The 288,358-nt window shown below is 34.5% G+C and overlaps 16 protein-coding genes, 2 long non-coding RNA genes and 2 pseudogenes across 29 annotated transcripts; 10 read left to right on the forward strand and 10 right to left on the reverse strand.

Annotated features, from left to right (window-relative positions):
* Nucleotides 1–17,992: 17,992 nt before the first annotated feature.
* LOC111985673 (disease resistance protein RPV1-like) lies at nucleotides 17,993–20,379 on the forward strand. The gene is made up of 2 exons (XM_024017331.2): nucleotides 17,993–18,434; nucleotides 19,275–20,379. Exons 1-2 carry the CDS (start codon nucleotides 18,076–18,078, stop codon nucleotides 20,368–20,370), a joined length of 1,455 nt encoding a protein of 484 aa, XP_023873099.2. The 5' UTR covers nucleotides 17,993–18,075; the 3' UTR covers nucleotides 20,371–20,379.
* A 6,866-nt stretch (nucleotides 20,380–27,245) lies between these two features.
* LOC136068231 (uncharacterized) lies at nucleotides 27,246–27,695 on the forward strand. Its single transcript, XM_065775111.1, has one exon. The coding sequence runs from the start codon at nucleotides 27,246–27,248 to the stop codon at nucleotides 27,693–27,695; it is 450 nt and encodes a 149-aa protein (XP_065631183.1).
* Nucleotides 27,696–28,034: 339 nt separating this feature from the next.
* On the forward strand, nucleotides 28,035–29,255 carry LOC136068232 (uncharacterized). Its single transcript, XM_065775112.1, has 2 exons — nucleotides 28,035–28,616; nucleotides 28,716–29,255. Exons 1-2 carry the CDS (start codon nucleotides 28,035–28,037, stop codon nucleotides 29,253–29,255), a joined length of 1,122 nt encoding a protein of 373 aa, XP_065631184.1.
* Nucleotides 29,256–54,238: 24,983 nt separating this feature from the next.
* Nucleotides 54,239–63,802, reverse strand: LOC136068238 (replication factor C subunit 1). The gene is made up of 15 exons (XM_065775140.1): nucleotides 63,337–63,802; nucleotides 63,184–63,251; nucleotides 62,784–62,859; nucleotides 62,644–62,705; nucleotides 62,404–62,552; nucleotides 61,012–61,178; nucleotides 60,673–60,897; nucleotides 60,424–60,545; nucleotides 60,127–60,334; nucleotides 58,465–58,521; nucleotides 58,098–58,267; nucleotides 56,916–57,003; nucleotides 54,895–55,076; nucleotides 54,748–54,787; nucleotides 54,239–54,382 (listed from the first exon to the last, which is right to left on the reverse strand). Exons 1-15 carry the CDS (start codon nucleotides 63,796–63,798, stop codon nucleotides 54,254–54,256), a joined length of 2,205 nt encoding a protein of 734 aa, XP_065631212.1. The 5' UTR covers nucleotides 63,799–63,802; the 3' UTR covers nucleotides 54,239–54,253.
* Nucleotides 63,803–64,248: 446 nt separating this feature from the next.
* LOC136068239 (uncharacterized) lies at nucleotides 64,249–65,698 on the reverse strand. 2 transcript variants are annotated; one of them, XR_010629634.1, is made up of 3 exons: nucleotides 65,505–65,698; nucleotides 65,204–65,323; nucleotides 64,249–64,352 (listed from the first exon to the last, which is right to left on the reverse strand). It is a non-coding gene; the product is annotated as an uncharacterized LOC136068239 (long non-coding RNA). The 2 variants fall into 2 exon arrangements; XR_010629635.1 differs by having other exon boundaries at nucleotides 64,249–64,347; nucleotides 65,505–65,697.
* A 2,424-nt stretch (nucleotides 65,699–68,122) lies between these two features.
* LOC112040816 (protein STRICTOSIDINE SYNTHASE-LIKE 3) lies at nucleotides 68,123–73,877 on the reverse strand. The gene is made up of 4 exons (XM_024073737.2): nucleotides 73,334–73,877; nucleotides 72,086–72,361; nucleotides 69,393–69,560; nucleotides 68,123–68,737 (listed from the first exon to the last, which is right to left on the reverse strand). The coding sequence occupies exons 1-4, from the start codon at nucleotides 73,663–73,665 to the stop codon at nucleotides 68,335–68,337; spliced, it is 1,179 nt and encodes a 392-aa protein (XP_023929505.1). The 5' UTR covers nucleotides 73,666–73,877; the 3' UTR covers nucleotides 68,123–68,334.
* A 3,749-nt stretch (nucleotides 73,878–77,626) lies between these two features.
* LOC112034956 (protein NRT1/ PTR FAMILY 1.2-like) lies at nucleotides 77,627–80,207 on the reverse strand (annotated as a pseudogene).
* Nucleotides 80,208–86,195: 5,988 nt separating this feature from the next.
* Nucleotides 86,196–91,940, reverse strand: LOC112034909 (protein NRT1/ PTR FAMILY 1.2). Its single transcript, XM_024067732.2, has 4 exons — nucleotides 90,939–91,940; nucleotides 90,531–90,748; nucleotides 87,650–88,197; nucleotides 86,196–87,170 (listed from the first exon to the last, which is right to left on the reverse strand). The coding sequence occupies exons 1-4, from the start codon at nucleotides 91,033–91,035 to the stop codon at nucleotides 86,309–86,311; spliced, it is 1,725 nt and encodes a 574-aa protein (XP_023923500.2). The 5' UTR covers nucleotides 91,036–91,940; the 3' UTR covers nucleotides 86,196–86,308.
* Nucleotides 91,941–97,962: 6,022 nt separating this feature from the next.
* Nucleotides 97,963–107,198, forward strand: LOC112034922 (casein kinase 1-like protein 3). 4 transcript variants are annotated; one of them, XR_002885434.2, is made up of 17 exons: nucleotides 97,963–98,277; nucleotides 98,379–98,419; nucleotides 98,654–98,723; nucleotides 98,835–98,983; nucleotides 99,756–99,851; nucleotides 99,980–100,050; nucleotides 101,411–101,472; nucleotides 101,568–101,631; nucleotides 101,724–101,808; nucleotides 102,377–102,503; nucleotides 103,527–103,609; nucleotides 104,600–104,657; nucleotides 105,242–105,378; nucleotides 105,543–105,725; nucleotides 105,879–106,142; nucleotides 106,236–106,355; nucleotides 106,456–107,198. XR_002885434.2 is itself a non-coding variant. In XM_024067743.2 (15 exons), exons 1-14 carry the CDS (start codon nucleotides 98,202–98,204, stop codon nucleotides 105,720–105,722), a joined length of 1,299 nt encoding a protein of 432 aa, XP_023923511.2. In that variant the 5' UTR covers nucleotides 97,963–98,201; the 3' UTR covers nucleotides 105,723–105,725; nucleotides 105,879–106,234. The 4 variants fall into 4 exon arrangements, 1 of the variants encoding a protein (XP_023923511.2); XR_002885435.2 differs by having other exon boundaries at nucleotides 105,879–106,090; XR_002885436.2 differs by having other exon boundaries at nucleotides 105,879–106,090; nucleotides 106,317–106,355.
* Nucleotides 107,199–108,872: 1,674 nt separating this feature from the next.
* On the forward strand, nucleotides 108,873–113,978 carry LOC112034959 (VAN3-binding protein). Of its 4 annotated transcripts, XM_024067786.2 has the most exons (10): nucleotides 108,873–110,480; nucleotides 110,608–110,669; nucleotides 110,847–111,124; nucleotides 111,408–111,464; nucleotides 111,915–111,980; nucleotides 112,057–112,426; nucleotides 112,717–112,881; nucleotides 113,003–113,052; nucleotides 113,320–113,377; nucleotides 113,464–113,978. In XM_024067786.2, coding segments are annotated over exons 2-10 (1,242 nt in total). In that variant the 5' UTR covers nucleotides 108,873–110,480; nucleotides 110,608–110,668; the 3' UTR covers nucleotides 113,661–113,978. The 4 variants fall into 4 exon arrangements, with proteins under 4 accessions (XP_023923554.1, XP_023923555.1, XP_065631213.1 ...); XM_024067787.2 differs by having other exon boundaries at nucleotides 108,873–110,669; nucleotides 111,411–111,464; XM_065775141.1 differs by lacking the exon at nucleotides 111,915–111,980 and having other exon boundaries at nucleotides 108,873–110,669.
* Nucleotides 113,979–114,033: 55 nt separating this feature from the next.
* Nucleotides 114,034–121,103, reverse strand: LOC112034927 (probable lactoylglutathione lyase, chloroplastic). Of its 2 annotated transcripts, XM_024067751.2 has the most exons (9): nucleotides 120,854–121,103; nucleotides 118,580–118,784; nucleotides 118,312–118,436; nucleotides 118,112–118,176; nucleotides 116,661–116,873; nucleotides 116,489–116,536; nucleotides 115,254–115,361; nucleotides 114,985–115,125; nucleotides 114,034–114,354 (listed from the first exon to the last, which is right to left on the reverse strand). In XM_024067751.2, exons 1-9 carry the CDS (start codon nucleotides 120,987–120,989, stop codon nucleotides 114,313–114,315), a joined length of 1,083 nt encoding a protein of 360 aa, XP_023923519.1. In that variant the 5' UTR covers nucleotides 120,990–121,103; the 3' UTR covers nucleotides 114,034–114,312. The 2 variants fall into 2 exon arrangements, with proteins under 2 accessions (XP_023923519.1, XP_065631215.1); XM_065775143.1 differs by lacking the exon at nucleotides 114,034–114,354 and having other exon boundaries at nucleotides 115,008–115,121.
* A 17,039-nt stretch (nucleotides 121,104–138,142) lies between these two features.
* LOC112034950 (aquaporin TIP4-1) lies at nucleotides 138,143–139,674 on the forward strand. Its single transcript, XM_024067779.2, has 3 exons — nucleotides 138,143–138,405; nucleotides 138,647–138,885; nucleotides 139,178–139,674. Exons 1-3 carry the CDS (start codon nucleotides 138,153–138,155, stop codon nucleotides 139,550–139,552), a joined length of 867 nt encoding a protein of 288 aa, XP_023923547.1. The 5' UTR covers nucleotides 138,143–138,152; the 3' UTR covers nucleotides 139,553–139,674.
* Nucleotides 139,675–142,625: 2,951 nt separating this feature from the next.
* Nucleotides 142,626–144,224, reverse strand: LOC112034955 (protein JINGUBANG). Its single transcript, XM_024067783.2, has one exon. The coding sequence runs from the start codon at nucleotides 144,146–144,148 to the stop codon at nucleotides 142,793–142,795; it is 1,356 nt and encodes a 451-aa protein (XP_023923551.2). The 5' UTR covers nucleotides 144,149–144,224; the 3' UTR covers nucleotides 142,626–142,792.
* A 2,679-nt stretch (nucleotides 144,225–146,903) lies between these two features.
* LOC112034940 (carotenoid 9,10(9',10')-cleavage dioxygenase 1-like) lies at nucleotides 146,904–175,830 on the reverse strand (annotated as a pseudogene).
* Nucleotides 175,831–191,079: 15,249 nt separating this feature from the next.
* On the forward strand, nucleotides 191,080–192,412 carry LOC112017301 (protein PLANT CADMIUM RESISTANCE 2-like). The gene is given in 4 exon segments (XM_065775096.1): nucleotides 191,080–191,356; nucleotides 191,758–191,829; nucleotides 191,916–192,128; nucleotides 192,256–192,412. Coding segments are annotated over 4 exon segments (555 nt in total). The 5' UTR covers nucleotides 191,080–191,169; the 3' UTR covers nucleotides 192,339–192,412.
* A 5,229-nt stretch (nucleotides 192,413–197,641) lies between these two features.
* Nucleotides 197,642–201,167, forward strand: LOC112023266 (E3 ubiquitin-protein ligase RSL1). Of its 2 annotated transcripts, none has more exons than XM_065775144.1 (3): nucleotides 197,642–198,511; nucleotides 199,503–199,689; nucleotides 199,772–199,924. In XM_065775144.1, exons 1-3 carry the CDS (start codon nucleotides 197,756–197,758, stop codon nucleotides 199,789–199,791), a joined length of 963 nt encoding a protein of 320 aa, XP_065631216.1. In that variant the 5' UTR covers nucleotides 197,642–197,755; the 3' UTR covers nucleotides 199,792–199,924. The 2 variants fall into 2 exon arrangements, with proteins under 2 accessions (XP_065631216.1, XP_023911654.1); XM_024055886.2 differs by adding an exon at nucleotides 200,748–201,167 and having other exon boundaries at nucleotides 197,645–198,511; nucleotides 199,503–200,272.
* Nucleotides 201,168–224,562: 23,395 nt separating this feature from the next.
* LOC112017325 (cell number regulator 2-like) lies at nucleotides 224,563–225,417 on the forward strand (the record flags this gene model as incomplete). The annotated part of the gene is made up of 3 exons (XM_065775113.1): nucleotides 224,563–224,584; nucleotides 224,983–225,054; nucleotides 225,146–225,417. Coding segments are annotated over 3 exons (366 nt in total), but the record flags the coding sequence as incomplete, so codon positions are not given.
* Nucleotides 225,418–241,202: 15,785 nt separating this feature from the next.
* Nucleotides 241,203–245,107, forward strand: LOC112027514 (probable mediator of RNA polymerase II transcription subunit 26c). Of its 2 annotated transcripts, XR_010629636.1 has the most exons (10): nucleotides 241,203–242,072; nucleotides 242,157–242,225; nucleotides 242,320–242,402; nucleotides 242,505–242,578; nucleotides 242,698–242,747; nucleotides 243,029–243,062; nucleotides 243,153–243,271; nucleotides 243,549–243,639; nucleotides 243,748–243,954; nucleotides 244,851–245,107. XR_010629636.1 is itself a non-coding variant. In XM_024060175.2 (9 exons), the coding sequence occupies exons 1-9, from the start codon at nucleotides 241,665–241,667 to the stop codon at nucleotides 243,864–243,866; spliced, it is 1,047 nt and encodes a 348-aa protein (XP_023915943.1). In that variant the 5' UTR covers nucleotides 241,203–241,664; the 3' UTR covers nucleotides 243,867–244,592. The 2 variants fall into 2 exon arrangements, 1 of the variants encoding a protein (XP_023915943.1); XM_024060175.2 differs by lacking the exon at nucleotides 244,851–245,107 and having other exon boundaries at nucleotides 243,748–244,592.
* A 3,958-nt stretch (nucleotides 245,108–249,065) lies between these two features.
* LOC112027506 (uncharacterized) lies at nucleotides 249,066–255,053 on the reverse strand. Of its 2 annotated transcripts, none has more exons than XM_024060168.2 (3): nucleotides 254,453–255,053; nucleotides 251,807–253,328; nucleotides 249,066–250,590 (listed from the first exon to the last, which is right to left on the reverse strand). In XM_024060168.2, the coding sequence occupies exons 1-3, from the start codon at nucleotides 254,832–254,834 to the stop codon at nucleotides 249,420–249,422; spliced, it is 3,075 nt and encodes a 1,024-aa protein (XP_023915936.1). In that variant the 5' UTR covers nucleotides 254,835–255,053; the 3' UTR covers nucleotides 249,066–249,419. The 2 variants fall into 2 exon arrangements, with proteins under 2 accessions (XP_023915936.1, XP_065631217.1); XM_065775145.1 differs by having other exon boundaries at nucleotides 254,448–254,556.
* Nucleotides 255,054–282,456: 27,403 nt separating this feature from the next.
* LOC136068221 (uncharacterized) lies at nucleotides 282,457–284,585 on the reverse strand. The gene is made up of 3 exons (XR_010629629.1): nucleotides 284,180–284,585; nucleotides 283,851–283,931; nucleotides 282,457–282,542 (listed from the first exon to the last, which is right to left on the reverse strand). It is a non-coding gene; the product is annotated as an uncharacterized LOC136068221 (long non-coding RNA).
* Between the last annotated feature and the right edge of the window lie 3,773 nt (nucleotides 284,586–288,358).

Genomic DNA, 288,358 nt, shown 5'->3' on the forward strand with positions numbered 1-288,358 from the left:
ACTTAGGGTTTGGTATTGGCTTAGGAATTGAACCAGTCACATATCTCCACAGTTTACGACCCTTGAGAAAGACAGTCATATTCTGAGACCATGCATGATAGCTAGTAGGACCATCCAACATAATGGTGATAGGACGTATGATGTCTCGTTCATTTTGTTGAGCCATAATGTAGAAAATGAACAAAAAATTAGATTTAGAGACCTTAAATGCAGAAACGGAGCCCAAAATCAGAATCTACGCGAGAAACTGAGCAAGACAGGTCCTGTTGAAAATTTTTGACTTTGGTTAAACTCAACGGTCTGGTCAAAGTCAACAATCAATGTCAACGGTGCTAGGGTTGACGTGGCACTGGATGACGTGTGATGCTGACATGGCGATGACGTGCTAGGGCTGACGTGGCACTCAGAGGAGCTGGTGCGTGGCGAGTGATGGCGCGTGGCGCGTGAAGGCGTGTGGCGCGTGGGAGGAGTACGTCAGGCATGTGGGAGCGCGTGAGGCTTTGCGGTGGCGCGTGGGAGCGCGTGAGGCGCGTCTTTGACAACCAAAAACTTTGGGCGGCGTGTGAGATCTCCTTTGGGGCAGTTTCTGGCTGGGTTTTGATTGGGGAAGTCTGTTTTATTACGTCGTATCTGTGGTTCGACGATTTGATTGATGAATAGACTAGATCCGAGATGTAGTGGTTGGGTGTGACGGCGGTGACTCGCTTCTGACGATGGCTACCAGTGAAGGCGAGGGCAGCGGAAGAACGCTGGAAAATACCACTAGGTCAGAGCAATGGCTCTAATACCATGTTGACAATATAAAGTGAAAAGAGAATGACTGAATAGTCTGTATATTAATGTGTGTAAAACAATGTACAAAAGAGAGCCTTATATAGGCTAGATATGTGTGTAGTACAAGTAATATAAGTGTAGTATAAGTAATATACTGGGCTAAGCCCAATGGGCTAATCTAGCCTAATCTATACATTAACATAGTGAACGAGCACTGGAAAAAGAGATGATTTCAATCCTTAGTGCAGGTTATGCACTATGCAGAAACCACATAAGATGTCTTCATTAATTCCCTATTGAATGATTCTGGCTTTTGGTGGAATTCTGGTTAACTTGACCATCCAGTCTATGGCTGAGTGCCTGGGATTGGGAATAGCCAAATTAAATCACAGTAGCTTTCACTAATCCACTTTAATCCTTTTTTCTCTAATCTCATTCGATTTTTCAGCACGCACAAACTTAGGAGATGAGGACCATAAAGCTTTATCTTCTTACTTTAATTCAGCCAGAAACAGTTTACTTTGCAGGCTTTCAAATTTTAGTTTATTGTCTCCTTTATCTGTATTTAACGTTGAAGAATAGACTGAGTATTGAAAGGCCTAATTTTAGGATGGTTAATCCAGCTCCCACTTATTATAACTTTTTTTTTTAATTTATTTTTTATATTAGAATATTTATGAAATAACTCTTATTAGATATAATGTTTCATACTTTCATTTGAATTCAAGTACATGATGCATGTGGACACTTCATGGTCATGGGATGGGCATGGTCCTGCCCAATTTTTGACAGTACTAATAGTTTTTTTTTTTGGTTAAACATAATGGTAGTTATTACTAAAATGAAATATTTACAGTGGACTTCATCTATATGGATTTAATTCACAAATCTAAAATGATGAGTCGAGTTCACCTTCGTATGTAATTTTAATGAGTTAATAACTTAATATTGGCAGGAGTCAATGAAAAGTGATCAAAGAATTGTTAGACACATTATGGTTGAAGTAAAGCCTGCACCGGACATAAAAATTCCTGATTGTGTGGTTGGAATTGATACTCACCTCAGCAAGATTGAATCGTTTTCATGTTCTGATATTAATTTAGAAGAGGTTCAGATGATAGGGATCTATGGGGTTCAGGGAATCGGAAAGTCAGTCCTGGCCTCAGATATTTATCACAAACATAAAGCTGATTTTTGAATATAAAAGCTTAGCAGAGAGCATCAACGATAAGGCAAAAGAAAAATATCAAATAGTCGAAGTACAAAAAGCTATTCTTTCTGAAATCTTGGGAGAAACGGATGTCCCTATGTACAACGTTGAGGAAGGAGCTAAAATGATGGAGGATGTGCTTTCCTGTAAAAGGGTTCTTTTAGTTCTTGATAATGTCGAAAATGAACTGCAGTTAGAAAAACTAGCAAGGGGATGTAATTGGTTTGGTCCTGGAAGCAGAATCATTATCACAACAAGGAAAGAAAGTTTGCTACGTAAACATAAAGTACATTTTAAGGTACATTTTACCTATGAGATGAAGGCGGTGGATCCAATTGAAGCTCTTCAACTCCTTAGTTGGCATGCTTTTAAAAGAAATGAGCCTCATCAATATAGTAGGGAACTTACAAATGCTATATTAAGTTACACTAAGGCCTCATTTGGGAGGAGAGAATGGAATGTAATGGAAATGAATAAAAAGAATAATTTTAGAATATTCTTTCATTCCCTTGTTTGGGAGTTTTAAAGACATAGAAAAACGGGTGGGTCAGGTCAATCGAGTTGCGGGTTAAATGGGTCACGGGTCAAAAACGGGTCATTTTAAGCGGGTTAAAATCGGGTTCGGGTCAATTAGGTTGCAAGTCGGATCAGTTGACCCGTATTTTTTACATGAATTTTTTTTTTAATTTTTATAAAGAAAACAATATGTATTTGCCATTTGGAAAGTTATGCAACAAATCACTTGATGTAAAATGTATTATTTTGAATTCACTACTTATATCAAGAATGAACTCAGTTAAACTTATTAATATTTATTCAATAATTTTAAAATTATACAAATTCCAACATTGCTATCTAAAACAAAATAACACAAAGATAAGTAAAACAAATACACAAGTTTTATTTCTACACAATATCAACATTCCAAAATATAAAACAAAATTACAAATGACTTATTAGATAACTCATTTGATAAAGAATAAAAACATATAAGAAATTTACAATCTTGAAAATTAATTTTATAATCTATTATCAATTGTGGTTGACACTCTATTTCAATTTGAGATGTACTTTAAAGTTTGATTGCTTACTTATTTATACATGGTCTCTTTTATGAATATCATATCACTGTTAAGCAACACATACTCAAGAAAATATCATAATTTATTTTGAGAAGCCGTTTATTTTGGACATAAATTATTAAAAAATAGGTCTAAGTATTTATAATTTATGCTAAGTTGATACTTTAGCTTCACTATTTTCACACTTGTGAATGTTTCTCACACATGTCTACAATTTTAAATTTATGTTTTTAACTCTACTGTAACTAGATTATCTTGGCATGTACTTTGCTATTTGATATCTAAAAATCTTTACTCATTACAGAATGTTCAACCATTTATCTTTCAATTAATTTGCATGCAATTATGTAAATGTATCAATTGTTTCCTTAAAGTTCACAATAAACAATTAAACCAATATTGTCTTAGTTTTACTATTTTTTTACCCAAAAAAAAAAGTTTTAAAAACATAGTTCGGGTTAAGGTCGGGTTGCAAGTCGGGTCGGGTTGACCTGCAAAAACATGGATCGGGTTACAGGTCAACCTGTTTTTGTTTCAGGTAAAAAAAAAAAAAATCGGGTTCGGGTCAAGTCGGATTGGGTCAGAAAATTCTGACCTGTTTTGCCATGTCTAGTTTTAATGGAGGGAATGGAAAGTTTATTCCCTTGTTTGGGAGTTTAAGTAGGAGGGAATGTAATAGGTAGGAGTGAACACTCATTCCTCTTTATTCCCTTAAAATATCAAATTTTTATTCTCCCCGAAATTAGGAGGAATGGGAGGGAATGAAATTAGATTTAATGAATTTTTTTCTAAAACTCCTAAAATACCTCTATATATTCAACCATTTATTTTAAAATAGAGGTCTAATAGTAATATTGTCATAAAATGATTCCATTCTATTTTCTCTATGTTACTTCCAAACAAGATTACTTACATTACATTCATTTTCATTCCTTTCCATTTCTTTATTTTAAAACATCTAATCAAGGTTACTTAATTTTATTCCATTTTATTCTTTTCCATTCCTTTCCCTTACTTAAATACATTTCATTCCATTCCATTCATTTTCATTCCCATATAATCATTCCATTCCATTCCATTCTCTTATGAACTCCCAAACGAAGCCTAAGGCTTCACTAGGAAAGAGGAAATGGAATGGAATGGAAAGGAATAAAAAGAATAATTTTAGAATATCCTTTCCTTCTCTTATTTGAGAGTTTTAATGGAGAGAATGGAAAGTCCATTTCCTTGTTTGGGAGTTTAAGTGGGAGGGAATGAAATAGATAGGAGGGAACACTCATTCTTGTCTATTCCCTTAAAACCTCAAATTTTCATTCTCCCTGAAATTGGGAGGAATGGGAGGGAATGAAATTAGATTTAATGATTTTTTTTTTTTTTTACTAAAACTTCCAAAATACCCTTATATATTCAATCATTTATATAAAAATAGGGGTCTAATAGTAATATTGTCATAAAATTATTTCATTCCATTCCTTCAATGTTGCCCCCAAACAGGATTACTTACATTCTATTCATTTTCATTCTTTTCCATTCTTTTATTTTAAAACATCCAATCAAGATTACTTAATTTCATTTCATTCCATTATTTTCCATTCCTTTCCCTTACTTAAATATATTCAATTCCATTCAATTCATTTCCATTCTCTTATGAACTTTAAGCGGAGCCTAAAGGAATTCCATCAGCTTTGGTGAAATTGGGCAGTGTTTTGTCTTCTAAATATGTGAGTTATCAGCATTGTGAAGTAGATGGAGAAAATAAACAGGTAGGAGAAATGCGCACCCTAGTTCGGAAAAAGCTAAATAAAATGTTCAAGCGCGGACAGCGGGGTGCTGATTCAACTAGAAGATTGGACAAGACATTGGAACAAATTTTGAGAGAAGCTATGGACGACATGAGTATACAAGAAAAGTGCTCTGAAGTAGAGAGGGAAGATGATGACTCGTTAGAGAAGGAAGAGGAGAGTGTAACTTTTATATATAAGGGTTGGACAAATATTTTCTATTTCAAAAACTCATGAAAAATGTTGCTTGTTTTCTAAAAGAAATATTAATGATTTCATTGCCAAAAAACTCAGTTATTTGCATATTGGTATGGTTCAAGTTGCTATTAAACCACTCACCCGAAAGGGTATCAATGCTTCTGTTCTCATGTGTTTACGAGATGCTAGATTTAAGCACTTCAAATATAGCATTCTTTACTGCTTCTTTGTATGATAATCCTGTTTATTTCAATTGTTATTGATCTTACTCTTGCTTTGGATGATCCTAATATTGTTAAAGCTCTAACTTTGAATATTGCTTCATCTGGTTATATCCTGGACGAAGGTAGTAAACCTTTTGCTTTGATTTACTGCATTTATTATAGATTGTTGGGTACTTAGCTAAGTCCTAGTTGTTTGAATCATAGAGAACCTTCTGGTAAAACCATGTTAATTCAATGTTCAGCTCCTGATGCTAAAGTTCAAGTTCCAAAAATGATTCAATGGCAAGATGTTAGGCTTCCCACTGAATGGTTGTTGGAGCAAGAATCCCCTGTTGCTAAACCTGTTTTTGATGAGCTAGATCTCACAAATATTCAACAATATCTTGATGGTACTGTTAAAATAAGTTTTCAAAACATTCAACTCTTGAGGATCAATGAAGGAAGACATTCCTTTGCTAGATCTGAAAGCATTTCAAAAAGAGATCAAGATCTCAATGAATTTTTACAAAAGAGTTTTGAAAAACCCACTGATTTAAAATTAAAAGGTGTTTCAAGTGATAAGTCTCAAATCAGTATTGTTTTCTATTCAGCTAAAGCTGAACCTTCTTCTTCGAATGACAGATCTGCTAATGAGGAAGAAGATGATACTAAATCTATTTGTCCATCTGATTTTGATTTTCCTCCTATTGAAAATCCTGTTAACCAATTAAGAGTTTTGACTGTTTTAGATGAAAACGTTGAAATTGATATGGTTTCATTATACAATGAATTCATGCTTTCAAAAAACAGACCTAAAAGGAAATATTTCCAAAATAATTTTGCTCAATTTGAAAAAAACCGTGTTAAAAGAAAATGGAAAGAAAAAATGCATCAATTGAAGAAACATATTTTGTTTTTTTAATTTCCTTGAAAATTATTATGTTTCAAAAGATGAAGTTTCAAAAAATCATTTGAATGTGATAAAGAAATCAAATTTTGTTAAAAGTGACAAAACCATTATTAGGTCCAGTCATCCACCTCTTGAGACTATTTTGATAACTACTAGCAACATTGATGTTAAAGCTTCTCCTTTAAAAATTGCTGATGATCAAACTCTTATTGTTAGTCTTATTGAGCAAAACAATTTTACTAATGAATCTTTGCATGTTATTGGTCAACAGCTTGACCGTATTGAAGAAAAAAATTGTTGAAAAAACTGTTTCTGTTGAAAAATCTGTTTTTGTTCAAAAACCTATTTCTATCAAGACTGAGGAACCTATGATTAATTTACCCAGTCATGATAACAAGTTTAAGTTTAAAACTTCTCAATCTAAAATTCTTGAAATTGTTGAAAAAATGCTTACTGATTTAAAAGTTAAAACTGAAGGTACTTCTACAAGTACTCTTGCTACTCGAACTATTTTAAGAAATGAAAAAGAAATTGTTTCTGATGAAAATACAGATTCTGATATTGTTTCTTCTGTTTCTGCTAAAAAGGTTTTTAATAATGATTTCCCAGAAATTAAAAGATTTGTTGGAAATTCCAAACCCATGTCTTTTACAAAAAAATGGTATTCAAAACCCACTCTTCCTGATATTTAGTTTGAAGAAAGACCTTTTCAAACTCAGTTTTCTGTTTTTGCTGATAAGATTTATGAATGGAATATTGATGGTTTTTCTAAGCAAGAAATTATTAATAAAATGGGTCACATGTCTATGGTTGGTATTGCTTACCAAAATAATCATGATTTTGAACAACCTGAAATTGTTGATTTGCTTGCTATTGGTTTTTCTGGTACTCTTCATGGATTGTGGGATTCATTTCTCACAGAAGAATTTAGAGACTCTATTAAACATGCTGTTAAAAAGAATGATGAAGGTTTGCCTATTTTTGATGAACGTATGGGTCGAGATATTCCTGATAGTGTCAATACCTTGATTTATACTATTATCAAACATTTTGTTGGTACTCCATATAATGTTTCATCTCGAATTTCTGATTTGCTAAATAATTTGAGATGTCCTACTATGTCTAATTACAGATGGTATCAAGATGTTTTCCTTTCCAGCGTAATGAACGGAAAGACTGTTTCAAGCCTTATTGGAAAGAAAAGTTTATTGACGGTCTGCCTCCTATTTTTGCTCATAAGGTAAAATAAGAATTAATTGGTAAAAATGATTCCATTGATTATGATAATTTAACTTATGGTGATATTTTAAGCACTATTAAAAAACTTGGAATTAATATGTGCAATGATGAAAAACTGTTAAAACACCAATTAAAAAATAAAAGAAAAGCTAAATAAATTGATTATGATAATTTAACTTATGGTGATATTTTAAGCACTATTAAAAAACTTGGAATTAATATGTGCAATGATGAAAAACTGTTAAAACACCAATTAAAAAATAAAAGAAAAGCTAAATAAGAAATGGGTAATTTTTGTGAACAATATGGTTTGCCCCCAATTACTTCTTCTCGGCAAAAGGGTAAAAAACATGATAAAAGTCACAAAAATTATAAAAAAACACAAAACTAATTTTAATAATTTTTATGCTAAAAAGAAAAATGTTTCTAGAAAATATGTTAACCAAAGATCAAGTAAAGGTAAATGTTTCAACTGTGGAAAACCTGGTCATTTCAGTAAAGATTGTAAACAAAAATTTGGAAAGTTAAAAAATAAGTTTAACATGGTAAATATTGATGATAATGCTCAAGAAGAATTATTCAGAATCCTTGAATCAAACAATTCGTCTAATTCCTTGGAAGATGATTTTTCTTCTTCAACTGATTCATGCTATCAATCTACTGATGATTCTTTTGATTATCCTAATATTAAAATTGGTTGTAGATCATTCTTGTTGCAATGTTATTAAATCTGTTAATACTCTCACTAAAGGTGAAGAAAATGAAAGTTTGTTTTTTAAATTGATTGGTCAAATTGACAACCCTGATTTACAAAAAGAATATTTGGATAAGTTTAAGAAAAACTTGTTAAAAGAAGAAACTAGTAAAAAACTTAAATCACCCATAAGTTTTGAAGAAACTTTGGAAAGATTTAATAAAAAGAAATCCAAAGATTTAAGTATTAATGATCTTCAACAGGACATTAACATTGTTAAACAAGAGATAAGTGAATTAAAAAATGAATTTAAAAATATGAAAAGTGATAACCATAATCTTAAACAAGAATTGTTAATGTTAAAAATTGATCAAAATATTGATCAAAATAAGTCTGATAATGAACAAGATGAGCACATAGATAGAGATGAATCAAGTCAACAGACTCTTCTTTCTGATAAAGGTAATGTTGATGATTCTCAACTTGCTGATGATTCTCAACTTGCTCTTGTTAATAACATATTTCCTCCAAAATGGTTCACAAAAGTTAAAATTTTTGTTTCCAATGATTATCATTTCACTGTTATTGCTATGATTGATTCTGGTGCGGATAAGAATTGTATTCAAGAAGAATTGATTCCTCCAAAATATTTTGAAAAATCAACTGAACGGTTGGTTTTTGCTAATGGTTCTCAAATGAAGATTAAATATGAACTGAATGATGCTCATATTTGTCATGATAATGTTTGTTTCAAAATTCCTTCTGTTCTTGTAAAAAATATGACTGACAAAGTGATTCTTGGTTTATCATTTATAAATGCTTTGTATCCGTTTCTTGTTGAACATGATGAAATTACTACTGATCCTTTTGGACAGAAAGTAAAATTCAAATTTGCTTTGAAGGTTGAAATTGATATTGATGATGCTTTAGATCGGCCTTATGATTTTCCTACTAATATATTTGTTCATGACCCAAGGATGAGTCAATGTTTCACAGATAATTTTGAAGGTAATACTAGTAGGGCTAAATTGACCACTATTACCAATTACCCTAATATTCTCAATGATTCTTTGCAGGAATCAGACAATGATGCGTGGATAAATACCACTAATAAGTGGGATAATAATAATAATAATAATAATATATGTTTGATGTGATTTATATATTTATTTTTGTTAAGGAATATGATTTTATTGTGTATTATATAGATAATAATTCAAGAGGTCCAAATATATTATTGTAAAGCACATACAGGGTTAACCCTAATCTTTATAGCTCGTAAATATATATACACAATAATTTATTAGAGTAAAGATGAATCCTGTAAACATAGGTTATTAGATCAAACTGCATATCAGTAAGACCAGGGCATATCAAATTTTCTTGTTAACTAGAACCATATCTTTGAATTGTTTATGGGCTTGGGCCATGAGTTAGAAATGATTAAATGTTAATTTAGTGAGCCTGGTGCCTTTGTTTGTGCGTTACCCATGCTGTCCAATAATGAATATGTTCGTTCGGCCACCTAGAACATTGAGGTTTTTTTTTTTATTTTTTATTGAGAGGATAGAAAATTGAGAATATAAAAAGATTAAGAAATGGAAATGATTTAAGATTTCCATCAAGAGTTTAAATTCAGTCCAGAGTTGGCGTAAGACACTACTTTTACACCAGCCAATGAAAATATGCCACGTCTGTGTTTATCTCTCTCCTCTCATGGACCTACTCATCATCTTCTTCTTTAAATTTTCTCTCTCTTTGTTCCCTCTATTAACTCTTTCTTTTAGCCCTTTTTTTTCTTTTCCATGCCATCAGATCAAATCCATTGCTTTCCTTCTCTTGTGTACTCATCTTCCCTACACTGATCCATGCATCAACACAGTGGCAGTGGGCATTAAATCTGAAAGTTTCAGACATAAACAAGTTGAAGGAAAAGAAAAGTAACACCATAACTTATTCTGGTTGAAGCTTGCATTTTGGTCGGTATTCACCGAAACGCACCAAAATAGCCGAAACACATCGTAATGGGCCGAAATTTGTTCTGGAATTTATTTAATTATTTTTATACAAAATAAAATTCTACTCTAGCCTAATCAAAGTGTATATGTGTGCAAAATTCTCTTCTAGAGACTTAAATCTCGGCCATTGCCTCCCGCACCTCACAAAAACTTATACTTGTGGAATGATCCCTGCACCAAGGGTGTGTTGTGATTTCCATAACTTTTATAATTTGATGTGACAATGAATATAATAGATGGATTTCAACAAACTATTGAATGCATTTTTGAATAACTATTTGTGATTGGTGATATATCTTTGTAATTCTCATGTTGTAAATTTTATAATATTTCTAGTATTTTTGCAAGCCTCATGTCATTGATCACATTCATTACAACACCGGTTTGTAGTAAAACTTGTTATAACTTTAGCATCTTCTCAAAAAAAAAAAAATCATATTAAAAAGTAAAAAGAATGGATTTAAAAAAAATTATTATATAAAATGCTAGTTAAATATTATTTAATTGATAACATAAAAGGCCCCATTTGAAGATTTTGCCTTAAGCCTCCGAAACGCTTGAGCTGGCCCTGAGAAGGTTCTTGGTTAGCGTGAGAGAGGGAGAAAGAGTTGTAGTTGATGTTAGGTCTACTCAAATAGGTTCCACACTTTTCTAAATATTTACAAAAATACCATTCAACAAATTTTACTATCCAAGGAGAGTAGTATAGGAGTGTTGAAGGAGTGCAATCCCAATGTTGAGAGGTAACTTCAGTGAGTAGACTTTAGAAAAGTAGATTGAAATTTTTTGCAATTATAGAAGACACCGACACACCACCTAGCTAGAAGCGTTTCTTTGCCATTTCATGCGGTTACCAGCATTGGTCATGACATGTACATCACTTTGGAGCTTCTAAAATTTCAAGTGAAACGCCAAGATGCAATATTGTCCAGGATACAATATTTTTGACTTTTCGTTGTAAGATTTGTCACAAAGGCATACAATAAAGTAATCACTGTCTCGTACATCTACTCGGGAAACATATAGTTTGGAAGATGTGACTTTTTCAAATACAAGTTTTAAGCTCCGATGGAAACCATGTGATTTTTTAATAGAAAGAGCAATCCAACAATTATCATTACTGATTTTCATGTTTGTCAAACAAATAGCTAACTGCATGCACTGGTCTTGCCATTGTCAATCCTTTGCAAACAGAACAGAAATTTGTCAGTTTTTGTATTTCAATCCGGCCGCCGGCTTAACCAATTTTGGGTTTAAGGGAAAAACTTTAAACAGGGCCTATGCTCATCTTATATTTTAAATATTAATTAAATAATATTTATTAAAAAATATTTTTCTTGCTTTTTTGTTGTTTTGTTGTTGTTGTTGTTGTTGTTGTTGATACTAGTAACAAATTTATTTTTGAGATTCTTTTTTTTTTTTTTGGTTTTTTTTAATATCTACATGAATATTTTCTAGTGGATTCCAATTATCTCAACTAGTAAGGTCTTTTGTTGTTGAATAAGAGATTTTGAGTTTCAATCCTCGCCTACATCAAATACTAATTTAGTTTTTTAGTTGAGAGAGTAAAAAAGTGAAGAGATATAAAACTCTTTTGTTTGGTTTAGTAGAAAACTGAGAAGATAAAAAATGTAATTTGTATAAATTTACTCGCATGCCTCTAGTTCATCCAAAAAAAAAAAAAATAGTTTATAAAAATTAATTTTTTAATTACTACAAACTTACAAACTAATGATTCTAAAATAAATAAATAACTTACAAACTAACAAAATTAATAAAACATCTAGTAAAAGAAAAACTAATAATAATAAAAAAGTTGTTAATATGAAAGAAAAAAACAAAGAAAAAGAAAATTAAAATAACACCAAGTTCAACGTGTGCACAGTAACATACTTGAGAAAGAAATAAAAGGAAAGAAATAAAAGAAGAAGAAAGAGGCATTATCATTGAGAGAGAGAGAGAGAGAGAGAGAGAGAGAGAGAGAGAGAGAGAGAGAGAGAGAGAGGAGAGAGAGAGAGAGAGAGAGAGAATAAGGGAGGGTAGATAGGTAATTTCTCATCAAACCCACTCCCTCCCCACTTTTCTCTCCAATTTTCTCCCAAATTTCGGGAGAAAACTATTTTCTCTTAAATGGTGGGCCTGGGGAGAAAACTACCCCCCCAACCAAACACCCTCCTCACTCTTCTATTTTCTCTCCCCTTCTATTTTCTCTCCTTATTTCACCCCAACCAAACATACTCTAAATGAACATATCTAAAAAGTTTATTTATCACATAACTCAATAAATTAACATTGATACCAAAGTAAATTCTAAATTAAAATTTTCACTATTATATTAACTTTTATACATATATTTAGAGTTGATTAAAATATTTATTATTAAAAAAAAAAGTAGAATAACATATGAAAACATATATAAAAATGCAAAAATAAACTACTTAAAATAAAAGAATCGGGTCTATATTAGCATTAAAAAATCCTGGGTGATTGAAAAAAGGGGGAAACAAGAAGAAGGGAAAAGTGATATAACAAATAAAAAAAAAAAAGTCGAACTAATTTAAAAAAAAAAAAAATACAGCAAAGTACAAAAGTGGGTTAATGTGATATCACCTAAACCCATGTTTTATCTAAAGAGCTAAAAGGTTTCCACGGTAGTGTGTAATCATATGCATATACATGGGTACAATTAAAAAAAATCACAATTATATAGTATAAATTATAAATTTTTTTGGAAAGAAATTAAAATTATACGTGATGTTAGCTTACACATTTTTAAAAGCATGGATTTTTAAAATACGTAATGGTTTCTCATTATATATATATATATATTTATTTATTTATATATTATACACATAATTTAAAATTTAATTAGATTTAGGCTTTTTTATTTTTACACGCAATAATTCACTTGTAACAAAAATTAAAAAATTAGATGGACACGTCACACGTGGCATATAATTTGGCTCTAATTGAAATTCAATTTGAATTCTAAAATATATATATATATATATATATGTATGTATATGTGGTGCGCTTTTGTGTTAGAATCCATTTCTTTCTCCCTTGTGTGTATGTATGTGTTTGTTTCTCAAAATATATATATAATTCTAAAATATATATATATATATATATATGTATGTATATGTGGTGCGCTTTTGTGTTAGAATCCATTTCTTTCTCCCTTGTGTGTATGTATGTGTTTGTTTCTCAAAATATATATATATATATATGTTTAACCTTATCCTGGAACTTAACATTTTAGCAATCTTAGATGTTGTTCCATATTTATAATTGTTAATCATTCTACAACATAGTCCACTCTTTATATCAATAGTAGTTTAAGTCTATATATGTGACCAATCTTAGATAGTTGAAAAACGTTATATAGACCAACTTAAATATATGTACAAGTGTGTATTTCTGCCTTGCAATATTGAATAAGAAGTTAAAGTGTCAGTTTGGAATTGCCATACCGTAACAGTCTAACAGAGTTCATTTCATAGGTCCTCCTGTTGCAAAATATGGATTTTCATCTTAGAAGGCCTGTATGATGCATTGGAGCCATTTATCAGCCAAATTTTCTAAAATTTTATTATGTAAATGCATATGTTGGACGACGTTCTGAAAACATATATGGATGGAATTGGAAATAATAAATATGAGTTAAATTTTCTTTTTAATGGTCCTAAGCGATTTTGGTTAATTCCATGTCTGTTCTGAAGCCAATTTTGTGTTTCCTTTACGAAATTTTAATTGTTTAAAGTGATTGGTCTGCCAGGCTCTTGGAATTCCTGTTCATTGGTTTTGTTGTTGCAAGCTGCTGACTCAGCATATTGGTTTCCAACTTAATTTTGAACTTCATGATTTTCTGAACGCATTTATTATGCAACTGGTAATTTTTCCATCTGCATATTATTCTTGATTCTATAGAGAATCCTAGAATGTCTCTGGGTAGTCTTCCTCCTCATCATCCCACATATTGTTATCCCTTGAAAACCCGCGCATTCACTTCCTCGATAGGCTGGATCAGGCACGTATAATTGTGTGTTTCTTCGCCAATCTTAATTTTCTTTGGATTTTTTGAGAATCTCCTCAATGTAACGCTCAGTTTGTTTTGATGAAAAACATTTTATGAAGATAGTTTTTTCTTTTTTCTAGTGCTTAGTAACATAAAACAAAAAAAAAAAAAATAAGTTAAAGGAAAACTACTTTTAGTTGATAAAAAATTCTATTAAAAAAAAAATTGAGATATTTTTTAGATATTGTTTTCCACTAAATTTTTTTAAAAAACAGAGAAAATGTGACAATTATTAAAGAGAACTCTATCTTAAGTTTAAAGTCGTTATCAAATATAAGAAAATGAGATAGTTTTCAAAATATACTTTTTAGAAAATTACTTAATTTTTAGAAGACGTTAATAATGTTGTAACATATGGAGCCATATGAATTTGTTTGTTATTTTCTTGAAAACTTATTTTTATTCTTTAAGTAGCTACGGTTCAATTTTTATACATAAATATACAAATAAATATATAACTTCATTATAATGATAATCTTAAAATGACAATCTAGTGTTGGAAATACAGCACTGAATAAACAATTTTAATACAACAAATAACTATCTCAAATATTTTATCAACAATGTAAATTAGAAAGAATGAAAATAAATATATGCAAATATAGGAACAATCTTACAGTGCTATAGAATCACGTAAAGGGTATCATCCTTCAAGGTAAATTCGTGCCATCCAATATATATACCAGTATCAAAATACTCTGTTTAAATAGAGAAACTAAAACAATATTCAAAACATCCAATCATTTGTTGGAAAGATACTACAACTAATTAATATGCATGCTTCAATTAGGATCGGGTGTACCTAGTGCAAGTACTCTCTTCCCACTCACAAAAACTTTTTATCACCTTCACTTATATTATTTAATGGCTGAGATTGAAAATTACTTTTTTCAATTTTCAATCTCAGCCATTGAGAGCTATTGTATTATTTGCAATGCACTTGACATTGTGCATAAATTTAAAAATAATAAAAATTTAGAAATGCATATTTAGTAGAATATTTTGGTAAATGTGTATTGGTTAGCATTAGTAACACCATTTGGGGGTGTACTAGAGTTATTCAATATTCACTAATTAATACGCGTTTCTAGATTTTTATTCTTATTCTTTTTGAATTTATGCACTAGAGTGCACAATGCTAGGGATGAAACTATAGGAATATAAGGAACTTTCTTAATCAACATTTACAACTTACGAGTTATAGGGACCACCAGCTACATTAATTATCTCCCACCGGAATATAGAGAGTATCATATTCGTAATACATGGGAAGGCTATTCGTTTGTTCTATCTGTTGCTTTTCTTAATAAAAGTTTCTATGGAGAAAACGGGCACATGAGCTATCATCTTGATAGCTTTTCACACATACAATGTCATTTTGAGTTTTAGAGGTGAAGATACCTGTAATAATTTTACAGGATATTTATATAACAGTTTAAAGAAAATAGGTATTCGCACTTTCATAGATGAATTGAATCTTAAGAAAGGAGAAGAAATTTCTCCAACAATTGCTAAAGCCATTGAAGGCTCAAAATTTTCACTCGTTGTGCTCTCAAAAAATTATGCATCTTCTACATGGTGCTTAAATAATTCTTAAGATGAAGTATTGTGGGGATTGGGGAAGCTCTGGAGGAAAGCAATCTCATTAAAGGATAATACACTAAACATCTTCCTCGGTGTGATGGAATTAAAGTTTGGACTTAACACTGATACTGTGTTACAATTTTTCATTTGTGTTGGGATTAAGAGTGGAAGAGAGAAAAGAGAATGAGAAAGTGGAAGCATAGATTTGCGTCTAGATTGGATAGCTCTTAGTAGCTATATAATCACTATCTTGGATGGTGTATTATAAAGAACCCATTTGGTGGTATATTATATATAGAGACTAACCCTAAGCTAACAATATACTAACACCCTAGGTTACTTGCACTTTAAGTTGAAGTACTTAGTTTTTACAAGAGGTTTGTCTTGTTACATTGAAACTAGATTACAATGGACTTAGGACAAGGGCCTTGATATCTCTAATCCCCCTCTCAACCTTAAGGTGGACATTTGAAGATGCCTTGAGTTTGAAATGAGAAATTATGAACGAAAACATGAGCATGAAGGAACAAATAGAATGAAAAATTTAGTGAGCACGATGTAGAGTAGAACTTGTTATACAATTGTAGTAGCCGCAAATGATGATTGTTAGCGGTGGATGGAGGTCATAAGATAGCTACTGTGGTTGGAGGATGGTTACATCAATTCCCTTGGGGACATCAGGACATCAACATAGGATTAGTGGCTTAAGGATGACACAATGCATGCAAGACAGACATCGGTGGTCATAAAAGAGCAGTGGTCGAAGTAAAATATCAACAATGACCAAAGGAGAGCAACATTGTTTGACAAAAGACGTTGGCTAGGGATATCATCGCAAGAGGCGGAAGAAATTAGTTGAAGACAGTAGTTGTACCGAAACACATGAGAGAGTTGGCAACCTTTGGGGAACCATACAAGGGGTTGATGGTGAGATATAGCATTGATAGCATATTAGAATTTATGTTTGGGATTAAGAGAAAGCAAAAACACATAGGAATTAATATGGTTTGACCTAACGCAATTGTTAGGGGAACGAGTCTAGAACTCTACTTAATGGGTCACCCATTGATCACTATTGTTGTGTATTCCCTTGACAAATGAAATACCATAATGAGTATGTTTTTTTGAGAATACCATAATGAGTATTTGAAATAGGATAATCAACAATGTGGAGGAGATTTTTTTTCTTTATAAAGATAAATAAGGAAGGAGCAATAGTGTTCATACTTCATACATAATATAAAAGTGAGTTTAAAATTATACTGTACAAATCTTATTTTTTAATTGCTTGGAACGGAAAAAGAAGTTCAGTAGGCCTTCTAGGCTTCTACCTCCAACGTGTTATTGCTCTATCAGGTTTTTGTCCATTTGCGGAAAATACCCCACTGCTGCCTCCCGTAAGTGTCTGGATTGCTTTTGCATTAAAGAAATATTAGCCCAATAGTGGTGAAGGGGATTCAGTAACAACTCGCTAAAGTTAATCTTCCGTGGTTCTTCTCAAAAAAAAAAAAGAGAGAAGAAGATTAATCTACCGTGAAGTAGAGGCTAGTCGAGTCAGTCAATACACGGGTCAAGACGCGGGTCAACAAGTCAAACCGCGTGGGATGATGTGGCCTAGAGCTGACGTCAAGCAAGTTCATATCTGGTGCGTACGGCGCGTGCTAGCGCGTTTCAACTCCAATGGAGCTTAAACTTCCGCGATCGAGTAAATCGGATGATACGATCACGTTGGTGCCGGCAAGATCTGGATGGAAGCTAGTAGCGCGTGGTCGTGTGTGGCGGTTCACCGAAACTTTGTGCGGCGCGCGTGAGGTCTGATGGGGCCGATTTAGGTGGGATTTGGTTTTGTACGGATTTGTGATTTTTAATGATATCAGATTGAGTCCATGCGACGGCGTTGCTCCTGGGCAGCGGAAGAAGACCGTCGAAATAAGTTAGGAACTTTGGTAATATGCTCAGAAGCCGGCTGATATCATATAGGAATTTTCCTAGCAACTGTTGGATAGTTAACCCATTTACCTTTTGCCTTACTAATTGACTCCTACAGTCCTGAAAACTATCTACATATATATATATATATATATATATATGACTCACTTCACATTTCATACTTAAGAGGGCTTGGTTTTGGCAAACGTATTACAAGCTACCCACTTACCTTTTGCTTAAAAAAAAGAAAAAAAGAAAAAAAAGTTACAAGCTACCATGGCGATGTCTTCTTATACATACGATGTCTTTTTGAGTTTCAGAGGAGAAGATACTCGTAAAACTTTTACGAGTCATTTATATAACAGTTTGAAGAAAATGAAAATTCGAACCTTCATGGATGAAAGGGAGCTTAAGAAGGGAGAAGAAATTCCTCCAACACTTACTAAGGCCATTGAAGAGTCAAGACTCTCAATTGTTGTCATCTCAAAAAATTATGCATTTTCTGCATGGTGCTTGAATGAACTTAAAAAAATTGTTGAGTGTAAGAATACAAAGGATCATATTATTAAACCCATATTTTTTGAGGTGACACCGTCTGATGTACGAGACCAAAAGGCGATGATTGGAGAAGCATTGGCTAAACACAAACAAAATTTCAGCATGGAAAAGGTGCAAGAATGGAGGAAAGCTCTCCACCAAGTTGCCAATTTGGCAGGATGGACTACAACGGATAGGTAACTACTCCTCTGCCAATGTGAACACAAAACATGTTTAATAATTATTCAATCTCATCAGTAATCATTGCATAACAATTTTATGACTAAAGCAAACATTAATTGTGCGTTTGGACTACATTTCTGGGTGCTGCATTTGCGTTTCCCCTTTTTTTTTATTTTTTATTTATTTATTTTTTATGCACGAGTTTCAGGAGGCACTATGCAATGTTCAGTGGGTTTTGTGCACTGTTCACAGACTCACAAATACTTTATTAAAAAAAAAGCATTAAAAATGGGTTTCACAATACTATTTACACATTTAAAATTTATTTTGCTATAGTGTTTTCAATTTTCAGTTTTCAGCAAAATAAGCGATATCTAAATGGACTCTAAAAGAGATTGAGATTTGATGTAATTAACAATTGCATCGTGCAATTCACCCTCACCCTCTCTCAATTTTTTTTTTTTTAAATTTTTAAATTTATTTTTTTTACTTTAACTCATTACTTTAACACATAATGATAGTTATTACTATAATAAAATATAGTTACTATACTTTAGCTTTAATTCATAAAGCTAAAATGATCAGTTATCAATTAAGTTCATTGACCACAATACATCATTGGCATGATAGTTACTCTATAAGTACATAATTCTTGTGAGGTGGAGGGTAAGGGCTAGAGTAAGAGAGAGTTTCATGCACATATACATTTAAATTAGACTAGAGTAGAATTCTATTTTGTACAAAATAATAATAATAATAATAATAATAATAATAAAAGTCAAGTACAATTTTGTATGGAATTTCTGTGGCTAAGTCTAATGTAATACAAGTTTTTCATGTCTTTATATTGGCAGGAGTCAATCTGATGTGATCGAAGAAATTGTTAAAGATATTAACATTCAAGTAAAGCGTGTACCGGTCATATCAATTCCTGAATACCTGGTTGGAATTGATGCTCACCTCAGCAAGATTGAATCGCATTTGGATATCAAAAATCCAAATGAGGTTCGCATGTTAGGGATCTATGGACCTCAAGGAGTAGGGAAGTCAACGCTTGCCAAAGTTTTTTATTACAAGCATTTGTCTGAATTTGAATGTTGCAGCTTTGTAGAGTGCATCAGAGAAAGGATCAAAGGAAAACATGAAATAGTTGAAGTACAAAAAGTTCTTCTTTCTGAAATCTTGGGAGATTCGAGTTCGATTGCATTTTACAACCGGGAGGAAGGAGCTAAAATGATAGAGGATGTGCTTTCATCTAAAAGGGTTCTTTTAGTTCTTGATGATGTGGATGATAAACAGCAGTTAGAAAAGCTAGCAGGGGGATTTCATTGGTTTGGTCCTGGAAGCAGAATCATTATAACAACACAGAAAGCAAAATTGCTACATAATTATAAAGTACATTTTACCCATGAGATGAAGGGGATGAAAGAAGTTGAAGCTGTTCAGCTCTTTAGCTGGCATGCTTTTAAAAGAAATGAGCCTGATCAATGTAGCAGGGAACTTACAAACGCTATTGTAACTTACACTAAAGGAATTCCATCAGTTCTGGTAAAATTGGGTACTGATTTGTTTTCTGAAAGAATGAATTATCAACAAAGTGAAGTAGATGGGGAAAATAAACAGGTAGGACTAAAGTGTACCCCAGCATGGAACATGCTAAAAGAAATGTTCAAGCAGGGACGGGAGTTTAATGTTGAAACAAGAAGACTGGGCATGTCATTGGAACAAATTTTGAGAGAATATATGGAACCTCTGGACATGAATGTACAAGAAGAGTGCTTTGAGGTAGAGAGGAAAGATGATGACTTTAAGCTCAAGCAATTAGAGACCGAAGAGGGGCACGAAGAGGAAAGTGAAGACCCCAAGACCTTTCCTAGAACTATGGCCTTGTTGTTTCAAGCCTTCGCTTTTATAATTAGTGTTTCATTGATTTTTTATTTTTTATTTTAGGCAAAACAACTGTATTTAATTTTTCTATAATATATTTTTGAATTGCATTGAAGTTGTTGTGAACTTTATCATTTTTTATCTAATTTCTCTCCCTTTTTATTTTTGCCTCCATATATTAGGTACTTCTGCTGAATAAAGGTGATGAAATGAATAGAATTAGATAGTAGAAATGTAGAATGGTGGAAAAAAAAAATGCGTGTAGCACTTTTATATGCAAAGGGACTTATGGAGCTTAACCCAATTTAGTTGGCATCATAAGAGTTAATTGAATAAAGTGTAGTTACATTGTTAGATGTTTTTGCTACTTTAAAGGCTGCTGACATGTGATTTAGCTATCTCAAATCTGCGGATCATCATTTTAATAAGAGCAAAAAGTATTAGATTACTGTTAGATTAGAAGTTAAGATTGGCATTATTGATGATTTTACATAATTGGATTGTTCATGTGATCTCTAGTTTATATCATGGTTTTAAAACCCGAATCGTTCATTGAACCATAAAAGAGAGAGGTTCAAGAATTTTTTAGGTTGAATCGAGGTTAAACCGTGGTCGAAAGATGTCATAATTAATTTAATAATTATTTAAAATATAAATATTTATATTAAATTAGTACAAATATTAAAAAAATTAACTAAAATAGTGCAATTAATTATAGAGATCTATTATTCCTTTGTAGAAACAAAGAAATGTATTTTCTATAACATAACTTTAAGAAATATTAAATCCTAGTATTTTTTTATGTTGATTAGTTAAATTTGTGATAATATCTAATAATATAATAATTAGAAATATATATATATATATATATATAATAGTATTTGTGTACTTGTGTTGCATGTCCGCAACGTGGCACTTATAAAATTACGAATGCATTAATTTTTTTTTTTTTTAAGTGATGAGCGGATGATATTTGTATTGCATTGCATGTCTACAACGTGGCCCGCTAGGAATATAAGAATCAATTATTTTCTTTAAAATAAAAAGCGAGCAAAACATAAAAAGTTAAAAACTTCAACCACTAGCAAAGCAAGCAAAACGTGGCAACTCCAATAAATTCTCCCACCTACTCCACCTCCTATCCCACTTGACCACTTTTATTTCTTTACTTTTGCAAGGAAGTCAATCTCGTATCGGGGAGTTGTACTAGTTTGATCAGTAGAACAATATATTTTGGTACCGATCAATATAAGAGTACCGTTTCGAGTTTACCGCTAATTTTATATATCCTTACATGAATTGAAATTCCTTTAAGTATATATATAGACAAATATTTAAAAATATTTAGATTTAAATTTATTGAAATTCCTTTAAGTATATATATAGACAAATATTTAAAAATATTTAGATTTAAATTTATTTATTTTTTTATACGTTGGTTGGTCAAAATCCATATAATTTGTAGGTTTATACTTATTCTTCTTACATTTTTTTTTTTAAAGATATGCTTGTACTTGAGAAAAAAGATATGGTAGTAGAATTTATCTAATAAGAAAAAAGAAAAAAAAAAAAAGAGTGGTTGTAAAAAATTTTAAATTGCCATTTGTAGTTATCCAAAGTTATCGTGAATTACAAACTTCATTTATTTGTTTAAAGTTGGATGGCAGTAAAAAATTTAAGTCTAACGTGTGGCAGTAGTATTAGTGTGTGCTGTCAGTGGGTGTATTAGTGTGTTGTCATTCAAGGGCACACTGAACAAAATTAAAAGGAGCTTTTTTGGCTATGAAATGAAAAAGTAAAATAAAGAGTAAAGACTAGAGAAAGCCAGTGGCAGAGAGCGTCTGGTCCAAGCTTTGAGCGGAGAAGAAGTCTTTAAGCGAAGAAGAAGAAGATGATGAAGAAAAAGAAGAGATCTAAATTGATGGATTATTGGCGAAATGAAATTTATTATCAGATCTCCTTCTGATCTTTGTTCTTCTTCGTGTTCTTTCATTTCTTCTAGATCTGATCATAACTTCATACTGGTGTTTTGGCCAAAATTCACCGGAAAAGCTGAAACAAAAAGAAACCGTCCAAACCTCAAAAACCAGTCACAATTCTCAGAACCGTATGGTTCGACCACGGTTCGCATGGGTCCCTGCTTTTTTCACATAGAGCGGTTCTTGTAGCTAAAAAAATTTGCAAAACTGAGAGGTTCATTGTTTTTCTGGCTGGACCGTACGGTCTGGTCTGGATTTCAAAATTATGGTATATATATGCACCTTGTTGTGTACATGCAAGCAAAAGTGCTACCCTTTTACAGTTAGCAGGGGCGGCTCCAGGATTTTTGTCTAGGGGGTTAATAAGAAACTTTAGTAGAAGATAAATCTTGAATAATAGATGAACCTTGCGGCCTACAGAGTTTATTTATTACAAATTTGTCTATTGTTCTAGCAAAAGAATAAAACATAAACTATAAGATCATTTGACATATTTTTTTATAATGTAATAAACATATTAATTATTGTTGTTAGTTGATTTTTTTGCAATTTTTTAATTTATAAGTTTACAATTCTTTAAATATTTTATATGTTTATTGAAAGTGTTAAAGTATTAACCCACCCACATTGCCAACAACTACTCATAAGTTAGTCAAATAGTCAAAGTGCAAAAGACAAACTCAATTATGACTACACATAGCCAACAACTACTCACAAGTCAGTCAAATAGTCAAAGTGCAAAAGACGAACTCAATTATGACTGCACATAGATTCATAGAAACTAATGTAACAGTGACTACACAATTAGACACGTATATGGCTCAAAACTTAATTAAAAAAATACAAAACACTATAACCCATATACACCATATGGCAAGACATCAAACATGTGAGTAAGAGGTGGAGCTTCGAAGAAGACACATTGTTGAGGGCCATTTTTTGAGAAGTCATAAAGGAGAAAAGAAGCCTAGCAACACATACCGAAAAGATAGAAAACAAGAACCATTAAATCCAAGCGGCAAAAATAATGGATCACAGGTCCATAAAATAAATAAATGGGCATTGAGAAAGCAAATGGGCTCAAAAGAGCCTGGATAGAGAGAAATAACGAATAGCAAACTCATGGGTAGTGTACGATGTGGAAAAGTAAGAATGGGCCATGACAGGCCCAAAGCAATGCAAACAAAGAGAGTAGGGGATTGATGGCAAGCCTACAAACCCCAAAGATGAGAATGAGGTAATTGAGCCGAGGAAGCCCAAAGAAGTTAGTAAAAGCTTATGAGAACACAAAATTAGGAAAAAGAGCTGAGGAAGCCCAAGGGAAGCAAATGGGCCAAGGATGCCCAAGAGAAAACAAAAGGGATATAGGAGCCCATAAGTAAGAAAACCCATGGTCATGCTAAGCTATTGGGAAAAGGAATACATGGCAAGCCTAAAAAGGGCTCGGCAGGATCAAGTCAATACAGCAAGAATGACAAAGTAATATGGCAGGACATGATGGCAATCAAGAAATAGGTTGGAAGAAATGTGAAGCCTAGTGTCAAATGAAGCCCAGCCCCTAAAGGGAACAGGGAATTATAAAACGACCCACATAAAAGGACGAAGAATGAATGGTAAACTGTGCAAACAAAACTCTAGACTGCAGCAAACGCATGAGCAGCAGGCAGATTTTGGACATACATGAAAGGGAAGCACGCGCAAAGCCCAGGCACCATCAGCCTATACCCAGCCAATATGGGACGTGGTGGGGTCATGGGTCAGAGGTAAGGGGGGGTATGGTTTAGTGGTGGGGAGAGGGGAAAAGACTTATTCTGCGGCTCTCGTTCAAGCTCTTTTGAGGGGTATGTCTTGCTGGGATGACAGACCACCCAAAAGAAGCAAGGTTAAAGGAGGAACCGTTTGGTGCATGCCTTGAGGGATAGAGAGAGAAAGCACCTACACCGTGGCAGGAGAGTGTGCCACGACAAACTAATGAATAAAACAACCTGCCTTTGTCTGGTAAGGGGAAGTGGCACATAGATGAACCCTTGGTGGTTGGCAAGTACACTCGGACCAGACAAAGGTGGTTAAGGGGCAAAGTAGTAAAATCTGGTCGCAGTAGGCACTATAAGAAAACCCTTGTCGTGCCCAAAAAGGGGATTGAAAAACAGGGGAGGATCACGAAATAAAATAGAAAGAAAGTAAAAACAAGGAAAAGAAAACAGAAAACAAAGAGAGTTAATACGGTGGGCATGCACCAGTAGGTTGATTTTCCTCTCTCCCTCCCAAAATCCTACTCTCTTCGAGAAAAGTAGTAAAAAAGGGATTCCTTTAAGCAATAACCATTCAGGTCCGATTCCCTCAAAGTCATTAATCTCCACGGCAAGATCTTTTCTAGGAGATTAGTTGCATTGAGAGGAAGTGTTCTTCCTCTTTGGTCTTTGCCTCTATGGACCGAACTTGACTTGATTCATATTTATTCTTGATTAACTCATATTATTACTTATTTTTTTATAAAAGTCATTGTTATCACTGTGATTATGTTTCATAAGTAGGGATTGTTCGGTCATTTTCTATAAAATAAAAAAAAAAAATCAGTGGACTCTCTTTTGTTGTTGTTATATCAGTTTGCCATAATTCATTTAAAACAGCTCTGCCTACCGTAAGTACAGTCCTAGCAGACGAGACATAGTTTGTGCACAAGCCGGCCCAAATTGAGTTGCAGTTGGACCGGTCTCAACTCTCTTACTCAGAATACTCGAGCCCATTACTGCAGGAGGCAGCCCAACTCAACGCATAGCACAAAAAAGGCCCCTACACACATGAACAAAGATAAATACAAAGCAAAAACACACTTACAGTGAGAGAGAGAGAGATATGGAGGCAGCAATTAAGAACATAGATTGTCAAAACCAAATCCAGGCAACATATCAAGCGGCAATTAAGTGGCAACGGCGGCAAATCGTAGGGCTAAGCAGTGGCAGATTTTGTGTGTGAAGCATAGGTATTTCCTTTGGGTTTGGAGAGTAAAGAAGGATAGTGGGAGTTTTTGAGGCTACGCAACGGCAACTACTAGGTTTTATTTGGCCTTATTTTTATGATTTTTTAAAACTTTATTTATGGGCTTTGTATTTCTGAAATTAAAGACTGAAATTTTCTATTGGACTTTTTTTTTTTTTTTTCAAAGTTTAAGCTAGGCTTTAAATAAAAAGGGTTAGGTTTGAAGGTGAGGGTGTGCAAATTTGTATTATCAAGGGTTCAAAACAATTTTTAATAAAAATATTACATAAAAAAAAAAAAAATCGGACGTAGAGACGCCCTTGACAATTAGGCCATACTTTAGAAGTGCCTCAAGAAAATTGAACACATCATTTATATTTCATGTGAGTGTAGCCATGCTTGTGCTGACTAGCAATGCTTCGTCACCTATTGGGTGACTAAATTAGTGTTTTGTCACCCTAGATCCCACTTTGAGTGACGAAATATTTTGTCACCATAGACATCTGCGCTGCACCTATAATTTTAATTGGCGCTAGTTTTTTCTATGGCCTACAATGACGAAAGGAAGTTTCATCACTAACTGAAATTGTGGGGGGAAAAAACCCAGAACTACTTAATGGGCCCGGGACACCATGTTAAGGACTATTATATTTTCGAGGAGTAATAGGTGGTTGGGGCAGCCCATCTGAAGCAGGAAGCCCAGAAGTAAAGGGGGAGTACCGTCCGAAGAGGTCACTACTGGTCCGAAGATGTCTTACTCCTCGGCCACAAATAGCCTTGATCAAACAAACATGTGGAAGGTCCGAATAATCTTCCTAACAATCCCAATGATAATGATAAGTTTTGGGTGGATCCGGAGATGATCAGAACTAAAAAATATCTAAAGGAAAAGCTGCTACCACCGTATTTAATGCACTGCAACAGCTTTTCTAGCCGCATTTATGTGGAGAAGACCCCTGAACAGTGTAATCTCGGCTACCGCCACTCACAAAGATCTAAAGTAGACACATGACGTAACATGCACTTGAGTAGATACGCAGATGAAGAACAGGTGGACGATGGAGATGATAGGAGAGGATGCTATATAAAGAAGAAGGGTCCCTGATAATAGGGGACGGAGGGGAGAGAAAAAAGAAAGAAAGAAAAGCTTTACTGTAGCTCTGAATGTTGCAATTACTGTTCACTTAATAAAACATCTCTTCGGACATTCATTCATGGAGTTGTTCATGCATTATTTCATGTTATCATCATTGCAATTAACCTAGCCAACCATTGTTTACTTCATAACCAGCCTAGCTCTTTCGCCCACTCTCTACAAATTTATTGTCCTGGGTTCGCTAGGCCTTCAACCCATATCTTTTGGGCTTGGGCTATAAAAACAGACCCTACAATTGGCGCCATCTGTGGGAAGAGCTTGTGCAGGGGTGAAGACAACAGTAGGTGATGGCTGGACACGGTCAACAAGAAGCGGAGTCTAAGGCATCTCAGCACGTTGACCCTTTTCTTAACCTGGAGCGAAGACAGGACCGCGAGGGTAGCGTACACACCATGCCCCCTGGTCAGAACCAATCACATGGGGGGAGTCACATGTCCCATGCAGAGAAGAACCGAGATTTGCAGCGGGAGATTGAAAAGCTAAAAAGGGAGTTACGCCATGCAAAGAGGAAACGGGCTCCCTCGTACTCTGATGAGGACCTTGATGACGAGCTGGACGTCACTTATCAACATAAATCCAGGACACCAGCCAGCGAGTCCTATACCTATGAAGAAGAATCTCATTGCAAGGGGCAACGCAAAAATCCATCACGTGGAGACGTGGGAAACGACGCCATGAGCAGGGCTCTAAACTAGATTTCTAGGTCACCCTTCACGCGCAGGATTGAAGAGGCGAGACTTCCTCGGCGTTTTAATCAACCAACGTTCACCATCTACAACGGTAAAATAGACCTCGTGGAACATGTGAGTCATTTTAACCAGAGGATGGCTGTCTACTCCAGGGACGAAGTGCTGATGTGTAAGGTCTTCCTTTCCAATCTTGGGCCAGTTGCCATGAGATGGTTCGATGGGCTGAACCCAAATTCTATCAGCTCTTTCAAAGAGCTCACCCAAGCTTTTGGTTCACGATTTGTCACCTGCCGAAGAGTGGCCCGACCTTTGTCTTCTCTACTGTCTTTGAGCATGCAGGAAGGAGAAACATTGAAGGTGTATTCGGATAGATATTGGGAGATGTTTAATGACATAGAGGGCAATTTTGATGCAATGGCCCTAGAAACGTTTAAGCTCGGCCTCCCTACTGATCATGGTTTAAGGACATCCTTGTCTGGTAAACCCGTTACTAGCATGCGTCAACTAATGGACCGCATTGAGAAGTATAAGAGAGTTGAAGAAGACCAACAACAAGGAAAAGGCAAGGAGAAGGTTATCCCCTAGGAGATGAGGGATTTCAAGTCGGATCGATACACCAACAGCAAACCGAGGAGAGATTTTCTTGCGCAGTCAGGAGCAGCCAATCCCCAGACTGTCAACACCGTATTCAGAGACCCAGTCCATTAAGTTTTAGAAAAAGTCAAGAACGAGCCGTTCTTTAAGTGGCCGAACAAGATGGCAGGGAATCCTGACAGACGTAATCACAACCTCTACTGCCAATACCACCAGGATCATGGGCACACGACTGAGGACTGCAGGAACTTGTGGGTTCATTTGGAATAACTAGTCGGCGAAGGGAAACTGCGACATCTCCTACATCACACCAGTGGCCGAGGAGGTCCGATGAGTGCGGAGTTCCGGAGGGATAATCCTCTAAAACCCCCTCTGGGAACTATCAATGTTATCTTTGCAGCCCCATGGAGAACCGGATCCTGGCCATCCAAGGTCATGTTGGTGGATCGGTTACCTGCGGGGGAATCCGGCCAGGGTCCGAAGAGGTGCAAACCGGATGATCAACTAGTTTTAGGTTTCTTGGACGTGGACAAGGTGGGCACTGTCCAGCCTTATGATGATGCGTTGGTCGTCACCCTCAGAATTAGGGGGTATGATGTGAAACGGGTGATGGTTGACCAAGGTAGCGCTGCAGAAATAATGTACCCTGATCTCTACAGGGGGCTGAACCTCAAACTTAGTGACTTAACACCATATAGTTCTTCGCTGATTAGTTTCGAAGGAAGAGTTGTTACCCCGAAGGGCCAAATACGACTACCTGTGCAGACTGGCTCAGAGGTTGTGGAGGTGGATTTTATAGTTATGGACGTCTTTTCACCCTATACAGCAATTGTAGCCAGACCTTGGCTGCATGCGCTAAGGGCGGTTTCTTCCACCTTACATCAAAAAATCAAATACCCATCCGAAGGCCAGGTTTGCAAAATTCGAGGAGATCAATCCGTAGCTAGGCAATGCTTAGTGGCTGCCATTCAACATGAGCTAGGAGCCGAGTCGTCAACCAGGGGCTTATAGCAACCAAAGCACCAGTCATCGCCTACTGAAGATACGGACAAGGGCACAGGGTGCGAAGATTTGACAAAAGTCATCATTGGGGATAATCCTGAAAAATTCTTTCAAGTCGGATCCCAATTGCCGTTGCAAGAAAAAGAGGAGTTAGTGCAACTTCTTAAGGAAAACTTCGACGTATTCGCTTGGAACGCTTATGAAGCCCCTGGGGTGGATCCAGAATTTATATGCCACCATTTGAAAGTAAACCCCATGATTACCCCTAAGAAGCAGCCTCCTCGGCGCCCATCTAAGGAACACGCTGAAGCAGTCAGAGAAGAAGTAGTAAAGCTCAAACAAGCTGGGGAAATTAAAGAGGTTTTCTACCCAGAGTGTTTGGCAAATACTGTGGTGGTGAAGAAGAAGAGCGGAAAATGGCGAGTATGTGTGGACTTCACCGACTTAAATAAGGCATGCCCTAAAGATCCATTCCCCATGCCTAAAATTGATCGGTTAGTAGATGCCACCGTCGGACACCCCCGAATGAGCTTTTTGGACGCGTTCTAAGGCTATCATCAGATACCCTTAGCCCTGGAAGACTAGGAGAAGACTGCTTTTGTGACTCCCACGGATAACTACCACTATAAGGTGATGCCGTTCGGTTTAAAAAATGCGGGTTCTACTTACCAAAGGATGATGACGAGGATGTTTGAACCACAGCAGGAAGAATATTGGGATTTATATAGATGACATTGTGGTGAAGAGCAAAATGGTGGCCGAGCACGTGAAGGACCTAGAAAGCACCTTTGAAGTTCTCAAGAAGTACAAGCTACGCTTGAACGCTGCTAAGTGCTCGTTTGGTGTGGGGTCAGGCAAGTTTCTAGGATATATAGTGACTCACAGGGGAATTGAGGTCAACCCTGATCAGATAAGGGCCATCAATGAGTTACAAGCTCCTCGAAATCCCAAGGAGGTTCAGAAACTGACAAGGATGATGGCGGCCCTGAATCGATTTATCTCTCGATCAGCGGATAGGTGTTGGCCCTTCTTTTCCCTGATTACCAAGTGGAAAGGGTTCGAGTGGACAGAAGAGTGTGCTGTGGCCTTCCAACAATTGAAAGATTATCTAGCTCGACCACCAATCATGTCCAGCCCTGAGCCCGACGAGGTCTTGTTTGCGTATATCGCTGTAGCTACCCATGCTGTAAGCTTGGTACTGATCCGAGCAGATGGCAGTGTGCAGAAACCCGTTTATTGTGTAAGCAAGTCGTTGCATGAAGCCGATGTCCGTTATTTACCGTTGGAAAATGCTATTTTAGCAGTGGTGCTTGGTACACGAAAGCTCCCACATTATTTCCAAGCCCATATAGTCGTCATTCTCACCCAGCTTCTGCTCGGGGCTATACTCCGAAGTGCAAACTACACTGGAAGAATTACAAAATGGGGGACGATCCTAAGGGCTTTTGATATCAAGTATATGCCATGCACCTCGGTCAAGGGCCAGGTGCTTGCTGATTTGGTAGCCGAGTTCACGAAGCCCCGACTAGAAGAAGTAAAGCTGACATTAGACATGGATGAAAAATTGGTTGGCATGATTTCTCAACAAGGTTCTTCCCATTGGGAGGCGTACGTGGATGGTGCTGCAAACCAGAGAGGCTCTGGAGTAGGGCTAGTGCTGATATCCCCCGAGGGAATCATTATTGAAAAAGCATTAAGGCTGGGCTTCTCGGCAACAAATAATAAGGCGGAATACGAAGCCCTATTGATGGGAATGAGTATGGTCCAAAAGATAGGGGGAAAAGCAGTAAAGGTATTCTCGGACTCAAGGCTGATTGTGGGTCAAGTACAGGGGGAGTTTGAGGCAAAGGACGAAAGAATGCAGGAATACTTGAGCCGAGTTAAACATCTGCAGTCAGGGTTCGAGTCTTTCAGCTTGCTGCATATTCCTAGGAATAGTAACTCACACGCTGACTCCTTGGCCACTCTAGCCACCTTTTCGGCACAAGGTTTGCCGAGAGTTATCCTCGTCGAGGACTTGCATAAACCTACCGAAGCAGGAAAAGAAGTAGTTCAAGTACATCAGGTCAGGGCTGGACCCAGTTGGATGGACCCTTTAGTTAAGTTTCTAAAGGAAGATATCTTGCTTGAAGAAAAGGGAGAAGCCGATAAAATTCAGAGGAAAGCAACCAGGTTCTGGTTGTCTGAAGATCAGAAACTATACAAACGTTCCTATTCAGGACCGTACTTGTTGTGTATGCATCCTAAAAAGGCTGAGCTGTTATTAGAGGAACTGCATGAAGGAATCTGTGGAAGCCACACTGGAGGTAGATCCTTGGCTCATCGAGCCATCACTCAAGGTTATTGGTGGCCAAACATGCAAAAAGAAGCCCTGGACTATGTTAAAAAATGTGATCAGTGTCAGCAATTTTCCCCACACATTCATCAGCTAGGGGGGACTCTCAACCCGCTATCCAGCCCATGGCCTTTCGCCCAATGGGGTTTGGATATCGTGAGACCATTTCCTAAGGCTGCAGGAAATAAGAAATATCTGCTGGTCGGCACTGACTACTTCACCAAGTGGGTCAAAGCAGAACCTCTTGCCAACATCCAAGACGTAGACGTGCAAAGGTTTGTGTGGAAGAGTATAGTTACTCGATTTGGAGTCCCATGTATTCTCATCTCGGACAATGGCTTGCAGTTTGATAGCAAAGCATTTAGGAGTTATTGTAGCGAACTGGGGATCATGAATAGGTACTCCACCCCAGCTTATCCCCAGGGTAATGGCCAGGCCGAAGCTGTCAACAAGGTCATTGTGAATGGCTTGAAAAAGAGATTAGATGACACGAAGGGTAAATGGGTAGAAGAATTGCCACATGTGCTTTGGGCTTACAGAACTACTCCACGTAGGTCTACTAGAGAGACCCCCTTCTCAATGACCTACGGGGCTGAAGCTGTCATACCTTTGGAAACTGGGTTCCCGATGTTGAGAACTAGCTCATTTAGTCCAACGGGTAACAATGAACAGCTAGAGAAGAGTTTGGACCTAATTGATGAAAGGAGGGAAAATGCAATGGTCCGACTAGCGCATTACCAACAAAAGTTTAAACAGGGCTACGACGCCAACGTAAGGCTCAGACCTCTGGAACCTGGTGATCTGGTACTGAGAAAGGTGGTTGGCACTGCAAAGAACCCAGCTTGGGGAAAATTAGGGCCTAATTGGGAAGGGCCATATCGTATTACTTCAGGAGCTAGCATTGGGGCATATTTCCTTGAAGACCTGGACAACTATGTGATACCACGCCCATGGAATGTAAATAACCTCAAAAGGTATTATTATTAATCAAACTTTTCTTTTAATCAGCATATCGATCTGTCACGATTTCTTTAAGTGTTTAAACTTAAATCCATTCATGCCTGTAGTCCTCGGACTAGATGATATGGGTTAGTTAGCACTCTGTCACTTTTTCTTTAAGTGTTTAAACTTAAATCCATTCATGCCTGTAGTCCTCGGACCAGATGATATGGGTTAGTTAGCATTCTGTCGCGTTTTCTTTAAGTGTTTAAACTTAAATCCATTCATGTCTGTAGTCCTCGGACCAAATGATATGGGTTAGTTAACACTCCGCTACGATTTCTTTAAGTGTTTAAACTTAAATCCATTCATGCCTATAGTCCTTGGACCAGATGATATGGGTTAGTTAACACTTCGCTACGATTTCTTTAAGTGTTTAAACTTAAATCCATTCATGCCTGTAGTCCTCGGACCAGATGATATGGGTTGGTTAACACTCCGCTACTTTTTCTTTAAGTGTTTAAACTTAAATCCATTCATGCCTGTAGTCCTTGGACTAGATGATATGGGCTGGTTAACACTTCGCTACTTTTTCTTTAAGTGTTTAAACTTAAATCCATTCATGCCTGTAGTCCTCGGACCAGATGATATGGGTTGGTTAGCACTCCACTACGATTTCTTTAAGTGTTTAAACTTAAATCCATTCATACCTGTAGTCCTCGGACCAGATGATATGGGTTGGTTAACACTCCGCTACTTTTTCTTTAAGTGTTTAAACTTAAATATATTCATGCCTATAGTACTCGAACCAGATGATATGGGTTAGTTAACACTCCGCTACGATTTTTTTAAGTGTTTAAACTTAAATCCATTCATGCCTGTAGTCCTCGGACCAGATGATATGGGTTAGTTAACACTCCGCTACGATTTCTTTAAGTGTTTAAACTTAAATCCATTCATGCCTGTAGTTCTTGGACCAGATGATATGAGTTAGTTAACACTCCGCTACGATTTCTTTAAGTGTTTAAACTTAAATCCATTCATGCCTGTAGTCCTCGGACCAGATGATATGGGTTGGTTAACACTCCGCTACTTTTTCTTTAAGTGTTTAAACTTAAATCCATTCATGTCTGTAGTCCTCGGACCAGATGATATGGGTTAGTTAACACTCCGCTACGATTTCTTTAAGTGTTTAAGCTTAAATCCATTCATGCTTGTAGTCCTCGAACCAGATGATATGGGTTAGTTAACATTCCGCTACGATTTCTTTAAGTGTTTAAACTTAAATCCATTCATGCCTGTAGTCCTCGGACCAGATGATATGGGTTAGTTAACACTTCGCTACGATTTCTTTAAGTGTTTAAACTTAAGTCCATTCATGCCTGTAGTCCTCGGATCAGATGATATGGATTAGTTAACACTCCGTTACAATTTCTTTAAGTGTTTAAACTTAAATCCATTCATGCCTATAGTCCTCGGACCAGATGATATGAGTTAGTTAACACTCCGTTACGATTTCTTTAAGTGTTTAAACTTAAATCCATTCATGCCTGTAGTCCTCGGACTAGACGACATGGGTTAGTTAACACTCCGTTACGATTTCTTTAAGTGTTTAAACTTAAACCCATTCATGCCTGTAGTCCTCGGACCAGATGATTTGGGTTGGTTGGCACCCCCTTACGGTTTTCCTAAAACGTTACAACTTAAGCTCGTTCATAGCTTATTAGTAAGTTTTATACTAGCGGTTTCTCTTAATACTAACTTTTTCTTGCATCTTCTGCATGATATGATGAATGAGTTTGGCTATATCGTTATCTCAATTAAAAGTAACAGTCATGTGCAGCAATAACGAGTCATAAAGAATGTAACAGGAGACACAAGAAATAAAAGCAAAAGAGTCTTCATTAATCAAAAGGGAGGCAAGTTTACAAAATCCTCACCAAACAAAAAATATATAGTAAACACAAAATGAGAGGCCCCTAAGTCCCTAAGCTTACCTCTGTGTGACCGAGGAGTCAACAGCTTGGTCTTTGGATTCTGGGAGGGTCTTCTTCTTCTCCGTCAAGGCTTTGCCCTCGTCCTGAGGAGCTTCAACAGGCACGTCAGACCGACCAGATTCCTTTGCAACCTCGAGGCTATCTAGGGGGAATTGGCCGATTGTGGGTGGCTCCGAAACCTCAGGAAGCTGTGTGGGAGGAGGAGGATCAGACCTTGGGAGCACTTGGATTTCAGGATCATAATAAACGCTCCCAGGTAACCTTAGGTTGGAATCGAGGGGGACTCCAGCTGCGTCCAACGCCTTTTGCCAAGTTACATCACAGTAATCTCGGGCAACCGTGGCAAATTGCTCTATAAGCTGGTTCCCAACCTCTTCTACCCCCAGCTGGTAGGCTGCCTTCCTCTCAGCCTCAACTGCCTCCTTTGCCAGCCGAGCATTCTCCTCAGCTACTCGGGCGCTCTCTCTGGCTTTTTGGAGTTCAGCCTTGAAACCCTTCACTAGCTCCCTTTCAGTCGCCAGGTTGATCTCTGACATGCGCAATTGTTTGCGCTGCTCCTCGGCCTAGGTCTCGGCGGTTTTAAGGCCGGCATTGAAGTTGTCCCTTTACCTGGTCATGACTTTAAGCTGCTCGGACGTGCGAGCATACTCCTCCTTCAGCTGGCCAAGAGCTTTCTCCGCCTCGGATTGAGACTGGGCTGCTACTTGGGCCTTAAGGTAGGACTTTTTGTTCCATTCCTCGGCCACATAAATTTGCTGAGTAATCTGCATGACAACATTTTCAGCATAAGGTGAAGAAAGGAAGCAAAGCAAATTGAAAACAGAACCCGAATTAAGAGAGTGAGTCCATTTACCGTGGCCATATCCGTCTTAGGGGATAAAAAGAGCTCCTGCTGGTTAAAATGTTTGTAGGACTCCATATCATAAGGGAGGAGGAGTGGCTGCTGCAGGGCCTCAGCAACATATCTTGCCCTTCCTCCATCATAATTCCTGAGGGATGTATCCCAAGGAATGGAGGCGCCATCCAGCTCCAGCCTTGGGGACCAGATGCGAGGTCCCCCTCCTCGGCGGATATCAGCCTCGAGGACCTCGTCTCGGCTTTCAGTAGAAGAGACCCTTTTTCCTCGAGGCTCTCTCTCCCTCTTCTGTTGTTTGTTTGTTTTTGGTGGCACCCCCTGCTCCCTCTCCTCAGGTTCGAGGGGCCTCTTCTTCTGCAGATTTGGCATGGGCTTCAAGCCGACATCAGGAACCTGAGGAGGCACTGGAGGCAGGGTCACTATTCGTTGAGAGGTCCCAGCGCCCTTCTGCTCGGTCTTTTGGCCCCTATTCCTCATCAGACGTTTCAAATCCGCCATGTCTTCATCCGAAGAGTCGTCGAGGAGGGCAGTTACCAAAAATGGGTGGACACTGGACTGCCTGTCACCTTCTTCCTCAACGTCTGAGACCTCTACCACTTGATTTGCCCCTGAAACTTCCCCCCCGAAGTGGAACTTGTCTATTTGTTCTTCTAGCGAGAAGGTGGAGGAACCAACCTTTTCACCCTCAACCTCTGGTCCGAGGGGAGCTTGCTGGAGTGGCTGGACGAGAGGAGGTATACCCTGAGGGTTTAGGTGTGGTATAGGTGGAAGCTCATACAGTGCCAAAAAACCCTTAAACGCAACGTCAATACGGTTGAGACGTTTGTCTCCATGGATTATCGCATTGCCGACCGGTTGGAAGTCTTTTGGCTTCGCTTTGTACTCTAGGATGAGGGGAGCCGATCGGAGTTGTCCGACCTCGCTTACAAAGATCTCGAACCGTAGCAAAAAGTTGAGCGTGGCGAAGTTTGTAAGGCTGAGCCGAGGAGTGATGTTTCTTTTATCTGTTACAAGTCACAGCAGAGCTTTGTTAGAAACTGGAAAGCAGCAACACAAGAAGAACCAAAAACTGTTAAAATATGAAGATCCTGAGCCTATGGTTAGTGTGCCTAAGTCTAATGTGTCCCACCTGGCTCTCTTGGTCTGGTCGGACAGTGAGGGCCGTCATGCCACGCGCCCGAGATGATCACATAGTCATCCTTCATCCCTTTATTGGATTTGGGGAGGCAGGAAATGAGCCTAACAATGTCGGACTGGGATTTTAAATAATATCTCGCTCCTTGCTGGTTGTGGAACTCATACATGTGCACCACATCGAGCCAAGTGAGCCCCAATCCTAGGTGGCGGTTAAGGTCCTCAATTGCTCCTAGGATCCTAAACATATTAGGCGCGCACTACCAAGGGGTAATCCTATGGTTTCGAAGGTAGCTAATGGTGATAGGGCCCATAGGGATCATCATTCCCCCCTCCAGGAAGGCGATGACCGGAATCACGACTTCCCCCGTTTTCCGATCAGTTAATATTTTCTCCAGAGGGCAATACCTCACACCCACGTTTGGAGGTATGCGGTATGTGGCCCTAAACTTTTCCGACTGGGCAGGGCTGTCTACCAAATACTCGAGTTTTCCCATCACTCAACGGAAAAATAGAGGTACGACGTAGCAGTGAGGAAATGGTCGCTCGAAGGGAAAAATGGACAGCCGAAGAGAAAACTGAAGGATTGAGATGATAGAAACTTATAGGAACTAAACTAGACCCTGGTCTCTGAACTCGCAGAAGGATTCTTGAAAACTCTGGGAAGGATTGAAATCGGCGATTGGAAGAGCTCGGAGCGTTTGTGTGCTTGTTCTTGTGGAATGGTCTGAGAGTTGCAAAGTAAGGAAGAAATGTCTACCTCTGAGATTTTATATGAGGTCAAACGAAGGGGCAGAAGTTATTTCGCCAAAATCCCGAGGAAGAACCCCGTCTGTTGGATCAATAGCCCACCGTTGGATGCAAAGGACAAGGCGCCCCCTGGAGTAATTAATGTAGCGCTTCGGGAATACGGAAAACAACGGCAGCAATGATGGAACGCGCGCATCTATACCTACACACATGCCAAGTCGAATTTTTGTCTGTTTTCAAGCTTTTACCCCATGACCAGTCAAAATCCCATTTTTTCTCTTTGGATGTGAGGGAAAAATTAAGATTTTGAGGGGCTATTATGGGGGGAAAAAACCCAGAGCTACTTAATGGGCTCGGGACACCCTGTTAAGGACTATTATATTTCCGAAGAGCAATAGGTGGTTGGGGCGGCCCATCTGAAGCAGGAAGCCTAGAAGTAAAGGGGGAGTACCGTCCGAAGAGGTCACTACTGATCCGAAGACGTCTTACTCCTCGGCCACAAATAGCCTTGATCAAACAAACGTGTGGAAGGTCCAAATAATCTTCCTAACAATCCCAATGATAATGATAAGTTTTGGGTGGATCCGGAGATGATCAGAACTAAAAAATATCTAAAAGAAAAGCTGCTACCACCGTATTTAATGTACTGCAACAGCTTTTCTGACCGCATTTATGTGGAAAAGACCCCTGAATAGTGTAATCTCGGCTACCGCCACTCACAAAGATCTAAAGTAGACATATGACGTGACATGCACTTGAGTAGATATGCGGATGAAGAACAGGTAGACGATGGAGATGATAAGAGAGGATGCTATATAAAGAAGAAGGGTCCCTGATAATAGAGGATGAAGGGGAGAGAAAAAATAAAGAAAGAAAAGTTTTACTGTAACTTTGAATGTTGCAATCACTGTTCACTTAATAAAACATCTCTTCGGACATTTATTCATGGAGTTGTTCAAGCATTATTTCATGTTATCATCATTGCAATTAACCTAGCCAACCATTGTTTACTTCATAACCAGCCTAACTCTTTCGCCCACTCTCTACAAATTTATTGTCCTGGGTTCGCTGGGCCTTCAACCCATATCTTTTGGGCTTGGGCTACAAAAACAGACCCTACAGAAATATTTTTAGTGACGAAAATATGATTTTGTCCCCATTTTTATGTATATTTTTTAGTATTTAGTGACAAATTTTTTATTTCCTCAGTGTATGTTGCTATTTGGTGACAAAATTTTTTTCCTCACTAGGTTTTGCCAAATTTGTTGTAGTGCTCACAGTTAGTTAAAAAAAAAAAAAAAAAAAAAAAAAAAAAAAAAAAAAAAAAGGCATAAATGAGATTAAGCATCACTTTTAATACATGAAAAGATTTTCATTAAAGTCTCCCTAATTGAAATGACTACGGTATTGAACTCAGGTTTTTGTTCCCCCAAGTCATTCCCTTATTGCTTCTACGTCAGACTCCAGTATACAACTTCCACTTGCCTCATGCGTCACGCCTCTTCAACTCTCAAGCCTAGGAAGTAGTAGTAGTGAAAAGAGAAAAAGATTAAATCTGAGTGAATAATCCTTACCAAATAAGAAGCTTCATGAATAGTTGAAAGAAGGCCAAAATGCAAAAAAGACCAGCTCGGGTTTGGGTCAGTTGCGAACTGGCCCCATGCACTATTAATGTTATATTATTGACCATTGAGGTTTAAGAATTGTCCAATTAAATTGACCTCTTCAACTTAATTTTGTTAACTATAATTGACAAAAAAATAACATTTGTTGTGCACATCTTATTTTTAAAATAAATTTGTTTATTTAATTTATTTTATAGTACCTTCTCAAAAAAAAAAAAATTATTTTATAGTAAAGTCGTAACATGCACACCAGACAACTATTTTCTATTAGTGAAACTAAGATTGGGTCAATTCTTTTTAAATCTCGGGAATCCATAATACACAATCACTAGCACATAGGTCAGTTTGCAATTGACCAAATATCGGTGGTTTGTTTGTTTGTTTGTTTTTTTTTTTTTTTTTCACATTTTGGCCCGGAAAGAAATTGTTCTCAAACTAAGCTTCTTTCATTTTGGATATTGGTATTACACTTAGATGGTTGGTACTTGGTTCCTTTAGAATGCATCCTGGACCTGGACTCTTCTGTTCATAATGTATTCATTTTTTTGGGCTTTGTTCGTTTAGGTTGGGTTGGTTTTATGACTTTTGTCTGGGTTCGGTTGGTTCATGTTTCCTTTGGTGTAGCGAGTCAATTTAGGAATTAGCTTTGTATGTACTGTTCCCTCTAATCTTTCTTTAAGGTCCTTTTGATTGGATGGATTTTAGATAGAATGAAAAAGAAATGAGAGAAAAGGAGAGAGAAAATGGTTTTTAATTAAGTAATTTCAATTTAAGTTGTTTAACCTACAAATACTTTGACAAATATATAATAAGTTAATAACTAAATAAGAAATCAACTCAAGTTTTTATTTAATTTTATTTTTTAACATGTATTTTGGCCAGTTTCTCGGCCAATTTCGGCTGATTTCAACTGGAATCGGAGCTGAATTGTCCCAAATCGGCATGAATTGGGAAAAAAAAGAAAAAAGAACGCGAATCAGCGCGTCAACTATGAATCGACGTGTCACCGAGTGTCCGATGAAGGTGCGGCGGCCCTAGAGCTGCACCTGTGCTTTCTAGGTGTGTGTCAACAATTTGACTGATTATAGAGGAAATTGACCAACCCAATTTTGAGTAGACGTTTGTTCTTCTGTAGAAAATCTTGCACACTAAAAAAATTGTTACAATTTTTTTTTTCCTGAATTTGTTTGTATTGGAGATTGGGCAACTATTCAGCTATTAAGCATTGAGAGTCTGGACTTAGGCAACAGAAGTAGGAGATTACCGGAAGGCTAGAGCTAGATTGCCAAATGCAGATGGCACATTGTTGATGATCTAGTTTTTTTTACCGTTTGATGGTCAATGTTAATATTCATTAAGCGATATGAAATTAACGAAGAAGATATATAGGGTGTGCATATGGACAACAAAGACAAAGTCATGTTGGGATTTTTGCTATTTCAGAGTCAGGATCGTCCACCACCACCAAATTTCTGAAAGCGATGTGCAATACACCTTGTCTTGCTTTCAGATGATCAATCATCCTTATCTCCACCCCCGTTTCTAATTTGTTCCCCAAGATTATGACTTACACTTCTTCATTGAAATTTTCAGCAAGCTCTAACTGGAGTGCATGATCAAATTGGCATCTAGTGGGAGAAATTGTCACCACTCTCTCAATCTCCTCTCAAGAGTTGCATTAAATTTATAGCAATCCTTGAGGGGGCGTTTGGTTCGGTGTAATGTGCTATTAATGTGATGCACAGTACGATGATGTGACCTTAAATTTTTTTGTTTGTTTTATTTTTTCTAACAATATGATAATTTAAAATTACAAAATATATCACATCAACCTTAATTTTATTATATTTCTAAAGAATGTAATGTTATATTCTTGTATTGAGATTACATTAATGTAAGATTATAATAACAAAATATTACGGCATATTGTAATATTACGGCATATTGTAACATCACGGTGAACCAAACCCCACCCTAAATGTCAGGGAAATGAGAATAATTGAATCATTTTGGCAATCTCTTAAGTGGGACAATTTATATTTGAATTGCATTGAACTAGTGAATTTTATCATTTTCTACCTATTTCTCTCCTCTCTTTTTTCTCTCCATTTATTGGGTAGTTCTGCTGGACAAAGGTGATCAAATCACATGCATATAATTAGATAGAATAGAATGGTGGCAAAAGATGCATGTAGCATATTCCAGCATAATTCAGAGGGACTTATGGAGCTAAATCCAATTTAGTTGGCATTAAATTATAAGAGTTGATCAAATAAAGTGGAGTTATAATTGTTAGGTGCTTTTGCTACTTTATAGGGTGACTGCTACATGTGATTGAGCTATCTCAAAACTTTACGAGCCAAAAGTATTAGATTATTGTTGGATAAGAAGTAGTTAAGATTGGCATTATTGATGCATTTACACAATTGGATGGTACATGTGATCTCTAGGATAATTGCATCTTGTGATGTACATGCACACACAAGTGCTACCCTTTTAGAGAAGTGCCTCAATCATGAACACATCATTTATATTTCATGTGGGTGTGGCCATGCTTGTGCTCACCTGCAATGCTTTACAGTTAGTTTCAAAAAAGGCATAATTAAGTGAGATTGAACATCATTTTTATTTACATAAAAAGGTTTTGATCATTAAAGTGACTCCATAGTTGAAATGACTACAGTGTTGAACTCAGGTTGTAGTCATTCCCTTCTGGCTTCTACATCAAAGACTCCAAAATACAACTTCCACTTGCCTCACGCTGCTCAACTCTCAGGCCTAGGAATTAGTAGTAGTACTTAAAAAAACACAAGGCGAAGATTAAAGCTGAATGAATAATATTGACCAAAGAAGTAGCATGAATAATTGAAAGAATCACATGCAGGTTATGTAACAATTTTTTCTTTTTTGGTTATAGGTAAACAAAAATTAAGATGTAATGGTCAATTCGGAAAATTCTTAAAATTCAAGGGTCAATAATATGAAACTGATAGCACCGAGGGTCGGTTTGTGACTAACCCAAATCCCAGGGGTTTGTTTCTATTTTGGTCTTGAAAGAAATTGTTCTGAAACTGAGCTTCATCTGGCATGTTAGATATGGGTATAATGGTATTACATTTACAAGTTTTTTTTTTTTTTTTTTTTTGAGGAACACATGGTTGGTTCCTTTAGAGTGCATCCTAGACCTGGATTCCTCTCTTCATAATGTATTCATTTCTTTTTTGGGCTTGTCTGCTAAGGTTGGGCTGATTTTGTCTGGGTCGGTGGTTCATGTTTCCTTTGGTTCGGCAAGTCCACATAGGAAGTTCCTCAAGGTGGGCGGAAACAAAAGGTGGGTTAGGAACTAGTTTTGGCCCACTTTGAGCCCCAATGGTTCCATACAGCTGAAATATAGCATTTATTGTTATTACGCTCTAGTTGAACAATATCAGCGTCCACGTCATTATCATTTTTTTTTCAATTTTTCTATAATTTTTTTAATATTAAATCATTTTTTTATATTTACACTTTCTCCAACTTTTCTCCATCTCTTACATTTTCATCTCCTCACTACCCTCTACTTTAATATTACTCTTCGCTTTCCTTTCATTTTTATTTCTTTTGTCTCCACTTATTCACATCTTCTTACTATAAATTTATCATTCTCTCTTCCATTCTACTTATAGTTTTCCCTCAGAAAAAAATTTTTCTCTCTCTCTCTCTCTCTCTCTCTCTCTCTCTCTCATTTTTTGGTGAATTTGTTTTCTTGCATCTCTACTTTAGGTTAATAAATTTTTGTATTTTTGGAACTTTACTTTGTGTTGATACGATTTAGTTTTGTGTTTTGAGGTTTCTTTTTTTTTTTTTTTTGGTTATCTTTAATTGTTAAATATTACCTCATTGCATTATAAGGAATTAAAGATAGTCTATATGAATATAATATTATTCTATTACATAACATGATTTGGTTAATTTGGTGTTTATTGTTGAATCTTTTATTTTTACTTATTTTTCGTCTCATCTTATTGTATTCAACATTTTAAATTTAGTCACATCCTTCATATCATTAAATTATTTACATTATCTCTCATTTTTTATTTTTAAAAATTAAACATATAACATTTTACTTAAATTCAAATAAATAAAATAGTTCTCATAAATTGTGGTGCAAGTTAGATTATCAAAACTATGTGAGAGAATGAGTGATGCATCTAATAGTACATTTAAGTGAAACAGCTTAAGAACAATAAAAATGGAAGCTTTAACACTTTAATGTCAGGAGAAATAGAAAGTATAACATGGAAAGTAAAGAAGGCATGGGAAAAATACGTGAAAAAACCTTTGTAAGTGAGGAAAAATCACGGGTGAGCAAGGGGAGAATGTCTCTCACTCTTTGAGCTCTCTATTATGTGAAAACGAAAGCCTTTGTATAGTGGTGATGTTCTTCCCAAAGAAAACCTTTTTCTCTACCTCACTTTCCTACACAAACTTTCTGCTCTTTCTCTTGTTTTCTCTAGGTTCTTGCCCTAACTTTTTAGCAACATGTTTCTCTTATAGTACAAGGAATGTTGTTAGGTACATTAAGATAGGTGTCAAAACTTTATTCGCCCATTTCAAACTCTAATACAACTATTGTACTATACTATGGTTGGAGAAGAGAGAAAACACACCAATTTTAGGGTAGTGGAACGGAGAGTGGCTCTACTACCCTGTGGGGAGCAAACCATAGACAAGGAAAATGACATCAGGGAGGATATGAGTGATGCATGTGTCTTCAATAGTGATCCAATACAAAATCAGCCAATAAGGAGTGTTCTGTAGCATCTGACCATAGGGGGTTGCTATCTCTCTTTTGTGCAAGTACTGGGTGTCCATATTAGGTGAAAATCTCACTCTTCCCCAAAGTGGTCATGCCATTGGCACGAGCCAAAGATCCCCCTTTTCAGCCAACATTTCCTTTCCTTTGCTCACAGTTATTCCAAGTGTAGGGTTTAAATCCAGCCACGTCAACATTCTCACGTGCCTTGGCTAGTGTAATGTACAAATTGTTCTAATTTTTTTAACATTTACCCTTTCTTCATCCTTTCTCATTCCCTTTACCTTTTTATCTTTCCACTACCCTCTATCTTAATATCACTCTTCCTATTTCCCTTAATCTTCCTTTATTTTCTTTTCTCTTATTCTCATCCCCTTAGTATGAAGTATAAAAAGGTTCTCTCTCTCTCTCTCTCTCTCTCTCAAAATTTTGGTTTATTTTTTTTTTCTTGCATCTCTACTTTAGCTTGATAAATTTTTGTGTTCTTTAGAAATCTACTTTGTTTTGATACAATTTAGTTTTGTGTTTTGAGTTTTTTTTTTTTTTGGTTCTCTTTCATTGTTAAATATTACCTCATTGCATTACAAAGAATTAAAGATAGTATATAAGAATATAATATTATTTTATTACATAGCATGATTTGGTTAATTTGGTGTTTATTGTTATATCTTTTATTTTTACTTATCTTTCGTCTCATCTTATTTTTTTTCAACATTTAATTTTAGTTACATATTCCATATCATTAAATTATTTATATTTTCTCTCATTTTTTATTTTTAAAAATTAAACATATAATATTTTACTTAAATTCAAATAAATAAAATAGTTCTCATAAATTGTACTCATTTTTTTTTAACATTTACACTTTCTTCATCATTTCTCATTCACTTTACCTATTCATCGCCCCACTACCCTCTACTTTAATATGACTCTTCTTATTTCCCTTAATCTTCCTTTATTTTCTTTCTCCTTACTCTCATTCTCTTAGTATTAAGTATAAACTAACTTAGAACATGTGCAAATTCACGGGTAAAATTAAACACACACACACAATATAATATATATACATATATAGTTAGACAAACAAATGACATAAGAAAGTAAAATCATTTAAAATCTCTCTTCTTCTAATTTTATTTTATTCAAAGAATTAGCTATATGGTTGGGTTCCTAATGGTTCATTTATATTGGGCTTCTCTTATTTTGTATTGAATTAATTCATTTGGTGTTAGAAATAAAGTCTAATTGGAATGTGTAAAGTTTGGGCAATGAAAAGGTTATTTGGGATGTGTAAAGGTTGAAATGTGTAAAACCTATAGGAGAAATGAATGTCCATAATTGTACTCATCATTACAATCTTATCTCATAAACTATACAAGCATTCTAAGGTCCTATATATATATATATATGTGGGATTTCTTTATTGTTATTGTACACATCGAAGAGAGATCAAAAGAATTGTGGATGACCACTTGAATACAAGAGTTCATCAATCTATATTTCTTGTTCCTTTTACTTTGTTTTATATATTTTTCATCATTTCACAACACGTTATCAGCACGAGTTTCTACCCAATTTTGGAAAGAATCCCATTGTTCTTCAAACATCAAAGATTATTTGTGTAGTTCTTTTAACTCACTGTAAGTTTTCTTTTTAAAGAATTAGTAATTATTCTATTTGTTTGTCTTTATGTTTTATGCTCATATTTTTCATGATTTTAATTGATAAAAATTTTTATGAGATTCACGTTATCCTATTGTTGTATGTTGCTATGAGATTCACGTTTAATTGATTAAAAATATTTTGTTAAAAATGGTTAGTGATAAAACAACTCAATCATATCTATAGTTATATGTAATGTGTTTTGATAAACTTTAAATATGAAAGTATTGTTTCATTACAATCAAATTTTGAATATGTATGTGTAGTATTGTTTCATTAAAATTGTGTATGAGAAAAAAAAATTAGTGATTTAATTTCTTTTATAATTATATATTTGATATAGATGTCAAATCTTACAAAGTTTAAATTTGTTGCCCTTGACATCTTAGGCAATAATTCCTTATCATGGATCCTTGATATTAAGATTCATCTGGAAGCAATGAATCTTGGTGAGATCTATGTTGATGTAATAAATTCTGAAGATATTATTATGGATGGCAACAGAGTATCCTAGAAGGATCGTTCAAAAGAAATAAGTTTTATTTGTTATTACTTACATAAAAACTGAGTACTTTAATATAAAAGACCCCTTAGGAGAATTACAAGTTCTAGAAGAACTTGATCATCCTAAAAGCTCAGTGTGACTAAAGTCGCAATAAACTAAAGGTGCAAGTGAGTTAATCTGGCACTTTAAAATTAGCCCACAATTAAAATTATATAATAGAAGACACATATATCATGTTTCGAATGTGCTCCTGCAGCAGCAATATCGAATGCATATGTTCATAAAGTGTTATGAACTAATGTTTAATCTTCTAATGGCTGAACAAAATAATGAGTTGTTGCTGAAAACCATTGAAGGGCCATGAAATTAAGTATTATTGCTGTGGTATGGAAGGTCATTGGTCATGTACCTGTAGTACTCCTAAACATTTGATAGATTTGTACCAAGCCTCCATAAAAGAAAAGGGAAAGGGAATTGAAACAAACTTTGTTGATCATGATGATCTTGAAGATCCTATGAATTATCTTGAACTTCCAAATGGAGTGGATATGACTCATCTTGATGTCTCTGATTTCTTTGAAGGTGTTGATGGAAAATTTGATAATTTGATTGGTGATGGAAATGTCCATACCAATTAATTATTTTTCTTTTATTATATTATCATATTCTAATAAATATGATTGGTGATGGATATGTCCATACCAATTAATTATTTTTCTTTCATTATATTATGGCATTGTAATAAGTATTTTTATTTTGATATGTTTTATTTATATTTAAAGTAATAAAGTTTAATTTATGTTTTGCATATATGAAGATGTATGAGTCCTACTGGTAAAATCAATTCCAAGATGAATAAAGAAGATTTTTGTCTAGCAGACAGTGCAACAACTTATACGATCCTTAAAGATAAAAAATATTTTCAAACTTTAAAATTATGCAAAGCCAATGTCAATACAATATCAGGTTCATCAAACTTAATTGAAGGTTCTGGAAGAGCGATTATCATGTTGCTAAAGGGCACAAAATTTTGTATTGATGATGCTTTGTATTCTTCTAAATCAAGCAGAAATTTACTCAATTTTAAGGATATACGTTATAATGGTTATCATATTGAAACCAATAATGAAGGCAGTGAAGAATTTCTTTATATTACTTCAATAGTATCGGGCCAGAAGCTCATATTAGAAAAATTGCCTATTTTCTCTTCTGGGTTATATTATACTACAATGAGAACAATTGAAACAAATGTTGCAATACACCAGAAGTGTTCGGACCCAAAGGTTTTTATGCTTTGGCATGATCGTCTAGGTCATCCAGGATCAATAATGATGCGTCGAATTATTGAAAACTCTCACGAACATCCCTTAAAGAACCAGAAGATTCTTTTACCTAGTGATTATCCATGTAGTGCATGTTCTCAAGGTAAATTAATTACCAAACCATCACATTCAAAGATTGTTGTTGAGTGTCCATCTTTCTTAGAAAGAATTCAGGGTGATATATGTGGACCAATACACCCACCTTGTGGTCCATTCAAGTATTTTATGGTTTTAATTGATGCATCAACCAGATAATCACATGTATGTTTACTTTCTACTAAAAATGTTGCATTTGCTAGGCTTCTTGCTCAAATAATTAGGTTGCGAGCACAATTTCCTGATTATCCAATTAGGAAAATTCATTTAGATAATGCAGGTGAATTCACATCTCAAGCTTTTGATGACTATTGCATGTCAATTGGAATTAATGTTGAACATTCTGTTGCCCATACACATACTCAGAATTGTTTGGCTGAATCACTTATCAAGAGACTTCAAATTATTGCTCAACCTTTGCTTATGAAATCAAAATTACCAGTTTCTACTTGGGGTCATGCTATTTTACATGCTGCATCATTAGTTCGTATTAGGCCAACTGCTTATCATAAATTTTCACCATTGCAACTTATACTTGGCCAACAACCAAATATTTTTCACTTGCGCGCATTTGGTTGTGCTGTATATGTACCTATTGCACCCCCACAACGCACTAAGATGGGTCCTCAACGTAGACTTAGAATTTATATGGGTTTTGATTCCCCATCTATCATTAGATATCTTGAACCTCTAACAAATGATTTTTTAAGGCACGTTTTGAAAATTGTCATTTTAATGAAACAATCTTCCCACCATTAGGGAGAGAAAAGTCGTTGCCTGAAGCACAATGTGGGATTACTTGGAATGTTTCGACGCTATTGCATCTTGATCCTCGTACAAATCAATGTGAACTGGAAGTTCAAAGGATTATTCATTTGCAAGGAATTGCAAATCAATTACCGGATGTATTCACCGACAATAAAAAAATAGTGAAATCTCACATTCCAACTGCTAATACTCCAGCACGAATTGAAATCCCTGTAGGACAATCAGTTAATATAGTAGCAAATGAATCAAAGCCACACCTGAAGCGTGGAAGACCTATTGGTGTTAAAGATAAAATTCATCAGAAGAGAAAAGTACAAGAAAAACAAGTTGCAGCCTATAAAGAGGCTATACCTAGGAAACAGGTCACAGAAGTAATTGATCTATCCAAAACTTATGCACAAAATCTCCTGAAAATAAACCTCTTGAAGAGTTATCCCCTGAAGAGGATCAGGTACCAGAAAATAACGAGATCTCGATACATTATGTACATACAGGAGAAATATGGAATAGAAATAAAATTGTTGTTGACAACATATTTTCATATAAAGTTGCCCTTGATATTACCAAAAGTAATGATAATGAATATGAACCACAAACCGTTGATGAATGTCAACGTAGAAATGATTGGCCAATGTGGAAAGAGGCGATTCAAGCAGAATTAAATTCACTAAGTAAACGTGAAGTTTTTTGACTTGTAGTCCGAACACCTAAAGGTGTAATGCCTGTTGGATACAAATGTGTATTTGTACGTAAACAAAATGAGAAAATGAAATTATAAAGTACAAAGCACGACTTGTAGCACAAGGTTTCTCGCAGAGACCTGGTATTGATTATGAAGAAACATATGCTCCTGTAATGGATGCAATTACGTTCAGATTTTTGATTAGTTTGGTAGCAAAAGAAAATTTCGATATGCAATTAATGGATGTTGTTACAGCATATCTATATGGATCATTAGATAATGATATCCACATGAAAATCTCTGAAGGATATAAAATGCTTGAAACATATAATCTTACATCCTGAAGTATGTATTCTATCAAGCTACAAAGATCCTTATATGGGTTAAAGCAATCCGGACGCATGTGGTATAATCGCCTCAGTGAATATCTTTTGAAAGAAGGATTTGAGAATAATCCAATTTGTCCATGTGTTTTTATCAAAAAATCAGAATCTGGATTTGCTATTGTTGTAGTATATGTTGATGATTTAAATCTTGTAGGGACTCTAGAAGAGTTAACAAAAACAACAAATTGTTTAAAGAATGAATTTGAGATGAAAGATCTAGGTAAGACAAAATTTTGTCTTGGCCTACAAATTGAACATCTTCCAAATGGAATTCTTGTTCATCAATCAACATACACAGAAAAAGTCCTGAAGCAATTTTACATGGATAAAGCTCATCCTTTGAGCACTCCAATGGTGGGTCGGTCACTTGATGTCAAGAAAGATCCGTTTCGACCACAAGAAGATGATGAAGAAACTCTTGGTCCTGAAGTACCATATCTTAGTGCAATTTGTGCTTTGATGTATCTTGCAAATTACACATGACCTGATATAGCATTTGCAGTTAACTTACTAGCAATGTATAATTTTGCACGAACTCGAAGACATTGGAACGGAATTAAACATATTTTACGTTATCTTCGTGGGACTACTGATTTGGGATTATTTTATCCAAATGGATCAAAACCACAGTTAGTTGGATATGCTGATGCAGGTTATCTTTTTGTTCCACACAAAGGCCGATCACAAACAGGATATTTATTTACTTATGGAAATACTGCTATTTCATGGAGATCTATTAAGCAAACAATTTCTGCTACTTCCTCAAATCATGCTGAGATTATCGCAATTCATGAAGCGAGTCGTGAATGTATTTGGTTGAGATTGGTAATTCAACATATTCGTGAGAACTGTGGATTATCATCAATCATAAAAAGTCCAACGATATTATTGTATCACTCAAATTAGGGGAGGATATATCAAGGTTGATAGAAACAAGCATATTACACCAAAATTCTTTTATACACATGAGTGCCAGAAGAGTGGCGATATTGATGTCAAGCAGATATGATCATGTGATAATTTGGCTGATATGTTCACTAAGCCATTACCAACTGCGAATTTTAAGAAGATGGTGCACAACATTGGTATGCGTCAACTTAAGGATATTCGATATACTCATGAGGGGGAGTAAAGCTTCTAAAGGATGTGTGCTGATTGTACTCTTTTTCCTTCGTTAAGGTTTTTTCCCACTGGGTTTTCCTTTACAAGGTTTTAATGAGGCAATCTTAAGGCACTAAAAGATATACAAGAATATTGTACTCTTTTTCCTTAGCCAAAATTTTTTCTCACAGGGTTTTTATTTGGCAAGGTTTTAACGAAGCATATTCTTAGAAAGTGGTCATCCAAGGGGGAGTGTTAGAAATAAAGTCTGATTGGAATGTGTAAAGTTTGGGCAATGAAAATGTTATTTGGGATGTGTAAAGGCTGAAATGTGTAAAGCCTATAGGGGAAATGAATGTCCATAATTGTACTCATCATTACAATCTTATCGCATAAACTATACAAGCATTCTAAGGTCCTATATATATGTGAGATTTCTTTACTGTTATTGTACACATCGAAGAGAGATCAAAAGAATTGTAGATGACCACTTGAATATAAGAGTTCATCAATCTATATTTCTTGTTCCTTTTACTTTGTTTTATATATTTTTCATCATTTCACAACATTTGCTAGAAAAAATTAAAATTTAGATGCGACACGTGGCATAAAATTAGACTGCAATTAAAATATAATTAAATTTTCTCCCTATTATATATTGTTCCAACTTCTACATTTACCTAAATACCAAGCCAATTGAGGTCACTTTTTGGCACATATTTATGGTTGGAGAATTAATATTCTAGGTTTCCACAATTCCAATCACACAAAAGCCTCGTACGCCATCTAAAGTTTAAAAGAACAAACTATGATATAAAAATTAAAAATTAAAATTAATGGTTAAAAGTCCAAAATCATGTAAAAAAAAAAAAAAAAGGGTCACAATGACACAATTGCTTACCACAACACTGTCATTCAGATATTATTATTGTGAGCGAGACTTATCATGAACAGTATACACATACACAACAACATTTTGAAAACTAAATTATACCACTAGATAAGTATTGACAAAAATCTATAAAAATGAAAAAAAAAAAGAAAAGAAAAGAAAAGAAAATGAGTTTGACCTTTTGGTTCTGATTGCGATTGATAAAATGAGAAGCAGGATGGCAACCTTAAGTTTTCCAATTTAGAGATTGTAAAATAAGTTTAACAATAACAACAAAAACATTTTTTGTGCTTCCAGAAGTATAATTCTTGAGGTGAGAACGGGTATTCATAAGACAATGAAACCTTAATCAAAATCAAATAACAACCCCCCCCCCCCCCAAAAAAAAACAAACAACAAAACAAAACAAAATCCTATCCCAATTAATTGACGGTATATAGGCACATCCGACTCTCTAAATATATTACTCTAGTGTATAGTTATATAGTATATACATACGAATCCCTAACCCTAAATCCGAACTTAGTAGCAGTGTACTTTGTTAGCCCTTAAGTTATTACTTACCTTCTCTTTTCTCAATCCAAAGGTTCTATGGAGGATGAATTTGAGATTTGCTTATGTGGGAAATGCAGAGATATTGATGATGTAGAGTTTTATATCACTTTATGTATTCCTTTTGCTTAATGAAACCCTTTGCATTCATTTAAAAAAAATGGACTCTTCAATTTCTGCAATGAGTAGTAAATACTTGCACGAAAATTAAGAAAATTGAAACGACATAGGGCATAAATTGGACTTCAATTGAGATTCAAATTAGAACCTAATTGAATTTTCTCTTAGTTTTGGCTTAAATTAGGGATGTGCATGTGTCGGGTCAAGTCGGGTTTTGGATTGACCCATATCCAACTTGATTGGATTGGTGAACAAAAATTGGACTTGCAACCAACCAAATGTTTGGGTTAGATCCAGTGGCTCGGGTTGTCGGTTAAGCAGGTTAAAGCCGTTAAGTAATTTCGGGTCTAATGCACAAAGAGAACACAAAGAAATAAAAAACCAGACCTAAAGAACACATAAACTAAACCAAAGAGATTCAACCCAAAGAACACAAAGAGAAATAAAAACCCAAAGAATAGAAACCACAATCTAAACCAACAGAAATCAAATAGCACAAATAAGTCCACAAACTCCATATCTATGAGACTGAAATGAAGAGAGAGAAAACATTAAATCGGCACCACCACCACTCCATCACAAGACCAATGCGATATTAAACAAAAAAAAAAAAAAAAAACTTTGACCCACCATCAGATGCACAAGATCAAAGCCTCAGATGGTATATTAGAGGAGATTTTTTAAAATAATTTGTTATATCTTTTATTTAAAAAAATCAAACGTTAATTACTAACCGTTAAGGGGGATTGCTCTACTGTTGACTGTGTGCGATGACTCTAGCCTTCTACTCTGCTACTTAAAAAAAAAAAAATTGTATATGTAAGGTTTTTATTAACTTAAAAGATAATGAAAAAAATTGTTAATAATAATAATAATAATAATAATAATAATAATAATAATAATATATTTAATAATGAGACCAGTCTAAAAAATTACCATGCACAACGCGTGGGTCTACAACTAATAATAATAATAAACAGTAACAAAATCATTGATTCCCCACCCCCTTACCCTGACCAAAGGTTTGCCTATATTTACTCATGAGTCATATACAAAGGAGGTAAATTTTAGGTACAATTATTTTGCTGCAATACATTAAATTTTTGAATTGAATTGAATTATTCCTAAAAAGCTAATATTATTTGTATTTATTAATTAATGCAATTATGTATTTGAATTTAATTTAAAATTCCAAAGTATTGTACCTAAAAAACTATATTTAAGTTTTGCCTAAAGGACGTTCAAGTAGATACTCCATCCTTTCAAAACCTTTAATAAATGCACATCAAATCTATANGTGTGCGATGACTCTAGCCTTCTACTCTGCTACTTAAAAAAAAAAAAAATTGTATATGTAAGGTTTTTATTAACTTAAAAGATAATGAAAAAAATTGTTAATAATAATAATAATAATAATAATAATAATAATAATAATAATATATTTAATAATGAGACCAGTCTAAAAAATTACCATGCACAACGCGTGGGTCTACAACTAATAATAATAATAAACAGTAACAAAATCATTGATTCCCCACCCCCTTACCCTGACCAAAGGTTTGCCTATATTTACTCATGAGTCATATACAAAGGAGGTAAATTTTAGGTACAATTATTTTGCTGCAATACATTAAATTTTTGAATTGAATTGAATTATTCCTAAAAAGCTAATATTATTTGTATTTTATTAATTAATGCAATTATGTATTTGAATTTAATTTAAAATTCCAAAGTATTGTACCTAAAAAAACTATATTTAAGTTTTGCCTAAAGGACGTTCAAGTAGATACTCCATCCTTTCAAAACCTTTTAATAAATGCACATCAAATCTATTAATCATAACCAAAAATGATAACCTAAACTAATAAAAAATACTCCCCAAACCCAAACATTTGCCACCTAAATCTCCTTTTATGAATTGGTTGGAGTTCGGATTAATTTAGAAGTCCATTATTGCAGTGCAAATCATAACTTAGTAGTAGCAATCATTTACTAAATGCATGAGCACCCAAGACTACTAGCCTTGCTCTAGGCCTAGGCCACTTAAGCCTTTGCCTAAGGTCCATTGCAAAAAGACCCCAAAATTGTAAGTTAATTAATAATCGGTACTTATAACAATAATAATAATAATAATAATAATAATAATAATCCGGTTAATGTGTGCCCTAAGGGCACACATTAAGCTTTTCACTTTTGAAAATTATTTTTGGAAAATTGAAAAAGCTTTCAATACTTTTTCAATTTTCGAATTTTATTTTTTTAAAAATAAAAATTAATATGTGCCCATAGGACACATATTAGTAAAAATCATAAAGTAAAATAATTAGGCTATGCACTATTTCCCCTACTCCCAAGGAGGTCCAAAATTTGAGGGTCACAAATAAATGACTTTCTTACGACACGTACTATTGCCTACTGTTCCGTAGCCGTTCCACACAAACCAGAAAATCAACAAGTTTGTCTATATATAACATGTAACTACTTGGCAATTGCTTTACTATTATGTTGTCTTTTTCAACACAAGTGCTGTCTAGCTATACGCATATTCCAGGCTTTCCAGCCCAACACAAGCCGTGCAAATCAACCTAGCAACCCAAACAAATTGCCCAACACACTCAACCTTGATACATGACACTACCACTTCAAAAAAAAAAAAAAAAAAAAAAAAAAATCTTTTGCAAAACATCATTGACCAAACTAGATGTGTAATGAGTGCATGTGTACAACTTATTAAAAAAAAAAAAAAAAAGAAGAGTGCATGTGTAAAGCTTCATAAAGCCATGTGCTGTAAACAATGCTGGGGCAGCAGTTAATGTCTAAGTCAGTTCCCCTTTCGTTGAAAAAAAATTCAAATCATTAAGAAAGCCTTATGAATAATATTCAGGTACGTGTAGGTGCTTTCTACAAATTTTTTTTTTTATTTTTCTGATAAGTACATGTAGGTGCTTTTTACAATAAAAAACTAGAAAACAATTGCACATAGACAAGGACATGAGGTTAAAAAAAGCATAAATTGGATGCAATAGAAATTCACCTCCCCAAACTACATTCACGAGAAGCAAGAAGACGAACATGAAGATCATCCAAAAGCCTCAAATTTTTTCCCGTTGTTGAGTTCTTTCCCAGCCATCCTCCAAATCTAATAAAATTATTCTTTCTCTGCAGACATGATTCCAACTGACATCAAGATTCAGGCTAAAACCAAATAATATTGTTAGCCAAGAGCCTTGCAGCTAAATTGACACTTCCTAGTGTTTCCAATAGAGACGTCTAGGGTTCAAATCCCCCATCCCCCAATAATCAAATTATAAAAAAAAGAAGTATGTGCTAGCTTCAGAAAGTATGTATGGGGAGAAAACTAAAAAGAAAATGACGAATACTATGTGAATATCAGATGCAAGCATCAGGACTTCATTCATCCTAATCTATTATGGTCAAGTTGTCCCTCGCATATTGCATTGAATGCCCAAATGCCAAAATACAGAAACTCTCATACAACTCTCATATAATAGACAATTCCTTACCTGTTTACGTGTTTCCATCTGCTCATGCAACAGTGCAGCACTGATTATAACAAAAATTTAAAAAATAAATAATAAAATAAACACCAATTAAGTTGTAAAACGTAGACCAAGTACTAAATCTTGTAATTGCAAGAGCTGAACACATACGGAATTATACACGATGCAAGGGAACCAATTTGAGAGAGCTGCCAGTGTCTATATCGTCGAATCTGTACATTGATAATATCCCCATCACCAATTGATTCAGCAGCACGAGCAATCAAGCTCATACATTTGATTCCATTGTCATCCTTACCAACCGAACTTGGCCTGCAATTAATATAATTTTCCTGCCATATCATAATAAATCTTTCTTAGAAAAAGTAATTCAGAAGTAGTTGAAGTTTTAGGTCAAGTTGTCAAAACAAATGAACAAGGGCAAATTTTTCCTAAATCCATAATAAAAAGGATGAAAAGGTACACGATTTTGGCAAACAATAAAAAGAGATGGTGCATAAACATTTCTTTAATTCCAAAGCATATGGAAAATATCATTAACTCCTCTCTCATTTCTCTTGGTGTTGGAGGTGTTGACTAGGATGTTGAAGAGAATGGAGGAGGGACGTTTTATTCATGGATTCCAAGTGGGCCTCAATGCATCCGTGGGTTTGAGTGTCCCACACCTTCTTTTTGCTAATGAAACTATTTTATTTTGCAATGCATCCAGGGAGGAATTATTGTATATAAGAATGGTTTTGATTTTCTTTGAAGCTGTCACAAGCTTGAAAGTTAATATTGGCAAGAGTGAGATTGTCCCAATAGGCGAGGTGGGACATAATAGGAAGCATTGATTTGTGATATGCTGCATTCTAAACAACCTATTGGGACAATCTCATTCTAATTTCTTCAGAAAGGTGCTGCAACAACATAATAGGTTATTTATAAGAGCACAAATCAATGCTTCCTTAGAAACATAGCACGCAACAACATAATAGGTTATTTACAGTTCCATATAGCTTTTCAAGATTGTGAGTTGGAGGATGTTCTTTCATTCTTTGAGCTTCTTTATTCTAAGTTGCTGAGGGGGAGGGAGATGATAGACTGATTTAGCATTTGACTAGAAGTGGTGCTTTCGATGTATGCTCTTATTATAACTCTATTTGTGGTTTCCTTACCGTTTCTTTCTCATGAAAGAGTATTTGGCATGTAGAGGTCCCAAAAGGGGTTTTGTTCTTTTTATGGGCAACTTCTTGGGGTTGAATCCTACCATCAATAAACTTGTTAGGAGCGGCCTCTTTCTAGTTAATTGGTGTTGAATGTGTTGTTGTTTGTGGGGAAACGGTGGATGATCTTTTATGGTGCAAAGTCTTTTGGATGTTTAGGATTCAATGGGTGACGCTGGAAAAGGTCGCCATTCTTTTGTTTGGATAGTGTAATTGGTTGGGGAAACAGTCCTAAGATGTTTGGAATTTGGTGCAAGCGTGTTTAATGTGGTTAGTATGGCGGGAATGTAACAGTTGCACCTTTGAGGATGTTGAGAGTCCTATAGATCATTTGAATTCCTTACAAATATGGACTCTGTTTGATTGGTCTCGGGTTTGTGGTTTTACTCATTGTACTTCCCTTTCTGGTTTTCGAATGTAATTGCTTCTAGTACTTTGTGTTTGGGAACATAGAGTACTCTTTATAATAAAATTCTGGATTACTTATCAACAAAAAAAGAGCAAATCTTGGTGTCAAAAAAAAGAAAAAAAAGAAAAACTAATTAGCATTTCATTCCCATGCAAACTGTAAAAAAGTGTAGAATTTCAAGTAGTAATATTCCCCAGAAAAATAATTACCACCTAAAGAATTTCCAAAAAGACTTTCAATTACCATTAATTTGCATTTTCTCAAAATATTTTGTATTTCCAGTTAGTTATTTGTGGTAACACAGTTCAACTATACAGTATATACATTGAGCCAGCAACATGGTGACCAAACCTTCTGAAAAGGGTATTGTCTGTATTGGTTCTATCGCTCTAATATGTGGAGTCATATATTTTCTTTTCTTTTTATTTTTTTTTTCCATTACAAATCTCAAATGGTAAACTGCACATAACATTTTGTTGATTTCATAGTTGGAAGATTCTGCAGAGACTAATTGATCACCATGCAGTATAGAATTTTCAAAAGCTCAAGAAAAGAACCTGAATAAGAAGAGGGACTAGATCAGGATCACTCATGCTCAGGTCAATCTGCTCATCCATCCTCAACTTCCCATTGGATCTAAACAGGCTACAATCACATGGAAAGGATGACATTTATTTGTCAAAACTTAACAAAGGATAAGGTATAAAGCCTACAAGTTAGTCTGAGGCATGCATATGTGTGATCATTTAAACTAGAAAAAGGGTAGAATGTAACCATATCAGCTCATAATTTTGTATTTTTGATCTGGAAGCAACCAAAAATCTCCCAACTAACAGAAATATCAAAAGAAGATACAATGCAATTTCATATTCTGAGTCTAGAATTCCTATAGGGCTCCTAGACCATTTCCCAATCCTCAATGGTAAATTAGTAAACAAGGTATACTTTATAGGGCATTGTTTAGTTTAATAATCCGTCTAGACCCACATCTGTATCTGCACCACACGTATCGCTAAAATCCCAATTTCATGAATAGAAAGACTCCGAAACTCCATATATCAGACCAAAATAGTAGTCATGACTTGAGTATGTATTTGAACTACGCTATTATAAATAACCTATTATGCTGTTGCAGCACCTTTCTGAAGAAATTAGAGCCTTTCTCATCCAAAATATAATAAAAATAGAAAAAGCAAGAAACTTCACAATGAATTGAGATGAGACTAAGTATGCAGAATGTCAAGTTCAGCCAACCATCTTAAGTCAAACAGGAAATTAGATGCGGCACACAAAAGTATCTCATAAGAAGAAAAATATACTCCCTCCGTTCTAATTTGTTTGTCCTGTATGAAAAGTCAAACTCTTTAAGGAAACATCATTTATTGTCTTGTTTGTCTTATAAAAATGTATAAGTTTACAAAATTACCCTTAAATAAAGTTATCAGTTTTTTTTTTCTTTCAAAAGAGTTATTTTTAATGAGGCAACTAAAAAGGTGATCCAATTAGATTGATTTTTTAAATATTTGTTAGTTTCATTTTCAAATAGTTTTGAAAATAAAGTAGGGGTATAATAGGAACATTAGTAAATTAATGACTGATATTTTTAGAAATAGGGCAATATTTTGGGACATCCCAAAATGAAATAGAGGACAAACAAACTGGGATAGAGGGAGTAGCATGCAAATGAACCAGAACATGGGCTACATTTCTGTAGTAAAATAGGATCATTAATGCCATACATGTCAACAGCAGTGAAAGGTGAAATGTCTTGGTCCTTTGCACCGCTATGAAGACACTGCCTAATGTCATCATATTTAATGACTGACATGGAGAGGCTCATATATTGCAATTGGTTTAGTGCCATACGCATATCTCCATTGACTCTTTCTGCAAGTTCCTTAAGAACAATCTGATACAATAGATAGTGAAAATTTCTGTGGATTAATTATTAGTTAAAATTAATAAAAAGGAGAATCATGAGACATAAAAATAAACATATAGCATGTCACAAAACAGTAAAACTAGATGAGTTCATCACTATGAACATTTACTTAAGCAGCTATAACCAAGTGCAAATATAAACTAAAGCATTGATGGAGTATTTACCTGATTAACTTGAAGGCCTTCTGCATTTGCAACTTCCATTAACCTCTTTGCCATCATCTATCATAAACCAAATTTAGAATTATAACTCTGAAATCAGAAGTAGTGGACTTAAAATGTACAGCAAATATTGCAGAAGCTAGAACACCAAATGTTTATTTTCTATCACACTGGCATATGCATCCAACACACACACACACACACACACAGAGTCAAAGCATACCCAATATTAAGGATCACATTGGCTTCCCATAAATGGGCTAGCACACCATTCACCACCATACAAGACTTTTTCAGATAAAGTTTATAAAAAATGTGACTGATTTTCCCCAAAGCTGGCTTCTCGAAAAAGGATTGGACCAAGCCTCTTTCCAACCCATCATTTGATGAGTCTGATTCAATGAATCAACCTGTCTAGGGTCATAAAAGGTGACCTTTAATACATACATTTCTCTTACAATGTATATTTATGATCCACAAAATTTGATAAGAGTTTGAAATGTCTGTGATCACAAACATATTGTAGCCAAAACATCATCCTCAACATAATGCTTCCACCTCTCATCCCTTTGCTCATGGCCAAACCTAGTGTTACTCCAATTATGAAACATCACTTTTTTAGAATCTCTTTTAAAGTTTATTGACCTTAGTGATTCTAAATGGTGAACTCTTCAAGTCCACCCATTTCAGCATCTTCTAAAGAAAAATAAAATGAACCTTTAACTTGGAAATTCAATCTCGTACAATCAATTTAAAACAACAAAACCAAAAATCAAATTTCAGACACTTGGGGTACAAACAACAAACAAACAAGGCCTTAGTCCCAAAATTTTGGGGTTGGCTATGGATCCTCAACAGGTTAGTGAGGGTTGGCCATAAATATTTACTCTCTTCCTCTATTCTACTCTATCCATTGTCATACTCTTTGTTACTCCCTTAATTTCCATGTCTTTTTATTATTATTTCTACTAATGTGATTTTTGGTATTCATCTATATTTTTTTGTTCCCTCATCTTGTAAATTTGAAACTTTGGAGCAGTCATGTAGAATAAAAGAAGGCAGCTAGTTGTAATTTTCCCAAAGAACAATACTAAGGAGAGAATCTAAGGATAAGAAATATTACTATTCATGACTCATCAACAAAGCTAATCCAAATCTCGGATAATTGCTTAATGTGGGTATCAATGAGCTACCCATGTAACACCAACGAGTGTGCTTGTGTAAAAATCTCACAGGGAAGAATCTAAACATAAACATGATTCCAGCGAGTCCCCCACACCCCCACACACTCAAAACAAAAAAAAAAAGAAGTAAGAAGAAACAAAAATGCCTTTCACTTCCATTAAGTCTAGGCACCTATTATTAAAATCAGATCAGTATATCTACATATATCAACTATTATACTTCAGGCCATGAACTTTCCAAGAACTCAGGTTGACAAAATTTCCCAGAAAAGGCCAGTCCAAGCTAAACATAACTTGGAATGGTATATTTTAGATAATCTGACTAACTCTAGTCTTTTAAACATCATCACATAAGCGAAAAACACAAGAGAATGTCAATTCAGAAAATGCCAGATAAAGGGACTAGATCACAACTACATGGAATTTCATGCATAACGAAAACAAGAACTTTAAAAACAATTATAGAAATGAGCACAAAAACCTGCGATTCCTCGGGTTTCTTAAATTCGAGAAGCAAACAGTAGTTCACAAGGCTTTTTATTTTCTGGCTGTATCGGTCATTACAAATGCAGATAATAGGAATTTTGGAAATCTTGATGCTAGCAATAAGGTCAGCAATTCCACCCCTATCTCCAGCAGACATCCCATCAACCTCATCCATAATCAGCACAGTTTTTGGATGCTTTGATCTGCAACTTCAACAATTAACTTCAGCAGAAATTTCAACCAATCATATTTCTATGCACTTATGTGAGATATTAAAGAATGCAAAACCAACCGATCCACGTTGACACTTAGGGCCTCATTGCTGACAAGTTCCTTTATAGAATTTGCATTGCTTCCAGCAATTCCTTTCTCAATTCTGGTGTCAGCCTTCCCACGACTGTCACTAGCATTTACCTAAATGAAATAAGGGAGAACACAAGGGCAGATTAAAAATCATACTATTGATTCATATGTCTTGGGGGTGAAACTCATGATCTAGATGCTCTATAGAAATATGTATCTTGATAAAATATTACGCCACCTCTATTGCTTGGAAACCGAGCATCTGACTAACCAATTTTGCTGAGGTAGTTTTTCCTATACCAGGAGTTCCACTTATTAGCACAGCTTTTTTGGCAGCAGAATTAATTTGTTTTTTTCCCTTCTCCTCTTCTTTTTTTGATTGGTGTCTTTTGCTCTTTTTCTTATTTCCAGTATCAAGAAATTGAGCGTTCCAATTTGCCAACCACTTCCGAAGCCGATCAACCTGCACATCATTAGATAAAGGAGTCCTTACAATTATTTTTCCAGATTTAGATACATGAAAATATAAATTTAGTTCCAAAAGCAATGGCAGAAAGATGAGAACTAGCACACATACCAGCGACTCATTTCCAATAATATCTTTCAGAACCTTTGGGCTATATTTTTCCGTCCATGTCAAAGCATTCATTGCAACAGTTTGAGTTTTATGCTTAGCTGGGGACAACCCTGAGATCAAGCCTTTTCCAGATACAGCTGCTGCCAAGGAGTTGCCAATGCTATCTTCTAGAATAATCAGTTTACCAACATATGTAAGAGAAAACCCAAGGAATAATGCAACTACTCGGTTAAGTCTCTATCATATGCATTTCTAATTCCAAAAGACTAAAACTTGATTGGGCCTCCATTACTTCCAACATGCTAAAAGATCAGGTTCCCCTTGCAGGCTCAAGCAAGACAAATGGAGAAAAATACAAGCAAAAAACAGTTCACAGTTTATCTCATCTTTAAAAATCACCATAATAAACATTTGAACAGTCCAATCAGCAAAAGAAATGCCTTGTTGAAATCACAATCTCCTATAATTCTTTTTTATTAAAAAAAAAAAAAAACACACACACACACACACACAAAAATTTTAAAAAAAATACAAGAGCTATATATTTGCAACTTTTGGAAGAACTAAGAAATGTGATCTTTGATACCAGCAAAGTCTAGGATTAATGCAGAACCTACACAACCTGACTTCCTCCTCATTAAACAACGTTAGGAACAAAACAATCAAATTATGCCAAATAATAGAATTTACATCTAAATTTGCCCTGTGCACAACGCATTTGCTGGAGTATGCTAATTAGAAAATCTATAAGGTTGGGGTTCAAGTGATAGCTCAATTGTAATGGCATCCTTTATCATGCCCCATGTCTATAGTTCGAACCCCACCTTCCCCTCCACCACTATATACCATAATAATAATAATAATAATAATAAATCATTAAGGTTCAAATATAGGGTATCTGTTCTAGCTAGCTTTTGTCAAAAGTCATCAAGATATTGAAATCACTTTGCATTGATTTTGTTGCCCTGCAACAGTTCTGGATCTCAATGCCACACATAAACTTCCAATTTGTCCTCACAGTTATCGCATAATGTGACTTAATCAAACAATAAATGGATAGACATTAGAAGATAACACATCATGAACACCCAGCAAGGCCACAACAGATGGATAAAAGGTCCCATAATTCAAGGGCCAAGGTCAAAACCAGAAGCAGACCCTTTGAGCAAAACCACATATTTGAAATAAAATTTAAAAAGAGGGAAAAGGAATGCAGACCCACAGGATAACCCAAAAACAAAAGCCATTGAGATATTCAACTTTTTAGAAGTATGTGGTTAATGATTAAATATACCATATCCCAATGGCTTAAGCTTTTGGGACAATCGATAATTTAACACAACTAATAACAAAATGATTAAAAACAAGTGCACATATTAATTTGGGACATACTCTTTGCTTCTATTTTCAGTGGGCTTTTCTTTGGAAGAGGTGCAACCTTATCCACTACTGGCCTCTTAGATTCTTCTTGTACAGGTGCTTTTGCAGGATTTGATGCACGGATCATATCAAGCAATCCATCCTCAGTGAGAAAGGCAGTACTATATAAAGATATGAAGTTAGAGGTGTTAGGATATAACAAAGAAAGGAACTCAAAAAAAAAATTGCATGTATGGGTCTCAGATTACAAACCCTAGCTCTTTAGCTTTAGAGGATTTCCGACCCCCAATATCTTCATCACATAAAAGATAATTCTGCAAACAGAAGATGTTAATCAAATGCTGATAGTCATATCAATCCAAGCACATACAAGAAAAAAGTAATGAGAAAACCGTTTTCTTGCTGATGGATCCAGTGACACGACCACCATGGCATTTAATCAAATCTTCAGCTTCTTCACGTTCCAGGCTGTAAAATCAGTCAAACTTTAACATACTCTCTCAAGCCCATACAATGCAAAAGGTATATAGCAATTGTAAAGACAGTTTGCAATGAATTTTTTTGTAAGTACATGTGCAATAGATAAAAGTAATCCCACAATTAGGCCAGCATCACAGCTGAGACAATAATCGCCAAAGAATTATGACATTCACAAATCAAAAATTATTTTATTAATATCTTTCAGCAAAATGAGGTCTAGACCACATATGAACACACTAATATAGGATTTTTCATATTTAATTCCATAAAAGATAAACATGATTACATCAAAACAAAGATGAACAGAAGTACCTGTCAAGTGTTCCACTAATTACAAAAGTTAAACCAGCTAAACAATCAGGAGCACCCTCAGGGACTTCCTACGACACAAAACAAGATTCAACATTAACATTGAGAATGGTACAACCCTGTCCAATTAATCAATCCATAAATTTTCATTTTCACCTTTTCTCCTTTATGTGGAGGATCTTTCCTTTCTCCAAAGTTCATAAATCCACCCCATCCACCACCTCTGCCTCTTCCACCAGCTGCTGCTCCTGTTGAACCTCTTCCACCAAGATGAGTTTCAATATCTTTATCATCATCCTCATCACCTTCTTCAATGTCTACAGGTTTCTGTGCAATTCCCCTACCCGACACACTCTTCAACTTCTTACTAGGAGTCACATCAACAGAATTCTTCCTAGAACTACACAAGATAAAGTCATCATCATCATCATCGTCATCAACTTTGTGAACTTTGTTAGCAGGTGGGGGTTTAACTGATTCATCATTATGCTTTTGTCTCTTTCGTTTTGTTGGAAGTTCCTGTGTCTCCTTTTCATCTTTTGGCTTTTGTTTGTCAGTAACAAAATACTTGCAAGTTTTCCTTCTGCCTGAACTTTCTTGGCTTGCATGAGCCTGCATTTGTCTGAACTATAAAATAAATAAATAGATATACTTAAATTACTTCATGACAGTTAAAAGAAAGGGGGGGTGGGGGGGAGAGAGAGAAGGTAAAAAACATATAGTCATGCACACTTCATGTTTTCTTGTTTTGTCCATAGCATTCATATGTTAGTAAGCTCTTTTTTTTTTATTGGTAAGTAATGGACACACCCAATGGGGTTTGAACCATGATCTCACCCTTCCCATATTCTTATGGGAGGAGGAAGTGCCATTTGAACCAAAGCTCATTAGTTCATTCAAGTGTTAGTAAGTCAAGATAGCAAACTAAAAATGTGCACTAGGTGATGATCAGTACCTTCAGTTTCTATCCACTTAATAGAAAAAAATAATCCACAAAAATATATTTTTCATTTTTGACTTGACACATATCAAAAGTTGGATTCTATTCTATCTTCCCAATTTTTCCCAGTCTCCTTTTCATCTTTTGGCTTTTGTTTGTCAGTAACAAAATACTTGCAAGTTTTCCTTCTGCCTGAACTTTCTTGGCTTGCATGAGCCTGCATTTGTCTGAACTATAAAATAAATAAATAGATATACTTAAATTACTTCATGACAGTTAAAAGAAAGGGGGGGTGGGGGGGAGAGAGAGAAGGTAAAAAACATATAGTCATGCACACTTCATGTTTTCTTGTTTTGTCCATAGCATTCATGTGTTAGTAAGCTCTTTTTTTTATTGGTAAGTAATGGACACACCCAATGGGGTTTGAACCATGATCTCACCCTTCCCATATTCTTATGGGAGGAGGAAGTGCCATTTGAACCAAAGCTCATTAGTTCATTCAAGTGTTAGTAAGTCAAGATAGCAAACTAAAAATGTGCACTAGGTGATGGTCAGTACCTTCAGTTTCTATCCACTTAATAGAAAAAAATAATCCACAAAAATATAATTTTCATTTTTGACTTGACACATATCAAAAGTTGGATTCTATTCTATCTTCCCAATTTTTCCCGAAACTCGGGCTTAACGCATAAACACATTACAAAATACAGGAATCCATTTTTAACTAGAACAAAAGCAGTAAAAGTAAAACTAAGTTTTAAACAAAACTTAGTATGCATTTGGATGCAGTTTTTTTTTTATCACTCATTTGCTGTAAGTTGGTTAAATGATGGTTGTACCCTAGAAAAATGAGGCTTTAAAAAATTGTACATACGCAAATAAGTTCCAAAGCCTTAGTCCCAAACTTTTTGGGTTGGCTATAAAACCTCAAAAAATTATTCAGAATCAGCCACATATGTTATTTTTCTTCATTCTATTTTATCTGAACTCATATTTTTTGTTACTTCCTTAATTGACACATCCTATTTTTACAAGTTTTACTAATAATGTAAGGATTCAAGATAAAAATGTAAGGACACCCACCGGTTCTTCGGGCTGTGATTTATTGGTTGGGGTAGGATTTGCAAGCTTGGATTCCTTGCCATTGTCCTTGTCATGGGATTTCATAAACCACTTCCTTATATCCGTCTGCTTATCCCCTGACTGCAATTCCAACAAAACACCCAACATGTCAAATTTGCAAACTCTAATATTACACTATTAATAACAATGCAATTAACCCTAACAGGTTTATACAGATAAATTTTATATAAATAAGTAAATTTCAGTTCATATTTGTTAAAGCATTGTATTTGTATTTCCTCAAGAAAATTGCAAAACTCACCATGTTTGAACTTTACAAAGGATCCAGAGTGAAAAACCACGCGATTTTGCCTTATATTTCACGTTTGAAGCACAATCTGGCCAATAACACAAAGCAAGATTCTAAGTTGCAAAACCTATTGATTGCTCTATAAAAAAAATAAAAAAATAAAAAGGTTTCTTTCCAAAACTCCTCTTATCTAATAAAAACATCTTTTTATAGGATACAAATTTTGAAAAACCTAACCTTTGGATTGCATATTCTTACTATATCCTTCATACTGATAAAAGATTAATAACTATGTCATCAATTAAATTTTAAGTTTTTGACCTCTAAAACTAAGCATAAAAAAAAAAAAAAGTTTATTGATCAAGTAGTAAATAAAATTTCAATTTGAACCAAATTTGACATAGTCGTTGAGAACATAAAGAAATAGCAAGCTAATCTGACAAAGATGATGCGTAAAAAAGAAGAAGATGAAAGGTTGCGCGTCCTGAGGAGGAATTGAAGCGAGCTTAGGGTATCAAAGAAGTCAGACTGAAAACAACAAACAACCCATTCTTTAGACTGATTGCCGGAATACAATTGCATGAACGCCTTCGATGAACGTTCTAAAGCGTATCGAAAAGAAGAGAAGGGCTCCACGCAGTGGAATAGTGAAGGATTAACTTGTCTAGAAGTAATTTTAAAAAATGTTAGAATTACGACTATGACATACTAATGATCAGGCATGCAAAGCTATCGATTCGATGGCACTTACAAACTAAAAATTTTCTCTACTTTTAAAAAGAACAATAGAGGGTGAGAGAGAGCATACTGTAACAGTGAGTGAGTATGAGGTGAAAGTGTGTAAGGGAAGCAAGACGAGGGGGTTTTATAGTTTGGGGTTATAGTACAAAATGGGCTGGGCTAAAGTTTTATGGGCCTGGCCCAAACCTTAATGGGCTTCCTTATTGGCCTGCATTAATTAATATTGTGATTGCAAATAAAATTTTGGGCCTATTTGGTCACCTATTTTAGAATCAGGATTCATGTTTTTGTAAAAAAAAAAAAAAAAAACGATAAGTCTAAATGTAAATAAATAAATATAAAAAGGTTTTGCCAAATATTTTCAAAAACTTAACTTCAGAATGGTTATATTCCATTTTTCACGGTTGAAACACGAATTTATTTTAACAAAGTTACCCTTCAAGCATATGTCCTTTTTGTTTGCGTAATGACAATGGGGTGGGTTAGGAGATCGAGCTTTGTAAGCATTACAGAGTAACCTATGCTTGACAAACTAGATCAAGGACCACTCTACTCGGCATATTAGGCATGGTGTTTAGCTAGATAAAAAAAACAAAGTTGACCATACCATGTGAGGCCTTTCGTTACCCAAACCACAAGCCATGTTCGTCGTAAATGGATAACACCCATGTGTTTTTTTTTTTATACACCAGACTAGTTGGTTTAGTGGTCATGAGCTCACTCCTAAGGGTTTAGTGGTCATTAGCTCATGCCAGATTCCTTGTTACCGTAAGCCCAGACCCAACAGGCAAAGTACCCTATGATTACACCTAGGTGGAAGACGCCAACTCAGATTGTGCCCCTACTTTTTTTTTTTTTTTTTTCCATTAAAAAAAAGCACTACTTTAAAAGGAAACTGTCATGCATATAGCACCTTATGACTCAAATTAATAGTAAATAAGCAGAAATTAAATAATAAGCACACACACAAAGACGCACAAGAATTTACGTGGTTCAGCAAACTACCTACCTCTAAGGTGACGACGGAAAAATTTCACTATAAAAATAGAGAGATACAATAGTGGAAAAAAAATACTCTCAAGAAACTCAAATTCCAATTACAAATAAGAATAGAAACTGCTTCCCTTTTTCTCTATTTTTCTCTTATGCGGCTATACTAGGTTATTGGAATTCTCTACAGACACGGCTGCACTTACTACAATATAAATATTGAAGTCGGCTAGTGAGGTTTCCGATTACTGCTTATATTTGGTTTAAATGACCGAATTGGGCTTGGCAATTCAAGCCATATGGGCCCAATATCAACAGAAACTGACCTCAAGAAAATTGGTACTCAATTCTAGAGTGACTATTTCGCTAAAAAGGAGAGATCGAACTTTAACATCGGAGTGCTGGTGGTTGAACACCACACCAGTGTTCTACTTGTTCTTTCTTTCATCCATTGTAGGCATCACCTTGAGTTAAGGTTACAATCATCTATATCATCATATCTCATGATCTTGAATCATCCATTAGTGAGGTCTAAAAGTTTGTCTTACTGAGTCTAATAAGTAGATAAGGGCAATTATGAAGTCAAGTTAAGGGAAGAGAGTACCTCCTGATTTCTCCGTAGGCCGCCATTTTCTAGCATGCCTTTGCTAAAGCATTCTTTGTAATTTATGACATTTAAGTAGGGGAGTGACTTTCTTTCCCTGTTCTTTGCATTTGCATTTCAAGGAATTGTGATTGCCAAATGAGAAAGGCAACAAAACAACTTTGGCATTCACAGAAAATGCCTTTAAGGATTTATACATGTCTCAAAAATCATTATTAATATATTTTACTTTTAAGTTTTAACTGTAGCATTAGAAGAAAGCAAAATGAACAAATTTCGCCATAAGTCAAAGTCAGTCCATGAAAACAAAATACTAAATACATATCGAAACATGGAATACAATCGTAAAATCATCATATTCTAGCACTGGTACTGAAAACATTTTGGATTCTATAAGTGGAAAATTAAGGGAAAAAACATTTTTTAGTGGGGGAAGTGTTCCATAGGATCTACCACCAGCATGAGCAATGAAAGCCCTTTATCAGGATTACAGATTTTTTTTTTGCTTCAATTCAAGTTGTAAACTGCAATGAAAGGCATCAAAACACTGCCCATCCACAGTTTCCCATCCTTCTCTTCCACTTCACTTATTGCCTTAACTACCTTCCCCTGACTGTCCTCCAATATCTGTAAAAGCTTACCCTCTGGACTGTACTTGACAACAACCCCATGGGGTCTGCCCCCAATGTGAAGCAGGAACTGAATTTTTGCAGGAACTGGGAGCTTGAGTAAAAATTTCCTAACTTGTGGGTATAACGCGCATAGATAAGTATACATATTTCGTCGACAGTGGACTGCCACCCAAAACTCGCCCTTTTCATTTGTCCTGACATTGTCAGGAAATCCAGGTAGGATTGCTAATACCTCTGAAGTCCCAGCTTTCTCACCTTTCAACCAATACTTGCGTAACCTACATAATCAAGATGATATCAGACTTCACTAATGACTAAAAGATTACTGCAAATATTATTTCTGATAACAATGGCTTCAATGACCCAAAAATATTCCCAGGAAACCTACTTGGGATATATGCATGCGGACTATATCAATTGATGATCATAACATACCAGATTACTTTAAAATTGTTCAGCTGTACCAATTTGATATAAAGGTATTATTTACACTGTTGAACAAAAAATATGGACAAAAATACAGATGAGTTACATGTTTCTCATAGATCTTCTGTCAAAAGGAAAAATGTCAAGGTAAGAGTACAGTACTTTGGAAAATATTTTCTGAGAAACATCTATCTAGCAACTTCAGAGTTAAAACTTCTTATAGAACTCTGCCAAAAGCAAACAATATTTGCTCTCTACAAGTCACATATAGTGATGTCAACTGATCTGTATCTCTCTCTCTCTCACATGAAAAGTATACCCAAGTAGTCTCATGATGAAAAGTATACCAAAGTAGTCCCAATTCAATTCCAATAATCGCATAATAAATTAAATTTGTGACTACTGACCACCAATTTAAAAGGCAAACAATGCAATGAATAACAATTGAGCAAAATGAGGGTCCATGTCGTGTGACTCTAGGCATACATTCACAGGGAGGGTACTCACCTGCCAATGGCTCCTTCACAAAAGACAAAGAAGGAACCATCTTTGCTTAAAGACACACCATTTGGGAATTGGATATTCCTAACAAGGACAGTGGTTTCTTTAGTAGTTGGATTGTATTTCAGTACCCTCCCAGTATCCTCTGCAGAAAAAACCAGCTGCATGAAGTTCCTGCATGAAATAACTGTGTTAACACTGATGCATAGTGGTTCTCATGCTGTAAAAAAGAAAAGGCCGAATGATCATTAAGAAACTAGCAGAAAAAACTGAGGAGTTCTACCGAACACAAAAAGAGCTGGAGAAATCTATTAGGGGCCACCCAGACAACTTGACAGCAGTAGCCTTAAATTACTTCTAAACCAATGACTTGCTGGGTGGCAACCATATTTAGTATTATACAATTTCAGAGTTCAGAAATTAACTGACTGACAATTCCGAAAGCATTTGGGTATTATATGAAAACAAGTTGATACAAGAGTTTTATACATACTGGGGAAAGAATCAAGAACAAATTCAAGCATTGGGAAAAAAATGGAGATGTCACAAATTCAAGCATTGGGAAAAAAATGGAGATGTCACAAATTCAAGATTCCAAAATTTTTGGTAGTTAAAATAACATAAGATCAGGAAAATTAAATATTCTCCCAAAATCTGAAATGTTAATGGAACCAAAACAACAACAACAAAGCCATTTTCTCAGAACTGTGAGGTTGGCTATGGATCCTCTTTTGTTCTTCTTTGCTATTCTATTCCTTCGAAAAACACACTATGTCGCCTCCGTAATTAACAAGTCATTTTTTAATATTTCTACGTGTTATTTTAGGTCTTTCTCTGCCTCTTTTCGTTCTCTCGTCTTTAATCAAATTACTCTTATTTACAAATGCATTAATCACTCTCTTTTGCATATGACCAAACCATCTCAAACGATTTGGCTTCATCATTTCATCAATGGGACCAACCACTATTTTTAATTGAATTTCTTCGTTTCGTATTCTATCTTTCCTTGCATTTTCACATATTCATTTTAAATTTAGATACACTCATTTTATAAACATATTTAGTATTCAATATCATATAGCATGCCTAGTCTTACAATAGTCTTGTAAAACCTTCCCTTTAATTTAGTAGGTATTCTACAATCACACATTATTCCTTCTGCGTTTCTCCACTTCAACCATCCTACTCTTATCCTATGATTCACATTCTCTTCAATCTCACCATTCTTACAATTATTAATCTGAGATATTGAAATCACTTACCCTGTGGTATCTCTTGGCCATCAAGTTTTACATCCCCTTCATCTTCGTTTCTCTTGTTACTGAATTTACATCCCCATATACTTTGTCTTAGACTTACTTAACCAAAAGCCTTTAAATTCTAAAGCTAAAGGTTTCAAGCCTGGCTTTGACTCCACATTTAGTTTCATCCACTAAAGTATATTGTATGCAAAAACCATACACCATGGAGCTTCATCTTGAATCAATCTAGTAAGTGTATCCATAACTAATGCTTAAAAACAAGAAAGAACATTGTTTTTGTTTTAAGAAATATTTGCCAATAATTTTTTATTTTTTTTATTGGTAAGTTACAAGTGCACCTAGTGGATTTTAAACCAGCAATCTTACATATCTAATGTTTTTGTGAATAATTTGCAAAAGATGTAATATTACCATGTTTACAATCATTCAGAATGTAAATCTGATAGAGATATTGAGGTTTAATCTGCATACTTAAGAAATTCATATAATTTGGTAAATTTGGATAAAGAAAATTCATTGCCACTTAAAAATTATCCATGCATACCATCATATCAAATATGCAGGTTAAAATGGGCAAAGTGGATGGTGAGACTCATTATACAAGAAAAACCCTACGTGGAACTTGGGTTTTTATTCATTTCTCAGTTGTTAATAGACACTCAGTGGGACCTGATATGACAAATTAAATACAACATTTTCAATTATCACAAATTTTGAATAAACATGTACAAATGCAAGATCTAAAATTAGACAAACCAAATTATATCACTTCCTGACAGGTCACTGCACCATCTGTCATTACTAATTTAACAGAAAGAAGTTACTCACAATCACTCTTTCAAATCAGTTGAATATCTCAAGGGTCATTGCAGGGGAAGTATCAACTCTCTCAAATTATCATTGATACTTTTTTGATAAATCGATAGTTCGGGAAAGAATGATTTGAACCCTAGATGTCTACATTGGAAATACCAAGAGGTGCCAGTTCAGTTACAAGGCTATTAGCCTAAAATTATCATCCATACTGATCTATGAAGTTAAAAACCATATACCCAGGTATGCTGGTCATTGCTATGAAGAAATATTAGTCCTTTTTCTAACTGCATTAGTTTTATGCACAGAAGTGTCATTTTAATGCCTTTCAGAATAAGACGATGTCCCACTGCAATAGAAGAAAGGGAAACTACATTCTTCTTTATGCCCTAAAGGACAATAAGCATTCTAATGCTTCTCACTTAAGTTTGTGCATTCTATTGTGCACTGTATAGGGGAAGTGGCATTTCAGCAGTGAGTGGGACACTACAACTAAAAAAGGGGGTCTCTTTGACATTCTCGAATCATGTATAACTAACTAACATCCAAAGCAGTAACAACTTCAAAAAAAATGCATTCTCATTTGTCACCTTCTCAGAAGGAATATAGCATTAAAGGGCCTACCTCCTCTGATACGTGGTGCTACTATCTGTAAAATAAATATTCCCTTCTTCATCAATGTCTAGATCATTGGTGAACCCCAATGGAACCCCTTCTGCCTCAGTTGTTAGTGATGTTGCCAAACCACCTTCTGGTCCCACCTTCAGTAGCCCAAAATATGCATCTGCAATGTATAAATCGCCTGTTTTCTTGTCAAATCGGAGCCCCAAAGGCCTGCCACATATGTGCTCATTTTTCAAGTAACTCAAAGGCGATGGTTTTGGATCACACAGTTCTGACCTGAATCCCAAATAATAGATGGAATACAGATTATAATTCCCAAAGGCATTATAGCAAAGAAAAATAACCAAAAGGCAAAAACACAACTGGGAATTATTTTTTAACAGAGTAGCAAAACACAGGAGAATGACTCAGACCAATTCTATTAATCAAGGAAGCTGTTAATTACATGGAGCCATTCATTTTCTGATCACATGTGACACGTTCTCATAATTTGTTTGCTTATAGGTCTGAACCATATGATGAAGACTACCAAACAGCGAATAAAAAGACAAACTATAACCAACATGATGGAAGATGAAAGAGTGTACTGAAGAGTGAAGAATACAAACATGAAGAAAACCACAAATTTAAATTAGAATCCACCAAGAAATAATTCCTTTACAAAATCCAATCAATGGCATCTTGGAGATTATAATTTATATGAGTGTGGAACGTGAACACAACAACACTTATGATAATCAAAACATACGACAATGACATAATTCTTACATCTCAATTAATATAATATTTCACATTTCCCTCACAAACATTTTTTTTTTTTTGGTAAATATAAATGGTTAGGGGGGCAACCAGTGGGGCTTTCCTACCATAATCGCTCACGGCACTTATATAAATGTGATTCAAATAAGTTATCCACGTCGCACTTTTTACATGTTTGCTCTTCTATCTATTCCATCTCTATTCCCTACTTTTCAATATGCAAATTCAGTATTTTCAGGCTAAATGCTCTCTCATGTCAAAGAATCAAGCTTTAAACTACTAACTCTTACCCAACAAAAAAGAAGCAGAAAAGGGTGCAACCCATGTAATTTCACTAAAAATATACAATATAAAAGCTGATATTATGAGTCACCATTTTCTTCACATGTGATGTGGGTCCCCCACAGAACATACCACCGAGCTCAGAAACTCATAAACCGACAAAAACCCAGAAACCCCAATGCACCAAAAAACAAGAAAAAAACTGACCTATTAGGCGAAGTGTAAGCGAAATCAATCCAGGACTGGCCATTCCAGAAGACGACCCGGCCATCAGCGACACCAGCATAGGGTCCACGGCCAAGAGGGTCAAAGGCTACACTCTCGGGGCCTTGGACTTGATTGAGAAACTTAATTTCCGAATTCTGAAGCAAATTCTGGGTGTCTTTCTCTGTGGGAACCTGGGACCAAGGTGGCATGTCCACTCTGTACGATTCGAACTCTGGGAAGTCAGAGATTGCACTGTGCCTCAAAGGGTCTGTGCCACAGTACAAGGCTAAGAGCAAGACGAAGAGCCCCGCCAAGGCTCCGAATGGTGACATTGTCGCTGAGACAGAGAAACAGAAGCTGAGAGGAGGTTTGGTCTCTGAGCAACGTGACAACACGTGCACTCCCTGTTAAAGGAATGAGTGTTACAGGTTCAAAGTTGAAAGAAAGGAAGGTAGATAGGGAGAGTCTTTGTACTTAGGCGAAAAAAATAAAAAACATCAGTTAGATGTGTGAAAGAGGAGTAGGTGAAGCATTTGCAGGTAGGGGTGGTAGATAAGGGACGTTGATATTAATGACCTTGTTTTTTAGTAGCATTGTGGCTGGTTCAATATTGGCCTAGTCATAAAATTATATTACTTTTATGGGATTGGTACATTGGTTAAGGTTGTTGATTTTATTATAATTATTTCAATTATTTATTTATTTATTCATGAGATAGTTAAAGAATAAGTATTTGTTAATTTGTTTTAATTGCATTCCAATGTAACCAGACTCATTAAAATTCTAAAAAAAAAAAAATGTATCTATAGCATGACACATCAAAAATGATACAAAAAAAAAAAATGTGTGCCACCAAACTTATTGTTAAGGATAAATTACCCTAATTTCCCTTGAGATTTTACAAAATGATACTCATAAATATTTCATGAAATGACCCTTCTCGTTAGTTTTTGTATATAAATACAATAGTTAAGTTTTCATCAATAATATTCAAATTTTTTTTTTTAAAGATTCATAATAATTTATACATATGGGTGGAAATGTCATGTATCCACAAACAGATAAACCTCAAAAGAGGAGAGTATCATTTCATTCATGGTATGGGGTTTTTTTTTAATGGAATATTGTGTTAGTTTAATCAAAAAGTGTGTATAGGGTCAGGTAAATATTGACTGCGGCATATGATGATTTGCGATTACTAACAATACCAATTTCAAACAAAAAAAAAAAAACTAATTTCATTTTACAAGTTGCAAATAACAATCTAAACTGAGGCAATCTTTTCAAAATTTGCTCTACCTTACAACCTTACTGTCTCATATAATTGTCATGTAGCATGTCTGTGACTTAGTCCATGGTCATGCAAACTTGGCGTTATCCCCGTGTTCCTCTAGTATATCACTGGCAGTCCTTCATCAGTGCAGCATGCACCTTTTGTTTGTTTTGGAGCTGTTTTGGCTAGGCGTACTAAACCCACTACGTACCACACACGAGCCGGCTCACCTGAATGTCATATTCGAGTGTGGACTTAGCTATTGTACTTTATACAAACCTTGAGGACGGTGTCATTTATATAAACGAGCATCCACAGCAGTGAAGACAAAATTTTAGCTATTTAGCTATACAAAAAGTCACTTTATCTATTTTACCTACACACATGCTGCAGCAGTGATCTATTTTAGTTTTCAACACAATAAATAATATATATATCACAATAAAATAATATAACTACTACAATAAAAAATTATTCTACTACAAAAAAAAAACTACAACCACCCTACCATCAGCCACAGCCAAAGCCACAGCCACAGTCACAGCCACAGCCACCGTCACCACCGCCACCAGTCCACAACCAAAAAAAAAAAAAAAACCCACAGCAGCACAAAACACGGCACAACCACCACCACCACCGCCAGTCCACAGCAGAAAAAAAAAAAAAAAAATCACCCCCAAAATCCACCTCCACCATCGCGGCACAAACAAACCACAACCACCATCACAGTAGCCTCAAGCTCAACCAAAATCAACCGACCGCATCCGTGGAATTCTCGACAAAACCTTCGACGAAGGCACCCATTTCCTCATCCCCTGGCTCCAAAAGCCTTTCATCTTCGACATCCGCACGAAGCCCCCACTCTTTCTCCTCCGTCTCCGGCACCAAGGACCTCCAGATGGCCAACCTAACCCTCCGCGTCCTCTCGCGCCCTGAGGTCACGCGCCTCCCTCAGATCGTCCAAGCCCTAGGTCTCGAGTACGACGAGAAGGTCCTCCCTTCGATCGGCAACGAGGTCTTGAAGGTCGTCGTGGCTCAGTTCAACGCCGATCAGCTCCTCACTGAGCGCCCGCAGGTCTCGGCGCTCGAGCAGAAGCAGGTGGCGCAGCAGGAGGCGAAGAGGTCGAAGTTTGTGCTGGCGAAGGCGGAGTAGGAGCGGCGCGCCGCCATCATTAGGGCCGAGGGAGTGAGAGTTTTGAGAGATGATGTTCAGATGGAGTGACTGAGGAGTGACTGAGGAGTTTTGAGAGAGAATCAGTTTTTGTTATTTTAATCGGTTGGGAGTAAAATATTATTATTTTTGTTTAGCTCTCAGCTACAGTACACATCTATTTATAGATGGGTATTGTAGCAATTCAGCTAAAATTTTTAGTTATTGCTCCACTGCTGTAGGGGTGTATTTTGTGTTTGTGGAGCTAAATTTTAGCAATATAGCATTATAGCTACACTGCTGTAAATGCTCTTACGAGGGAGAGGAGAGGGAGATGTAGTAGAGACCATTTGGCTGGAGCATTGGTGTTGCACGTTTACGTTTTCAGCCTTTTTTTTTTTTTTTTTCACGCGTCCCCAGCTTTTCAGAGACAGAGTGTTACTATAGCAACACTGTTGTGGATACTGTTCATTGAACAGTAGTCGCAACATGTGACTTTTTCACCCAACTTTTACTGTTCACGGACCCACAATTTTCACTTTTCAACAATTTTTTCATTAAAAATGGGTCCCACGGTACTATTCACACATTTAAAAATTATTTTGCTACAGTATTTTTCAGTTTTCAGTTTCAGTTTTCAGTTTTCAGCTGTATCCAAACAGGCCAGTAATCTATAATGAGGATGACGGAGAAAATAGAATTTTCTCCAAACTTGAAGTCACGTGGGAACACAATTTTTTTTTTTTTTTTTAATTTGACATGGCATGAAAATTTATTTTTTATTATTTCATCTGATTTTTTTTTTTTTGTCCAAAAGATAACGATACTAACCAAATTAACATAATATTTGAAAGGTTATGGATAAAATTGATATAATCAAAAAGTTAAGGACTAAATTTATATACAAAGTCAAAATTAATAAAAAATCAAATTAGAATCTAAATTGAATTCCAATTGTTGTATAGTTTTGCTCCACACATCATATTTAAGTTTTTTTTTTTTTTTTTAATTTTGTTTTAAGTAAGTTAATGTTGTACGAAAGAAGAAGAGTCTAATATAAGTAAACCTTTAAAAAACTCAATTAAAAAGAAGTTACCTCATGTGTGCATCCCAAAAAAAAAAAAATACTATAAAAAAAGAGTAAATCTCATATATATATATATATAAGGACAAAAAAATCTAGCAGCCTAAGCCCACTTAGAACAGTGAGTTGTACAGTTCAACCTTGGCTCAAATCAATAAAATTTGTAAGAGAGAGAAACGAACAACAAGATAGGGCTTTGCTTGAGGATGAAAATAAAGAAGAAAAGGCTAATATTATAGAATAGATGAGCATATATCCCTCCACAAGCTTGCCAGAGGAGGTTAAGATTATACAAAAAGTTGCATTGTTCACTCTCTTCTCTCAATACTCTTCTTGTTTCTTTTTGACACTTCTGTCTCGATCCCTTTTTCCATTAACCCATACTTTCTTATATACTTCTCATTTTTTTCATATCTCAACCATCCATCCCTATCTAACTAGCTTTCTCCCTTGACACTTGTCTCTTTCTACCTTTGAATAAGGTGGTAGAAGGAGTTTACTTAGCTGTAACTTACACTATTCAGGTCACTTCCTCATCAATACAGCTGATAAAGTTGTTATCCACCATTTAATGCAGAGACGACAGGCTACTTCAAACTAGAAATTTCCCTTATGACCATTGACCCTCTCTCTCTCTTCAGATTCTCGCTCCCACTTGGAATGTCTTAGAGTACCTTGACTCATCTCTTCCTTTCCTCGAGGTGGCTTTCCTCCTTGGGCTTGTGGACTGTAACATCCCTATAATTATACTGCAACTCTTCAAATCCATCCTTGGTCTTTAGGCACTCACAATATATATATATATATATAACCTTCTTCAATTGCAATTCTCCTCTTTATGTTTTCTGTTATTGCTGCCACTGCCAATGCTGCACAAGCAAGCAGCAATCCTATCCCCATCCGGACTTCGGTGCTGAGGCCTTTGGACCGGCCCGTGTATTTTGCCAGTAATGGAACCATTACGCGATCAGAGAATGCAACCCATATTGTTAGTGTGACAACCATGAACACCGTGAAGGATCCAGCTGGAATTTCAAAAGTTTTGGTGATATGTCTATCCATGGATTTTGCTTGGAGTGTGGAAAATGAGTTCTGGTTCATGCACAGAAACATGACGATGCCTGTGGACCACATGGGAATGACTCTAAGGAGAGCTTTGAGTGACTCTACTTGTTCTATTGGGCATAGACTCCATGAATCTAAAGCTGACCCGTCCGGATTCAGGTCTCTCTCATGATCCCTTATTATGCAAGCTTTGTTTAGACACCTAGAAAGAGTTCAAAAGGTATTAATTAATCCTCAGCATAATTTTGGGAATCAGTATTCATGACTCAATGCTAGTAGTTAGCTAATTCACTGGAAAATTATAGTCCAAAACAATTTAAGAAGTTCCACAAAGCCAAGAATAGTATACGTAAGTGTGAATCACATATCAACAATTTCAAGCATTGTAATAATAAGAATACCTTAAATTATCAGTTGGGACAAGGAAGTTTGAATCGTGGCTGTGGCAATACTGATCAGAGTTATTTTGAGGGAGACTAAGCTTTCTGTTCTTGAATGCCACGGTTAGAACTTGAACAAACCCAGTAAGCAAGCTCTTACTAGGCTTCACTTTCACATAAAGAGAAGATCCAGCTAGGAATATTACAGTAGAAATCATCATAAGAATTACGGGCACTCCAAACCTGACTTTCCATCCCAATTGATCTTGAACGTACACAATTATAGTCAATGCAAGAACTGTTGATACTCCAATCGAAGTGTAATACCAATTGAAGAAGCTCTACAATAGCCTCTCATTGTTGGGATTATCTTTGTTGTCTAATTGGTCTGCACCAAAGGCTATGGAATATGGTCTACCACAACCAGCTCCAATGGATATTAGCCCAAAGGAAGACAACAGAAGAGCCAACTGAGCTGCTGTAGCAGACTCGCATACTTGGCTGGACTGGTCACAGGAAGGAGGTTTCAACTGTGGCATCAATGCAGTCGACCATAAAATAGTCATCCCCTGTTGAGACATACCAGATTTGAGTACCGATTATCTAATTAATATCAAAACTATTCCTCCATTTGTTCAACTAAAGATTTCCTTTAAAAAAATCAAAAATTACTCAAGGAAAATTAGAGAAAATAAGCCCCACATGTGTCGACTGTCAATATAAATCCTGCGTTATTGTTAGCCAAGTAAAGAAAATGATTCCCTAACTTTTTCCCGGATGAGAAAACTTTAAAGACAGTTCCTTATGTGTTGTAGCATTGATTCCCAATTAAATTCAATCAAGTGATAGCATTCACTAATCAAACATTGAATTTCACTCTTGTTAAGAGAAGATAATAACATTTGTGTTACATTGAATTTAATTGGAAACCTAAGCTTTGCCTGTTCCCAAAATTTTCCAACAAAACAAACAAGTCAAGATCCACATGTATGTACTAATGGTAATCTTTTCTATGCGTATTAAAGACTAACTTACTATATATCAATAAAAATATACATATATATATATAGAAAAGGTTATCATGTCTTTAGGATTTTTTTTCCTTGAAGAAAATTACTCCCAAAATACATTTTCCTAGAAAATATATTATCCCCTGGGAACAAAAAGAACCTAGAAAAGTAACTTATAATTGGACTTACAAGAAGGCTAGAGATGGATCCGAGTGAGATGACCCGAAACCGACCAAAATAAGAATCAGAGAGGAAAGCACCAAAAATGGCCATGACATTGGAAATGGCTGACCACATTAACAGAATGCTTGATGCACTGGGGCTGTTTTCATGTTATAACTCCCAATCAAGTAAAGTATCATGTTAGGCATAAGCCCATAGGCCATAGCTCGCTACCTTCTCAAAAGACTCATTCACTGCCTCCATCAAAAAAATGAAAATCAACAAATAAGTTTAACATATATATACATATATATGTGATAATGTTTTTCAGCATATGTATATGTTCGCATATAATATAAGTATGTGCGTGGGTGCATATGTATAAAAGTTCAAATTTGATTACCTATGATGAAAGGCATGGTTCAAAAACCACCCTTTCTGGGCTTTGCTTTTGCAGCTTGATGGGGTTGCTCGTTTTCGTTCGAACTCATGCACTTCTCCTCTGCCACTATGTGCTCCATGGTTTTGATTACTGGATGGAAGTTCAATTGAAAAAACAAAAAAACAAAGAGACAAAGAAAGAAAAATCTCTCTCTTATAGCTACAAAAGCTTCCCTATGATCTGCTATTCTCTGTTGAAACAATTTCCTACCTTTTACATGCCAAAAAAGGAAAGACCGCAAAAAGTTCTTTGCCGAGTAGACCTTTCCATATGGAGTGGGGAGAGCTGCGAAAATGACTACTTGTAAGGATATTATATATCTTTTTGAGCTTCAACTTGGTGACTTGAGCTCACATATTTGATTTTTTCTCATGTTACAATCAGGGGCGGAGCCAGGAATTTTTGTTTGGGGGGGCCAAGTTGCGATGCTAACATATTTATCAAGACAACTTCTAGACCCACACACACATATATACACACACGCACGCTTTTTATTATATACACACACATATATATACACACTTTTTTATTTGATAAGTTATATATATATACACACACCCAACCAAAAAAATATATATTTTTTAATATTTTCAATCAAAATTATTTTTGACGGCAATCTTTCATAAAAAAATTCATTTTTTCTATTTTCATAGTCAAAATCTTAAAAAAATTTATTTTAAACACAAATTATCAAATTTTATGCTAAAGTAAGTAAAAAATCTTTCAATTGAACTAATGAAAAGAAGTGTAATACCAATTGAAGAAGCTCTCCAATAGCCTCTCATTGTTGGGATTATCTTTGTTGTCTAATTGGTCTGCACCAAAGGCTATGGAACATGGTCTACCACAACCAGCTCCAATGGATATTAGCCCAAAGGAAGACAACAGAAGAGCCAACTGAGCTGCTGTAGCAGACTCGCATACTTGGCTGGACTGGTCACAGGAAGGAGGTTTCAACTGTGGCATCAATGCAGTCGACCATAAAATAGTCATCCCCTGTTGAGACATACCAGATTTGAGTACCGATTATCTAATTAACATCAAAACTATTCCTCCATTTGTTCAACTAAAGATTTCCTTTAAAAAAAACCAAAAATTACTCAAGAAAAATTAGAGAAAATAGGCCCCACATGTGTCGACTGTCAATATAAATCCTGCGTTATTGTTAGCCAAGTAAAGAAAATGATTTCCTAACTTTTTCCCGGATGAGAAAACTTTAAAGACAGTTCCTTATGTGTTGTAGCATTGATTCCCAATTAAATTCAATCAAGTGATAGCATTCACTAATCAAACATTGAATTTCACTCTTGTTAAGAGAAGATAATAACATTTGTATTACATTGAATTTAATTGGAAACCTAAGCTTTGCCTGTTCCCAAAATTTTCCATCAAAACAAACAAGTCAAGATCCACATGTATGTACTAATGGTAATCTTTTCTACGCGTATTAAAGACTAACTTACTATATATCAATAAAAATATACATATATATATAGAAAAGGTTATCATGTCTTTAGGATATTTTTTCCTTCAAGAAAATTACTCCCAAAATACATTTTCCTAGAAAAGACTCATTCACTCCCAATCAAGTAAAGTATCATGTTAGGCATAAGCCCATAGGCCATAGCTCGCTACCTTCTCAAAAGACTCATTCACTGCCTCCATCAAAAAAATGAAAATCAACAAATAAGTTTAACATATATATACATATATATGTGATAATGTTTTTCAGCATATGTATATGTTCGCATATAATATAAGTATGTGCGTGGGTGCATATGTATAAAAGTTCAAATTTGATTACCTATGATGAAAGGCATGGTTCAAAAACCACCCTTTCTGGGCTTTTCTTTTGCAGCTTGATGGGGTTGCTCGTTTTCGTTCGAACTCATGCACTTCTCCTCTGCCACTATGTGCTCCATGGTTTTGATTACTGGATGGAAGTTCAATTGAAAAAACAAAAAAACAAAGAGACAAAGAAAGAAAAATCTCTCTCTTATAGCTACAAAAGCTTCCCTATGATCTGCTATACTCTGTTGAAACAATTTCCTACCTTTTACATGCCAAAAAAGGAAAGACTGCAAAAAGTTCTTTGCCGAGTAGACCTTTCCATATGGAGTAGGGAGAGCTGCGAAAATGACTACTTGTAAGGATATTATATATCTTTTTGAGCTTCAACTTGGTGACTTGAGCTCACATATTTGATTTTTTCTCATGCTACAATTATGATTTAGATGTATGTTGTTGTTGTTACTATTTTTTTTTTTTTTTTAAGGATATTATTATGAGTAAGACTTAAGTATACTACTTATGTGTTGTTCCTTAGGTTTCTATTTTAAAATTCTGCTATGTAAATTTTTTCTCATGAGAAGGAAGTGTATTTTTTAGTTAAGTAATCACATGGCTAAATTTTAAGAGGAGAACTTAAAGAATATCATATAACGTATTATATCTAAGTTTTGTCATATTATTATTAATAATGTAAAGGAAGATCAATTTCTTACAAGTTTGCTTATAAGTCACCCTTAAATATATTACTTCAATAATTATATTTAAAAAAATGTTTAAAATTTTTGTATGTTTCCATTTTCCTCTTTTACTTGGAACTCGGATTTCATAAATTTTTGTGCACTGGAAATAAAATATGCTATAGTATGTTGTGTCATGTGTGTACATAGACTTTCTTATAATAAATAAATATACGTTTAATTTCTTTGGTGCATGCACGTGATATGATATACACGACAACATCATCATGCATCAAGATCTACTTGTTTGTATGCTAGTACATAATTATATACAACACAATAATTAAACTTATCTTTTTTGGCTGAATCAATATATAAAACATATCTGCCTTTACTACTTTCTGCACACACATGTATGAAATAATAAATGGGTAAAATTATGAAAAGAATCGTATTGTTGAGTTTAGAATTGAAAGGCTTAGGGAGTGTTTGGTAGAGTAGTTTGAAAATTGTTGTTTGTAGTTTTTTAAAATACGTGTGGGTGAAAAAGTGTGTTGAAATGTGTGAAATGCTGTTTAAAAACTAAAAAATGTTGTTTGAAAACACAAACCAAACGGCCCTTATTAGTCTTGAGGTTGTAGGTAAGGTTTGCTTCCTTTGAAATAATATTCCAAACTCAAATACAGTGGCTTTGGTCTCCCTTTTGCATTGTTATAGCCTTATAGGAGGTAGAATTTGAGCCGAAGAGTTTTAGTAGTAGAAGTAGCGTTTGCTGTACTGTATTGGTTTACAAAACTAAACCTCAAATGTATGTATGTCACAGTAGGTGGTATTACACTTTGAATGGAGTTTAATGGTTTTTAAGTCTCATAAAAAGAACAATTAGTTTTGAGATGGAGTGACATAACTTGCCGACACAATTACATAATTAAATTTAATAGAAAACTTAAGATATAAATGTTTATTATCTCCCAAAAAAAAAAAAAAAAGCAATATTTAAGAAAGGGTGCCAAAATCTTATTAAAAAAATTCAAAGGAATGGAGAGTGTGAAAAGAATCACGCATTCAACATTATTTGTTAGGATCGATGTGGTGCTGATTAAGGTAAGGATCCTTTTCCAAGGTACCTGTCCAGAGATTACTTTGGAGCTAGTGCTTCGTTAGGCTCTCAAGTTTCCTTCTTTCGTAGGGGGTAAAGTTCAAGCTAGTGGCTGATAATTTGGAATAATCATTCAAAATAAAATCCTCGGAGCCATATAATTATCACTGTTTTGCTATTTTGGAATGATCTTATTCTCTGGAAATTGATCCAGCTTAACTCATACATGTCTCTGCAGTCTCAGCTCCAAACTCTCCAAATTTTGGAAATTTTATTTGATTCTTAAACGTAGTGGTACCAATGGAGCATAAAAAGCAGGCTACCAATAAGTGTAAGAGCTAAGGTGATATGTTAAGGATTTACTATAATTGATAATGGCATCCCTAATTTGTGGCGGCTATAGGAATTTTTTCTAGAGTGTTCCTTAAAAAGCATCAATTACACAATCTAATAGAAATAGAAATTCATATATTAACAACAACAACAACAATCAAAAAACACGCAAATGCATAGAGTTTACAATTGTTTTTTACGAGGAAATCGTTGCATGGTAGTCTAATTATCAATACTCCAAGTTACATCTCTTTCAATATAACTATAATGTGTTACATTGTTGTTTCATTAATTATAAAATTATTAATTGTTGTTTAGCCTAACATAATTTAATTTGTTTGTCTTTTATAATGCATTGGTTAATTAAATTATTAATTATTATTTATTAGTTGCTTCCCCCAATTAATTATTGATTAATTAAATTATTATTTACTAGTTGCACTAGCACACACCTCATGTGCATTTACTTCCCTCAATTCAAATATCCCACCCAGCTCCATGCTCTCATCCATCCCCCACTCAACAAACAAGCCCCATGGCCTTCAATCACAAGAGCCAATCAGATAAATTCACAATTACAAATCACAATACACTAAAAGACAATTAATTGTATCTTACCAACACCAACGGATAAAGCCAAAAACAGGGGCAAATATGAATAAAGTTATAAGGTAAAGCTAAGCAAAAGCAATTACCCAATCATAGTTCAAAGAGAAATAGAGAATCAGATAAAGTCTTAAAGAGAGAGAGAGTCTCATTTCATTTCACTTTCATTCTTCAGATAAAGAGAGAGAGAGATTGAGACGGAGAGAAACCCACTAACCCAAATCCAATAACCCGTATATGTGAGAGAGAAAAAGAGAGAAAAGTTAAGTGTAAAGATGAAATATCTTGAGGTTGAGGGAGCAGGGAGGCCTGAGGCTAAGGGGCGGCATCGTCGGGCAGCATGTCGAGGCGAGGAAGTCCAATCTTCAATCTGATGTGTTCTGCAGTTCTGGAGCTCGAGTTTGAGACCCGATCTCCATTTGTTGGTTGTTATCGTCCGTTGGTTTCTAATTTTAGTATATTGGGTTAGGTTTTTTTCTTTCTTTCAACATCTATTAGTGTTTGGTTGTGTCGTCTGTTGGTTTCTGATTTCGATATATTGGGTTTTTTTTTTTTTTTTTTATTTTGCTTGAAATTAGAACAAATAATAATAATAATAATATTTTTATCTGAGGGTATTCCTAATTTTTTTTTTAAGGGTAAAAAAATTAATTATTATATATAATTTTTTTTTCTTTTCAAGTCATGGTGTTTACCTTGGACTGAACATGGCACCGCCACTGTCCCTAATGCCCAACATAAAGGTTCCTTTTTAGCAAGACTGTCACAAGGAAAATTGTTAACTTGCAATAGAAAATGCGAAAGTTACAGAGAAAAGTCACTATTTATTGTCAAAGAAAAAAGGAAAGAAAAGAAAAAAACACCATGTAAAATAAAGTAAATTAAAAAGTTTAGAGAGAGAGAAGAAGGGAGCAGAAGAAAGGGTTTACATGATTTGGCTTGTTGACCTATGTCCATGATGAAATACCCTTTCTTGAGTACATTTGTCTATGCTAAATTGTGAATTACAAAAACTTAATATAGAATATCATTTGTTGAGTACATTTTTCTATCTTGAATTGTGAATTTCAACAACCCGAAATAGGACATACACTCCGTTGTTTTAATGGAAAACCTTATGTGAAGATAATTTTTTTTTTTTGGTAGTATTAAATAGGACATACGCTCCGTTATTTTAATAGAAATCCTTATGTGAAGATAATTTGTCTATATTTGGTAGTATTAAAAAAATTATCTTTTAACTATCTTTTAACTTTCTTTATTTAGCTTAGCATAAAATATAGTTTTTTTGTACTAAAAACTTCTTGAATACAACTCATGTGATTCTAAATAAAGAATACAACTCTATATTACGTGAAGCTAAATAAGGGGATTGAAGAGCTAGTTTCTCACCTCATTTTAATGTCACTACCAAACATAATTAAGAAAATAGAATAGTTTTCTAAATAATTCTTTTTAGAAAATAATTCATTTTTCAAAAATTGTTAATGTCGAAACAAACAAAGCTTATATTATAAACACACAATAGTTGACTTATTGTGTTGACTTATAGGCCACTAATCATGACTAAATCAAAGATAATTGATATGCCTTGATTAAGGGACTTAATAAAGGGTCATTATTAACATACGTAAATAAATAGTGAAATATGTAGTCAAGTAAAAGATTAAGTTCCTGTTTTAAGATTCTGCCATGTGGATTTTTTTCTATGGAGAGAAAGTATATTTTTTAATTAAGTAGCCACATGGCTGAATCTTAAAAAGGAAACTTGAAGAACAACACCTAAAATATTGTACCTAAGTTTTGTTCTTTTATACAAATTGATTACTATAATCTGATTAAGAACATACATATGGAAAGAAACTACACATTAAACTTCCTTAAAACAATTAATATTCATCACTTACCTATCTTCGTCATCTAAAACCCTACTTCTCTCTTCTTCACAAGGACCATAAGCCTTACTACAGAAAAGGAAATACATGAGATTAGCCGAACTCAAACCAGTTAGAAGCCAATAGTAGTAATCATAGTGGGCCTTATTGATGTTGCTTGAAACCCAACTTTCTCCTCCTTTTTTGGTAACATTATCAACTGTATTCAGTATAGAACTTGCTACTAAGCTTGCAACAGACATCCCTAATCCAAAAAGGGTGGTGGCTATACTAGACATGCTTTTAGGCAATTGAGAGTAATAGAACTCATTTTGCCCAATTGCATTGAAAGCCTCACCCAAGCCGGCAAAGATATAATAAGGCAGTAGCCACATTGCTGACATGCTCACCACGGCTTGTGGATCATCAGAAAATCCTTCCTCAATTGCAAGTTCCCGCCTAACACTCTCTGCAATTGCCATTGCTGCCATTGACATGCATGAAAAAAAGAGTCCAATTCCCATTCTTTTTTTCTCGTTGAGACGGCATGGTTTTCCACTGACTTTTGATGCTAGAGGGAGAACTACACGATCGTACAAAGTAATCCAAAGTGTTATAGTTATAACCAGAAACACGCTAAAGGAGCCTGCAGGAATTTCAAAGTATGGAGTAATGTGTCGGTCCATGGAGGCTGCTTGGAGTACTGGAAAAGAGTTCTGACTGAGAGTTACAGACATCATGATTCCAGCCGACCATAATGGGATTACCCGGATTAATGCCTTTAGCTCTTCTACTTGATTAACTGTACAAAGACTCCATGGATCTGTAGCCCTTCCATCTGGGCTTAGGTCTTGTAGAGGATTTTTTATAATGCATGCTTTGTTCAGAAACCTAGGCAGTCAATGAAGTCAAGGCACAGAAAGGTGATGCTCATAAAAGTTATGACAATTTCATGTTTATATTATGATGCTTCTGTGCGCAAAGATTTTTCATGGTGTTAATGGTACAAATGTGATTGAAATAATTAAATTACAGGCATCCAGAAAAGCTTTATAATGATAAACAAACACTAGAGGAAAAAAAAAAGTCAAACATGGAGAATGCATACTACATGCATCCAACTGGTTGTTTCCAACTCAGGCCAACTTAAATTGATTGACAATTCACCTCCAAGGGGACAGCAATTTCTAAATGACAGAAGTACTCTATTCTATACACTAAAAAAGGGTGCTCCTACCTCAGGTTGTAATGGCTAAGCAATAAAATAAACCAGGAGAAGTGGCCTTTGCAGTATGCTTGTCAAAAATTAATGTAAAATCTGATCTGACAAGTTAAAACATAACCAAGATAAAATGATAATTTGATGATACCTTAGTTTTTCACTTGGCAAGAGGAGCATTGATCCATTTATACGATGGTAAATTTCAGGTGTGGCCTGAGATGATAATCGCATACGTCTATTTTTATAAGAGGCTACTAGAACTTGAGTGAACCCAGTAAGCAAACTTGAATCAGACTTCAACTTGACGTAGAAAGGAGAAGCCAAGAAGAATGAAAGGACAGACAAGGACATAAGCAAGGCAGGGATTCCAAAACCCACCATCCACCCCATCTTATCTTGAACATACACAATAAAAGTCACAGCAATGAGTGCTGATGCAGTTTTTGAAACATAGTACCAGCTGAAAAAGCTCTCTAACATCGCTGCATTTCTTATGTTGTCTCTCTTGTCTAACTGATCTGCACCAAATGCCAAGGAGGATGACCTTAAGCCACCAGCTCCTATAGCCATCAGCCCAAAAGAAGAATATAAGTGTAGAAGTTTGAATGCTGTTGAGAAGTTGCAACTGCTACTACTTTGGCTGCATGAAATCTTTGCTTGTGAATTCAAGGTTGTTAACCACAAAAGAACCATCCCCTGTTACATATAAAATTACATTGATTTAGCATATTTGTATTGCACATAGCTTCCTATGGTAATGTGAAAAACAATTAAGATTACACAAAATTATAAGTGGAACTTTTTGCCAGGCCCCTCCATGCCACCCATTTCAATTCAGAGCCAGGTTTAGTCCCCGCATGAAAGTCAGCCATGTGGCCAGCATATTGTCCAACATAAACTTCCATTTTTACAGAAAAATCCCCTGATCTGGAATGAACTGAATTTTAGCAGTACTGCTTAAGCTGTACTCGTGGAAGAGAATAAATGCTCAGAAAAATAGAAAGCAAAAATTGGTATCACACAACATGAAAAGTCGTCACAAAATCCAAATTGGCATTTTCTACTTCCCATCAGTATTGTGCCAGGTATAAAGAACACACAAGAAGCATGAATAAGAACACTTCCATGCTCAATTATACATAATTGAAATTATATTCATTTGAGAAAGCCACAGTAACCAAATTCAGATATGGGATAAGGTATGCAGCATAGCGATACATCAAACTATAAAATTTTCAAGATGTGCACATGAAGGGTTCTTTTTCTTTAAAACTCTGACTAGTAAATTGTGCAAATATTCATGTTCCATGTTAAATATGAGAATTAGCTTAACTACAAAATTTTCTTAATAGCTCTCAATATAAAATGTCATTAGCACACCCCCCCCCCCCCACCAAAGATAAAATAAAGCTTCCCCTCCCCCAAATATAAACTGCACTTGATATTACTGCTGGAGATGAAAATTTAATGCTTGTTTGGATAGAGGGGGGGAGGAGGAGGAGGAGGAGTGAGGGGATAGAGTAGAGTTGCTAAAAATAAACTAATTTTGTACTAAATCTACTCTATTCCCCTCAATCCAAACGAACCATAAGGCCAAATAATTGTAACCTCCCTGAATGTACGTTTTCGAATACAAAAGCAGCTAATTCTGAAATTAAGAATTGCAACTTCAAACCATAGTTATGCTGCTTACAAAATAGCTTAAGTTTTGTATTGTCGATACCGCAATTTAGGTTGGAAACATGTAACAGAACCCACAAGGAGGTAAATGTTAACTTTTCAATGTTCCATAATTCGTTCCCCCCCCCCCCCCCCTCCTCATCTCAATTTCCTCTGTAGTTTTCACCTGTAAAGATATTAGAACTCACCATTTGTTTTGTTCACTTAAAGAAAATTAGAAACAGTTGTACATAATTGTAGCTCAATTAGATGACTTTTGACCAACGGCTTTTAGTACATACTGCGGTTAAAAAAATTAAAATGAAGCTTAAGTTGGTTTCTAGAAAGTATTTCAATAATTTGACAGCAACCTTTAGTAAAAACTAGCGACAAGGATGCAGCACCAAACTTTTAGTATAATTCAGATGAGAGGAGACAAATGCAAGGGCCCAGATCCAAACTTTTAGTAAAAACTAGTGACAAGGATGCAATCGCTTGTAAGAAAGCCAATAAATAACTTGTGAGACACAAACTGCGAGCCAAAAATAATAAGTGAATAACAATTAACCAAAAGGAAACTTTTTTTTTTCCATCATAAAAGTAATATCTGGAACATACACAAAGCACACTTGATGCAGGGGATACTAGTTCAGCGAAAACATAATCTAAATGAATGTTTTGTGTGTGTGTGTGTAAAGGAAATTTATGATAAATATCTAGTTAATGGGTATCCTGAGGCATTGATTAAGAGAACAATTTTTTTTTTTGAGAATCAATTAAGAGAACAAATTAAAAGAACATATGTATATGTATATGCCGCAAGCCTGCAATACACAGTGGTGTGTTGTACAGTACAGATTGATTTTTATATAAAAGAATCATTTAATAGGATATAAGATGTCAAAGGTTTTACAGCCTAGTAAAGGTCTCTTTTTTAAGGCAAAACCGGAAATTTGAATGATTCACCTACAATGAAATGAAAAGGGGGGGGGTGGTATATATTGCTGTCCTCTTGGTAAATCTTTGGCTCTAGGTGTGAGTGTGACCTTGTGGTTCACACCAAATTTCTTTGCAAAAAAAAGGAAATTGAAATGCCGGCTCCATGCAATAAAGCATAAATAAATGTAAGGGAATTCTACATTTGGCAAATAATGTTTACTTCTATGCCATTTTCATATGTCATCACAAGGAGAATAATAAGATATCCATAAAATGCCAAATAACATAAACAACATAAAAATTGTCAAAATAGTCCTTACAGCAAAGAGAAGGGTGATCTTGACTCAGAAAGCTAAGCAATACTGAGAAAACAAAGGTGCAAAAAAATTATTGTGACAAAAATAGTGGGAAATAGGATTGGAAATTGTTACCATAAGGCTAACGATGGAACCAAAGCCGATCATCCGGTACCGACCCACATAAGAATCAGCGAGATAAGCACCAAGAATCGGCATGAAATTGGTTGCTGCAGACCATAGGAACAGCACATTGGCTGCACTGGCTATTTGCATACCAAACTCTCTTGTCAAATAAAGTATCATGTTTGGCATTAGCCCAAAACTTGCCACACCCTCAAATGCCTCATTAGCTGCCACACACACACACACACACACACAAAATATTAAAAACAAAAACAACTACAACATATAAGCTTGAGAGAGAGAGAGAAGAAAAGAAAAGAAAACCCCATATATGATTATATGCTTGTATGGTTATTGTGTTGTGTTTGCGTGCGTTTATGCATTGTATGAAATAAATTTGTGTTTGTGGAGAGGTACCTATGATGAAAGGCAAGGTTTTGAAGCCACCCTTGGTCTTGTAAGTGTCTAACAGTGGCTCTTCGACCATATCTTTCTCATCTGAAGGATTTTCCATTTGATTCTTCCCACTGTAAATGTGCGTGCGCTGTGTGTGTGTGTGTGTGTGTGTGTGAGAGAGAGAGAGAGAGAGAGAGAGAGAGAGAGAGATGTCTTGGAATGAAGAAACACCAAGATCAAATGGGTCGGTGGAATAACCGGAAAAAGATGGTTACCCAGGATAACCAGGAACTAGCAGTAAAATATGTGGACCATATTTGTAAAAGATTACTGTTAAATTATACACGGTGTGTATACTCTGGACACATAAATTTCTGTTTCTTTGTCTTTTCTTTTTTTCAAAATTATAATTGAAATCTTGGCAAGACTATCTTTTTTTTTTTGAGAAACTTGGCAAGACTATCTGGTACAACAAACATTAATTTTTGTGCTAACTGCTGCTCACTAATTGAATTTCTAGTACCTACTTTTCATAGTATTCTAGTTTTTGAGAAACTATCTATCTCCTCGCTCCTCAGACAGACTTTCCAAAATCAATAACAAACGCATTACCAAATTACAAAGTTAGTTCTTATTTTTTACATTATATATCAATTTAATCCCTAATTTTTCAAGCTAATCCTTAAAAAAAAAAATGATTTTTTATACCACGTCCATTACCATCCTCCGCCATATCAGACTTTAAAAAAAGAAAAAAACGAATTGTGTGTTCCCACGTAATCTGGAAACCCAAAAGAAGAAGGAGACGAAAAAGAGGACAAGGGTGAGGGGTAAATCTGTAAAATCACAAGAAACATCTTGATCAGACCCCTTTGTTTGTGTGGTTGATGATGGAGGTTATACTAGGTGGTCCCACCACGTTTAGCATCGAGGAGGTGTCGATTCATCAAGTAATTAACTTTACTGGGAAATCAATGTGGTTTGCTAATGTTATCAGAAGTGGAAGTGGGTACTGTGAAGGATTTGGATTGAAAATTCTTAAACAAGTTTTTGTTTTGTTTCTAGAGCAAAATGTTTTAGTTCTGTGTATTTGAGATCCGATTATTTTGTTGAAATTAAATTTTTTTTACTAAAAGTACTATAAATAGAAGTAAAAATTAGTCAAAATAGTATAATAAGACTATAAATAGTACTAAAAAATGTTATAAGACCAATAAATAATAGAAAAATAAATTAAATAGTAAAATAAGTGAATTGTTTAGATGGGAACCAAACGCACATTTCATTGTCTCGTAGGCGGTGATTACTGGTCCATATGTTTATTACGAGGGAGAGGAGAGGGAGATGTAGTAATCTATAATGAGGATGACGGAGAAAATAGAATTTTCTCCAAACTTGAAGTCACGTGGGAACACAATTTTTTTTTTTTTAATTTGACATGGCATGAAAATTTATTTTTTATTATTTCATCTGATTTTTTTTTTTTTGGTCCAAAAGATAACGATACTAACCAAATTAACATAATATTTGAAAGGTTAGGGACAAAATTGATATAATCAAAAAGTTAAGGACTAAATTTATATACAAAGTCAAAATTAATAAAAAATCAAATTAGAATCTAAATTGAATTCCAATTGTTGTATAGTTTTGCTCCACACATCATATTTAAGTTTTTTTTTAAATTTTGTTTTAAGTAAGTTAATGTTGTACGAAAGAAGAAGAGTCTAATATAAGTAAACCTTTAAAAAAACTCAATTAAAAAGAATTTACCTCATGTGTGCATCCCAAAAAAAAAAAATACTATAAAAAAAACAGTAAATCTCATATATATATATATATAAGGACAAAAAAATCTAGCAGCTTAAGCCCACTTAGAACAGTGAGTTGTACAATTCAACCTTGGCTCAAATCAATAAAATTTGTAAGAGAGAGAAACGAACAACAAGATAGGGCTTTGCTTGAGGATGAAAATAAAGAAGAAAAGGCTAATATTATAGAATAGATGAGCATATATCCCTCCACAAGCTTGCCTGAGGAGGTTAAGATTATACAAAAAGTTGCATTGTTCACTCTCTTCTCTCAATACTCTTCTTGTTTCTTTTTGACACTTCTGTCTCGATCCCTTTTTCTATTAACCCATCCTTTCTTATATACTTCTCATTTTTTCATATCTCAACCATCCATCCCTACCTAACTAGCTTTCTCCCTTGACACTTGTCTCTTTCTACCTCTGAATAAGGTGGTAGAAGGAGTTTACTTAGATGTGACTTACACTGTTCAGGTCACTTCCTCATCAATACAGCTGATAAAGCTGTTATCCACCATTTAATGCAGAGACGACAGACTACTTCAAACTAGAAATTTCCCTTATGACCATTGACTCTCTCTCTCTCTTCAGATTCTCGCTCCCACTTGGAATGTCTTAGAGTACCTTGACTCATCTCTTCCTTTCCTCGGGGTGGCTTTCCTCCTTGGGCTTGTGGACTGTAACATCCCTATAATTATACTGCAACTCTTCAAATCCATCCTTGGTCTTCAGACACTCACAATATATATATATATATATAATCTATAGTTTAAAAAATGCGCAGGTTTTACACTATATATAATTTAAACATATATATGTGTGTAATTGTAATTGTTTTTAATTGTACCCATGCATATGGTATATACTAGTTGATATATAGTGTAAATGATAGGAACCAATTATGTAATTTACCGCTGTGGACTGTGACATCCCTATAATTATACTGCAACTCTTCAAATCCATCATTGGTCTTCAGGCACTCACAATATATATATATATATATATAATCTATAGTTTAAAAAATGCGCAACTTTTATGCTAGATATAATTTAAACATATATATGTGTGTAATTGTAATTGTTTTTAATTGTACCTATGCATATGGTATATACTAGTTGATATATAGTGTAAATGATAGGAGCCAATTATGTTATTTACCATTAATAATATTAGGTCGGAAAGTCAATGGAATCATTAGTAACAAATAACAAAAATACTACTTCCTTATATATAAATAAATAAATATAAAAATAAAAAATTTCAACAAAATATAAATATATAAGCTAAATGTAATTTACTTCCTTAAAATTTGGAGTAATTTGATTTTTCACCTTAAAAATTCAAAAATCAATAAGTAAATTAATATTAGGACATAATATTTCAATGTTATACCTCACAGCTATCCTTAAGATTGTTAGATGCTATATGTTCTAAGTGCATTCATAAAGTTTTATTCCTTCTCTTCCCCAAAACAAAAAAAACAAAAAACAAAAAACAAAAAAAACAAAAATTACATCCACGAAGGAAAAATATCTTTCTCTCTTTGTATTCCCAATTTCTTTATTTATTTTTACATCACCTTTTATCTTATTCACAAATTTTTTTTGGATAAGTTTATCTAATTTCACTTGATAAACATATGTTTATAACAACTTCACAATACTTTTACAACAAATTCTAGATAGTAGGTTGATGGATGTAGTTTTGAATGTAATACTTAACCCCTTTATAATATTGTTTTATATACAAACCATTAAATATTTGTTAAAATAAAAGGTAAATTGCTCATGTCATGACAAGTGTCCATTTCTAGAGTCGTATATTTCACAACAATCAATACTATAATGACTCAAAAAAGAATACAATGATGGAATTTTTGTGTTAGACTAAAAAATCCAAAGGCGTTAAAAGTGTTACATAGTTAATAGTTTACACATAAACAACATTATTTATATCCACGGAAACAAACTCCATCTAGATTAAAACCGGGGAAAAAAAATTGTTTTCGTGGCTAAAGCATGTACTGTTTCAAAGGAATTTCTCTACATTGTTTGAAATTCAAGAGGTGATTCCTGTATGAATCAACAATTATTTCCAATGACAGAACAGATTCATTAAAGCAGCTTTTGTTCCTATGGTTCCATAGGGACCAAGTTGTAATAGCAAACAACTTGAAGAATTGAGGTTTATCTCTAACCAGCACTGTTAAGTGTTAAGTGAGCGAAAGATCCGAATGAAATTTTCGTTCAATCAGTCCAGCCAAAATCTTGACACCAAACTAGTTGAATATTTTTCACATTCCCAATGAGCATGCATGGTAGATTCCATTAAAACTTCAAGGTTTCTGTATATTTAGAGGAAACTGCAAGAGAATTTTGTGTTTTTATCCTTTTTAAAAATCAGTTCAAACTTGAGCATGACTTAGAGCACTTGCAGCAATGGAGGCATATTGCTATATTATTAAATTTTAGCTCCACGAACACAAAAAACGCCTAACAGCAGTGGAGCAATAGCTAAAATTTTTAGTTTAATTGCTACAGTGCACATCTATAGAGTGCCCATCTATTTATAGATGTGCACTGTAGCTTGGAGCAAAAAATAAAAACCAATTTTTTATTCACTGGTACAACTTTCTTCCTTTTTTTTATTCATTTTATCATAGCCGGTACAATTTTTTATTTAGCACTCTCATTCACTCTCTCTCTCGTTCACTCTCATCTCAAGCCTCTCAAGCTCATTGTCATCTCATCAACGTCGCTGCCGACCAGACCATCGTCATTTGCCTCTGAAGCTCATCTCTCTCGGACCAACGCTGTCCCAGCCGGCCATTTCACTCAAACCGACGCCATCCCAGCTGCCCATCTCTCTCAACTCCAGCGATGGCGTGGGTCAGTGGGTCGACGATGGCGTGATCGGCGATGGCTGGTCTGGTTTGACGGTGGTTTGGGTTAGATTTGGCGATGGCATGGGTCGGTGGGTGTTGTGCCTCTTGGTCTTGTTTCTTCTCTCTCGACCAAGCTCAGATGGTGGGTTTGATGGTGGTCTGGGGTGCTAGCTTCATCACCGACCTGTTTCACTGTGCTGGTTTTTTTTTTTTTTGGGATGTTTTTATTATTATTTTAATGAGTTTTTCTGTGGTTTTTTCTTTCTTGCAGTGGACTGTCGACTGCTAGTGCTAGTGGTGGTGGTGGCAGCGGTGGCGGTGATGGTGGTGGTGCCATGAGGGGCTGTGGGTTGAAGAGAGGGAAGTGAGGGAGAAGACAGAGAGAAGATGAATAGCGAAAAAAATAATAAATAGCTGATTGTGGATATATATTATTTTATTGCGGTGTTTATATTATTTTATTGTGTTGAAAGTTAAAATAGATTCACTGCTGCAGCACGTGTGTAGTTAAAATAGATAAAATGATTTTTTGTGGTGCCAAATAGCTATAATTATTGCTCCACTGCTGTGGATGCTCTTAGTAGTTTGGATTTGGTTATTTCAAATGCACATCTCTCCCAAAATGAGTTATATAATAATATAATATTAGTATTTTCACATGCATATTCATCTTAAAAAAAATTAGTTTTAAATTTAATATTTTCACACACACATTCCTATAAAAATTGGTTTTAACTTTTAATACAAGTAAATAAAATCAGTTTGGAACTGATTTTACTTTTTTATTTTTCTTATATGCGGTTTGTCAAACACCATTTTATTTTTAGTATTAAATAAGTTTAGAAGCAACTGTCTTTTGAAAATTTCAAACCGCAGCTTATTGTACAAAGGTTGCGTGTGTGATGATGTAAAGCAAGTTAGGTAAAGTTTTTTGGTAATTATTTTTTAAAAATAATTAAAATAAAGTAGAATATTAGATCAGATGAGATCCAAATGTAGATCCTTAAATCTATTTAAAAAAATAGTACGATTTTGATCACCTAATATGCAGCGTGTATAAAATATTATAAAATGACATTCTCAGAATTATTGATGATGGGTCACAACTTATGTGTATATCACGTTTTTGTTGTTGCTGAGAAACGTGTAGATCATGTTATTGAATCCATTAATAGTAGTAACACCTGGTATGATTGTCACCAACCTAATATGAGACTGATCATATTACTATTAATTTTTTTTAATGGGAAGACTAAAAACTTTATTCATAAATTGAGATAGTGACTACATTTTAGAGAAGTGCTTGTTCTAAGAAAGAAAAGTGTTACATCTACAATATTTTTACAACAAATCATGAGTAGTTAGTTGTTATTGGTTCAAATTTAAATTTAGCACTGAGATTACTTTTTTAACCCAACAATAACAACCAGTAACAACCGCCACTTAGGATTTGTTGTGAAAATGTTGTAAAAATGTTGTGGATATATCACTTCTCTCTAAGAAATAAGGAATTTCTTTCTTTAGAGAAATTATCAATGTCTAAAACATGTTTTGACGGTTTTGCTAATAAACAAGTTAGCCTATAACTTTGAAAAAATTCAACCATACAAAAGTCCTAGACTTATTGATTGTTCAAATCAAAATTCAAATGACCAAATTTTTTTTTTGAAAATATTAAGTATTTTTTACATACACAGGAAAAAGGAAGAAGATTTTTTTAAAAATGACTAAATTGATTGTTCAAATCAAAATTCAAATGACCAAATCATCAGCTCATATGAAAGTCCAAATATGATATTTACAAAAAAAAAAAAAAAAATTGTTACATTAAGTGTGAGCTTGGATAGCGGCTTAGGAGTGTTTTTAGCTAACTCTTACGGCACTATTCACGACCTAGCCAAAAACACAAAAACAAGCATACCAATGCATTTTTGGGTCATACGGCACTATTTACACATTTAAAAATTATTTTGCTACAGTGTTTTTAGTAATAAGTTTTCAGTTTTTAGCAAATAAGCGATATCTAAACACATCCTAAATTAAAAAGCTAGATTTTTTTTTTTTTTTTTTGAGAAACCAAAGAGCTAGAATTGAAGTTCTATAAAAAGAAGAATATTGTTTCATAGACAGTGAGTTATTTTAATAAATCTCCTCCTAACTTAGACTGAGAATTTATTGGAAAAACAGATCAAATTTTCACACCGGATCCAATCTACCTAAAAAAATTCTAATAATTGACTTAATTTATTTACTATTTATTGAAATTAAAGAACGAACACAATCTCAAAAAACAGCGCAAGCCGTGATAGGCTCTTTTTTTTTTTTTTTTTTTGCTAGTGTGATAGGCTCTTTCGGTTGTTAAAAAACAGTCTCTTTCAATAAATAAATAACTTTCTCTAATTTCAAATCAGCCCCTGTCTTGTTTATCAAAAAAAAATCAGCCCCTGTCCTCATTCGGAATTATAAATCGGCCCTCGTTCCCGCTTTCACCTTTTTCCCCAAATCAAAACCCTAGCTTTCTCTCTCTTCCCCAAAATTCGCTTCCAATTCAATCGAATTCCACAGAGCGATTCAGACAATATAGATACAATAAATGGAGAGGATCGTCGGAGATAAGTACAAATTAGGTCGCAAAATCGGTAGCGGATCGTTCGGTGAAATTTTTCTTGGTCTGTCACAAATTTTTTTTTTTTTTTTTTAATTTTTTTGGTTTTAGCTTTGATTTGTGATTTTTCATGATCCTGATTATTTTATATTTGATTTATTTCAGCTACTCATATAGACACCTTTGAAATCGTGGCGGTTAAGATTGTAAGTATTATTTTAATTGATTTTTTTTTTTTTTGGTGTTACGCGATTATTGTTTTTCGATGAAGTTAACGTTCTTTTCGAAATTTTCTTTAAAAATTTGCATTCTTTGTAAGAAAGTTGATTGTATCAAATAGTATTCTGTTTAGAAAATAAAACAATGTTTGTGTTAGCTTTTTTGTTTAGCTAAGGTCAGTTTAGTTATAGCTCAGATAGTAATACATTTATGCTTTATAGGAAAACCAGAAGACGAAGCATCCGCAATTGCTTTATGAGGCCAAGTTGTATAGTGTTCTTCAAGGAGGAAGTAAGCTGAAATTTTTTTGTTGAGACTTGAAACTTGAAAACTAACATGAGCTTTTTAGCTTGGTTATGTTGTTATGGTTATTAATGAGTCGATTCTTTTGTGATCCATCAGACGGTATTGCAAACATGAAATGGTGCGGGGTGAATGGAGATGATAACATTCTTGTCCTTGACCTTCTTGGACCAAGTCTTGAAGATCTCTTTGTGTACTGTGGGAGGAAGTTTTCCTTGAAAACAGTCTTAATGTTGGCTGAGCTAATGGTAATCACTTATTTTTACCTTGTCATAGCTTGCTGCAGCCTATGTTTTGCCATGTTTTTAACTGTTATAGAATTGTTGTTCTTTTGGGGTTCGTTGGTCTTATTTTTTTATATTTCTTTTCAGGGTATCTTCATGTATTATATTTGGTCTTAAGAGTTGTGTTCATTATAAAACTTTTGTTGTATTTCTTATGTGGTGATTAAATCGTGACTTTTTTTTTAAAGACAGAATTTGTTACTGGTTTTTAATTCATGTAAGCCATAAAACTCCCAAGTTTTTTGTCTTAATTTATGTCAACATGGCAATATTTTTTTAGTACAGCATTGTATGTTGCATCATTAGTGTTGCAACTCACAAATAGTTATATTTCTAATGATTACATTTATTTAGGGTAAAATAGAATCAACACCCTTGAGGTTTGGGCTAATGCCAGTCAGGTCTAAGACATTTCAAAACTGACCAACTTGGTCTCTAATCACTGTGAGAGGGGAGAAAAATGAGTAACTATTTAGGGACCAAGTTGGGTTAAGGGAACGAGTTGTTCCGTTTTAAAATGTCTTGGACTTGGTTGACATTACCCCAAACCTCAGGGGTGTTGACTATATTTTACCCTTTTTCTTATAAGCAAATATTTCATTGAATAACAGAAAAAGGGATGTCACCCATGTACACAGGATGTATACAGCAGGGGCGCCAACATCATAATCATTATATTTTCTTAAATGAGCAAATATGTAATACTTTTGCTTTTGTTTCATTCACTAAATTGCAGATTACGAGAATAGAGTATGTGCATGCTAAAGGATTTTTGCATAGAGACATTAAACCAGATAACTTCCTCATGGGTCTTGGCAGGAAAGCAAATGTGGTAATGATTATTGTTATTCATTCTACTTTAATGTCTAAACTCTTAATATTTTGTCTGCCCCAAACCCCCCCCTCCCCCAATCTATATCTGTTATTCATTTTTTCTTTTTAATTTGTTATATTTATCAGGTTTATATTATTGATTTTGGACTTGCAAAAAGATTTCGGGACCCCACGACAAATCGGCATATTCCTTACAAGTAAATATTCGATGTCTAGATCCTTGTTTGAAATCTGGTGTGTTTTTTGTTTCTGATTTCTGTTCTGGATGGTCTTACCATGTTAAATGTATATTTTACCCATATTTTCGTTCAATATGGTTCAGTTAATGTAATTATACATTTTAAATGCTTTTCTTCAAATTCTGAATGAAATTCTATGGTTGACAGATAAGTTTTTCATGTGAGGAGATTTTCTTTTAGGGAAAGAATTTGAATTTTTTTACTGGATTTTAAAGCATAAGAAATTTTTATAGAAGTCTCATTTAAAGAATTGTAAATTATTGCCATTGCATCCGCACATGATGGAGAAAGTAGAATGAGTTTACTGAAATTTGGAGATGGCTTTCCTGACAAGGCTGCAATGAATATTGAAACTTTACTATATTTTACGTTTGTATCTGTATTTCTCCATTTCTATAACTTTTGTTTTATGTACACACTATCTTATATCTATGTGTTTAGGGAAAGACTGAAACTAAAGATCTCTCTCTTTGTTCGTGTGTAATCTTGATTTCTCTTATTTCTTTAAATTAAACTATATGCTTTTGATAATGCTCCCAACTTTGTAAACCATAGGACATCTTAAATTATCTTCCCCATCTGTAGTTATATCAATAGTTATGTTTTTGTTATGGTTATGATCAATGTTTGTCAAAGAGAATACCTTAATCTGCTTGTGTTGAAATTCTTTCAGTTGGTATGCAGATTGGTTCAAAATCTCTTTTTAAATTTTGCCTTTTTCATTTTTCAAATAGAAGTAATAATTCTTGAACTTTTGCTTTAAGTTTCTTCTTACCGATTTAGTGATTCATTCATATTAGGGGTCAGGTTCAAAATTTACTTGGTGGAACTTTTTGGTAAATGTTATATTACCTAAAATCTTTTTATTGGCTTGGTATTTCACCAAACCCATTGTTGGATTTTATTTTTCTCCTTGCTAGTCATGTTTGTCAAATATTATGATGATGGGAGAATAAGAACTCTTTTATCAAATAAATTGTTCAAAATTTTAGTTTCTTTTGTTTTTATATTGTACCAAATGCATGAATTTGGTTCTCAAAAAGAAAAAGAAGCATGAATCTATGAATATGATGGTTGATGACATTTGATTAATATGAATATGGCGTGCTTAATAAACACGGAATATATGATCTAACAGTGGATTAACAAAATATTTATATTATTGAGTGTTGCAACTTTAATTAAAGTTACACCAGATGTAAGTTGAACTTGACCTTTATATTAGTAGTTGCATCTATTTTACTTGTTAATATTCTAATACTCAGATCTCAATTGGCTAAATATTGCTTTTCCCCATCCTCTTGATAAACTCACACAGAGAGAACAAAAACTTAACAGGGACTGCACGTTATGCAAGTTGCAATACTCATTTGGGAATTGGTAAGTAGAGAGATGTAGTATGTTCCATCTACTAGATAGATTGCTGTACTCTTTCCTTAATTTCTGATTTCAAATTTTTTTTTTCTTCTTTTCAGAACAGAGCCGTCGGGATGATTTGGAGTCACTGGGCTATGTTCTCCTGTACTTTTTAAGAGGAAGGTATGTCTTGCCTTGGTTTGTAGTTTTTCAACAACGTTGAAGGTTTAGATGTTTTGACTCCATCAAATTGACTGATTTATTTCTGTATTTAGCCTTCCTTGGCAGGGTTTAAAGGCTGCCACAAAAAAGCAAAAGTATGACAAGATATGTGAGAAGAAGTTATCAACTCGTATCGAGGTTTGTTTCCATAATTTGATGGATTTATGCTTTGTCTTTATGATTTTCGTTGAGGAAATCATTTGCATATTCTAATATGCTTGTCTTTTTTACTCTCCCAATCCTGCCCCAACAAAGCATCCACCCACTCGCAAGAAACAAACCTTTTCTCTGACAAGTTCGTTTTTAGGAGCCAAAGAATATTGTAAATAACCTGAAAGTTAATTTGAATAACAAGAGCCCTTAATGAAAAAGAATGTTTTTCAAAATATGGCTGGCATTTTACAGGGAATCATTATTGTGCTCTTTGTGAACAAGGCATAACTGTAAATTTCCATGAGATATACTACCAAGCAACCACCCCCCCGGGTGCACATGGGGACAAAAAATGTAAATTGGGGTTGACACTAGAGTACACTATACTAGATAAAATCTAGGAGAGGAGGATCACTTTTAAAATATTTCTGGAGATTTATTTTTATTGGCTAAATGAAATTGAAATTGCAAAATCTAGGGTTTTTTTTTTTAGGGGGGGGGGGGGTATAATTTCTATGTTATAATTCAACTGACTTACATTTGTTTGTAAAAGGTCCTTTGCAAGTCGCATCCTGTGGAGTTTGCATCATACTTCCATTATTGCCACTCGTTGACATTTGATCAGAGGCCTGATTATGGATTCTTGAAGCGCCTGTTTCGTGACTTGTTTAATCGGGAAGGTAGTGAATATTTCAATTCATATCTTTAAATTTTGTTGCTTGTCATTGGTTTTTAGAACTGTGAATCAGACATGTTGATATTTTGTACAAATGGTTAAACTTTCCTTTGAGTTGCTACAGAAGTGTAATCATTCGCATTGGAAGTTGGGTTTTGTGTCACTAGTGGTGTTTATCAAAAAAGGATTAGTATGTGTCTGAAAACATGACAATGTGAGCCAAGCGCATCATGCTGATTTAGACATGGTTTATATTGCCAATTGGGACTTTAAGAGAATCAGATAACAGACTAAATAAAGGCTTCAAACAGCATAAGATTATTTTCAAATTTAGTACATTCTGTCAGGCTATAGAATAGAGACTTTGGCTGCTTTTGGTGCCTGATTTAGTTTTGGTTTTTCTCTATTCTGGCAACTCTAGCCAGGGATGCTGGTGCTGCCCAAATTAACACTTATTCTATAGGTATGGTAGTTAGACATACAGGATTCTCTCATGTGACTCTCGTGTAGAGAGTGAGCAGTTTTCCCATCCATCGGGCTGGATAAGCCGTGATGAGAACAGTTCAAGGCAAGTACTTAGGTTACAAAAGAATATTATTGAGCCATGTCAATGATGCTATAAGGCACTAGCTGTGTCTTCTTTTCATATGGGATTTTTTTTTCTCCTTGGAAACTAAACCAAATTGCTATACTTCTATACTATGGTGCAAATATAGCTGATAAATTTGCGTCATTGGTTTTTTATTTCTATTTTAACATGACAAAGTTTAAACTTCTAAGTTTTATTAGACTTTAGTAAGTGGACTGTGTTGTACTTGATAGATTGATTTTTCAGATTTGTGGGTCCATTATTTAATGATGTTGTTCTATTCTAGATTCACACCAGCTTTCTTTCTTTGGAAAACTTTGTTTAATCATATTATTTGGTAGTGTCATTTTAATATTGTTTAATCTCATTTCTCTGCTGTTATATTCTGATTGACAGTCTTGTTTGGCTTTTGATGTACAATTTTCCCATATTTGGCAGGATATGAGTTTGATAATGTATTTGATTGGACCATTTTAAAATACCAGCAGACACAACGGACAAATATGCAAGCTCAATCATCTGTTAGTATTTCCATCACCTTTTGATTTATCTTCTATTTCAAGTAAAATTGCTTGTGATAAAATTGAATGTGTGGAAAATTGTGTTTCTGTTAATTTTTCCCCCCTTAAACATTGATTTAATTATATCTCCATGAACTTTAGAAAATTACTTCAAATAATTGATGGCCTTTCTAATTGTTGTTATTATTGAATCTTACTTGTTTCTATTTGCTGGAGGACTAATTGTGGAATTTATTTACGTGTGCTTATGATGGGTTTAGGGTTAGGAGAATTTTTGGATATTGGGTTTAGAATTGTTGAATAAAGGTTATGGGTAGTGTTAGGAATTAAAAGGTGGTTGGATGACTTTTCTTAATGGTTATTTGATAGAGAAAGTATGTGGGGTTTTAGGGTTTTGTTAGTTAAAAGAAAGACCTTGATGTAGGTTGCAAGGAAGAAGGGCAAGAGAGGATTTTATGGTGGCAATGGGCTATATTTATCTATGACAATACCACAAGAAAGAGAAGAGAGAAGAGAAAGAACGAAAACAACAATAAGGCCAACTTGCCTTAATACTAAAACACTCAATATTTTATTGATTAAATCCATTTCTCTTTGATTACATTGAACACACAATTTTATAGTCTTGTACTAGTATTAGGACTCTTGGTTGACTGGTAAACTAAAAACTTAATAAGGTAATAACTAATATCTTAAAAAAGACCAACTTGGACTCAGGAAATAAAACCTTAGATACTTATGATCTTGAAAATTTTAGACTCAATTGAACTACCAAAATACCCTTACTTCACAGGATTTTTGGAGATTACAGTTTTGTCCTTGAATTTAAAATTGACCATAGCTTATTAAATAAAAACCCAAATCAAAAACTGTTTTAACCCTAGGAGATAAAATTAGTCTTGAATAGACAAATTTGCGGAGTAGTAACAAATTGATCTTCCATGGCTGCATCACTATTCTTCTCTCACAAGTTTATTACTAAATTTGCAGCCAGTTACTGGAGCGACAAGTAGTCTAGCAAAGCCTATGGATTTGGATAAGAATAAAGGTAAGCTTCTGTCTTTTCCCTTATGTGCTGGAAGTAATTCTCACCAAACTTAAACCTGTGACTGCCAACTGGGATTGCAGTCAACCCTGAATTCATTGTGGAGGGTACAATCAGGAAACTCCCCACTAAAATGTAATAGGTCCAGTTTGCTTTACATAGCATATTGGCATGTCTGTTGTGTGTGGACGATTCGTCACCGTAATTTATTATCCAAGAAAAGTAAAGTAGAAATGAACAATGGCTTGGAAAACTGGGTTACAGTTTAATCCTGGATCTCTTTGGGTTTTTGATGTGTGCCTGGACAGCTGCCCCTTTGGTTATTCTTTATCTATATAGGAAGATATGCAAGTTTTCATGACGGGGATTTCATATAATTCTCAGTTCAGATCTTGATCTAAGGACCATCATTGGGGTGATCATGGGCTAAGACATAGTTAGATTTGGCCTTTGGCTAAGAGGAATGTTATTTATTTGGGATACTGTACCTTTATATTTATGTTTTATTTGATTAGAGAGCTTGTATTATGTTTAGAATGCTGCTTTACAATACATCATCATGTATGGTGTTCATTTTTTAATTTCAGGAGGCAAGGATGCTTTTTATTCAGCCAAGGCTACTGAGCCTAGAGAACCAAGTAAAAACACTCATCAACAGGTTCATATGCAGTTTAGATCATCAGAAGCTCAGAATTTGAGTGCTTCAAATCTGAAGGAGAAACATGTAAGGCTTTTTCTAATCACCTTTTGCACTTGATGTGGTATAATCTTTGTATCTCTCATAGGTTTGTTTCTTATTGTTTGTTGCAATTATCATTTCATTTTGTTATAATTTAGTCATATCTGGAAAATCAATGTGAATCACAATTTTTGATATCAATGTTGCAGACTGTGAGCAATGCAGCAATGCCATCTACTTCATCTGCTATGCCGAGATCCTTCAAAAGCAATTTTTCAAAACCTGATGGGCAGGCAGAAACTGCATATGCAGGTCGTGGGCTTGGGAATGGAAGTGGTACTTCAAGCAGCTGGATGGCATCATTAAAACGAATTTCCTCGACCAAGTAACTGGTATGGGGATTTTACTTCATACTGTTGTGATCCTGTATGTTTTAAAATGTTCTTACATTCTGTGTGGAACTTTTATAGTGCCAAATTTTTTAGTAAAATGCATACTGTTGATAGGCTATTGATGTTTGTTTATCCTTTTCATTTTTACTCTAGTTATGGATCCAAAGGATAGCATCAAAGCATGCACAACATTGGCAACTACAGTGAAATTTGGATTGATTGAGATCTTCTGTTGCAAAATCGAATGAAGTTTTAATATAAGGGGACTAGAGAGTACAGACGCGTTGGATACTGCTAGGACTTGGTCAAATTAAAGCTTGGCAGTCGCCCTCTCAAGTTAAAGCTTGGATTTTCTGCGTGCATAGGTGGCAAAAATGACTAAACCAGTTTCAAATCATATTGTTCAGTGGATGATATGTAGTGTTTCTTCCATTATTCTGTTAATTAGTAGATCATAGAAATTCTTTGATGTTATTTGGTTGTTTTGACTATAAATTTCATTCAATTCAGGATGAGTTGCTTTCTGTTCTTATTGCTGTATCTTTTTTGGATCAAAGCTCTGGAAGTTCACCTGGATAATTTTGATCTCAGGTTCCCGAATTTGAGAACTACTGTTGCATGGTTGTTCAGGTATCAATTTATTTGCTCTATGCAGTTACTTGTAATTGATTATATAGTGAGTGCTCTATTAACCCTTTTTGGCCCTCATTTCTATTTTTCTATGCTTCAGATTTAATATATGAGAAGATGTAAGGATGAATGGGAGAAGTTCATGGAATCTTGATGTCAAATGGAGATGGTTTGTATGATCAAACTTTTTGTTGGTCTAGGGATTTTCAGAGCTGTGGTTCTTTAGTGTAGATAATTTCAAGGGCACAACATACACCAACTCTCTCTCTCTCTATTAACACCCCCCCCCCTCCTTTTTTTCCTCTTAGTCAAGCAATAGAATTTTTTTTTTTTTTTTTTTTAAATTTTTTTTTATGGGTGGGGAAGCTACAAGAAGAGGGTAGATTTGCATCTAGGTTCTCCCATGAGGGAGACAAGGCGTGGCATTGATTCCCAAAGAACTTGGCACTGCGCACTAGATCTAAAATTCCCTAGAGATACCAGATCTACACTAGATAGTTGGTGCTACATTGCATTCCACATATGAAAGGGTTCCGTTGTTTTTAGGGCTTTGTAGTGGGTCACATATTTTCTTTGCTTGTGACGGTGTCTTACCTTTATTTCGTTTGGTTTATTCTTTTGTCTATTCTTTTTCCCTTATTTTATTTTTATATTTTTTTTATAAGAGGATGGAGGCAAAAGGAGGATTGGGGGGGGGGGGGGTGTGTGTTAACTCTCCGTCCTTGTGTTTTCTAAACCATACACCCTCTTCAAAATGATAGATAGATTTTGTAAGGGATTAAAGCGCACTGGATTTATAATTATATAGCGTCTCTATATGGTTGCTACGGAGCAGTTTCTTCATTCTTGGCCTTAAATTACTTTTTTTTTTTTTTTTTTTCAAGTCTTAACTGTAGTTTCTTGCAAGATGGCAGGTCTTTTGGCTTGGAATAATAACATAGAATTTGTAACTAATTGCATTATTATTTCTCTTTAAACAATCGTCACAAGTTAAATTATCCATAAGCATTAATCATATCATGCTTATGGATGTAGTAGGCTTGTCCGTGTGCAAAAGGAAATTTAATGAAGACAAGTTCAAGTACAAGGTAGTAGCTAACACGCTAAGCATTAGCAAATGATGAGATTACAATTCAACAATTTTCTGCCTTTATCGAAAGTTCTGCATAGTTATTTCCTTCTTGGTGTGTATGTTTGAGTTGTACCACCTCCAACAGCTAGAGTAGTGTTTTACAGTCAGAGATTAGAGGACTATATGGGTGAGACATATTAATGGAGTTGGATTTTTCTTAATTAAAAAATTGGTCTGGGTTCTCCCACTTTGAGTCATCTGTGTTAAGCTCGAAGAAAGTAGTTGGAGGTGGCTCCCAACCAATAAGTTTATAAATTGTTCTTTCGTCTATTTTCCTTGCATTGGGATCAAATTTTGGTCTTCTATTTCCTTTTATTCCTAGTCATCCAAATATGCTGGAGAGCTATGGGGAACAAAACTTTCCACACAATCTGGGGGGACAAATACTGGTTTCCAAAAAGGAACCAGTCATTTGTTTGATACAACCTCCAACTCTTAGCAAAAATAATTTTTGGGTAGTTTCTGCAAACCCAGTTTCACCCTAACTCTGCAACAATGGAGCAATCTTTCTGGATGTGTTAAATTCTCTGGGGCATGTCTGCAAGGGTATGGATCTTCAGGGATGTGTAAAGTTGGTTTAGAGTGGGTTCAAAATATTCAACCTACATGTGAAACCGACCTACAAAATTTAGAATCTAAAGGGATCAGAATTATTTTCAAGCTGTCCCAAATCAACCTTGCAAGAATTAGGCTTAACAAGGGTCTGTTGAAAGGCGAAGTGATTGATCATTGTTCATTGATCACGATCAGGATTTACAAAACTTAAAGGATATGGTGACCTTATTACACGATTTTCACTTAGAGACATGATTAAGACCTAGGCCAATGATAAAAGAGTTAGAATATATAGATACCCTGTACTTTTTGGGTCAGCCTTAAAGTCACAAAAACTGACCACATCAAATCGAACCAACTGACCCAAATTTAAGATTATTACGATTTACGAGATGTTTAAGGTAGGGCCAGAGGCTTTGCTTGAATTTGTCTTCTTGTTAAAGCCACAGTGTGAATGCTTCGTAAACTGCCAAAGGGCCCCTCAAATTGTGTTTTGTGCATTTGTAACATTTTTTTACCTTATCTTTTGATGGCATGCCGCACTCTATCAACATATTTTCTCAGTTTACATTTGGTCGGAACTTTTTTTTTTGGGATTCAATACATTTTGGCCAGATTAGAATGTGATAATCCATCTTTCTTGTGAAAATTTGATTAACTTAGCCAAGATAATCAGGTTCAAATATTCTATTCCTCTATTTCTTGTAACAATTGATTTATTAAAAAAAAGAATTCCTATTGATGGGAGGGTTCAGAAAATAAAGACTACCCTGTTCATGTAAAAAAAAAAAAAAAAAAAAATTTCTTCTTCATATTGAAAGAACAATAACATTTCTACCAAAAAAAAAAAAAAAAAAAAAAGAAGAAAGAAAAGAAAAGAAAGAACAATAACATTAGTGGGACGATTTTTAATTTTATTAGGAAAAGTGAAAGTGGCAAAGAATGGGGAGAGAATATAAAATTATGAAAAATGCTTAAGGTATAATAAATTTAATTATTAAATACGTACAAATTGATGTAGTAATTAATGTGATTGGAATGACTTCAACTACTAAAAAATAAAAGGTATATCTTTATCTAATTGGTTGGTGATGTGTCAATTTGTAATATTCTTCAAACATCACTCAAAAAAGTATAAACCCTTTCTCTATTAAGTCCAACTAAGTTAATCAATTGATATCTTCAAAAAAAAAAAAGTTAATCAATTGATATGGGGAAATTTATGGTTTTTTAAAAGAATCACGTGTTACTCAAGTCTCAAGATAAGTTGACACGTGGATTCTAGTTAAATTTTTGTTTTTTGGTTCAAATGAAAAACAATTAGAGACTTGAGTTTGAATCTTGTCTACCAATAAGTGTCTTAATTTGATGATAAAAAACAATTCTCAAGAGGCGAAACATTATAAGTTCAAATGCTATCGTATTTATAAATATATATATATATATATATTTTTTAAAATCCTCAAGAAAATTACAAAACCACAGCAAAAGAGTGCAAGACAAGCGATAAACAAAATATCAAGAACTTAGTAGCTAGGAACTATTTGTGCTTGAGATCGGAGATTATAAATTTCGTTTTCTTTATAATTTAGGACTTAAAAGAATAAGAGAGACCTCTCTAAAATATATCTCATAGACCAAAATGGCCTCTAATGGATCAAAAAAAAAAAAAAAGTTTGTGCCGTTACTTTTTTTAGTGGAAGGATTCAGACCATCTATTATGTGAGACTCCCCATGTGATCTGTCTAGATGAGTTATTTTATATGTGGGTTACCTAAAATTTTACATTATAAAATCTTTAAAAAATTTTAGATACGCCCACATGCATAACAGTCTACCTACCCCCCCACCCCCACAAAAAGAAAAAATGGAAAAGACAGAAATACTGTTCTTATTCTAATACTATGTAAATTTGTTAGAGAAGAATGTAATATATTGGTTGTTTGAAAGATTATATATAACTCCGTACCAAAAGGCCCTTAAATTCCTACTTTAAAAAGAGATAGTGGTGACAAATCGGAGTCAAGTCATGATGAATCTTGCAGCTGAGAAAAAATGGGTCTTAGCTCTTTATGGAGTGGAAAACAAAAGCACCCATGTACGTTGGAGACAAGAATGATTGATCTTGAGTTGGGTCCTTTCAATTAGTATAAAGAATGTACCATGTACCTCCACTTCTATTGCTTTTATTTTCTTCAATAAAGAAACAAGCAAGCAATTGGACTCACCCTCTTATTAAATGTCTAACTGTTCTTCGTCTTCATCATCTTGCTCTTGCTTTCTTACTATTTAGAAGTTGCACTCTTGCCACTATCTTTGAAGAGCCTCAACTGAGTGTGCACTTATTACAATTGAAAAGGCGCCGTTTGGCTTCTTGCATTGATTTCAGCTCTATAAAATAAGAAAAGCATTTTCAAGACGTATTAAGAATGAACCACGTATACCTCCACTTCTAGTGCTTTGAATTTGTTCAATAATTTAACAAGCAACTTAGTCTCACCTCCCTTGTTAAATATCTAACTTTTCTCCCTCTTCATCATCATCATCTTGTTCTTGCTTTCTTAGTATCAGAAGTAGCAGCCTTGTCATTCTCTTGAAGACTTGAGTGGAAGTATTAGTGTTGAAAAGTAAGGCATTGTTTGGCTTCTTGCTTTTGAAGCAAAGTTTACAACTTAGCATTGATTTTAGCTCTATAAAGTAAAAGAATTTAAAAATTTTTAACAAACATAAACTAACTTTCCATGATCATAAGCTTCATTATGACAAGATATAGGGCATTAAGTCCATTTTATTGTTGATGTCAGTGAGCTTGTGTGTCACCAAATGCTTGTCGTATCGGCTGGAGAACATAGATGAAAATGCTCCACCAAAGTGGCTGCCAGTATCTTCTGCCCAACCTGAAACTCCAACTGAGTCCATGGAGTTTCTTGCCAGATCATGGAGTCTTTCGGCGATGGAACTATCCAAAGCTCTTACCAGCACAGATATTGCTTCTAATATTCTTGAGAAGACACCATTAAGCTCCATTGGCATTGAAGCACATGATGCAACTCATGCAAGTTCTATGACTTCAAAAGAATATGTAAGATCCTTGCAAACCCTTTTTTAAGCAGTGAAATGGTTTCTTAATTTCCTTCTAATATGTTTAAGAAGACCATTCTAATGTGTATGAAAACGAAATCTTTTGAGTGTTTCCCTAAAACTGAGGCCTAAAGAAAAACAATATGCAATAATCACTGAAGATCTTTGAACACTTGATCTGATCATATTGTTATTTACTGCATTGAGTAATGAAATATCATATATAATCTTGCTTGTCATGTTTTGTATGCGTTGTCTTTGATCTAAATGTTAAACTACTTCAGCAGTTACCAAGTGGGGACAGCCCTCCAATATCACCAAGAGACAGTGATGAAATGAAGGTATCTCTCTCTCTCTCTCTCTCAAGAGGCAGCAGCATAACTGTGGATACAATCCACTTGTTTTTCCATGTTTTTCCTGTGATTGGGCAATTAACCAAGAATTATTAAAACTAATGATAACTGTCATATTTGTAACTGGGAGATCCAACCTCACTGTAGCTATTCCAGTGGACCTTTGGCCCTCCATCAAAGGAGGTTCAAGTCTAAATCGAACAATATGAGTCTGATCATAATTTTCCTGAAACAATAATCTGCACAATTGTCTGTTATGAGTATTATGAAGTTATTTTGTTATGTTCTATTAGGTTCTCCTTTAACATATAAATCAAGAACAGGTCGCTAACAATGCAGGATTTGCAATTTTTCACCCAAACACATACACAGCAAGGGGATAGCAATTAGATTGGATGAATAATCCATGATTACCTCACAGTCAATAAATCTTTGCAGGAAATATTTTTACTTCATCAAGCACTCAATCCAGAGTTCATTTCCAGTCAACTGCTCACAAATGGGGTATCTCATTCTCATATTCATTAGAATCATCTGTTTCCTAATTATCATCATTTTCATGTTTGTTATTACTCTGCAGCTATACAGGAGCTTACTGAGAGGGAAAACAATGGGGAGGTGGTTAAAAGATCAGAAGGAAAGGAAGAAGCAGGAAATCCGAACCCATAATGCACAGTTGCATGCAGCAGTATCTGTGGCAGGGGTTGCTGCTGCTGTTGCGGCACTTGCAGCTTCAAATGCATCTCCTGATATGTCAGCTGCCCATCCGAAAATGCCTTCCAAAATATCTACAACAATAGCATCTGCAGCAGCTCTAGTAGCATCCCATTGCATTGAGATTGCAGAGGAAATGGGAGCTGATCATAAACATATCTCAACAACAGTCAACTCTGCAATTAATGCAAGGACTAACGGAGATATCATGACCCTAACAGCTGGAGCAGCTACAGGTATCAAAATCCTTCTCAAGTGTTTTAAAATTCCATTATTCTAAGAAAAAAAGCTTGACCCTAACAACTTCACTATAGTTAGAGACAAGAGGATACAAATGCATTATACTTAGTCTTCAGATAGACTGCTCACTTAGCTTGCATCACAGTCAAGCTCCACATGGACAATGACTAACATAACTGTATAGAAACATGTTATAACATTGATTATTAGTATACTTTTTGGAGACAACTTCAATTAATAAAATGTTACAGTGGAATGTTATCTAATTAACCATTAATTAATGCAGCCTTAAGAGCAGCTGCCACCCTAAGGGCCAGGCTGCAAAAGGGGTATGGAGCTGCAACCTTTGCTCAGGCTGATGAAATGGGTGAAGAAGGCAAAGAACCTAACATCTTGACAGCTTTGAACTTTGTTTCTAAAGGAGGAGAGCTTCTCAAACGTACAAGGAAAGGTATATGCATATAAGGGTACTAACGAGAACCATCCATGATAGAATTGTGATTATATCAATCAACCTCATATAAGCTGCAATATTAATGTGACACTCTCTGTTATGTAACTGTTAATTGCAGGGGCTCTCCACTGGAAGCGAGTTTCTTTCAACATAAATTCAAATTGGCAGGTAAAAAGCCAAAGAGACTTGATACACCTATATATATAAGTATAAAATAGATCAAATGGCTCCAAGCAATGCCCGAGTTTATTTTTGGTTAGTAGCAACTTCCCAGTTGAAAACGATTTTTTTTCCCTCTATAAATATTAACCCATGTGCTCTTAATTATTGAACATATGGATGTTCGTCATAGTTCTTCCCCCCCTCTCTGGTGTGTTTTTCTTATCTTTATAAATCATCATTTTAAATACATATTCAAATTGAAAATGAGAACAGGTTGTAGCTAAAATGAAAAGCAAGCACATGGCAGGAACATTTACTAAAACAAAGAAATGTAAGCAAAATCTCAGACCCAAAAATAATCTAATTTGTTGTTGCTTCTGCCCTCTGTCAACTGTGTTGAGAAAGTTGTGATTGCAGGTATAGTCTCTGGGGTCTATAATGACACTCCAGCATGGCCCAGAAGGGAGAGGGAAGATGCTAGTGAACACATGGCTTATTTTGGGATAAAAACAATTGACAGAGTAATAGAATTTGAATGCAGAAGTAAAGGAGATAAACACATGTGGACTGAGGGGATCCAGCATATGTTGAATTGCCGTGCCAACATAACCTAATGCTGATAACAGTTTACAATTTGAAATACTGTAAAATTGGATTTTCATTTTTTTTAACCATCATAACAATTAACTTGTTGTGTACATCAAATGTCTATGTTCATGTTGAGAGATGGCCAAGATAAACATTTTTATTTGTTGTTACTGGGAGATCCAACTGCACTATAGCAATAGTGGACTCTAGGCCATCCATCAAAGGGGGTTCAAGTCTAACTTGAACAATCTGAGTGATTGTAACTTTCCTGAAGCAATAATCTGTGCAAGTTCTCTCCCTGGTGTGAGTATAATGAAGTTTTATTGTTATTGTTGCTGTTGTTCCATTGTTGTTGTTGTAAGTATTATATGACAATTCTACAATGTCTCACCCTCATGATTAGTAAGAAGGAATAGTGCCGATTTATAAAATTATTTTAGGTTACAAACCATATAAACGAGTTATGACCAATAAATAAATAATATTCTGGATGGGCAAGAAAAGCATTTATATCTACTGTTATAGTCATATACAGAGTGATTTTATCAACAAATTGGGATACGGCCTGTTATCACATGGGATGCTTCTGGAGATATAAGTTTGGAAGAATGTGAGATTCTGTAGACAAAATTGTTATGATGAATTCAGTCAGGTGTAGCAGCTATCATGAAGATTTGGTCACTCTAGTTCCCTGAGAAAATCTATATTGTCAACAAAGACCTGCAAGAGGAGGAGGCAAATAGAAAAAAGGAGAGAACAAATCAAATCATGAAGACCAATATTTTGACCCAATAAATCAACATACTCTTGGAACCATTTATTGCTTATACAAATGTGTAAATTTATTTCATACGTAAAACCTCCAGATAATAACTTATTTATTATTATGGCATAACAAAATCTTGCACCACCAATTGATACACGCAATGTCAGTGAAAAATTTATCTATTATTTAATTGGAAATGCAAAGTGAAGTTAACTTTAATATACTCTATTTTCCAAAATCTTGACTTGTGACATAACTTGAAATTTATGAAGCTTAACAGGATTGAATAATTTTTTTGTCATAGGCATAATTGGAGGACAGTCATAATATATAAAAGAGTTAAACTTCCCCCACCCTCCCCCCTGCCCCCCTCTCCCAAAAAAAAAAGATTGGCTAACTGAACAGTTATCCACTTGTAACAAAGCAAATATGAGCAAGATGACTTCATAAGTCCAGCCACACTAAATTCAAGAATGTTGTGGTCAAAGCCTAAGGAAAGCAAGAATTCATGACAGTTTCTCATTATGAATGTGTAACATCAGAATTTTGATCAAATCGTAGCTAAAAGAATCAGAGCTTTTTACCAATTTCCAACCATCAGGGTCCAAACAAGCGGTGATCTTGGTGTTGATACCTGGCAAGGGCCCAGGTTCACGAATAATCTTCCCTCCAAATAGTTTGATTGCTTCTGCACTCTTATAAACGTTGTCTGTGCTTAATGCTATCTGCCACAAAATAAATATCAGTCTGCATATATGATAACAAGAGTGAACCCCATATGGGGCACTATATAATTTATAACTGCTCTATTTCCAAAAAGTAAAATATGCTTTAGTAAGAGGAAGAGAATCACCTGTGTATAACCATTTCCTTTGTCATACTCTGTCACCCCATAGTTATATGTCAGTTCAAGCACTGCATTCTTATCTTCAGGACCATAGCCCATAATGGCATTTGTATACTGGAAAAGTAGAAAAAAATTAAACAAATCATGTAGAGTAGCAAACTCCAATGATACAAAGCACAAACTATGCTTCCTTTTTTATTTATTTATTTATTTATATTTATTTATTTATTTTAAGTAGCTATGCTTTTTAACATGAATAGCGAAATATACAAGTGTTGCACTGAAGTGCAGAGTGTTTCATCAAGAAAATGGCTCTCACATTAAGAATGGTGAACCAAAGAGCAAGGTTTTTAGTAAGCTCCTTGGCTTATTTTCCGCAATACCGAGTAAAATGGTTCCATTGAATAGGAAACTATCTTAGCAGTCTCCTTTTAAAATAGCAATCAGTTGCAAAATTCACATCGTGAGATAACAATGATTGCATGGGCAATATCCCCAAACCACCTATATTTGAACAAGGTAAGACATGTAGAATTATAAGATGGGTACCCTACACAGCTTCTGCCTGAAAGATATCTTATTGCCTTTTCCAGGAAGAAAGAAACAAGGGGCAAATGTGGGGGGAGCTTAACAGGAATAAGATTCAAAGACAAAGCAGTATTTAACACTACAGAACTAAGTAGGGGCATCCTCTTCAGATATTAAGTATCAAATAGATCTACATAAATGGCCTACCAAACACATCAACCATGTTTTTTCCAAATCAATTGAGAGAATGAGAAGAGTTGATGAAGCTAATAAGTGTAAGCCCCAAGATTATCCCAAAATGTGTACTCCAACTCCTAAGGTGGCTTAGACACCTATAAGCCATCATCTTTACTCCTTAGCAATGATGGATTTAGCTTTAGTGGCTGAAATTCAAAGGAGATGAGTAGAAGAAGCTCTGAAGCACAAGTCCCTAGCTCACCCCAAACTAACAAATATACTTTTATTCATGCATTATAGCCCAACAGCCACCTTCTTAATAGGTTGGTAGTAAAGATAGTTGACGCTCCAGAATTTGGCAGTTCATGTTGAAATTAGCCACGACAACCTTCAGTCAAAACTTGTACAATGCTGTCTAACCAAATTATGATGGTGTGCAGATGCATTTGGATTATCATAAAAAAAAAAAAAAAAAAAAATTTCACAGGCATACAAAAATATTTTTGGAATTTGTTAGCAGTGATGTGTGAAGTAACCTTGTACTCAGGGTTATCCCTTTTGCGGAGAAGTTCCATGCCAAAAGCCTTTAAATTCAATAAGAAAAGCATAAACTTTAGGTCAGTTACAATCATAACAGCCAAACAAGAAATAAACTCATTTAAAATTTCAATAAAGAAACATGTTTAAAAACTGTGTACCATTACTCACCTTTTTATAGAATTTTATGGAGCGATCTAAATCACCAACTCGAAGCATCACTTGACACAGGGGTTCAGGAGTTGGCCCCCTTTCCAAAAGCTCAAAATTATAACCATTAGGATCTTCAATCATAGCAATCACTGTACTACCATTTGTAACAGGTCCAGGTTCCCTGGTAACTTTTCCCCCCTTTGCCTTTACAAGATCAACTGTTTTGGCAACCTACTCAAGTAGTTGTATGCAAACCATAGTAAATCAAATGTAAATTAGTTGACAAAAGATTTAAATGTAAATCAAATGTAAGTGACTCAAGATATTCTGCAATTCATGGAAGTGAATTACACATGCCATGTGGCAGATCCTCATAAGATATTGAGCATTACGACTTTTTGAGAGCTCTTTTTAGCAGAACTCTTTGCTAACTAATGCCTATAGTGGACAAGTAAAACAGATTCAAGGTTTGACTATCATTGGCAAAAATATGCTCTAACTTGAGATGCACTAAATTCTCAAGTTCACAGTTTACTGCCCCAGGATAAAAATATTTTGCACATAAGGGGCTAAAAAAACAGAAGTTATGAGCATTTTCAGAAAACACAGATGCTGTTGTCAGAATTAACATTGTGGGGCCAGAAAATCGGGTAGCCCTGGCCCACTCCAAGCCAAGCCCAAACGGCCCACGCCGAGGATGCATGATGGGTCCGAGGATGACCCTGTCCTCGGGCGTCCAAGGCCTTGGAAAAACACGAGGACCACCCTACCAAAGGACTCCTGGAATATCCGAGGAGGAGAGGGCCCAGTGTCATGCGTTGGCAACAGAAATACGGAGAAGGGGGAAGCCCTGGGCGGACTGTCACCTCGGCATTGAATGCGCTCACCTAACCCTTCTGGCCGTATTAATGAGGATGTAACCCCTTGACAGGGTAACATCGATTAGTGTGAGCCCCCTGAGCACGGATATGACCTCTGACGGGACAGACGGTCAGGAGGGAGGCCAATAGATGATCAACAGGAGGATGATAAGAGGGATATATAAGAAAGGAGAGAAAAGTGTAATAGGGAGGGAGTTTTTGGGAGAGGAAAAACCTCCTCGGCCATGGTCCGAGGAGCATCCCCCAGTTGTAAATTGTTCTTAGTATCTTTCAATAAAAGAAAAGTAGTTTATGCCTCATGCACGCCGGTGAGCGCCTAAACCTTCAACCCATTCTCTACAAATTTATTGTTCTGGGTTCGTTGGGCCTGGGAGAACCCATATCTTTTGGGCTACGACAAAAAACGACCCTACAAACATGATTTTCAATATATAGATGACAGAAGTGATAAAAATAATTTTTATAACATTGCTTGATAAAGCATTGTCTGCAGAATGCAGATGTTTTTGAGTAAATAAAACAAAAATGCAACACTGCTGTTGTTTGCATGAGACTAAACCATCTCCATTTCAAGAAAAAGGAACTTACATCCTCAACTGCAACACCAAAATGGCCAAATCCAGTTCCAATATCATACTTGTTCACTCCATAATCTGCCAACATGGTAAAATTTTAAAATTTAAAATTTATAGAGAAGCCATCATACAGTATGGAAGTGTACTACAAGTTTTTTTAGAAGGATGAAGTAGACTTGCATTGGAATAAAGTGACATAGGATGATGACTTACTGTAGGTAAGTTCAACAGTAACATTGGATTCTTCAGGCCCATATCCAAGAAAGGCATTTGTATATCTATCCTCTGGTATGTCACGTTTTCTTAACAACTTCATTCCCAAGCATTCAGAATAAAATCTACATCTCAATTAGACAATTAGCTATCTGTGCAAAGTAGGCATTACTGAAACTGTAATTGTTGTATAAAAATAAAATAATGAAAGTAATTTTTCTTCATTTTTTTTTTTCAAATATATACTTGTTGTATTAAATAGGTGTACTTTATAGTCTTGTCCAAGTCCCCGACACTATAGACAAAATGGAGAATCCTTCTGTTGTCATTTTTTACCCAATCCATTGCATCTACCTCAGTGAAAGAGGTGCTTTCTCGTGTACTATTTCCAGCTGTGGCAACCTTAGTTGTGTTTCCCTCTGTTGCTAACAACTTAGATGCTTCTGCATTAAATAATTGTGCCTGTGGGAGAGCTGCAGAACCATTTAAAGTTCATTAATACACAGCAAAAAGAATTCAATTGATGCGTCCTATATTCAAAATCAATAATGCTTGAAACAAAGTTATTCATCGTCATACCAAATCATTAGTACTTGAACCAAGAGTAATAATAGCAAAGCTACAGCCTATGCCCATATTATTATGTTTAACTAATTCCTTTTCATGAGTTTGTTAGGCTATCATATTTCCTATCAGTGTATCAGTCATTACTGATCTATGCAGCTCCACTCAAACCACTGCTTAGACATCTCTCTCTCTCTCTCTCTCAGAGAACAAAAACCAAAACAATGTATTAACAATACAATGAATTTAATTTTTTACATTAAAAAAAGTTATTTATTTTTTCTGTAGAAAAAGGTACAAAAACCAAAAAAAATCTATAAACACATTTTTCAGTCATTACAGAAGCAAACAAACCTGCTAGAGCCTAAATGGGAGTTGATGATTTTAAATAGCAGGATTATAAAACCCAGTTGAATAGTCCATTTTAGTTTTTATCAATTTGTCATCCATAGCACAAATTTTTGAGGTTAGAATAGTCTTGTATAATTAATGAAGAAAAGGGTGTTGTCCAGCACACTTATACCCTATTTATTTGATGTCCAAAAAAAAAAAAAAAAAAGATAAGTGATATCTCTATATGTTATATGAATTATTCAATTAGAGTCTCCCCAAGGTGTCATCTCCATAACGACAACATTGGCGATTTCAACTACATTCAACGGGCAAGTGCATCTTTCTTCTGTATCCTCAACTGCCTTGGCTGAGTATTACAAATCATGCTAATAGGTAGCCTCCTCTATTAGCTTTCTTTCGTCTCTATCATCTTCAAGTTCACGTTACTTGGACCACACTTTCAATCAATAGCCTTTATGGCTTTCTTTCTAGTCGTGCATCTCTATCAGACCACGCTTCTAATAAAGAGACTCCACAGCCACAGGTATGGAGTGCACTGCACTCAACATTCAAACCTCAATCATCGCGTGCATTTGGCCTTTGTTCTAGCTTGTTATCAGCACTTCATTTGGTCCAGTCTGGTACAATCCACATCCAATTCAATAATGATTTCCTTTAAGGTCTTACTCTTTCTCTAAACTCAAGTTGTCTTCAAACTTCTATCTTTAGTTTGAGGGGAGATGTTAAAGATATCAAGGCCTAAGTCTATTGTATCTAAATTCTACTTGGAGTGCAGGAAAATACCAATTCTAATGTTACTTGGAGTATAAGAAAAATAATCATTATCCTATTTGTAGTTCAAGTATTGTTAGTCTTGAATTTAGCCTACTATAGATACCTATGAAGGGCATATAGATCTTGAAGGCTGAACCATGTTAATTCTCTATAATCTCTTTCTTGTCTCGTATTTTCTATGTGGGTGAGTTTGATATCAACTTTTAGCTTTTATATATAGCTTTTCAAAACCTTTTTTTTTTTTTTTTTCCACTTTTTCTCACATTTTCAAGGTACAAGTATACTTTAGCACACTTTCAGCAAAAAACTAGATAAACTGTTCCCAAATAGACCCACATATATCATCATTTGAGTAGCCTTTGTATAAAATCTCAAATTTTTATAGGGAACCACATAGAAAAGATTGTCACAAACAAAAAATATCAGCCAAAGCCAAGCCCCCCCCCCCCCCCCCCCCCCCCCCCCCCCACCCACACACACACACACACACACACACACGCACGCACGCACGCACATATATATTCAAAACAGGAATTCTAACCTCATATTAATCTTCAAGCAAAACTACATTTCGCCTTGTTATAACTACATTGCCAATTTAAGTTGTATTTAATTCATTTTCATAAATCAACACGACCCAGAAGCTTAAAATTTCAAATAGACAGAAGTAAATACAAATGCTGTTCTTTCTTTTCCTCATATTACTAGTGAACCAAACAGAAAAACATACCATAAAACTCCAGAAATAACAAAAACCAACAAATGGGTTCTCCTTTTTCTTTTCTTCTAATTATTTAATAAAACAGAATGTAATAAAATAGAAATCAAAGGTTTCGTGTTGGGTGCTTACTAATGCCGAGCTGAAAGAGAGCGAGTCTTCGAGAAGTGTTGTGAACGGGAGAGAATTTCAAAGAGGGTGGTGATGGTGGGTGTAGAAGAGAAGGTCTTGGCGTTGAGAGATTTAGAGCAACTGATAAGGAAGCCATTGTTCTTGCTACTGTCAAAGCTCTTTGCGCTCTTTGTTCGTTTCAAATTCTGTCTGGTGGAAGAACCAAGACACATCACTATCTTATCACTCCACACAAAAAAGGGAACCGTCATCGTTCTTAATTTAAAGTACTTATTGTGGCGACCATTAACTTGTTAAGACGAAAGTCGTCACAGAACGTGAGTTTCGTAACACGTATTTTTCTTTCTTTATATATATATATATATATATGCACTGAACCGAATGGACTGCAGTGGACTTAGTAGACCGAAATGGACCAAAATAGACTGAAGTGGACCGAAATGATCATAACTAGACTGAAGGGAACTGAAATAATCTGAACTGGACTGAATGGACCAAAGTGGACTGAAATGGATTGAAGTAGACCAAAATGCAAAGCTAATGTGGCTCCTTAGGAGTGTAACAACAATAAATACTATGCTTCATCTTTTAGATATTATATAGATAAGGCTACACATGCATTCGCTTTAACATTTTGAGATCATCAGTAAGCCCATCTATTATATATGATGCTAAAATCACCATTTAGACTGGAATTAGGGGTTTTGTTCCTTAGATTGAAAAATCTAAGAGTGTGAAAAGTTAATATATATAACATTATGGCCAATGACCTTTTGATCAATTGGTAATTTTTTTGGTTTCTAATAAAATGTTCAAAGTTCAAATTCCTATATATTCTTAATGGACTACACTGAGTTTTGGAAACATTTGTTTTTCTTGGTACATAATCCAAAAAAAATATTTTGGGAACTTGATAGAAATTCTTCATTCCTATAGAAGTACTCCCTCCTCTCACCGTCAAAGCTTTGTGTGTGAATCTTTGGTTGATGAATCAACATTAAACGTTTAATTATCTAATTAGTATTCCAATAAAATCACTTAAAAAGAAAATTGGTACAAATATGATGGGTAAAGCTTAAATATAATATCTTAGGTGTAAAACGTTAGATTTCCCAATTGAATATAAATACTTGACTAATAAAACAAAAACAGTGTTGTCTATTTCAAAGATAATTAAATTCAATCCATTCAAATGTTTAAATTTAATTGGGGAACCTAATGTATTGTATTAAAGTTTTACCTAAATATGATTATGGAGTGTATTAGTAGTACTATATCATACTCAATTTTTGTTAACAAAGAACCCTGAGTTCTTTTTCCTATGTAACTAGATAGGTTATGGCTTTAGGTTCTAAAAAGGCAAAATGGCATAACACTTTCAAGCTCAAAATTGTCTTTTTAAATGTTCATAAAACTCCATGGATGACATAAGGTAGAATTCACATCGTAATGAGTAATTATGGAATTAGAGAGAAAAATGGTCATTTCCTAGGCAAGTAACTAAGGTTGTGAATTGTGATGATCAAATCGTATGAAAGCTTGATCTCCATTAGTTAATTATTGATTTCCATGTGAGTTTGAGTGAATGGACTAGCATACTAGGTAGGTATATATGTCATGATAACCTAGTTTTACCTCTTTTGATAGATTGGTCTTTTCCTCTTCCTTTTTTAAGAGTATACTCTTGTATTTTGGGGACATTTTCTTCTTATCCTTACCTAAATAGACCATACACCTAAACTCTCACTTCTTACGATTCTATTTTCACCAGTAAATAAGCCATCACCAAGAAAAAAAGTTTATTGTCACTAGGAAAAGTGTAACAAAAACAAAAATTAAAAAACGGACTGTACAACTAGGATCCAGCATATGCCCATGTGGATGCATGGCCATCTTTTCTGATTCACCACATGCCAATTAACACATTGCAGACCTGTAGCAGTTTGACTTGCTCAAAAGTATTTGGAGCTTTTGCTCTTCAATTATTGCTAGAGGACCATAAGAGATGGAGTCATCATGACTATATATGAAGACAAAGTGTGGTGAAGCAGAGCGATCTTTCACAGCACAATGGACCCACCCACTCATCCCAGCACTCCAAGCCAAAAGGGAGCCAGTGAGCCACAACAAACTCATTTTAGTGGCATATAAAAGTACAATCTGTCAAAGTCGAGACTATTTTTTTTTGCTATTTTTCCGTTCTTTTATTGAAAAGAGATGACCAGATTTGTAGGATCAAAGCATTTGCATTATTAAAGCATTCTCTGGAGGTTCTAACTGGGGGAGTTCACGAAATTGTTCACCAAGCATAACTGCACCTAAACAATCAAAATAGCCTACAAAATGGGGTAACCACATCGTACCATAGGTGTAGGTGAAAAAAGGGCGCAATGCAGCGCTGTTTGCAGTTTTGTGTTAAGAAAACCATACAAAATCGCACCGCACTCATACACACACACACACACACACACACAAAAGATGAGACATTTCACACTGATAAACTTGTTGGGCTACTCTTAATCAGCTCAAAACAAAGAAAAAATCAGTTTAATGTTTTAAAATTTGGCCCAAAACAAAGGAAAAACCAGTCCAAATTTATGAAAAATGTTCCAACCCAAAACCAACCAAATCACATTGTGATACACGATATAAAACTGAAAGAGAGCTATGGTTCTTGAAGAGAGTGTTCTAGAAGAAGAAGAAGAAAGAAAAACTGAATCTTCTGTACATTCAATAGATTACATGATATACATCTTATATACTAACCAATCGTAACTGATTGGGCGCCAAAAATACTATTCTAACAGAATTATCTAGTGTCCAATAGAACAGAGACACGTGTACATCAAAGTAGCTAATTACACTCCAGGACTTATCCTAAACTACACACAGTTATACAATATATTGACTAAACTACAAGTCGTTAAGCTGTAATACAACACTGAGCTCTACGACCTGAAGCGTTGTTAACTGTACTTGAAGCTACACTACTGGAAACAGCACCATCATCGTTTACAAAAACCACATCACACATGTGACTGCAAAACTAAAATGCGGTGTGATGATGATTTTGGCTAAATTGCACCTTGCACTACAATGATAAAAATAATAAAAAACTACACCGTGAACACCCCTTCCCCTAGTTCTAACCATGCTTACACCATAGTTTGGCATGAGTATGAGTTTTAGCAAAAGCTAGATACATATTTTAGGAATTTTTTTTGTGTGGATTTTATTTGAAAATGCTAGAAGGATAAAGTTTTCTAAGCTTCATATAGGCTCAATGACACTGAATAACTTCTAACATGAGGCCAAAATGGGCATTTGCCTCTTTCACTCAAAAGATGTAGCAAAATGCCTTTGTTCTGAAACTATTTAGCAAAATGCTCCTGTTTCGAAACTTGATTTGATGAAAATCGAGTTATTTGGAAAAATTCACATGAAACTTGAGTTCCATAATTTTTTTTTTTTAAAGTTTTGATTGCCTATAACTTGATTTTCTAAAAATCGAGTTTCAATGTAAAACTTGATTTCTAGATAATCGAATTTCAAACTAGAGGTATTTTGCTAGATAGTTTCAGAACATGAACATTTTGCTATATCTTTTAGGCGAAAAAGGCAAAATCCCATTTTTGCCAACAAAATGATAAATAATTTAATTACCTATGTACATATATGTCGGTTTCTATATGCCATAAAACAAATTCTAAGAGAATATTGTTCTACTTATAAGAAAATGATAAATAATTAACCTATGTACAAATATGTCGGTATATAAAGAGAACAATATGGCTGTACTCTTAACAAAACGATAAATAATTAACCTAGTATGTCCATTTATAGGTGCCAAGCACTTGTAACTAGATAGATCCCATCTGTTGTTTATTTGTTTTGTCACAGCCGCAATAAAGATGATGAGCAATGTACGACATGTGAGAGCTAGGTTTTTTTTTCGGCTGCAAAGATTCATTTCATATGCTATTGCTGTGGTAGGATGATATTGGTGAAGATAGCTAGTGATAACTTGGTAGCAAGTAGCAAGTAGCAACCGCAACATATTTTTATACTTCTAGTTTGAAAATGATTTTTGTGATTATGTCCTAACTTTAAAACAAAAAAAATTTTCACAACCTTTTTTACAATAGTTAAGGATATATTATGATTATTATTAGTGCTATAGGGATAAGGGCCCAAATGATATGTTGGGCATTGGGCCCTGACCGAGAACACGGGTGATCTGAGGATGATTAAATAGTAACAAGTGGTTTAAGCTCATAGCTTCATGAGCATGATATTAATGGGAAGGCAGTTTAAGGAGAAATGCCTCCTCGGATAGGCTAGATACAAATCTGATGTAGATCCTAATAATTAAGGTGCCCTTCTAGAATTAAAGCTCTAGTAGCAAGGACGTACCCCTTAAGTGTACCAGAAAGTAGAAGCTAGGAGATAGCCAGGGAAAAACTGTTGTCACCGCATTAAATGTCCTGTAGCTAACTTTCTGGTCTCATTTATGTGGAGAAGACCCGTGAATAGTGTTGTCTTGGCTACCACAACTCACAGAAAGCCAAAAAGGGTGTCTGATGGGACAAGTACTCAAGTAGTGGCTTGGATGAACAACAAATGGAAGACCAAGATCATTAGGAGGGGGAGATATAATGTAAGAGACTCTTGAAAGAATGTGGATTGAAAAATCAAGAGAGAAACATTGTAGCAATCTAGAACTAGACTTGTAATAAAACTCCAAAAGCAAATGCATAAAAATCAGTCTCCTCGAACTTCGTCGAGGACATTTTTTCTTATTGAGAGCTTGTTATCTCTCTTTCTTTGTCACCAAGATCTGTTTACTTGTTGCTTAATTCATTAAAATCCAGTTTTCCAATCCATTCTCTACAAATTTATTGTTTTGGACTTTTTGGGCTTAAGTTCATGTACCTTTTGGGCTAAGAGTTTAAATCGGGTCCTTACAATTGACGCTGTCTGTGAAAAGAATACTTGGGTGATAAGGAGTGCAACATTCAACCATGGTAGATTCAGGTCCACACCAGGAAGAATCCATAGGATCCCAACGTGAAAATCCTTTTGTCAACCTCAAACGTAAAAGGGATCGAGAGGAGAGTGTGCGTACTGTCCAGTCCGATAAAAGTTAGCCCTGGGATAAGAGCCATCTCTCTTGTGAGGAAGATACCAGAGCCCTGCAACTGGAGGTTGACCAGCTGAAAAGAAAGCTGCGCCGTGCACAGTGAAACCGAACCCCATCCAGCTCCGATGTTTCCTCTGATGATAGAGAGGATACCAGTTATAGACGAAGGACAAGGACCCAACCCAGCGAGTCTTTCTCCTACGAAGAGGAGCACCATCACAAACTTAGGTATAAGAGCCCGCCTCGCAAAGGCTTGGGAGGTGACACTATGAGCAAGGCTTTGAATCAAATTTCCTGATCACCTTTCACGTGCAGGATTGAAGGGGCAAGACTCCCTCAGCGATTCAATTAGCCAATGTTCATCATCTATAGTGGTCGAATAAACCCAGTGGAGTATGTGAGTCATTTTAACCAAAGAATGACTATCCATTTCAAGGATGAAACCTTGATATGCAAGGTGTTCCCTTCCAGTTTGGGACCGTGGCAATGAGATGGTTCGATGGCTTAAAGGCGGGTTCTATAGGTTCCTTCAAGGAGCTCACCCAGGAATTTGGCTCTCGTTTTTTCACTTGTAACAGAGTTCCTCAGCTTTTAGACTCCTTACTGTCCTTGTTCATAATAGAAGGGGAGACTTTGAAAACGTATTCAGATAAATACTAGGAGATGTACAATGAGATAGATGGTGACTTTGATGACGTCGCCATCATTACTTTCAAGGTCGGCCTCCCAACCAAGCACAGTTTAAGGAAATCTTTGACAGGAAAACCTGTCACTAGCATACACCAACTCATGGACTAGATCAACAAGTATAAAAGGGTTGAGGAAGACCGACAGTAGGGGAAAGGTAAGGCTATGGTTATCCCTGAGGAGATGAGGGATTTCAGATCGGATCGATACAACAACAAGCCTCGGAGGGACTTTGCTAAGTAGTCAGGGTCTGCCAACACTCAGATGGTTAACGCGGTGTTTTGGGAACCAGTGCATCAAGTTCTGGAGAAGATTAAGAATGAGCCATTCTTCAAATGACCGAACAAGATGGCAGGAAACCCTATGAGGCGCAATCAAAACCTCTATTACCAATATCACCAGGACCAGGAACATACTACAGAAGACTGTAGAAATTTATGGGACCATTTGGACCAGCTGGTCTGAGAAGGGAAGTTGAAGTAGCTCTTGCATTATTTTAGTGGCTAGAGGAACCAAACTGGCCAAGAATCCCAGAGAGATGCTCCTTCGAGACCTCCTTTAGACATGATAAACGTCATCTTCGCCGCTCTAAGGAGGATTGGGTCCTACCCTTCTAGGGTAATGTTTGTTGCTTAGCTAACTGCTGAGGACTCAAATGCTGAGTCAAAGAGGGCTAAAGTGAGTACCCAGCCGGCATTGAGCTTTTCCGATGAAGATAAGATTGGAACCATACAGCCCTACGACGACGCTTTGGTGGTCACACTCAGGATTGGGGAGGTATGACATAAAGAAGGTGATGGTGGACCAAGGTAATGGGGCCGAGATAATGTACCCCGACCTGTACAAAGGGTTGAACTTGAGACTTGAGGACCTAACAGTTTATGATTCGCCCCTGGTAATTTTTAATGGGAAGGTTATCATTCCGAAGGGCCAGATTAGGATACCCTTGCAAGACGGTTCAGAAGTGGTGGAGGTGGACGTCACCATGGTAGATGCTTATTCCCCCTACACGGCCATTGTGGCCAGACCATGGTTGCATGCATTGGGAGCTGTCTATTTTACCCTACACCAAAAGGTGAAATATCTGTCGGGCAGCCGAATTGAAGAGATTTTTGGGAGTCAATCCATAGCTAGGCAGTGCATGGTAGCTGCCATCTTACATCAACCCAAGGCTGCATCCTCGACCTCTGCTGAAAGGGAGTTAAAAGCTTTAGATTTGCCTGTCGATAGGTCAACCAAAGAGGCGAAGTGTGAAGACTTAGAAACGGTTGTTGTCGATGATGATCTGGAGAAGTTTTTTTTTATCAGAGCTCAACTTCCTCCTCTAGAGAAGGAAGAGCTGATAGAGTTTCTTAAGAGAAATGTTGATGTATTCGCATGGAGTACTTACGAAACCCCGGGGGTGGATCCGAGTTTCATCTGCCACCATTTAAATGCTAACCCATCTGTCACCCCTAAGAAGCAAACCAACTTGGCGCTTGTTCAAGGATCACTCTAATGTTGTTAGAGATGAGGTGAAGAAGCTCAAGTAGGCAGGGGCTATCAAGGAGGTTTTCTGCCTTGAATGGCTGGCCAATACAGTTATGGTGAAGAAGAAGACCGAGAAATGACGAGTATGTGTGGACTTCACAGATCTGAATAAAGTTTGCCCAAAGGATACCTTCCCTATACCTAAAATAGACCAACTAGTGGACGTAACCGTGGGTCACCCTCGGATGAGTTTCTTAGATGCCTTTCAGGGATACTACCAGATACCATTAGCCTTGGATGATCAGGAAAAGACATCTTTTATCACTCCCATTAGAAACTACCACTACAAAGTGATGCCATTCGGTTTGAAAAATGTAGGGTCTACCTATCAAAAGATGATGACTAGAATGTTTGAACCACAGTTGGACAATAGTATCAAGGTCTATATAGACGACATGGTGGTGAAGAGTAAGGTAGGGTCCGAGCATGTGGGAGATTTCAGGAACATTTTTGAAATTCTAAGGAAGCATAAGTTGCGCCTTAACGCTTCCAAATGCACTTGTGGTGTAGGATCAGGCAAATTTCTAGGTTACATGGTTACTCACCGTGGAATTGAAGTTAACCCCAATAAGATTAAGGCAATCAAAGGTTTACAACCACCTCAAAATCCCAAGGAAGTCCAGAAGCTGATCAGAATGACGGCTGCTTTAAACCGATTCATCTCTCGATCAGTGGATAGATGCAGACCCTTCTTCCTATTGATGAACAAATGGAAGGGATTTGAGTGGACCGAGGAGTGTGCCTTAGCCTTCCAACAGCTTAAAGATTATCTCTCTTGGCCATCTATCAAATCCAGTCCTAAGGTGGATGAGGTCTTGTTTACTTATATTATTGTGGCCCTCCATGCCGTAAGCTTAGTCTTGATACGAGTCAATAATGGCATACAAATACCAGTTTATTACGTGAGCAAGTCACTACATGAGGTCGAGGTCCATTATCTGCTACTAGAAAAAGCCATTTTGGCGGTGGTACATGCTACACGTAAACTCCTCCATTACTTCCAAGAACATATGGTAGTTGTCCTAACTTAGCTCCTGCTCAGAACTCTACTCCGAAGTGCTGATTACACGAGGAGGATTGCCAAATGAGGGACGATCCTGGGGGCTTTCGACATCAAATACATACCTCATACCTCTGTCAAGGGTCAAGTCCTAGCGAATTTGGTAGCTGAGTTTGCTGAATCCTCGATGGAAGTAGAAGCAGAGAAGCAAAACATGGATGAAAAATCGGTTGGCATGATCTCCCAACAAGGTCCCATATCCTGGAAAATATATGTTGATGGTGCGGTAAACCAGAAGGGGTCTGGAGTGGGGCTAGTTCTAGTATCCCTCGAAAAGATCACTGTTGAAAAGTCATTGGGGTTGGACTTCTTGGCCACAAATAACGAAGCTGAATATGAGGCTCTGCTAATGGGAATGACCATGGTTCAAAGAATGGGCGGAAAAACAGTAGAGATGTTCTCGGACTCAAGATTGGTCATTGGCCAAGTGAAAGGAGAATTCGAAACCCGAGATGAAAGAATGCAAAAGTGCTTGAGTAAGGTTAGACACTTGCAATCAGGGTTTGAATCTTTCAACCTGTTGCATATCCCTAGAAGTGAAAACATATGCTAATTCTCTAGCCACACTTGCCACCTCCTTGGCACAAAACCTACCCTAAGTCATCTTTGTAGAGAATTTGTACAAACCTACAGAGGTGAAGAGAGAGGTGATCCAGGTCCACCAAGTTAGAGTAAGGCCTAGCTGGATAAACCCCGTGGTATTATTCTTGAAGGAGGATCTTTTGCTCAAGGAGAAATTAGAAGTAGACAAGGTACGGAGAAAGACTCCTCGGTTCTGGCTGTCCGAGGACTAAAAATTATATAAACGCTCCTTTTCTAGGCCATACCTGTTATGCATACACCTCGAGGTAATAGAATTACTCCTTGAGGAGTTACATGAAGGGATTTGCGAAAGTCACACCGGAAGCAAATCTTTGGCACACAGAGCCATCACTTAAGGCTATTGGTGACCAAATATGCAAAGGGAAGCACAAGAATATGTAAAGAAGTGTGACCGGTGTCAAAGATTTACACCAAACATATACCAACTGGGAGGAGTCCTTAATCCTCTATCCAACCCTTGGCCATTCGCACAATGAGGTTTAGACATTGTGGGCCCTTTTTCCAAGGTAGGGGGAAATAAGAGATATTTGCTCGTTGCCACGGACTACTTTATTAAGTGGGTTGAAGCTGAGCCCTTAGCAAACATTAGGGACGTGGATGCCAAGAAATTTGTTTGGAAAAACATTGTCACACTATTTAGGGTCCTCTGTACCCTCATTTCGGACAATGGCCTTTAATTTGATAGCAAATCTTTCAGGAGATATTGTTGTGACCTAAGAATCATGAATAGATATTCTACCCCAACCTATCCCCAAGGGAATGGACAAGTTAAGGCTGTCAACAAGGTCATATTAAGCGGAGTCAAGAAGAGGTTGGACGATGTGAAGGGAAAATGGGTGGAAGAATTATCGCATGTCCTGTGGACGTACCGAACCACACCCTGCAGGTCAACATGGGAAACTCCCTTCTCGATGACTCATGGAGCCAAAGCTGTCATCCCTCTAGAGACTGGATTCCTGACGCTGAGAACGAGTTCTTTGATCCGAGTGATAACAACGGATTGCTAGAGAAAAGCTTAGACTTGATTGAAGAGATGAGAGAAAATGCAATGGTCCAATTGGTATATTACCAACACAAGCTCAAGCAATGTTATGATGCCAATGTGAAACTGAGACCGTTAGCACCTAGTGACTTGGTATTGAGAAAGGTTCTAGGTACTGCAAAGAACCCAGTATGGGAAAAGCTGGGGCCTAACTGGGAGGGGCTATATCGCATCACCTCGGCGGTTGGTATAGGAGCACATTTCCTCGAAGACCTAGATGAACATGTAATACCACGCCTGTGGAATGTAACAACTTGAAAATGTATTATTATTAATGAAAGTTTCCTTTGTCATGTGCCTCTTTATTGTGTAAATACCACTTATTTCTCTGTGACATCTTTGTAAGTGATTAAACAGAATCTTAGTCATGCTTGAGTCCTCGAACCAGATGCTTTGGAAAAATGAACACTCTATGACATCTCTATAAGTGTTTAAATAGAACCTTAGTCATGCCTGAGTCTTCGAACTTGATGCTTTGGAAAAATTAACACTCTATGACATCTTTCTAAGTGTTTAAACAGAACCTTAGTCATGCTTGAGTCCTTGGACTAGATGCTTTAGGGAAATTAATACTCTATGACATCTCTCTAAGTGTTTAAACAAAACTTTAGTCATGCCTGAGTCCTCGAATCAGATGCTTTAGGGAAATTAACACTCTATGACATCTCTCTAAGTGTTTAAATAGAACCTTAGTTATGCCTAAGTCCTCAGACTAGATGCTTTGGGGAAATTAACACTCTATAACATCTCTTTAAGTATTTAAACAGAACCTTAGTCATGCCTGAGTCCTCGGACCAGATGTTTTAGGAAAATTAACACTCTATGACATCTTTTTAAGTGTTTAAACAAAACCTTAGTCATGCCTGAGTCCTTGGACTAGATGCTTTGAGAAAATTAACACTCTATAACATCTCTCTAAGTCTTTAAACAGAACCTTAGTCATGCATGAGTCCTCGAACCAAATGCTTTGGGGAAATTAACACTCTATAACATAACCTTAGTCATGCTTGAGTCCTCGGACCCGATACTTTGGGAAAATTAACACTCTATAACATCTTTGTAAGTGATTAAACAGAACCTTAGTCATGCCTGAGTCCTCGAACTAGATGCTTTGGGGAAATTAACACTTTATGACATATTTGTAAGTTTTTAAACAGAACCTCAGTCATGCCTGGGTCCTCGGACCAAATACTTTAGAAAAATTAACACTCTATGACATCTCTCTAAGTGTCAAAATAGATACAAGATTATAACCAACTCTTTGGATTTTTAGCTTTGAGTAAGTTAAAGTCCTTAATTATTTATCCAAGTGTTAGGTAGAATGAAGAATATCTCCCCCTTTTTATTTTTCACGAAGTATGTATCTACCTACACTAGATTCAACCTTCATTGCAGGATGTTCATCTCTCAATACAAATATGTGGTAGACCTATTTATTGTTGGTACTTGGGTCATATTACTTAGATTGATTGCAGTGTGTTATTGTTAGTTTTTATTGGAGACAGAGTAGCAGCGGTTCAATGTTATTTACAAAGGTAATAAACTTAAGAGTATATAAAGTAAAGGTGCAAGAGATAAGAAGAAAAGCATTCATATTAAATAAGAGGAGTACATTATATTCAGTGACAGAGTGCCATTACCAAAAAAAAAAAAGAGAGAGAGAGAGAGAAAGAACTACAAGAAAATCCTAAGTGCTAAGCCTTGGCCTTGGGAGCAGGAAGATCTTCTTTCTAGCTCGGCTGAGAGGTAGGAGCGTCCTTGGCCTTAGGATCAGCTTCCTTAGTCCTGGCCTCTGCGTCCTTTGTCTTAAGTGCAGCTTCCTTGTCCTTGTCTTTTTTCTCCTTGCCCTTACCCATGTCTTTAGCCCCTTCAGCCCCCTGGCCTTGATCATCAGCTTGGCTGGATCCCTTCGAAGCCTCAGGGAGAGGGAGTGCAGCTAGGGTAGTCAGGGGCTGCTCGGAGGTCTCTAGAGCAAGGGCAGAGGGAGAGGAGACAGCACCTAGGATTTTGCGGATATCCAAGTGATATTATATGCTCCCAGGCTACCTCCAGATAGAGTCTGCATGGACTCCTACAACACTAAGGGCCTTATCCCATGTTACATTGCAGTAATCCCTGCATACCTTATAAAGCTCCTCAGCAAGCCTAATTTGCGTTTCTTCCACGCCAAGCAAATAGGATGCTTGCTTTTCAACCTCGGCTACCTCCTTGGCCAATTGAGCCGCCTCCTTGGCCTTCTGCAGTTTAGCCTTGAGATCTAGGACCAATTGCCATTGAGTGGCCAAGTCTATCTCGGTCAAGTGCAGCTTTTGATGCTGGTCCTTAGCCTGCCTCTCCGCGGTCTTTAAACTTGCCAAGGCACTCAGGCAAGCCTTGTTTACTTCTTTGAGCTTCTCGGACAGCTCTGCTTGTTCTTGTTTAAGGGCCTCCAAAGACTTCTCAACATCAGCACAGGATAAGGCCTCAACATTGGCCTCATTATGGGCATCGCGGACCCACTCCTTGGTCACAAAAACTTGTTGAGTAATCTACACAAAAACAACGGAAGAGTCACCTGAATAAAAAAAATATAGGGAAAGAATGAAAGTACAGCTTAGCACTTAAATTCAAGGATATGATAGATTGCTTACCATAGCGAGGTCCCTCTTCAAGGACAAGAAGAGGTCATTTTGCTTAAAGCGCCTGTAAGTCTCCATGTCTCTTGGGAGGAGAAGAGGCTGCTCTAAGGTTTCAGCAATGTAACTTGCCTGCCTCCTTTGGAAATCCCTAACTGTGGCATTCCAAGGGATGGCAGCCCCATCCAGCTCTAGCCGAGAGGACCAAGTGCGAAAGGTGCACATTGGCCCTAGTCTGCTCCTCCCGACTATCCACAGAGGTGGACCTCTTGTCTTGAGGTTCTTTGACCACCTTCTGCTGCTTGGTCCCCTTCTTCGGGCCCACCTCCCCCTCTTCAAGCTCCTGAAGTGGCATTTTCTTCTTTAGATTTGGAATGGGCTTTAGTCCGAGGTCGGTGAGAGGTGGAGGTGGAGGAGGAGGAAGTGTGGGCGGAACTTGGGACTTGGTGGCTTCTTTCAAAGTTGACACCTTGCCCCTTGCAGCCATGAGATCTCTTAGGCTTTTATTCCCCCGGTTCAACACCATCTCATCTTCCTTTTCCTCGGAGGAGTTGTCTGGGCGAGCAGTTAAGAGAATTGGGGTGTGAACACCTGAGTGCCTATCAGTCTCCTCCTCTGCGTCCGAGATATGAACTATTTGAGCCCCTGGAGTCTCCTCTTCCTCAAAATGAAATTTGTCTATCTTCTCTTTGAGTGTAAATTTGAAGAGGTAGTCTCCTCCCTTAGCACTACAACTGCCTCAGGCAGAGCCCATTGAAGGGGCAACATGATTGGAGGAAGGTATCCAAACCAATCGTGGATTGCCTACCCTTATGGCGTGGCCTACCTCTTGATATATCTTTGAGATTGGCTTGAAGTCCAAGATCAAATGGACGGCACGCAGCTGCTTATCCTCACTCACGAATATCTCGGACCTCAGCAAATAATTAAAAGCGGTAGTGTTGGTCAGGCTGAGCCTGTGTGGTACTTGCCTCTTGTCTGCAAAAATAGCCGAAGAGAAATGCATGGTTAGAAAGTCAAAATCCATAAAGCAGAGAAAGCAAAATGAAGGAGAAACAATAATACAATTAGGGTCAAAAGGTCTAAATCTCTTGCTAGGGAACCTAACTGTAAGGTGTCCCACCTAGCTTTCCCTCTCGATCGGGGCAGTGAAGGCTATCATGCCACGCTCCCGAAGCTATTAGATAGTCATCTTTCATACCTTTATTAGATTTGGGAAGACATGATACTAGTCTGACAATGTTAAATAGAGACTTGAGATAAAATCCCGCACTTTTAAAGGAGTGGCACTCATACATATGGACCACATCATGCCAGGTGAGCCTCAAACCTAGATACTCATTTAAAGCATCAATGCTTCCTAGGACCTTAAAGAGGTTGGGTACGCACTGATGAGGACACAACCTATGGTTAATAAGGTAATCTCGGGTTATCCTACCCATTGGGAGAGTCATACCCTTTTCTATGAATGCTATCATGGGGATAATGACTTCCTTCTCCTCTCTGTGTTTCACTATTTGTTCTAGGGAACGATATTGCAAGGTGACTCCCTGTGGTATATGGTACTTCTCCTTAAAGGCCTCTATTTTGGCAGGGGAATCTACTAGGTGCTTAAATCTACCCATCTGGTTAAGCTAAGAGGAAGTGGGTGAAGTTTTTTAAAGAAAGAAGACAAAGAATGGAGGGCCGAGAAGATTGGCCAAGGAGAAAACAACCTAGAAAAAAAAAATGAAAATTTACGGGAAAGTGAACGAGTGACACTGTTGGAAGGTCTTGAAGGATTGAGAGTTCTTGAAAGGCTGAGTGCTCTTGAGAGTTTGAAAATTTCTACAAAGTGAGAAAAATCAAGCCCTTCATATGCCTTATATATGAGGGAGAATTGAGTGGGAGTTATCTCGCTCAAAATTTGAAGAAAAATATCTACCGTTGGATTAGCGCCTCACCATTGGGTGCGGGGAACAAAGCGCTGTCTGAAGTAATTAATAATGTCTCACGGACTCCAAAGCGTCAGTAACAATTATGAGGGCGCGTAAAACGACACTCCCACGTGTGCAAATCGAAAGGCAAAACAATATTAGCGCATGAAAAATCAAAACCCCACTTTCCTCCTCAGATGAGAGGGAAAAAACTGGAGTTTTAAGGGGCTATTGTAGGGATAAGGCCTAAATGATATGTGGCCTTGGGCCCTGGTCGAGAACACAAGTGATCCGAGGACGATTAAATAGTAGCAAGTGGTTTAAGCTCATAGCTTCATGAGCATGATATTAATGGGAAGGCAGTCCGAGGAGGAATACCTCCTCGGATAGGCTAGACACAAATCTGATGTAGATCCTAATAATCAAGGCGACTTTTTAGGAAGCTCCAGTGGCAGGGACGTACCCCTCAAGTATACCATAAAGTAGAAGTTAGGAGATAGCTAGGGAAAAGCTGTTGCCATCGCATTGAATGCCCTGCAGCTAACTTTCTGACCGCATTTATGTGGAGAAGATCCTTGAACAGTGCTGCATTGGCTACCACAACTCACAGAAAGCCAAAGAGGGTGTCTGATGGGATAGACACTTAAGTAGTGGATTGGATGATCAACAAATGGAAGGCCAAGATCATGAGGAGGGCAAGATATATGTAAGAGACCCCTGAAGGAATGATGATCGGAAAATCAAGAGAGAAACACTGTAGCAATCTAGAGCTAAACTTGTAATCAAGCTCCAAATGCAAATACATAAGAATCAGTCTCCTCGGACTCCGCCGAGGATGTTTTTTCTTATCGAGAGCTTGTTATCTCCCTTTCTTTGTCACCAAGATCTATTTACTTGTTGCTTAATTCATTAAAGCCCAGTTTTCCGACCCACTCTCTACAAATTTATTGTTTTAGGTTTTTTGGGCCTAAGTCCATGTATTTTTTGGACTAAGAGTTCAAATCGGGTCCTTACAAGTGCTAATAAAAATAATATTAATAGCAAGTTAATGTAAAAATAATATGTTATAATCATAATTTATTATATCAAAAATTATATAAAAAAAAATTGTAAAAATTATTATGAGCATTATTGAGTTTGGGATAATCCTTATCTTCACGAAATCCAAAATTGGGCAATGGGAATCATTAGAAACGTTTTCTTTCCTGTTAATAATTGAGATCCCACTATTTAAATGTCAACTAGACATAAATATGAAAAAATGATGAGAAGAAGACGACACTAGCTAGAATTCCAAAACCTTACTTATTAGAATATGACAACTTCTTCAATCAGAAGCAAACCAGAGACTCAGCTTTTATGGATTATGATGAAGGAAAGACAAAGAAAAAGAAAAAGGAAAGGATAGAATGTGCCCTCAACGCCTCTATTATATTGATGTTGTTAACTTGCTCATGTGGCCATTGACCAATCACTACGTACATTTCTTAATCACTCAAAAGATTCCTGACCTTCTTTTTGTGTTTGGTGGATGAATAATAATGCACCATGGTGTTCAATATTGATTGTTTAGTAGGGGTCCGCAATATATTAGACCCTAAAAAGTTGAAAAGTTTAATTCTAGTAATAGTAAAATAAAGCCAAAAGCACTAATGTTTCTTTATACTTCATGTCCAGCACATTTGGCATACAAATAGCCAATGGGAGACCAATTATATTATGTGTACTGTATTTTATTAAGATTAAAAAAAGAAAAAGAAAAAAGAAAGAAAGAATATACTCTCTTAGCATTCACATTCGACTTTGTAAATTTTAGTCAATTTTTAAAGTAAAGAGTCATTTATTATTAAAAAAAAAAAATTAACCACCTACTTTTCAAATATACACGTCTCTTCATTTTCTTACATCCAAATAAAATATCATTCATAAATTATTTTTTATTTTTTGAGAAAGAGATTTCTAAACTCACCCCATATTTAAGGAGTCCAAAACTTCTGTCTCACTTTTCTTACTCCACTCTATATTCTATCAATAAAAATTTGTTACTTGTTCACCTAATTAATTAAATACTACTATTAATTAATAACTGTAGTATTAATAAGTCAATAATGATATTATTTAATTAACTAGGTGAACACGTGGCAAATTTTTATTGGTAGAGTATAGAGTGAAGCAAGAAAAGTGAGATAGAAGATTTGTATTTGTATTTATGAGAGTAAAATCAAATTCAAATCATCAAACAGACCCTATAGTCAAAAGGAAAAAATTATTTTTATTTTTCAATTTTAAGAGACCAATTATTTGAGTTAACTGAAATCTATAAAATTTAGGCTATTCATTATATTTATTTTTTTCATTATAAGTGAATGGGACCGATATGGATCTTACCCTTGCGGCCTTGCCTAATAACGGGCAAGCTTACAAAATATTGCAAGTCAAATGGGCATTGATGAAAATGAGCCAAAATGATTTCGGGCCGTTTGGTACATGCACTTAAACAATAATTTTAATTTTTTAAACAACATTACATGTATTTTCACACACTTTTTCATCCATCTGTATTTCTAAAAAATATAAACACCATTACTAAAACAACATTACTAAACAGACCCTTAATTGCATCATGCTATCAATTGTGCCCTATTCATCAAATACGAAAGGCAAAAGCATGTAACAATAATAGTGCAAACCACATAGTGCTGACTTATGAATATAAAGCTTTGTCAATGCACTAGCAAAGCCAAACCAAAGTTAATAGCTTTTAGTCTTGAGCTTTGGGGGTCCCTTATACCAAACTTCCTCACTGAAAGGGTGTTTGATCTCCAGGAAATCATGGCGAAAATTGCCTTGGGAACCAGGCGAGAGGCCACACAGCCCGACTGCATCCAGGCCCTTGTTGTTGAGTTCATTACAACCTTCCTTTTCGTCTTTGCAGGAGTTGCATCGGCCATGACTGCCGGTATATATATATTCTTTAAATGCACTCTTTATCTTGCATACTAGTATGAACTTTTGCATTTTACATTTTGATGTATATAGTTGTGTGATTAATATGATACATGCTTTTCTTTCTCATAATAATTATAGTAAACTGCCCATATATATTCCTTGAACACAATTTCTCTTAATAAAACTAATCTTCTTGAAACTGTTTTGATTGCAATTACACCCAAAGCATAAAATGTTTCTTTGACGAACAGATAAGCTAGCGGGAGGTTCACTGGTGGGCTTGTTTGCTGTGGCTATAGCACATGCACTGGTTGTGGCAGTGATGATCTCTGCTGGTCACATATCTGGTGGTCATCTTAACCCAGCCGTCACCCTTGGCCTCCTAGCCGGTGGTCACATCACTGTCTTCCGGTCCATTCTCTATTGGATTGATCAGTTATTAGCATCTGCAGCTGCTTGTTTTCTTCTTCAGTACCTTACTGGGGGATTGGTGAGCCAAATGACACTTTTCAAACTATTATATATATAATTTGGTCATATCCTTGTTAATAAGTTAAGGGAAAGCCTAGGACACAATTTTATGACCCAATTTTTTGTTATAATTTTGACATGATCAACTGTGAGTGAGTCATTGTAAAAGTGATTGGCCACCATATATTTACTGCACTCACAATCAACTACTTCAACATGTCGTATAAAAAATTGTGGCAAATGATCTGATCACATAAGAACTGGTTGTTCCTTACTATATGTTTTTTTTTTTTGTCTTTTGGTGGCTGCAGAGTACTCCAGTTCATACACTAGCAAGTGGTGTGGGCTACTTGCAAGGGGTTATATGGGAGGTTGTTCTAACATTCTCCTTGTTGTTCACTGTCTACGCTACAATTGTGGAACCCAAGAAGGGGGCCAATGGTTTAGGCCCTATTCTTACTGGATTTGTAGTGGGGGCCAACATCTTAGCTGGTGGAGCTTTCTCTGGGGCTTCAATGAACCCAGCTCGATCCTTTGGTCCTGCTTTGGTGAGCTGGGACTGGACTGATCACTGGGTTTACTGGGTTGGGCCACTTATTGGTGGTGGGCTTGCAGGTTTTATTTATGAAAATTTCTTCATCATCAGATCTCATGTCCCGATTCCCACTGAGGAAGAAGGTTACTAATTGTCCAGTGTTGTACTCTCTACTAAAAACTTCTACTTAGCTGTATTTCCTGTAATGCTTCCTGTGGATACTTTTTCTCAGTTGTATTTAAATAAATTAAATCTTTCTATTTTTCTGTCTTATCTAGTTTTCATCGTCGTCAATCTGGGGCAAATGCTTGTATTAAAATCTTTTGTGCAGGAGTTTTTTTATTAGAAATATCAATGGTCAAATCTAGTCAAGCTCCAAGATTATTATTTAACTCTAGTCTAAACTCATTGTATCTAAATGCACTTGAGTTGTAAGCAAATTATAAGTAATCCTAATCCTATTTATAGTGCAACCATTATATCTCTTTAGTTTGTCTATATACAATCTAAAATTTAACCTACTATAAATATCGTTCAATAAGTTCATGGTAAAATATAGAGTTTTATAGTAAAGACAAGATTGTTCAACAACTAATCACCATGGTAATTACAACTTTCAACAAAGTTGGTGTTAATGATCACTTGATCAGTATCATATACATTTTAAACAAAGTAATGTTTTATCTTATAACCTAGTATTATAGTAATGTTTTAATATTTTTTTTATAAATATTTTCAATTAAGTGATCGGTTAAAGATAAGATGACAATTTTTCTCCCTTGCCACTTTGCAAGTGCATGCAAATGTCAGTTTTGTTTTAGATTTTTTCTTTTTGGGAGGGGGCTCCAAAACCTATAAAACCAGTTAAGTATATACTTTCATTTATAAGAGTACTGCCTACAAGTTGATTCAGGTGACACATATCTGCCTTAATTAATTGTACTAAATGAAAACTAAGGTAGATGAGTAGATGAGGTAGATGAGTAGATGAGTACTAAATGAAAACCAAAAACCAAGGCTTCACCAACCTATTTGTTACTTTTTCAACAGCAACCCACTGGAGGAGTAGATGAGGTATATAATGGTGAAAGTGGTGATTATTGGTGAATGACGTGTTACATATTTTACAACCAAAAAAAAAAAAAAAAAAATTGGGGTCTATAAATGCCAAGAACATAAGGTAACAAAATTCATTATGAGAACTCATTATAGCTACCTAACAAAGAGAACAAAAATGTAACTTTCTTTCTAGATTAAAGGGGCTACCTACAAGCCATTTGATCGGTACACCTACTGCATATAAAATGGTGTACGCCCTTAAGTCTCATTTGTCCAATCAAGATTGTTACAATTAATATGGTAGGAAGGAATGCACCAGAGCTAGGCAGTCTCATTGATTGGTTGATTCCTATTAAGAAATAAGGTCCGATTAGGTACTCTTAGGAGATCCATTAATCAACTAATTTAGAAAAAAAAAAAATTGAAAAATTGAAAAAATTGTCAAAATTTTCAATTACTTTTTCATTTTCCTATAAAAAATTTTCTAAAATGATTGATTAGAACATCTGTTAGTAAAATCCTAAAAAAATAAAGAAGAAATGGAAAACTATTTGTTCATTTTTTTTTCTCTTTTTGGGGTTCAAGGGAGAAGATAATGAATTGATTATTATTATTATTATTATTATTTGTTTTTTGCTTTAGGTTAATGCACGAACCATTAATCATATTAGAATATGAGTAAAATTTAGATACAATATTTTAGGTATAATATATTTCAGGTATTTTTGGATTGTATATTAAGACTCTGTCATATAATTTACATGTCAATATTTGTTCGCAAAAATCAAGGGAAGCAAACAATTTTTTTTTTTAGAAACAATAAAAAAAATTACATATGCAAATTTTATAAAAGCAATTCTACAATTTTCCTTTGTTTTTATTTAGATGACTCATTTTACTTTCTTTTCTCTTTAAAATCCAAATTAAGATGGATGATGCTTAGTAATTATTTGAAAATTAAGTTTAAATTCATGATTTTTTAAAATATAGTAGGATATTATTATAAATATGTAACCAAAATGTCAGAGTTAAAGGTTCTGAAATTCTCCTCTTTGTCCTATTATTTTTTGATCCTTCTCTAATCTCAATAGCACCTCCATAATATATAATATCTTAATATATTCTAAGAGTAAAACTCAGTGGTGGCTCCAAGATATTTTTCTAGGGGGTCAATAAGAAGATAAATTTTAAATAAAAAATGAATCTTGTGATCTACGACGTTTCTTTATTACAAATGTGTCCATAGTATTAGCAAGAAAATAAAATATAAACTATTAATTCATTTAGCATATAGTTTCATAATACAATGCTCATAATAATTAGTATATACTAATTATTATTTTTAAGATGAAATCTTGGAAATTATCCATTGTTTTCAAATACAATAAACATATTAATTATTATCACTGCAACTTTAATTATTATTGCTCAAAAGTTTTTATCTATTTGTTTGTTTTAACTCTTTACAATTCTTGTATTTAATAATTTAACTCAACTTTGACAACTCTTATTTTTTGTAATTGTATTGAATGTGTTTGGGTCTTATTTATAAGCCAACTTATTACTTCATTTTTTTTCCTTTTATTTGCTGGTCTCATGTGAATTATTCTTACTTATTTTATACTTTTAGCAAAAAGTTAGATAAATTATTCCCAAATAGATACTAAGAAAATTTTTGTTATGTTAACTTTTGCTTTTGTCTTCACTCAATCACTTTTGGCTTATCCCACGCGCCCGGTCCTCACTCAACAATAACAAATTAAAAGAACTTTAGATTCAACAACTAATTTTTATTTTCAAGGTTTTAGATTAAATTAACTTGTTGTTGGGGTTTTTTGTTTTGTTTTGTTTAAAAATGCCAACATATTGGTAAGAGGATTATATTGAGGATTATTTTAGTTGTGCTTAGAAAAAAAAAGGATCAAAATGTTTAAAATTTTATTTTAGAGAGTACAAATAAAAATTATATATTTGGCCAAGTCGGGGGTTCATTTGAACCCCTGGACTATGGCTAGCGCCACCCATCACCAAACTTAAGGTATTTTCGTTCCCAAACACTTGGTCATATTACCTAATAAAATATAAATAATGTTATCTCTTTTCAAGGAAAATTAAATGTCCTTCCTTGAATAAGAAGATTACCAAGCATGAGGAAAAATAGCAACTTCTAAACAAACATGGAAATTGAGTTTGTTCGTTGAAAATTCTGGGGAATTATGATAAGCCTTATAATACAAATAGCATAAGTCATATTTGTCATGGCTTCTAACTGCTCTATTTTCTTTACAAGGTTACAGATAAATGGAGTAAAAAAATATTTATTATTACTCATCTACTGAAAGTAGTTACCTTGAAGCTTTTTCTTTACCCATGAGGGAGACAACACAGGTTTCATCTCATACTCCATTTTTTGGGTCCTCGAATCGCTTTGGTCCACATAATCATAGCATACGTTCTCATCAGGCAAAACCTTAACCCTCCACACTTTAAAAGTTTGGTCCAAACTGGAACTATACAGTATAAAACCCATTACAACCTTTTCCATTTCCAAACAAGCAACTAAGCATTTCACTGGCCCTCTATGCCCATCTAACACAGCCAAGCATTCATGGTAACAACTACCTTCCTCTCTCCTCCAAATTTTAATCGTTGTGTCCTCTGAGCCACTGAATATTAACTTCTCAATAGTCACTAGGCAAAGAACAGCGAAACGATGTCCTTGCAAAAACCCTCCACGGTTAAATCTATAAGACATTCTTTCTTTCTCCCAAAAATTTATGGTACCGTCTGATGAACCTGAATAGAGGAAGCAATTATTGTTGAAGGATGGACTCAAGGCCAACGCATTCATTGGAGATGGTTGGAATTTCAGAGTCATTGTGAGTGTGTGTGAGTCTTCCCTGTATACCCTTCTCCATATTTTCACAGATCCATCAGAAGAGCATGTGAAAACACACCCATCATCTTGGTTCACCAATATTGCATTTACATGATCTTCATGTGCCACAAATGAGTCCACGCATTTCTTATCTGAAACCCGCCAAGCTTTTACCGTTCTATCGTGGGAGCCAGTGTATAATAGCCCTTCAGCATGGTAATAAGCCATGCAAGAAACACAATGCTTGTGTTGTTGTGTGTTGGTTCTTGGGAACAAAAGAAATGAGCTTCTTCTAGGAATAGAGCAGACCTTCTTGGACTGAAAACGACCATCTGAAACCGTGAAGTTCCAGAATCGGACTCTGTGATCTTTATGCGCAGTGAAAAGCATGTTACCATAGGCTAAAATTGCCCGGACCTCACCACAATTTGCCTTAACATAACCACGCTCCATGCAATCTGGCTGCCTCCAAGCATGAATTCGGTTACTCTCAGAGCCAGTAAAGACTACTTCCTTAGAAACTGCGATGGAATAGATGGTACCCTCGTGGCGACGGAGTGAAGCTACACAGTGGTAAAGCAGTGATGGAGACGGGGTTTGGAGAGGAGAGAGTGTCCATGGTGATTCTGGGCTTGGGGGTGCTATTATAAGCCCATGCATTGTGTTGTGGGGGCTACAAGCCATTTCAGGGCTACATTGGACATCATGTTCATACATTTCTTGATGGGTTTCGATAGAAAGGTGGGTGGGTGATCGTGTTGTATCTTTACCCATGACGCTGAAGAGAGATCTCTTTCCAGGGTATTCCATGCTAGAAGCTAGCGAGATGGTGTAAGAAAAAGAGCTATGGGCACTTACAATGAGGTTGGGCTATAGATATATAATATGATAATAAGTATGGACACCGACAAAACACACAATATTACAATTCTTGAAAAATTACAGTACCACAATTAATTAAAGATGCCACAATCAATCAATCAATTAATTAATATATGTTTAAGTATATTTTATGTTTATTTTTTGGTATTCAAAATAAATATTACAACTACCAATATGATAATAATAGTAATGATAATAAGTACGGACACCAACAAAACACATAACATCACGATTCTTGAAAAATTACACAATAAAAATACCACAATTAATTCAAGATGCCACAATCAATCAATTAATCAATGTGTGTGTGTATATATATTTAAGTACTCCATATTTTATGTTTATTTTTCGGTATTCAAAATAAATATAACTACCAAAATCCTTAAAAACATATCTAAAATAAAATAAAAATTCCTCTCTCAACACAATAAGAACACAAATACAAAATTGTCCTTAACATCTTCCACATGGTTACATGTCAAACACGAATGTGTCAAGGGTTTTGAAGAGTTTGTGCATCTGAGCATAGGACCATAGGAGTGGTCTTTGTGCTAAAGAACTCAAAATTGCTTAGGAGAATCATTTCATTTGTAAGTATACAAATCTTTTATTTCAATTTTTGTGTTTCATTTTATATTCTACAAATCGCAACTTACCGTATATTCTTTTTTACTTTTATAATAATAATAATAAATAAATAAATAAATAACCAAAGTTTAAAATTGAAATATATAAAAATATTTTTTTATAAATAAAATCCAATTATGTACAAATGTTTATAAAATGAGTGTAGTTGAAATGAGAATGATAAGATAGATATATAAGTAGAAATACACAAAAAGATATGATTTAAAATGAAGAAATTAGCTTAAAGATAAGGGATAGTCCTTATTAATGAAATATGAGGGTGAATCATTTATAACTTTATAAGATGGTTTGATCATTTTTAGAGGAGAGTAATTGATGCACCAGCAAGAAAAAACAAATTGATCTAAGTTGAAGGAATGAAAAAATGTAGAGTAAGACAAAAAATTACATTAGTAGAAAGTAATAAGAAAAAACATGACAATTAAAGGAGTAACATAGACTATGACAATAAATAGAGTAGAAATGAGGAAAATAATACATATGACCATCTATTAATAGCCTATTAAGGATTTATAGTCCACCCCAAAATTTTGAACCTAAACCTTTTTTGTTGTATAAAAATTGTGTAGGAAATTCTTAGAGCACTCATTGTGTAGGAAATTCCATGCGGCCATTAATATTTTGGGAGTGGTGGTTATAATCATTTATAAGTATATCTTTTTTCGATGAATCATTTATAAGTTATTAAGTTTTCTATTTAAGTTAGCAAAAATGTTAGGTAGGCCCTGGGGAATCTGCCCCAATTTTCTAAAGAGGGGACGACCAAAAAGTTAATGGTTCCTACCAAATGACTTATTGGTCTTAATGTTAGGAATAAATTTGTATAAATCATGCTCACAAGTGTCCTTCAATTTCGGACAATGATTAACAATCTATTTTAGAAAAAATTTGATATTACTTTTATGCAAAATGAAAAAAGTTTTCAAAATATTAATTGTTTTTTTTCCTCATAAAATCTTTCTTTAAATGAATTGTTAATCATTGTCGTAAAGACATCCGTTAACATTTCTCATTTGTATAAATGTACAATTTTTTTTCTTTTTATAGTATAAATACTATGTGTTGGATAAATTAATTAACCTTAAGAACAATTTCCAAGATCAACTAAATCTTTAACATGTGAACTTAGGGATATACCCCTTTTAATTTTTAGCAGTTCCAAATGCCATTTATTATAAATCCCTTGATCTTAAGTCCTCAAGAGTAGTAACTTGCAATTATTTCATTGTCGGCCTGTCGTGATTTCCTTTAGGACACTCCTTATAAGTTATAACAAGACCCAAAGATTATTAATTAAGATTTGCTAAGCAGAAAATAATTCTCCAAAGTCCAAATACTTAGCACAAATCGTAGGCCCAAATGGAAGAGAAGGAAGAGGGCAATCTATGCTAGTCAATTAGGGCAATTGGTTAGTCTTAGTCGGCATTTATAGATCTTTTTATTGAGATAGGGGCACAACGAAATTCCATAATATTCACCCAAAGAAAGAATAAAGAAATCCCCAGAATTATTGGTTGATCGATTACTCAAGGCCCAGAGCAATGAATCATGCAGCAGTTACAGTTGGGTTTATTTGATGAGAGTAGAGCATCAATTAATGCACTCACAACCCATTTTGAGTTACATTAGGCGTACAACAAATTTATCATAGAAGGAAGGGAAAAGAACTTTACTACATAGTTGTTTGTAGATTAAATCGTAGTTGTTTTATTGACTACTCCTAATTATAGATTTATTATTATTATTATTATTATAGAAAATCCCAATTATAGAATTAAACCTTTGTAATTCTATACTTTTCCTGATATAAGTGCATGATTTTAATTTAAACTAAACAAAAGGATTTTGTTAATAGTTATATCCTATGCTTGGAAAAAGATCTCCTATCCTTTCTCTCTTACCTCCGTCGGTTTCAAACATACCTTTAAACACCTCAAAATACAAAAAGTTTTCTTTTCTAGTAAGCAAGAAAGTTTAACAATATATACATAAACATAAATTTTTCATTAATACATCAAACATCATCCCTCATATAACAAGATTTACAAAATATGTAATCATGAATTTATAATTCTATAAATTAATTTCACAATGACATTAATTTTGGCAACTGGCTCACTAGAAAAGTTCTTTGTATCAATTATATGGACCTGCAAGGAGAACAAATATCTTTCAATTTATAATAACATAAAGAAAATTCCCAATAAGCCAATTGCAAGATACCAAATTGACTTACCTCAGATATGTCAGTGTCCTCATTGTGAACAAAAGTGATGATCCAGCCATCATCTTCTTCAAAACGAACTCCTTTGGAGACAAGGGCAGCTCCACGACAGAAGGTGTTCTCCTCAAACATATGATATTCTACTTTTAATAGCATCTCCTGATGTCTTTTTCTCTAGCGTCATCGAATCAACGTTGGATAATCAAATTAACATTGATCCATAGAATATAGAGAAAATTAAGAGATAGAAAAATGTGAAGGGACTCTTTACCAAAGAAAATCTTGTGTCTAGTTCTTCGAGGTTTAGCTTGGCTAGACCTCCGAATTTTACGAAGCCTGGAATAATAAAGTTGAGAAGTTACATATTCGTATTTAATATGTTAATGATGCTGATGATATATAAGGGTAATTTCTAGTAACTGTTTATGAGGTACCATTGCAAAAAATTTATAATTCTATAAATTAATTTCACAATGACATTAATTTTGGCAACTGGCTCACTAGAAAAGTTCTTTGTATCAATTATATGGACCTGCAAGGAGAACAAATATCTTTCAATTTATAATAACATAAAGAAAATTCCCAATAAGCCAATTGCAAGATACCAAATTGACTTACCTCAGATATGTCAGTGTCCTCATTGTGAACAAAAGTGATGATCCAGCCATCATCTTCTTCAAAACGAACTCCTTTGGAGACAAGGGCAGCTCCACGACAGAAGGTGTTCTCCTCAAACATATGATATTCTACTTTTAATAGCATCTCCTGATGTCTTTTTCTCTAGCGTCATCGAATCAACGTTGGATAATCAAATTAACATTGATCCATAGAATATAGAGAAAATTAAGAGATAGAAAAATGTGAAGGGACTCTTTACCAAAGAAAATCTTGTGTCTAGTTCTTCGAGGTTTAGCTTGGCTAGACCTCCGAATTTTACGAAGCCTGGAATAATAAAGTTGAGAAGTTACATATTCGTATTTAATATGTTAATGATGCTGATGATATATAAGGGTAATTTCTAGTAACTGTTTATGAGGTACCATTGCAAATTCTTTATAGTTACCTGAGGTAGAGCTTGCGATAGAATCAACAACTTGGGTATACCCATACTTATTCTTGATACCTGTAAAATTTTCATTGATCATAGGAAAATCCATAGAGAATTCAGTTCCAGTCAGATTTCTCTCCCTAACTTCTCCAGTTTGCATGTCTAATCTCCATTCATAGCAACGAGAAAATAATAATCCATCTTCTGGTGAACTATTAATATCTCCTTCAATTGAATTTATAGGCTTAAATCTTTTGGAAGACCACTCAAATTTATTCAAACCCTTATCTGGTCCTGGTATGATTGAATCAAGGGCTCAACACCCCCGCACTACAACCTGTTCATCCTCATACAAGCAAAATTTTAAAACAATTAGTCAATTGTATATGATTGATCTTAATGAAAGATAGTAAAGGTTAAAACAAAATATAAGAAGATAACTTATTATATAATTTACCTCATTATCAATTTATCATCCTCAAAAAAATTGAGAATATGAAATGTGTAATTGGGTTGCACCTCAAACCACTAGATTGAATCCGAATCACCATAACGAGGGATGATAGGCCAAAAACGTATTGACCTCTTGTAAAGAATTAATTAATTAATTAGTCAAGTTTAATTAATTAATCAAATTAACATGCAAACGCGTGGTAGCACAAACAAATCACCAATTAAACTAATTATACAGAAGAAAATAAATTGACACGGTGATTTGTTTACAGATAGAGAAAACCTACACGGCAAAAACTCCACTGGGTGATTTTAAGGTCACTACTCCCAAAATTCCACTATTATCACAATAAGTGGCTACAAGTAAAGGAATTCCAGTACCTTATACCAACATACAGTTGAACCCTTACCCTAATACCCAATTAGACTTGTTCTATAGTGACAATTTCTCCTTTTGATGTATGGCTCCCAGTACATGACTAACCAATTGCGCGGATCTCAGTACGCGACTTTAATCACCAACTAGAGAAGGTTGTTGGCTGCAAAGTTATTCAGTTCATCAACATGATGAAGATCAAGAAGATGCTTAGTTACAAAATCCTACGGTGCAGAAACACAACAACTTCTTCAGAAGAGATGAATTATGGCAAAACTCTGTCTCTAGTCATAATTTGCTTGAACAAACTTTGCTCAACACTTGTGCAATTTGCAAACTCTTTGATGGCTCTTAAAATAATCATTGTATATGTCTAGGGTTAGGAGAAAAGAAGGCTCAAAGACACATTCACGGATCCCAAGAAAATCAGATTAGGATTCTGAAATTTTTAAACCTTGATAGATAAGAGTTGTCGAGCACACTGGCTGAGACAGCTTTCTTAAGCTCGATAGATGCAGTTGTTGAGTTTTAATGAATTTGCACTATTCAGCTTGTTTCTTGGACAAATTTGAATAATTTTAATACTTGATCTTGAAACCTTATTTCTTGAAATATTAAAAATACCTAGATCTACCCAAATATAAGTAAAATACGTTTTATCAAAAAATTAGCCAATTACATAAAATAGTAACATATATTCCTAACAAGTGAGTCACATATGTCCTAACAAGGAATTATCCCAATCTTTGCATATTCTTCCTTACTGTACTTTATTAATCTACACATAATTGAAAAGTTGCTTAAATTTTTGTTTACACATATATTGATGTTTTTACATTTTATAAAGTGGATTCAAAGGACAAGGACACTCACGGCCCTCCGCTAATTAGTCTCTTTATGTCTATAGTTAGTGGAAAATCCATGATCGCATTGTACCTGCAAATCAAAAGCACAACTTAGTAGGACTAATTTGATTTCAATTACTATTTGGCACGAAATATTTCAAAAATCAATCTCATACAAATTAAAGTAATTAATCTCACTAATTTACCTTTGGGTGAGCCCTATGTCATGACAAATGCTACACCTATCCAGTTTGAGATCCACTTTGTGAACCAATTTCTTTCCGTCAGCTTCAAAAAAGGGAAATAGGCCATGCTCATTAAACTGTCACAACACTTTACAAGGATCATAAGAAATATTATTTTTGAGCATATATACCAGAAATCACTCCCAATTCAAGGAAAGGTTTGGTAGCATCTACCCCAGGCAATAACAAGCTCTTCAGTACCTAGAGATCTCTGTACCAGGTAGACAAATGAAATAATCAAAATTTATGTAACTCTAACATCGAGTGAATGTTCAATAGTTTTTGAATACTTATGCAGAGAGGGTCCTTTGGGTGGCTGGTAATTGGTCGTTTCCAGGCTCCATTGACATCCCAATTGCCTAAAGTGTCTAATGTTAAAATGTCAATCTCCTGGGGCATGTGATTTTCTGCAATGGAGTAGAATTTCCCTGAATGCTTGAAAATGTTGGTGTTGCTTATGTATTTGTTTACTTTGCCAAACCTCAACTACAAAATTCGAATAAAAGTTATCAAACAATTTAGCTAAAGCTTTTATCTGACAAATTTCTTGCAAATTTTAGTTATGGGCCATGATTAAATTTATTCTAATATATACATTCTAACAGGAATTTTATATTTTTTGCTAAAATTGAAAATTTTTGGCAAACGGACATGTTTGGCAAAAATTATTTTTGTCAACTTATTTTACTATTAAGTTTATTTTTTTCTACTATTCATAGATCCCACTGCACTTTTTGGTACTATTCATGAGTCCTACTGTAATATTATATGTAACTTTTATCTCTTTCAATAAAAAGTTTTCAGTTTCAACAAAATAATCGGATCATAAATAAACCTGTAAATTGCAACTTACTCAACATAAATAATAAAAGTGTGTGCACTTTATGGCTATTAGCTTTGGGAAATCTATAAGCTATTAGTTTGAATCAATATTTAATCCACAATGACAATCTTTAAAAAAAAAAAAAAAGGTTACTTATTTTAAAATAGCTATTAGTTTGAATCAATATTTAATCCACAATGACAATCTTTAAAAAAAAAAAAAAAGGTTACTTATTTTAAAATGACTTAAAATTGATTTGCTTACCAAATTTAATAGATAGGCAAACAAAATAGCCGCAGAATCGCCTTCAATGGCTGAGAGAAAGGACGGTTTGTTTCTTTGCTTTTCTAGGGACAAAATTGCTAAATGCCCTTTTTGGGCAAACAATGAGCATTTTGTCATATTTTTCAAACTAATTAGGGAAATGCCCCTCTTTTGAAAGTCGATTTTCTTAAATTGAGTTAGGCCCTATAGCGGCGTTTTTAAGGAGCTTATAGTGACATTTTCAGGACCTATAGTGACGTTTTGTAACTCGACTTTCATTAAATTGAGTTATAGGCAATATTTTTAATTTTTTTTTTACCTATAACTCGATTTTATATAAATCGAATTACAAAACGCCACTATAGGTCCTAAAAACGTCACTATAGCCTCCTTAAAAACGCCGTTATAGGGTCTAACTTGATTTTAAGAAAATCGATTTTCAAAAGATGGGCATTTCCCTAATTAGTTTGAAAAATATGGCAAAACGATGCTTAGTTTGCCCAAAAGGGGCATTTGGCAATTTTTTCCGCTTTTCTAGCTTGAATGTTTCGGTTTCAACATGTCTCTTGTTGTAGACAACATTCCAGCTCCCATCACCATCTTTATTAAAATACAAAGCATGAAGCATTCCTTCTCCTTCTACCCAAATGTGACTTGAGCTTCCAAACATGGACTTAGTCATTTTCAGTCCTCCGAAAAGGGGGTTTCGTCCTGTAATGAATCAAAGTTAAATGAATCATTTAGCCACACTTTTACTTCTAGTTAGTTGGTAATTAAGCCTCACTCTTGGACTAATACAGTGTCATTTTTAGATTTAGAGTTTTTTTTTTTTCGTCCAAACATGAGTGATGTGGCTTATTTTTGATGGCTGGCGTTAGAAGGTGATGTGTTAGGACTCATCTACACTTGAGTGAGACTAAAAAAGAGATAGATGATGGGCACCTCTTAAAAAGGGAATCAAATGTTAAAGGTCAAAATAAAAATAACAACCCTAAACATAAATGGGAAAATGTAACTTTAGTCTAATTTTTTGGTTTAGTTTTTTTAGAATAAACTTTGTTATCAATATTTAATTTTAACCTTGTTCCTTATAAACTAAAATCTTGATTCTGTCACCATTAGTATCAGGATTATAGTAAGTATAAGCAAATAGTACATATCATTCAAACCCTGAACTACAAGGTTATAGGTAGGCCCGGATAATTCAATGCTTATTAAATATAATACTCTACCGTTTTTATTCTTTGCCGCTTGTAGTCAATTATCGCAGTTTGTTGGTCGAAAGTTTTGCTTTCATCCCATAAAATATACAATATTGTACGTCAACCTTGGGTTACCATCTACATACAATAATCCAAAATCAGCGATATTCCCATCAAATTTGTTTTGTATGCCAGTATTTTCTAGGAGTAACGTCTAATATATGCGCCATTCAAACTTCAATGTCACCTACACTACACATCCATACAAAATATTTAAAAGATTTCCAGTATATATTTATTCTCTTCTTATGTATTATTTGCCATTAAAATAAGCAATAAGGACAGATAAGTCCATCTATGGATGTTAATGACATTTCTTCTAAGTGTAAAAAGAATATTACTATATCAGGAAATGTAGGGCAATATATAATATATGTAAAGGTCTAGTAAGTACTATTTCTGATGTAGACACCTTCTGGGAAATTATCTGGAATTTTTCCTTCAATGTTGATGATCTGAAGGGCTTCTTTCAACTCATCCACTGGAGCAAAGTTACTCCGCAAGTATTTGACATTACTAAGATACGTTTAGCGTACTTGTTTGTGCATGGGAATGATGCCTATGTTAGAATTTATGCACACACCAAGATTCATCAATGGAGTAAGCCAAAGAGAGAGAAAATATCTAAGAATCTGTATGTACATTGATCATCAATAAGCAAGCTCTGCTATTTATATCTGAAGCAAAGAGAAGCGGGAAAATACTAACAAATAACTAACTAATCTACTGACCAATAGAGAGATACCACCTGTCTTCTAACTCTAACGAACTTCACTATACAAAAACTACTTGTAGTTTAGCATCACTGTACACATAAACGACTTACAGTTTGGGTATTATATACAGAACTAACAGATTTGCTACTCTACTCTACTGAACTACAATACATCCCAATGTGGAATTACAATACATCATCTAACACTCCCCCTCAAGAGGAACTGTATATGTTGATTAAGTTCATCTTGGACAAGAGATACAAGAATTGTTTTTGGTTGAGAGGCTTGGTGAATAGGTCTGCCAATTGATGTCTTGTAGGCACATAAAATATTTTGATCACTCCATCTTGGATTTTCTCCCTTATGAAGTGATAATCAATCTCTATATGTTTGGTTCTCTCATGAAACACAGAATTGGCAGCAATGTATAAGGCAGCCTTGCTATCACAGTAAAGAAAGGTTGGCTCTTTGTGTATGTGACCAAAAGTGCTAAGTAAAACAATCAACCACACTATTTCACTAGTCATAGTGGTCATGGCTCTATATTCTGACTTAGCAGATGATCTAGAGACTACTTGCTGCTTCTTGCACTTCCATGATATCAAGGATTCACCTAGGAACACACAGAAGCTAGAAATTAACCTTCTGGTATCCACACAAGCTATCTAATCTGCATCACAATAAAATATCAGCTGCAAGGAGGATTCTACATGCAGAAAGAGACCCTGACCTGGAGTCTTCTTCAAGTACTTGAGAATCTTATAAGTTGCTTGAAGATGAGGCATTTTAAAACTTCACTATACAAAAACTACTTGTAGTTTAGCATCACTGTACACATAAACGACTTACAGTTTGGGTATTATATACAGAACTAACAGATTTGCTACTCTACTCTACTGAACTACAATACATCCCAATGTGGAATTACAATACATCATCTAACACTCCCCCTCAAGAGGAACTGTATATGTTGATTAAGTTCATCTTGGACAAGAGATACAAGAATTGTTTTTGGTTGAGAGGCTTGGTGAATAGGTCTGCCAATTGATGTCTTGTAGGCACATAAAATATTTTGATCACTCCATCTTGGATTTTCTCCCTTATGAAGTGATAATCAATCTCTATATGTTTGGTTCTCTCATGAAACACAGAATTGGCAGCAATGTATAAGGCAGCCTTGCTATCACAGTAAAGAAAGGTTGGCTCTTTGTGTATGTGACCAAAAGTGCTAAGTAAAACAATCAACCACACTATTTCACTAGTCATAGTGGTCATGGCTCTATATTCTGACTTAGCAGATGATCTAGAGACTACTTGCTGCTTCTTGCACTTCCATGATATCAAGGATTCACCTAGGAACACACAGAAGCTAGAAATTAACCTTCTGGTATCCACACAAGCTATCTAATCTGCATCACAATAAAATATCAGCTGCAAGGAGGATTCTACATGCAGAAAGAGACCCTGACCTGGAGTCTTCTTCAAGTACTTGAGAATCTTATAAGTTGCTTGAAGATGAGGCATTTTAGGAGCACTCATAAATTGACTTAGCTTGTGAACAGAAAAGCTTATGTCAGGCCTTGTAAGAGTCAAATACAAAATCTTTCCTACCAATGTTCTATACAAGGAATGGTATGGGTACTCCATCTCAATTACTATTGCTCAATCTGACTGACTGCTCCATGGGTACATTTGAAGGTTTGCAAGCCAATAAACCTATGTCTAATAGCAATTCAAGGTTAAACTTTCTTTGATAGAGAGAATCCCTTTAGCAGTCCTTGCCACTTCAAGTCCCAAAAAAGAATTTCAAGGTACCAAGGTTCTTGAGTTTGAACTTGTTGTCTAGAAACTACTTGAAAGCATTCATAGCATCAACATTATTACTTGTTATCAATATATCATCAACATTAACTAAAAGAATGATGATAGAGCTCTTTTTAACTTGGGTAAACACTGAATATTCTGATTTGGACTGAAGAAAGCCATGATCAATGATTGTGGATGAGAGCTTGGCAAACCATTGTTGTGGGTACCCAAAATATGGCTATTGGGCTTAACCTCTACTTGGGCTCACAATTTATTTGTTTTGTGGGCTTTTAGGTTTCCTACTATGGGTGGTCCTATGCTCGGGTGACCCAAATACACTCCTGTTTCCACAAGTCTTTCTCTTTTCCTTATGACTCTTTGAATGCTTACTCTCTTCTCTCAGTGTTCTCCTTAGAATTGCCAACCCCCAAATCTCTCTTATTTCTCCTATTTATAGCCTTAGATAAATGGAGGTGTTATGATTACTCCCCTTTATTAGTGCAAATGGAGGTCCAATTCTATCATCTTTAGGTGGGTTTCTGGTGGCGAAGTGGTAGTGGCATTGGAATTGATTCCCACCTCCAAAAGCCCGCTCGGCAGCGATATTCCCGAAGGCACTTTTGAGTAACTGGGCATAAGGTATATCCGAGCAATGATACCCCCGACCAGGTCATGGACGATCGAGGGGGAGGGGAAATTTTCCTGGGGTATTCAAACTAGCAAAGTCCTTTTTCAGCTTTGGGGCCCAGATTGGGCCCTAGGGTGTCTGGATTAAGGCTAAAGGACTAGAGATGGGGGCAGGGTTTAATAACTTGTCTCGAGGTTTGGGCCCGAGGCCCTTGGGGCCTGGGGGCCCAACCCCATACAATTGCCTACTAGCCTGTTTAAGTCCATATAAGGACTTTGTAAGTTTGCATACCTCCCCTTTGTTGCTAAATCTAGGTGGTGGAACCATGTAGACTTCCTTATCCAAGTCACCATAAAGACTTCCTTACAATGAATCTCTGGCCAACCTTGAATGGCAGCCACTGCAAGAAAAGTCCTAACAATGGTAAACTTGACAACAAGAGAAAAAGTCTCATAAAAATCAATACCTTTAGTTTAAGAATACCCCTTAGCCACCAATCTGGCTTTATATCTCTTAATTGTCCCATTTGCCTTAAGCTTGATTTTAAAAGCCCACTTACAACCTATGGGAACCTTGCTAGGTGGAAGAGTAGTCATAACCCATGTGTGATTAGCCTACAATGCCTTAATTTCAGCTTGCATAGCATCCTACCCTCCAGGATCCAAAATGGCTTGAGCATAGGTAGTAGGTTCTTTGTGACTAGTCAAGGATATGGAGAAGGCTTTGTGAGAAGAAGAAAACTTATCATAAGAAAGAGTGGAAGAGAGAGGATACAATATACTTGGGCTATGAGCAAAGGAGTAATTTGATGAGGTGAGCAAAGCCGAGGCTAGCTAGAGTAGCAAAAGATTACAATGATAATTGTGGACGACTAAATTTCTAGTTTGAAATAAATGAAATAAGTAAAATAGTTGCACAAATGCGAATTTGGATTGATGAATGTGTGGTACATTTCTCTGTAATTACAAAAGAGTGATCCTCTGATTTGATCTCCTTAAAAGATTTTTTAATTGGATTTGTGGTATTGTGATTTTGATTCGAACACCAAATATACTTCAATTTTGCTGAAGAATGGATCGAAGATCTTTGAAACAGAATTACAATGAATCTCTGGCTATAAGCTTGTTAGAAATTCTTTGTTCATCACGTTCTTTGTGTGTTCTTCGTATTCTTTGTGTTCTTCGTGTGCTCTTCCCTTTTGAGGGTTTGTGGTGGAAGTTTTTCAGGGCTTTAAAGGCTTAAATCCATAGAGCTTCACTGATTTATGATTTGTTGATGCTTCTGGAGGCCTTTGAGCTTGATTCCAGTGAACTTTGAGATCTAGGAATATGATTTGGATGATTCCTCTTCGAATGTTCTTCGTATTTGAAGGTTTTGTGGTGAAAGTTCTTCGGTGCTTTAGAGGCTTGAATCCGTAAAGTTTCGCTGATTTGTGGTTTGTTGAGGTTTCTGAAGGCTTTTGAGCTTGATTCCAGTGAACTTTGAGATCTAGGCAGGTAGTTTGGATGATTCTGGTTCAAATGTTCTTCGTATTTGAAGGTTGAAGTTCTTGAAGTTGCTGGAGGCTTCAGGGCTTGATTCCAATAGAACTTCTGGACTTCTAAACTTAAGATGTCTTCAAGGTGTCTTCTTGAGATGTCTTGGTGTCCTTTAAATGCCTTAGGAAGGCTTCTATTTATAAGAGTTTGGGGGTGGGTGAGCGACACGTGGCGGAGTCTGATTGGTGGCATATGTCATAGCCTGATTGATCTGCTTATCTTATCGCTTACACGTGCTGGACTGATTATGTTATCGCTTATATGCGCTGATGCGTGATTGGTTTTTACATGACACTTGGAAAATTTCTGTTAGTTTCTGAGTAGTGATAGCAAAACCTAGCAGTAATACATGGCACTTTGTAATTGGCTCTATTTTGTAAACTTGGTAGTGTCACGTGTTAGCTTGTAGTAGGTTAGGAATTTTCCCTCTCAATAAATGCCTCGTCGAGACTCATTCACGCATACAGTTTCAGATTTGTGGTGTGGGAATGAGTTTCAAAAACGGATTTTTACACTTGACTCTTTAAGCAAAGTAGTTGAAGGTGGTGGAGCTTTTAGTAGGATGAAATAATTTCTGAAGAGTAGACCCACCCATATGAAAGGCTTTGATGAGACCGAAAAGGGGTCTACTAGTATTTGAATGTACTTGCGTAACTAAGCCTTCTCAGCAGAGATTAAGTCGAAGTAATTTCAAAAGAGTGTTCCATGGTATTTGAAGTAGGATGTTGAGGTTGAAAGTTATTTGCAAGAAGTTGGATGTACTTGCAAGATTAAATCATTCTAGCAGAGGTTAAGCTGAGGTAATTTCAGAAGAATGTTTTAGATCTTTGGCAGCGATCATAGGTTTAGAAGATGGGGAAGATGCAAGGATGGTGGCTGGGTACAGCATGTAGAGTCATGGGGTTGGCCTTGCGTTTTTAAGAACTCCTGGTGAAGTTATCTCAAAAGAGTATACTTTGGATTACAGAGAGGACATGTGGGAAAGTGGTTGAATGCGCATTTGTCTTTGTTTCACTCAGGTTAAGTTGAGGTAATTTTAGAAGCTTATGGATTCTGAGTATGCTGATGTTGGTGGTGAAGAAGATGGCGATGAAGCAAAGTGAATGGGTGAAACATATGACACCATGGCGCTAGCCCTGTATGTTGGGGACTCTCTGGTGTAGGTGTTTTTGGGAAGTACACCTTTGAATATAGGACTGATTGTATGTTGAATGAGGTCCGGCGACAAGTCATTGAATGTGCTTGCATGATGGGACCATGCCAACGAATGTTAAGTTGAAGTAATTTCAGAAGAGTACTTTTTGAAATACTTCAAGTTGATTTTAAGTTAGAGTAATTCTAGAAAGTGTGTTTTGAGGTACCAACAATGATGACCTTTGGGTCTCACACTGGTGGGGACATGGGATAAGGCTTTGGTGACCATTTACTGACACCAAAGGTTGAATTCTGAGGAGCTGGTGCCTTGGAGGTTATTTCAAGTGTTGGATGGAAGACAATTTGTAGGATACCCCAACACTTTTTACCATCTTCACCTACTGCCACTTGTTGGAAAAGCACAAAAAAAATGAAAGATGGAGCAAACTTGTGATTTTGGTCTTAGAAACCAGCCAAGTTGCTGTTTGTTCTGAACCGCTGCTTCTGCTGGAAGACCAAGCAATTGGAGAGAGGCTATGGAAACCTAGAGCTTAGGAACAGGTGTCTCTGTTGGACTTGGATTTCCTGGCTAACCAAATCTGAGGAAGCATGGAACGACAACCCCAACCTTGTTATGAGTAATTTTATGGACAACTGTGGTCGTTAAGGGGAGAAACAAAATTTGTTTGGATCTCAAAACTACAATGATGTTGTGAAGAGGATTTCTACTGAACTATGAGAGGGTTGATTTCAAACTAATTATGAAGCAATATTGGTTGCTAGGTGTTGAGAATGATGAGGCCATAGTGAGAAATGACTGTGAGAATGAGGACTTGAAAATTTGAAAGAAGCAAATCTTCATTTCATGACTTAGTGTGTTTTTCTTAATGAGTTTTCAACGGACCCGACCCTTCTATTTATAGTGGAGAGATTAAGAAAGGTAGATGGGTAGTTGAGAATGGCGGATGAGAATTTTTGGTGAGAATGGTAGATTCCTAGCTAGTAGGCATCGAACGGTAGGTGGGAATGTTTGGCACTAAAAGGGGAATGGTAGGTTGAAGACTGGTAGGCACCGAACGAGAATTGTATGTTGAACTAGTGACTCAATGTAATTTTAAGTTTAAGACACACTTGTGAGAGTTTATTTGTACTTTAGAAGGAAAGTCTTGATGAAGTCTGGAGAATAACCTTGAGGGGATCCAAACTAAATGATGAATCTCAAATTTTGATCTTGGGAGCTTAAGTTTTGGACATTGTTAGTACTTCGGAGATGTGAGTTAGATTGGTGATTTTCAAGTCGTGAAAAATTGAGCAAGACAAGTCTGGCTTGAAAATCTTGACTTTGGGTCGACTTCAATACAAAAGTCAACTATCTTGGAATTGAGTCATTTGTATAATTTCCAAATCTCAAATGACAGAATGGACTCCAAAATTGGAATGTACGCGAAAAATTGAGCAAGATAGGTCATTCATAAAAAATTTTGACTTTTGGTTAAGATTTGTGCAAAAAGTCAACTTTCTGGAAATTGGATGTTTGTGCAATTTCCGAGTTTCGAATGAAGAAACGGATCTCAAAATTGGAATGTACTCGAAAAACTAAGTAGGACAGGTCCATTTTGAAAATTTTGACTTTTTGGTTGAAGTCAAAGTTCAACTTGGTCAAACATTTTTTTTTTTTTTTTCCGGGCAGGCGGTTCGAATTCAGGTCACGAATCCGTGTCGGGCTGAACAAACGGGTCAAGTCAGTGGAGGATGATGTCATTGGTGCCTACTATTGGCTAGTGCAGCGCGTATGCACGTCGAAGCACGTGGCATCTCCGTTTGGGCGTGTGAACCAACGTTGGTGAATACTGGACCTTCTGGTGGCGCGTGGTGGCATTTTTGGGCTCGAAATTTTGGGGTTATACCGATCTAGGGCAGCTAGATCTAGTGGTGGTTCCTATTTTCTTAATTGGTGGCCTGATTTGCACAAAAGTGAAGGAGGATGCCACGATCCTTGAAGCTTGTGGCGGTGTGTGGCTGGCTTTTGAGGTTGATTTTCCTGGTCATTATAGATCTTTGTTCGTTTAAGGTCCTTGTGGGTTCATTTTTGTGAAATCCTGAACTGATTTGCACAGATTTGATAGAGAAGGTCGTGGATCATTGTTGGACTTATAGCCTTTTCGCTTGCTTTGGCGGTGGCCACCCTGACAGGATGGTGCCAGGATTCAGACTTGTGAGTAGGTAGTGAGCCATCATCTTCTGTCTCTATGGCTAAATATCCTTTTTCATTTCAAAATTTGGTGTAGACTTCCTTGACTTTGAGTGCATTTGAGTTTGCAAAATTTGACTTTGAGCTCCAATTGTTTTCACATTTTTGAAACGTGAACATAGTTTTTTCCGCTGGCCAATTGGTGGAACCATTTAATAGTTTGCTGATATTCTTCATTTTTCTTGTCTGTTGTCTCAAAAAATTTTCTATATAAAGGCAGGCTATTTCCTTCCTTCATCACTTAGGCACATGCTGAACATTCAGCTTTCTTCTCCTGCTTTCAAGATTTTATTTTTTTTTTATTTTTTTTTATTTAATGTGCTATGAGATCTTTTCCCTAACAATTTTTTTTTGCTTGCTTTTGTTTTGCAGCACAGTTTCCTTAATCTTTGAGTTTTGAGATCAAACTTTACTCTGACGTTCTCATAGAAGTGTTTGCCTTCATTTGGTGGCTTTGTATTTCATTGATAGAAACGTTCTTGCAGTGACATATGCCTTCATGTTGTTACAATCTTTTAGTGATATCCATCTTTGCAACAACATTTCCATAAGGATATTCAGCTAAGCAACAACTCTATCATCAATGCTTGTCTTTGAAGTCGTACTAGCTCTGGTGTCGGCAATGAAGTGATACTAGTACTTGTTTTTGTATGAAGGTGATCCACACTTGTCTTTGTCATGAAGTTGGACCAACTATTGCATTTGCATTGAAGCATCACCATTACTTGTCTACTGAAATTCATTTTTGCCATGAAGCCACATCAACACTTCATTTTTTCCATGGAGCCACGTCAACACTTTATTTGCACTGAAGCCATGCCAACATTGGCCTTTGAAGTTGCATTAGTGCCAATTTTTAAAGGCAACATAGTTTAGACATCGAGGGTACATAGCACTGTAGCCAGACATCAAGATTTTAAAGATGCCAACATGACTTTGAAGATGCAAGAAGCTCTCATTAAGACTTTGGAGATGCAAGAAGATGCCAACAAAACCTTGAAGTTTCAAGAAGCTCTCATCAAGACTTTGAGGATGCAAATAGATGCTAAAAAACCTTGAAGATGTGAGGAGAATGCCGCCAAGACTTTGACATTGCATGAAAATGTCCTTAGAGGAGAGATGATGCAACATCAACTTCAGATGTTGGAGGAAGGCGACATTATCTAGATTTCAAAGACATGATGTGAAATGACATCACTCAGAAGGGAGATGATGTGATTTAAATTTCAGAGTTGTGAAGTGGCACAACTTAGAAGAGAGACGATGTAGCTTAGACTTGCAAGGTACAAGAAGATGCCTCCAAGAGATAAGTGATGCAAAGCATACTTTAGAGACGTGGGAGGATGTCCACAGAAGAGGGGCAATGCCATGCTAACTTCATTCCCAATTCTTTGCAACTGTCATTTTCTACCACAACGATCTTTGAGAATCATGTAGTGAGCAATTGACTGATCTTAAGCGACACCTTGCCAATCAAAGGGTTATTGAAAGCATGTTGATGGCCTATGGAGAAACTCTTTAAGTTAGACAGGCAAGTCCTTTTTTTCATGTGACTGAACTTGGTAAATGATACCAAGTTGCCTACGTACCTAGAGAGGGATCAAGTCATTACGTAGTTCAAAAGTTTTTTGTTGTTGTTGTTGTTTTTTTTTTGGTTGCAAAAAGGAGGGCTCAGTGTGTAATAGTGGGTATCACCACTAATCGAACCCAAGACCTTAGCCTCAAGGGCGACATGGGCATCCAACCACTACGCCACACTAGCAATTGGTGACATAGAGTGGGATTAATTTCTTCTTATTGGTACACTTTTAAAGGTAATGGGAAGACATCATGTACTCTTGTAGCGCTACAGTGGGCAGTTTAAACTCTTACCAAGGAGCAATCATCGACTTTCAAGCATAGAAGCGTTTGAGGAACTTCCATTGATGGGGCCGATCCTTACATCATCATTGTCGATCAACTTGTGAGCTTCATTGGTGTTTGCCCCCTGCCTAAGAGTTGTAAGTACATCACAAGCAACGATCACATGGTTTGACCCAACAACTTCATCAAAGTCTAGATCAATCTTGTTTTCTTTGGCAAACTTCATGATTTGTTCTTTGAAGACAAAGCATTTTTGGATTGGGTGGCCAATAATGCAATGATATTTGCAATAGTTAGGGTCATCAACTTTCCCCCTGTCTTCTGGTCACTTGCATTCTAGCAGTTCGATCAGCTTCAATTGCAATGGTTGTTCTAAGATGTTTGGCACATCTTCATCAGGGAATGGATATGCTTTTTGCTCACGTTCCTTAAAAGTCTGGCAACGCACTTCGTTCGTTTGCCATCCTTCAAGCTATTTTTCATTCGCCTTCGCTCCTCTTCTTGGAACCTTAACTATAGCTGTGTTAACAACCATTGAGTCTTTAAGATTGTTTTTTGCATTCCTGTCATTCCTCCTTACTTCCCTTCTACTTTCCTCAAGTATAGGATGTTTTGCATTTCTGCGGCTAGCAATGCTCAACTCCATGTCATGCGCACAAGTTGCTAGCTCTTCAAATGTTCAGGGCTTTATCCCTTGGAGGATGTAAAGAAGTCCCCAGTGCATGCCTTGGATGCACATCTCTACAGTAGAAATTTCAGAAAGTCTCTCCTTGCAATCCAAGCTCAAAGAACGCCATCGATCTCCTTAAAAGATTTGTTAATTGGATTTGTGGTAATGTGATTTTGATTCGAACACCAAATATACTTCAATTTTGCTGAAGAATGGATCAAAGATCTTTGAAATAGAATTACAATGAATCTCTGGCTATGAGCTTGTTAGAAAGTCTTTGTTCTTCATATTCTTTGTGTGTTCTTCGTGTTCTTTGTGTTCTTCGTGTGTTCTTCCCTTTTGTCTCGGGTTTGTGGTGGAAGTTCTTCGGGGCTTTAGAGGTTTGAATCCGTAGAGCTTCACTAATTTGTGATTTGTTGATGTTTCTAGAGGCCTTTGAACTTGATTCCAATGAACTTTGAGATCTAGGAATATGATTTGGATGATTCCTCTTTGAATGTTCTTCGTATTTGAAAGTTTTATGGTGAAAGTTCTTCGGTGCTTTAGAGGCTTGAATCCGTAGAGCTCCGCTGATTTGTGGTTTGTTGAGGTTTCTGGAGGCTTTTGAGCTTGATTCCAGTAAACTTTGAGATCTAGGTAGGTAGTTTGGATGATTTTGCTTTGAACGTTCTTCGTATTTGAAGGTTGAAGTTCTTAAAGTTGCTGGAGGCTTCAGGGCTTGATTCCAGCAGAGCTTCTGGACTTCTGAACTCAAGATGTCTTCAAGGTGTCTTCTTGAGATGTCTTGGTTTCCTCTAAATGCCTTAGGAAGGCTTTTATTTATAGGAGTTTAGGGGTGGGTGAACGACACGTGGCGAAGTTTGATTGGTGACACATGTCACAGCCTGATTGATTCACTTATGTTATTGCTTACACGTGCTGGACTGATTATGTCATCGCTTACATGTGCGAGACTGATTATGTCATCACTTGCATGCGCTGATGCGTGATTATGTCATCGCTTACATATGCGAGGCTGATTATGTCATCCCTTGCATGCGCTGATGTGTGATTGGTTTTTGCATGATACTTGGCAAATTTCTATTAGTTTCTAAGTAGTGATAGCAAAACCTAGCAGTAATATGTGGCATTTTGTAATTGGTTGTATTTTGTGAACTTGGTAGTGTGACGTGTCAGCTTGTAATAAGTCAAAAATTTTCCCTCTCTACAATAATCTCTCAAATAAGTGGGAGGTTTGTGAGCCCTAGAATACTGTCTAATAGGGACAACATCAGGAGCAACAAGCTCAAAAACAACAGATTTAGTAGCAGGACACAAAGTGAAATCAATAGGAGGGTTGGAATGTGAAAATTCATCATAGGAATGCACTAAATCAGGAAACTCATTAGGTGGCACAGTAATATTAGAAAGTGTAGAAGTTAGGGAAAACTCAACAAAAACATATGGAAGAAGGAATGACCGGTCTAGGGTGCATTGTTAAGATGGAAAAAAAGAATGGTTAAAAAGAGTAAAAGAAGTTGACTTAGAAGTCCAAGATTTAAAAGGGAAAACAGATTCCTTGAAAACAACATCTCTTGATAAGAAGCAGGTTTTGGTCTCCAAGTCATACAACTTATATCCTTTTACACCATGTGAATAACCAAGAAAAATACAAGCTTTAGCTCTAGGATCAAACTTGGTTCTGTTTCTAGTTAAGGTAGAGGCATAACAAAGACAACCAAACACTCTAAGATGTGAGTAAGTGGGTGGATGGCCTAAAAGCTTTTCATAAGGTGTAATATTTCCTAATAAAGGACTAAGAATTCTGTTGATGAGATATGTGGCAGTGAGAATACAATCCCCCCAAAATTTTAATGGTAAATTGTCTTGAAACCTTAAAGCCCAGCCACATTTAAGAGGTGTTGATGTTTTCTCTCAACAATAGAGTTCTGCTAAGGAGTTTCAACACAAGGTAGCTGATGAATAATACCTTTGGAGGGATAAAAGGAATGTAAAGCAAATTCTGGACCATTATCAGATCTAATCACTTTGATAGTGGTGTGAAACTAATTAACAACCATATTATAAAAGGACTGAATCAAACCAGAAGTATCTGATTTGTGTGGCATCAAGAAAACCGAAGTGCATCTAAAATCATCCATAATAGAAAGGAAATATTTTGAACCATTTAAGGACAGAGTAGAGTAAGGTCCCCAAATGTCAACATGCACTAAATCAAAGCATGAAATAGAACTATGTGCAGAAGATGGAAATGGCAATTTCTTTTGTTTTGCAAGTGGACAGATAATGCAATCAAAAGACTTATTATAATTGTAAGTGTTGATTTTAGGTACAACATATTGTAACAAAACCAATCTTTGAAAAGAGGGATGACCTAACCTGCTATGCCAAAGACTAGTGTTATCCATTACAAGATTTGAATTACAAGAAGTAGCAGAATTCACAAAACTAAGTAAAGAAAATTTGAACAGCACATCAGAAATTGACTGAGGAAGGACTGAATCTACTAGTTGCAATGTGTATAAGCCTCCTAGCTTCTTACCCCACCCAATCATCCTCCAAGGTTGCAAGTCCTTGATAAAACAATAATGTGACAAAAAAATATAGCAACAAAGAGACTGAGTTAGTTTGCTAATGGATACAAGATAGAAGGAGAAGGTTGGAATGCAAAGCACATTTTCAAGTGTTAAAGTGGAGGTTAATTTGACTCTGCCTATGTGAGTGACCTTGGCCATATCTCCATTAGGGAGTTTAACAGAGATGTGGACAATGGAAGTGATAGAAGTAAAGAATTGAAGGGAATGGACCATATGATCAATGACACCACTGTCTAGGATCCAATCAAAGGAACAAAGTTGTGAAGTATCAACTTGTGAGAGTGCCTTTTTTATCAGCACAGTGGCCCAAAGATCCTGGGCCAAATAAGTGTTTTTTGGTAGACCGGGCTTGGTTCACCGCAGCTAAAAGGCTGTTTAAGAACCAAGTAGTGTACAAAGCGAGCTCCCTAAAACACAAGTAAACTAACAAACGAAAATATCTGCATTGAATGACAGTTCAACAACAAGGAAATGCACAACAAATAAAATACAGTATAAGAAAAAGTTAGAGATCCATGAATTAGAGGGAGGCATTTCATTAATTTTCTTTAGTTATGATTACAGTGCTCACTAAGATGTGATACAAGGTTCAACTAAGTTCAAAAATTACAGACTTTGATAGCTATTCAAGCTCCAAGACTTGCAAAGTTTGAAAATCTTGAATCCGAGTATGTGCTATAATGGTTGTCTTTGGGATACCAGGAGCAGTCCCTTTGTTTTCCTTAAATTTTACAGAGTTCTTCCTACGGCTCCATGTCTTTTAAGAAACCAACAAAAAATGGCAATGAATCTCTGAATAAAGAAATTAGTTGATCAAAATCTGTCCCCCCCCCCCCCTCAGCATGAATTCCCTTCTCCTTTTATAGCGCAGCTCTAAGGTTCCGGATACCAGTGATTTCCCCTTTTGCCCTTAGAGTTCGTGCTGTGCCAGTCTTGCTTAGAGTCTGGTCATTTCCTTTTCTTCTCATAGCTTTTTTTTTTTTTTTTTTTTTTTTTTTTTTTTTTTTTTTTCGGTGTGACCAAGTGGAAAGCCCTAGCTGGTTTTCCATTTCGAGGTCCCCTTCGTCCACTGAACTTCAGCCATTTGGCCCTTTTCTCCCAGCTTTTGGTTGCACTTCGTCCTTATCTTTTTTCCCCAAATAGTTGGAATCTTCACTGCCGAGTTGAAAGCTCCTCCCAGTTGCCTCTTTTTTAATGGTTTTCTCACCTTTGATTCCTTGAGGCACAACTCCTGTGTTTTGCTTCGTACGTTCTGATCCCACTATGTGTCTGGAGCATGAGACCCACATGCTCTTTGTCTTTTATCTCCTTTTTTGAATTTTCTTTAACCTTACTTCGTGCATCCCAGAGATCCCCGGACTTTAGTAACTTCCGGGATCCCGACCTAGCTCTTCTTATTGGGTTCTTTTTTGGTTTATTGGTCCTGGCCGGTTGGGCCTTTCTCTTGCTTTATGCATTTTGTTCTTCATGGGTCTTTGAATCCCAACCTTTGGGCCTTTTGCCCCTTTTTCTTTCTTTTCTTTCTCTCTTCTTCATTACATGAGCCTAGCCCCACTTTTTTCTTATTTTCTATAGCTTTATTTTTCATGAAACGAGCCTAATATGCTATTTCTTTAGGCCTTAGACTGTGATCAATTTTGAACCTCAACATTTAGCCCCCGAGCTCATGGGTTGCCTGCAGCCCATGTGTGAGTAGTTGAGTTTTTGTAGGATTTCTTCCATTTTGATCCTTCTTCGGGGATCTCGATCTTTAATTTTTTGGTCTTTGGTATCCTGGTCCCTTTTCTTTTCGCTTCTTTCTCTTGTAACTCCTCCTTTTTACATCGGACGTGGCAGTTAATTATGAAGTAGAAAAAGAACTTCCACTACCTACTTTTATGTTTCCCATAACTCCTATTAATAACCGCTGATAACTCTTCCCTCTTTAAATTAAATTTCTGGCAACTGGCGCGTCTTTCCACATATTTTTTTCTTTAACTGCTCTTTTATGTCTTTCTTCTAGGCTTTTCACATTGCCTTTTTGTTTGCCTGAATCTTCCCTTCCTGGTTTCTTTTCTCTTCCTTTCGATCAGTCTTGTTGCTACTTGCTTTCCTCTTAATTCCCTTTTCTTTCAAGATACCCATTGTTTCAATAGCTTCTTCTTCTTCTCGAAAAAGAAAGGAGCGTACTCCTAACCCCTTTGAAGGTGAAGGTTCCTCTAGTTCTGTGCAAGATGAGTCTCATGAGTTCATTAGGTGTCCTGCTTTTCCTTTACAAGACCCTTGGTACACTCCTAGCTTATTCTTCCCTCCGTTGTCCTATGGTGTGTGACCCTCCATCCGCTCATGCCTGGGTATTCTCTGGTTAGGTGGGTTTGTTGGTTCTGCTTAAGTTCCAGACCCTAGGGAGATTTTTGATCTCCAGATCAGGTGAGGACTTCGAAAGGCGATCCCCATCTTTTTCGATTTTTTTGCTAGAAAGATCCAAGGCTGGCCCATCTGGGTGGATAATGAACTTTCTGACGAGGAATTTGTAGGTCGCTTGAAGTGCGCCAGTGTCCTGAAGGTAGTGGCTATTTACAAGAATCTTGAGGGTTTTAGAGATGCCAAAGGTCTTAGGCATTTGGTGTGCCATTGGTGTCTTGCTCTGCACACTTTTTCTTTTTTTGTTGGTGAACTGACTGTCACCTTGAAGGATGTGGTCAACAATTTCCTCCTTCTGGTGCTTGGGGATGAAAATCCCTTTGATATTAATCTTTCTGATAAGGATCTCAAGGTGGAAGAAAAGTTATNAAATTGGCATGCTTGTAAAGAACATATAGAAAATATAATCCAACGGTTAGATTTTCAAAATATGAATTCAATAATAAGTTATTTACTGATGTAATATTTTTTAGAATTATACCAAGTGTAACTTAAACCCAGTCATATATTTCTTAATTCGATACGAACAAGGAACCAAAAAAGTGACTAGTTACCAGTTTTTTGGCCTGACCAGTGATGTCATAAATATTTATTTTATAATTATAAAAAAATATAATAAGTTCATTACTAATAATATGTTGGTAAAAATTTGTAAATGATTTATGTGGGTTTTCACATCTTATATTTAGAAAATATAAATAGCAAAATGTAAAAACGTAACTGTAGGGACTCAATTTGGATTGACCCTGAGTATGAATGGGTTTTCAGCCCAACAAGCCCAAACAATAAATTTTTAGAGTATGGGTCCAAGAACTAGTACTATTTGACAGGAAAGGTTCTACTCATCAAGTAACAAGGGATACTTCAAGTTCGTTCCTTGATAAAATCTCTCCTCGGCTCTCTTTCAGTCGGTCTCTCTCTTCTCTTTTCTTTTCTTTTTTTTGTCGAAAAAAGTCCTCTATTATTTCCTTCGTTCCTATGTTATATACTCCGTTTTCCCCCCGTCTCCATTGTACATGTGTAGTTCTTATCTTGGGAGCTCATTTCTGTCCCATCCAGCACCTACCGAAACTTTCAGCTTAGTGGCCATAAAACTGCTTAGTTACTGTTCAGGTATCACCTCCACATTAATGCGGCCAGAGTGTTAGCTGGAAAGCATTTAATGTGGAGGTGATGGCCTTAGAAGATATTTGCTACCTTCCCCGACGCCCCCTTAAGTTATATCCAATTTTCAATTCAGATACAACTTGGCGGAGTCTCCCTAATAACACGAAAGTTACACTCACCTCGGACTTTGGTGTCCTCGGACGTGTGTTATACCGCTGTATATAATATCTACTCGTTTCTCCTATATTACCCATTTAGTAATAATAAAACTTTTTTAGACTATCCTCGGATAACGAAGTGTCCTCGATTTTTTTTTTTTTTTTTTTTTTGGTTATTTTATGTTTAGTTAGTAAGAAAATGGAGGAGATGTTATTGTGGATCTGTGCTTGAATTTGTGCTATTGTGTTGCTGAAATTGTGATTACGTTGTGGATCTGTGCTTGATTGCTGATATTGTGTTGCTGATTTGTGCTTGAATTTGTGCTAGTAAGAAAATGGGTTTTTGTTCTTATATTTAGGAGCACGTTGTGTTTGATTTTGAATTTCTGGGTTTGTGTTTGATTTTGAATTTTTTTGGGTGTGTTTGTATTGTGAGTATGTTGTGTTGGATTTTGAATTTTTTGTGTTTTATTTTGAATTCTTTGGATTTGTGATTAATTTTGATTTTTTTTTTATTTGAATTTTGAATTTTCTGGGTTTCAAAAAACCCAGAATTTTTTTTTTTTTGTTTTTAGGAAAACCTATAGCCGCGTTTTAAACGCAGCTAAAGCGAGCTATAGCCGCGTTTTTAAAAAACGTAGCTATAGGCCCTAATATATCCTACTGGGTTAAAAACGCGGCTTCATGTCTGACTTGTAGCCGTATTTTTCAAAAACGCGGCTATAGGTGTGACCTATAGCCGCATTTTCCATAGGTCTGTTGCTGCGGTACTTAGGCCGAGTTTGTAAACACAGCTATAGGAAACGCAACTCTATCCTATAGCCGCATTTTTGGGGTCAATAGCCGCGTTTTCTAAACACGGCTATAGACCCAGATTTTTGTAGTGTTTGCGTACGTAGGGTTGACTTTGTGTATGTGAGCCATGAATCAAAAAAATCCTAACTGACTTACTTAAGTATAAAAGTAGTCATTTGAGTTCAAATGTGACCATTGTATTTGAATATTGTGGTGAAATATCATGCAACAATCTTAGATTAAAAAACTGACTATTTTATTTGAATATTGTGGTAAAATATGTCTCTTGGTGAGATTTGAACTCAATTGGACTATTAGATTAAGAGAATAGAGCCAAACAAGTTTTCTTATTATTTTGGTGCATAACAAGCGAACACCATGTGTAAAAATTAGATTTTTAAAAAAAAAAATCAATAGTTGGATTCAAAGGAAGTGGAAGTATTGACAAGATCAAACGGTTGGATTAAGAGAATTGTAGGGTTAAAGTTTAGTTGGGGTTAGTTAAATGGACATGTTTTGAGTAGGTTCTTGACATGTTTTAAGTAGGATTAACTTCAAAAATGGTTTCGAGATTGTTGGAGTTGGAGAATTTAGGTTGAATGGACATGTTTTGAGTAGGTTTTTGAGTATTGGTTAGTGTTTTGGTTGGAATTAGGATTTTCTCAATATTGGGTTACAAATGGGCAAAACGGGGCAACACACCTAGCCCCATGCTTGACTTGATCATTGAATTTATACCTATATTATATTCATACGTCATATATTAACGTAATTGAGTTATTTTATTCTTTTGGCTCCATATCAATTGTATTGTCATGATGTACAAGCATCCATTCTATTTTGGGAAATTACACTTTTCTATCATATACCATTACCTCAATTACAGTTCACTATCATAATTAATAAAATATACGATAGACCCCCTAAGTTTTAACATTGTTTCAATGTCCCATTGCTTTCAATTTTGGTGTTAAGTTTGACAGAATTTAGCATTGAAAGACCAATTTACTTTTCCCTCCAAAAACAAATTATTAAGGGCTTAATTGGTCTTTCAATGCCAAGTTCCATTAGAACTAACAACAAAACAACCAACATGAGGTTAAGTGTAACATAATTTTAGAATATGGGGGTCGATCTTGTGTTCCAATTCAAGGGTTGAAGTGTAATTGGGGTGATGAATTATGGTGGAAAAGAGTAATTTTCCATTTTATTTTTTATACATTTTTTTCTTTCTTAATGAAATTCTATATGTTAGGTTTTAAAGACTTAGGATTTCATTTATTTAGAACTCTAATGTGTATTGTTGGCAAACAATGATCAAAATAGGTTGTTTAGTCTTTTTTAGGCTTGCTCAAAGTTGTGATCTCTTATGTAAAGTTGGAATCGAGCTGATGCAGAAGTTACTGTGCATTTTGGCCTGGCTCGATTGATCGAAGCTTAGGCTCGATCAATCGAAAATCGGGCAGATGCGGTTTTTTTTTTTTTTTTTTTTTTTCTACAGATTTCTAACTCAGCCCTAACTCCAAATCACCATAGCACCTGAGTGAATTTTTGCTTAGAAACTAGCTTGGTGCTAAAATTCAAAAATTTTGAAGGGGTTTTGAGTTTGAGTTGAATGTATCCATGCAAGCATATTTATATCCATGCAAGCTCTGATATTCCACCATGCAAAACTTTCAAAAGGTGTAGTAGCTTTGGTGGACCACAGTGCTGGCTAGAAAGTAGAAGCTCCACTATCACATGTTTGATTGACTGGGCAATCAGCACCACCTTAAAACTTTTAGAGGAGACTTTTGTTTAAATGATATGTTAAAGGATACAATTCAGCCAACCAAAAAAAAAAAAAAAGTCCATATAATTTTTTTAAAGAAAAATGTTAAAAAGCTAATGTCAAATTTATTATAAAAGATTTACAAACTAAAGTAACATATTGAATGTGATAAGTGCTACTTAAAAATTGTAATAAATAAATTTCTTAATTACTATTTGCAATGTTTTAAAAGGTGATGCATCAATTTATAAGAATTAAATAGTAAAATTTGTTGTAACTATAATATCTTTAGCTCTTTTTTTTAATATTATTTTTTATTTTTTATTTTGTCTCTGTGTCTGTACTTGATGATCATTCAGTTGCTGCCATAAGAGCTTAAAGATACACAAGCGGGTGTGCTTGTACTTGCTGGAGAATCCAAGAAAGAAGGAGTCCGTAGTCTCGGAGCTTGCACATGGTCGTGTCAGTAAGTTTCTACTGGTGGGTAGCAATAAAATGTTAGTAGTTAAATTCTATTGTAAAACTCCAATTCCTTCTATAGTGGATTCAAGTTTACCTTGAGGATAGCTAAGTTAAATCCTCCTCAGGTTTTTTACCGGTTTAGTTTTCCTGGGTCATCATATCATTGTGTTATTTATTTTTCCGCTGCTATGCATGATATGATTATTTGATTGTGATAACCTAGATCTGGAATTTGGACTAAGTAATAACTTGGCTAATTAACTAGGTTAATCCAATTGTGTTTTAAGGGGTCTAAAAACTAAACACTATAAAATGTAACTTCTAAATAAAACTTTGATCATATATGACATCTTTTCGTAAATAAGTAGTAGTTTGAACTCTATACACTCCAATATGAATTGTTTTTAACTGTATTCATACCAATATCTTTTTTCAAAAGCTTTAAACTAATTACTTTGATATAATATAATATTAATATTGGATCATACCTTGTCACATGTTTATTTTTAAGTAATTGCATACTACTATACTTGACTTTTTTGACAAATTCCATGTTGAGCTTGCTCAAAACTAGTTCTTAAGCTTCAAGTCAACTAACATAAAAATGCTAGTACTTCTAAAATATCATAATTCTTAAACAACACTTACTTTTAAAAAATAACTTAAAAAGAAACCAATTTATTGATTGAATTATCCATATTTCAAAATGGAATGTGTAAAATTAATATTTATGTCAAACTATAATTTCTCTTCCTCTCTTCCTCATTTATAATAAGTTTTTATATGAATTTTTTTTTTTTTTCCTATACAACCTCTGAGTTTGAGTAGCTTCTTCCGTGTCACTTCATTTTTATAGCTTAGTGCATGTTGTATTATATATGAACCGTTATCAAATTTGAAATATGCTATGACTTATTATATTATCTTTTTTATTAAAAAAAAAAAATCTCAACCTGTGGGCGCAAGTGCCCGGATGAGTTGGTCTCCTCAGAAAAGTGGAGTCTCTACCTAGATTAAGTCTAGGAACCATAAATATAGCACCCTTTCGAAAGGACCAATCTTTACCAAAGCATGTGTCCGGGATAGGAAGGTGTTAGGCACCCAATGCAACCCGACCTGTAAGTCAACTTCCACTCATTGTCTTCCTAATCCTAGTCCTATCAAAGGGTCTTCTAACATGTCATTCTAAACTCACACACACACTAATATGCATCTAAACATACAACATGACAATATCATCCCCAAAACCTAGTGTTCATCTATCATGGCATTCACTCATGTCTATCCAAGGGTAGCAAGTGTACAAACAAGCAAGAGCATTAACATGTAGCATTAAGCAAACAAACAAGCATAGTATCATAGCACTAAGTTAGCATGTTCGCCAATCAAAATCACGTTAAGTGACCAAATGAAATGCATGTTCATGTGATTATGCATAACTTAATGTTCATGTTCATGTGATTATATCATTTACCTCACTGCATCACAACACCTATGCATTAGTGCATGTTCATGTTCTTATGCATGTTCATAGTGTTCATTAAGCACAAAATCCTAATTATGCAATCTAAACAAAGGAGGGCTAAAAACATGTTATACTACTAACCTAGGACCTAAAAATGTGAGAAATAAACTAAACAGAAGCTAAACATGCATTTAAACAAGGTGAAAAGCAAGAAGAAGTGAATTTGGGCTTTTAGGCTAAGCCTGCATATGCAGGATGAATAGGCAGTGTACGCATGCATGTGCTTGAGTATGCAACCTTGCCCAGAAACATAGCAAACAAACACCAAACAAACCTACTCTAAACAACCTAGCATGCTTTCTTATTAAAAAAACACAAACCTAACTATGTAGAGAGTTAATAAATTAGAAAAATAGAGATAAAAACAAACAAATAAAAAGATTAAAGCAAGAACAAGTACCTCAAGCAAGAAGCTTTTAAAGCTTGATTTTGATTGTTCCCCTAGGTCAATCTACAAAATAAAATACCAAAGGGTTGGTAAGTTTAACTAGAAGGCTTTGGACTAAAATAAGTCACAGCCAAGAAACATTCGTTTAGGATGGTTTTCAAAATAAAAACTTCTCTTAAATCACTTTTTTGGAGTCAATTTTGTGTTTTTTTGGAAAAGGACTGTTGTGCTTTTTTATAGTGTTCAAAGACAAGGGGTGGAGTCAATTCCAAGCAATGTGGGATTGCCTCTGCCGAGATTTTTATAAAAACTTTCCATACAAAGCATTTTGGGACCCTAGCTGCGTACGTATGTTCATGGTTGTGTACGCAAGAGTTAAGATAGCATACATAGGCTCAAGGCAGTGTATGCATCCCTAGGGTTTCTCTAAGGATTTTCTTTCTTCCGAAAGCATCTTTCATAGGTAGTCCCTAAATTAGTCCTAGACCTCTTAGTGTTTTCTTCATTGGGGAATGAGGGCTCGAGTCATAAGTAGTACAAAAAATGAGATGTCTACACAACCATAGATCTTTTTTCAAGTATTAGCTTCATCTAATATGATGATATGAGATAAAATATACATAACTAAGACTAAGGTTTTTACGTTAAATTACCATGTAAAGAGAGAGAGAGAGAGAGAGAGAGAGAGAGAGAGCATGAGTGAAATGATGAAAGACGATATAAGGTGCCTCAATGGGTTGAAAACCGAAAGGCAACCCATACAAAAATTAGAAGGATCCTGCCAAGTTAAGAGAGATGAGGGAGTTAAAAAATAAAATAAAAATAAAAAAAGAAAAAGAAAAGAAAAGAAAAGAGAAAAAAAAATTAAATGATGAAAGACGATATAAGGTGCCTCGATGGGTTGAAAACCGAAAGGCAACCCATGCAAAAATTAGAGGGATCCCCCCAGGTTGAGAACCTAGGCAAAAGTTAGGGATTATACCTGAAGGACAAGAAGGCTTCCTGCAAAGAAATTTGCTTACCTCCTATGAAAGGCATCCAAACCATTGAGGGTCTCCGCCAAGATCAACCCACTGAATTACCTCTCTTTAGCTCATAAGCTATCACGCACATCCAAATGTCCACAAAATACAAGTTTTGAATCAAGAAATACCTTGCAAGAGCACACAAACAAAAGGCACAAAGAAAGTACGAGCATGGCCTTTCACCCTCAAAAAGGGCCAAATTGGAAAAATACTCAAAGACCAACCTAAGGTTGAGCTTGCCAAAAACACACCACCTATTTGCCATGCAGCAGGGACACCCAACACAACTTGCAACAAAGAAGGAAGATCCCCACCCATGATAGGGAAGATGAGATCATCGATCTCTAGTTCACCCATGATAGCACCAAATTCTTCAATAGTGGGGCATAGTTCTATTCCGTTGAAGCAGAATACCTGCTGAGAAGGAACCCAATAGTTGGCAGCAACATGAAGAAGAGGTTCATCCACCCTAATTTGATGGTAGGGGAAGATACAAGAAAGGCCGTAGGGGGCGATGGAATCCTTGAAGTTAGGACCAAGCCTCCTAATCCAAGTGGAGACATCAAAAAGAGAATTTTCTGCCATTGGGAAACCTCAAAAAAGGGTTCTCTAGGTTAAAAATACGTTGGTGAGCAATTAAACATTTGTGTGCAAAGAGTACCTAAAACTGGAAAAAAAAAATAAAAATAAAAAATAATTGTGGGTTTTCATGATAGTACCTATTTCCACATGATTACCTTTTGGACTTTTCTGTTTGGCTCAAGTAAGGTACTGTTGGAAAGCTTGAGATGTTTAGTTTAGTATCTAAACTCTAAAGGTGTCCACTTTGTGCCTTTAGTTTTCAAATTGAGAAAGCTTGATGCATTGGAAAGTTTTATGAAACACAAGCTTTATTTTAAAAATCACTATTTAATATTTTGATAAATTCTTTTAATTCAAATAAATTTTTAGCAATCCAAGCTTACTAAATTGAAATTCATCGCTATACCTTTCCAATGACTCCTTATTTGGCCAATCCATGATTATTTTATTATAATTCAATATAGATTGAACTATAATTAAGCTTCATGACACTTATCTAAAAGATGACTAAGAGTTGGGTATTTTTTTTTTTCAATGTTTTTGTGATATCTTGCTCGTTTTAAGTCTGATTTAGACCCATGAGTTATCAAATTAATGGGAATTGAACTACCTAGAATATGGGCTCAAATTTATCTCAATCAAATGGTTGGATTTTTTATCAAATCAGGGTCAAGCTCAGGTTGACCGTAGACAAAATTGGTCAAACTTTGGAAAAATATTTTGAAACATTAATTTGGACTCGAAATGATGAAATTTTAGTATTTAGGTGAATTTTTTTACTTCATTTGACTATCATTCAACTGGATTAATACTTGTTCAATAGAGGACATTTTGACTATGGACTTTCAAAATTAGCTGATCCAACATCTAATTAGGAAAAATCACATTATTTTTTACATTCCCTTGATTTGGGAACAAAATTGTAATTTTGGGAGTTTTATGTAAAAATTGGGATTTTTCACACGCAAAATTAGGATGAACAACATACGATATCAACAACATCTATTATGAATATCCTTTGTACTTCTTGTGGATGCCACCACCAATCACTAGCCACGAACTACACATCTACTTTAGGCTTCATTTGGTTGAAACGTTGGAAAAAAATTAAGAAGATAGAAATGTGAGAGGAAAGAAAACATTTTAGTTTTCCATCGTATGTGTCTAGCACAGAGGATGGAAAATTGAAACGTAGAAAAAAATAAATACAAATTTTCTTTGCTCGATTGAGAAGAAAACAAAAATATGGAAAATATATTTTTTATGAAGAAAAAAAAATAGTTTATATGAATTGATTATTATGCTCATATTATATAAGAACTCATTTTTCTAATAGTTTATGAGAAGTAGTATTTTTTATAGTTATCTTAAAAAAAAAATACGTATTATTTATCAATCTATCTATATATTTTTTTAAATTATTAAATATAAATGTTTATTTTATTTTATTTTCATGCATAGAAGACAGTCAACCTTTTTCAGCATAAGTTCACAAGCCAAAGTGCTTCCCACATTGGTTCAAAAGAAAAGAAAAGAAAAATTCGAACAATAAAAAAAGAAATGAAGGCACAATAATAGAAAGAAGGCTAATTAAGCTATTTGAATTAAACTACAATTTGAAATTCTCATTTTATCCTCAATTCCGTGAGATCAAATTTTGATGAGTCTAGGTAGAAAACTACTAGGCCCCCATCTTTCCCTCCCACTTCTCCGTTCTTAACCAAAAAATGTAAAAGATATATTTTCTACCCCCTTTTCTACTGAGGCTCTCCATCTACTCAGGTTTCACCCCAACTAAATATACCGTTAAGGATTATCTTCTATCCTGAAAATACCCACCACAAAATATATATATATATATTTAGAATACTAAATATTTTTAATACACACACAAAAGAAGATGAGAGAATGTCAATTAAAGAAACTGACAGTAGTATATAAAATATATATAAAATAACTAGAGAGACATACATCAAGTCTTATATCTACAAATGACTTTCACACTTCTCTGCTAGAAACCTTTGGGATAAACAATTAGTACTTCAGTAATTATGACTCAATAGGCACTTTCTTTTTCCTAAAATTCCCTCTAAAATTAAGGTACTTTATGTTGATATGCCTACTTTTTTTTTTTTTTTGGGAGAATGAATAATAGATAGAACTTTATTGATATAAACTATATGAAATCTGTATGGATTACAAGCTTTGCCGTGAGCAACATGGGCAGTACAAGATGGCCAACAGAAATACACGAAACCATCCACAGACCAAACCGGAAGAAAGGAAAAAAACAGCAAAAACACAGACAGCAAAGAAAACAAAAGCACCCAGCAGCACCCCTTATACCTATACTTGAGCTGCATTTAGTCTCTGGTACTCCCCTAGCAAACCAGTAGCCTCCTTAAAAATGTTTTTCGGATGCCGTTGGATTTTCTCAAAGTAGAATTTGTTCCTTGCATTCCAAACTGTCCAGGACACTGTCGTCCACTACTCTAACTCTGCCTGAGTTAGTCTGTCAACCATCATCCTAAATAGATAGAAAAAGTCTAGAGCTGCATTTGGACATTTCTAGATTTTTCCACAACATAAAGCCCATATATTCCTAGCAAACGGACATTCCCACAGCACATTTTCAACCGATTTTGTAGTCTGGCAGCAAAACCCACACCCTAGCTCCACTTGCAATCTCTGCTTGTGCAGATTTCTCGAGTTGGTAGTATACTGGAACAAGCTCACCAAAGAAAAGTACGTACCTTTGGAGGGACATTTAGTTTCTAGATTTTTTCCAGAGAGGCCAATCCATCCTAGCCATTGAGTGCTCAGTTTTGGATTGTTCCTTTAATCTCTGTTGGATTCTAAAAGTTTAGAACAATTGGCAAATCGTGAACACAAATTTGTCTAGATATTAATTTTAGAGTCTATTGGCATTATTAGACAATGCTCAAGGTGATACAAGTCAATATCCAAGACCAAGCAAGTTGCAGAAAAGAAGATTTCAGAATTTGCCTAGTTCGACCAATCGAGAGACAGGCTCGACCAATCGAGAGTCGTATCTGCAAAATTTTAATTAAGCCCAAACAGCAGTTCAAACCCAAAAAAATTAGGGTTTCAGATCTACTTCTTCTACTATATAAAGGAAACCCTAGGAACGTTTTATTATGACTTTGGAGGTGCTCTTGTGAGATCTAAAAGGTTTTGTGCCTTCCTCTATCAAAGTCACTACCAAATATCACTCTCATATCTTTAGAATCGATAGATCTAAAGTTACTGCATCAAGATCAATAATAGTTGAAAATCTAAACCTTCAAGTGTGGTCTTGGAGTCACAAACAGGAGAGTTTGTATTTTTGTCACAAGTGTGGGTGCTTGTGTTGCAAAAGCCTAACAAAGAAGGAGTCCATGAATTCGGAACTTTCACGTGGTCATATTAGTAAGTTCTACATGTGGTAGCAATAAATTTATGGTTAAATCTTTTGTAAAAAAATCAATTCCCTATTAGTGGATTTGTTTGCCTGGAGGATAGCTAGGTTAAATCCTCCCTAAGTTTTTTACCGGTTTGGTTTTTCTAGGTAATCATATCATTGTGTTCTTTATTTTTCACTACTTTACATGATATAACTTTATTTTTTTAACCTTGTAAGGTTGAAATTTATCAACCATCTTGTTAGTTTTATTCCGTATTTAGTAATCCTGTATTTAGGTGAGATTCATATAAAGGTAGTGTGTAAAGAGAGTGTGAAGAAAAGCTCAAGTTTGTGCAAAAAAGCAGAGTTCCACGGCTAGGATTCGCGACTGGCAAGTCGCCAACTGCAGGCATGTGAGAAGCACACAGGAAAGCTGAAGGGTCACACTAGCTGTCGCACTATAGGACAAAAGTCCCAAGCTGGCTAGGCCATTACGTCAAGACTTGAACTCGTGACTTGGACAAGCCACAAGGCCAAACCGCCAACTTACCCTGTTTGGCAAAAACTGTCTCTTCGTATTCCAAACACACACCACTATATATAGACCCTTATACCCACGAAATTGAGAAAGCTTCCAGAGAGAAAAATTGAGAGAGAAACCCTAAAGAAAAACAAGATTGCCTCATCTCCAATCTTTACTAAGAGACTCCTCAAATTCCTCTACTCTCTTCCTCTCCATTGATAAATCCTTGAGAGGTTATTGACCAAATCCTTATCTCACCACACCCACGTCTGTGAGAAGGTCTTTTGGTGTTAAGGGAAGCAGTTTGGGAAGGAATCAATGGTTATTGGTTGAAGCTATGGGCCATAGCGGAATCCAGTAAGCTAGAAAAGAAAAAGGTTCGGCGCAACCTCGTTGGAGCAAGAAGCTTAGAGGGCTTAGGTACTTGGGTAGATTAGGCTTAGAGGGTCTATTGATGTTCATGTATCCCAACTAAATTTTCTAGTGGATTATTGACCACTTGGAGGACGGCGGAAAGGTTTTACAACGAGGATTTCGGTTTCCTCTTCGATAACACATCGCGTGTTGTCCTTGTATTTGCATCTCTATTCCCTTTATCTTTACCATTTAATTACTGCTATGATTGTGATTATTTATGGTTTAGATTGTTTATCAATTATGTTATAAGTTTGTTATCATTTTCCGCACATACATTGTTTGATATAAAACTTGAATTGGTAATTTTGTAATTTGGTGTCTAAACATTTATAGAGTTTTCAACGCTGTTTGAACATTCAAACCTAGATCTGAATAATAACCTAAGTATTCACTTGGTTAATTAATTAAGTTAAACAATCTAGTTTACAGAGATCTAAAACCTAACAATCTCAATGCTACCTGATATGTTCATTTCACCGTGAAGGTATTGCTGCAATTCTCTTCCCAAATCAAAGTGTTGTGGTATTCAGCAAAGGAATGGCCAAAATTTCCATCCGGGTTCTGTAGGCAAAGAGATCAAAAATTCTATCCCTATCCCACTACATAGTATCAGTGTCCATAAGCTCTCTTACAAACACAGTTGGCCGAGCTTCCCCTAGGAAAATTGGTTTGTGGGACAACCATTTATGAGTTGAGACTTCAATTTTTTTGCCATCACCAACCTTCCAAATTGAACCCTCTCTAATAATCTCCCTTGCTACCAACAAGCTATGCCATACATAGGAGGGATTGTTACCAAGAACTGCATCCATGAATGAGCAATTGGGGAAATATCTTGCTTTATACACCCTATAAACACAAAGAATGAGTACTATGGATCAGCCACCATGCTTGTTTAGCTAGTAAAGCTAAATTAAATACTTGAATATCCCAAAAGCCCATGCCACCATTTCGTTTAGAAGCACACAACTTCTTCCAATTGAACAATGTATTTTCTTCTCATCCTTTGTCTGTCCCCACCAATATTTTGCCAAAGTAGAGTTGATGGTATCACATAAGGCCTTAGGCACCCCACAATGCTTATTCTAAGAATAGTACCTCATTTGATTTAATCCCAATGATTTTCTCTTTTGGAAAGTAGCTTAGACACTCGGCACTTGTTTTTAAAAGAGATTTATTTACAAGCAATATGTATAAATAAATGTGAATATTTATAGGTTTCATGTGAATTTATTTATACATAACTAGCACATGGATACGAAATATTTATAGACAATATGTATCCTGGGTATCCTGTAATGCGTTTGTCTTTTGCTTATTTCTAATAGCTTATTTGTATAGTATATATCAAAAAAATATAACTTTTGGTAAGTTTTATGTCAAAGTATAACAAAAAATTAAAAGTCAACTTATTTGAAAAAAATAAAAGGAAAAATACGTTTACACCCCTTGAACTCTAGGCTAGTGACCATTACTCCTTCTAAACTTTTATTTTAGCCAATTTACAACCGAAACTTACATATGTGCCAAATTGATACATTAGTTATTTTGCTGTTAATAAACTAATAGACTGCTCATGTGATACACATGTGTAACATAAAAATTACCAAAATAAAATATTTGAAAGTGAAACCCATGGAGAGAAGAGAGAGAAACTAGGTTTAGTTTAGAGAGAGAGAGAGAGAGAGAGAGAGAGAGAGCAAGAGCATGGAAAGGAGAGAGGAGGAAATTCTTGGGGGGTTTGGAAATGAAAATGTTTTTGGGAATAGTCGTATACTTGAGACTTTGGACCATTAATAGTTCTTTTTCTTCCTATGACACCAAACTCCTATGGTATTTTGCTTCCTTCTACATTTTCTCTTCTTTCTTCTGTAGGGTTCTGACTTGGTTCGTAAACTTTATTTTTCGTTTTATCTTCTTTTCAAAATCTTAATATGTAATTAAACAAGTGACTTTTCTTTTTATACTTCTGAATCTTTTAGAAGACAGTTAGATCTAGCAAACAGGAAAACAGTGAATGAATTAGTAGAGCGGAGGCTTAAATATGATGTGGAGGTAAAGAGGTCTACAAACTCTCTCTCTCTCTCTCTCTCTCTCTCTCTCTCTCTCTCTCTCTCTCTCTCTCTCTCTCTCTCTCTCTCTCTCTCTCTCTCTGTGAACTGCACCTAGTTTCTCTCTCATCTCTCTATGAGTTTCACCTTTAGTAGTTTGATTTTGGTAATTTTTATGTTACACGTGTGTCTCACATGAGAAGTCTGTTAATTTATTAACGGCAAACTAACTAATGTACTAATTTGAAATAAATGTAAAATGTTTAATAAGTAAATTGGTTAAAATAAAAGTCCAACTGGTATAATAATCATGAGCGGTATAATAAAAAACTGATCGGTATCTTGGTCTGATGATAAAGAGTTATTATCAAGAACGGACGTCATAGGTTAAATCTCTCTCTCTCTCTCAAAAAAAATTAGTATAATAATCATTACACTAAGGTTAAGGAGGTGTTAGAACATTTTTCCAAAGAAAAGAATACTAAAAGTTAAATCATTTGAAAATAAATAATTAAAAATAAAAATAAAAACAACAACAACAGCAACTTAGACAAATATAAAAAATAAAAAACAAAAAGCTGGAACCAAGTGACACAGTGTCGAAAAATCCTTGTAGGATCCTGTCAAAACATTGGACAAAGTCAACAAACCAAGCGACACGTAATAACTTGACATTGTACATTTATGGCTTGTTTGGAAGTTTAGAGAGGGAGGAAAGTAGAGGGGAGTAGAGGGAAGGGGAGTAGTGGGGAGGAGAGTAGAGGAGAATGATTCACCTCCACCTCATTTGGATGTTTTTAAAATTAGTAAGGCGGAAGGGAGTAATTAGCTCTTCCCCTTGTGTAATTTTGTTAATATAATAAGGGTAAATTAGGTAATTTACTTGGTTAATAGTTTATGTACTCTACTCCCCCTCTAAATCTCTCCAATTTTGGGGAATTAAAATTGGGGGGCTAGAGGGAGTTCAAACCCCTCCAAACTCCTCCAAACTTCTCCCCCTCATTCTTTAAAAAACTTCCAAACAAAGTAATTGCATTACTCTCCCTCCCTCTACTCTACTCCCCTTCCTTTTTTAAACATCCAAACATGCCATTATTGTGAACCAGACAAGTCGCAATACATCTTTTGCTTTTTGTTAGTCTTTCTCCAGTGAATTATTTTATTGATTGCAGGATGCTATCAACAGGGAATGGTTGGTCCATACAAATTATACAGTTTTGTTAGTGGATCATCTCATTTATCTACCATTGTATTAAAGATTTATATTTATTTAAAATTTTTGAGTTAAAAATTTATTTTAAACAGAAACTAATTATTAACTTAATAATTTTAAATAAATAAATAAATTTTAATAAAATAATTGACAAATAATATTATTGTGAACCAGACAAGTCGCAATACATCTTTTGCTTTTTGTTAGTCTTTCTCCAGTGAATTATTTTATTGATTGCAGGATGCTATCAACAGGGAATGGTTGGTCCATACAAATTATACAGTTTTGTTAGTGGATCATCTCATTTATCTACCATTGTATTAAAGATTTATATTTATTTAAAATTTTTGAGTTAAAAATTTATTTTAAACAGAAACTAATTATTAACTTAATAATTTTAAATAAATAAATAAATTTTAATAAAATAATTGACAAATAATGTAGTCCAATAAAAACTGTATAATTTTTTGTGATGCGGATGGACCACCCATTCCTTGTTGAGAGCATCCTGCAATCAATAAAATAATTCATTGGAGAATGACTAACAAAAAGCAAAAGATGTATTGCGACTTCACTGGTTCACAATAAATGTACAAAGAATGTCAAGTTGTTACGTGTCGCTTGGTTTGTTGACTTTGTTCAATGTTTTGACAGGATCTTACAAGGATTTTTCGACACCGTGTCGCTTGGTTACAGTTTTTTGTTTTTTATTTTTTTATTTGTCTTTTTTTATAATGTATTTTTTATATTTGTCTAAGTTGTTGTTGTTTTTATTTTTATTTTTAATTATTCATTTTTAAATGGTTTAGAGTCCGTTTGGTACGTGTGTTTAAAAACTGAAAATTATTGTTTAAAAACATATATGGAAATATGTGTAGATGAAAAAATATATGAAAATATGTGTAATGTTGTTTAAAAAATGAAAATTATTGTTTAAAATGGTATACCAAACACCCCCTTAACTTTTAGTTTTCTTTTCTTTGGAAAAATGTTTTAACACCTATACTTTCTCCTACATCATATATAACGTGAGGCAAACTTTGTATCAATGGCTGGCCAAGAGAGGGAGGATGCAAGCTAGTTTTTTGGAAACATTTTCTGATTGTCCTTTTGTGTTCTGTAAATATGTATGGGACTTTTTGTGTATAGGGACTCAACGTGAGTGCCATTTAGTTCATGTAACTAGACATCTTTCACAGGTGTCTATTAGACAAATACGATGTTCTAGCTTTTTTATATAAATAAAATTCCCTTCTTACCGAAAAAAATTTATTTTATTGATTCTTCGGTGGCCGTCTGGCGTGTGTGGAGGGCGATAGAGAAAAAGGACTAGGTATATGGAAACAAAATATATATAGAAACAAAATTTCAATCAATAAAAATATATATGGAAACAAAATTTCAACGAGCACCAAAAAAACACACCGATACAAAACCATCAAAACTTACATGAAAAGCTTTTAGGAAAAACCAAGGGCAGCTCCAAAAAATTCACTATGAAAATAAAGTTTGCAATACTCAAGTTTATATCAAACTTGAGTTCATAATAAATTAGAAATACAACAAATAATCTCAATAAGTAAATACAATCTCACTACAAAACAAATAGCAAAATCTTCCTTTCTAACACTTCAAGTCTCTATGATCTCAGCAAAAAAAAAATCCTCCAAGAGAACACCATCAATTTATCTTCCTTATGTATAGTTGAAGCCTTAAGTAAAGAAATAAAGTTAAAATAAAAATTAAAAACTCTTTTTTTTTTCTTTTTCATTCTCACGCTCTTAGGGTCTATTTGGTTGAAAGTGTAGAAAAGTAAAAAGGATAGAAAATGGTGAGAAGATAGAAAATATTTTAATTTCTCTCTTTTTTGTTTGGTTGAGAGTGCAAAAGTGGAGGGATGAAAAAAAAAATAAGTTTGAATAAATTTACTCATATATCCTTGTTAAACAATGATGCCCAATTAAAACAAAAAAAAAAATGTGACAAATAACCAAAAAAAAAAAAAAAAAAAAAAAAAAAAAGAGCAATGTTACTGCCTCGAAGAAAAAAAAAATGGATGAAGCCCATGTGCACTTGCACATGAGCATTTTTGTCAATAAAAAAAAAAAATGCATCCCCACCTAGTTTTCTCCCCATTTCGGGAAAAAAACATTTTTGTAAGTCCAGAGACAAAACACCTGAACCCACCCATTTTTTTCCCTCCCCTCCCTCAAACCAAATACCTACCAAAAATGTTCTCTCTTTTTTTTTTTTCTTTTTCCATTCTCCTTAAAATCTACCCAACCAAACACACCCTTACTGGGTTTCTCTCCTATCTCTTTTAAACTGCACCTTTCACGGAAGCTCTCTAAGTATGTGTCTATGTCTCAACCTCACATCACCAAATGGCCAAATGGCCTTTCCTTGCTTCAACTTTTTTTCCCCTCCAAGGCATTTCCCACACGCACAAAGTCATGTCCCATAAATGAAAGGTTGACTTTTCATAAGCTTGCAAGACAAGTTTTCTCTCATCTTTTTCCCCTAACGTAACAAGCTAGAATTCAGTTCTCTCCTCACTTTCCTTTTCTTTATTTTCTATCCTCTCAGCTGCAACCCCACTAAATGGGCATAGAGCTTTGACAAGGTGTGGGCTAGACCACACTAGGTGCCACGGACCCGAAAATTCTCCCATGCATGATAATCAATCCTTTTATGTCATTATACATAACTCTCAATACATAGATGGTGGACCAAATAAATAAAATAAAAATATCTCAAAAATTGGGTCCAAGTCTCACTTCAATATTACCCATTAGTTTTAAGTTGAACATGGAGAATGTCAATTTGAACTCCTAGGGAGCATTTGGTTCTCTTGATGCTACATTACATTACATTTTTTTTTTTACAAGATATAATTTCCACTCTAACCTAATCTAAGTGTAGATATGTGTGAAGCACCCTCCTAGAGACTTGAACCCTAGCCCTTGCCCCCCACACTTCACAAGCACTTATACTTGTAGAGTGACCACCGCATTTATACTCCACAAGCATTTAATGTTACATTATTGTAATCTTTGATTAATAAAATCACATTACAACAATATAAGATTAAGTCATTTGGTTCATTAATTACATTCCCATCATAATCCAAGATTGTAACATTCCTATATATATATTTTTTTTCTTTTCTATGAGAAGATAACATTCCTATACTTGATTCATAAACATTTTCAGTAACAATTAAAATTATTATAATAAAAAATTGATTAAAAATGGCCTCAACAACAAAAAAAGAAAAAATTACCCTTGGAAGACCCAAAATGACCAAATTACCTCTGAAACCTCAAAAGCACACTTGACCCTTCCAAAATGACCAAAATACCCATCAAACCCCAAAAATGACCAAAAATGCCCTATATCCATAAAAAATTACCAAAATAACCTTGAAACCTCAAAATGACCATAAATACACATGAACCCTCTAAAATAACCAAAATACTTCGAAAGCCTCTAAAATGACCAAAATACCCCAAAACCTCTAAACTGAACCCAATACCCTTAAAATCTCTAAAATGACCAAAAAAAACCCCAGAAAATATAAAAAAAAATTGCCAAAATACCGCCAAACCTCTAAAATGACCCAAATACTTGAAAGCTATAAAATGATCAAATATCCTAAATATCTGAAATGGCCAAAATATTCCTTTACCTCTAAAATGGACAAAAAAAATTATAAAACCTCTAAAATGACTAAAATATCTCTAAAACCTCTAAGATGACCAAAAACTCCCTAAAACCTCTAAGATGACCAAAAATACCCCAAAACCATTGATTTTTTTTTTTTTTTGTCATTTTTGCAATTTCGGGGTATTTTGGACACTTTAGAGGTTTCAAGGTATTTTTACTCATTCTAGAGGATTTGAGAGCATTTTGGTTATTTTAGATATTCTAGGAGTATTTTAATTGTTTTAGAGGTTTTGAGATATTTGGGTCATTTTAGAGGTTTCATAGTATTTTTAACCATTCTATCAGTTTCAAGGGTATTTTAGTCATTTTATAGGTTTTAGGGTATTTTGGTTATTTTAGAGAGTTTGCAAGTATTTTAATCATTACAGTGGTCTTCGATATATTTTGGTAACTTTAGTGGTTTCAGGAGTATTTTGCTTATTTTAGAAGTTTCGAGGTATTTTTCGTCATTTTAGAGGTTTCAATGTATTTTTGCTCATATTTTAAGTTTTTGGGGGTATTATAGTCATTTTAAAGGCTTCAAGGGTATGAAGTTTGTTACTTTGTTTAGATCCATGTAAACTCAAATTTTTTAACCTAATTAATTAACTAAATTGATACTTAGGTTTATTATTCATATCTAAATTAAACACATACAATCATATCACTTAATGTGGAAAAGTTATTAAAAAAAAAAAAAGTGATATAATGACCCAAGAAAACTAATGAAACCGTCAAGTTTCAAGGTAAAAAATTTGGGGAGGATTTAACATAAACTATCCTCAAGGCAACAAATTCACTATGATAGAATGAAAATTTTACAATAGATTTTGCCCTAAATCTAAAACTACCTCTTGTAGTACTTACTCACGTGACTACACGCAGCTCCGAATTTAAGGACTCTTCTATCTGAATTTGTTGAACATAAACACCCATGTTTATGACTCGAAGATCCCACTCAACTTTAAATCATCAGCTATGCATGATCTTGTTGTAACAACTTTAGATCTACCGGTTCTAATAATGTATAGATGGAATTCCGGTAGTGACTTTGAAAAGAGAAGACACGGTATCTTTTAGATCTCAAAAGTGCACCTTAAAAGTTTCTTCAAAATGTGTCTTAGGGTTTCCTTTAAATATTAGGAGAATTAGATCTAAAACTCTAATCACTTAATGGGCTTAATGAGCTATTGGGCCGAAATTAAATTCTGTAGATCTGTGTCTTGATTGGTAAAGCCTTCTTATCGATCAGTCGAACCCCGCATGTTTTGAAATCTTGAGCATGCAGCTTCCTTTTTCTTATATTCTGACTTGCAACACCTTGAACATTGTCTAATCATACCTACAGACTTAGGAATCTATATTTAGACAAATTTATGTTCACGATTTGCCAATTGTTCAAAACTTTTAGAATCTAACAAAACTTTCAAGTTATTTTGTTAATTTTTGAGGTTTTAGGGGTATTTTAGTTATTCTAGTGGTTTTATGAGTATTTTGGTCATTTTAGAGATTTCAATATATTTTTACTTATTTTAGAGGTTTTAGGGGGATTTTGGTCAGTTTAGAGGTTTTTGAGTATTTTAGGTCATTTTAGAGATTTGGATATTTTGGTCATTTTAAAGGTTTTGGGGTGCATTTTGGAATCACATTACAACGAATCAAACATCCCCTTATTCTTCATTGAGTTACAAAACTCTTTACATTACAAAGGTTGTAAATGAGTTAGGCTTTGCCAAGTAATGCATGTTTTAAGCTTTGCTTGATCTCGAGATAAGCTTAAAATAATGTTTGCGTTTGAGCTCGATCGTGAGAAAGTCAAAAAGTTTGAGCTTGGTTTGACTTGGCTTGATTAATTTTTAAAGTTGTGATTTACAACTATGTTTTTTATTGACTATATTCCATGACAAAATGTGTTGTAATTACTTTAATTCATTTCCTTGTATTTTGTGGGATTTAATTGTATTGGGTTTAGTATCAAGTTGGTGAAGACTCAAGCTTTATTGAAGATCAGTGGATCTCGCAGGTGTGTCGCTGGAAGCTAACCCGCGAAAGAACCATGTGAGAAGTACATGACTAGAAGCTGAAGAGTCATGCCAGATTGTCGTTTTCGAAAGTGTCTCGCGAGTAAGGCCTTCCCTCAAGATAGTCGCGAAACATTCTGCCTGGAGGATTTTAATGAGTGACTTTCTTACCCTTCACCCATATTATATATACCCTCATTACTCACAAATGTTGTAGAGGCTATTCAGAGAGAAAAACCCTAGAGAGGTTTTCTAAAACACACACACCCATCTTTTGAGAGAGAGCTACTCATCCTTAGTGAGAAGTCATTGTAGTCTCTTCTCCATCCCTCTCCCATTGTCATAGCTTGAGAGGAGATTCGTACCCAAACACAACCTACACCTATTCAGAGTGTAGAGAGTGTTTTGGAGTTGCTGGGAAGCATTGGAAGAAATCAAGGATGGCAGATGCACCATGGAGCTTGTTGCGGGATCCGAAGAACTAATACAAGACACGGTTCTGAGAAGTCTTGTTCGAGTAGGAGCTTGGAGGGCTTAGGTACATCAGGTAGATTAGGCTTGGAGGGTCTCTTGCTAACTCATGTATCCCAACTGATTGTCTAGTGGATCTATTTTCGCTTGGAGGGCGGTGGAGAGGTTTTTCGCCGAGTTCTTCGGTTTTCTCTTCGAAAACACGTCTCAGTATTTTTTGTGTTTGCATCATTCTTCCCTACTCTTTCATATTCCATTATACTACTGTGTTACTTAGTTTATGGATTAGAGTAGTTTATTTGTTCATCCGCTTGCATTTACACTATTCCGCACTTAGTATTAAGTTAGTGTAAAATCTATCGAGCTGTAATGTTAATTGGGGATCTAAATTGTTCTTGTGTTTTCAACACATTTTCAAGCTTTCAAATTAGTTAAGCCAAACTTGAGCTTAATATCAAGCTCAAACTCTAGCTCAAGTCAAGCTTTTAAGCTTGAGTTCTAACAAAATTACATTATCAAGTTATCAAGTTATCAAATGCTTAAATCTCCAAAAATCAAGTAAAAAAATAGCATACTCATTTTATCTTACTTCTAGTCCCACACTAATGATTAGTCATTATTCAAATTACAACTTTACATAATTAAATCTATTCATTCATCCTTTCTTGTTTATAGGATATAGTTTCACCAATTGTTCAAAATACAATTTTTACATCCAGGCTAGATGGTAAAAAACTAGAAAAAGACTTGTTCATAACTATTATGAATGGAAAATAAATAATATGTTTTATAACTTTACATTAGACATTTAACAGGGAATGACCATACGTGACCCACTTAATTTTTTTTCTTTTTAAATATAATTAAAATCTAAAATGGTTCCTATAAAAAAAAAAAAAAATCTAAAGTGGTGAATGGTAATTTTTATTAAGACTCTCAAAGTACGAGACTAATAGAACCTTAACTCAATTGAAACCCTAAAATATTTCAAAAAGATGTTGCAAAGGTGTTAAATCATCAATTATAGATTAATCTCTCCTAATAGTTTGAGACTTTGATTTTTGTAAAATAATATCCTACAAAGTCATACACCAAGTAATATCTATCTCTCTCTCTTAAAATCAAAATATAAAATTAAAAATTAGATTACAATTTTATTTAACTATGCATCGTCTTATATCCAAAATAAAGTATCTTTTTCAATCACAATATATTTTTATTTCTTTTTATTAATATTTATAGGTTCAACTATGATATTCAATTCTTTATATGAAATTAACATTAATCTAGTTGGTATTATTTATGTATTTAATGTATTAAATTAACCTTAATTTGATTAGTATTAAATAATTTTGTTTAATTAATATTTACATATTAAAGGCTCCGCATAAATTTTTCGCCTTAGACCCCAAATTATGTTGGGCCACCCCTGCTCCTATATAACCCCAGTACTTTCGTCCCACACCTCAACAAGAACATCTCTATAACTCTCTCAAATTCTCTTCCAGCCTTTTTCCTTTCAACAACATATACCTGTCATGTATTCATCAAACCCAAGTGCTCCCCAAATGTATGCCGACGCGCCACCTCCATATGGGCAGGCCTCCGTGACGGGTATTCCAGTGAACACATAACAACCCCAAGCAGCTCCATTTCAGGTTCAGTCTAGGGCTTTGGTACCTTGGTCCACTGGCCTCTGTGACTGCAGCGATGATGTCGGAAATTGTAAGAAATTTAACCCTTTTGGCATATGTCATAAAATATATATGAATCTTATGAACTTCAATAAATCTAGAGTCACAAAATATTTCATAACAAATATATTATCTATGGATATGATTGATGGTTAATGGTAAATAATAAAATAGTATGAGTGATATATAGGCCAATATGAGAATCAATACAAATTGATCAATTTAATAATTGTTAAATTTGTTGTGTAAAATAGTGTTGTCTTTTTTCTTTTTCTTTTTTGGTTGAGAAAATTAGAAAATTGTATTCAAAGAGAGGAAAAATACAAGCCAACAAGAAGGCAACATGAAAAATCATTTAAAATAGTGTGTCTACAACACTATTCTTAGAATTTACAAGCTGTTGTTTATTGGTGTTATTTGTGTTTTTCACAGGTTGCATAACATATTGGTGCCCTTGTATTACTTTTGGACAAATTGCGGAGATTGTAGATAGAGGAACAACATGTAAGTTTGTATGGTGAGTTTGGTTTTAATTAAATTTGATGTATTCGGGTGATGGTGATGTTGATGGGTGATTTGTATGTTTGCAGCTTGTGCTGCTAGCGGAGCACTGTATGCATTAATTGCTTGGTTGACTGGTTGTGGATGTTTGTACTCATGCTTCTATCGCTCCAAAATAAGGCGGCAGTACGCGTTGGAGGAGGGCTCTTGTGGGGATTGCATAGTTCATTGCTGCTGTGAGCCATGTGCCCTTTGTCAAGAGTACCGTGAGCTCAAACACCAAGGTTTCGACCTCAGCATCGGTAAAAACAACCTTCTTTTCTCTCTCCCACGCCACACACTCACACGCTGTTTGATATAGAATATTTTTTTCTGGGTTATTAATTCTTGATGGTGATTTTTAATATGGTTTTCTTTTTGATTGTTTAGGATGGCAAGGAAATGTGGAGCAACGGACCCAAGGAGTGATGACTGCAACGGCTCCTGTGATCCAAGGAGGCATGAATCGATAGAGTGCATCATATTTTTATTTTTGTTGTTGATTAAACCAGTAATTTGAGTGCTAAAGACTATGGAGTGTTTGGTACATGTGTTTTATTGTTTGAAAACATATGTGAAAATACATGTGAGTGAAAAAATATATGAAAATACGTGTAATATTGTTTAAAAATTAAAAATTTGTGTTTGAGTGGGTGTACCAAACACCTCCTATATTATCCTCTAGTTTGTAAACACTAAAATTTTATATATATAAAGTCAACAGAGAGTTTTATTTTATGGAATTTTTTTTCATGTGTTTTAAATGTCATATAATGAGAAAGTATTTGCTATCAAATAATACTGCATCACTAGTATTAAAATTCATGCAATTATGTGATAGATTAAAATAATTTTATAAAATCTTATATTTAGAATCTGTTTGAATACAACTTATTTTTGCTGAAATTGAAAACTGAAAACATTGTAGCAAAATAATTTTTAAATGTATGAATAGTACTGTGAGACTCATTTTTAATATTTTTTTTTCTGAATAAAGTAGCTGTGAGTCCCATGAACAGTGGGTGAATAATGCTGCTACAGTGCATGAACAATGCTGCTGTAGGTGTGAACAATGACAATGGTCTCCCTAAAACGCGTGAAACATAAAAAAAAATAAATAAATAAAAAATAAATAAAATAAAAAAGAAGAGGAAAACGCTGAAAAAAGTAAAACATTGATGCCCGCAAACATGAATCCAAACCCATAAATAATTGAATTAGTTTGCTGTACAGTAACATATATATATATATATATATAATCAGAAAGGGGCGGTCTTATACCTGTTGTGCACGAAGTCTATAACCAAGTTGGACTTTGTTTTCCATGTGCTTATATTCGTTATACATGGCCAACTCAAATGTCCTAGTAGTTTACCTACGGTCCGTTTGGATACAACTTATTTTTGCTAAAACTGCAAATTGAAAACTAAAAACACTATAACAAAATAATTTTTAAATGCATGAGTAGTACATTGGGACCTATTTTTAATATATATTTTTTTAATAAAGTGACTATGGGCCCCAAAAAAAAAAAAAAAAAAAAAAAAAAAAAAAAAAAAAAAAAAAAAAAAAAGGAAAACGCTAAAAAGTAAAACGTAGACACCCGCAAACGTGAATCCAAACCCACAACTAGAATGGGTGACCAAACAAGCCACCAACTCATATATATACATACATATATATATATATTATTTTGTTTCAATAATTTTTATGCGTAAATCTTCTAATTTTTAAATATTTTTTAGCTTTTCGGAAGTTTTAACCTCTGAAATTTTGAGTTATTTAATTGCACATTTGAGCAATGACTTTTTCATCAAATCATAACACCAATTGAAGTCAAACATGAGCAATTCATACAAATAGTGTAGTTTCATAATAATTGTGGGTTTGGATTCCCGTTTGCGAGCGTCTGCGTTTTACTTTTCAGCGTTTTCCCTTTTTTTTTTTGTTTAACGCGTTTTAGGGAGACCATTGTCACTGTTTACACCTACAACAGCACTATTCACGCACTGTACCAGCATTGTTCACTCACTGTTCATGGGACCCACCGTCACTTTATTCAGAAAAAATATTAAAAATGGACCCCACAACACTATTCATACATTTAAAAATTATATGAGTTGCTAGCTTGTTTGGTCACCCAATTCTAGGTCAACTACTAGGGTATTGAGTTGGCCGTGTATAACGAGTATAAGCACATGAAAACAAAGTCAAACTTGGTTAGTGTATACACATACACATACACACACACACACACACACACATATATATATATATATATGTTACTATACAGCAAACTAATTCAATTGTATTGAGAGAAAGGATTAGCCCCATAGGAGAAATAGTGCAAGAATTTTATAGTCAAATACAATAGTGAATAGCATATTCTATTCTTTGCGAGAGAGAACAATGGTGTATTTGGGGCTAAGGTCTTGTGGGAGTACTTGTGTGCTAACTACTGTTGTAATATTTTTATTTTTATAGTAGAATTTTCTCTATCGCTGCCTATGAACATAGGAATATTGCCGAACTACATAAATTTTGTGTCTATTTTTCTTCTCTCTTTTGTAATCTTACGTAAGTGGGTTTATTTTCACAATACTACATAATAGATAAATATAAGACGAAGATGAGTTACCTCAAAAGAATAATCCATGCTTATAACTGTTGAAATTTTCCATTTCAAATACTGCAAAAATATAGATATTAAAACTTCATAAAAGCAACAAAAAAAAAAATCAAAAGATTCAGAACCCACAAATTATATAAACAAAACAAATGTGTGAGAGCACTTGTGTGCTAACTACTATTGTAATATTTTTATTTTATGGTGGAACTTTCTTTGTCGTTGCCTGTGAACATAGGAATATTGCCGAACTATATAAATTTTTTGTCTATTTTTCTTCTCTCTTCTTTAATCTTACATAAGTGGGTTTATTTTCACAATACTACATAATAGATAAATATAAGATAAAGATGAGTTACCTCAAAAGAATAATCCATGCTTATAATTGTTGAAATTTTCCATTTCAGATATTGTAAAAATATAGATATTAAAACTTCATAAATGCAACAAAAAAAAAAAGAAAAAAAAGAATCAAAGATTCAAAATCCACAAATTATATAAACAAAACAAATGTGTGTGTGTGTGTACACAGTAGAAAAATAGAAGAGAAAGATGTGTTACACTCAAAAAAATAATTCATGGCTATAGTTATTGAAATCTGCCAAATAGTTTCAAATATTACAACAAAATAATAAAAATTCAGATGTTAAAACTTTTGAAATGCCAAAAAATATTAAAGAATCAGAAGAGACACTGATTATAGGCAGTGAATCTTCTAATTTTTAGTTAAGAAATCTGGAGTTTAATCTCCACCTATACCAAAAACTGATTAGTGTCTTGATCTAATGATAAAAAGTTATCATCAAGAACGGACGTCATAGGATCAAAAGATTCAGAGCTTAGAAGTTATTGAAACAATTCAGAAAATATATGACAAGTCAAAAGAAAAATGTAAGAAAAAGATAAAGGAGAATAATCCACGATTAGACCCAAAAAAATTAAATAATTGGAAGATCACATATATTTATTTATTTTTTAATGTACAATGGTGGATTCCAAAAAATATTATGAAATTTGTGGTGGGACTTTCAATTAACTACCCTATGTATTCTAGTATGTGACTTTATAAGTGAGCTCAAAATGCATAGGCAAGACAAATCTTTACATTATTATTACTAGTGTGTAACCTTATACATATGCACGGGTACATTTAAAAACAATCACAATTTTATTACTAGACTCTCAGTTTTTGCACCCAATAATTTATTTGCCACAAAAATTAAAAAATTAGATGGGACACATGGCACAAAATTGAACTCTAATTAAATTTCAATTAAGAATCTAATTGAATTTAGACTCTTTGACTTTTGCACCTAATAATTCACTTGATACACAAATTTAAAAATTAAATAAGACACGTGGCGCAAAATTTGACTTCAATTTAGAATTTAATTGAATTTCCTCTTAGCTATATATATATATATATATAAGATTTGGAATCTAATTAGATCTAGACTTTTTGGTTTTTACACCCAATAATTTACTTGTCATAAAAATTAAAAAATTAGATGGGACACATGAGGCAAAATTGAACCTCAATTAAAATTCAATTTAGAATATAATTGAATTTAGACTTTTTGACTTTTGCACCTAATAATTCACTTGACATACAAATTTAAAAATTAAATGAGACACATGGCGCAAAATTAAATTTCAATTTAGAATTTAATTAGACTATCTCTCAGCTATATATATGATTTATAATCTAATTAGATCTTGACTTTTTAGTTTTTACACCTAATAATTTACTTGCTACAAAAATTAAAAAATTAGATGGGACACATGGTACAAAATTGAACTCCAATTAAAATTCAATTTAGAATCTAACTGAATATAGACTCTTTGACTTCTACACCTAATAATTCACTTGAGAAACAACTTTGAGGATAAGATGAGACACGAGACATAAAATTAAACTTCAATTTAGAATTTAATTGAATTTTCTCTCGGCTTTGTATATGTATATATATATATATATATATATATTGCAACAGTTATAAATTAAGATTGGTCTAAATTGTCCTGCATATATTATCTTCAGGGGCGGAGTTAGGACTTAAAGTTAGGGGGCAGAAGTATAAACAAAAAAAAAAATAAAATTTGAAACTCCAAATAAACATTCATTTAATAAACCATCAACAAAGAAAAATACACAAAATTATTGTTTTTAAGATATTACAATGCAATTATTACAATGTTGCATCACTAATATTAGCTTCTAAATCCCTTGAAACTTTTCTTTTGAAAAAATTGAATATGATAGTTGATTTTTTCATAATCTACAAATAAAATATAATTTAAAATTATTGTGTCATTATATGGTCAATAATCTACAGGCATTATACACAATAAAAAAGCACTACACAGACAACCACCTCAACAAATAACCAATTATTTGTTATTTAAAGCTGCAAATATTCTCTTTAATTATTTACCAAAAAAACATCTCATTCATTTTTTATTTAAATACTAAACTAATATACAAAAACACTAACAGACAAAAGAAAAGAACTACATAAAATGAACAAAACATCATCACATGGCCGGCTATTGGACATTAGGTGTTGATGTGTTGAATTGCTGGGCATTAGATGTTGCGTGTTTATCTTTTTGATTATCAAAACAGAGGACTGGAGTCAATGGATAGCTTTTTTATTCATAAAAAAATATAAATTTTTTTATTAAAGAGAGAAATATCTTTCTCTTTAGTGTCTTCTAGTCTCTTGACTCTCTTCTGTCTCTCTTCTTTGCCTCTCTTTAAATTTTCTTCACAAATCACAATCTTAGTTAATCAAAGAAGCATTAGAGATTCCAATATGAGAGGGATACAATATTCTCAACCAAAAAATTACCAGGTTTGGGCGGTGCTGCGGTGGACTAGTGGTGGCTAGTGGCGTCAGGCGTGGTGTACTAGTCAGCCTTTGCTTCTGCTATTCTGCTTGCCGCTACCCAACTCCTCAGTCTGAGGTCTTTTGTGTTATGCCTTAAGTTAGATTTTATTTTCTTTAATTTTTTTTTTTTTTGAGTGGCTTAGAAATCCCATTCTTTTTTCCCTTTATATGCGTGTCTTGCCATTGGATGTTCTCCTACTCCTAGTTCGAATCGGCTTTTATTTATTTATTTTTTTTTTTTTTTTTTTACAAAAAAAAAAAAAAAAGGACACTTCTCTGCGTTGAAAGAAATAAAAACAAACAGCTACCAAGCACTTTCCTCCAAAGCGAAAGAGGAACAGAGAGAGAGAGAGAGCGAAAGAGACCATTAAACATGGACGACCTGTACACCACACTCACTGAGCAACGCCGAGAGCTCATGGCGGCGAAAACCCTAGACTCCGACCTCGACTTGGCCTATCAACTCCAAATGCAAGAGGCCATGAACGCCTCTCTCGCTCTCCACAACCCTGCAACTGCAAGCTCTTCACGCACTCCTCCACATCCGAAACCCAACGACGACGACGACGTCGTATTCATACCACAATCCCCTAACGGCGACGTTTTGGACATCGCCACGACGCTCATGCTCGAAGACATGAACAGGTTCGTGCAAGAACTCGAGGACCGCGAGCAAAGCGAGGCGGAGACGAGGAAATTGAAGGAGGATCTCGACCGTCGGATCCACGATCAAAAACTCGCCGTCGATATCCACAACATACCGGACCAACAATGGGAAAAATACGGCGACAATTACCACCGCCCCTACCGTACGCCATCGTCTTCGTCTTCGTCTTCGAAGGCTTTGGTTGACTCGGAGTGTTTCAGGCTGTATTTCAAGGGCTTGGTGAGCGAAGAGAGGGTTAGGGGCATAGTGGTAAATGTGGCTGGTGCAGGGGTTGGCATTTGCGATTCAAGAGACAATCTAATACTGGAATCGAGGAAGAATCTGGAAGCTTTGGTAAATGGTGCAGTTGTGAGTAGTGAAGTTGCTGAGCTTCAAGCTCTCATTGAAGCTCTCAATAAAGCTCTGAACTTGGATTTGAAAAGCGTCACCTTTTTCTGTGACGATTACATGCTTTACCAATATGTGAGTCAATAATAACCTTCTTATTATTATTTTTACTTTAATTTGACATTTTTTTTAAATAGTGTTGGATCTGTCTTATTATGCTAAATTTTCAGCTTTGTTTTGGGGTATGTATGGTTGTACTGATTATTATTTCATTGAATTTAATAAAGTTACTTTGTTTGGCTGTATTGGGTATTTATAGCTTGGTTGGTGGGTCATGGGTGTGGCTTTGATGGTCGAATGTTTGTTGTAAAGGGACATGGGAAATGGAAAAAATAAAAAGGAAGCTAGATTTATAGAAATGTGATAAAAGGGTGTTTTTGTTTTATATATATAACACCACAAGTGGTGCCATTACGGCTGGGGTTTGTATCATGGTCAGTTTTAGTCCCTTACCTTGGAGCCACCACTTATAAATAAATAAATGAAAGTTTAACTGTGCTAAGGTAAAACCTTTGTTATAAGATCCAGACATTTTGACATTGGTTCAGTGGTTGGGTTAGTTGGTTGAACTGCAAAACTGTGAAGGTAAATTATCTTTGTGAATGTGACTTTTGTGATTAAAATGAATATTGGGCACAACAAGTTTCGATTTAAACATATATTTTACAGGTTCTTTGCGGATACATAGTAGGAAAGCAAGTCCTACATATGTTGCTTTATTTTTTAGTAGCAATGTGCAGAAGTTGCAAGATCCCAAACAAGTGGAAAAATGGGAGGCATTCCATTGTTGCAACTTTTCTTCTTGAGCTTTTCAATTGTGCTATCATGATTGGTTGAACTAGCCTCTCTGGTTCAACATTGTCAATTATTAGCATATGCATATTATTTTCTAATCTGTGAACTCTTTTGATGAGGTGTTACCATTATGTTGTTGTTGCAATAAATTTTCATTTTTCTTCTCTAGTATTCAAGTTATGATAATTCTTTGTCTGTGTTTGTAAAGCCTAGTAAGCTGCATTCTTCTGATACAAAGATAGAAGTATTGACATTGTATATCTGGATACAGGTTACAGGCAGAGTACCACCACGGCAGAGCAAGATTGTAACATTAGTCAATCAGGTGGCTCTTCTTCAAAGAAAATTTACATATTGCAACCCATCTCTTGTGGCGCGTAACAATATTAAATTTGCATTTAAATCTGCAAGAGATGCTATAGTTTCTCAAATTATCTGGGCAGAAGAAACTAGCAAAGGCAAGTTGAAGGAGACATGTGTAATTTGCTTTGAAGATACTGATGTTGATAATATATTTTCAGTTGATGGTTGCCTGCACAGGTATTGTTTTTCTTGTATGAAACAGCATGTGGAGGTTAAGTTACTTAATGGAATGGTGGCAAAGTGCCCTCATGAAAACTGTAAGTCAGAGGTGAGTATTGATAGCTGTGGAAAGTTTTTGGCACCGAATTTGGTTGAGGTCATGAGCCAACGCATTAAGGAATCTTCTATTTCTCCTACAGAGAAAGTTTATTGTCCATATCCCAGGTGCTCAGCATTAATGTCAAAAAGTGAGGTCTTACAATATACTAAAAATGTATACATTGGTGTGGAAGAATCTGGAGCCAGGAAATGCATGAAATGTCATTATTTTTTCTGTATCAAATGCAAAGTCCCTTGGCATTTGAATATGACCTGCTATGATTACAAAAGATCAAATCCTAATGCCCATCCAGGAGATGCAAAGCTCAAGTCTCTTGCAAAATCAAATCGATGGCGCCAGTGTTTGAAATGCAACCACATGGTCGAACTAGCTGAAGGTTGCTATCACATCACTTGCAGGTACATTAATATTCCTCCCTCCAATTCTTAGATGGAAGAACTATCTTATTGAGGGAAGAAAGATACTAACAGAAGATAAAGAGTGTGCCTTTTTTTAAAAATTAGATGATTGAATAACTAGCAAATGCCAAATTGGGTATAAGATTAGGACATGGGTAAATCTGTTGCCATGGATAAAACCTACACTTTGATTTCTTTATGCTAAGTCTCTATTTGCTTTGTGATGCTTGCCAATGAATTCAGAAAGTCAAGATTTTTGGTTTCATTGGGTTGGTTTAGTGAAATGGGCCTGCCTATAGGTCCCTTCAGACGGTATTTTATCTTCATTCTGTGTGTTATAATATTCATGTCTTTGTATTTCCCAAGGGGAAAAAGTCAGGATAAAATCAACCTTGCTCTGTTTCTTGTTTATCTGTCTTAATGTCATATTTGTTAAACAATGCTTGTATTTTACATGCTTGCAATCTTTCTGCAGATGTGGATATGAGTTTTGCTACACTTGTGGAGCCGAGTGGAAGAACAAGAAAGCAACATGTTCCTGTAAAATCTGGGATGAGCGTAACATTATACATGATAACCGGCAAAGATGATGATTGGTAGAGTGAAGGCTTTTGTTGCAGATTGACTGTGATGGTGATCAGTCTGTTTATTTCTCTCACCCTTTCTTCCACTTTGTGTGGTTTAGTTTTTGGCAAAAAGAACAGCAAGAAAGTATCGTATCTGCTAATGCTGCAAACATATAGCTTCTATGTTTTTTGTTTAGTTTTTGGCAAAAAGAACAGCAATGAGTATCATGTTTGCTAATGCAGCAGACATATGCGAATACATGCTTAAATAGGACTTGGTGGTGATATTAGACTATAACTTCTAAGGTTTTTTGTTGAATGTTGGCTCATACTGCTTGTCTTCCTTTCTATCACCCCCTCTTCTTATTTTGGAATTGTATGCTTAGGTCATCGCTCTCATCTGGGTTGCAGGTGTTTGATACTCCTTCCCTCTAAGGTTTCCAGATTACTCCCTGGCTTCTTCCTAAAACTTGTTTCAGTTTTTGGATTGAAGTCTTTTTACTCCATCAATCTTCACTTTCTCTGAGAAATCCAATAATTTTCCCTAGCTGCTCAACTGCTCAAGATATGGTCATATATAACAAAGAGAAACTATTCATCCATAGCCTGAGCTATGCCATGGTTTCTTTCTACAAGCTAAATTTCAATTAAAAGTTGAAAAAAAAAAAATTAACTTTTAATATGTAGCTTGAAAAAAAAAATTTATTATAACCATTGCAAGAGTTGAAGTTAAATTGAAACACATTATTAAAAAAAAAAAGTGCCAACGAAACTTTTTTCAAAATAAATCCAACTGAGGGTTGGATACTGTAAATGAACAGATACCCGTTGAATGTAATGTTTGGCAAAGTGAGGAAGGGAAGGGATGGAAAGGTGGGGGCAGCGTAGTTATTGTGCTTTTTGTGTGTTTGTTGTTTTGAAGTGAAGGTTCAATATAGTTATAAAACACCCTTGAACATTTAGACCTCCAGATACAAAAATACCAATTCAAGTTTTATATCCAACAATTAATATGCGGAATATGATAACAAGCTTATAACAGAATTGATAAAACAATCTAAGCCAAATATAAACACATTCACAACAGTAAATATAAGGCAAAGATAAAGGAAAGAGAGATGCAAACACACGGACAACACACGATGTGTTATCGAAGAGGAAACCGAAATCCTTGGCGTAAAACCTCTCCGCCGCCCTCCAAGCGGTGATAAAATCCACTAAAGAATATAGTTGGGATACATGAACAGCAGAAGACCCTTCAAGCCTAATCTACCTAAGTACCTAAGCCCTTCAAGCTTCTTGATCCAACGAGGTTACGCCGAACCTATTTCTTCTTTAGCTTGCCGGATTCCGCTACTTGACCATAGCATCAACCAATGTATATTGGTTCCTTTCCAAACTGCTTCCCTAAGCACCAAATGGACATTCTCATAGACGTGGGTGTAGTGAAATAAGGGTTTGGTAAATAACCTCTCAAGGGTATGACAATGGAGAGGAAGAGAGTAGAGTAATTTGTAGAGTCTTTTTAGATGAATATTGGAGATGAGACAATCTTGTTTTTCTCTAGGGTTTTCTCTCACAAAATTCTCTCTGGAAGCTCTCTCAAAATGATGGGTATAAGGGTGTATATATAGTAGAGTGAGAAGGGAATGCAAAACGTCAATTTTTGCCAAACAGGGCAAGTTGGCAACTTGGTCTCGCAGCTTGTCCAAGTCGCGAGTTCAAGTCGCGACGTAACGGCCTGGCCAGTCTGGAACTTTTGTCCTGTAGCGTGACAGCTGGCGCGACCCTTTAACTTCCCAGTGTGCCTCTCACGTGCCAGCCTTTGGCGGCTTGCCAGTCGCGATTCAGCCGCGAGCCCTAGCCGCGAGCCTCTGTTTTTCTTGCACACTCTTGAGCTTTTCTTCACATCTTCTCACACACTACCCTTACAATTTTCCCACATAAATACAGGGTTGTTAAGTGCTAAATTACAAGCAAATTGGTCACGGAATAAAGCCAATTAAATGGTTGATTAAATTCAACCTTACAATCTCTCCCTATGGCTATTCTGTGACAAAACCCTACAACAGACTATAGACTTAAACGTGAGTTTGGAACAGTTGGAAAACTCACTCACACCTAACTCTAGATTCTGTAAAGTTCTTGAACATATGAATAAGTAACTCCTGAAACACAATAACATAGCAATATCATTGTATGCAGAAAACTTAATATGCATATAGAGCAGAATAAGCATGATCAAGCAAGAATGAACATAAGCATAAAAGCAATAATTCATGGCAAGATCAACACCAGTAGTCACTAAAAAAAAGTGATTACTATGTTCATTCACACAAGGAATGAACATCCGAACATGCAAAAGTGATAAACTCAATTGAAGAGTATCATTTGCAAGTCCAACACTCAATCAATGCATACAAACATATATGCATCTAGGAACAATCCTACACGGGCACAGGAGTGTTGTACTTAAGATAATGCAAGGCATTAAGAAGTACCAAGGCATAAAAGCACAAAGGCTGCATATGCAAAGTTTTGCAAATACATGGCACAAAACATAAAAGCGTACAAACAGTGTATAAGAACAAGAAACAACCCTCAAAGCTTACAAAAGCAACAATGGTACAAAGCTACAACATAAAGTGCGGAAAGCTGAATAACATCATACTATATAAGTGCTGAAATAAACAACTACCACCACAATATTTGAGTTATCAAGATTATATATAGAAAAAAACAACTTAAAAAAAATGATGAAGAAATCTCCCTCTCAAACAAACACTCCCCTCAAGAGCTGCCCTCAAAATGAGCACTCCCCCTCAAGAGCTGCCCCCAAAGATTCTCTCCCTTTTTGACCGGAATGGCCAAAGGGTCACTGTTTCAGCTTTGTGAAAATGCCATCAACTTGAGCTGTTAACACATCAATCTGGTCCTGCATGGCAACCAATCTCTCCGACTGCTCTTTCTGGCCATCTCTGAGGGTCTTTTCCATTTCGTAAGACGTTTGTGAAGGTTATCAAAGAGCATTTGCAACTTGTCAGGCTGAAGGGCAGACTGTGGTTGTGTAGTGCCCGGTTGCTTAGAAGTAGAGGAAGTAGGAGAAAATAGATGTGCACTCTTTGGAGTTTTGGATGAATGACTCTTGCTGGCCTGTAGAGTGAACATGGAGATTGGTCGAGGATGAGAAATCATGTTCCCAATTAAGGGAGGAGTAACACCTTCACGTAAAATGAAGTTCATAATAAGACTACAGAATGGAAGGCACCCTCGTGCTACTGTTCTGGTTGCTGTCTTTCTTATGATGTAATAAATATGGGCACAGATGTCAATGGTGGTGCCAGTAATAAGATCACATAGAAATTGAGCCCTTCCAAGATTTATATACACCGTGTTGGTCAACGGATAGAGGTTTGAAAACATAATTAGCTTCAATGTAGTTAACTTAGGTGAAAACTTGGTAGTACTAATTAATGTGCCTGTGCTGGAAATGTCATGGTCAGGACCAAGAATTTGGAGAATGTCCTGAATCGCTAGAGTACGATCATCATACGGAGTAAGGTCAGCATCCACAGGTCGTGTGATTTTAAGAAGTTTAGCTATGGTGTCTGGATTAATGATGAACTCCGTTCCTCTTACCAGACAATGTAGTTCACTGTCAAGATCAACTGTGTTGGCGAGACATTCCTTCACTAGTTTAATCATCGGATCAACAAAATTTCCGAATAGAGCTGCCCAATCTTTTGTCTCGAAGATCCGAGGGACAAAATTTGTGTCCAAAGTGTCANGTGTTCTTTTTGCAACAGGCACTATTTCTTCTTCTGACATCACCTCTTTTCCTTTCGAGGATTGTCGAGACATCTGTAAGATAGCAAACACACAGAAAAGTACCAAATGCAATACCACAGGGAATCAATCAGCAACTTGATTAGATTCAGTTAAGAATGTGAGAAAATTTCACTTTAATCACAAACACAAGAATCAGATCAACAACAAGATACCAGATGGCTAAAATGAAACACACTCCACACATAAGCACAAAAACTATAAAGACCACAGAACCATAGACAAATGACCCACGGCCACATACAGAGAGTACCACATAGATCTCAAACCCATATGTTTAAAGAGAAAGAGAAACTCTATCAAACGAACAATACTCAGACTAGAGATAAACATGCTGAAGTACAAACAAGATATAAAATAAACTCAACAACAAAAGAAAATAACCTCAAACAAACAAAATCACCATTTTAGGCAAACTCATATTTGAGCACAATATATCGCAGAGCACATGTGCAATGTTCAACACAAGAAGGTAATGGTTAACATAATAAGAATGAAATGAAGGAAAGAAAACCCATACCTTATTCTTGGAGATTTATGCAGAAATGATGCAGAGATAAAAGATTTTTTAGTGAGAAACGAACTGTTTGAGAGAGAGAGTGAAGAAGATAATGAACAGTCACTGAAAATCGAGGGAAAACTGAAAAGGAATTTTAAAAACTGTCTTCAAAAACACAAAACACGCGTTTTTTGCGACTTAACCAAGTCGCCAGTAAGTCGCCAAGGCAAGCCGCGAAACATTGTGAAGGTAAGATTCTAGAAAAATCTTCTAACTGTTTTTCGCGACTGGAAGGTTTAGCCTCGAAGGAGTCGCGAGCTAAGCCGCTAAAATCTCTGAGTAACCCTCGCAATTGGACTTTCCACCCGCGAACAAGCCGCCAAAATGAGCCTCGAATAGAGCAAAACTCAAATTTTAAAAATTTTCTAAGTCTTTTTCGTGACTAGAATACTGCCTCGCCAGTAAGCCGGGAAAAATCTCTGATTAAGCTCGCGATTGGGACTTGCAACTGTGCCAACCCGCGACTTAGTCGCCAAAACAGGGCAACACAGTTTTTTGAAAATAATTTTGCATTTTTGTAAAAACAAAATACTTTCCAAAAACAAAACAAAACACTCAAAAATCTTTTTGTGTTTGACCAACAAAGATTGAGCATGTGAAAACACATATAATCAAGTACAATCACACAAATGAATATGGCATTTATTGAACATAGACTTGTGTGTTGAATGTGGATATCAAAAATGAGATAGTCCTTAGTCCAATTTTAAGCTTCAATGATCAATTCAATCAAGGCATATACAACTAGCACTAGATAATGTGACATATCTCAATTATAGAAGCATGCATATATGACCTCCCACAAGAACTTGATAACAATACTTTGAAGCTTTTCATTTGGCTCCATATTCAACATATCATTTGCCATTTTTGAGCAAAGAAACTCTCATTGTGAGATAGAGGCCTGAAATTTTTGATATTTCAATTACTGAGTTAGCCTTTGGCTTTATGAGCATCATACAATTTATTTTGGTCGCTTTCCCTTTTTCCTAGTCAAATACTAATATATGCGACAGGCTTTTGCAGCTCTATATCTCTTCTCATTTGGAGATTTACATTTAAAGAGCTCTTTTAAAGCAAAAAAAATAAAAAGTGGGAAGATATATAGGCATGAGTCTATGCATGTCTCAAGATCAACAGAACCATTCACTAATCATTCATGACAAGGTTGAAGATCTATTTACAACAATCACATAGATTTCAGAATTTCTTCCACAATGATATGAGTGCATGAGAGACAAGCTCAGCTCGTTAAATGCACAAAGCCATTAGTACAAAGGTACAAGGCTAAACATGCTTTGAGACAAAAACTCAACAAAGTGATCAAACTTTTTGAATTTTCAACTTTTTATGTGATTTTGGATTTTTGACATGAAAGTAGTAGAAGAATGATCAAAAACAAGAAAAATGAAAAAGCATTTTAAACATAAACAAACTACAAATTAAACAGATATTCAAAAACACAACGCAAATAATCAATCATATCCACAAAGCATAGGAAGAATTGATGCATGGACATGTTATAATGCTTATGCATGAGTACCCTTTGTCACCCACACATCACGTGCATTTGGGGTGATATCCTTGACGGATCGGGTACGAGAGTTAGGACTTTCAAACCTCCTGTTGAAGCTCTCCAAGCAAGTGGTGAAGGTGCCAATCATTTTCATCACGTCCGTCATTCCGGAATCACGGTTTTGGCTTCTTGATTGCTCACCACCCCAAGACCTCAAATCATTTCTTCTTCCTCGGGACCGAGGTACACTCGCATTGTTGTCTGCTCTTAGTTTTTGACAGTTTGGTCTAGTGTGTCCTTGCAATCCGCAATAGTGACAAATATAGTTTATTCTAGGACCCTGCTGCTGTCTTGGGAGAGATCTTCCTTTAGCTCCAAATCTGACTTCAGATTCATTTTGGTACTTGTTAAACATCCGTTGATTAGCCACATTCTTTTTCTTCTCAGCCTCAACTATCTCTGGAGTAGACTTATCAACAGCCGTCTCTTTGTTTTTCATAAACTTTACTTCCTTGGTGACTTTGGCTGATGAGCTGCTCCCTCCGGTATATCCCAACCCGGACTTGTCTGAGGCATGTCTTTGAGATGAAATAACATCATCTAGCTTCCTGGAGAAAACCCTATCTACCTTGGCATGAGCTTGTACTACCTCTTGCTCGAGAAACCTCACCTTCGTGTAAGCTTCTGATAGCTCACCATTAAGTGCTTCAATCTCACACTTTGCCTCCTTATATCTAACCAGCAGGCTTTTAAAATCTTCCTCAGCTCTCTTCATTTTCTTCACGGCTGCCTTTGCCACCTTTGTATACTCTCCTGATTTCTCAAGAAGTATTGCGTAATTCTTTTGAAGGCTGGATGTGTCTTCTTCTTCTTCTCCTTCTGATTCTTCAACAATCCCAATGGACTCCTCATCAGAACATTCACCCAGCTCATTCACAAGAGTACTCAAATCATCTGAAGATCCCACATGTGCAATGGTCATGAATGCTGAGTAATTTCCTTCTCCGTCACAGTTTTCTTCAGAGTCTAATTTTGATGAGTCTGAGTCACTTAAAGTAGTGGCATAAACTTTTCCTTTTGACTTCAAATAATTTGGACATTCCTTTTTGAAGTATCCATGTCCGTTGCACTCGAAGCACACAATGTCCGAAGGAGATTGAGACTCCTTCCCTTCTTTCCTCGTAAACTCTTTTTTTATCACCTCTTGAAGATGAAAATTTCCCTCTATTAAATGGTTTCCCACTGCCTTTCATCTTCAGAAATTTTCGGAAGTTCTTTACAAGATATGCCACTTCCTTTTCCACTCCATCTTCTTCGAAGGGATCATCCATTCTTTCGGTGATAGTTTTGAGAGCAAATGATTTACTCGTCTTGTGTGAAGGCAGTCCCAGTTCATATGTTTAGAGAGACCCAATCAGCTCTTGAATTTTGATCTCATCCAGGTCTTTACTCTCCTCTATGGCTATGACTTTTGCTCTAAAACTTCCAGGCAAAGACCTCAAAATTTTTCTCACCACCTTAGTATCTTCAATCTTCTCACCAAGATTGAGTTTAGCAATGACAATTTCGTTGAGCTTCCCATAGAATGAATCAAACGATTCATCTTCACCCATCTTGAGCTCTTCAAATTTGGTGGTAAGCATTTGAAGTTTTGTGTCCTTCACCTTCTTAGTCCCTTCATAAGTTGTCTCCAAAATTTCCCAAACTTCCTTGGCCACCGTCATGTGAGATATCCTGTGGAATTCATCATGAGACATAGCACAGAAAATAGCATTTAAAGCATTTGGCTGCTGCAAGAGCTGCCTTATCCCAATTGTCTTAGGAGCCTCTGGTTTAGTCCAACCTATCTCAACTGCATCCCAAACGGTATCTTCTATAGAGCATAAAAATGCTCTCATTCGGACTTTCCAAAAAGCATAATTATTACCATCAAAAAATGTTGGAACAGTGAGAGATTGAGACCTATCCATCTCAACAAGGGGTCAAGGATCACAGTTAGGTATTAAAACCACAACAAGTGTACCTGCTCTGATACCAATTGAAAGTTCAATATGGGTATGAAACACCCTTGAACGTTTAGACCCCCAGATACAAAAATACCAATTCAAGCTTTATATCAAACAATTAATGTGCGGAATATGATAACAAACTTATAACAGAATTGATAAAACAATCTAAGCCAAATATAAACACATCCATAGCAGTAAATATAAGGCAAAGATAAAGGAAAGAGAGATGCAAACACACGGACAACACAAGATGTGTTATCGAAGAGGAAACCGAAGTCCTCGGCGTAAAACCTCTCCGCCGCCCTCCGAACGGTGATAAAATCCACTAAAGAATATAGTTGGGATACATGAACAGTAGAAGACCCTCCAAGCCTAATCTACCCAAGTACCTAAGCCCTCTAAACTTCTTGCTCCAACGAGGTTACGCCGAACCTATTTCTTCTTTAGCTTGCCGAATTCCGCTACTTGACCATAGCATCAACCAATGTATATTGGTTCCTTCCCAAACTGCTTCCCTAGGCACCAAATGGACCTTCTCACAGACGTGGGTGTGGTGAGATAAGGGTTTGGTAAATAACCTTTCAAGGGTATGACAATGGAGAGGAAGAGAGTAGAGGAATTTGTAGAGTCTCTTTAGATGAAGATTGGGGATGAGGCAATCTTGTTTTTCTCTAGGATTTTCTCTCACAAAATTCTCTCTGGAAGCTCTCTCAAAATGATGGGTATAAGGATGTATATATAGTAGGGTGAGAAGGGAATGCAAAATATCAGTTTTTGCCAAACAGGGCAAGTTGGCAACTTGGTCTCGTGGCTTGTCCAAGTCGCGAGTTCAAGTCGCGACGTAATGGCCTGGCTAGTCTGGAACTTTTGTCCTGTAGCGTGACAGCTGGCGCGACCCTTCAGCTTCCTAGTGTGCCTCTCATGTGCCAGCTTTTGGCGGCTTGCCAGTCGCGATCCACCCACGAGCCCTAGCCGCGAACCTCTGTTTTTCTTGCACACTCTTAAGCTTTTCTTCACAACTTCTCACACACTACCCTTACAATTTTCCCACCTAAATACAGGGTTGCTAAGTGCTAAATTACAAGCAAATTGGTCACGGAATAAAGCCAATTAAATGGTTGATTAAATTCAACCTTACAATAACGAATATAAGCACATGGAAACAAAGTCCAACTTGGTTTTGGACTTTGTGCACAACAGGTATAAGACCGCATTTTGCTGATTATATATATATATATATATATAAGAGTTTCTGGCTTGTTTGGTCACCCAATTCTAGGTCAACTACTAGGGTATTGAGTTGGCCGTGTATAACGAGTATAAGCACATGAAAACAAAGATATATATATATATATATATATGTTACTGTACAGCAAACTAATTCAATTAAATATATGAGTTGCTGGCTTGTTTGGTCAGCCAATTCTAGGTCAACTACTAGGGTATTGAGTTGGCTGTGTATAACGAGTATAATCACATGAAAAAAAAAGTCCAACTTGGTTTATACATCTATTAACTATATAAAAAGCGGCTATGCCGCTACAGTATTTTGACACTGTTCACCCAATGTGTTCATCTACAGTACAATTTTGGTGAAGAACAGTAGCTACAGCACCAAGAGGCACTGTAGCTACAGCAGTTTCAGTAGTTTTTTTTTTTTTTTTTTTCCTTCCGTTTGTACTTTTTTTTCTTTTATATGTATTGTTATACTGACACAATAAATTTTATAATATTTTCACAATTATTGAGGTGTCAATTTCTTATAAGTCAAATAAAATAATAAAATATGAAACTGTGATCAACCACAATTGAAAATAAATGTTTTGTGAAAATGATGTGACACTTGTTAGGTGAATGTATAAAAGTTACAGTACTTTTAGTTTGTTTAATATGTACTGTTCATCGTTTTTTATTTATTTATTTATTTATTTTCCCAATCATCAATTTGTGCTCTTTTTTCTATATATAAAAAGAGCGAATAAACTCATGAATAGTATTATGAACAGTATTTTTGATTTAGTGACTTGCCTTTTTCCTCCTTTTTTTTCCTTCAAGTTCACCAACTTGGTTTGAGCTTGTTTTTTTCTTTTAAAGGATCTTTATATGTTTACTTTCTACTTGTAATGTAAGTTTACATTGTATACACACAAAAAGTAGCAAATATTATATACATTTGCAACCAAAAAAAAAAAAAAAATTGCCCAAATTTTGCAAATTTGTACAACATTTACCAATTTTTATGTGTTTACAATACAAATTTACATTGTAAGTGCAATGTATACTTATATATATATATATATATATATAAAGAGTGAATGGGAAAAGTTACAATAATTTCGCTACAGTAGTTATGATTTGTTTAACTTTCTGGCCTTTTTTTTGTGTGAATGCATAAAGTTGTAGTATATTTGCTATATTATTTTTGGATTGTCCACAATAATTTTCACTACATTTTCATAACAAATCAAATATGGTAAATTGTTATTGGTTCTAATTTAAACTTACCAATGAAACTACTTTTTTGTCCACCAATAACAATTTGTAGTAACCTACTACTTATAATTTGTTGTGAAAATGTCATTGACATAACATTTTTTTGTATGAAAAATGTTAAGATATCTTGATGTTGTCACAATATTTTCAAAACTGCTGAGCTGTCAATTCTTTACAAGATAAAATAAAATATAACAAAATTATAAAGGTATTATGAAAATGTTACCAATGAAACCACTTTTTTGCCCACCAATAACAACTTGCAGTAACCTACTACTTATAATTTGTTGTGAAAATGTCATAGACATAACATTTTTTTGTGTGAAAAATGTTAAGACATCTTGATGTTGTCACAATAGTTTCAAAACTGCTGAGCTGTCAATTCTTTACAAGTTAAAATAAAATATAACAAAATTATAAAGGTGTTATGAAAATGTTATGTCATTCTATTATGTTTTAAGAAATTTTTTGTTGGTTTAATTAACTTTGTTGAGCCAAAATTCACTATTCCACATACAATTTTTTTGGGTTGAATTTTTGTATATTTTTTTCCTTACACACTATTTTAAGTAAAAACACATAGTTTTGCACACAAAAACAAAAACAAAAACTTAGGAAAAAAACATTTTTCATCTTTTATGTTTGGGGTAGTTTACAATTCTTCCTTAAACTTTAAAATCATGAAATTTTTCCCTTAATATTTTGGAAAATGGCAAATATGTCATATTATTATTCTCTCAGTTAAACCCTAATGAAAGCTTATGATTCTTAAAATATTTTATTGTGTAATGTCTAAATTACTCCTGCTAAATTTTAACATCCTAAAAGTTTTCTTTACGTATTTTGAGTTTTAAATGATAAAAATTCTTAGAAAGTTAGAATGATGATATTCAATGACACAAGCCTTTTGTTATCCTTTTTTTTTTTTTTTTTTTTAAATGACACAAGCCTTTTGTTATCCTTTTTTTTTTTTTTTTTTTAATTTCTTAGCAAAACTCAGTTGTTTATTGTTGGAAAATAATGATATTCGTTATTATTCTTAGAAGTTTTTAGAGAATCGATATATTGTCTTTAGCAAGTAGGTACTAAAAAACTATTATAGTTAAATAAATATTTATATGTTAAATAGTTACCCTAACTTTGTGGTTAATCAAAATTCTTAAACGAATGAGATTAACTTTTTTCGACATAATTATCAAAATTCTTAAAATTAATGTTTCTTTTGATTAATATAAATCTCTATATACTTTAAAAATCAAATAATTCATATCTTTGTTTTGTAATACAAATAAAATCTAGAATTGACCTTAATTATTACAGTACTTTTTTTTCCATGGCAAGCACGTGCATTGCACATGCTGCCCTAACTAGTATATATATATATATATTGATGATACCGAATATCGTCAGTAAATCACACGGTACTCACGTACTCTAAACAACACTTGCGGAACAAAAACAAAGAAAACCCTAGGAGAGTATCGGTGTGGTACCGGCCGAAGACCCTCCAAAGGTTAAGTTAGAGAACTTTCACAACTCTAAAGTGCCAGAGCTGGGAGGAATTATGCGTACCTTGGTTTGTCAACCATCATCCTAAATAGATAGAAAAAGTCTAGAGCTGCATTTGGACATTTCTAGATATTTCCACAACGTAAGCCCATATATTCCTAGCAAACAGACATTCCCACAGCACATGTTCAACCGATTCTATAGTCTGGCAGCAAAACCCACACCCCAGCTCCACTTGCAATCTCTGCTTATGCAGATTTTCTCGAGTTGGTAGTATATTGGAACAACCTCGCCAAAGAAAAGTACGTACCTTTGGAGGGACATTTAGTTTCTAGATTTTTTCCAAATAGGCCGATCCATCCTAGCCATTGAGTGCTCAGTTCTGGATTTTTCCTTTAATCTCTATTGGGTTCTAAAATTTTAGAACAATTGGCAAATCCTAAACACAAACTTTTCTAGATATTGATCTTAGAGTCTATAGGTATTATTAGACAATGCTCAAGGTGATAGAAGTCAAGATCCAAGAACAAGCAAGCTGCAAAAAAGAAGATTTCAGAATTTGCCTAGTTCGACCGATCAAGAGAAAGGCTCAACCGATCGAGAGTTGTATTTACAAAATTTTAATTAAGCCCAAACAGCAATTTAAGCCCAAAAAGGATTAGGGTTTCAGATCTACTTATTCTACTATATAAAGGAAACCCTATGCATGTTTTATTATGACTTTAGAGGTGCTCTTGTGAGATCTAAAAGGTTCTGTGCTTTCCTCTATCAAAGTCACTACCGGATATCACTCTCATATCTTTAGAATCGGTAGATCTGAAGTTGCTGCATTAAGATCAACAATAGTTGAAAATCCAAGATTGTAACATTCCTATACTTTTTTTCTTTTCTATGAGAAGATAACATTCCTATACTTGATTCATAAACATTTTTAGTAACAATTAAAATTATTATAATAAAAAATTGTTTAAAAATGGCCTCAACACCAAAAAAAATTAAAAATTACCCTTGGAAGACCCTAAATGACCAAATTACCTCTGAAGCCTCAAAAACATACTTGACCCTTCCAAAATGACCAAAAACTCCATCAAACCTCAAAAATTACCAAAAATGCCCTATATCCATAAAAAAAATTACTAAAATAACCCTAAAACCTCAAAATGACCATAAATACACACGAACCCTCTAAAATAACCAAAATACTTTGAAAACCTCTAAAATAACCAAAACACCCCCCAAACCTCTAAACTGAACCCAATACCCTTAAAATCTCTAAAATGAGCAAAAAAAAACCCTAAAAATGTATAAAATGGCCAAAATACTGCCAAACCTCTTAAATGACCCAAATACTTGAAAGCTATAAAATGATCAAATATCCTAAATATATGAAATGGCCAAAATATTCCTTTACCTCTAAAATGGCCAAAAAAAATCATAAAACCTCGAAAATGACTAAAATATATCTAAAACCTCTAAGATGACCAAAAATACCATAAAACCATCGATTTTTTTTTTTGTCATTTTTGCAATTTCGGGGTATTTCGGACGTTTTAGAGGTTTCAAGGTATTTTTACTCATTCTAGAGGATTTGAGAGCATTTTGGTTATTTTAGATATTTTAGGGGTATTTTAATTGTTTTAGAGGTTTCGAGAATTTTGGTCATTTTAGAGGTTTCATAGTATTTTTAACCATTCTAGCAGTTTCAAGGGTATTTTAGTCATTTTATAGGTTTTAGGGTATTTTGGTTATTTTAGAGGGTTTGCAAGTATTTTAATCATTATAGTGGTCTTCGGTGTATTTTGGTAACTTTAGTGGTTTCAAGAGTATTTTGGTTATTTTAGAAGTTTCGAGGTATTTTTCGTCATTTTAGAGGTTTCAATGTATTTTTGCTCATTTTTTAAGTTTCGGGGGGTATTATAGTCATTTTAGAGGCTTCAAGGGTATGAAGTTTGTTCCTTTGTTTAGATCCATGTAAACTCAAATTGTTTAACCTAATTAATTAGCTAAGTCGATACTTAGGTTTATTGTTCAAATCTAAATTAAACACATACAATCATATCACTTAATGTGGAAAAGTAAAAGAAAAAAACAAGTGATATGATGACCCAAGAAAACCAATGAAACCGCCCAGTTTCAAGGTAAAAAGTCTGGAAAAGATTTAACATAAACTATCCTCAATGCAACAAATTCACTATGATAGAATGGAAGTTTTACAATAGATTTTGCCCTAAATCTAAAACTAACTCTTATAGTACTTACTCATGTGACTACACGCAGCTCCGAATTTGGGGACTCTTCTATCTAAATTTGTTGAACATAAACACCCATATTTGTAACTCTGAGATCCCACTCAAAACTTTAAATCATCAACTATATATGATCTTTTTGTAGCAACTTTAGATCCATTGGTTCTAATAATGTATAGATAGAATTCCGATAGTGACTTTGAAAGGAGAAGACACAGTAACTTTTAGATTTCAAAAGAGCACCTTCAAAGTTTCTTCAAAACGTGTTTTAGGGTTTCCTTTAAATATTATGAGAATTAGATCTGAAACCCTAATCACTTAATGGGCTTAGTGAGCTATTGGGCCGAAATTAAATTCTGCAGATCCATGTCTTGATCGGTCAAGCCTTCTTATCGATCAGTCGAACCTAGCATGCTTTGAAATCTTGAACCTGCAGCTTCCTTTCTCTTATATTCTAACTTGCAACACCTTGAACATTGTCTAATCATACCTATAGACTTAGGAATCTATATTTAGACAAGTTTATGTTCACGATTTGCCAATTGTTCAAAACTTTTAGAACCTAACAAAACTTTCAGGTTATTTTGGTAATTTTTGAGGTTTTAGGGGTATTTTGGTTATTCTAGTGGTTTTATGAGTATTTTGGTCATTTTAAAAGTTTCGGAGGATTTTTGGTCATTTTTGAGATTTCAATATATTTTTACTTATTTTAGAGGTTTTAGGGGGGTTTTGGCCATTTAGAGGTTTTGAGGGTATTTTAGTCAGTTTAGAGGTTTTTGAGTATGTTGGGTCATTTTAGAGATTTTTGGATATTTTGGTCATTTTAGAGGTTTTAGGCTGCATTTTGGTTATTTTTGAGGTTTTAGGAGTATCTTTGTCATTTTAAAAATTTTGGGGTCTTTTAGAGGTTTATTGATATTTTAGTCATTCTCGTGAATAAAATAAAATTTATTAGTATAAGTAATTTTGTCAATTGTATAAATTATTATATCCCCCACTATTAAGTCATGTAAGATTACCCCTATTTAATTAATAAGATAATGAGATTAAGGTGATGTGATATATTTTATAATCTTAAATTACCATAATCTTAGAAAAAAATCAAATGATACATTACGGTAATGCGCATCACAAAAAGATCACATTACAACGAACCAGACATCCCCTTATTCTTCATTGAGTTACAAAACTCTTTACGTTATGAAGGTTGTAAACAAACTAAGCTTTGCCAAGTAATGCATGTTTTAAGCTTTGCTTGATCTCAAGATAAGCTTAAAATAATGTTTGAGTTTGAGCTCGATCGTAAGAAAGCCAAAAAGTTTGAGCTTGGTTTGACTTGGCTTGATTAATTAGTCAAGCCAAACTTAAGCTTAATATCAAACTCAAACTCTAACTCAAGTCAAGCTTTTAAGCTTGAGTTCTAACAAAATTACGTTATCAAGTTATCAAGTGCTTAAATCTCAAAAAATCAAGTAAAAAAATAGCATACTCATTTTATCTTACTTCTAGTCCCANAGCTTGAGTTCTAACAAAATTACGTTATCAAGTTATCAAGTGCTTAAATCTCAAAAAATCAAGTAAAAAAATAGCATACTCATTTTATCTTACTTCTAGTCCCACACCAATGATTAGCCATTATTCAAATTACAACTTTACATAATTAAATCTATTCATTCATCCTTTCTTGTTTATAGATATAGTTTCACCAATTGTTCAAAATACAATTTTTACATCCAGGCTAGATGGTAAAAAACTAGAAAAAGACTTATACATAACTATTATGAACGGAAAATAAATAATATATTTCATAACTTTACATTAGATATTTAACACGTGACCCACTTAATTTTTTTCGTTTTAAATATAATTAAAATCTAAAGTGGTGATTGGTTAGTTTAAAGGGAATTGAAATATTAAGGTAATTAATTCGGTAGTAGTCCCATATAGACCAGTTTGTGGGATTCCAATATTTTTTTCTACCAGATTGACCGGAAGGAAGATGACATCGATAAACACGAGAAAGTCTATGATGTTTCCGGAATACCAGATCAGCATCCAGTTGGTGATTCCTGCTCCAATAAAAATTCGACACCTGTATAAAAATGACAGATCAGTAAACTAGCTCAGTTACATCAAAAGTACAAAAATATCCTTGAAAATTTTCAAAGTCCGCCACTCAACACGCTTTACCTTTATGCAAAATCAAAACTTTGGCTCTCTCTCTCTCTCTTGCACACCAGCACACACCCACCTCCATCTACTCTCTCTCTCTCTCTCTCAACTCCAAAGCTCGACAGCCACTGCCTAGCATCACCTCCGGAGATGGAGACACCCGCCGAACATCACCAGTTCCAACCAGACCTGCCTTATGTGATTTATTGGTCATTGCCCAATAGTCTTTTTGATCTTTTAATTCTTGTTGATATTTTTTTTTCTCGCTTGAATGTTATGGTGGTTTAAACTCTTTTTATTTTTCAAGTTAAATACAATTAGCTTAAGACAAAGTGCTTTAGGAATTTATTCAAATGTGGTGTAACTATGAGTTTATGTTGTTTCATATGGAAATAAATTTCATATATATATATATATATATATATATTTTTTTTTTTTTCAGTTTTCATTATATTTATTGTTTAGTGCTTCAAATCTGAGCCTTGCCTGTGGAATTAGATTGCTGGAAATTTTGGAATATCATATTTGCAACTCTTGGCCTTTGGTTAAAGTATTTTTTGGTTTGTCCACTAAATTGTAGTTGTTGGAACCTCAACCCCTTAATGTTATGTTAGGTTGTAACCAGAGTATCTTGATACAAATTAAGACATATTTTTAGCTAATGGGGTTATGTGCAAGATTGAGGATTATGAATTGTTATTGTAGGGTTTACTATCTACATTAGAATAATAGCCTGCTTTCAATTTTTGTTTTTGCATTTACTCAGGATGTTTATTTTTGGATTTAGTAATTACAATTTAATACCATTCAAATGGTTTGGTTGTAGGATAGAGCTCATTGAGAAACATTGTGGGCATGGAAGAGACAATACCATAGATTTTTGAAGCAATTTTGAAGAGGAAAATGGTAATCATGACGAGGTTGACATGGAGTTAATGGAAGAAATTGTTATAAGACACATGGGTCTTTGGATGATATTGATGTTGAGTAGCCTTGAGTTCAATTTTGATAAGTTTTGTGACTGATGAATGTATGTGTTTGAACTTTGAACAATCAAGTTATAATGTATGCAGTTGAGAAAATTTTGTGTATTTCCTATTTCCAAGTTTCAAAACTATTATATCCATGGAATTGTGGTGTGCATTTTATTGTTATATAGCCTTGAAAGAAAATGAAGAATTGTAATGAGTATCTAAAATTTATACTTGATTCAATTAAAAGATATGCAAATTGTTCTTCTTTGATATACTTAATGTCACTTTGGATAATAATAATAATATCAAAGTAGGGGATCAAATCCTTGATGAGTATCATATTAGCAAAATGGATCAAAATTATATTTAAATCTAGTCTCGGAGAAATTTTTCAATAATTTGCAAAAAGTCCTGGAGATGGATTTAAAGTTTTCATGGTCTTTGAAGAATCTAGCATTGCAATTCCACCACCATACATAACTATAATTCACCTTGAATATACCATACACACATAGATATTAGATATAAGACTAAACTGTACTATTGCAAAAAAAAATTTCATTTTATACATATAATTAGTTTTTAACTAGAAGTTACTTAAACATACACAAAATCTATCATGTTTGAGCAACTTCATTAGATATAAAAATTTTCCAAATTGACAACTAGAATTAGTGTTTGGCTATGCAATCAATTGTCCAAATTATGATGTCTAAAAAATTTTCAAATAAAAAATACTGTCCAAAATGTTCCTCCATTGTGCAATATGCTGTCCAAAATATTGTCCAAAATGCTGTCCATTAGCTGTGCAATATGTTGTCCAAATACCATCCAAAAAAGCTATCCATTATACTTCAAACTTTTTTTGTAGCGGCCTAAAATAAACAATATTAGGGAAAAAAACAATAAACAAAAGCTCATGTTAAAGCTGTGTTGAAACTAATTTTAAAGAAGAGTTCAATTCAAGTATGGGATTGTATTGTGTTGAAACTAATTATCGCAAGGATAACTTTACATATTCACTAGCTAGAGAGGAGAGTAGAAGAGTTCATATTGTGCATTTAACTTGTTTGAATTAAGTGTTTGTTGTGAATGCAAATTATTTGAGATTTTGGGGCTGTTATGTTGCATGCTTTAAGGGTGTTTCTAGTGAATAATGTAAACAACCCGACAAATATATATTATGTAGATGAACAAAAGATGCCAAGAAAATGTTGTATTGCTTTGATGATTCATTTAAATTAAACAAAAGTTACTCTTTTTTTTTTAAAAATTAAACAAAAGGCTTAAATCAAGCATGCATAGCCATCAGAATTTAGTGCAATTAATCAAACAGAGATAACTAGGTAAACTATCCTACCCAATTGAATTTAGCAAATTTACCTTCTTTTTTTTTTTTTTTTTTTTTTTTTTTTTTTTTTGGTGGCAATTGAATGTGTCCAACATAAAAACAACTCAACCAAATAAATAAACACCAAATTTTCAAACTTGGTGGTCAATTTATCAAAGAAAAGAATCAAACCCCAAGTATTAGAATTCAAGAAAAACATACTAACCAGTTGGTACACTATAATTAGTGGACAAACAGTACTCATGAATCGAATTAACAAACCCAAAAAAAAAAAAACAGGTGGTGATGGTGATGGTGAAAGGTGGTGATGGGTAATTCTTAGGGTTGACAAGGGAGTGAATACAAGTGTGGGAAGAGACTGGCACTGATGACAAAAGCCAGCTCTAAAATCCCATTGCGTTCTAAAGTCTTCAGCAAGCCCAAGCAGCTCTCTCAGCTACTATCGCTGAACTCCCAAGTCTTCTAGTTCATCAACTCTCTGATCATCGTATACACTCAACATAGAGTTTTTGAAGAGAAAAACAGAGATTGGTAATAATGGACAACCTGGAACGATTTGTAAGAATTTATAAAAATAAAAAACATTTTACTGTATTATTAGTGCAACAATCTAACATTTTACTATATTATTAGTCAACAATCTACCAACAAGAATTAGAAGATGAAAAAGACTATTGAGACAATGACCAATAAATCACATAAGACAGCGACAAAAGAATATTACAAATGGTGGACTCAAAGATATTGATGCTTGAAGGCTGCATCTAGCTATTCACCATAAGATAGATGTGTAGTTCAGATTGTTTACCATCTCATCAAACAAATTTAAAAGGCCTTTAAGAGATATCAAATATATATTTTTGCATTCAGCCATTTGGCTATTCACCATAAAACAGATGTGTAGTTCAGGTTGTGTAACAACTTAACTAATAAACAAAGAAAAGGCTTTATTTCTCTACTTATGAAACTCCAATCACTAACCACTTATAATCTGATCAAAAAAACATTAAAAAAATTATTAGTGCAACCATCTTCACTGAAGCATTTTATCAACATATACATGTATATGCCAGTTAAAAAAAAAAAAAAAAAAAAAAAAAAAAAAAAAAAAAAAAAAACAAAAACAAAAAAAAAATACATCTGTGTAAAATGGAAAATTCAGGGAAAAAAAAAAAAGAAGAAGAAGAAGAAGAAGAGAGAAGACCTTCTTGCGACGTCAGGTGTTAGAAGCAGTGAGAAACCTTCTGGCGTTGGGGGTTGGAAACAATGAGAAGGAGAGACGATTTTGAGCATTTTCCGACAAGACAAAGGCAAGTCTGGTTGGAACTGGTGATGTTCGGCGGAGTGTCTCCATCTCCGGAGGCAATGCTAGGCAGTGGCTGTCGAGCTTTGGAGTTGAGAGAGAGAGAGTAGATGGAGATGCTGGTGTGTGCTGGTGTGCAAGAGAAAGAGAGAGTTTTGATTTTGCATAAAGGTAAAGCGTGTATAGTGGCGGGACTTTGAAAATTTTCGAGGCATTTTTGTACTTTTGATTTAGGCTGCGTTTGGTTCGTGTAAAACGTTTTCCGGAAAATACATATTTTTCGGAAATGCTATTTTCCGGAAAAGGAAAATATATTCAGGTTGTTTGGCTGTCTCGGAAATCGTTTTACGGAAAATCAATTCCGGTGTTTGGTTCAGTCAAACATTTTACGGAAAATGCTTTCTGTTTTACGGAAAATCAATTCTCATGTTTGGTTCGGTCAAACATTTTATGAAAAATGAAATTTGTTTTTTACAGAAAATCAATTCCCATATTTGGTTTGTGGATTATTTTACGGAAAATATGAAATGCCTTGCAAATTTCTGCTCCTGCATTACCTCGACAAACCTGTAACAATACAAAACTAATCATCCACTTCAACATTAACATTAATCATCCAAATTCAAGCACTTGCATTGCCTAGACATATCTGTAACAGTACAAAAATAATCATCCACTTCAACATCAAAAATAATCATTTAAATATACCCATAATATTAATATAAAAACAACCACATTAATCGTTCACCATTGTCATTACACCTCCATGGTGTACAAAAATGATACCTACTCGTGGTATCTGAACAGTACAAATACATAATTTAGGCAATTGTATTGTCAAAATAGTACAAAATACTACATATATAATACAATGGTAGGTCAATACTAGTTTTACAACAAAAATGAATTCCTAAAGCTACCGTCATAGTCTACATGAAACAGCCAAGTCAAAGTTGTGAGGAAAAAAAACTATCCAACTACATCTTTCACAGCCTAGCATTGTTGGCTAGAAATTCCCGTGCTACCATCTCATTTTCACACAGATGGTCAAATGCAGTTGCGAGCATTTCTTCGCTATACCCATCCGCCATCATAGCCATGATGCAACTGAGGCAAGAATTGCGGCTTTGGTTTTTTTCTTCATCTAACAAAATCACAAACACTGTGGTCTAAGAGGTATGTAAATAAAAACAGCCACCAACCAAAAACATCCAAACCACATTTATAACGAGTACCAAATCACATTGCATTCTATTTACAATTAATATTTACACCATCACAATACCATCACATTGATAACTGCACATTGATATCATCACAATACCATCATGTCTCAATTTAGTCGTCACAATACAATTTAAAAACACACATATTCTACTGCAAGAAAATAATAACAACAAATGCTGAAAATAAAACATACAATTTGTCATGTCTCAAGCTTGAAAGTATACATAACCCAATAGACAACATAATAACATTTGCTACATCAAAGTATACATATCAAGCTCCAAAACCGTATACACAAAACCCAACTAGCCAAATTTTACACAAACCTAACTAGCCAAATTCAAAAAAAAAAAAAATGTAATTTAATTTATTGAGGACTTTTTTTATAGGATTTTTATTAAGGACTTGTAAATATATTTTCACACTTGAGATCTAACAATGGAGGTCGTAAGCTATTCCTTCACTGCTTTAGAAAATTAATTTCTAAAGAAATCACAAACAGAAAAGAAAGTTATTTGCGAGAAGTGTATAAAATGGATTAATATGCAAAGTGAATGAAGTTCTAAAAACGAAATACGTTGCCAAATGAAATTAATGAGAACATTTTGCAACAGCCAAAAGAAGCCAAAAAGTTCTTCAAAATCATGAACCACTCATCACCAGTAAGAGGAATTCCAGAGAATTGAAGTTTTGCATGAGCTCAACTCGAACATAGCAAAATAATCACTAGAAAGAAGCTCCTAAATATAAACTATAATTGAATGAAATTAGCATTGGAGCTTGAATCTTCACAAGTTTGTTCCAAGCCAATTCATCTGTAATGGTTGGTGTAATGTAAAATTAAATCGTCAAACTCAATTTCACAAGAACCAGTTGAGTTAAAATGTGAAAAAGATTGCAGATGGGATGCATATATCAATCACAATATTCCTTAATCCTTCGCAACACTCGAGTGTCAAGTCCTCAACTAGAGTCAAACTTGGGATCAAATCCTAAAACTTGAAAATTTAAAGCCCACTAAGTTCAACACAACACAATTAATTGATTTAGTAGTTATTGTTTTTTGACAAACTATAGAACTTGTTATAGATCCTATAAAGGTAACAGCCACATTTCCATTCTTCTCCAAATCAAACAACCAACTCATTGACAACAACCATTCAATTAAAAGTTAACATCTTAAAAGTTCACTCTCATCAGCATTCAAATCCTATAAGAGTACCTAAATAATTGTGCAAGTCTCAAACCAAATTTTTAGATGCCTACATTCTCTTTAAAATAATCCTCAGATTTTCTAGTAAATATTTATATAAATAAATATATAAATATTTATGTAAATAAATAAATAAATATATATATATATATATATATATATAATGCGATCCGATTGGGATGTAGATCGGAGGCAAGGTGAACGGCGGTGACGAAAACTCACCGTGGCTGGATCGGTGTGGTGGCTGGATCAGAGGCTACGATCTCAGGAAATCAATGGTGCGAAGCTGCGATCTCTGGGTTTCTTGGTGTGGAACGGCGATCTCCGGTGCGAAGCTACGATCTCTGGGTTTCTCGGTGTGGAACGGCGATCTCCGGTGCGAAGCTGCGACCTCTCGATGTGGAACGGTGATCTCCGGTGCGAAGGTTGCGATCTCTGAGTGGTGGAACGGCGTTTCCTCGGCGAGGTGGTGATTTCTTTCTCGGCATGGTCTCGGCGTGGAGCTCTGGTCTCGTCTTTCTCGGCGTGGAGCTCTTCTTTCTTCGAGTTTCTCTGGCTCTCTCTCTTTTGTGCGTGACCCGGAAATGGTTTGAAGTGAAAATAAGAGTGTAAAACCATTTCCGGGCCAAGGGAGTAAATTTGGTCAACTGAAATCATATTTTCCGGAAATCTTTATTTTCCTGGTCTTCCAAACAGTGGGCTGAGGTGGTAAATGATTTCCGGAAATCATTTACCACCAAAACAAACACAGCCTTAAATGAGCTAGTTTACTAATCTGTATTTTTTATACAGGTGTCGAATTTTTATTGGAGCACGAAACACCAACTGGATGCTGATCTGGTATTCCGGAAACATCATAGACTTTCTCGATAAACACACGCAAAATAATAGACTGAGTCAGTGAGACATCGTATTCAGCGGCTTCAGCCAAATCTTTTTGAATAAAAACGAGTCAGTCATGCATGGCTGCTTCATGACATGCAAAAGGAGTAGTGTTCACGTTTAGTTAATTTCTTCCTTTCACAAACTAGGAATACTCCTATATAACCCCAGTACTTTCGTCCCACACCTCAACAAAAACATCTCTATAACTCTCTCAAATTCTCTTCCAGCCTTTTTCCTTTCAACAACATATACCTGTCATGTATTCATCAAACCCAAGTGCTCCCCAAATGTATGCCAACGCGCCACCTCCATATGGGCAGGCCTCCGTGACGGGTATTCCAGTGAACACATACCAACCCCAAGCAGCTCCATTTCAGGTTCAGTCTAGGGCTCCGGTACCTTGGTCCACTGGCCTCTGTGACTGCGCGATGATGTCGGAAATTGTAAGAAATTTAACCCTTTTGGCATGTGTCATAAAATATATATGAATCTTATGAACTTCAATAAATCTAGAGTCACAAAATATTTCATAACAACTATATTATCTATGGATATGATTGATGGTTAATGGTAAATAATAAAATAGTATGAGTGATATATAGGCCAATATGAGAATCAATACAAATTGATCAATTTAATAATTGTTAAATTTGTTGTGTAAAATAGTGTTGTCTTTTTTTTTTTTTTTTGGTTGAGAAAATTAGAAAATTGTATTCAAAGAGAGGAAAAATACAAGCCAACAAGATGGCAACAAGAAAAATAATTTAAAATAGTGTGTCTACAACACTATTCTTAGAATTTACAAGCTGTTGTTTATTGGTGTTATTTGTGTTTTTCACAGGTTGCATAACATATTGGTGCCCTTGTATTACTTTTGGACAAATTGCGGAGATCGTAGATAGAGGAACAACATGTAAGTTTGTATGGTGAGTTTGCTTTTAAGTAAATGAGATGTATTGGGGTGATAGGGATGGTGACTGATGGGTGATTTGTATGTATTGCAGCTTGTGCTACTCGCGGAGCACTGTATGCATTAATTGCTTGGTTGACTGGTTGTGGATGTTTGTACTCATGCTTCTATCGCTCCAAAATAAGGCGGCAGTACGCGTTGGAGGAGGGCTCTTATGGGGATTGCATAGTTCGTTGCTGCTGTGAGCCATGTGCCCTTTGTCAAGAGTACCGTGAGCTCAAACACCAAGGTTTCGACCTCAGCATCGGTAAAAACAACCTTCTTTTCTCTCTCCCATACCACACACTCACACGCTGTTTGATATAAAATATTTTTTAAATGTATGAATAGTACATTGAGACATATTTTTAATATTTTTTTTAATAAAGTGACTGTGGGCCCCATGAAAAGTGGGTGAACAATGCTACTGCAAATGTGAACGGTGACAATGGTCTCCCTAAAATGCATGAAACAAAAAAAAAAACAAAAAAAAAAAGAAGGAAAACGCTAAAAAGTAAAACGTAGACGCCCGCAAACGTGAATCCAAACCCACAACTAGAATGGGTGACCAAACAAGCCACCAACTCATATATATACATACATACATATATATATATATATATTATTTTGTTTCAATAATTTTTATGCGTAAATCTTCTAATTTTTAAATATTTTTTAGCTTTTCGGAAGTTTTAACCTCTGAAATTTTGAGTTATTTAATTGCACATTTGAGCAATGACTTTTTCATCAAATCGTAACACCAATTGAAGTCAAACATGAGCAATTCATACAAATAGTGTAGTTTCATAATAATTGTGGGTTTGGATTCCCGTTTGTGAGCATCTGCGTTTTACTTTTCAGCATTTTCCCTTCTTTTTTTTTTAACGCGTTTTAGGGAGACCATTGTCACTGTTCACACCTACAACAGCACTGTTCACGCACTGTACCAACATTGTTCACTCACTGTTCATGAGACCCACCGTCACTTTATTCAGAAAAAAAATTATTAAAAATAGACCCCACAATACTATTCATACATTTAAAAATTATATGAGTTGCTAGCTTGTTTGGTCACCCAATTCTAGGTCAACTACTAGGGTATTGAGTTGGCCGTGTATAACGAGTATAAGCACATGAAAACAAAGTCAAACTTGGTTAGTGTATATACATATATATATATATATATATGTTACTATGCAGCAAACTAATTCAATTGTATTGAGAGAAAGGATTAGCCCCATAGGAGAAATAGTGCAAGAATATTATAGTCAAATACAATAGTGAATAGCATATTATATTCTTTGCGAGAGAGAACAATGGTGTATTTGGGACTAAGGTCTTGTGGGAGTACTTGTGTGCTAACTACTGTTGTAATATTTTTATTTTTATGGTAGAATTTTCTCTATCGCTGCCTATGAACATAGGAATATTGCCGAACTACATAAATTTTGTGTCTATTTTTCTTCTCTCTTTTGTAATCTTACGTAAGTGGGTTTATTTTCACAATACTACATAATAGATAAATATAAGACGAAGATGAGTTACCTCAAAAGAATAATCCATGCTTATAACTGTTGAAATTATCCATTTCAAATACTGCAAAAATATAGATATTAAAACTTCATAAAATCAACAAAAAAAAAAAAATTAAAAGATTCAGAACCCACAAATTATATAAACAAAACAAATGTGTGAGAGTACTTGTGTGCTAACTACTATTGTAATATTTTTATTTTATGGTGGAACTTTCTTTGTCGTTGCCTATGAACATAGGAATATTGCCGAACTACATAAATTTTTTGTCTATTTTTCTTCTCTCTTCTTTAATCTTACGTAAGTGGGTTTATTTTCACAATACTACATAATAGATAAATATAAAATAAAGATGAGTTACCTCAAAAGAATAATCCATGCTTATAATTGTTGAAATTTTCCATTTCAGATATTGTAAAAATATAGATATTAAAACTTCATAAATGCAACAAAAAGAAAAAGAAAAAAAAGAATCAAAGATTCAAAATCCACAAATTATATAAACAAAACAAATGTGTGTGTGTGTGTGTACACAGTAGAAAAATAGAAGAGAAAGATGTGTTACACTCAAAAAAATAATTCATGGCTATAGTTATTGAAATCTGCCAAATAGTTTCAAATATTACAACAAAATAATAAAAATTCAAATGTTAAAACTTTTGAAATGCCAAAAAATATTAAAGAATCAGAAGAGACACTGATTATAGGCAGTGAATCTTCTAATTTTTAGTTAAGAAATTTGGGGTTTAATCTCCACCTACACCAAAAACTGATTAGTGTCTTGATCTAATGATAAAGAGTTATCATCAAGAACGGACATCATAGGATCAAAAGATTCAGAACTTAGAAGTTATTGAAACAATTCAGAAAATATATAACAAGTCAAAAGAAAAATGTAAGAAAAAGATAAAGGAGAATAATCCACGATTAGACCCAAAAAAATTAAATAATTGGAAGATCGCATATATATATATATATATATATATATATATATATTCCAATAATTCACTTGACACACAAATTTAAAAATTAAATGAGACACGTGACGCAAAATTAAACTTCAATTTAAAATTTAATTGGACTTTCTCCCAGCTATTATATATATATTATAATCTAATTAGAATCTTGACTTTTTCAGTTTTTCCACCAAATAATTTACTTGCCACAAAAATTAAAAAATTAGATGGGACACATAGTGCAAAATTGAACTCCAATTAAAATTAAATTTAGAAACTAATTGAATACAAACTCTTTGACTTTTACACCTAATAATTCACTTGACAAACAAATTTAAGAATTATATGAGACACTTAATGTAAAATTAGACTTCAATTTAAAATTGAATTGGATTTTCTCTCGGCAATATATATATATATATATATTATATTAATTGTCAATGCCTGCAACAATTATAAATTAAGATTGGTCAAAATTGTCCTACATATATTATCTTCAGGGATGGAGACAGGACTTAGAGTTAGGGGGCAAAAGTATAAACCAAAAAAAAAAAAAATATGAAACTCCGAATAAACATTCATTTGATAAACCATCAACAAAGAAAAATACAAAAAATTATTGTTTTTAAGATATTACAATGCAATTATTACAATGTTGCACCACTAGTATTAGCTTCTAAATCCCTTGAAGCTTTTCTTTTGAAAAAATTGAATATGGTAGTTGATTTTTTCATAATCTACAAATAAAATATAATTTAAAATTATCAAAGCACTATGCACACAAGCACTCAACAATTGACCAATAAATTTTAAAGTTGCAAATAATCTCTTTAATTATTTACCAAAAAAAAAAAAAAACCATCTCATTAATTTTTTAAAACACTAAACTAATATACAAAAACACTAACATACAAAGAAAAGAACTACATAAAATGAACAAAAATCATCACATGGCCNAAAAAATTTGAAACTCCAAATAAACATTCATTTAATAAACCATCAACAAAGAAAAATATACAAAATTATTGTTTTTAAGATATTACAATGCAATTATTACAATGTTGCACCACTAATATTAGCTTCTAAATCCCTTGAAACTTTTCTTTTGAAAAAATTGAATATGATAGTTGATTTTTTCATAATCTACAAATAAAATATAATTTAAAATTATTGTGTCATTATATGGTCAATAATCTACAGTCATTATACACAATAAAAAAGCACTACACAGACAACCACCTCAACAAATAACCAATTATTTGTTATTTAAAGTTGCAAATAATCTCTTTAATTATTTACCAAAAAAACATCTCATTAATTTTTTTTTAAATACTAAACTAATATACAAAAACACTAACAGACAAAAGAAAAGAACTACATAAAATGAACAAAACATCATCACATGGCCGGCTATTGGACATTAGGTGTTGATGTGTTGAATTGCTGGGCATTAGATGTTGCGTGTTTAGCTTTTTGATTATCAAAACAGAGGACTGGAGTCAATGGATAGCTTTTTTATTCATAAAAAAATATAAATTTTGTTATTAAAGAGAGAAATATCTCTTTCTTTAGTGTCTTCTAGTCTCTTGACTCTCTTCTGTCTCTCATCTTTGCCTCTCTTTAAATTTTCTTCACAAATCACAATCTAAGTTAATCAAACAAGTATTAGAGATTCCAATATGAGAGGGATACAATATTCTCAACCAAAAAATTACGAGGTTTGGGCGGTGCTGCGGTGGACTAGTGGTGGCCGGTGGCATCAGGCGTGGTGTACTAGTCAGCCTTTGCTTCTGCTATTCTGCTTGCCGCTACCCAACTCCTCAGTCTGAGGTCTTTTGTGTTATGCCTTAAGTTAGATTTTATTTTCTTTAATTTTTTATTTTTTTTGAGTGGCTTAGAAATCCCATTCTTTTTTCCCTTTATATGGGTGTTTTGCCATTGGATGTTCACCTACTCCTAGTTAGAATCGGCTTTTATTTATTTATTTATTATTATTATTATTTTTTTTTGCTTGTGTGTGTTTTGGGGTGTTGTTTGGGCCTAATTTTTGTTGCGGGATAATTATTTTTATAGTTTTTAAAAATATCAATAATATTATTAAGGGGGTAAAGTGCAATTTTATTGAAACAAATTACTAAAAATAATATATATATATATATATACTATTTTTTTTTTAAAAAAAATCTGGGGTGCACTGCCCCATGCCCTCCGTCCCCGCTAATCTTAGTAATTGGACACCTTACGGTGGGGTGGGCTCCCAGTAGGACCGGTTCACACGTACATTTAAATTGGAGAATTAAATCACCGTACAGTCGCTGGTCTTACCGTGTTTAGGTCGATTAATGCAATCAAAATTCCATCAATCAACAATTCAACTCTTATCCAGCCCAATAGCCCATCAACAACCTGCAACATATATATCGGGCATTTGGCATCAACAAACTTTAACAGTTTAGCACATTGGCTAAGGATACTACAGGCAGGGCGTAGTTAGGAATTTTTATATGGGGGGGTCGATTCGAAGTATTGATATTAAAAATATAATTCATAAGGCTATTAAATATGAAATTTCAATTTTGATATATCTTACACATTAACGAACATACAAAAACTGTTTAGATCACTATAGACATATAAAAAAATATCCACAAAAAAAAAAAATATTTCACATCAAAATCATGCCTGACGATGATTTTTCATGGAATAGAATTCATCCATAATTATTTCCATGGTGAAATTTTCAGCAATTTCCTTTTCTATATAAACTATCATATTAACCAGAAAAGAACTTTAAAAAATAAAATTTTAATTAGAAATTTTTATTTAGTTATATAGATGTTATTCATACTCAAGAAAAAACAACATTCCACTATAATTTAAACAGCCAACCCATCATCATTCCTATTATTAAAATTTTCCTGTATTTTAATTTTTTTAAAATTAAGAATAACCCCTCAAACAAAAGCAAAAATTAAACTAATAAAAGCAAAAATTAAACACACAAGTACACAACATAAACCAAAAAATTTAACAACACTCACTGTTACATGATATCTAACTAATAAAAAATAGGTAATAAATCAAAAAAAAAAAATTACCTTAGAAACTTTGTTTTCACAAAGTGCAAAGATGGGTGTGGGCCGTGTGGGTGTGGCAATGCCTAGTAGATCTTCCCTTCAAGACATATCACAAACAACTTCCTCATGCCTTCAATCATATATTTCTCTAAAAATCTATGAAAAATTAAAGAGCATGTGAATATTTAAGTAAGTGTATATATTTGAGAAAAAAAAAAACACTAAAAAGAGATGAAGGTGTAGTGCTGAAGAAAGAAAAGAAAACTAAAAACTCACCCTTTGAATGATTTATTTTAAGAAAGCAAGAAGAAAGAAAATAATGGTCAGGTTTTTTTTTTTTTTGGATCATGAGGACTGAGTTTGAGAGGAGGGCTGAGCTGAGGTTTTGTTTTGTTTGGGGGCTACTGGTACCAGTGGAGTGGGTGGTAGTGTGTACACAGAAGACAAGAAGAGAATAAAAGAATAGCAAATGAAAGGGTTTTGATTTTGAGTTTGAAAATGGGTGATAAAGTGTTATTTTGTTGGGCAGTGCTTTGGGTATTTAAATATAAGTGGGCCATGTTTTGTTTTATTAGAGGATAAAAGAGGCCTACAATTGAAACTAAAGCATGCTGGGGCTGGGAGTGAATTGAACAGAAATGGGAGCGGGGGTCGGATGTACATCATTGGGTGGGGGGGGGGGGCAATTAAAATTTCTATATGGGCTGGTGGACTTTTTTTTTTTTTTTTTTTTTTTTTTTTTTTTTTTTTTTTTTTTGTGCAGGGGCCACGGCCCCCCCCAAGGGGCAACGTGGCTCCGCCCCTGTGGGAGGCAAATGGCTTGTGTTGCTGAGGTTTCAAGGGGAGTTAATTTATCTACAATTTTTTTTTTTTTTTTGTAAGTTGAGATTATTGTAATTATGTATTCTATAATAATATTTCTTATGGGGTTTGAAAGATCAATAATAAGGGTCCGGCTTGTGTCCAGTGAAAGTTTTCACTGGACACGTTGGATCTTGACACGTGTCCACATCTTGCCGTGTCTAGTGAAAATTTTCACTGGACACAAGCCATGCCCCAATAATAAAACTACTATTGCTTGTTTAGACCCCCAATTTTAAATTAGCGGTTGAATTGCTTTTGTTCTATGTGAATAAGAGTAAATGAAATGCAATAAACCTGAACTACTCTCTAGTTCATAAACGTAAACAATAAACAATAAATGTAAAGCACAAAGAGTAAAGAAAAAGAGATGCAAAAACAAGATAACACTGAGATGTGTTATCAGAGAGAAAACTGAAGTATTCAGTGAAAAACCTCTCTGCAGCCCTCCAAGCGGAAATGATCCACTAGTGAATAAAGTTGGAGTATAAGGATATCAAAAAGACCCTCTAATCCTAATCTACCTAATGTACTTGAACCCTCCAAGTTCTTGCTTTCAACGGACTTCACCTAGTCATATCTTCACTAGTTATCTGAATCTCACAATTAGCTCCAAATTGCCTCCGCCAATCAATGACTTCTTCCAATGCTTCCCACATGCATCAAAACTTCTCTCAATACTCAGATTGGGTGAGGTAAGTGTTTGGGTAAGAACCTTTCAAGGATTTGTAATTAGAGAGGTAGGAGTAGAGGAAAACTAATAGAAATTGTGTAGATAATTGTGGGTTTACAATCTTTAACTCTTAAGTGCATTTCTAGGATTTTCTCTTTGAAAGTCTCCTTACCATTTCGTGGGTAATGAGGGCTTATATAATGTGAGTAAAGAAGTGAGGAAAGCACATTTAAAAAACAGCCAAACAAAGAGTTTCGTGGGTCACTCTCAACTTGGTCCAATCGCAAAATGACTCCTGGCACTTGACTATTCAGCTTCCATAATGTGCTTCTCACGTGGCCTTTTGTGAGTTGTTCACTCGCGAGCCAGTCGTGAGTTAGTTGGGAATTTCATTATTCTTCACAAATCGTCACCAAACACTCACACTCAATCCTTACATTAAATCCCACAAACATACAGGGCAAAAATTGATAGAATACAGTCAAATTTGACATGAAATTAAAGCTAACAAAATATAGTTGAAAATCACAACTTTACAAAATTGATTAGCCCCAAAATGGTTTTGCTTTTGAAAAGTTATTCGAAAGTTTATTTCATCAGCAACTCTTTGCTTACCAGTATTGCTTTTGTTGTCTTTTATTGCTTTTGCATTACAAATATTTTTTAAGTTTAGATTATTGTAACTATTTCTTTTATCTTAAAATTTCTTTTGAGGTTGATTATCCCCAAAGTTGTTTTTGTCTTTAAAAAAGTTATTCAAAATATTTTCATTTCATCACCAACTCTTTGTATACCATTATTGCTTTTATTGCTTTTAGATTACAAATATTTGTTAAGTTTAGATTATTATAACTATTTCTTTTATTCTAAAATTTCTTTTGGGGTGATTACCCCAAAATGGTTTTTGTCTTTTAAAAAGTTATTTAAAAGTTTTTAACTTCATCACCAAATTTTTGAGTACTTTTATTAATGTTTTTATTGCTTTTGGATTGTGGTGACATACTTGCAGTTGATTTTTATTGTTGTTACACTGTCTGGTTGATTGCTAACTCCAGCCTTAAGCAACATTTAACATTTTTTTTTAGTATTTATGCTTTGTTCTTTCTTTTTGGGTTCTCATGTAGTACTTTTTTTTTTTACCCCTAGTAAGGTATTTTTCCTTTTTTGAGAATCTAGTAAGGTATTTTTCAAGAATCAATTGAACTAGTAGAGAAGAATTTCTTCTTTTTCTTTTTTTTTTTTTTTTTTTAATTTGAAGATTGTATTCATTTTTATGATGACTATCCAAATTGCGATTCAACCAATCACATTTCTGGAGTCAATCAAAGGGTACAGACTCTACCAGTGATAATGAACTAGTAATAAATTGAAAAGTACATTTTGTACAAATTAATTTCATGACACGCTAATTAGGCCTTTTGTGTGTGTATATATATATATATATATAAGAAGGTAGTTAAATAAGAAAAGTAGGGCTTGGCTTGGTTGGAATTGGAAATGGAATGAACTCAATGAAGTTTCCTTCACATGCTTCCCAACTATTTTCAATCAATTACAGGAAAGACTAAACAGCCTTCCATCCCTTACCTTTCCAACTTTCTTTTCTTTTCTCTCAATCAAACACAAACATATTGGTTTGTTGTCCATTCTTCAATCTACCTTTCGATCGGGTCCCTTTGTTTTTTGTTCCTCAATAAAGTACAAAATATTATTCAGGAACAATATATATATATATATATATATAACACAGACATATTGTTCATCAAGTAATCAACCCCATTGTCTACATCAGGGTATGATCTTCTTATTGTTGTCATAAACTCATAATTAATTGATCATGACTTTTTTTTCCCCTCTTCCAGTTATGATAATGCAAGAGATAGATCGAGTACATACCTCTGTGACCGGTTTGATGGGTGTTATAAATTAGTAATAATATTGCGCCTCCATGCTCCAAACATTTTTGTACTCGATCGTGTTGATGTTTATTACTACGTACAAGAGCAAACACAGTGTGACACACTCCACGGCCTAAGAACCTTAACTAGGTAAGAAGAATGATTGAAAGAGAAAAGAGAAGAGTTAAGAGACACCCACTAGTATACCACCATTTCTGTATGTAAATAACAATGACATTCCTCACAAAGTCATGCATAACACATGACTTAGGTAGTGGAAGTAACGTTCCAAACGTTGCACTTTTTTCTTTTTTCTTTTTTTGACAAGAACGATACACCTAATTAGTTTCCAACTTATAAGATTTAAAATTTGTGGCAATTGTTTCTCCAAAAAAAAAAAAAAATTATGGCAATTTTTTATCATCATAAACCCTTATTAAGAATAAGAATTTTTATTTTTATTTTCCCTACAAATTAATTCTAATATTTTATTCAGTGAATGTGAATGAATGATGGGAATTAGAGAAGCTTTAAAAATACTCCTACCTAAAAGAGGGGAATATATATATATATATATATATTTGAAAAATAATAACCAAATGAGTTATTATTACATAATTTTAGAACTCGTTTTCAACTAAATGAATTATTATTGTTGTTATTATTATTATATAAATGCATAATTTGTATATTTTTCCTTATAGATAATATCTCTAATTAAAATAATCAATAAAAAATTTTCTAATTTTTATTATAATTCCTTATTTATTAATGAAGAGGGTGATTTGAACTCAAGTAGTTAAATAATCTTTTCTAATACTTGCATAAATAAGGTTTTGCTAAAATAATTAATTCCAAACTTAAGATTAAAAAATCAATTGTATTTGTACACCTAAAACAAAATTTATTTTTAAGTCTTATTTTGGTATTTCAATCATCTATTTTAGTATTGATTTTATTTAAATGGTTAACACTCTAACCTATACAACTTGAGTAATGTCTTTAATTATATTGTGCTTTAACCTTTACGAACATATATATTAATATTATACATGAAAAAATAATAAATTTAATAATTAAAACATTTGAAAACAAAATTAAGCCAAAATCCTAATTCATTAATGAAAAAATATCCAAAATTCCAAACTTTAAAAAAAAAAAAAAAAGTGTTAAGTACATATAGACTTACATAGGAATTTGGACCAGTGGAATATCTAATTTACCAAAATATTATCTATAATGTAAAATGATATATCAGGAATTCTAAATTGAATTTAGTTCAACTTTCGAAAAAAATATGGTTATGAAAATTTCACAGGAATCTTACCTTAAATTATATGATCTAAAAGGATATAGGAGGAATTCTACATACTAAGAAATTAACATAAAGCACAAACATAATGTTAAAATATAAAAATAGATAAATAATGATAAAGTCTTAACAATCAATAATTAAAAGTAATTGCATTACATCACATGAAAGACATGTTTTGAACCAAATTTTTTGTAGTGATTGTCAATTGAAAAAAAAAATCAAAACACTTACAAACTAAATACATAGAATAACCAAAACCTAAAACACACAAAATAGTTCAAAGTTGAGAATTTAGAAAAATAATAAAAAACTTACCTAAGAGAAACCAAGAACTTAAATAGGTGTCCCTTGTTTTGCTTCTTTATAGTAGAAAATTTTGATAATAGATTTTTAGTTGGGATAGGAATTAAATTCTAAAACTTAGATGTATGTTGCATGTTTTGTTTAAACACTTATGGTTACTTCATCAAAAGAAATTGATAAGAACAAATAAGTTGTTGTGTCTATTAAGTATTAACTAAAATTTAGTTACATGTTACATGTTTTGTTAAAACACTTATTGTTACTTTATTTAAAGAAATTTATAAGAATAAATAAGTTGTTGTCTTTATCAACTAAAGCTTAGATATATTTTGCTAAAACACTTATTGTTATTTTATTTAAAGAAACTGATAAGAACAAATAAGTTTATGTCTCTATCTAAAAACTGTTTTTATCCAAAATACTTATATAAGTTGGTGAAGCTACTTGGCGCAACCATGATTGGTTGAATTTTTTATTCTCATAAATTGTTTTGCTAATGAACAACAAGTCATCAGACCAAGAGAACCACTATTCATTAGCAAATAGTTTTTTGTTAATGAATAGTTTAGGGGTGATAGGCCCAAGAGCCCATATTTATGTATATATTAAGCCAGGGGCCCAATTCGAGGATGAGTAAACACTTTCATAAGGATTCGTGTTAGTAAGTGAAGAAGTGAAATCAGATTAAAGCCATCTAGAAGGTTGGTCCGAGGAAGAATCCCTCCTCGGCTGAGCAAAACTGAGGTCAGAGAGTATGGTCTGCCATCAAGAGTAATGTTCTTGATTATTCTATGGATGAGGATAAGTATTAGGAATGAACAGGACAGGGGAAAGTCATGAAATATCTCAAAAAACTGCTACCATCGTATTAAATGCTCTGCAGCTAACTCTCTAGTTGCATTAATGAGGAATTGATACCTGAACAGTAACTTTCAGCCTTATCGCTGCTACCTAAAAATTTTAAGAAGATGCTGATGGGACAAGGATCAACACCAACTAGGGCTGTCCATGGGTTGGGTTTGTGCCCAACCCGGAACCGACTCGTTGGAATCGGGTGGGAAAAAAATGAACTCGCCGCTGACCCGCCGGAGTAATTGGGTCGGGTGGTTCAGACTATCAATGGGTGGCGGGCGGGTCGATCGGAGTCAGAGATCTGAGAAGATGGCATAAAACAATGAAAAAAACACAAAACCGACAAAGAAACCCAGATTTCGGCGATACTTTTTCCAGATTCCGGCGATTTTTAACTTAGATCCAGTGAGATTTTGCCAGATCCAGCAAAAATATCACCGGATTTGATGAGATTTCGCCAGATCCGATCAAAATCTCACTGGATCTAAGGGAAATATAGTCGGAATCTGGGTTTTTTCGCCGAATTCTGGAAATTTTGGCCGAGAACTGGAAATCTTTCGGTCGGTTCGGGTTTTTCAGGTTTTAGGGGAGGAAAACTGAAACCGACTGCCGGAATCGGTTTTCTGATGGTGAAGACCCGCCGGAACAGTCGGGTCGGCCGGATTCGGGTTGGATCCGATTGGTTCTTTGGGTGGGTTGGTTTACTTGATCAATCTGGACAACCCTAACACCAACAATCTGATCTACATGTGAAAGAAGGAGATGAAAGAGGAAGACCGTATAAAATGGAAGAGATACTCTGAGAAAAAGGGGATCGAGAAATTAAGGGAAAAAAACTGTAGCAATTAAGAATTGAATTTGTAATCAAACTTGAGAGAAATATATAAGAACTGATCTCCTCGGACTGTGCCAAGGACGATTTTATTTAGAATAAACCAGTCTACCATCATTTTTTTATCATTTGAATCTACTTTACTTGTTGTCTGATTTATTAAAGTCCAGTTTTCCAACCTACTCTCTATAAATTTATTGTATTGAGTTTTTTGGGCTTAAGTTCATTTATCCTTTGAGCTGAGGACTCAAATTACGTCCTTACAAATATTGATTTAGAGAGATTGTTGGAGCAACTTTTGTGAGTTTATTCTCTAAATTTTGGATTTAGAGAGCTTGTTGAAGATGCCCTTAATCACATGATTTGCATATAATTCAACCCTATTGTCTATAATATTGAAAACACCATTAATGCCAGTGTCATGTACATATCACGTGATTGAACCTCTAGGTAAGGAGTTATAATTGTTCAGATTGAAAATCCAATGAAATGATTAAATTGACACTGTGTCAAGGTTGAGGAGTATTCAGCAAAAAAAAAAAGTTGAGTGAAATTTGATGAATTCCCTAAAAGATAGCAACACGTGTTACGTGAGTTTCACTCACTAGATTCTGAATACAATGCTTTAGCTAGAAATGGTGAAACTGAAGTTAATCAACTCATTAGGAAATAATAATAAAAAAACCAAATCACAGACTTACTTGCTCCTATTTACAGTTTAAAAATAGAACGAAATTAAAATGAGTTTTTAATATTTTATAGTACAGAGTACAGACAACCTAATGCGTGTGTTAGAGATTGTCACTACTCACTAGTCATTGGATCAACACAAAGCCAAAAGAGATCCTACTTGGATTAATATTGGAGTGGATAACTAAATGTTATTGTTAAGCACACAATAATTTTGACAAGAATTGACATGGGCCATTGTGATATGACATCACCTGTAGCTCTTCCGTTGCGAGTCTTTTGGCTAAATATTGCTAAATTTAAAATATATTTGTGTTATAAGTACTGTTCCAAGTTATTTAGGAAAATGAGAAAAGAGATTAAATTTCGGCAACACTGTTGCCAAAATTCAACAAAAAGCAGGAGAGAGAATAAGAAAAAGGAGGAAAGAGAAAAGTGAAACAGTAACCTTGAATTTCGGCAACAGTGTTGCCGAAATTCATTTGCCCAATTTTCCTGTGCTGCCCGGACATGTGAGTGTGAGAAGTGCAATAATGAGTGGGTGCCTCCAAAAAAAGAAAGTAATTGAGGCAATAGTATTGCCGAAAATGGTAAGAAAAAAAAAGTGAATGCCAAAGTCTGGGGAAGAATTAAAGAAAAATATAATGTGTTACGCATAATATTTTTATAATATTTTCACAACAAATCACAGGTAACTTGTTATTATTAATTCAAATTTAAATTTAACATTGAGATTACTATTTTAATCCAACAATAACAATAAGTAATAGCCTGACACTTAAAATTTGTTTTAAAAATATTGTAAAAATTGTGTGCACTTCATTTCTAAAAAAATTAAAAAAAAAAAAATTTCCCAATTGTGGCAATGGTATTGCCGAAATACCATTGCCACAATTGAAAAAAAAATTTTATTTTTCACCATTGCCGAAATACCATTGGGAATTTTTTTTTTTTTCAATTGTGGCAATGGTATTTCGGCAATACCATTGCCACAATTGGGTTTTTTTTTTTTAGAAATGAAGTGCACACAATTTTTACAATATTTTCACAACAAATCACATGTAACTGGTTATTATTAATTCAAATTTAAATTTAACATTGAAATTACTATTTTAATCCAACAATAACAATAAGTAACAACCTGACACTTAAAATTTGTTTTTAAAATATTGTAAAAATTGTATGCACTTCATTTCTAAAAAAACAAAAAAAAAAAATTCTCAATTGTGGCAATGGTATTGCCGAAATACCATTACCACAATTGAAAAAAAAAAATCCCAATTGTGGCAATGGTATTGCCGAAATACCATTGCCACAATTGAAAAAAAAAAATTCCCAATGGTATTTCGGCAATAATTTAAAAAAAAAAATTCCCAATGGTATTTCGGCAATGGTATTGCCGAAATACCATTGGGAATTTTTTTTTTTTTCAATTGTGGCAATGGTATTTTGGCAATACCATTGCCACAATTGGGAATTCTTTTTTTTTCTCAATTGTGACAATGGTATTGGAAATTTTTTTTTTTTGTTTTTTTAGAAATGAAGTGCACACAATTTTTACAATATTTTTACAACAAATTTTAAGTGTCAGGTTGTTACTTATTGTTATTGTTGGATTAAAATAGTAATCTCAATGTTAAATTTAAATTTGAATTAATAATAACCAGTTACCTGTGATTTGTTGTGAAAATATTGTAAAAATATTGTGTACGTAGCAAATTATATTTTTCTTTAATTCTTTCCCAGATTTTGGCATTCACTTTTTTTTTCTACCATTTTCGGCAATACTATTGCCGCAATTACTTTTTTTTTTGGCACTCATTATTGCACTTCTCACACTCACAAGTCCGGGCAGCACATGAAAATTGGGCAGATGAATTTCGGCAACACTGTTGCCAAAATTCAAGGTTACTGTTTCACTTTTCTCTTTCCTCCTTTTCCTTATTCTCTCTCCTACTTTTTGTTGAATTTCGGCAACAATGTTGCCGAAATTCAATCTCTCTCCTCATTTTCCTAAATAACTTGGAACAGTACATATAACGCAAATATATTTTAAATTTAGTAATATTTAGCCAAAAGACTCCTTCCGCTGCTAATACCACTTTTATAATGCACTCACTAATATAGAAAATGTCAATAAACATGAAAAATATTACAATATATATATATATATATATATAATTTGACCATATTGCTTTTGTTCCAGAATAATTTTTGCTTATTATTGGCCACTAATTGATTTTGGTATAGATAATTTAAAAAAAAAAAATTTAGGACAAGATAAGAGAGAAGCGTGTCACTCATATATATATATATATATGTGTGTGTGTGTGTGTTTGTGTAAAACTCTATTTTGGAGACTTGAACTTCGGTTCTTGTCTTTACATTTTACAAGCATTTATACTTGTAGAGTGTTTATCGCATCAAAAGTGTACTGTAGTACGCTTGTCACTTAGTTTTCCTTGGGATGAGATCTCATTCTATTAAATTCTCCAATTTTTTAAAAATATTTTAATTATTGTTTTAAAAATCAAATAAATGACATGTGATGCATATCATACTAAAAATGGAAGGAAATCCGAAATTTAATTGGAGTGATTCATTTTCTCATCAATCTTTTCCAAATTGTTTTATTTATTTATTACTTTCTACCTAAGGTGGACTAAAGCATGCTTAGACTTAAACTTAATTCAAGCACTCCAGTATAATAGAACTGACACGATTCAAATATATGGCAAAAGTAAAAACACGTGTTTGCATCGAGTCCAAATCTTCTATCTCACTTTTCTTGTTCCACTCTATACTCCACTAATAAATACTTACTACGTGTTCACTTAATTAATTAAATATTATCATTATTAACTTATTAATCCTACAGTTATTAATTAATAGTATCACGTGGCAAGTATTTATTGGTGGAGTATAGAGTGGAGCAGGAAAAGTGGGACAGAAGATTTGGATTCGTTTGCATCGTGTCGTAGACTTTATTTGTTCTAAAAAAATAAATATATATAATTCAAAATAAAAAACGAAAAAAACAGGTGTCAAACGCAGCTTGAACCGTGGAACTCGAAACCCCCACAAGCCCACATTCCCAACACATTATTTCTACCATAACTATTCATTCACCCATCAAAAGCTAAAGTAAACCCCCACGCCCATCATTCACTCTCTCTCTCTCCCCCTTTCATTCTGTCCGTCCATCTCTCAAACCCAGCTTCTGTGACTCCCATAGAGAATTTACAAAAACCAAAACCAATAGCCAAACCAAACAAAAACAATGACTGCTTCATAGGTCAACCTAAAAAAAAGAAAAGAAAACACATTCACACAAAAACAAAACACAAAATCTTTAAACACTTTCTTTTGTGGAATATACCCCAATTTGTCCCCAACACACAAAAATCCTTTCACACCTCAAAAAATAAAAAATCTATCAATCAATCTCGTTGAAGCTCCAGAACCCAGTTCAGCTCTTCCTTACACAAACCCAGATCTATGTTCTCAATCCTCAGTACGATATCGTTTCGCTTCAGATCCAGTTTATAAATTTAAAAAAAGAAAAAAAAGAAAAAAAAAAAACAATGGATATAGATGATTTCAGAACGGTTCTAGAGAGTTCAGGTGTGGATGTGTGGACGTTTATAGAGACGGCGATTTCGGTGGCGTCTATGGATTATGGTAGCGAGTTGAAGCAACGGAGAGATGGGATCGTTGAGAGGCTCTACGCTGCGACGGCGTCGTTTCAGTCTCGCTGCCAGAATTGCGATGAAGATGACGGTGATAACGGTAACGCCGTTAATCTCAATCGGAGACAAGAGAATAGTAATAGTATTGGTGATGAAGAGAAGACGACGGCGACGGTGGCGACGACGACGGCGGCGGTGAGAGATGACGACGGTAGCGAGGATTTGGATCCGTATTGTGGTTTGTTCGAAGATCAGCAAAAGAGGATTCTAGAAATTAAAGAACATCTCGAAGATCCTCAACAGGTTTGGTTTATATTTATTTATTTAAATTTAGTATGTTTATTTTTTTTGCTTTTGTTTTTAATGTTTTAATTGTGTGTGTAACAGACTGAGGAATCGTTGGTTGAATTGCTTCAAACTCTAGCTGATATGGATATTACATTCCAAGAGCTAAAGGTAAATTTCATTATGTAACATTCTTTATTTTATTTTATTTTATTTTCAATTTTTTTAGTGTTTGATATGTAATTATTTTAATTTTCTATTTTAGGAGACTGATATAGGGAGGCATGTGAATCGATTGAGAAAGAATTCATCGAATGATGTGAGGAGATTGGTGAAGCTGCTAGTCAGGTCTTGAAGAATAACCAAAAATTTTTTAAGTCATTGGATAATGAGATGTGAAGAATAAAGGGGTTTTTGCTGAATTGGTTTATTTTTGTTTGTGTGTTGTAGGAAGTGGAAGGATATTGTGGATGAATGGGTGAAGTTGAATCAATCTGGGGAACACACTTCCTCTGCTTTAATGGGTAACACTGTTTGCACTATTTTGAATGAATTTAATTTCAGTTTCTCTTTTGGGTAAGTAAATGAGTGCAAATTGCATTATAGAAAGTAAGTTAAAATTGGTAATTGTTGTTGTTGGCAGCTGATGGAGACTCACCTCAGCAGAAAGTTACTCAAAATGGTTATCACCAGGTTGAAGAAATCTTTTATTTTTTGTAGGAACAGTTTGTTTAGGTGTTGTACGGTTTCCCAGTTAAATTCAAACACTTGCTGCATTCCTCATTGCAAACATTGTTATATTTTAAAGGACAATTAATTGGGGAATGTAACGTATAGCATCTAAGGAACTGAATTTAAGTTTTGTTCTGTATTTTTGTGATTTTCAAACCAACTAATTTGCTTTGTCTGGAAGAAAAAAACTGTTGGAAAATGGGTTTTGTTTTAGAGGTTTCTAATATTTTGTTCTTTTGTAGGTTCCTGATTTTGCATACTCTCCAAATCCACACAGTGAGTGTAGAATCAGATTCCAAGTTCAACTTTTGAGCTTTGTGTGTGTGTTTTTGTTTGGAGTTTGAATGATCCAACTTGCTTGCACAGATGGGAGTTCTGGGTCAGATAAGAATAACTCAGAATCCGAGCCAAAGCCGAAAGTGATTCCTCGGAAAGAAGCTCCTCCTCCTAGGGCAGCACCCGTATCTGCCTCAGCACATCAAAATGTATGAATACCAAATTAAGAGTCTCTAGCTCTAATGTTTGGTTGATTATCATTTGGAGTAAGAAAATTAGTTTTTGAAGGATTTGATTCCAAAAATATGAGAAACTAAACTCAATTGCATCAAATAGTTTAGTTTAGCTCAATTGAATGGGAGGTGTAAGTTTTCCCATGATGCTCCCTAATAGTATGAAGTTTGAGATATTTTTAATTTCTTGCCAACCAAACGGATTGTGAATGTTATTTAACTGAATTTGAATCACTTCATTGGGATTTTGCAGAGACAAAGAGAACAACAAAAGGATGTTGACTCTGAAAAACTGGCTTCAGCAAGAAAAAGGCTTCAAGAGAATTACAAGGAAGCTGAAAATGGTTCATTTATTTTCTTTTCTGCTTCTGCTCTAATTTTACTGGATTCATCAATTTGGGCTTATGCTGAAGCTGTTTGTGTTTGTGTTTGTGTGTTTTACTTTGGTGAAGCCAAAAGGCAAAGAACGATTCAGGTGATGGACATCCATGAGATCCCAAAACCCAAGAATGCCTTCTTTGGAAAGAACAAAGGTGGTAGTGGTGGCGGTTCTCACGGGAGGCACTGGTGACTGAATACGGCAAATCATACATACTAAAGGGTACATGAGGGAGGCGGAAAGGCCAAAACCGGTTGTGCCTCTTACATTGTTTTTTGGAGTTAAGAAAACAAAAACAATAACACTTTTTTTTTTTTTTTTGTTAATTTACTTAATAACAAAATTAAATGACTTATTTGGGAATAGTGATTTCAAAGTGTTAAAAAGTTTGAGGTTTTCAATAGCGGGAAACTCTAGCGAGGCACATACACTCACACCCAAATCCACAACAATCTTAAGTGTCAATTATTGGCGCACCAAATTCACTTTTTCACCAAGTGCAAGAGGTGGTCTCTTGTGTTAGTGTTGAAATCCAATTATATGTTGACATTAAAGTATGTTGTAAAATTGGGTGAGTTTGTAGGTGGATTATTCATTAGTGTGGCTATTGGAGCATTGAAAAGGGATGTAGCGCAGCTTGGTAGCAAGCACGTTTGTTTTGTTGGGTACAAAATGTCACTGAGTTTAAATTTTCAAATCTTGTTATATCGATTTAAAAAAAAAAATATATATATATATATATATATATATATATAACCCTTAATGATTAATCTTTTATGGTGTTGTATCATAAGTTCCTCAGTTAAATTTGACCTGTAAGTTATTGATCAATATAGCTCAACAATCCGGCTTATTGATCAATGCAACATAAACATGTGACATATTGATTTATTAGTCAATGCCCATCCTTGTGTATAATTATAGTCACGTGGATAGATCTAATCTAAGAACAAGTATGGCATATATTTAGACTGTTTTTGGTTGGTGTGAAAGTGATGATAGAAAAGTTAAATGAAGGATAGATGAGATGGGGACCTTTTTTCACATTTGGTTGGAGGGAAATGAGAGAGGATGGAAAATGGTAGGGTGAGGAAGTTAACATTTTTTGTCTGTTTGAATTGAGTGCAAAAGTGGACAGAAATAATGGTCCTCATTCTCTACTTGCACTGTCATCAGGTCGGGTCACTTTGCTTCGCCTTGCCATTTGCATTGACCATATGAATGATGCGAGCTCCACTTGCCAAGCATATATGGGACGTTGAAATCCATTTTACCTTCTTTTACTCTCTCTTTTTTTTTTTTTTTCCTTCCTGAGGTCAGCTTTGGTTTTTGATCTTGTATTTTTTGGTTATAACGTTTTATTTTTTATTAAATAAAATTATGTAATAAGGACGTAATAATATTTTGTACAAATTATAATTCTAATCTTTTCATTTTTTCTTTCACCAAACGATTGATTCTTTCATACTTTCACTCTTTTTATCATTCTTATCAAACATATAAAAGAAACAATAAATAAAAATATTATATTCCTTTCATTTTTCTATATTTTCAATATTTTCCATCCTTACTTTATCATTCCTTCAACCAAAATATCCGGATCAATATATATATATATATATATATATATATATATTTATGGGTTGGGATAATTTTTATACATAATTTTTATATTCCCTTAAAAAAATTATTTTCCTTTTAATTTGGATTGGGAGGGGCGGTAAAGAGTGAAAACCAGAAAATGAAGCTTTTTTTTTTTAAAATGGAAAAGAAAAAAAAAAAAATCCCTTTCAAGCCTCATAATAGTGTGGATATACTTTAACATTATTAGGCTACAAAGGAAAAATTATTGAATATTTTAAAAATACTGTAAATATGTATTCTTCTCTTTCACATAAATTGTAAATTTCACTATAAATTTAATTAATGTGACTAACAATCATATGAGAAGAAGAAATACACTTTTATACTACTATGAAAGTACTTAATAATTATCCACTTCAAATATGATACAAAAGAGCATCTTTACGCAAAGTTTGGACAACTACCACATAATCCGGAATGGATAAGATGGAAGAGCTGTCTATTGTATTTTTTTTTTTTTATAAATATTTTGATACCCAATGAATTTAGTCCCTTGCAGCTCAGATGAGATGAGTGATGATACAAATGGTGCCAACTCATAAGTCAATTGACCTTTAAAGCAAGTGAAGGGTCAAGGTTTTGGGTGGTGGTGGTGGGGCTTGGTTGGATTGAGATCAGGTGCAACACTTAAGATATTGCACCTGATGCAATTAATATGGATGGTTAAGATTTAAAGTTACAAAAAACAACTTTAAATGTCAACCATTAAATATAAAAAATGAGAAAAAAAGTAAAAAAAAAAAAGAAAAGTAAAAAGAAAAAAGAAAAAGTGAGGGACCTGGTGAATTGCACGGTGCAATTGCAAAATGCAATTGCACCGGATCCCAATCCTTGGTTTGTGTAATGGGGTTTGGTTGTAGCTGCTCTGGCTTCAATTATTATAAGTTAGTATTTGATTTACTTATTTATTTAATAAAGTTTATAATATTGGGAGTGAAGGTTCCAAGAAATTGAGATTGAAGTTTAAAAAGTCAAAAGAGGCTGGTTGGTTAATGGTTATGATATATATTAAAAAAAAAAGTGTTTATTTAAAAGGGTGATATGATATCACAGAAGGGTCTTGGATTTGTTAAGATCCTTGAAAGCTTGAAATGGAAACGCACGGCACAGCACAGCTAAGAGAGAGAGAATATTTGAGGCTGACGCATGATATTAAAAGATAGCTCTCCCAAAGTGACAACAATACATTATTACATTTGCTTAACCTTCATGACCTCACGTGATTAGGTGTCTAATGGATGTTTATGTGTTAGGCCATTTGAATTTCGATAAATTTTTCTTCCAAAAAAAAAATATATATATATATATATATTTATCAAATTTGTATCATTGAGATTATACTGTTAGTTTATTATTATCAATTTATCTAAGTTTATTTATTTTTATATCTGCCCTAAAAAAGTTTAGAGGAGGGGGGATTTGAAATATTTTTTTAATGGGGATTAGGGAAGATCAAGTAATTTTACTGAGCTACAAAATTGTTGATTTATTTTGAATTTTATAATAATTTTTTTAAATAAAATAAGGTAATGAAAATAATTCATTTTCAATCACTTTAATGCAAGTTTTGCTATAAAAAAAAAAAAAAAATTACTCCGTTGATATTGCTTGATTTTTCTAACTAGACATGCTAAGTTACATCCGTTGAAAATGAGGGTTTTGATGAGTGCAAGTATTACCTCATTTGGGCAATAGGGTCATTTTATTATTACAAATTGAAAAAAAGAAATAAATTGAATTCTCTTGAGTTAAATATTTATATTTAGAAGTGAGGCTTCTATCCAATACTTCTATATATTAGATGGGACACAAGACTAACAATTGGTAATTTTAGAATACATATTGCACGCAAAATTGGAAGTGAACCAAACCTATATTAACATTCATTTATCATAGAAATTGGTTCTTTTTTATTATCATCTAGAAAAATATACTTTCTGTTTATAAATGAAATATTAACTTGGATTGGGATACTAGAAAAAGAGTAATATGAATTTTTTTTTCATGATCAAAGTAATTTAAATTGCGAATCAAAATATATGAAAATTTTAATCTAAATATTTGGAGTGGATATGAATTTTTGCCGTTATATTCAATCAACATATGAATAATGAACAAATGTTTAATTTTATTGTAAGTTGAAATTAAGTTACTTATTTACGTACAACTTAAAAAAAAAAATCTTTTCAGGTATAATTGTATTTTTTTTCTGTCCAACTAATTTTTTAAGCTGAATAAATCAATAAAAATAATTTCTCTTACCAAATATTATGAAGAGAGAGAGAGAGAGAGAGAGAGAGAGAGAATTACAAATACAAATGGACCAAAAAAAAAAAAAAAACAATCGATTTTTGTTTTTTGTAAGAAGTTATATATCCAATAATGGTAGGAAAAGAAAAAAAGAAAAGAAAAGACAGCGAGTGGAATAAAGAAGTAAAAGTCAAATTGACGTTTTCAACAACACAAATACAACTTTCGTCACTTCAATTTCTTTGCAGATTCTTACTATTTCCACGTCTCTATATTTTATTTCTTATTTCTTTCTTTCTTTATACTTCATTCGAAAGAATATAAGAAAATTTTGGGAGAAAAGCAGGGAAGAATAGCTACAAATTTGGAAATTACTAGCTAGAAATCAGGAAATTCACAAGTTGGGTTGAATAACTTGAGTTGGTAGGGTTTAGACTTTAGAGAGAGAATTACAAACTTTCTTTTCTTTTTTTTTTTTCTTTTCAAAATAAATTAGTTATTTAACATATTGATATGAGTCTACATTGGAGTCACTCAACATTTGGTTGAAAGAAAGATTAATGCTAAAAGCGCAATTTTTTGCAATCAATTATCACAATTGTTGACATTGCAAATTGTGATTAGGGAACATCACCACACACACACACACACACACACAAAACAGAAGAAGAAGAAGAAATAACAGCAAGAACTTGATCTGAAAGCATAGCAGGCATTCATAAATTGAATTAAAATAAGAAAGAGCTGACATAGTCCTTTGCATGCAATATATGAAGATTAGCTCCAATAACTTAGAACCCCTTTCCCTCTCCGTGTGTGTGTTTGTTTCTCCAAAAAAAAAAAAAAAAAAAAAAAGCACCAATAACTTAGAAGGTAAATTCAAGAATAGAAAGGAAGGGGAGGAAGGGGAGAAGAAAATTAGTCCATGTACTTATGGATACCGAATTTCATTATAATGCATGGATTATAACTTTGGGGTAATTATTGAATATTTCCGGAGTACCATAAATGTATACTCTCTCCTTTCACATAACTGTGAGTCCTACTAATTAAATTTATGGTGTGACCCACAATTCATAATGTGAGAGGAGAGAGTACGCATTTATGATACTCCTAGAGTATTCAATAACGCCAACATCAACCGGTTAATGAATTCAGAGGGGAAAAAATAATACTTGAAAATGTGGAGGAAAAATAAAGTCAATGCATGAACTAGTGCAATTCCTTGAATGAAAGGAGAATGCCATGCATGAGGCAAAGTGTTGCTCCAAAAACCATACCAGTCCAACATATGCAGCAATCCTACTTGACAGGATGATCAACTAAATGTTAATGATGAGTTACTGATGATGAAATTGCCTCCATATTAAAGTCATGCATTGACACTTGTGTAAGTAGGCATTAGTGAGATTTGAGTTGCCTGTGATATACCTGAAAGGAATTGTGTTGGACAAACCATACCTGGTCAATCAAAAAGAATGAAGAGAATGCCTTAGATTAGAGGCATATGAAAAGGCTTAGGGTTCTTTGCATATGGACAGTATGGAAGTGATGGATATGGATTCAAAGTAATCAAGGTATGATACACTTCTCTAATGTCATTCCTAACCTTGATTTAAGGCAAAAATCTACTTCTTTGTATCACCAATGATCTCACATTGCACCTCTTACCTTATTAGGATCAAAATTCTCGATAAAATAATACATCTGCAACAAGCATGATGTATAATGAGGATTATGACCCATCTAATTCTAATATAACTTTCTCAATAGCCTAAAAATCATACTTTTCTAACATTCAAATTGAACACCTAGGATGCATCATATCCTTGTTTTCGCTCTTACAACCCTTCAGCTCTGCATCCTTGACTCACCTGATTTCTTCAGGCAACCCAATATTCCATCAATTAGCTTGTCCTTGTTAGTATCAACCGGATCAGAAACAAAAGAATAGGTCCTTTGAGGTTTTTTCTTCTTTACATAGTTTCCTGGATAAGTTTCACTGTTGGTTCCAACTGTAGATGAACCAGATGACTTCAAACCATCTGTTGAACAATCAACCAAGCCATCAACATTCTCTGACTTGCTCTTTCTAATGTCACCTTCCTTAGTGCTGTACCATGAATCAAGGATTTGCAGTAGTGAGCTATCTTCATCGTTTATTTTCTTCACTTGCCCTTCTGGCCTACTTATTGCAGTAGAGGTCTCCTCTTCTGAATCAGAAAAGTCATCATCTGAGACAGCAGGTTCATAATCAGGATATTTTGGCCTTTCTTTTTGTTCTATAGCTTTCCTCATTAATATGGATTCCATTTCATTTCTTGCAGAACTTGCATTGGCAACAGGCCCTAATTCTTCCCACGGAGAGTCAAAATCATCATCCTTCTTTGCAGCATCAGACAATTCACTATCTGAAGTAGTGACTGAATTACTAGCATTATTTTCTTGACCATCATGAACACCAATTTCCAGGCCAGAACGATTTGAGGCTTTACCAGATGGAAAGATATAAGAGGACTCTATTTTCACCCCGGGCATTATCTGGAACAGGGAGCCCAGCTTATGGTATCCAATCTTTTGTAAATCAAGAGGATAGCCATACCTCTCAAGGAATAGTTTTCTGAAGGAGACAATGTCACGTCCCTCTGGATACTCCTTTAATATCTCAGTCACAAGCTTCTGACAATCAGCTAATATATCACTTCTAGACCGGACAGAAGGTTTCTTGTTAGTGACGGGTGGAGAAACTCCAGTATGAAGAATATTTTGATACTTTAACTCTCCATCATGTTTTAGTGATGTGCCCGAAAATATTGAGCTCAACCCATTTGATCTGCGAGATTGAATCATAGCACTCTTTCCAATGGAAGAAGTGAGTTTGAAAGGTGATGTCTGAGAGGGGCATTCCACCACCCATTTCCTCTCAGATATTAACAAATCCACCAAGTGAAGGAGGTCACTTTCAGTTAGAGATCTATGAGACAGAGGCCCTTCATTTTGCAGATTTTGTGCCATCTCTTCCCTGACACAAGTCACATATAGCAGAATAATATTAGCAAATGGTAAATTAAATGCAAGAAAATGACCAAGTTTAAACACCGGAGGAAGTTGTCATAGCATAGCATTTAAGGAAATAATAAGGTTGGAGCGCTTTTAGGTTCAACAAAACCATTGACCACAAAAGTATAAATATCAATTTCAGAATTAACATCAATCAATTAAGATATGTATTTAGATCATCAAGTGATACAAACTACGCCAAAAGTTACAGTTTTGTTGAGAAAACCAAATTGGCCAGAACATGATAAATGAAAACCCTCACATCATAGTTATTTTTGAGGCTCTAAGAGGTTCCAATGTAAAGAGCTTTCCTTGGAAGGGTATTTGGTGATTCAAGGCTTCAGAAGTTGCTTTCTTTGTGTAGATGGGAAAAAACTTGACCTGTGAAATGATAAGAAAACCCACACAAATGTAGTGGTGGAACTGTGGATCACTTAATAATGCATTGTGCAGTTGCCCATGAGTTGTAGTCTTGCATTTATTCTGTGCTTGGGGTTCACTGGGTGATGCCTTAAAGAGTAGTGGATTCACTTGTGGGATGGAGGAATTGGTTCATCAAACAAGGTAGTTGACTTGCTTGGAATGTAGCCCCTCTTTGTTTAATGTGGATTTTATGGGAGGAAGGCAAACAATCACACATTTAATGAGGGGGGGTGGGGGTCTTGGTTATTGAACCGAAATCCTTGTATTTGAGATCATTGTTTTTATTCTCTGAATTAGTGCACATCTCATTGATACTGACCAAGAAAAAAAAGTACGCATCTCATTGTAGATTTCATAGACTACTCTCTTTTCAATTGTAATTCTTTTATATCCTAATTATTTAAGAGAACTTTCTATACTCAAAGACAGGAGTTGTAAACCTTTTGTTTAATATCATTCCATCTAATGCACCTCAACTAAAATCTATATGAAGAAAAAAAAAAATCTTGTAAACAAATCCCAACAGAAGGACCAGGCATCTGATATATTTAGTCACTATATGTAGTTTAATTTGAACTCTCTCTCTCTCTCTCATTTTCTCTTGACTAGTTCATATTATGCCAATGATAAGAAAAAGAGGAACAAAACCAAATATTTAAACTACACAGCAGCAGAAGCTGGATAAAATGTTGTCATCAGCAGCATGAGGAAGAAAACTGCATAAAAACAAAGAAAAATAAGTGAATGCATAAAACCTGGTCCGTGAGTGGGAGACAATAACTGAAGCATTGGGTGTTCCCATAAAAGATTCCATGTCACTCCAAAAAGAATCCTCAGAAAATAACTCATGCTTTTTGGAATAATCATTTATCTGGTCCAGTTTTTGGCTGGATTGATCACTCAATATATCAGAATTTGGGTCAGTTCTCCAAAATTTACACCAATTTACAATCTTGTTGAAGAAACCTGGATTTGTTCTTGATGTGTCAACATATGCTTCAGAACCTATAGAAGTTTTGCTGTCCATATCTGAATCATTATTGGCAGAAGAATGTGGCACCTGGCATATTGGATTAGCATCCTGACTTGTTGATTTTGCATGTTTCTCCTCGAGTTTTGCCTTTTCTGAGCCATTTAAAGAAGCAGAATGCTGTTCAGTAGTGCTTTGACTTTTTTCCTCAGAGCTAACACCAGAAGTAGAGCATTTTTCTGTCATGCTTTGACTATTATTCTTGGAACCACCATCACTACTGCCAAAATATTTTCTCCAGACTCTTTTGAACAAACCCATTTCAGATGCAGAATCCTGATCTACCACAGGAGGCAAATGACCCTCACTCTCAACAACCTTCTCATCAAATGGAGGATGCTGCTGCGGCTCCCCCACGTTTAGGTCAGGGGATGGAGGCAATGGTGACATCCCCTCAGCTCCTGTAATAGATCTGTCAAGTGAAGAAGGCTCTTGCTTTTTTTTAGGAGCCTCCTTCACATTTGATTCAGAGGAATGAGGAAATGCTGGCTTCCCATTTACACCTCCAGAAATAGATTTGTCCTCACCATTTGACTTTGAAGTTGCAATGGGGTCCTGGATTCCGTTATTAATAACAGGTCCAGTCAACACAACTGGATTGCACTCAAATGGTTCATGAATTTTAGGGGTGAGACCATGCACAACAAACTGACCATCACCCCCAGACTGAAGCTTTAAAATGTGTGGCATTGCCAGAAGAAACCGAGAAAACTTTTTATATCCATACAAATCTTTGTCAATGCTCACATTACTTTTTCCCAACTCAGAACGAAGTTCAGTAATGGAGATTCCTTTGGGGTGACAATTCAATATATGACGAATCAGCTTCATCACTGTCTTTGGAACAGGACGAGGCTTAGAATCTGAACTAGGTTCAGGCAAGTCCTCTGCCCGTGAGCATGCAGGTTGCTCAGTAACTGAGAAGGGATCTTCAAGACGCACCTTAGAGTGGCCATACCAAGAACCATATGGACCATCTGGGGGTTGGTTAAAGTGCTTCCCAGTAAGGGTTTCCCCTCTAATCAAAGCATGCCAATGCCACATGATACTTGCAGCGCTACAGAGAACACCAGGAGCACTTTCTGGACTTGCAAGCAGTATATTGTAGTTGTTCATTCTTAACCTGTGTAAAATGCTAGCAAAGTCCCTGTCGCCCGAAATTAAAAAGAGATGTGCTGGTGGAGGATTTTGAGAAACCCAATACATTAGATCTACAAGAAGAGACCTGTCAGCACTGTTCTTTCCACCTGCACCCATATATGTAAAGATGAATGTAAATTATTTGGACTAGGATGTACTAAAATGTCATTGAAGTGAAACTTATGATACTGATAACAATACATCTCCTGCTCATCCACTAAAAAGACATGCATAAAATATTTTAAAATTCAACAGAGAGAAAAGATTTGGAACAAACACATCATCAATAAATTAATCCTCATTTTCCTAGCTAAGAATAAAATACTACTACCTTCATATTTGACAATGAAACTTATGGTACAGATAACAATATAATCAAAATTTTACATCTCATTGCTTTGTTTATTAGGTGTAAGGAAAAATTTATAATTTCAATTGGATATAAACTTTTCCCAATATTTTACCAAAATTGAAGAATATTGAGTTGCAAGGGTTCAAATTTATTATATGAGTAGTTCATAATAAGTTATGAATGATTTTCTCTTCCTTTACCACTATACATATATGTATGGGTGTGGCTACTTCATTTCAATATCAGCTAAAACTCCAAATATAATCCTTCCGCAGACACATTTAGCTAATACTACAACAACAACAATTAAACCTTAGTTCCAAAACTTTGGGGTTGGCTATGGATTTTCAACAAACTAGTCAAGACTGGCCACATTTTCCTTTCTCTATTCTATCAGAATTCATACTCTCTATCACATTCTTAATTGACATGTCCTTTTAACTAGTTCTACTAATGTTATGTTAGGTCATCTTCTATGCTTTTCTCTTTCCCTCAACTTGAATCAACTAACTCTTTCTCATAAGTGAATTAATCACTCTCCTCTACCAATGACCGAATTACCTCAAGCTAGTCTCCCTCATTCTGTCATGTACTCAATTTTAGTCTATACTTAGCTGAAAGCTTTTAGATTCTAAAGCATCTCTGAAAATTTCTAACTTAACATTAACTCCAATTCTAGTTTCATACACTAACACCATATCATCAGAAAAAAAGCATACAATTTTCCTCACGATATAAGAACTTCACAAAGTGAGCCCATTCAATAAAAATTCAACATTATCCCACATACTTAAACTCTATCACTAATCAACAACAATCCCAAAAATCTCTACAAGAACTCAATCAACTACATTATTTCAAGAGATCAAAGTACCAAACCGTTGGGAATGTGCGTGAGATTGATCCCAGTGGATGACAGCGCCTCCTGGTTAGCCCTTGAGAGCTGCAAAACATCTCCAAAAGCAGTGATCGTAACAGGACCCTTTATCCCATTAGTCCTCACCGCCGTGGTTATCGTATGCGCAACCTTGAAGACGTTAACTCCAGCTGGCAAATTGCAGTTCTCAAAGTCCCACCACACTGAGACCCTCACATTTCGAGACTCCTCCTCGTGGCGTCTTGCAGAGAAATTTGATTGGGACGAGTAATGCGATGATGAAGATTGAGAGGTTGAGAAATGAGAGATCTTTACAAGTAGTGCAGAAGAATTAGAGGAAGTGAAGAGTAAGAGGGTTTTTGGAGAAAGTAATGGAGGTCTCATGGTGGTGGAGTGATAAAGATAGAGGAATTTGGGGTTTGGGTTTGGAATTTGGGGTTTTGGGTGTGAGATGAGAAATGGGTCTTTATCATTTCATGGTGATATGAGAAGGGATTGCTGGGTTTTTGAGATTTGAATGAGAGACTCTGAGAGGGTTTAGGTGGAGAAGATGGAGGTTACCTAAAACCCTAACGCACGTGCAGTGTACATGCGTTCAGTGTGTGTGACAAATTGGGCCCAGGGACCAAATGTCTTAACTATAATAGGCTTTAACAACTTCCCTATACTGGAAGTGAAGCCCATTTTATATTTAAAACAATTTCATTTCTCCTTTCCTTTCCTCTCTGTCCATTCAGACGTAGGATAATACTAATGTACATGTAAAGATAGGGTTCTAAACTCTGGCTCAGGAGTTAGAAGGCCCATCCTTTTTCTATGGAACTTTACTTTACTTTATGGAATATTACTAATATCACATGGGGAGAGATGATTCAGTAGTAGAAAGATTTTATGACCCATCACACTTACGAGTTTGAAAGTTGTGGATTCAAGTAATGGCCAGTTCCATTAGTGTCTAGATGGCCTTACACTTGTTTTATTAACATCAATCACCAAATACCGCCTACACAATCATGAAAAAGTATGGGAATTTTTGTGTTGTGATTATGTGATAAGTTAGTAGGTTCCATTAGCACCTTACCATAAATGTACCATGATTCAAGTTTTGAATCCTAGGGCGGGATAAGCTGAATGCCTAGAACAGATTTGTGTAACTAATAAAAAAATTAATTGTAATGTTAAAAATATTGTTAAAAATAATAAGAAGGGTTTCTGATAATAATTTTTTTGAGATGTTAAAAATATTGTTATATTTCCCCAAATATAACATTGCGAACGATGTTTGCTAAAAGAGGGAATGAAGAATGAAGATTGGGGAATCAAGTTTATGCCAAGTGCCAATGTATTCCCCAAGCCCAGCCCAACTGGCCAGGGCTGAAACTGGTTGACTCGAGCCCATTACATTTTTCCATGCAACCTAATGACAAAAGCTAGCCTACTCACCCTAAAATTAGTATTGGGCCAATTCCAGGCATATTTGTGGTATTGTGACAAGGTACTGTTTATTAGAGAAGAAAAATTCTATTGGTGGCATGGGTAAAACCCAAATGATCAAACCTTTGTTTTTTTTTTCTTCTTCTTCAAAGATGTCCATTTGGTAGGGAAGTTTGAGTAATGTTGTTTGTAATTTTTCGAAATACATGTAATTAAAAAAATGTGTAAAAAATTATGTAATGTTGTTTAAAAACTGAAAATATATGTTTAAAATGCCCTATCAAATGGGCCTATTTCTAATAATTATAAAAGAAGTTGTTCCAATATTTTAACTTTTAGTAACGATTATTACTTTTTTTTTTAGTAATAAATATTACTTCTTTTTCTTAGATAAATTTCGTAAATGTAAATTTCTAGCTCATCCAAAGAGTGTTCTACTTTCAAAACAACTTTAGCTTTTATGAGCTCACCATCCTTATTTACATTTTAGTAACGTGGGGCTAGTCCGAGTCTACCAATAAACAGAGCGGCAAGATTTAATCTTACGTCTATGATATTTTTTTTTTTTCTTGTACTCAATGTTAGGAAGTAAAGTAAAATTTTGATGGAGATTTTAACTCATTTAAGAAATTGGGCAAATTTAGTCAAGATATACAGACCATCAATAAAAAGAAAAAGGAAACAAAAAAGCAAGCGAATATTGACAAATGGTGGGACGTAAACTTTCCCACCTGTCGGTACAACTAAAACCAACAAAAAACTTCCTAAAAAACCAACAACAACAACAAAAAACTGTCATTTTTGTTTACAATATGGGAATATAACATATTAGATACTGAGTGAGACTAGATAGCAAATATAAAAAGAGAAGAAGAAATTTTTTGTTGGACATACACTTTATCAATTTTATCTTTTATAGATTGTAAAATGATATTGGAGGGGGAAATGTCCTCAAGGTCCAAGTCCAATCTGCCCTCGAACACGATCATGAGTTAGCATCTTGTTCAAGAGAGTCAATCTCGTATCGGAGGCTATACTGGTTTGACCAATAGAACAATATATTTCGGTACTGATCAATATTGATGTAGTGTTTTGGGTTTACCATTATTTTTTATATTTATATATGTGTGTGTGTGTGTGTGTGTGTATTACCTCAATTCAGAACAAATTATTTATGATTTTAGACTTCAACATCAATTAAAAGAAAAAAAAAACACAATATAAAAAATAAAAAGCTTAATTGTTTATTGCATACTAAGAAAACAAATAATACTAATAAGTTACCATTCTGCCTTTAAAAAAATTCAAAAATTACAAAACTAAAAAAAAAGGTTTTTTTTTTTTTTTTTTTTTTTTTTTTTTTTTTTTTTTTTTGTGTACCAACCGGTATGGCCAGTATTTAAATTGGTGAGAAATAGTAGCGTTTCGATATTGGTATGTGTACTAGTACGGTATCGACCACCTTGATCTTGTCTAAAAATATGTTTGGTCCATAACCACAACTATGTGGTAACCCCATTCATCTAGCCAATCAACATACTCTGGGTGCCGATCATATCATAAGTAGGAATGTTTAGGGAAAGGGATTGTTGAATACTCTTAGGAAAGCATTTGCTAACTTTCGCGGATAATGCCCTGGCCTCAATAACAAAACTCCCTTAATCTCAATAAGAGCACTTGAGAAATGTGATTGATTGATCATATCAACTTTATTATCTGCTCGGCCAACCACTACCTCTTCACCTTTTGTATTGAATGCAATGGTATAAGTCATTACCATACAATGTGGTTTAAAGGGGGGGGGGGGGGGTGTCCCCTTAGCCAACTTGAGAGGATGACGTGTTGTTAGGTTTCTTTCACTTAGAGGAAACTAATCATCAATCCCTACTTAATAAAAACCTAGAAATACCCCCTCTAAGCAACAACAACAACAACAACAAAAGAAGAAGTATGATTTTCCTAAACCTCAGTTACTCTGCAATTCAATTCTAAAATTCTTTTCACTAACTTAACCTTTAGAATGCCCCCAATCAATCCAATTAGTTGATTTGAAGTCTAGAAAGTATGCTCTTCAAATCTAGTAGATTTAGATTTAGTGAATTCCTACAAATCCATCACTTTTTTACGTTGAAATACTTTGTATGATTCCTCTTTAAAAAAGGGGGAAAAAAGCAAAAACAATAACTCACCCTTACAGGTATTAATTAGGATCATATATCTTCCTTTGAGAAACCCTTTTTTTTTGGGGAATAATTTAAAAAGCTAAATTCTAATGACTAATGGGTCCGTTTGGATAACATTTATTGTTGCTGAAAGTTGATAAAAACTGATTGTTGCTGAAAACACTGTAGCAAAATAATTTTTAAATGTGTGAATAGTATTGTGGAACCCACTTTTAATATTAAATATTAGGTGAATAGTGCGTAAACAGTGCATAAACAGTGCACATACTGTTCATGCACAGTAAATTTTGTCCCCAAAGTCAACAAAGTGCGGCAAAAAAAAAAAAAAAAAAAGAAGATAAAATGCAACTTTACTTTGAGTAGCAAAACTTGCTATCCAAACGCAAGCAATGTGTCAACATTTCATGACGACATATTAAATGTGGTGGGCTCGACGCTACCCACTATCAAAATGAGGCCCATAAGTTTCATGTACCGCTCCATCTTTTATTTTTCCAAGATGCTTACGATTGGATTGGGATCTTTGATTCTTTGCTCCTTGTTTCACGTTGATATCGACCAATACCGCCCTACATTACCCTACATTAATCTGACATAATTGCTCACAAAAAATGTTGGATTGTGCATACCAACTTGCTTTAAAATTTTACCAAAATTTTCAAAAATGAATTTATTTTTGTGTCACCAGTCCAAAGTTCATCACTAAAACGTGCATGATATCTCTTGGGACTAGAACTGTCACCAGTCCAAAGAAACCTGCAATGTGATGTGATGCGATGCGTGACCAAAGGGACCAGAATTGTTAACCATTGCTTTCTGATAAAGGCCTTTGGATTTGATTCACATCGCAAAGGAACTGGTTGATTTTATTTTGGACCAGCTAGAGTACTGGTTTATGGAGAAACATTGAGTTGGGTTTGGTGTAACTGGACACGGACATTCTAGCTTTTTGCCCCTAATTGTTTTTTTATTTAGCAATTTGCCCATATTTTGAAACTATATAAGAATATGCCCCTGTTTCAATACTCGATTATCCTAAAATCGAGTTATGCCCGATCAAACTTAAAAAAAAATAAAAAATTTGCATGTAACTCGAGCTTAAGGAAATCGAGTTCCATGCAAAAAAATTTTACAAGTGTGATCACCCAATATTCAGGGAGACCTATAGCGGCGTTTTTCTGGAAAAATTTTTTATGCCAGGTTTCAATGGCCCTATAGCGGCATTTTTTAATCCCTATAGTGGCGTTTTTCTGAAAAATTTTTTTATACCAGGTTTCAGTGGCCCTATAGCGGCGTTTTTTTTATCCCTATAGTGACGTTTTTATGCCCTATAGTGACGTTTTGGAACTCGATTTCCATTTACTCGAGTTTCATTAATTTTTTTTTTTTTTTTTTTTTTTAAGTTTGAATGGGCATAACTCGATTTTAAACCAATCGAGTACTTTAAGTAACTCGATTTTAGGGAATTTTTTTTTTTTTTTTTTTTTTTTAAGTTTGAATGGGCATAACTCGATTTTAAACCAATCGAGTACTTTAAGTAACTCGATTTTAGGGTCATCGAGTATCGAAACAGGGGCACGCACCTATATAGTTTCGAAATAGGGGCATTTTGCCAATTAAAAAAAATAAAAGGGGGTAAAATGCCATAATGTCCAACTGGACACTAGACTCAATTCCAATCCCTAATTTACTACTATTTTGCTAAGTTTGAGATTGTTTAGGATTATTGTGAATATGAACGAAATTGAGATTTTTTTTTTCTTCTTTAGGGTTCAAAGCATGAACCAAAAGTATTTTGATCATTTAAGAAAAGCAAATATATTAAAAGTAAAAAAAATAAAAAAATAAATGAAAAATAAAATTAGTCTATATTATATAAGACTAAAAATAATTCTTTCTCATTACATTTTTGTGGGTACTACACATGTGTAGTAGTGGTACACTAGTGCAAGCTCCAGAAGCATATAAAGCGCTAGTGGGAGGGTTCTCCTTCGGATGTGGGACTAAGTTGCCTCAGGGGGTGAACGCCTGCACTCGGTCGGGGGACAAATTCGTGAGAGCCTGGCTCCCCAAAGCGAACAAAATCCTTTGTGTGGAGTCAAGTACCCACAATTTTAATTTAATCATTTATAATCTCTCAAAATAGAACTCGATGTTCTTTTATATACCGAAAATTATCTATGATTGATTTTGTACTTAATTTCTCAATAATTTTCTTTTTTTCAATAAAAAAAAATTTAAAGATTTCATTGGAAAACACCCATGTCATGTTTTAAATATGATAAGTGTAACTTACCTTATTTCCAATTTTCTGCATATGCACTTTGAATAACTTACCTTTCTATGATTGACTCATTTGGAAAATGATAAGACTTTGTGGGAGGAAATGTGAGTAAAATTGTGGAGTCCAATTGTTAGATAAAGGATGAATGCTCTTCATTGGCACAATCGCAATCCCAATCACGCACATTCATCTCATTTTATACATGCCCTGATTGTTTGATTTCCTTTGTTTCTGATTTTTTATTCAATCAAACACAAATGGCAGGCGATAAATTTCAGCAAAGTGACACGCCAAAAATGAATATCGTGTTTTGTTTTTTTAGGCGATATGTTTGTTTATATTATAATGCGAGAATAATTTTGCAGTTGGCATTCTTTACACAAAAAGTCACTTGGCTCATATCTTTCTTCTTGTTGTGGACCACAACCTGTGTTTGGACATTAATTTATTTGGTTAAGATAAAAGAAACAGAAGAAGAAGATTTTAAAGATCTCCAACCCTTAAATGATTTGGACAATCAAAGTACCACATGGGTATGGATGACCCAATTTTAAGATTGTGGCATGGAGAACTATTATTTACTATTACCTAATTCAATCAAGTCCTGCTTATGAGTTATGGCAGGCAGCTGAGTGCATTACAGTTTTGTGGTTCCATTATTCTTCCTAAAGAAATGGTCCCTTTATATGAAATATATATATATATATATATTTACTTTAAATTTAGTAAACTTCTTTTCAATAATTTTTTTTTTGGTCCTAAAAGAAAAAGTGAGGGGAATATTCGAATCATTAATTTCCTTTCCTTCGTGATTGTGTTACTCTGTTTTTTATTTTATTATTAATTTCTTTTTAAGTGCTTTCATTTTTTCCAGCTTTTGCCAGAAAGTAACAACTTTTTGAATAGATTTTTGGCAAACTTTGAATCAAAGTAAATATGGGACCCACACGTTTTTTTTGAGGCAAATCCACATTAGGTCGTGTTTACCTTCATGAGAAGAGAGAGATCATTACAAATTATACTCATCCAAAATAACACCCACAAAGGCCCGTGCTGAATTCATGTTGAAAATCTCAAGAGAAACACACACACACACCCAAAAAAAATACTTATTGCCGTTTCTTTTGGGATTTTAAGATTTCCTTCATATAGGTAATTAAAAATTGGTTTTCGTTTGAGATTTACTCTAACCTTTTGGTTCTCTTCTTCAGTCATAGTCTTAAATCGTTATCCAATTGAATGTTTGAACTCCTCATCTCTTCCCATCTTTGTTGATGGATTAGATATGCTTACTCTTCAAGTTCATGGCTGGTGGCTCCCATCAATGCATGCAAAGACACCAAGATTGTCCACTCTGGCCCTTGTTTTTTCCTCTTAATGTTAAGCATAATAATTCTATTGTTTTTGTCTAATTAAAAAAAAAAAAAAAAAAAAGATGAATGTTTCCTGTTTGGCAATTTTGCACCTATAAGTTTACCTTTGGAATAATAATCTGGAATTTATACTAACCATGTATTTACCAATCCAGGTAAAATTTGTTCCAAATTTCAGTTAAGAAGAGTTGTTTTCTATTAATTATTTTAAAAAACTATTTGGTTTATTTGTTTATTCTCGAACCAAATCTTTAGTTTCAATGCCTTTTTCTTTGAATTTCATACTTGACTTATTTGATACATAATTTTCTATTTTTGAATCATTGATTCATTTGTTTTCTTAAAAAAATTACGAAGACGCCTCTATATGAAGACATTCAAGAGACTTGTAGAACATAGTTATTTTACCGTTCAACTTAGCTTTTGCATATCGTTGTATAGTTTAACTTTTCGGCCACATATTGTTAATTCATTTATTATATCAGTTCAAACTTTATTTTTTCTTTGCCCTCGTAATCTTGGCATATTAGAGCATGCTCCACTTAGTTACTTGGGAAAAGTTGAAGTGTCCTTGGTTATTAGTTTTTACAAAAGATGGGTTGATTTCATACTGCGATGATAACAATACTTTCTTAATTGACTGGTACTATCTTTAATTTTATAGATTTATAGATGGGATATTCTAAGTGTAGATTTGGAAATTTATACGAGGACATACCATACCAAGTGAGTTTTATCATATTTTTAGCTAATTCTACTCTACTTCTCTTCACTCCCCCTCCTTCTCTCCTCAATCCAAACGGGCTTAGTCTTGGAAACCAATTTCTTTGTTATCCATATATATATTTGGTGATTTCCCTCCCTGCAAAGGCCATGGTGGGTTTTAATCACTTCAAAGAAATACATAGTATAATTGGAATTGAAAGTTTAGATAAAAGGAATTCAAGGGTTTCAACACTTTAATATTAAGGGCTATACAAAAAGTCTACAAACCTAGGATGATATACTAGCATGTGCTCTTAGAATGGGTATTTAGTAGTCATTCACATTGAGAATGACATATGCCATATGTTGGGTTCAATTTAGCATAAAAGCTCAAAAACTCCACTGCATCCAGACTTGTAAATGTAGACTATTGCAAAAAATTTGCAATTGTGTTACAGTGTGATTCTAAATGTAGAATCGCACTGTAGCTCAATTGTAAAACCAAAAACATTATTTTATTCTTTTTCTCTCTCAATTGTCTCCCAGCTCTCCCACTCTCTCAATTGTCTCCCATGTCTCTCTCTCTCTCAGATTTCTCCCTCTCCATTTGCTCTCCCTCAGGCCACTGTCCACCATTGCCCAGTAACACCAAGCCTAGGCCGTGTCTCACCCAACGACGCCCAAGCCCAGGCCTCCATTGGCCACTGTCTCACCTAGTGTGGTCTGATTGTGGTAGATTGTGGAAGATCATGGCAGATCGGTGCCCAAACTCTCAGCCTCTCTCTTCGATCTAGTGGGTTTGTGGTGGGTTAGTGGTGGAGATCGTGGTAGATCGGTGGTGGGTTTCTTTAGAGGTGTGGGTTATTTTGGTGTGGGTTTCTTTGGCAGTGTGGTTTAGGTGGTGGGTTTTGTTTGGTGTGGGTCAGGTGGGTTATGGTGTGGGGATTGCTGTCTGACGTGGTGGAAATTGGCACGAAGCTGTGGTGGCCATGGAAAATCGGCATGGAGTTGTGTGTGTGGCTCTGTTGTTGGCTTCGATTGGTCTTCGTTAGTGGTTTTTTTTTTGGATTGTTGAGGTCTAAAAAGTTATAACACCAAGGCCCAAAATAGTATAGTAGGTGAACCCCATATAAAAGGATTGAGATCATCACAAGAGAAAAGGATGGTAGGCCCAAGTCCATTACAAAAAGATTTTAAGCCTAGAACCCGTGAAAGGAAAGGCCTTAGGGCCCATGAAACGAAGGGAAGAAAGGAGAAAAGCCCAGCCTGTCAAGATCAAAATCAAAGGGAGTCCAGTGGGAAGAATTGGGCCGGGACACCTAGAGGCTGCTAGGGGCTCGAGATCCTCGAGACGTGCAGCACAGCTAGGATGAGATTGAGACAGCTCAAAAATAAAAAAGCACTAAGAAACACAAGTAACAAAGAATAGATACGTCTTTCTCAATCACCCAATGATGCAGAAAGGAACTAGAAGACTTGGAGAGTAACAATTCATGAATAAGGAGCTGGTACCTCGGGCAACCCAGAAAGAAGAACTATAAAGGGAAGTAATTGGAAAAACCTTTAACATGGCAGGAATGGACACTGTTCACCCGGGAAAAATGACAAAAAGAAGGAGAGCCAAAAAAGCTGGGTCTGAAAAGGTAAGGTTTAAAAGCCTTGAAGGAAGAGAGAATGGAAGTTAGCCTTCTAAGGACACCCCAGAATGGAAAGTCGACAATAGACTTTTAGGGAAACAGCACCAAAAGAAGAAAACTATGAGAAACAAGGAAAGGACCAGCCATCAGAGTGGTTGGCACAACAGGAGCTTTAGTACCCAAGGGAGCAAAGGAGGGGAATCAGTAGTACTTCGGAACCTTAGAATAACACTATAAAAGGGGAAAGCAGCCCACATTGAAGGGGTATTCAGCAAGAGTGAATAAGAACAGAATCATTGAGAAAACTCTGTCAAAAAACTCAAAGAAAGTAGTAAAAGAAAAAGGAATATCGCCCGGTTTCCCAAAACAGCCACTATAGAACATACTTGGATTCAAAGGGATTCAAACTTTGCAAGTCTTAGAAGCTTAGATAAGCCATCTAAGTCTGTAATTTTTTAGCTTATTTGGACTTTGTGACATGTCTTAGTGAGCACATTGTAATTTACAACTAATAAAAGTAATGAAATATTTCACAATGTTTTAAGGATCCTTAACAATTATTTTGTCTCTCTCTTTATTACATTGTTCCTTTACTATTCTTGCTATTCAATACATATATATTCAGGCCTGCTAGTATGTACGTATTGTAGGATTCTTGTTCTGTGCACTACTTGGTTTGTAAACAGCCTATTTAACTGTGGTGAACCAAGCCCAGTCCCTTAAAACAACAACTAAAAGACCCAGGGTCCTTGTTTCAACTTGGGCTTGGACACTGTCCAAAAAAGGACCTTCACATGGGTTTTTTGGTATATGTGGGGTGTTTTGATATGATGCTTTGATGGTTTTTTTTTTTTTTAATTTTTTTTTTTAACGTGGTTTTGCTTTTGGTCTGATGATCCAATGGTGGTGCTGGGATATATGGGGGGTGGCAGTGTGTTCATTGTAGTGGTGATCTTTTAGACCCAGAAAAATGAAGAAGAAGAGAGACTGAGGGAAAAGACAGAGATAGGAGAGGAAGAGAGAGAAAGAAGTTGCGAAATTAATATTTTAATGAATAGATGATGTAAATAAGAAATAGGATGTTGGGAGTATTGTAAAATTGTATGGTATAATTGATAAAGTAGTTTTTTGGGATGGTAAAATAGGATGAGATAGCATTCCCAGATGTGAATGCTCAATTACAATGTAGTGAGCTTATGAACAGTTGTTACAAATTTCAAGTATTTTATAATACTCTTTAGTTATATGCTATCTTTAATCATATGTCTTTTTAGGAGCTTGAACCAATTGAAGAGATATAAACTATTTCAGCATCATATGTTTGTAAAATTTCTATCTAAATATTAATTTGGTATTTTAGACAATGCAATTCTTTCATTCGTCTTTGGAATACATGATACCAATGCAATCCACGTGGCTTTGTATGCAATATTGAATATAATTTCATGTCATATTTGATGTATAATTAAAAATTTAATATAACATTTCGTGTGCATCGCACGGGCTAATTACTAGTGGTAAATAATAACATAAAAAGAACTAGCCATAGTCAATTCGGTTGATCTAAAACTTATTTTATATTTATTCTGTTTTGATTCACATAGTGATATATAGATTTCTAGTTTACTACCAATTACTAGACGTGGCAAACGGGCAAGTTGGGTCAAGTTAATCATGTTTCAGGTTGGGTTAACCTGTATTTTTCATATGAATTTTTTTTAGGCGTAAATGCACTTTTGGTCCCTACATTTTGAGTCCATTTCTATTTTGGTCCCTATTTTTATTTTATTTTTATTTTACCGCTTTTAGTCCCTAAAATGAAAAACGCATTCTATTGGTTTCTACTGTCATTTCACTAACGGAAATTGCTGATGTGGCAAATGGAGTGCACTGTTGGCACAATAAATGCTGACGTGGCCATTAAAATTATATTAAAAAAATTATTTGGCAATTAATAAATGCCACGTCAGCTTAGAAATTTAAAATTTTAATTTATCAATTTTAACAAAAAAAAGAAGAAGGAAAAGCAGAATTAAAAATCAACAACACATGAATTCAGATTTAACGTCCTCTTCATTAAGAACACACGAGCATAAACCCGAAATGCACCTTCAGTCACCTCCACCTTCACCTTGAGCTTAGAGACTGTAGAGAGAGAGCTTGAGATTTTCACAGAGAGAAAGAGAGAGCTCGGAGATTTTGTTTGAGCTTTTAAAATTTAAATTTTATGTTGTGTTTGGTTGCCAAGAAAGTTTAATAGAAATTGAGGAAATTACTCAAAAAATATCTCAATCTTTAAGATTCAAAAGTGAACTCGTTTTTGTTTTTTTGTTTTAAATTATTTCATTTCAATTTAAATTAAAATAGAAACTCCATTGAACAAGGCCTGACCAGTACCTGTCGATCCCTTTAAAGCTCTGAAAAGACGAAAGCCTCTCTTTCTCTCTCCCTCTCTATCTGTGCAACAAAACACCCAGAAAGTGAGTGAGGAGAGAAAGGATTTCCACGCAAAGATGGTTGATGCAGCTATCAAAAAAAAAAAAAAAATTTGATGAATTAGAAATTCTTTGTTTTAAAAACTTTAAATTAAAATGCTGAAGTGGCATATTTTAAATACTAAATAATCTTTTAGTATTATTTTAGTGGTCACATTAGCATTTATTGTGTCAATAGTGCACTCCGTTTGCCACATTAGCAATTTCCATTAGTGAAATGACGGTAGGGACCAAAATGGAATGTGTTTTTCATTTTAGGGACTAAAAGCGGTAAAATAGAAAAGTAGGGATCAAAATAGAAATTGACCCAAAATATAGGGACTAAAAGTGCATTTACGCCTTTATTTATTTATTTAAGAAAAAAAATGTATTTGCCAATTGAAAAGCCATGCAGAAAATTACTTGATGTAAAATGCACTACATTACTTTGAACTCACCACTCATATAAAAAAATGAGCTTAACTAAACAAATTAATACTTGTTTAATAATTTTAAAATTATACAAATCCCATCGTTACTAACCAAAACAAAATAGCACAAAAGATAAGCAAAACAGATAAACAAGTTTCATTTCTACACAATATCAACATCCCAAAACATAAAACAAAATTACTAATTTTACAATCTTGAAAACTAATTTTATAAGATATTATCAATTGTGGTTGACATTCTATTTTAATCTTAAAATATATATTAAAGTTTGATTGTTTATTTATTTATACATGGTTTCTTTTATGACTATCATGTCATTGTTAAGCAACAAATACTCCATGAAATATCATAATTTATTTTGAAAAGCCGTTTATTTTGGACATGAATTGTTAAAATATATGCCTAAGCATTTATGCTAATTTCATTGATACTTTGGCTTCAGTCTTTTCATATTTATGAATATTTCTCATACAAGTCTATAATTTTACATGTATGTTTTTAACTCTAAAGTAACCAAGTTATCTTGGCATGTATTTTGTTATTTGATATTTAAAAATCTTTACTCATTACAGAATGCCTCAACTATTATTCTCCAAAAAAAAAAAAAAAAAATTTTGAATGCAGTTATGTAAAGGTCTCAATTGTCTCCTTAAAGCTCACGACAAACAATTGAACCAATATTGTTTTAATTTTAATTTTTTTAACCAAAAAATTAGTCTCACAAAATGGTTCGAGTCATGGGTCGACTCAAGTTGACCCGCAAAAAATGGGTTGGGTGATGGGTCAACCCGTTTTGCTTTGGGTCAAAAAGTTTGAGTTTGGGTTGGGAGCAAATTCTGACCCGTTTTGCTATGTCTACCAATTACAAAATCACAACTTATAGTTTCATTTAAATTATGGCTTCAACCTGCAAAGCTATATTATTCTTTTACTAGTATTGTTTTTAAAGAACAATGTTAAAGACAAAAAGAAAAGAAAATAATATATATAGCAAGTCTTAGGTATAGTACTTAGGTGCTATTTCTTAGGTTCTTCTTTTAAGATTTTGCCATATGGATTTTTTCTCATGGATGGAAGTATTTTTTTTTAGTTAAGTACCCACATGGCTGAATCTCAAGAGAGGAATCTATGGAACAGCACCTAAGGTACTGTACCTAAGTTTTGTCCATATATATTTATATATGAGATGAGTTCAAGTTACAATTTGTGCAATATCATAAGAGTTACACATTTTTTAAACCATTGATTTCCATTATATCTAATGGTTAAAAAAAGACTAGTGTCATGTCATTAAGTCATTAAATTCTCTTTCTAAAAATAAACAAAAAGTCATTAATCTCTCTCTCTCTCCATGAACTCCACCAATGGACGCACATAACTCACAATCCCAAACAGAAGCTCTTCCTGCCCATAACCCAAAATAAAAAAGGTGTTCCAAGGTACCATATATACATTGTAATGGTGTTCCTGTGACAACTAGGTAACACCTTAACCTTTTCACCCTAAAAACCTAAACACCAATACCTAATTCTTTGTTTCTTAAATTTACTCTAATTTTCCTATAAAGTGGCGTTTATTGAAGACCCAAAAGAGCATGTAAAGGAACAATCAATTTCTTAAAGGCAATTGGTATGGAAATATGAAGGAAAGAATTTAGACAAACAAGATGGCCCACAATGGTTATAACCATCATGATGAAGAAGCTAATTACGTTCTAACTGATTACATGTTCAATGATTATTCAAAATCATTTGGCAACAATTTGAATGCCAATTACTTATTTGGCGAACCACCTGATGGATTACAAGATTGAAAAAGGTTAGGAAAAGTAGAGTAAATTTAAGAATTTAAAAAAGCCAATTCGATAGCTTCCCTTTTTTTTTTTTTTTTTTTTTTTTTGGGACTGAGTCATGTGTGTCCATTAGAGGAGTTCATGGGGTCCAAGTAGATGAGAGAGAGAGAGAGGGAGAGAGAAAAGACAACGGTGGAGGGTGAAAGAATTTAATGACTTTTTGTTTATTTTTAAAAGAGAATTTAATGACTTAATGACATGACGCTAATCTTTCTTTAACTCTTATAGAGTTATACTAGGTATAAGTTGAACCTCTCTCTCTCTCTCTCTCTCTCATGCAAGTTTAAAAGAAGATTGAGAGACATGAACACTACTTAAGAAAAGACAATTTTTTTCTTTTTTAGAAAAATGATAAAGAATTGAGGTAATATGTTATGGTTGGTGCAAATATCACTTTTATATAAGTTTATTATTAATTTTTATAATATAACAAATTACAACATACCATCTCAAAACATGTGGGAAAAAAAATTGTTTATAGTACTAGATGCTTTCGACATGTCAACCCATTTTTAGAATTATTGCTTTCTGACATATCATTACATTTTTGTCATGTGTGGTTTACCCTTCTTTCTTCTTTCTCGTTAAGGTACAATAAAAAGAAAGTAGAAGAAAATTATGCAAAATATTGAGAGAGAGATGAAAACATATCATTCATTTTGAGCAATACACAAAAGAAAAATTAATAACATTTATTTTTTTTATAATAATTGAGTTGACAAGTTTTTACTGGTTCTCATTTGAGTCTATTAAAAAACATTATTTTTTTTTGCTAACAATATGCCACATTAGAAGTTGTCAAATTTTAGTAGAAATTTTTGTATCTATAGACTTTCTCTTCATTGTTTTAGTGAGTTTGAGTAATGTTACACACAAAAAAATTCCACAACAATTTTTACAATAATTAAGTTATCTCGGTTTATCACTAATATCAATTTTTTACTTATTACTAATAATCTATTACATTAGCAAGACTTTCTCATTAGTGAGTTAGCTGTAGTGTTGTACAAAAGAGGACAATATAAAACTCCTTTTATATTTATAAACTTGAAAGGAAAAAAAAGAAAAAAGAAAAGCCTTTTATATATCCACTTCCCTTTATAGCCACGTAAAAGAAAATAAATGTTCGCATTTTTTTTTTAATTACTTCATATTCTTTTGTAGAATGTCAAGTGACAACCAAAAGAAGAAAAAAAAAATGTTTAAAACATGAAGTGGAGAGACCGATGTTTGCAGGTTAGGCAAACAAGAATATAGTTATTCTTCATTCTCAAAAAAAAAAAAAAAAAAAAAAAAGAAAAGAACATAGTTATTCTTCAGCAATAATTTCCAACCAAATAAACTATCTTTTTTTTTCTTAAATAAAAAAGAAAAAAGAAAAAGAAAGAAATTCTCTGGGCCCAATTCAACGTATCTTATTCTTAAAGCCTTAAGAAGGATCGTAGATTCGTAGTACATAAATAGGCTTGAAATAAAATATGATTCATTACAGTATTTTATGTTTGACTATTCTGTAATTTATAAAACATAAAATGTCTACAACAATTTATGAATTGTTCCATCGCTTGCAGTGGCAACTTTAAGAATTTTGTTCAGCGGGGTCATTAAGAAACTTGAACCAAACAAAATGTAATAGAAAAAAAAATTGAGTATATTGAGTTATCGACAAAAAAAGAGAAACACAAATATATGAAGTTTTACAATTTTCTTATGAGTTTTTATATTTTAAAATTATTACAATATAGTTTATTATCAATTATCACTATTTATTGTTAATGTTGGTAAGTGTGGCCATTTTATTTTATTAAGTTTGTATAACATTTTTAATTTTTAGGAAGTTTTCATTATTTTTATAAAAAATGTTTCAAATTAAATAACAAAACTCAGCCCATTGTTCCTGTATTAAATTGGCCAACGCAGCCACATTTATCCATACATAAATAATACTCTAAGTATCTACATAACTAATAAAACACTTAAAAAATGACTAATTTTACTATTTTGGTTCTTGAATCACTAACTTCATAACAAAAATTTATTTAACATGATAATAATATACACACATGTAACAAATCCTCCGTATTTTCTAATTATTAAATTATATAAAGTTATATTATATTTGTAGTACACAACACACATTCACATGCATTACAATTCACACAAATAACATAAAAAAAATAAAATAAAATAACACACACAATTAGTATTAGACTCACTCACACACATATAACATAAATTTATAACAAAAAGAGACATCTACGACTTGCAAACATTCTCTTTTTACTCTTAGAGAGAACTGTGATCTATGTTGTTGTTTGATTTTGGGCTGGGTTAATATGTGGTTACGGTGTGTAAAATTTAAATGAAAGTGTACAAACATATCTTCAGAGGTAAATTATACTAATAAAAAAAAATTATATATAAATTAAAAAAACAAATCTAGTCAGGGGGTTCAATTGAACCCCCTGAGCATAGAGTAATGCTGCCCATGATCGCTTGTGAGCCTCATTTTTCATAAGTTAAAAAACAAAAACAAAAAAAAAAGGTATGGATTTCAAACTTTTGTTTTTGACAAGATGGATTCCAAACTCTTAAAGGAAGATAAAGTTCACATAAAAAAAAAAAAGGAAAATAAGTTTTTCATTGATGCAATTTTATTGTCCTCGAGTTCTAATGTCAATTGTCATTAATCATGCACTCAGGGGGGGGCCAAAAAATAGATTGAAATTAATGCAATTTTATTGTCCTCGAGTTAAGGATATGCACGTGATTAATTATCATGCGGCAATAGTCAATCTAGTACTAATAAAATAATAATTCACTTAGGTTTCATTTAGGAGTTCATAAGGAAATGGAATTGAATTGAATGGAATGATCATAAGGAAATGAAAATGAATGGAATGGAATAGAATGTATTTAAGTAAGGGAAAGGAATGGAAAAGAATGGAATGAAATGTAATTAAGTAACCTTGATTAAATGTTTTAAAATAAATGAATGGAATAGAATGAAAATGAATGGAATGTAAGTAATCTTGTTTGTGAGTAATATAGAGGGAATAAAATAAAATCATTTTATGATAATATTACTATTAGACGTTATAGGGGTATTTTGGGAGCTTCAGTAAAAAATTCATTAAATCTAGTTCCATTCCCTCTTATTCCTCCAAACTTCGGGGGGAGGGGGGGAATGAAAATTTGATATTTTAAGGAAATAGAGATGAATGAATGTACCCTTCTACACATTCCATTCCTTTTCACTTAAATTTCTAAATAAGGGAATGAATTTTCTATTTTCTCTATTAAAACTCCAAAATAAGGGAAGAGAAGAATATTCTAAAATTATTCTTTTCATTCATTTTTATTCCATTCCATTCCCTCCATCCAAATGAGAGCTTAGGAAACAAGGCACATGATTCTTAGTGACCAAAAATCCAAAATGGAAAATTACTCATTATTATTGTATTGTCCAAATATAATTTATTTTATTTCCTTTAAAAAAAATTATAATTTATTTCATCCTATTCCTTGCACATAAGAATAGAAGTACTAGACAATACTTTGTTTCTCCAATAATAATAATAATAATAATAATAATAATAATAATAATAATAATAATAATACTTTGAAAACCAAGACTCAATAGTTTGGAAACTTACTGGTGTTTTAATAGAGAGTTTCAATGTTTAACCTAAATTACACATGAGATGAGTTCAAGTTACACTTGGTATAACTCCATAAAAGCTACACCTTTTTATGACCATTGATTTCTATTAGTTCTAATGGTTAAAAATCACCTCTTTCCACCTCATCTTGCATAATTAGTAGTAGCATTTTTTTTTCTCTCTCCCTATTTATTACATTTACAGTCATCTAAATGATGAGAAGAAGAGGGGGAAAAAAAAAAAAAAACTGAAAATTTGATACCACCCTCTTCGATGGGCTAGTTGAGATACTGTGGCATGAATGAGAAGGAGCTTAAGGAGGTAGACTCAATCGCAGTGGCCTTAAAGAAACTTTTATTCATTTTCTCTAATTTAAAGAGATCAAAGACATCTATGATTTAGGCATGGCTATGATTTTCCTCATCTTACTGAGCTTCAATTTTCTAAATTTTGATCAAATTTTCATTCAGACTAGAATACCCCCATTTAGGGGGGCAATTCGTGTTCGCGTGTCAGGTTCGTGTCATGTTAACTCATCAGTATTCGACTATATAGATTAACACTAACTCGACATGTTTATTAAACGGGTCAAGATTCCTCAACCCTAACATAACCCATTTATTAAATAGGTCAGCTATGTCGACCTGTTTATAAGATTTTATCAAAATGAAAAAACAAAATTATGAAAAAACAAACAAATAAATATTTTTAATATAAAATTTACAACTAATGAGTAACTACATCATAAATAATCATTCAAAACTAAAGTATATTTCAATATCACAAATAACCAATCACAATGTGTCAAAGAAAATAAACCACAACAACTAATAAGATTATGTACCTAGAGTTTGAATGATATATTGGTAAAGTTCCATTTAATTAACAGGTCAAACAAGTTTTATGTGTTCAAAACTAACCCAACCCGTTTATTAAACGAGTCAGTGTTGTCAACCCGAATATGATACCAATCCATTAAGCCTCAACCCATAACCTGCTAATTTTGTGTCGTATCGTGTTGGGTTCATGAATCGTGTCCAATTTTGCCACCCTTACCCCCATTTCATTGTTAAGTGACAAAGGACTCTAACAAGTAAAAAAATTTAATATTTTTGGCCTTAATCAGTGTTAGACTCATATCTAAAACTAAATTATACTTTTGAATTTAACTAGCTAAATTTAACATGTAGCTCTAGTGACTTGAGTGGGTTAGTGGAGGAGGAGGTGAGCTCAAAGAGGCCGAGAAGAGAGAGAGAGAGAGAGAGAGAGAGAGAGAGAGAGAGAGAGAGAGATCTTAACTACCCTTAACTACCTCATCTCTAAAATCATATTAAGAGCATTATTATTGGCATCCTAAAAAGTTATATTGTTTTTATTAGCACCACAAAATGGAAAAATATGCTTATATTGGTGGAGCCAAAGCCAAATATTTTTGTCTGCGCACTATAGCTCCGAGGTAAATAAAAAATAAAAAATTCATGTGTTCACACTACTTTGTATTATTATTCACATGTTTATACTGCTTTGTATTATTATTCATGTGTTCACTGTAGCTTGTTTATGTGTTCACATTATAGCTCATATATAATAAAAAAAATATTATTTCACCGAGTTTTTTAATATTATTTTATTGTGTAGAAAATTAAAATAAAATCACTAATGTTGACTATTTTGTAAGATGAAAATATAAAATAAATAAAGTAACTTTTTATAGAGTCATATTGCTAAATTTATGACTCCACCAATATAGATGCTCCCACATGCTCAATTACAGTAACATCACATGCTTGATTACAGTAGCTACACGTTATAAGATACAGTTACTGCAATACGCACCATCACAAGCATAAACCAGTTGTTGGTATCCTAACAATGTAGGACATACAAGGTTAACAATGTAACTTCACTCTCCAGCCTTTTATTTCTTGTTTTTAGGGGTGAGAAAAGATTTGGTCAAAAGACCATTGGCCCTTGTCAAGTACTCCCAAAACATGTAAATGATGTGATGTGTTCAGCCATGCATGAACATATAAGTAAGAATATATCAGAGAGTAGAGAACCTTGCCAATTAATGCGTCTCTGTAAAGGTTGGGGAACACCAACAGCTTCCGATTGCGCACGATCCAACTAGTTCAACTGATCTAAATAATTAAAAACTATTCAGAATTATACGTAATAACCTGAAATTTAAAAATTATTCATAATTTTACGTAACAAAAACTTAAAATTTAAAATTTTTATTGATGGTATAACTATTTATTTTTTATTTTCTAAACTTGGTCTCAAACGGTTGAACTATACCAAATAAAGGAATTTATAGAACAAAAACAAAGAAACAAAATGGAAATATTTCAAAGCATTCGTACCCAAGAAAAGAAAAAAAAATACCCTGGACAAGGCTGCCGTCGCCTTCCCTGTCGCTGCGAAGTAGATAGAGGCTGCTGAGGCTTGGAGTTGGAGTGAAATGATCCCTTTCTATTTGTATCCCCCATTACACAATTTCTGACAGTTTTCTTACACAATTTCTCCCAGTTTTCTTCGGCAAAGTTTTCTTCGACGAAGTTTTCTTTTCACAAAAAATTTCAGTGCCACAGCAGCGCACAAATTAAGCCTCCGTTCGAGAAGTGCGTTTTGTGTGTTTTTCAGCAGAAGCATTTATTTCTGTTGGAACCGGATACAATTTGTTCTCTGCGACAGCCTTAGAGAGCAAGTCTGGTGACATGGCAGGTTCGCTTTCATTTTTGATGATCTGTCCCGTGGGGTATGCTATTGCACGGGGTGCAATAGCTGTAATATCAGCCATAGATTAAATCTAATGCTCAGAAAATTGACCTGTCATATTATGTTTTAAATCGTAGGGAAGCAGATTATCACTTTTTAGATCAATTTGCTTGGGTTACTTTGGCTTCTCAAATTTTTTTTTTTTTTTTCCTCTTAGCAGCTTCGTCATTTTTGGCATTTCTTTTTGTTTATCGTTCTGTATGCTATAACACAGGTTCTTATAATTGAAAAGATTTTATTGATTCTGACCAGCAGAAACTTGGAGAAAGTACAAATTTGCTGCACAAGTTTGATTGATACTGTGAGTCTAGTTTTAAATTTGTTGGAATTGAATTCAGGTTCAGAAGCACAAGCACTGCATCTAATTCCTTCTGCATATATATCTCACCGTTAACAAGGGTCAATTCTCAGATTTTAAAGGAGCTCATGGAATTCAACAGTGGTGGAATCCTTATTTTACCTGTCAAATTGTCAATCTATGTTCTATCAGTACAACCAGCATTGAATGAAGCAGCTAAGAGTGTAAACAGGTCCAAAAGATTACCCAATACAGCAGCCCAAGTCCGTGGCAGAATGAGTCTTGGTAAAGCTTTTGTCTGACCCAAACTTGGAAAAAGCTGAATCACTATACAGTCTATACTTATTCTTTTTTTTTTTTTTTTTAAGGATCTATTCTTTGTTTATTAGAAATAGAAGGAAAAATTCAAATTAACATCTTTTGGACAACGTAAAGTCGCAAAATCTGTACCATTGGAATATGTGTATTACAATTAAAATTTTCTTTTATTTTATGTATAATTATTAAAAACTTCAAAAGATTTAGCTGCTAAAATAGGAGTTGGACCCCAAATATTTGAGTTAGTCCAATGATACAAGGTAGCTTTTGTTTTCTCTTTAAAAAAGTAGTCTTATAGATTTAGCTGCTAAATATTCTCTTTAAAAAAGTAGAATTTGTTAATTGGTCGAAAAATTATAGTCTTATAGATACAAGGTAGCTTTTGTTTTCTCAATTTCATTTTTTGTACATTTGTAATAACAAATTAGACAACTTTTATATACTCATTGGAGTTTAAAATATGATAAATTTTCCTAAAAATTTCTCTCTTAAATTAATATACATGTCAAATTTAATAATTTTGTATACAACATATTTATAAATTATAACCTACTCTAATATTAAAATATTAAGTTTATATATGTGTAAGTGTTTTTACACATGTCATAATTTGTTTTGACCAATATATTAGTACAAAAATTTGGCCCCTCGGATAAAAAATTTTGACTCCTCACCAAGTAATTGTATTATAAGCAAGATTATGATCACTTAACTTACTCAACAAGTACATAGACATCTTAATAATTAAAGAAGAAACTGAGAACCCTTCCCATCGATAACAATCACAATGCAAATTTGACCTATTAAAGTCTGTCAATAACTGGAAAAAAAAAAAAAAATAAAAAAACTGGCTTTTCTATTAGCTATGCTTATGAAAATAAACCATGCATTTGTCAATCATGGTCCAATTCCAAGCTGGTTTTTGTCAAAAATGGCTAAAATGGTAGTTTTTGAGAAAAAAAATTGGCCCATTGACGTTTCAAACACACTTACTAACTAGTATGGTTCGAGTTTTGAAGCCAAGGGTAGAATATATGATTTATATATAAATTTGTAGTATACCCTCAAATCAAATTAATTTTGACAATGATTAGTCTTATATAGTTCCATACATATTGGTGATTATTGTAAATTACAAACGTTACAGAAGGAGATACAGGTCGAGATAGATAAATGGGAGATAATTAGGTTTTAACTTTTGAGAGAGCAGTATACTTCAGGTAAACGGACCTGCTTATTGTAGGGAAGCTTGGATTTTTGGAGATCTAACCGGTCTCAAGAAAAGGCCGACCTTGTGTTGTTCGTTGTTGTTTTTCCTTTTCTTTTTCTGTTAGCCAAAAACAAAGCTTTAATTACTCAACGAAAACAAAATTCTATTGATGCATAAGGATAAAACCCATTTCCCAAGCTAATGGACTGGACCACCATTTGCAGATCTTCCAACCAAAGTCTAGCTCTACATCTCTACGGAATCGAGAGTCTTTATACACATAGTTGTCAAAATCCATCTAGATCCTACGATTTTATGATTTTACAATCTCACCTGCCCAAAACGATCTAAATCTTTTAAGGATCTTAGTGATCGTTCAGAATCGTACGATTCTGACGATTCCAAACGATTTTGGTTTCTTGCAATCTTCTTTAACTTAACAGAAGGTACAGTAGGACCCAAATGAAAAATAATATTCCAATAGAACAAGTTTTGCTATTCTAATGTAGCGAGATAGAGTGTTAGTTGAAAACAAACAAAAAATAACATCCCAATAGAGTGTTACGTTTTGAGATTTTTGATATCTTAAATGATGCTTGTAAATTGATGTAATGATGCATGGTATTTACATCAAATGGATGCAAATTTTTTATTTTTTATGAATGTATAATTTATGTGATTATTTAACATACCAATTTGTTTTTTTTTTTGTTTTCCTCAAATAATGTAAGATTTTACTATTCACGATCCGATCCTACGATCCACGATCCCACCTACATCCAACGATCTTACGTAGGATCCAAATTTTGACAACCATGCTTATACATATATAACCAAACACGCTGGTTTCTAGACACCTCTAGGCTCTAGCTTGTTAGAGATATATTGCACACAAACACAACACGAGGATTACATAATTCAGTCTAACATAACAAACACAAGGATTACGAGGTTTTGACAGCCTCATTTACGGAGAAAGCTCCTAATGGTTATATCTTTATTATATGAGAGTGTAGTACAAATCCTCTATTACAATTAACAATAACATGCATATATATAAAAGAAGTGTTATGTACATAACATTTTCATAACAAATAATAGGTGGTTAGTCGTTATTGGTTCAAATTTGAACCTAACACTACAATTACTTTTTTGTCCCAATAATAACAACCAGTAACAACCTACCACTTAAAATTTGTTGTAAAAATGTTGTGAACATATCATTTCTCTATGTATAATAAATTAAACCCTAAACTAATGGACTAAACTAATAGACTTTTAGTATAAGTAGAAGACTTAGCTTGCACACAAAATAGGGTTGGACTTGAGCTTATTACATTAGACTAATATATCTCTAACACGGATTCAGATCCTCTAGATTTCCTACAGTACTCTACCAAATAGATTTCCTTAAATCTTAACTACTCTTTAATGATTTAATGATTTAGATTCTATCATGTTAGTATTCCACTAATAATAATCTTAATTGTTTTGTTTGCAACATTATTTTAGTATTTTAAGAATATTGTTAGTGGAATACTGACATGGCAGAATCTTGACCATTAAATCATTAAAAAATAGTTAGGATTTAAAGAAATTTACTTGTAGAGTACCTAAGGAAATCTAGAGGACCTGAATCCCTCTAACACCTCCTAATAGAGATTTTATGCAAACATTAGAGACTTAGAGTATGTGATTTTTTATTAGTCCATACATATTTTTTTTTCTTTTGTTTGTTTTGTAAGATTGATTGCGCACATATGCATAATACATCGTATCTCTCTTAAACTGTCTATGATATTTGTTTGCGTTAACATCATTTTTGCACACAGAGTAGGATTGGGAATGGGCTTATTACATTGGGGATAATATATCTCTAACACCTCACAATCAGAGATTTTATGCAAATGTTATAGACTTAGAATATGTGATTTGTTATTAGTCCATACATTTTTTTTTCTTTTGTTAGTTTTGTAAGATTGATTGCACACATATGCATAATACATCATATCTCTCTTAAATTGTCTATGATATAGTTTGTGCTAACATCATTTTTGCATATTTTTCATAAATAGGAGGAAATATCTAAAACACAAACAGTTGTCGTACACACCAAAATTTACACTCAATTTTACAATATATATTAGGTTTTAGATGGAAATATGGTAACAAAATAGAAATCCAAAAACAATCCAAGGAAAAAACCATAATGAATAATTTTTTTTCCAATGAAACAAATCCCAATAGCAAGAGAAGTTTAATTTACAATTACAAGCAAAACAAAATTCCTAGACTCCAAAGCAAAACCATTTCCCAAAAGCTCATCTCTGTATATAGTCCTTATGTCATCGAACAGAGGTTCCATGCAGATTCGGAGTATGTGGGTTTCGCTATTCTTGTAATGTAACATTAATAGATTGCCCAAGCATGCATGTAATGTATCACATATTTACATAAACCGAAAGTAAGAGGTCTCGCACTGAAGCAGATAGAATACTATTATAGTCACGCTCGAGTAAGAAAGTTACACTAATAGCTCCCTTCTACCAATTTTTTTGTAAAAAAAACTAATAATAAATGTATTAGATATTCACATCTCTTGTAATTGTCTATATCATCACTCATCATTGTATTGCTAATGTTTGCACATATTTTTCTGAAACAGAAGGAAAAAATTTTAAAAAATAAATAAAAAAATGCACTTTCCAAAACGATCAGAAGGAAAACAGTTGTGAAACTTTTTTTTTTTTTTTTTTTTCTACGTCAGTGCGCTTTTGCCAAAAAGTGCTGGCCTCAATTTTCTTCCTTTTTTATGTTGAAAAGCTATGCAGAGTACATACCACTGCTACTATAACGGTAGAATGAGCTTGTCATTGCATGCCTAGCCTAAAGAAATCAAAGCATAAGGTAGATCCCGCCTAATTACGCAGAAATACTATTTTTTATTTTCTGGGGGTCCAAAAAGTCTAGTATAGTCTAAATTGATATAATTTTTAAAAGTTCATGATTAATTTAAACTTAGCAAAATTATATGATTTAATTTGTCACCCATAAAATAATTTAAAATGCAATCTATTCTTTTTACAAGTAGTATATTAATCCTGAAAATTATAATATTGACTTTTGTTATATACAGTATGCACTACTTTTTATATAACTTTTTTTATTTTTGGTTGAGAATAAGTTTCTCATGGTATTATATGGTGCTGGAAAATTAGCAACAACAACATTATTTAAGTTAGGTAGAACGGACTCCATCCAAATTGAAGGCGGAAATGAAAGTCTTGCTTTCTGAACTAAGGAATAAGCAACAACATTACCTTACCTAATAAAATCAGAGAGAAAATAAACCCCTAGAGAGTTAAAAAGACAATGTCTTTAAGTTAATTGCCATAGAAATACAAACATATTGCCATCCTCTAAAGCTTAACAACCACTCCCAAATCTGCTTAAGCATCTGAGAGAGAAGAAAAAAAAAAAAAAAAAAAAACTCTATTTGGTTAAAACTTAGAAAAATAGAAAGTGTTAAAATAATGGAAAAATATGAGAACATAAAATATTTTAGTTTTCTATTATGTGTGTTTGGTATAAGAGATGGTAGGGTGGAATGATAGAAAATAAATATAACTTTATCCACTTTGCTAGTTCTCTCACTACTAGTAAACATATCTTCTTGTTAGCAATCATTATTCTCTGTGTATGTTTTCATCTTAATTTATAATTGTGAGTCACTAACAGCAAATACAGTAAATAATATGTTTACGGAGGTGCACATAAACCACTAGGTTGTGACAATTAAGGGTGGCAAAATAAGCCCAAACCCACCCACTTTAATTAAACCTAAACCCACCCAATTATTATTTAGGTTAAATGGGCATCAACCCAATTAGACCCAATAATTATTGGGTTTTGAGCCCTATTTAACCCAAATTCAACCCAGCCCTTCCCATCCAAAAAAAAAAAAACCTAACCTACCCCTCTTTCAACCTCTCTAATCGTTTCACTAGGTTTTCAAATTTTAAAATTTTCTTTCATTTTCTCAACCTCCAATCATGTATTTAGATTCCTAAACCCACCTAAGCAATCACTAGGATCGAGTTCAGAGCCACGGTTAAGCAAGAGTGAAATGACGTCGATGAGTCCATTGCAGGCTGCAACGTGGAGAGCTGTGCAGCCGTTGCTGTTCTTGAAGTTGACGTTGACGCCGGAATCCAATAGCTCTTTGATCCCATCCAGGTCACCTTTGTTCGCCGAGTACAACATCCTCACTTCTGGATCAATTGGTCTCTCCATGTCATCAGTCTCCTCTACGGCCACCGTCGTGGCTTCGTGCCTCTCTTGCGCCATCGAAAACTGCTTCCCCAATGTGAATCTCTAGCACCAACGACCGAGAGTGGGGTCCATGGGTTTTAGCGTAGAATGGGGAGAGGAGTGTAGAGAGTTTTTGGTGGGAGGTTGAGTCTGGGAATCTACTTTCACTTCCACTTCTATTTCTTGTGGAGTGTTTGGTTGCTGAGAAAATTAGAGTTTTAATTTAAATTTTTCTTATTTATTCAATTTCTTTATATTGAACCAAAAAAAAATGTTTAATTTAAATTTGATTTTCTTTCTTTCTTTGAACTCAGAGACTCTGAATTTTTGGTTTTCACTTTTCAAGTGAGTTTTGCTGTGAGATAGATCCATTCTGTTCTAGCAAATTTCTACTTCTGATTAATTTTTTTTTTTAGTTTTTTTTTTTTTTTTTTTAACAATTTTGTGCATGTTTGAATTGTTTGGTTACTGATGTATACTTTGATTGGTTGCTGAGAAAAAACTAGAAATGAAAAGGATGCTATTTTTATTTATTTATTTATATTGAACCAAAAAAATAGGCCATTTAATGGCATTTTCACTTTAATAGCATTTTGGTAATTTTGATAATTGGGTAATTTGGTAAGTTGGGGTTTACCCATGATAATTGGATTGTGTTGGATTTTTATTAGAAGCAATTAGTTAAATGAATTTTAATGGGTAAATAGATTTTATATACCCAACCCAATTATGCCCACCCATTTGACACCCCTAGTGACAATACAGAAATGTCGTTTTTTTTCTTTTTTGAATCAACAGAAAAGCCTGTTTGGTGCATTAAAATCAAGCATTATCCTAACACTGCACGTTGCATGTTCTGAAAAATGAAACTATGAACAATGTATACACACTATTTTGGATTCGTTAATGAAATACCGTGAACATCTTATACTTTGGATGCATTGGAATTCCCCTTTAGTTTGTTATGGGCTGAATGAAATTCCTTAGCAGTTGATTACACACTGTTAATGAAGTATTGGTTAATGGTCTTACCAGTTAATACCAACTCCGGGATTTGGTCCTGAAAGGCTGAAATTTTCACTACTAGACGGCATTACTCCTTTGTTGAGTTTCTTGGCTGCAAAAGTTTAGTCAATACAATAAATTTTACACTTAGCAAAAGTATTAATACTTTGTAATAAGTTTCATCACACATAAGCAGAATATATAAAAACAAATTCTCAATAAAATAGAAGTTTTACTGAATTTATTACACACACTTTGCTACACAGCACTCTTGTTTTCTTATTTCACACCACTTTGCTGCACACACTACACACCACTCTTCTTTCTTATTGCACTTAACACTTGCATGCTTTGCAATTGGTAAATAACTTTACATAGATCTAGAATCCAAAAACAAAGGAGATAAGGCTTTAAAAAAAGCCTATATTAAAGTCAAGCCAAAACAGAAAATGTACAAAATCAGGTACCCCCTTTAAGTCACCCTAAAGTCACACATACACACAAATGTATAAAATGAGAAAAGTTAGACCCCTTGGTGATTAATGTTGTAGAACAAATAAATCAGCTTATTCGTTAAATGAAATGCCTCTAATTCAGTGCTCCTTTGTACTAGCATCTGACAGAATCTACAACTTATATCAACCTAACAGTATCTTAACTACCCTTAACTACCTCATCTCTAAAATCATATTAAGAGCATTATTATTGGCATCCTAAAAAGTTATATTGTTTTTATTAGCACCACAAAATGGAAAAATATGCTTATATTGGTGGAGCCAAAGCCAAATATTTTTGTCTGCGCACTATAGCTCCGAGGTAAATAAAAAATAAAAAATTCATGTGTTCACACTACTTTGTATTATTATTCACATGTTTATACTGCTTTGTATTATTATTCATGTGTTCACTGTAGCTTGTTTATGTGTTCACATTATAGCTCATATATAATAAAAAAAATATTATTTCACCGAGTTTTTTAATATTATTTTATTGTGTAGAAAATTAAAATAAAATCACTAATGTTGACTATTTTGTAAGATGAAAATATAAAATAAATAAAGTAACTTTTTATAGAGTCATATTGCTAAATTTATGACTCCACCAATATAGATGCTCCCACATGCTCAATTACAGTAACATCACATGCTTGATTACAGTAGCTACACGTTATAAGATACAGTTACTGCAATACGCACCATCACAAGCATAAACCAGTTGTTGGTATCCTAACAATGTAGGACATACAAGGTTAACAATGTAACTTCACTCTCCAGCCTTTTATTTCTTGTTTTTAGGGGTGAGAAAAGATTTGGTCAAAAGACCATTGGCCCTTGTCAAGTACTCCCAAAACATGTAAATGATGTGATGTGTTCAGCCATGCATGAACATATAAGTAAGAATATATCAGAGAGTAGAGAACCTTGCCAATTAATGCGTCTCTGTAAAGGTTGGGGAACACCAACAGCTTCCGATTGCGCACGATCCAACTAGTTCAACTGATCTAAATAATTAAAAACTATTCAGAATTATACGTAATAACCTGAAATTTAAAAATTATTCATAATTTTACGTAACAAAAACTTAAAATTTAAAATTTTTATTGATGGTATAACTATTTATTTTTTATTTTCTAAACTTGGTCTCAAACGGTTGAACTATACCAAATAAAGGAATTTATAGAACAAAAACAAAGAAACAAAATGGAAATATTTCAAAGCATTCGTACCCAAGAAAAGAAAAAAAAAATACCCTGGACAAGGCTGCCGTCGCCTTCCCTGTCGCTGCGAAGTAGATAGAGGCTGCTGAGGCTTGGAGTTGGAGTGAAATGATCCCTTTCTATTTGTATCCCCCATTACACAATTTCTGACAGTTTTCTTACACAATTTCTCCCAGTTTTCTTCGGCAAAGTTTTCTTCGACGAAGTTTTCTTTTCACAAAAAATTTCAGTGCCACAGCAGCGCACAAATTAAGCCTCCGTTCGAGAAGTGCGTTTTGTGTGTTTTTCAGCAGAAGCATTTATTTCTGTTGGAACCGGATACAATTTGTTCTCTGCGACAGCCTTAGAGAGCAAGTCTGGTGACATGGCAGGTTCGCTTTCATTTTTGATGATCTGTCCCGTGGGGTATGCTATTGCACGGGGTGCAATAGCTGTAATATCAGCCATAGATTAAATCTAATGCTCAGAAAATTGACCTGTCATATTATGTTTTAAATCGTAGGGAAGCAGATTATCACTTTTTAGATCAATTTGCTTGGGTTACTTTGGCTTCTCAAATTTTTTTTTTTTTTTTTCCTCTTAGCAGCTTCGTCATTTTTGGCATTTCTTTTTGTTTATCGTTCTGTATGCTATAACACAGGTTCTTATAATTGAAAAGATTTTATTGATTCTGACCAGCAGAAACTTGGAGAAAGTACAAATTTGCTGCACAAGTTTGATTGATACTGTGAGTCTAGTTTTAAATTTGTTGGAATTGAATTCAGGTTCAGAAGCACAAGCACTGCATCTAATTCCTTCTGCATATATATCTCACCGTTAACAAGGGTCAATTCTCAGATTTTAAAGGAGCTCATGGAATTCAACAGTGGTGGAATCCTTATTTTACCTGTCAAATTGTCAATCTATGTTCTATCAGTACAACCAGCATTGAATGAAGCAGCTAAGAGTGTAAACAGGTCCAAAAGATTACCCAATACAGCAGCCCAAGTCCGTGGCAGAATGAGTCTTGGTAAAGCTTTTGTCTGACCCAAACTTGGAAAAAGCTGAATCACTATACAGTCTATACTTATTCTTTTTTTTTTTTTTTTTAAGGATCTATTCTTTGTTTATTAGAAATAGAAGGAAAAATTCAAATTAACATCTTTTGGACAACGTAAAGTCGCAAAATCTGTACCATTGGAATATGTGTATTACAATTAAAATTTTCTTTTATTTTATGTATAATTATTAAAAACTTCAAAAGATTTAGCTGCTAAAATAGGAGTTGGACCCCAAATATTTGAGTTAGTCCAATGATACAAGGTAGCTTTTGTTTTCTCTTTAAAAAAGTAGTCTTATAGATTTAGCTGCTAAATATTCTCTTTAAAAAAGTAGAATTTGTTAATTGGTCGAAAAATTATAGTCTTATAGATACAAGGTAGCTTTTGTTTTCTCAATTTCATTTTTTGTACATTTGTAATAACAAATTAGACAACTTTTATATACTCATTGGAGTTTAAAATATGATAAATTTTCCTAAAAATTTCTCTCTTAAATTAATATACATGTCAAATTTAATAATTTTGTATACAACATATTTATAAATTATAACCTACTCTAATATTAAAATATTAAGTTTATATATGTGTAAGTGTTTTTACACATGTCATAATTTGTTTTGACCAATATATTAGTACAAAAATTTGGCCCCTCGGATAAAAAATTTTGACTCCTCACCAAGTAATTGTATTATAAGCAAGATTATGATCACTTAACTTACTCAACAAGTACATAGACATCTTAATAATTAAAGAAGAAACTGAGAACCCTTCCCATCGATAACAATCACAATGCAAATTTGACCTATTAAAGTCTGTCAATAACTGGAAAAAAAAAATAAAAAATAAAAAAACTGGCTTTTCTATTAGCTATGCTTATGAAAATAAACCATGCATTTGTCAATCATGGTCCAATTCCAAGCTGGTTTTTGTCAAAAATGGCTAAAATGGTAGTTTTTGAGAAAAAAAATTGGCCCATTGACGTTTCAAACACACTTACTAACTAGTATGGTTCGAGTTTTGAAGCCAAGGGTAGAATATATGATTTATATATAAATTTGTAGTATACCCTCAAATCAAATTAATTTTGACAATGATTAGTCTTATATAGTTCCATACATATTGGTGATTATTGTAAATTACAAACGTTACAGAAGGAGATACAGGTCGAGATAGATAAATGGGAGATAATTAGGTTTTAACTTTTGAGAGAGCAGTATACTTCAGGTAAACGGACCTGCTTATTGTAGGGAAGCTTGGATTTTTGGAGATCTAACCGGTCTCAAGAAAAGGCCGACCTTGTGTTGTTCGTTGTTGTTTTTCCTTTTCTTTTTCTGTTAGCCAAAAACAAAGCTTTAATTACTCAACGAAAACAAAATTCTATTGATGCATAAGGATAAAACCCATTTCCCAAGCTAATGGACTGGACCACCATTTGCAGATCTTCCAACCCAAAGTCTAGCTCTACATCTCTACGGAATCGAGAGTCTTTATACACATAGTTGTCAAAATCCATCTAGATCCTACGATTTTATGATTTTACAATCTCACCTGCCCAAAACGATCTAAATCTTTTAAGGATCTTAGTGATCGTTCAGAATCGTACGATTCTGACGATTCCAAACGATTTTGGTTTCTTGCAATCTTCTTTAACTTAACAGAAGGTACAGTAGGACCCAAATGAAAAATAATATTCCAATAGAACAAGTTTTGCTATTCTAATGTAGCGAGATAGAGTGTTAGTTGAAAACAAACAAAAAATAACATCCCAATAGAGTGTTACGTTTTGAGATTTTTGATATCTTAAATGATGCTTGTAAATTGATGTAATGATGCATGGTATTTACATCAAATGGATGCAAATTTTTTATTTTTTATGAATGTATAATTTATGTGATTATTTAACATACCAATTTGTTTTTTTTTTTGTTTTCCTCAAATAATGTAAGATTTTACTATTCACGATCCGATCCTACGATCCACGATCCCACCTACATCCAACGATCTTACGTAGGATCCAAATTTTGACAACCATGCTTATACATATATAACCAAACACGCTGGTTTCTAGACACCTCTAGGCTCTAGCTTGTTAGAGATATATTGCACACAAACACAACACGAGGATTACATAATTCAGTCTAACATAACAAACACAAGGATTACGAGGTTTTGACAGCCTCATTTACGGAGAAAGCTCCTAATGGTTATATCTTTATTATATGAGAGTGTAGTACAAATCCTCTATTACAATTAACAATAACATGCATATATATAAAAGAAGTGTTATGTACATAACATTTTCATAACAAATAATAGGTGGTTAGTCGTTATTGGTTCAAATTTGAACCTAACACTACAATTACTTTTTTGTCCCAATAATAACAACCAGTAACAACCTACCACTTAAAATTTGTTGTAAAAATGTTGTGAACATATCATTTCTCTATGTATAATAAATTAAACCCTAAACTAATGGACTAAACTAATAGACTTTTAGTATAAGTAGAAGACTTAGCTTGCACACAAAATAGGGTTGGACTTGAGCTTATTACATTAGACTAATATATCTCTAACACGGATTCAGATCCTCTAGATTTCCTACAGTACTCTACCAAATAGATTTCCTTAAATCTTAACTACTCTTTAATGATTTAATGATTTAGATTCTATCATGTTAGTATTCCACTAATAATAATCTTAATTGTTTTGTTTGCAACATTATTTTAGTATTTTAAGAATATTGTTAGTGGAATACTGACATGGCAGAATCTTGACCATTAAATCATTAAAAAATAGTTAGGATTTAAAGAAATTTACTTGTAGAGTACCTAAGGAAATCTAGAGGACCTGAATCCCTCTAACACCTCCTAATAGAGATTTTATGCAAACATTAGAGACTTAGAGTATGTGATTTTTTATTAGTCCATACATATTTTTTTTTCTTTTGTTTGTTTTGTAAGATTGATTGCGCACATATGCATAATACATCGTATCTCTCTTAAACTGTCTATGATATTTGTTTGCGTTAACATCATTTTTGCACACAGAGTAGGATTGGGAATGGGCTTATTACATTGGGGATAATATATCTCTAACACCTCACAATCAGAGATTTTATGCAAATGTTATAGACTTAGAATATGTGATTTGTTATTAGTCCATACATTTTTT

The sequence above is a fragment of the Quercus suber genome, unplaced genomic scaffold (assembly GCF_002906115.3).
Source record: "Quercus suber isolate HL8 unplaced genomic scaffold, Cork oak 2.0 scaffold_105, whole genome shotgun sequence".
In the NCBI taxonomy this organism is placed as follows: Eukaryota; Viridiplantae; Streptophyta; class Magnoliopsida; order Fagales; family Fagaceae; genus Quercus; species Quercus suber.

What these genes read in the sequence shown, in the direction of transcription:
- LOC112027514 (XM_024060175.2), top strand. Translation starts at nt 241,665, where the DNA reads ATGGATATAGATGATTTCAGAACGGTTCTAGAGAGTTCAGGTGTGGAT. An exon ending in ATCTCGAAGATCCTCAACAG is followed by an intron (nt 242,073 to 242,156) that starts GTTTGGTTTATA and finishes TGTGTGTAACAG; the next exon opens with ACTGAGGAATCGTTGGTTGA. An exon ending in CTGCCTCAGCACATCAAAAT is followed by an intron (nt 243,272 to 243,548) that starts GTATGAATACCA and finishes GGGATTTTGCAG; the next exon opens with AGACAAAGAGAACAACAAAA.
- LOC112027506 (XM_024060168.2), bottom strand. Translation starts at nt 254,834, where the DNA reads ATGAGACCTCCATTACTTTCTCCAAAAACCCTCTTACTCTTCACTTCC. An exon ending in TCTCACGCACATTCCCAACG is followed by an intron (nt 253,329 to 254,452) that starts GTTTGGTACTTT and finishes ATATGGGTGCAG; the next exon opens with GTGGAAAGAACAGTGCTGAC. An exon ending in GTCTCCCACTCACGGACCAG is followed by an intron (nt 250,591 to 251,806) that starts GTTTTATGCATT and finishes GACTTGTGTCAG; the next exon opens with GGAAGAGATGGCACAAAATC.
- LOC112034927 (XM_024067751.2), bottom strand. Translation starts at nt 120,989, where the DNA reads ATGGCTTCCTTATCAGTTGCTCTAAATCTCTCAACGCCAAGACCTTCT. An exon ending in GACTTGGACAAGACTATAAA is followed by an intron (nt 118,437 to 118,579) that starts GTACACCTATTT and finishes ATTGAGATGTAG; the next exon opens with ATTTTATTCTGAATGCTTGG. An exon ending in TTGGTGTTGCAGTTGAGGAT is followed by an intron (nt 116,874 to 118,111) that starts GTAAGTTCCTTT and finishes CTACTTGAGTAG; the next exon opens with GTTGCCAAAACAGTTGATCT.
- LOC136068238 (XM_065775140.1), bottom strand. Translation starts at nt 63,798, where the DNA reads ATGCAGGCTCATGCAAGCCAAGAAAGTTCAGGCAGAAGGAAAACTTGC. An exon ending in GATCCATCAGCAAGAAAACG is followed by an intron (nt 62,706 to 62,783) that starts GTTTTCTCATTA and finishes TTCTGTTTGCAG; the next exon opens with AATTATCTTTTATGTGATGA. An exon ending in AGATGGAAACACGTAAACAG is followed by an intron (nt 54,383 to 54,747) that starts GTAAGGAATTGT and finishes TCATGTCTGCAG; the next exon opens with AGAAAGAATAATTTTATTAG.
- LOC112023266 (XM_024055886.2), top strand. Translation starts at nt 197,756, where the DNA reads ATGGACGACCTGTACACCACACTCACTGAGCAACGCCGAGAGCTCATG. An exon ending in ATTACATGCTTTACCAATAT is followed by an intron (nt 198,512 to 199,502) that starts GTGAGTCAATAA and finishes ATCTGGATACAG; the next exon opens with GTTACAGGCAGAGTACCACC. An exon ending in TGCTATCACATCACTTGCAG is followed by an intron (nt 200,273 to 200,747) that starts GTACATTAATAT and finishes ATCTTTCTGCAG; the next exon opens with ATGTGGATATGAGTTTTGCT.
- LOC136068231 (XM_065775111.1), top strand. Translation starts at nt 27,246, where the DNA reads ATGGCTGTCTACTCCAGGGACGAAGTGCTGATGTGTAAGGTCTTCCTT.
- LOC136068232 (XM_065775112.1), top strand. Translation starts at nt 28,035, where the DNA reads ATGAGTGCGGAGTTCCGGAGGGATAATCCTCTAAAACCCCCTCTGGGA. An exon ending in AATACCCATCCGAAGGCCAG is followed by an intron (nt 28,617 to 28,715) that starts GTTTGCAAAATT and finishes AGGGGCTTATAG; the next exon opens with CAACCAAAGCACCAGTCATC.
- LOC112034922 (XM_024067743.2), top strand. Translation starts at nt 98,202, where the DNA reads ATGGAGAGGATCGTCGGAGATAAGTACAAATTAGGTCGCAAAATCGGT. An exon ending in AATCGGCATATTCCTTACAA is followed by an intron (nt 100,051 to 101,410) that starts GTAAATATTCGA and finishes AAACTCACACAG; the next exon opens with AGAGAACAAAAACTTAACAG. An exon ending in ATATGCAAGCTCAATCATCT is followed by an intron (nt 103,610 to 104,599) that starts GTTAGTATTTCC and finishes CTAAATTTGCAG; the next exon opens with CCAGTTACTGGAGCGACAAG.
- LOC112034950 (XM_024067779.2), top strand. Translation starts at nt 138,153, where the DNA reads ATGAATATAAAGCTTTGTCAATGCACTAGCAAAGCCAAACCAAAGTTA. An exon ending in TGCATCGGCCATGACTGCCG is followed by an intron (nt 138,406 to 138,646) that starts GTATATATATAT and finishes TTTGACGAACAG; the next exon opens with ATAAGCTAGCGGGAGGTTCA. An exon ending in AGTACCTTACTGGGGGATTG is followed by an intron (nt 138,886 to 139,177) that starts GTGAGCCAAATG and finishes TGGTGGCTGCAG; the next exon opens with AGTACTCCAGTTCATACACT.
- LOC112034959 (XM_024067786.2), top strand. An exon ending in ACATAAATTCAAATTGGCAG is followed by an intron (nt 113,053 to 113,319) that starts GTAAAAAGCCAA and finishes AAATGAGAACAG; the next exon opens with GTTGTAGCTAAAATGAAAAG. An exon ending in ATTTACTAAAACAAAGAAAT is followed by an intron (nt 113,378 to 113,463) that starts GTAAGCAAAATC and finishes TTGTGATTGCAG; the next exon opens with GTATAGTCTCTGGGGTCTAT.
- LOC111985673 (XM_024017331.2), top strand. Translation starts at nt 18,076, where the DNA reads ATGAAAATTCGAACCTTCATGGATGAAAGGGAGCTTAAGAAGGGAGAA. An exon ending in GGATGGACTACAACGGATAG is followed by an intron (nt 18,435 to 19,274) that starts GTAACTACTCCT and finishes TTATATTGGCAG; the next exon opens with GAGTCAATCTGATGTGATCG.
- LOC112034909 (XM_024067732.2), bottom strand. Translation starts at nt 91,035, where the DNA reads ATGGAAAATCCTTCAGATGAGAAAGATATGGTCGAAGAGCCACTGTTA. An exon ending in AACCTTGCCTTTCATCATAG is followed by an intron (nt 90,749 to 90,938) that starts GTACCTCTCCAC and finishes TGTGTGTGGCAG; the next exon opens with CTAATGAGGCATTTGAGGGT. An exon ending in TTGCCAAGTGAAAAACTAAG is followed by an intron (nt 87,171 to 87,649) that starts GTATCATCAAAT and finishes TTGACTGCCTAG; the next exon opens with GTTTCTGAACAAAGCATGCA.
- LOC112040816 (XM_024073737.2), bottom strand. Translation starts at nt 73,665, where the DNA reads ATGTCACCATTCGGAGCCTTGGCGGGGCTCTTCGTCTTGCTCTTAGCC. An exon ending in GCTTACACTTCGCCTAATAG is followed by an intron (nt 72,362 to 73,333) that starts GTCAGTTTTTTT and finishes TTTGGGATTCAG; the next exon opens with GTCAGAACTGTGTGATCCAA. An exon ending in TGTGAAGGAGCCATTGGCAG is followed by an intron (nt 68,738 to 69,392) that starts GTGAGTACCCTC and finishes TTGATTATGTAG; the next exon opens with GTTACGCAAGTATTGGTTGA.
- LOC112034955 (XM_024067783.2), bottom strand. Translation starts at nt 144,148, where the DNA reads ATGGAATACCCTGGAAAGAGATCTCTCTTCAGCGTCATGGGTAAAGAT.